Source organism: Chelonia mydas, chromosome 8, assembly GCF_015237465.2.
Source record: "Chelonia mydas isolate rCheMyd1 chromosome 8, rCheMyd1.pri.v2, whole genome shotgun sequence".
Taxonomy (NCBI): domain Eukaryota; kingdom Metazoa; phylum Chordata; order Testudines; family Cheloniidae; genus Chelonia; species Chelonia mydas.
In genome coordinates this window covers 82235326-82476054 of record NC_057854.1, presented here as the reverse complement: position 1 = coordinate 82476054, position 240729 = coordinate 82235326, and the positions used below count along the sequence as shown (strand labels likewise).

The 240729-nt window shown below is 41.4% G+C and overlaps 2 protein-coding genes across 8 annotated transcripts; one reads left to right on the top strand and one right to left on the bottom strand.

Moving 5' to 3' along the window:
- Nucleotides 1-5033: 5033 nt before the first annotated feature.
- On the top strand, nt 5034-109966 carry ST6GALNAC5 (ST6 N-acetylgalactosaminide alpha-2,6-sialyltransferase 5). 2 transcript variants are annotated; one of them, XR_005226572.2, is made up of 6 exons: nt 5034-5469; nt 6525-6761; nt 75870-76279; nt 80976-81083; nt 106870-106978; nt 108372-109966. XR_005226572.2 is itself a non-coding variant. In XM_007062567.4 (5 exons), exons 1-5 carry the CDS (start codon nt 5455-5457, stop codon nt 94520-94522), a joined length of 1002 nt encoding a protein of 333 aa, XP_007062629.3. In that variant the 5' UTR covers nt 5044-5454; the 3' UTR covers nt 94523-98643. The 2 variants fall into 2 exon arrangements, 1 of the variants encoding a protein (XP_007062629.3); XM_007062567.4 differs by lacking the exons at nt 106870-106978; nt 108372-109966 and adding an exon at nt 94291-98643 and having other exon boundaries at nt 5044-5469.
- Nucleotides 109967-114224: 4258 nt separating this feature from the next.
- Nucleotides 114225-235333, bottom strand: PIGK (phosphatidylinositol glycan anchor biosynthesis class K). 6 transcript variants are annotated; one of them, XR_006292713.1, is made up of 12 exons: nt 235067-235223; nt 232470-232523; nt 228986-229077; nt 224110-224245; nt 222336-222447; nt 221680-221776; nt 221114-221231; nt 219820-219930; nt 205652-205824; nt 148610-148685; nt 134408-134557; nt 114225-115636 (listed from the first exon to the last, which is right to left on the bottom strand). XR_006292713.1 is itself a non-coding variant. In XM_037906699.2 (11 exons), exons 1-11 carry the CDS (start codon nt 235157-235159, stop codon nt 115520-115522), a joined length of 1179 nt encoding a protein of 392 aa, XP_037762627.1. In that variant the 5' UTR covers nt 235160-235333; the 3' UTR covers nt 114225-115519. The 6 variants fall into 6 exon arrangements, 4 of the variants coding, with proteins under 4 accessions (XP_037762627.1, XP_037762629.1, XP_037762628.1 ...); XM_037906699.2 differs by lacking the exon at nt 134408-134557 and having other exon boundaries at nt 235067-235333; XM_037906701.2 differs by lacking the exons at nt 114225-115636; nt 134408-134557 and adding an exon at nt 140270-140408.
- Between the last annotated feature and the right edge of the window lie 5396 nt (nt 235334-240729).

Below are 240729 nucleotides of genomic sequence, written 5' to 3'. Positions count from 1 at the left end.
TGTCTGAAGGCAAGGACTGGCCTGTCTCCCAAGATTTGTGAGAGTGTTGGGTCATCCTTCAGGATAGGTTGTAGATCCTTAATAATGCGTTGGAGGGGTTTTAGCTGGGGGCTGAAGGTGATGGCTAGTGGCGTTCCGTTATTTTCTTTGTTAGGCTTGTCCTGTAGTAGGTGACTTCTGGGAACTCTTCTGGCTCTATCAATCTGTTTCTTCACTTCCGCAGGTGGGTACTGTAGTTGTAAGAATGCTTGATAGAGATCTTGTAGGTGTTTGTCTCTGTCTGAGGGGTTGGAGCAAATGCGGTTGTATCGCAGAGCTTGGCTGTAGACGATGGATCGTGTGGTGTGGTCAGGGTGAAAGCTGGAAGCATGTAGTAGGAGTAGCGGTCAGTAGGTTTCCGGTATAGGGTGGTGTTTATGTGACCATCGTTTATTAGCACCGTAGTGTCCAGGAAGTGGATCTCTTGTGTGGACTGGACCAGGCTGAGGTTGATGGTGGAATGGAAATTGTTGAAATCATGGTGGAATTCCTCAAGGGCTTCTTTTCCATGGGTCCAGATGATGAAGATGTCATCAATATAGCGCAAGTAGAGTAGGGGCGTTAGGGGACGAGAGCTGAGGAAGCGTTGTTCTAAGTCAGCCATAAAAATGTTGGCATATGGTGGGGCCATGCGGGTGCCCATAGCAGTGCCGCTGATTTGAAGGTATACATTGTCCCCAAATGTAAAATAGTTATGGGTAAGGACAAAGTCACGAAGTTCAGCCACCAGGTTAGCTGTGACATTATCGGGGATAGTGTTCTTGATGGCTTGTAGTCCATCTTTGTGTGGAATGTTGGTGTAGAGGGCTTCTACATCCGTAGTGGCCAGGATGGTGTTATCAGGAAGATCACCGATGAATTGTAGTTTCCTCAGGAAGTCAGTGGTGTCTCGAAGGTAGCTGGGAGTGCTGGTAGCGTAGGGCCTGAGGAGGGAGTCTACATAGCCAGACAATCCTGCTGTCAGGGTGCCAATGCCTGAGGTGATGGGGCGCCCAGGATTTCCAGGTTTATGGATCTTGGGTAGTAGATAGAATATCCCAGGTCGGGGTTCCAGGGGTGTGTCTGTGCGGATTTGATCTTGTGCTTTTTCAGGGAGTTTCTTGAGCAAATGCTATAGTTTCTTTTGGTAACTCTCAGTGGGATCAGAGGGTAATGGCTTGTAGAAAGTGGTGTTGGAGAGCTGCCGAGCAGCCTCTTGTTCATATTCCAACCTATTCATGATGACAACAGCACCTCCTTTGTCAGCCTTTTTGATTATGATGTCAGAGTTGTTTCTGAGGCTGTGGATGGCATTGTGTTCTGCACGGCTGAGGTTGTGGGGCAAGTGATGCTGCTTTTCCACAATTTCAGCCCGTACACGTCGGCGGAAGCACTCTATGTAGAAGTCCAGTCTGCTGTCTCGACCTTCAGGAGGAGTCCACCTAGAATCCTTCTTTTTGTAGTGTTGGTAGGGAGGTCTCTGTGGATTAATATGTTGTTCAGAGGTGTGTTGGAAATATTCCTTGAGTTGGAGACATCGAAAATAGGATTCTAGGTCACCACAGAACTGTATCATGTTCGTGGGGGTGGAGGGGCAGAAGGAGAGGCCCCGAGATAGGACAGCTGCTTCTGCTGGGCTAAGAGTATAGTTGGATAGGTTAACAATATTGCTGGGTGGGTTGAGGGAACCATGCTTGTGGCATGTAGTAGTTTAGAAAGTTTAGTGTCCTTTTTCTTTTGTAGAGAAGCAAAGTGTGTGTTGTAAATGGCCTGTCTAGTTTTAGTAAAGTCCAGCCACGAGGAAGTTGGTGTGGAAGGTTGGTTTTTTATGAGAGTATCCATTTTTGAGAGCTCATTCTTTATCTTTCCCTGTTTGCTGTAGAGGATGTTGATCAGGTGGTTCCGCAGTTTCTTTGAGAGCGTGTGGCACAAGCTGTCAGCACAGTCTGTGTGGTATGTAGATTGTAATGGATTTTTTACCTTCAGTCCTTTCGGTACGGTGTCCATCTGTTTGCATTTGGAAAGGAAGATGATGTCTGTCTGTATCTGTACAAGTTTTTTCATGCAGTTGATAGATTTCCACTCCATACGGCTCAATGCAGTGCCTTGCATAATGACAGGTTTCAGAGTAACAGCCGTGTTAGTCTGTCTCAGTCTATCTGTTTTCATTTGCCATTTAACTTTTCTGCCTTGCCTGTAACCACTATATGCAGGTCAGGACATCATGCAACTTCTAACTCAGACCACAGATAATACCAAGGGTTAAAGTAAAGAGCGGGTGTGTGGTAGGGGTGTGGGGGGAGCTCCCCTTCCTCTCCCAGGCCTGTCTGAGCAGCATTTACCCTCCCTCCCTCTTGTGGTGTGAGAAGAGCACCCTCTTCTGTTTCAATCTACCTTAACCTCTTGATCCCATAGTGATGGGGGTCATATAAGTACAGAAATAGAAACTCATAGAAAGAGACATGTGCAGGGTGATGTGTGACACTGGTCTGGCACTTCAGACTGAGCATCACTGACCTAGACCATGATGAAACATGTCCTCTGAAAGCAGGAAACAAAATTGTTGATTGATAAAACACAGTCCTTGTAATGCTTGGTATAAAAAGGGGACTGTGGCAGAGTTCAGAATAATCAGAAATCCATTTCAGTATCCCTTTCATGTAAAAAAGAAATTATGACCAGATGATTCACTTGATATTGAATCAGGCGAGTTAGATGAACTTTAAAATGTTTTATTCCAAGTTGATTAAGTGTTTATGAACTCAGCCCATATTCTTCTACTTCTTGCTAGCCTAATTATTAAATTTAATGTGTGCGTGCATATAACTATATATCTATGCATTTATGTAGACACAAATATATTTTCTTAAATATAAAACCCCACAAAGCTAAAATGATTAACTTGTGGGAACTTAAAATTAAATTAAGTATCTGGGCTATTTTCCAGTTGATTTATAATTTTCCCTGGACAAACCATGCTTATACATAAAAACTACTGCAGAATTTACTTTATACTACACTATTTGTGTCGCTGTCCATTTGACTGCCAAGATTAGTGTTTATGGCCAGGATGGCAATCTAATTAAATATCTAAGAATCAGAAAACTGGACAATATTCAAGGCCAACTCAGCATTAAATTAGAAAATTTAGCCTGGCTACTCTATCAATATATTCAGCTATCAGCCCAGCTACTACCCCAAACTATAAGTTTAATGAATTTGGTCAGCATACTGTGTCACAGATGTCTACATACAGCCATGAACCTAAATCATCATAAATAAGATGCTTCAGTTGGGCATGGCAAAATATATTAGAGGAGCTTTGTCAGTTACCAGCAACCTGCTTGCTGATAGTTGAGAAACAGCACTGTAAAATGCATGAGCTGCCTTTTGTAGTTTTTTGCAGGAAGCCTTGGAGAGCCGCAGATAATTTGCTTTCAATGATTCATCAAGTTGGCCCTTTGTTTCACTAATTTGAGTGTCAAGTGCAACCACATAATAAAGAATTACCAAGACCTGATAAGATTATTCTTATACTGTAGCTCCTGTCTTAACAACTGGTACTATTCTAACCTAAACCACAAATGGAATAAATAGCAAGTATACTTGCAATGCCAGCAATCTTCTTTGAAATGACAGAGCATGTTTACTGCCATCTCCACTGATGTAGCATACATTTTTGTTTCTGCTAATAATTTCTACTTTCTTAAAAAGCATCACCTGCTGAATGCTGTGCCATAGCTAGAGATGACATTTGTTCCACTGTTAGTCTACCAATGAATTAGTAAAGATGAAAAATGGATTTCAGCCTTGAGAAATTGACAATTCCAGCCTTGAGAAAGATATTATTGTGAACATGGTTGAGTTAGCCTGCTGATCATTTTCTCCTTAATGTAGTCTTTAATGTTATATTGCTATAGGGTAGATGTGAAGTCATATATTAGAACTATTATTTTTGATGAATAATTTCAAGAGAAATATGTTCATAATTAAGATCTAATTTTTTTCAAAATGCTATACTGTCATTTTAATAACTTCATAAGAAACCAATCTGAAAATGGGTTGTTTTGAAGGGGCGAATATATAAATATGGAATTCCTAGAGCAAGAAATTCATGTAATTTAAGTTGCTTTATTAAAGTTTTCACAATTGAACTATGCATCATTAATACAGCAAAATCAAAGAAGGAAACAGTAAAGGACGCCAGAGGACTGCTTATGAAATGATAGTAGAACGACTTTTATTTCCAGCAACCAGAAGGATGGCATGAGGAGCAAGAGTACAAGAAACTACAGCTCCACTTACTAGTGAGACCAGCATGTGTTTACATTTTTAAAAACTTATTATGAAGGGTTGTTAGATAATAAGGAAGCAGGAGACTCTAAAAGTTGTTAATACTATACTAGAAATGGAGGGTGTTAAAATATTTACAAACAAAAAATGAAAATTATTTAGATAAAAAATTGTTGCCTCAAAACCACAAGGCTCAGAAAACCCAGTTAATCCTTAGAGAGGGGTGAATCTTCCTCTAGGCAAAATGGAAATAAGATAATTGAAGACTGGGTCCTAGTGTTAAAAGCAGGATTTTAAAAAAGGCAAAGCTAGTGTCAGCCTGCAGGGATATAATGCCGTTGTAGTTTGAAAAGGTTTCATTTATGTTGATCAGAATCCCACCCACTGATTAAATATGACATTGTGCAGAAGACTGTAGAGTGTGTTTCTATCCCTCTCTGCTGTTCTGTTTCAGAAGAGGGGAAAGTGGCTGCTTTGTGTCTGCTGAGATGAGGTTTCTTTCTGAGGAATAATGCGACCTAACTTATGTCTTCCTTTAACTTCTAAAAAGAAAAGGAGTACTTGTGGCACCTTAGAGACTAACCAATTTATTTGAGCATAAGCTTTCGTGAGCTACAGCTCACTTCATCGGATGCCTACCATTTTTTCATGCTTTGTGTGTATAAAAAGATCTTGTGTACTTTCCACAGTATGCATCCGATGAAGTGAGCTGTAGCTCACGAAAGCTTATGCTCAAATAAATTGGTTAGTCTCTAAGGTGCCACAAGTACTCCTTTTCTTTTTGCGAATACAGATTAACACGGCTGTTACTCTGAAACCTTTAACTTCTACTTATCCTGAAACTGCCTTAGTGCTGGAGACGAGGAAGGACCCGGAGTAGTTTAGGACCCAGCAGACAGTGGCAGGCGGCAGTTGTGTAGATCACTGAGAGACTAAGAGGGTCCAGTCCAGTTTTAATTCTGTCTCTAATCTCTGCCACAGCAGTGCTTTCCCCAACAGCCCCAGCTCGGGCTCGGGCGTCTCTCTCTCCAGCCTGATCCCCGGCAAAAAACATGTCACTGGCTTCCTCACAGTGGCAACCCTAGAGGGAAAAGTGGCCCCAGATGCGCAAGCCTGAGGATTCGGTACAAAGAGGTGCACAAAATGAAGACCCTGATGGTAAGTCAGTTGTTGGACCTAATTATCCTAGGTCACCCGGGGACCAAACGAAAGCAGCCCTGGTGGGGAAGAGGACGAGGGTAGTGGATCGGGGCTGGCCAGGGCATCAGACATATGCTCCAGCCTTTCCAGGGCTGGTATCTTCTCTTTTGTTATATTTGACGAAGGGGAACAAAACCGAGGAGGAGGAGGAGGAGAACTTTCCACCTGCTTTTCTTTTATTCATGTGCAGCGTTATTGTTCAGAGCGGGTGGAAAACAGATCGGCTTAAAGGATGAGTCTGGATGTAACTTGGCTAGTGCAACAATTCCTAACAGTCATGAAAACGCACGGGTAGAATGGCTAAAGGGGGATGAAGGCACGGGAAAGAGAGCGGAGGGAGAAGGGGAAGCCTGGGAAAGGGAAGGAAGGAGAGGGGGACAGGGAAAGACGGGGCTGGGGGGCAGAGGCGGAAGGAAAAGAAGAAGGGGAGGAGAGATGAAGGGGTGGAGAAGAGAGGGAGGCGGCGAGAGGGGGAGAAGAGAGGGGCGGCGGCGGGGGAGGGGGGATTATTGGAGTTCTCTAGCCGCACTTTTGCCTGGTCTTCACTGGTGTCAAACTTGCAGGAGCTGCACAGGGAAAGGCGCGGCGAGTGCTGCCAAAATAGACACCTCACCCGAGCAGCTGCACCCTCCCGCCCGCCTGGATAGACACTGCCCCGCAAGTGAAACAAACTGGGAGCCCCGCCTTCGCCGCTGCCCCGGGCTAGGTGGAGCCCCCTGCAATGTGATGGCCCCCCGAGAGAGGGGGGCAAATAGGTAGCGCGGCATAGGGCTGGACGGGGGGTGTGTGTGTGAGAGCAGGAGACCCAGACTCCAGCCCGTCTCCCCCGCTCAGGATTTGAACCATCCCCCCTCCCCTCGCCTCCTTCCAGGGCGTCCAGTCTTTTCCCGCGCGGGTCGGGGTTTGAACGGCGCCCTCCCCCGTTAGGCTCCCTCCGTCCGTGGGTCTGTGCCCCAGGCCCTGCGCTTTGCAGTTCGCAGCGGGGGCTCAGTGTCTCTTTGTCCCCTTTGCAGCGCCATGGGCTGGCGGTGTGTTTAGTGCTCACCACCATGTGCACCAGCTTGTTGCTCATCTACAGCAGCATCGGCGGCGGGGGCCAGAAAGAGCCGAGCCAGCAGCAGCAGCAGCAGGTGGCGGCGGCGGCCAGTGGGAAGCCGGAGAGCGAGCAGCCGGGCCCCAGCCAGCAGCGCCCCAGGCTCCCTGTGGGGGCTGGGCTCCTGGAGGGCTACAGCGGCGTCCTGGACCACAAGGTGAGGCGATGGCACCCCGGCCTGGACACAAGGGCAGGGGGGATGGAGCACCCCATGCAGGTGCAAGGCCCTTTGGGGGATCTATGGGTGCCTCCCCCATGGTTCCTCCCAGCTCAGAGCCTGCTCTCCCGGCAGAAGCTTTGGCAGGTCCTGAATGATTGGCTCAGACATGTCATTTGGCACCATTCCCCTGGGAGAGGGGTGGGACTGGGGTGGTGGTACTCCGTGTCCATGGGGTAGCCGTGACTGCTGCACTCCTTGCCCTGGTGTGACTCTACTGCCCTTTGTTTAATGGGAAGCGGGACTGTGACTCATGGTGGCAGGGACGTCATTGTTTTCTGCTTGTTCTATGTGTATGTGGGAGGGGGGTGGTATGATTGGCACCCTTAGCCATTTATTTGTGGTGGTACACCAGTGGTTTCATTGCTTCTGGACTGATGCCTCTGACCCTATTCTACTCTGCTCTGCTCACGTTTGCATACTGCACTCATTCCTGTAGTATCTGAGCATCTTCCAGTAATGCAGAAAGCAGTGTGGCTGCACCTTTGTTATGTGTTTGTTTCTCCACAAGCAGTGTTTTATTTTGGATTTTTAAAAAATAATGTACATACCCATTGCTATAGGTTTATGTTAGAGATAGCAAGGTCAAAGAACCGGGCCTTGACTTAGAGTGGAAGGTGGTGCGGCTTGCGATGATCCTTAGTTCTTGTAAGAGTTCACGCCACAGACTTGGACTGGCCTCCAAGAAAGCATAGGTGAGCTTCATCTTTATTGTAGAACGGTCCATTGTGCCAGAAGAGTGAAGTTGTCGACCACGGTCTTCCTCTTGGAGGCATGCTGGCTGTGGTGCATCTCTGTGATTATGTACATTGCCGCCCTTTGATCTCAGGTGAACAAACTCTGGTGCCCTTCACCCATTCTGGGTAAACTGTGTTATCCCTTCCCTCAAGTTGCGCCGCCTATGGTGCTCAAAACCCCAGAGTGGGCTGACTGGGAACACTTGAGCCTGGGATGTCAGACTTCTGTATCCTTTACCTAAGAGTGGACGGACTCTGGTGTCCATCACCAGTGGTGTGCAATCTTGGCTGCCCCTCACATAGGACAGACCTTAGTGCCCGTCGTTTGGCGTCGGTAGATCCTGGAACCCCTCACAGAAGGCAGGAAGGTGGATGGAGTCTAGTGGAGTAGGGCTCTCTAATGTGGTATCTAGACTCAGGAGAAGAAATATACAAAAGAAAGATATTGGCACGTATAAAGGTTGTATTTTGTGGTTGTAGTGGCATTTCCCTTCAGGGATAAAATTTAACAATTATTCACAATACTAAAATGTCACAGGCTACAGTATGTACGGCTACTGGCATTAGTTTACTACCAAAGTAAATCACCTTATGCTTGAGGAGAATATTTGTCTGAAAATCAAGGCATTGGGCCTTGTAGAGCAAAGTATCACATCAGGAATGTCTACACTGCAGTCGAAGGTGTGGTTGCAGCTTAGGTAGGCATACCTGCACTAGCTTCAAGCTAGCTAACACAGCTACAAATAGCAGTAAAGATGTGGTGGTAGAAGCATCAGTGTGGGATGTAGAAGCCTGCCTGGAACCCTCGCTTGGCTGCATTGAAACCCCTGCCACCTTATCTGCATTGGTCTTGTTAACTGTGCTAGCTAGGTTAAAGTTATTCAGGTATGCCTATCTGAGCTTCAGTCACACCTCCAATTGCAGCATAAACATACCCTAAATTTCAGTTATCACGTACTATGCTCAGATTACCTACCACATTCTTCTTTCACTTCATATACAGTCAGAATAGTAGTTCCAGGTCCACTCAGACATGGTGGCCACACAGCTTCTAAGAATATGGCTAACATATCTAATTTCCTATTCACTGTTGAAGAATGCTTTGCATGAGCCTCTCAGCACCTATTGAGGTTTGAAACTTTTTTCTTATTAATCTTTGTTTTAATGCATTTTACCTTGATTCTGCATCACAGCCAATGTTCTTAGCTTCAGCAGCCTTTTGCACTTTAGAAGCTGTATAATATTTTTTGTTGAACTGAGCTCTTAAAAATTGTGGGAAAGGCTGGATGGCTCTGAATCTGGTTCTTAGCATTTCACCCTTAGCATCTCAGGCCAACAGTGGTTGAAAATCATTGCCACCTGATGACTGAAATAAACATCTCCCTTTAGTTCCTAGTAGCCAGGTGTTTACATTATAAAAACTATCAGGAGTGGCACAGAATCACTGTTTGTTGATAGCTGCTGCTGAGAGGTCAAAGACTGAGGGAAATAGCAACCACCTTGCTACTCCTAGAAGCTCTTACATCACAGCAAGACTGCGGCACATTGTCAGGCCAGTCTGGAGAAGCTTTCCCTGCTTTTGTCTGTGCTGTATTTGTTCAATGACTAAAGAGAGGACACTGGTCTCACAGACTATCAAAGCAGCACCTTTCATGACATCTGTTGTTGATACGAATTTTTATATTGACTTCCATAGAAGCAGGATCAGGCTCTGCCTAGTCATCAGACAGGGGGATGTAACTTTTTGATAGTTTATCAAAATGAGGATCACAATGTTAGCAATAAATGGCAGTGCTAATATTTTATGAGCAATTACCGCATGTGAGTAGGACAGAATTTATGAAAACAGAAAGGCTAGCAGTATTCTAAATCTTGCAAGAAATAAGTATTTAACCATCTGATTGTTCTGAAGTGAACATGAGAACAAGACTCTGGATAGTTAAAAAGCTTTTTACCCAGTATTGACACAACAGTGGTTACTACCAATAACATGTGAGAGTTCTGCAACAGATGTAATTGGAAAAAATTTCAGACCACCAAAGATTTTGCATTCCCCCCCCAAAAAAGTACCATAACAAAACCAATCTTGCAAACAAAATATGAGTTTTTAGGCCTTTGCTGAAGTACTCGGAGAACTTGATGACCAACCCACTAATTTACATGGATCACAATGATATTTATATATATAATTAAACAGATCAGAGAGTAGTACAGTTAATCAAGTGTTTGAAGAAGAGTCATTCTGCAAATAGTCTTATAGCTCCATAATCTCTCAGACCTTAGTGCTGGGACTTTATTCCTACATGGAAAAAATTATTCTGCTTTTTTCTTTACTCCATCCACCTAAACAGGCAACAGCATTGACATGTTTGGGGTGAATGGCTCATAGTGTCATCACATTAACCATTCTTATCTGGAAAATTGTGGGGATAAGGAAAATGAGTCTGAGGGTTCAGTCTATTCCATTTTGTTATATCACAAAATCATACAGCATTTTGGAATAGAGTAGTCAATTGCTCCTAAGGAGATCAAGGAGAGTGGTCCTGGTGAGAGGGGGGGTCAAACATTGAAGTTGAGCTGTAATGGAGACTTTTGTGGCATATGGCTAGCAACATGAATGAAGTCCTCTATCCATAAAAGTTCCACTGTGGAGTGGAGACTTTATTATGCAATAAACATCTTGATGGAGGCATTATGGTGTAACAGATCTACCAGGGGGAGACTTTATTCTGGAATAACCTTGTCAGGGGAGAGTGTGTCATGACATAAAGCTCAGCAGTATGTAGTTATGTATGACAGAGGGGTTTGGGCTTCTTTTTATGGCACTGCCTCTGTGTTTTGAGATAGTGGAATTAGTCTGTACATATAGCATATATAGTTATTAAACACTAATACAGTTAAGAGATTAAAAAATGGAAAAAGTATTTAATGTTTCCATCAAACTTTGAGGGAGAAGAAAGAGTACAATCGGATACAGTGTTTGATTTTAACAAGACTTGGAAAAGATTTAATTGGGTGAAAAAATATATACACATAGTAGAGAAATGTGTTTTACCAGGCTTACATTTGGAGCTGTTTGAAAGTGTTATAATTAATTGGATGCTGACTATCTTGTGTTTATATTTTGTTGCTTTTGTGCCACCAGCAGTGATCTCTATTTTTCTCATCTTAGCAAATCATAATACTGGTTCATTGCATTTTGATTATCCTTGTTTAAAGTTTTTAGCAGCTTCTGTGTGCAATAAGTGATAACATTCAATTTGCATTACAGAGCATGCGACAGAGATAGAAAATGGTACCGTTCGCTGTATTCCAGATTGCAGGCACCTCTGCACACAGCCAGCAGTTCTGGCTTGGCACTGTTACCATCTGTAATCTCTCAAAGTACTGTACACATTCTTGTTGCTGATTATGTATCAGTCAGCTTAGCATGTTATGCATTTACGGTTTTGACTTAAAAATACAGGGTCAGATTTGTGCTGTCCTTAATTGAGCAAACTTTCCATTGAGTTTATTGGTAGTTTTGCTCGAATGTGTGGACAACAGAAAGTAAAAGACAGAGAGGGGAATGCAGCACAGGTAGCTGTGTGAAGTGTATGTCTTCATAAAATAAGAGTTATTTAAGGTGGAATTTGGCTGATGGAGATACTGACTATGGATATGCAGTATAATTACACAGGCCAGGAATTTAGTTAATTGATAAAATATGTTAGCAAAACATTTTTATCAAAACAGAAACACATTTAAAGAAATGTAGCTACCTGATAAGCCTGAGTATCTAGTGTAGCTGAAGGAACTTGGTCTCTGGTCTCTTATTTCATTATGCATGTAAGGTATGAAGTTGTTATACATAAACTCACACCATGCAACTTGTAAAAACAAGGGTGGGCCACATTGGGTGGGGAAATTGCATGCAGGGCCATGAATGTAGGGCTGGGGCAGGGGGTTGGGGTGCAGGAGGGAGTGCGGGGTGTGGGAGGGGGTGCGGTGTGCAGGAAGGGGCTCAGGGCAAGGGGTTGGGGCACAGGAGGGGTGCGAGGTGTATGAGGGGGCTCAGGGCAGAGGGTTGGGGTGCAGGGAGGGGTGAGGAGTGTGGGAGGTGGCTCAGGGCAGGGGGTTGGGGGCTCAGGGCAGGGGGTTGGAGTGCAGGAGGAGTGTGTGGTGTGGCAGGGGGCTCAAAACAGGGGGTTGAGGTGCAGGAGGGGTGCAGCAGGGGGCTCAGGATAGGGGGCTCAGGGCAGGGGGTTGGTGTGCAGAGGGGTGCGGCAGGGGGCTCAGGGCAGGGGGTTGGGGTGCAGGAGCGGTGAGGGGTGCAGGCTCCAGCCCAGCTCCGCTTACCTTGAGTGGCTCCGGGGTGGCAGCGGCATGCAGCAGGGCTAAGGCAAACTCCCTGCCTGTCCTGGCCCCACGCCGCTCCCGGAAGCGGCCAGCACCATGTCCCTGCAGCCCCTGGGGGAGGGAGGGGCAGAGGGATCCACGTGCTTCCCTTGCCTGTGGGTACCTCGCCCGAAGCTGCCATTGGCCAGGGTTCCCCGTTCCCTGCCAATGGGAGCTGCAGGAAGCAGTGCCTGCAGGCGAGGGCAGTGCGCGGAGCCCTCTGCCCCTGCTCCTCCAGGGGCCTCAGGGACATGGTGCCGGCCACTTCGGGAGCGGCGCGGGTACAAGCAGGCAGGGAGCCTGCCTTAGCCCTGCGGCGCCACAGGGGTGGCAATCCCGCAGGCCGGATCCAAAGCCCTGATGGGCCGGATCTAGCCCGCAGGCCGTAGTTTGCCCACCCCTGGTGTAAAAGCTTGTACTAACACACACACAAATAATGTGATTCTGATAACATCCCTGGTTACTGTGATCATAAATATCAAAGGCAGATCCTAAACTGGAGTAAATTGTCATAGCTTCAGTGAAGTCAATGAAGCTATGACAATTTACAACATCTGAGGATCTGTCCCCAAGTAGTTTGGATGTCATCAGAACTCAGAAATGTGTGTAAAGCTTCATTCACTTCTTTGGCTTGATGGATTTTATATATTTGAAGAATTTTAACAACTAAAACTAGTTTTTATTAAACTCATCTCTTTGCACTGAACTTATCCATGTGTTCAGTGTTTTTAAAATGTTTTTTCATAGAAACCCAAACAACACAAAACTATTTGGGAGATATTTTTTTTAGTCCTACAGTTTGATTTCGGTACAGTTATGAACAACAATGGGAGAGGTGGTCAGACTGAGACAGAGTTAACTCAGGCTAATTCAGCTGACAGTGGTTAATTTGCATATTGCAGTCCTTTTTGGTTTGAAACGCTGTAAAAGTATCTAGGCCTTTTCTCACACTTTCAAAATGTCACATTTCATGTGTATTATGTGACATCCATGAAATGTACCATAGTGCTCTGATCCCTTCTTTACAACAGACTAAGGTAGGAAGTTCTTTTTCTTTACAGACTTTGTGGAAAATAGAAGAACTCATAGAAGGACTCTAAAAATTCAGGATCCATTTTTTGTCTGTGGTTTCTCCATTGATCCTAGTTATGACCCTCAATCTGACTTGAGAACAATGAAGCTACAGTAAATATCTCTCCACTGTGAATATTAATATAATCATATATTAATAAATAATAGCAGCATCACACACACACATACCCTAGAAGGTTCACAAAATGCTTTGTTTTTCATCGTTAGTTTCATTGTTCTTATATGTATCTGTAGTATGCACTGTACTGTACTATTATATTGGATATCCTTTTAAATTTGCCATGTTGTACAGTTCTCACATGTTGAGTTTTACTTATGGGCATTTCAGGCAAACTGTCCTCTTAAGAGACCCAATTCTGCTTCTAATGACTACAGTGGGAGCAAGGCTGAGCCAAAGGAGACTAGCCATGAAGGAAACTGTAGTGTTTGCCCACCTCTGCTTGATGACTTTCCCTTAAGTTTTCCCCTTTAACCTGTACTGGAACTTAGGTGGAAATTGGAAGTCAGAATTTACAGGGATGTCTATAAATCTGCAGAACTTCTGATTACAGGCAGAGCTTTCCTTTTGTTACCGACCTTCTACATTAATTCAACCTGCATTGCTCAGTACAGCACGGTGTACAGTGCTATTGATGCAGAGACGGCATTGATAGTAAGGAATTCAGTGTATTAATTTAACTTCTAATTAATGCAATTATGATCAAATCAGCAGAGCTTTGGTGCTGATATAAACTGATGTGACAGCCCAAAGGTCACTTTCAAGGTGAGATTAAACGTCATACTGTCTCACCTCATCCCTAAGTAATGTGTCTCCATTAGTCAGTGCTATTTTGTTCTAACAGGTTTCAGAGTAGCAGCTGTGTTAGTCTGTATTCGCAGAAAGAAAAGGAGTACTTGTGGTATCTTAGAGACTAACAAATTTATTTGAGCATAAGCTTTCGTGAGCTACAGCTCATTTCATCGGATGCATTCATCCACTGAATGCATCCGATGAAGTGAGCTGTAGCTCACGAAAGCTTATGCTCAAATAAATTGGTTAGTCTCTAAGGTGCCACAAGTACTCCTTTTCTTTTTGTTCTAACAGTTAACATTAAGTGCTTTAAGACCAGGTTAATTAGTGAAGCTTCCTGTCAGCTTGAAAAGCAAATACGTTAAGTTCAGAGACTCCTACTAATGGTTCTCAAAATCTCACTTTTGAAAATTTCCAAATGCCTGTGTAATTTAATTGTAGATAAGAGCCAGATTCTCCCCTGATCGCCATAAAACGCTGTGGGGCAATCAGAGCCTCCTTGCAGCAGAACTGGTGGAGTTCCTTGGTGCTAATGGTGGGGTAGGGGCCACACAGAGGATATGTGCATTGTGGAGTTCTGTTCTGTTGGGAAAACCTGCATGTTAGCACAGGTGATGGGACGGGTGAAGATGGGGCTGGGATGGGGAACTTGCTACTGTTTGGAGTGTATTCCGGAGGAGAGGGTTTGCCCCTAAATGCATAAGAGAAGTGCATTGTATGTTTTAAGTATGTGTATATTAAGTACAGTCATAAATACTGGATTCTCAAAGAAACATTGTCAGTTATAATGTAGGACAAAAATAAATTATTTTATAAGTGAGATGCAAATCAGTTATATATAATTAGTAAACTTAAACATTCCCCTGGTGTGTTTTGAACCCAAACACAACAGTATTGTGTTAGTGCATAAGAACCAGGAGTTGTAGCATCACTGTTTAAGAAAAGGGGACCGTAAAGAGTAAATCCACAGCATAAATGGTAAACAAGCAGCATAGGTTAATTTCAGTTTTAATAATCTAGAATGTGGTTAGTAACACCAGTTAGAAATTTATAAAAAAAACATGATTTATACTTACATGTGCCCCTTTAAGATACCATTGCAGTTATATTCAAAAATAGCATCACAGAAGAGATACTTTGATTAAAAAATAGTGTGGAATAGACAAAGGATAACGACTCTCAATTAGTAGTCTCTGAACTCTGAATTAGCTTTGCTTTTTAATTCCAGTACTTAATATTTTGCTTTGCCAGCACCTCACAGTGTCATACCAAATAATATCATGTTTGTAGTTTAGTACATTATTAGCATCCTTAGATATTGCCATGGCTTTAGTACTCAAGAACAAAATATTCTATAAAATTCATATTGTTAGCCAAAGTTAACGTAGAGTATATTTTGTCCTCAGCTGTGGGAGGTCAGGAGTAGAGAGAACAGTTATAACAATCGTCAGTAGAGCATCCGTCCCAGTAGTTTTCTCTAAGGAAAAGAAAAATTAAGCAGGGAAGATCTGTGCAAACATGTACGTGCACTTCAGGCACTACATATAGGAAGCTTAAGGGAAACTGCTCTTCTTGGGAAACTGTTCACTGAGAAATAATCAGGAATAAAAGGAACAGGTTCTTCTGGAACTGCGTTCATCACCAAGAACGTGTTTCTCCCCACCTTTCCTTCTGGTTCGGAGGCTCAGGGATATGCCTCCTCTATAGTGACATGGGTCACACTCAGGCTCATTTCTCTTCTGAACTTGTGTTTTCTTTTCCTTGCATTACATTCTCTATGGACAGACACCTATTCCATAGTGATGAAATGTGCCCTCTAACCCTGCTCAAAAACATAAGAGGAACATAGAGGCACAGAACTCACTTCTCCAGCCCACTGCCAGGAAAATGGGCTGTGGTCATAGACTGTGGTAGTCACCATAGCCCCTCCACGCTCCTTAGGTGAGGGCTTTGGGCCGCTTATTATACGTAAGCACAGATCTCACGACCTGTTCCCATCCTGCAGCAGCCCCATACTTGACAGCCTATTCAGGGCCATTGTGCATACCCATTCCAGAGAACACAGAGGATCATAGGCACCAGGTGCAGCTCTAGAACCTGTGACTTCTCATCTGAGCTCCACGGCAGAGTTTAAGGGGCACAGTGCGTCCTTGTGTGAGCCATCCACATTTGGCTGAACTCACCCTCAGAGATTATAACAGTTACACCTGTACTTTTAAATATTGCTGTCCATTTTATTCCTAATGCTGCTGTAAAAGGGTTGGTTCCAGCTGCGTCGGCATATTGCTTGGCTCTAAAATAGGAAAATAAAAACTCAAAGTAGAGTCAGTGCTGTGACTGTAACTGGCAGGGAAATGCTGAATTGAAACTGCTACTTCTTTCTCAACTCATCTGCTTGTGCTCAGCTATTTGTTGGGATCCTTCCTAGGAAAAATCCCTCTTCCAGTGTTCAGATCATTTTGTTCTTCATTTTTTTATTGATAAGGATCCAAAATTCATTTTAAAAATTAAAAACATGTAATAACTCCCTGCCCTGCTAATTCCCCATCCATGTGCACAGTCCTTCTGATATTGCCTCACTTGCTCTGCCTTTGAATGGGACTGTCCAGTTTTGCCTTTCAGCACTGTAATGTTTACTTTGCAACTATTACAAATAGTGGGCCAGTTTGTTGTAACCGTGGTTACATTGAATAGTAGACATTGACTGCAAAGTCCCATTGCAGCCAATGGGACTGACTGTGGAGTAGGGTGCTGCCAGATATGAGTAAAGGTCTTGCAGCCTGACCCAGTGCCAGCCTGAAAGAATGTCAGTAAGTCTCTTCCTCCTCCATGCCACTGGGACTGCCATGGATGTAAGACACGACGCAGCGCTCTAGCTCCATGCAGCATGCTTACCGTGCAGCAATACGTTATTGAGTTAGTCAGGATTTTACATATTACAAATGTTACTTGTCTCGGAGTAGTCTTATTAAACAAATCTTGGTAATGAGAACAGTGTGTCAGATGTTTGATAGACTTACTTAAAATACCGTCTGTCTAACTTTTTGCATTTCTGTAACACCTAACAACATAGATTGAGACTGACAAATGGCATTGATGGCCGCATTTTCAAACCTGAATGCCGAAAGATAGGCACCTAGATCAGAATTTAGGCATTTAAATCACTGTTAGAGACACTGACATCCTGATTTAGATACCTACATCTGCACATTTGAGTCTAAAACCGCCTGTTAGGTGTCTTCCTTTAAACACCCAAGTTTGAAATTCTGGCCAAGTATTGTCAGTATAGCTAGGTTATTACTCTATGTATTGACCCGTCAGTTCCTTTGCTGAAGTTTGCGATACACCTTATGGTGTTCTTACTACGTAAAATCCTTCTAAAAGGTTGACAACAGTATGTAAGTCTTAGTTCACAAAGTCCCCCCAAAAACAACAGAATTTTTGGTAGTAGCCTTTCAGTCCATCTAATCGAGGCCTGCTAAGAAATACATTAAATACTATTTGGAAACATACATATGCACATGCATAATTAACCCTTTATTAGATTTAAATACCTCTTTTCTTTCAATCTGTACGAACACCCAAATAGCCACAGTTTGTAAAAATAATTAGAGCCAGATTCTTGGCCTCACCTGTGTCTGCTTTGCACTTCTGCAACAGAACAAAGCAGCTCAGGTTCCTGCACCTTGTAGCACTGGGGGCAGGCATGGCATTGATGAAGAGGGTTGGGGCCTGAAGTGGCAGCTGCTGTTCCTGATTCCCAGCCAGTGCATGGCCCAGCGGGACTGCTGCAGTTGGTGCAGTTTGTAGCAGCCAGGTTCTAAATTATGCCGGGGCCTACTTTGGCCCCAAGGGAGTGGAAGGTTTGACTCAGAAGCACCTTTCACTCCCAACTCAGCTGAGTCTAAACTCATCACAGCTGGGAATCCAGCTCTCAGTGTCTAGATCCTGCTCCTGTTCTCATTGAAGACAATGGCACAACATCCTGGGACTTCAATAGGAGCAGGCCCTGAATCTTTCTATCAGTATGCTCACAACACTCCTGTTGACTTCAGTGTGGAATGATAACATGATATGTCTCCTGGCCTTTTATTTTTTTTCTGCTGGAGAATTACAAAATGTGTTTGGAGCTAATGTGACCTCTTAACATTGCTAAAGATTTAGAGATGCAGTTTGTATGAAAGACACTATGCAGACAAAGCTGTTTATTAGAAAAAAATTAAACTATAGCCCACTAAAATATTTTTTCTTCCACCGTCTGTTTTTAATAGGAAATAAAAAAGGGCCATATCTCTTTACATCAAAATCTGGAAAGAAAATTCACACCTGAGCTGAAAACCTATCTGCCAAGTTTTATACTGTTGTGGAGTACAGTAAAAGTGCTGAGTTAAAAGCATCTTAGAAATGGGATTTATAACAGAACACTGACAAAGCTCTAATACCTATAGTGGTACTCCCAGACACGTCTAGAATAAAGTGATGGATGATAAGGAGACTCAGCTCTCATTAAAGTTTCTCAGAACTTATTTGTTATAATTATGCCGCTTCTTGGGTTTTTTTCAGTGTATGTGATCATGCCATATCTCCTTTGTATTGCACAAGGGAAAATATTGTTTTAAAAAGACAATATCCTAACTTCTGAACTTTCTGATCTGGTTATGTTGGAGAGTCTACCTAGATATGAAAAGAGGATTAATGCCACTTGAAAGCAGCAGAGTTAAACAAGGCCACATTAAATATGGCCCTCAACAAAGACTCTGTAAAATTGTTCAATCCAGTGAAGACAGAAAATGCATGAAAACCTTGTGACTGCTAACTGGGTAGTATCTTTATTATCAAGTGGCAAAAATGTTCGTCATGTACTGTAGCTTAAATTGTGTTTCCATATCCTGTCAAGTGTGGATGACAAGGATTGTATGTGTCTTTCTTTTCTGTTACTGGAAGCGCTTTTTGTGTAGCAGTCTGTGCAAAGTACTGCATCTTTGGACTTCAGAATATAAAGTAATGCTTTGAAGACATGAATATTGTAATTTCTTTGTTTCTCTTAGACAAATAGAGATCTGTGCTTTTTAAATTTCATAGCCCATATTTTGTCATCAATAAGAGTACTGAAAATTACATTGCTGTGTTTATTAAAGTTGTGTTTCTATATAGTAATACACATACAACATCTTATACAGCTGTAAGGATAAAGTTAAGCTCCTTTGTCAAGCGTGTTGGTATGGCAGGGGTTTTAATCTTCTACTGTCAGAGCCTGGTTTGGTTTAAGCAGAATCTGTGTGCAAAGAAATTAAAGATCAACCTTTCCTATATTTATGCCTTAGCTTATTTGCACAGAGCAAGGAATAAAAGAGAAGTTGTGTAATACATACGTTCCTCTACAAGAATATTGCATTTGGAGCCCATATTTAGCCTCATAATAACTTGCTTTATGTTTATGCTTCTAAAAGATGAGGCTGAAGTTGGCAAAAATGTTCAAAATTTTAAATCCATGAAAATGAGATCTACACTTGGAGACAAGAGAGCTTATTGAAAAGAGGACAGGGAAATCATAACACAGCTTACTTTTCCTAATTAAAATTCCATAGAGTTGTCTACAGTATGTTCACGTTTTATTGCATCAGTAATGACTCTTCCATTTTCCTTTCAGATTATAACGTTAAGTCACCAAGAAAGCATGTACTGTAGTTACAGCATCTTTAGACAAGGCAAGCCATTAAATAGTCTTACAACAAAAATGGCATGAAAAAAATGGTACAGTTGGGAGGCAAAGTCAAATCCACAGTTAAGGGATTAAAGCTCAATTTCAAGACACAACAGGGCATAAATACAATAAGATTTAAGGGGCAGCTGTGTTATGCTTATAAGTATTAAAGGTTTAGATCTCATCTGTGAATGTCTTCACTCGTACTGGTCTGTTTAATGATGTTAATGTTGTCTTAATGGAAACTTCCATAGGTGTCTTTTAATCAGTTGTGGTCCGCTAATGTACAATTAGTGTAATTATGCAATTTGTGTAAATATATGTAATCACAGAATTGAAAGAGATAATTGTCAAATGTGATGATACCATTTAAATGTTTGATGATGTCTACTTTTTAGGCTTGACGAAAAATGCAATGCACCTGTGAAGCAGAGGCTATTAGGTGCAGTAGCTTAGCTGTCTAAAAATATTATTTTTCTAAAATGTCAAAGCCAATCAATCTACGATTTTTGAGTGAACAGGAACAGGGAAAGCCACTGAAGAATCCTAAATTCTTTCTTTTGCTCTTCTTCAAGTATAATCAAAGGATGTATAAACAACGAGGAATCCTTGTGACACCTTAGAGACTAACAAAGGATGTATGTTCTAGAAATGTTGCGCACGCAGCCACCACAGTCTGTAAAACAATCCATCTTCCACCACAGCTCATTAAATAATAATAGTTTGCACTTACATATCCCTGTGCTTCTGAGGATCTTAAAGTGTTTTACAAATATTAAAAACTGAGCCTCACAGCATCTTAGTAACAGAGGGAGGTATTCTCATCTCCATATTGCACAGTAGGAAACTGAAGCACAAAAAGGTTCAGGCCAAATTTTTCAAACTTGGATGCTTCATTTGGCATCTAAGGGCAGGATTTTCTGATGCGCTAAAGTGATTTAGGAGCACAAGTCCCACAGAGAGAGAGTGGCGCTTGTGCTCCTCAGTCACTTAGGCACTTTTGAATATCCTGCTCTAAACTCCTATCCGGGCACTTAAGTAAGTGGCCTGATTCTTGGAGGTGTTAAGCACATGCAGCTCCCAATGACTAAAGTGGCCTAGGGAAGGCTAATCCCTTGAACACTGGCATTTGGTGTGCACTCAAGGGCCACATAATTTACTGCATTCTAATAAATGAAGCTTGAGAACACAGGTACTCAAAGGCTAAAAGTAAGCAAGCACAGACAACCTAAAAGGAAATAGGTCCTCATCCAAAGCCCAGTAACATCAATGGAAAGACTCCTGTTGATTTGAGTGGGCTTTGGATCACTTCACTATATTAGGACCATGTAGCAGGGTGATTACCACCCAAACTCCTCCTCATGGCCAGAGGGTGCTCTGCAGTACCCTGCATTTGTTCTTCTTGGACTCCTCCAAACTCCAGAGCACAGTCCAAATGAAACACTCCCCCTCTGGGGTCCAGTTTATTTAATCCTGACACCCATTGGCATTCCATGTCCCAGCCCCAGCCCCAGCTCAGTGGCTCTTTCCCTTTGGGTAGGGAGTCCCCAGCCCTCCTTCCTGGAGCTGGATAATAATTCCTTTACTCTCTGCAGATGCCCAAACTCCCTTAGTGGCAGGATCTTCCCTGCAAGAGCGTTCTTACTCTCTGTAGTTTCCTGAGGTCCCCATCCCCGCTCTGCGGAATCCTACTGCTCTTATAGCGGGATCATCTGACCTCACTCAGGTGTGCCTCTTCAGGAATCAGCCATTACGTGCTAACAGCTTTCAATCAGTACTAAAATGGATTGCACTGGAAAGTGGTAAGGCTCCTGCAGTCCTTAAAATTCATAGGGCACTCAGTGCCCCACTAATGGGTTAATATTTGTGTGTAACCCTAACTTCCATTGACTGATACTTGGAAACACAGTGAACAAATAAACATCTGTAAGAAGTTGTTTAATTAGTTGTTTCATATGTGTTTCATTCGAAAAGACTACCAGATGTTATGCACAGCAAGAATTCAATGTGAACAGTTCTTTTTTTGGTTTATGCAGTAATCCGCATTGAGGAAACTAAGGTGGTCTTCCAGTCTTAAAATAATGAAACTAAAATTTAAGAACTGATTTCAGTTTTATTTTCTGAGGACCAGGAACAGATACCTTTTCTCATCCCTTCTCTCCATTGTAGGGAATGGAAATGAAGCGAAGATAAAATTGAGATTGTCTCATTTAAACCCAGATAGTTATAGGGAAGAAATGAGAAATAGCGAACTCTGGTTATCGCAAATAGCAAAGCTGTAAACTCTGTAATACTGTTAATGGCTTTGCTGCATTGCCCAGCTTTTAGAATTAAGGGTGCATTCCCCCTCTGCAGCAAAACAGACCATTCTGATTACACCCTGGAAAACACATCTTTTAGATCTGCTGCAAGTGTTTGTGGCTTAAACTAGATACATGATTCACAAATGGTGAACCCTGACAAATAATCCATCAGGTGATGCTGAGACTCTGTCATGAGAGCTTGCCTCCCACAGCTGTGTTTTTTTCTCCTGTATTATGATCCATCACTTGTTGTGCATCGTCTAACAGTCTTATATTGACAAAGACTCTTATAACCTCTCTCTTTTTTTATCTTAGGAGAACAGAAGCCTAGCATTGGATGAATAATATTCACACATATTGCTTTTTTACAGCTAAAGATGCTCAGATGATGCGCAAGCCCTCCTTCGCCTGAAAAAAAAATCACTCTTACCAAATGACCCAGTCCTGGTACTGCCACAGCCAGGGGCACATCTCCCCTGGACTTCAGTGGGAGCAGGAGCGCAACCTGAGTTTGCAGCCTGATTTGATTAAATGCCATTAGGAAGGATTCTCAATGCTGAGGTCTCAATTCTTTGAGACATTCAACCCTGCCTGTAAAGTGCAGAGCACCCTCCACTCCTACATGGGCGTGTTGATCATTTCCCGACCTACATTGAGCTCAGTAGGAGATCAGGTCCTCTCTCTGCTAAATGCATGTAGCTCGATGAAACGGTTGGGAACCGCTGTAATAGGGTCCAGTCCTGTGAGATACTGAGCACCTTCTGCAACATGCTGAGAGCTCTCAGCTTCCTGCAGGGGGTCTCATTGTTAAAATAGAAGGGGAAACCTAGTATACTGTAAGAGAAATGGGGGTTGCTGTGCTGATGCGTAATTGGAATGAAGGAACTCATGATGTTATTATTAATTTTGAAGCATTTTTATGGTCCCTGAGGTAAGGGGCTGAGATTGTTGGAATATGATGCCTGCTTTTATCAACAGTTCCATATTTAAGGAAAGATACAAGCTGTGCATTGCCGGCTAACCCACATGCCCCTCATAATGTCTTCTCAGCCTTCACCTGTGAGGTTTGCGTGGTTGAGAGTTGATGCAGCATTTGTTCTCAGTTCTGGCCTTTATTTAACAACAGTACTATGTTATGAGTGGTGCCTGGATTATAGTCCAGTGCTGAGGGACCACTGAAACCCTGCCTTTTAATACTTCAAGTTAGTGCTGAGCTGAAGTCCCAGAGGTTCACTAAAAGACCAGAACTTTCTTTCATAAGCCACTGACCTTTCTTCTTGATTATCTTGGTGAACTGGTGCTGTCTTTCAGTTAATAGAACTTTGTAATCAAGGAGCCAAGAGGGCTGAAATGGAAGCAACAGGTTTGCTGCCAGTTAGATGTTAATGTGAGTTCTGAACATCTTTTAAATGTGTTGTTATAAATCCGCTGAAGGGAGAAGAGTGCTCACATTCAGGGATATATTAATAAAAGTGGAGGGAACAGAAAATAATACATTTGTTAAATAAGGTGGAAAGACATGTCATTCACCTTGAAACCTGAGACATTAGTACAAAAACCTTCCCTCCATAAATGCAAACATGTGTGGGATCATATATTACACATATTTAGTTTTCTGAGAGTTTAATATTTCAGTAAATACAACCCCTACTAGTAAATATGGCTATGTTGGGAATGACTCTATCATTCCATTCCTGGGCTGGGACAGAGATGGAGGAGGGCAAGGGGCAAAGTATTCTTGGACCATTCAGAGCCCTGCTTGGCCCCAGATGTGAATTAAAGCTACCTCAGGGCTATTCTCATTTATACTTTGCTTCCTGTAGCCTCCTGTGGTCCTTGGGAAGCAGAGAATAGCCACTGTGCTGTGCTGTCCTTTCCGACCATGCCCATCACGAGGGGCTGAGAGAATGGCCACTGTGAAGAACTCTTACTGGCAGGTCCTCTGTACAGGATCTTTCTCAGGAGGCAGTTTCTACCTATTTTCAGGCTGTTATGCTGCTGGAGCAGTGTGAAAGGGCCTGAGAATAAATGACAACCGAGTTTATTGAATCTGTTTTTAGCTTGAAATTATCTTTAAATATTAAAAGAGGAAAATTTCAAATCCAGTGCATTTGTTCTTAGCCACCTGCTTCAGAGAGAGCCAGCTGTAAGAGTTTGTAGGGTTCCACTCTTCAGGTATTACAAGCTGTTCCCAAGGAGAGAACAAGATGTGAAAACTTTCTAAAAATATAGGCACCTGGAACCTTTTCATGTGTGTGCCAGAACAGGTGTTGTGAGTGTGGTATCTTCTAATCTTTGCTTTAGCTCCCACTTTTCAGCGCTTAATTCTCATCTCTACAGGGACTATTGAGAAAGAGTCAAGATATAGAACAAATACTATCAGCACCTACATCTACCCAGAAATGTAACAACCCCAGTGCCAAATACTCATTTCCCTGTCTTAAACAATTTGTTCAAGCATTTCTCTAAACTCTCACTGGGGACATGTAATTGTAGGACTGATGTTTAGCGCAGGACACATCTCCATCAAACGCCACTTACCGCAAGATGTTTTTATTAAAACCAAGCATTTAAAGAAGACCTGTTTTAATTTGTCTTTATTGGCAAGGATTTTTTTAAATTTACAGGCAGTTTGTAAACAAATAGCATGGCAGTTTCCAAGTACCAGCTTCTGTACTTAGGGGCCATAAAAGCAGGCAGGTTCCTGTTAGCAAACTTTGCTATTCGACTGGCAATGAACTAGTTGGCTTTGAGCTACATATGAACACATCTCAAGAATATATTTCATATTCAATTAATTGTTTGTATAAAATAATACTTGGCACTTACACTTCACTTTTTATCTGAGATTCTCAAAGCCTTTTGCAAGTGGTTCAGTTTTATTACCCCCGAATCACAGCTAAAAGAATGAAATCAATGTCACACTTCTAGGCATTCACTTTAAATCTTTCTTTTTTGTTTCGTGGGAGATGAAACCATCAAAGACACAGACCAACAGTCTGGCAAATCCTGGATCCCCCTCTCCCCTGCGTGCTTCTTGGAGAAGCCCCAAACGCCTTTTATTCTAGCAGCCAGAAGGACGGGGCAAAGGAAAGTAAACAGATGCAGCAAAAAACCCATAGTGGGGTTTATAAACCCCACTATCTAGACCTGACAGTGGGGTGTAGAGTGGGGGGAGAAAATAACTCTTTCATCCCAGCCACCATGAAGTGGGAGATGAAGGTGGGAAAGTGTCTCTCTCTCATCCAACCAGAGCTTTTCAACATTTGCATTGTGAAGTTGAATAACTTTGTGCAGCTGCTGAATCAGTGCAAAGCATTCTCATCAGTTATGGATGATGAATGGTACAGCGCAAGCATTGCCACTCTGTGTCGTGCTGTCACATATTATCTCGTATATCTGTGACACCATTCAGCGGCGATGATTCTTTGCATGTTGCCTTTGACTCTGCTCAGTACTTTAGCTGTTGGGCTTTAGCAATAACCCTGTTTAGGTAAATGGGGCCATAAATACCTCTCAGAGATGATTGTTTCAGGCTTTCAGGAGGCCAGTGTGTCATTGGGTCATATTTGGAAGTTTGTCTTTGAAGTCAGAAGGGCTAGAGACATAATCTTCTTTCAGTAAAGGTTAAATTCTGAAGAAACTCATGCTCTCAATGAGTGCCAGTATACTGTACCACCATGTATCAACTCAATCCATCCTTAAATGGAAGTATACCATTACTGAGTGATGGGTGTATTTTTGTGTTAAGGTCCTCTTTCCTATGTGTCATTTCCTCATTTTAGTGCATGTTCAGTGCATTACACCATGTAATACTGGAAACCTATGCTCCAAAATTCAGTGTAAAATGTTCCTCCTTTAACTTGTAGATTGTGATAATAATAGCCTTTAAAGTGGAGTGGGGCAACATTTTTTGAATTAATAGTTATATTTGCCAGAAAATGCAGTTTTAGTCAACATGGAACTGTTTGCGAATTTGTCATGAATTTGCCCAAATAGTTTCGGACCAAAAAAAAAAAGGGCTAGATTCCCTAGGGGACTTTGGTACCAGTCATGAAATGAAGGCATGGTGTGGTGCCCCCTCCTTATAATCTTTAGTCCAGTGGTTAGGGCACTCTCCTTGGGGGGAAGACCTGGTTCAAGTCCCTGTTCCAGAGTAGCAAGATGAACCTGGGGTGCGGGAGGAGACACATGTTGAACTCCCCACTCTGGACTGGCTTTGAGAGACTGAGAAAGACCCACCTCTAGAATGACAGGTTTGAGAGTAGCAGCCGTGTTAGTCTGTATCCGCAAAAAAACAGGAGTACTCGTGGCACCTTAGAGACTAACAAATTTATTAAAGCATAAGCTTTCATGGGCTACAGCCCACTTCATTGGATGCATAGAATGGAACATATAGTAAGAAGATATATATATATATATATATATACACACACGTACAGAGAAGGTGGAAGTTGCCATACAAACTGTAAGAGGCTAATTAATTAAGATGAGCTATTATCAGCAGGAGAAAAAAACTTTTGTAGTGATAATCAAGATGGCCCATTTAGAAAAGTTGACAAGAAGGTGTGAGGATATTTAACATGGGGAAATAGATTCAATATGTGTAATGACCCAGCCACTCCCCGTCTCTATTCAAACCCAAGTTAATGGTATCTCATTTGCATATTAATTCAAGCTCAGCAGTTTCTCCTTGGAGTCTGTTTTTGAAGCTTTTCTAGTCTGTTGGGTAGGGCACTCCCCTGAGGAGGAAGATGTGGGTTCAAGTCCCTGCTCCAGGCTGGCACCACCAGGCTAACAGTTATAAGGGGGCTGGCAGCAGCAACTCCTTCTCAGGCTGTTTTGTGAATGTTGCCTTTTTAAAACGCCTAGAAACAAAACTAACCATTTTGTGTGATCTGAAATAGACTTTTTAAAATTTGCTTAAAATCCCAACAAGTTTCAGAATTGGTTAAAAGCAAACAGGTTTTTTTAAGTCTTTTTTTAAACTGCCAGTGAACCCCCAAAAACCAGTTATTCACACAGCTCTACTCTAAACTCACTGACTTGTAGGAACCACCCTGTATCATTTAGGTGCTCTAAAAAAGCAAGAAGCAGAAGAGACGTGATTAAATATATGGGAATAGTAAGGAAAATGTTTCTTTAGATGCAACAATAGATTTATGTTGGCTCAATATTAATGTTGTGGAAGACCATGGGAAGAACTCAGATTTTTAAATTAAGACAAATCTTAAGCCTCTGTAGAGCACATGAAAAGCTGTGCAAAACTCAGATAGCTATTTTGTACTAGTACGTTCATACTAAAACTCACAACAGGGCATATTGATATGTTTCACTCTTTATAGTCTGCCTTTTTCTCATTTATTTTCATTTTCGTCATAATGACTGTTTTCCTCCCCCTTTCTGTGGATTGCACAGCCCCTTTTTTCTTTTGAGAACTAGTATGTTAACAATTATACTAACTTCATTTTGCTCTTTTTGGCAACTGTCGAATCTATCTGTTCTCTGTAGACATGTTTAATACATAGCATTATTGCTTTATTCAAGCATTTACATTTGATTGATGAGTTTATCTATGCAGGTCTTACAGAAGTCTATTAAATCTGTTTATTTGTGATTCCGATATAATTGTGCATGCCAGTGTTAATGCTGTTTTCCAGAAGATTAACCATATTTTATAGAACCTAGATTTCAGTTTTTGAATGGAAAGTGGTGATGATTTCAGTGTTTGATTTATAGACAGAAAATTAAGCTTGATAGGGCACAATCAAGAAGTAAACAGTAAGAAATAAGTGCCAGCTACCTTGTTGTATCCTTTTATTGGTTTGAAAATATCCAAGAATAATTTGTGCTATTAGATTCTAAATCCATCTCATACTTTTAGACAATGTCATACATTTTGTTTCAGAGTAACAGCCGCGTTAGTCTGTATTCGCAAAAAGAAAAGGAGTACTTGTGGCACCTTAGAGATTAACCAATTTATTTGAGCATAAGCTTTCGTGAGCTACAGCTCACTTCATCGGATGCATCCGATGAAGTGAGCTGTAGCTCACGAAAGCTTATGCTCAAATAAATTGGTTAGTCTCTAAGGTGCCACAAGTACTCCTTTTCTTTATACATTTTGTTGTCTCTTTTTCCTCCTATCTTTAGCTGTATTGTCATAAATTTCCTTGTCTTCTTTTTCTATTGAAAATTGTGAAGAAATACTGAAAGGTCATCATCTTTGTCTTTATCTGAACTTTATTTTCAATAATTGTATTTTCACCCTCATTGATTGTAATAGGATGTGATGTATTCTATGTATCCTAAAATTGATACAACATAGAAAATAGTATTTATGGAATTATGAACTTAAAAACAAACAAATATGCATTATTATTCATGTAATGTTGCATCAACTATATAATATAATTTATCAGGTATGGAACACTGAGTCCCATTGAAACCAATGAGAAATGGATATATGACTATTCAACGTGCTTATTTGCTGTAATGTTTTTGGTTATTTAAAGGTGGTGTGGGCTTTGTTGATTACTTGATATGCATTTTTGAGATGTGCAGCAGTCACCCTTAAAACCTTGCCAGTTTAGCATTAGGTATATGGATATACTGTATTTCCCTCAGCATAGGTCTGATCCCAAGCCCTCTGAAATCACTGGGAATCTTATTGAAGATTTACTTATCTAAGGCAAGGTTACTACCCCTTGTCCTTTGTGTGTATGGTTGGGGAGGAGTCAAATTACTAGATGAGAGAAGAAGGGAGGAGAATCAGTAGTCTTATGGTTAGAGCCTAGTCAACTTGAATTTAAATAGCCAGGATTGACTAGGCACATTATGATTTTCATAAGGATGAAGTGCTACTAACATACTTATTCGGTCAAGGAGAAATATGTCATTGACTCCAATGGGAGTGGGATTAAATCCACTGCTTCCCCTGACCCTTCTGTATGATTTTTACCTTCAAACCCTCTCAGAGACTGTTGGTACTTTAGTTGTTCACCACTCATGGCAGAAAAACACAAAGGGCCATATCCAGCCCCCTTTGTGGTGCTCCTCTTTGTGGTGCCTTGCAAACATTATCGGCTGAAATTGTGGTGTCTGAGGAAACATCTTCCCTTGGCAGGATTGCCTTTTGGAATGTCAAATTCTCCCTTGGGGTGAGCTCTGTTTTTTGGCGGATTGTCAGAAAGCCTAATGTGTGGAATGTAGTATCAAACAAATTAAAATGTACACGTTCATCTCCTACACAACCAGAATTTATTAAACAAAGACAACTAGTGTTGGGCAGTAAAATGTCAAGGGTGAAATCCCGACCTTATTGAAGTCAATGACAGACTCCCATTGATTTTGATAGGACCAAGTTTTCACCATCATTGTTTCCATTTTTCCGGGATATATAATAAATGCTGAAATATGTAATATGTTAGTTGTTTACTCTCTCCATTACTCACAAACAGTTTTTGCATATATTTACTTAGGGGCAGATGGCTCCTTTCAGAAAAATGGCAGGAGGTTATCAGAGGTGAGGACAATTTTGTAAGTTTCCCTTGCAGAGTTTCTCCATATTCCCTCATGTTTGGCCCCTTCCCTGCCCCTGAAAATGCACAGATACACCTTCTTCCCCTCAAACTCACTGATAGTTAGAAATTCAGGTTTCTATGTTGCAAACACATACAGATATGCTGAATATTTGTAGCCCCATTAGAGTCTAACGGTTGCTCGATTCTAATACATGTCTGTGTTTTATTTAGCTGTGTGTGTGTGTGAACATATGTATATGTGATGACCGCTATTTTGGCTAACACCAGGAATTGAAGCAGGGACTTCCAGTGCTAAAAGCACATGCTTGTGCAGCTTGAGCCAAATTTCTCTAGCTGGAATTATAACAGACTCACATCCTCAGCAGATCAGGGACAGAGGGGGATCTGTAATACATATTCACCAGCAGGTTACATATACTTACATATATATTTACATATACGTACTCCTGCAGTAGATTATTCCTAATTGCCTGGTGACCATTTCAGTTCATAGTTGGTCTGAGCACAGGTCAGGCAAATATATTATACTGTCTTCCCACTGATGTTCTTTGTTCAGGTAGTTTTTGTTTTCTGCCAATCAGTGGAGTTAATATAGCTCCCATTCATTTGCACGAGTTGTTGGGTTATCTGCTTTTTGTGTATGAAAAGTCCTTGTTATTTTTCCTAACTAGTCTATGCAAGATCTTCTGTTGTTGCCCTCTGTATCTCATGCTTGTTATTCTTTGATATTTTGACTTTCTTTGTACAGAAATGTGTTGGAGGTCTAATTTTTATGTGCATTTTCCAGGAACAAAATGTAACTTTTGTCTGTCCTTAGTACTGTTGAATCAAAAAGTGTCTCATAGTCGCTATAGAATGATAGATTGCGTGCATTCATAATCTCTAGTAACTCATTTACCGCCTGATGGTTTTTTGTTATAGATGATCTTAATCAAAAGTTTTTTTGTTCTCTCTATAGGTTGAAATCCAGTGCAGCAGGTCAGCCTCTTAAGAAAAGCTTTGTGCTCATCAGATTGGAGGCTGTTAGCTTTGCAGTTTACTATTTCAGTTTTATTCTCTGGAATCATCCTTTGTGGGATTAATGTTGATCCATCCTCCCTTCCTCAGGCATTTTCTCTTCAAAAATCATCTTTCACTGCTTGCTTTAGCTGGTCTATTGATATGTGGGGTGTGCCTTTGATCCCCTCTCCTTCTTAACCCGTTTTTGATGTCAGGAAAAAAGGTTAATGAGTGTCATCTCTTTTTCTGATCTTCTCTACCAGTCACATATCGAAGTCATGTTTGAAAGAATCACATGAGCCCCTTTATAGACAACTTTTCCTTTCAAAACTACTCTGGATCATTCTCCATGGACTGTACTTTCTGATGCCCTCTGTGATACTTTTCTTAGAGACTTGCCTACCTTGAAGTCTTTTGTCATTTGCTTCTGTCACGTTACAATTTAATTGCGAGGCTTTAAGTAAATTCCATGTTTTCTTGCCTGATGCCCTTTCTTGCTACTTACTTCCTCAGTCTGTCAAAATTATTATTCCAGTCTTGGTGTTTTGATCTTTCTAAACCCCATCCTTACTTCTGTCCTAAGTCTGATTTTGGAGGTTATGTGCTGCTTGGATTAATATTCATGGCCTGTAATAATTCATTTTTGCCCATCACTGATAATGAGGATACAAATATTTGGATGAGATTAAGACTTAGGTTAATATCTTCAGCTGGGAAATAGAGTTTGACGTTCAGTAATTTTAGAGAATACACACCACATCTGTAATTAAAATGCCTATGGCCTAAATTTTCAAAAGTGGCTAATAATTTGGGATGCCTCAATTTCTGGGTGCCCAATGTGAAGCCCCGTAAAGGGGCCTGATTCTCAGAGAGGAGGCCCCTTCTGCGTCTCTCATATTGGGCACGCAAAAACTGAGGCTTGCAAAATCTCTAGTCACTTTTGAACATTTAGGCCTATGTTCTTAATGCAAGTGCAGCTACAGATTAATTTCTTTTGACTTAGAAAACTTTAATTCTAAAAAAGGATGGTTTGAATTTGAATGGTGAACAAATTACCAATAAGCAGTGGCATCCCTTTGACATCCGCACTATAATAAAACTGGAGTTATATTTGAAGTCAGACACCCAAACTCAGCCTTTGTCAGTAATGTGCAGGAATAAATATTGTTTGATATTAAATGTGAGGTTTTGGGTTATTGAAACCAGTATAAATATGTTTGTTTGTAGAACGTTGTAGATATTTTGTGACAGCTGGAAAGATTCCTGCTTCATATACAGGTAATTGCATGAAGAATAAGACTTGCATTCTAAAAATTGATTATGTGAAAAGTAGTGAAGGTCAGGGAATATTGTTTTTGCCATTAACAGGCTAAACGAGCAGTCTGCATTTTTGCAGTTTTTCGTGGAGATTTATAAATAATATACTGGAAAGGGGACAGTCCCTCTTTTTGAACAATTTCTGTATGTTCCTCAATTGAGATTGTGGTTCAGGGTCTTTGTTAGTAAGAAATAACGTGCTGAATATGCAAAATGTTTTTCAAAAGTGTAATATATTCCTTGTATTTAGTAGATCAAAGAGACCATAAACAGGAAAACAAATGGGGTACTATTTGCTTATTTCACTCAGAGATAAAATGAGCCCCAAATTAAATTCATCATTGTTTAATTAGCAATTTAATATGAAGTAATTTGCATACTACAAATATATCATCAATTTCTGTTTTAAGTGAAGTGAATGGAGCGTGTGTGCAAGATGCTGTCTGGATAGTCTTGGAGGCTGAAGTTCTTTGTGCACTCACAGGACAGCTGTAGCATAGGTAGAGAGAGTATAAGCTTCCCTCTCTGTTCTGGCTCTCTGCTTCAGTCCTGACTGGGGAGGGACTAGCCTGAAGGGCTAAGAACATAAATTAGTTTCTACGTCCGTGAATATACTTTCATTCTTTGGTAGAACTGGTTGAAAAATGAAAACCCATTTTTGTGGAAAATGTCAAAATTAAAAGTTATTTTAATTTTAAGGGATTGGAAGTTTCTCATTTTTTAAACTTTTCCACAAAATTTTTACTAAAAACATAAAAATGGTTATCAACATTTTTCAAGTACCAAACCCACAGTTTTCGGTAAATAAAAGCCTTGATGACCATTTTGAGAATGTTTTCAACGAAAACATTACAAAATATTGAAAGGGCACACTTTTTTTGAAAAAATTAAAACTTTCTATAATGTTGATAATTTTTTGCAAAAACATGTTTTATTAAAAAAGGCCATTTTTTCTATTAAAAGACTTTTTGTTGAGAAAATGTTGAGCAGCTCGAGTCTGGCTTTTCTGTTCAGAGTGCAAACGAGGACTATTTGGTAAAAATTATGATAGAGTTAGTGTGTGGTGTAAAGATGGAGAACTCAGCTTACACTGCCACTGATCTTACATTGCCTAACTGCTGTCATATGATCTCAACTTTGGGTCACTATCAGTAAGACCTGGATTCACATCAGTCACCTACATCTGAAAGGTATAATTATCATTTCCAGAAACCATCTAGTCCCCCAAACTATTTTTAAGCAATTATCCCTGGAATGCACTAACACATCTCCCAAAAGACTAAGAACAGTAACTAGTGATCCAGGAGTTTGGGTAGCACTGTAAGAGATTCAAGGGAGTTCAGTGCGTAATCAGGGAAACCCAGATTACTCTGCCTGTAAAATATTTGGTATTTTTAACTATGCTGAACATTTCAAACTCTATATATGTTTAATAACTACAGTACTTAACTATGTGTTCAAGTTCCAAAGATTGTGTTTATCATGAAATATTTATTAAAGAGCAAACCTTACTGGATTCCACAGTTGGAAACTTGAAGAAATGGCCTTCATCAGAATAGTTGTCTTGCCCCAGTTTGGTTTTCTAGTGCCCCCTTCACTGTGCAAATACACACCTCAGCCAAGGAATGTGTGCTGCTGTACTTTGGAAACCATGCCTCCAGTAGGTGTGCAGTGCGTCTCCATTCATCTGAGTAAACCTGGGCAGGAATCTGCATGATTTGGGGAATACCGACACAAGGGCTATCTTTGATAAGTTATTGGATGATTCTCCCTTTCCCGTAGCCATTCTGGGCTTCATTGCACAAGCAGACCAGGCACTTTGTGGACCTGAAACTAACAACACCACCATCAGATGCACGAAAAAGACACTGGCAGAAAGAATTGAGTATAATTACAGCTGTAGTTTACAGTCCACAAAGGTACCTAAGCATGTGCCTAAATGTAAGCATGTAACTACTCCAGTTGACTTCAATGAGAATATTTATGCACTTAAAGTTAGACACATGGTTAAAAATCTTGCTGAATTGGTGACATGATGAGTGATGAGCTGTTTGTTGTCCCAGTCCAATGCCAGAATGGTTTTAACTTCCCCTGGTAGTATAGAGTGCCTTGAACCATTTTAGAACAGAACATGGGTCTTTCAAGAAGTGATTCAATTTCCTCTGGGAATAAACAGCTATTGAGACTTGTGCATGTGTGGACCTTTATTAGTTATTATCACTATGGTGAAATCCATAATGCTGGTGATGGAGCCTGTGACAAGATGAAAACCCTGGACATAAAAAGCTCTTCCCCCCCACCCCCCTGCTTTTCTCATTTCATACAGTAATAAGGTAATTTTCTAGCATGTATAAACAGATAATTTGACTATATCATATACCAGCAAAAAATTGAGGAGAAAGGTAGAGCATCACAGGATAGACTAAGTAGCTGATTTACTGAAGTATTCAGTGCTTCTTACAAGTGCATCTGCAGAGGAAATCACTGACCATATGCTATTTCAGTGGTTGTAAACTCTAATTTCCCAGAGTGACTTCTGTGCCAGTAAAACTGAGGTTTTAATTAACAGTGCATTATGCGTGCATGTGTGTGCTCTCATGTGTCAGTCCTTGTTGTGTCAAGTATGTCTTGGAAATGTGACAGAAAATGAAATGTTTTATAAGATATAAAAGCATAATAAAAAAAATTAAGAAACAAATTGTATTAATGCCTTCAGATATAAACCAGTTACTGTGCTGTAGGGGTCTGGAACAATGTTTCTGTGAAGCACCATTGTCAAACTGACATACATACCCGAGGTCTGGGGAAGCACTTAATGGGGGTTTTGCCTCATATCTCAAGTACATTATTCAGCATCCAGGTAGTTCATAGGTATGTGCCTTTCTCTATCTCAGATCAAGTGTCAGTTCTCATGTTCTCGTGTTGGTTCTCATACATTAAGAATATAAAAAGTCATATTTGTCATATTTCAATATATACAGATTCTGTCTCAGAACATTAATGCAAACCTACATGGTGGTATTATTTTTTTAAAGTACGTAGGAATAATCCCAATAGTTCATAGCATATATTTAGAGAAGAAAGATCCTGCTTGTCTATCCGCTTTGCTCTATTGTTGTGACGCTGTGCTCATCAACTAACACTGTAAAGTACTTTAACATCCGTCAGATTGTTGTAATCTGATGAGCTATACTTGGAACAAACCTGAGTTGATGAAACAATCATTGAGCCTTGGGCGCACTCAAAACCGATGAGTAAAAATCTAGCCAGTCTCTGGGACATGTGGAATGCTAGCACTGTGGTGCACATTCTAATCTTGGTTCCTGGAGCTTTACCCCCATGATCACCACTTAGTGTAATGGGAGTTGAGTGTGTGACTCCCCCATATAAAAAAGATAAGAATGTATCCCGTTCACTCTTTGTAGACTAATGGCTGTGGAGCCGCTTAGATATTCACTGAAAAGTAGACTTGTGTGCCTTTTTTTTAATTGATATTTCAAGAGCCTCAAAGAATAGCTCTGGTCCTCTTACCATAGAGATCAGTAATGTAGTGACTACTTAATGCACAGACATGATTCATTTAAATGTATGCATGTTAATTTTCAGACTTCCAACCTAGACTCCATAAAATGAACCAGCCATCCACTGAGACGTAACTGAATTTCAAGATATTTGCTCGTACTGCTTGACAAACCTCGCTGTTGACAGCACATAGGACATACCCAAACAAAAAACAGTCACTGCTTTCTACATAGCTGAGATATGTCAGATATAGTAGTGCACTCAGAACACAATATGCCATACATTCCACCTATGCGAAATGTAGTTTTTAAAATGTTTCAGTTTAACAGGTGTACATCTTATATTGGAAGGATTTGTACAAACTGACCAATATGTATATTGCGTGTACCAGATTATGGACTTGGTCCTGAAGTCTTTTGGGAGTTTTGCTTGAATGTGCAAGGAAGGACCATGATGACTTGTCAGTAAGAGAGAAAGAGTATTAAAAGTAAACTGAAGTATTTGGAGTGATTTGAACCAAAATCTGTCTAATAATAACTCAATGAAATTCAAGAATGGCTTTGACACTTTACATTAGTATCAAGTAATTATCTCCTATTAGGCTGAAATGAGGGTCAAGACTGGTTCTAACTAATAGAGCTGGAGTGCTACTTGCTTTATTGAATATGCTAATGCAAAGCTGCATTTGAAAGAGATGAAGAGAAAAAAAATCCTCCAACGCAAATTGCAAAGTGACTTTTTTGCAAGATAGGTCATGAGTTGTTTTTAGAAGATGTTAAAGGGCTTAGGTTGTTTGGAATTAACCCTTCATATGTTGAATTGACAAAGGTATCTCAAATTGATCCAGATGACAACTTGTGCACTTGAACTTGATATCTCATATAAATAAGTTCCTGAGAATTAAAGATTTAAGCTCCTTCGGTTGGTGTTATTATAAAACAGTGATTGCTAAACAAGACATCAGATTTAGAAATCTGGTGTGTTCCCAAACCCATCAGAATGCTGAAAAAGAAAAATGATAACAGGGTGCCCAATTCTAATCTGATTTACACTGGTATAAAATAAGAAATAAGTGAGGTCAGAGTCACACCACTATAAAACTAATGTAAAACAGCTCAGAATCAGACCCTAGGAGTACATATTAATTGTTTAAAAACTAATATGCCACTGTTTTGGAAATGTTTATAATTTTTAATAATAGAAGTTCTAAACCAAATTATTTCTGCTAATGAGGAATTTCCTAGTGACCTCTATTAGTGTATATTGTAATTGAATTTAAGTACTGTATTTCATATCTAAATACTGACAATTGGAATGACAACTTGATATGGTGGCTGGGAGATAACCACTCCGAGAAGCACAAAATATCATGAAATCCACTACATTCAATACAAATGCTGGAAATTAACACCCATCAACCCTTACCTCTGTGCCTAAATGAAGCATATTGGTGAGCTGTTCACCACCTCTTTGGTTCTGAGCTGTCTCTTTAAATTAGTGTTTGTTTGAATGTGGATTACGGTTAATCAATTTTTTCATAATGGGCTCAGTGAATCCAAATATAAAAATATATCCATTGTTATTTACATGCCTTGTTTTTAGCACACAAAGAGTATTCTAAACACAAATTATGCATCAGAATAATTCACAGAACACAATTTAGTTCAGGGCTATTTATTTGCCCACAAGCCCTCTTCCAAAATAGCAGTAATAGAATTATGGATATTACAGTCTTTTTCCAAGTTGCTTGGTTTAGAGCAGCAGAAGAGAGGAATTGTGGCTCGGGGAGCAGGTTTGCGTTGTAGGAGTCAGTGTTAAGGGTACAGCTAGGGTTAACAATAGTCAATGCTAGGGACAGCACAAAAGAAAAGGTAAATTTCCAGTGTTTGTGCAGTCTTCTTTTTGAAAAAAATCCAATCAGACTATACAGTGTGTGTGTTGATCCTAACACCTCACACACTGGCTGGAAATGTACTCCTGCTAGGAGATCTTGGAGGAAAAGATCTTAACTATACATCAGTGTCAGGACAAATTAGTTTGATAGAATTTGGTATGGGATGTTCAGAAACCGTGGAGTGGAAACATCCAGTATTTTTTACATTAAACATTACAGTTTTTGGTGTACTCCAGAATAAGTCTGGTGTTTCATGAGCACTTCTGGGCATGTAGGATAACTTGGTTTAAGCCTCTTTCAGATTGATTACCAGTTACCTTTTTCTGAAAGCCTGCCCTATAGAGATCTGCTGCTTTGCTTCTCAGATAGTTTTACGTTGTAAACATTTGGCTCTTATCAGTGCTGTTGGGAAGGGAACAGCCTGCTACTCTGTCTATACTCTAAATTGTATTCTGAAAATGGAAGTATTTGGAATACACACATTCTGAATAAATATTCTAAACAGCACAGTGACATGAGGGAAAAATACAAATTTCAAACTCAGACCTGCCAGGTGCTGAACTCCAGTGGAGCAGTGAAACTCAGCACCTCTTGGGAAACTCTCAGCACCTCACCAGATCGGACCCTCCTCTGGTGTATAATCCTCTGTAATAACATGTGGAGAACTATTAGTCGAATGTCATTAGTGCACGCATGCAGAAGGCCCTTACCAAGAAGAAATGTTCCCGGTGCGTTTGTAGTGGTTGTTCTAGTCCTGGATGTGCAAACAAATGGTGTCAGTCTATTTTTTATTAAGACCTTGATTCATACTTGTGGTGCAATGTCTCCTCAGTGAGGACTGGTCTGCCCACAATTTCTGTACCAATTTAACTATATTGGTTAGAGATGTGATTTTTCTACTGAAATAGTTAGAATCATAGAACCATAGGTTAGAAGAGATTGCAAGGGTCATTTATTCTAACCCCCTGCCAAGATGCAGGATTTGTTGTGTCTAAACCATCTAAAACAGATGGCTTTCCAGCCTCCTTTTGAAACCTCCAGTGAAGGAGCTTCCACAGCCTCCTGAGGCAGTCTGTTCCAGTGTCCTACCGTTCTTACAGTTAGGAAGTTTTTCCTGAGATTTAATCTAAATCTACTATGCTGTAGTTCAGGGGCGAGCAAACTTTTTGGCCTGAGGGCCACATCGGGTTTCCAAAATTGTATGGAGGGCCGGTTAAGGGAGGCTGTGCCTCCCCAAACAGCCAGACGTGGCCTGCCCCTGTCCCCTATCCAATCCCCACTGCTTCTCGCCCCCTGATGGCCCCCCCGGGACCACTGCCCCATCCAACCACCCGTTCTCCCTGACCGCCTCTGGAACTCCTGCCTCTGACTGCCCACTGCCGTCCCATGCAAGCCCCCCTCTTGTTCCTGACTGTCCACCCCTACCCCTGCCCCCATTCAACCCCCCTGTTCCCCGCCCTCTGACCGTCCCGACCCCTATCCACACCCCCGCCCCCTGACCACCACCCTGAACTCCTCTGCCCTCTATCTAACCCCCACCCTGCTCCCTGTCCCCTTACTGCTATGCCTGGAGCATGGGTGGCTGGTGGCGCTACAGCCGTGCCGCCCAGAGCACCAGGACAGGCAGCTGTGCCGCCCGGCGGGAGCCAGCCACGGCACCGCACAGCACAGAGCACCGGGTCAGGCTGCGGCTCTGCAGCTGTGCTGTCTGGCAAGAGCTCACTGCCCCGCTGCCCAGAGCATTGCGCCGGCGGTGCAGTGATCTGAGGCTATGGGGGAGGGGGAACAGCAGGGGAGGAGTCCGGGGGCTAGCCTCCCAGGCCAGGAGCTCAGGGGCCGGGCAGGAGGGTCCCGTGGGCTGTAGTTTGCCCACCTCTGCTGTAGTTTGAACCCAGTGGACTACCCTCTGGGGCAAGAGAGAACAACTTTTCTCCATCTTTTTTATGGCAGCCTTTCAAGTACTTAAAGACTACTATTGTGTCCCCGCTCAATCTCCTCTTTTCCAAACTAACAGTTCCTTCAGCCTTTGCTTCAGCCTTTGCTCATGGGGCTTGCATTCCATCCCTTTGATCATCTTTGTCGCTCATCTTTGGATCCTTTCCAGTTTCTCGTCATCCTTTCTCTACATTGGTGACCAAAACTGGACACAGTACTCCAGCTGAGGCCTAACCAGCCCCGAGTAGAGCAGTGCTATCACCTCCTGTGGCTTGCATGCTATGCCTCTGTTAATGCATTTGCTTTTTTTGCAACAGCATCGCATTGCTGACTCATGTTGAGGTTGTGATCCACCACAACTCCCAGATCCTTCTCAGTCCTGCTGCCAAGCCAGTTTTCCCCCATTCTGTATCTATGCATTTGATTTTTCTTCCCGAAGGATAGCACCTCACATGTGTCTTTGTTGAATTTCATTTTGTTGTCTAGAGCCCAGTTCTCCAATTGATCAAGATCCCTCTGGATTTTAAATTCTGAGTTAAATTGGTGCAACCTCCTAGGGTAGGTGCAGATATACTGGTGTAAAGGTGCCTTACCAGAACTTATTACCCTTCCTTATGAAAATAAGCTATCTCATCTCATTTCTTTCCTGCTCCTGCGTAATGATACTATGCTCTAATAGTACTATGTTACATGCATAGCGGTCTCTGATGGTGCATTGTGTTCTCTAGTCATTTGGCCTGTCTTGTATTCATAATACCATTGTCCCCGCCGAGGCACTGTCTTGAAAGACATAACAGCTTTTCTCCTGCCCTTGACCAGTGCACTGACTGTTATCTTCAGCCTTCCTGAGGACAGCGTTTTGCTTCCCTCAGGAATGCCAGCAAGCAATTTCCTCTGATAACAGCCAAAAACCCAATTAAGCTTAGATTAAAGAAAAGAAGGATTTATTAGTGTTTTACAGGACGAGAGAAAACAGAAAATAAAAATAGGTGATATTAAACCACCTGAAGTGGAAACACAGAATGTCCCGTTGCTAGCATTACTCTCCGGTTTACAGAAGAATTGGTAGATTTTAGCTGGTTTACTACATAGCAGTAAAATCTTGGCTGTCCCACAGCCCAACGCCATAGCTGTCTTTTTCTGTCAGAGCTGTGCGGAGTGTGACATGCCTTCTTAGAAGGGCTGTGCATGTGCCCAGGAAACCCCCAACACCAGTGGCTAGGCCTTCTGACTTTGATGTGGAGGTGTCAGTAGTAACAAAACAGATTTATTTCCCCAGTATGCTAAAATACGTACCGGCTTTCGAGCAAGACATTCCCTCTTTGGGAGCTGGGCCAAATATAACCTATTATAACTTCCACGTGTTAAGAATGAAGCGATAGAATCTGCCAGGGCAGGCGTGCCATTGCACAGCTGGAGGAACATGACCGGAAGACTCCCTCTATTGAACATTACTCATGGGACTTAACAACATAGGAGACATGCACAGAGCAGCCCAGGAAAGACAGAAATGTCAGAGCCTTGTTTGAGGTCTGACAGCATGAGAAGTATTCAGATTCCGTTTATTTGCATCTCCCTGGTACACAGTGTGTTGACATGATTATTTTGCATCCTCCATTATAATTTTATATTTTAATTTTATATTTCCCATTTTACATGGGGCTCATCCATTGTGCTTTGATCACCTATTTAAACAGAACATTTGGACCTTCCAGACTTGAAACACTAGAAATCAAATTATTTACATATCTCTAATTAACCCTCTCTTTGTCTAGGTAAAGATTGCTTTAAGCAACTGTCAGGTTACTTGACCAGTTGAATTCATAGCTTCTTGCATGTATTTCAATTACCTGCCCTTTTGTATTGCTAATGAGGCTAGGCAACACCTTCTTGAAAGCAATCTCAGTTTAGCAGTTTTATTCAGTTTCACACAGGTATAGTGTCCAAGCCATGTAGTTAACAGTGCAGTTTGAGGTCTAGAGATGGACAGAAAATTAAAAATCAGCACTACAAGTACATCAGGTAAAATTAAAATTGGATTGCTATGTTATGACTTCTCAAGCACTTTTCATCTCAAAGGATACCAAACTGCCTTACAAACATCCATCCAACACAGCCACCTCTGTAATGGGAGGGCAGCAACCAGATAGCAAGCACACTGCCAAGAAGTGAGGAGAATGGAAAGTTTGACCAAGGGTACAGGTCAAGTGGCATGGAATCTTTGTTGTCCACAACAGACAGGAGCTGGGATTTTAAGACCTCATCTGAAAGAACCCCACATAGAAAACGGCATGAAACTCAGAATGATGAAAGGCTGAAACCTTTCACCAGGTTTGACCTTGTTGTTCCAGGGATTCTTGGTACTTTATAACTGATGTTTACACTTCTAAACCATTCCCTCTGCCTTACATGGCACCTTACTTCCAAAGAATTCAGAATGCTTTTCACGTAGGTTGATATTATTATACCCATTTTACATCTGAGGAAAGTGAAGGATGTGAGAGGTTGGGTCTAACAATGACAGGATCCTAGCAGGACAGAGTTTGTGCACAAATCTCATCTATTAAAAATTATCTTAATTCTGATAATGATGGCTACATTCTCTATCTCGGTCTATTTAGGCATTTATACCACACTCATCACTGTGATATCTGAGTGCCTGAACATAAACACCTATTTAAATAGTATTCATAATATGGGCAAAATCCTTCCAAATGCCTTGTTTACATGGATGGAATAAATATTTTGAAATCTCAATATTCAGAATACTTGAACTGCAAAGCAATTCAGCTGCAAAATCAGTGGGAAGAAGCTACAGTAGGAAGGTTTGGAAATGGGGATTGGGTGTTTAAGAAGGTGTTTTATAGCAAGAGAAAGGAAACAGGATTATAAACAATGCCTGCTAAGTGTGGTCAATTTTGGTCACATTACCTGCAGGAAACACATCGTAACTCTTGAACCAGGCGGGGCGGCCAGAGAGGTCCTAGTATCAAATGGAAAGCAGCATAAGGGAAAGTCAGAAACACACTTTTGCAAGTCAAGAGGACATTGAAAGGGATCTAATTATAAGACACAGTCTTAATCGCTGTAGTTAATGACAATTCATGATACTGTTTTTGAAGTATTCTGGATGATATAGCTGAGGTCATCAAATTAAGGCCCAGCAAATCCAGAGCACGCTTTAGAAAGCATGGAGTAATCCTAGCCCCATTAAAGTTAATGGAAGTTTTATCACTGGCTTCACTAGGGGTTGATTTCATCCTATGTGTATAGAAACCAAGGCTCTGATCCAACAAATGGCTCCAGTGGGATTAATCATGTACTTTAAAGTTATGCATGCATTTAAATGCTTTGCCGGATCAAGATCAATGCAGTATGTTCTAGCTGCTAGAGCAAGGGGCAGGAAGCCAGGATGTTTACCAAATCTCCCACTGGCTTGCAGTATGACTTTTGCTAAGTCACATGTTAACAATTTATGCTTCTCTGTTCCTCTCTGTTCCTCATTCTCCCCACCTGTAAAATGGGGCTAATTCTCTCTATCCATCTGTATAAAGTGCTGTAAAATCTATGGATGAAAGGTGCTTTGTAAGTGCAGTGACTAGCTATTTTTAGAAAAAAAAGAAGTACGACTGCCTGAAGGAGGAGACTGGGCTTGGTGAATGAAATTGCCTGTTTTCATTCCAGTTGTGCATATTTATAGTTGCTAATCATACCGGCATATCGACAAATCGATGTCCAGTAGCCTTTTGATGACATTTGTTGTGTTAATCAATAGCATGTAACAGGAGCACCATGTGAAGGTTATAGTCTTGCCCTCTTGATTATCTTTCAGGAGTTCCCAAGGTGAATAACATTGCACTAATCTGGACTCGGTTATTTGAACATTGCTAATCACCTTTCTTGCCGTATGAAAGGAGATGTATGCACTTTAGAAAAGCTGAAGCAATATGGTATTAATTCACGGTCTGTAAAACTAAATCACGCTTTTAGTCTTCCATTTCAGTCTCATTTTCATGAAAGATACAGAACTTCTGCTGTTGTGTTTCACTTTGTGATATATTTGGTTGTTTTTCAAAGTGACTAGAGATTTATAATTCCTTATTAGTAACTCAGGATTCGAAGGGGAATAACACAGTACTTATTTACTTTTCTAGGTCAGGCTAGAAGTTTAATGAACTTCTGCTAAACAGGAATTGAAGTAGAATTAACATCTTGGAAAGCATGTGTCCAATAAGATTATTTATCCTATTTTCTACCGCATAGATTTTTTTCCTTGTGAAATAGTGTTTAGGGTGCATTTTATAAGTAATTAGGAAAGAATATGAGACTCATACATAGCAGGTAATTTTATGTCACTGCATTGATGTGATTTTGCTCTGAAATTATACAATGTCAGTAAGCCATAGTTATGTATCTGTGTGCAGGGTGGTAAGAGCTCAGTTTCAGATGTGCTGAGTCAGTGTTTGTGACTCTTGTTAAGAGCGAAACTATTGCTGAAGTGTTGCCTTTCAGATATTGCTTGGATCAATACATCAGGTACTTCTCTGAGAGCAGTGCATTCAAATCTAGATCCTAGAAAAACAGGGACATATCCGTGCTGCCCTGTAGGTGTGAGTGGAATACTGTATTTCATATCTTCACTGGAGATGTGCTCTTGGGCTTACTTGAAATTACAGAATTAGTGATGGAAATAAGGATGAGGTGGATGTAATGCAAGCAATATATACAAAATGTTCTATAACCGCACCCATAATGTCCACGAGACCTACACAGTAGGCAACAATGTTCATTCTTTGTTGAAAAGAAGAATTTATGATACATTCAGCTACATGTGTGAACCAAATATTTTCATAACACTTCCATTACTCTCGTTTGTGATAAAAATATTTTTGGATGTCCCAAACATTTGACTGAATATTGCTTAGTACATGGAGATTTGTCATTGAAAATATTATTTAATGGCAAATTGCCATGGCTTCAGCAATATATAATACATTTATATAAAATATATTAATATAGCTTAAACCCTGGAGATTTGTCCTTATGTATATTTAGGCTTGGCAGAATTCAGGTATTATAATATAAGTGTTTATCTTTAAGCATTTTTTCACCAGTTTTTATCAATTCTGACATTTTCACAGTTGCAAGAAATTATGGGGAGTCAGACAGTTATTTGATGACAATGGATACTGGGATTCAAATAGTTAAGCTTTATAACTGTTAAACCACAAGTTGTCCACATTACATGTCAAAATATACAAAGTAAATATCCTTAAATCAAACTCTAATAAATTCTCAAGCAACATTTTTCTTAGTTTACCCATCTGTAAGTTTCTATTATCATCTATGGAAATATTTGTGTGTGTGTGTGTGTGTGTGTGTGTGTGTGTGTGTGTACAGTGGAATCAAAATTTACTGTTAAAAATCAAATCCTTCCAAGCCTGTATTACAAACAATATAATTATATATATTATAAAAATGAAAAAAGGCAAAATTGTAAAGAAGGAACCTTTTGTGGAAATTGTAATACCCTGGTGATTAGGTTAGTAACTGTGGTGCTGATCTATCCCTGGTGTAGAAGAGAGCTAATGCCTAGATCTCCAAACTGCCTTATCCATGGAACAAGCCCATCACGACCAGGATGACCTAGTGGTCAGAGCAGGAGTCGGCAGTCAGGCTGAGTCAAGTACCGGGAGGTGAGAGTCTGAGACAAGCCAGAAGGTGAATCGAGAGTCAGGCATCAGGAGGCAGGCAGGGTCAGGTTACCAGGAGATCGGGGTTGGACACCAGGTTACAGATAGCAATTAAATAGCGAAGTCGAGGACAAACCAGGGTCGGGAGGTAGAGTCTAGGGTCTGTCACAAGCAGGGTTTGGAGCAGAGACAGGAAGTTGATCTATATTGTTGCTCAAACAACACCCCTTTGTGGCTCCCACTTTAAGTACTGGTCTTGACCAATCGGGGGCTGTGAGTGGTTGCCACTCAGGTCCTGCTGTGCGGTGCTTCCTGCCAAGTCCAACCTTACAGGGTGCCCTCCTGGGAGCCCAACGTAAGCCTCCCATGGCTATGTGAAGGTATCAGCATCCCAAAACCCTCATGGTCCCAGGTTCCAGCCCTGTGGGCTCTAACAAAGACTCACGGGCAGCCCCAAACATCTACATATCCTATGGGATTGCAGGAGGAAAGTGCTGATTCTGGGCCCGTGGTGCTCTCTCCCACTTCCTGCCAGCATGGTTCCGGAGTGTCCCCTGGCTGCAGCTGCACCCTGGACTTTCTCCCAACTACATTTAAGAGCAAAAGTAACATACCCTCTATTAGTTTTTCTGCTGATCCACGGCAGGTCCATTGGAGAGATGATGCATATTTGGTCCAGCATTGTCCTTAGCTTTTCAGCTCCTCCCCTTGTCTGGATCTTGTCCCAAGTGTGGATTCCCAGACCCACTGGGAAATAAACCAGGCCATGCAATGGAGAAACACTGTAAAAAAAATCTACGTGATATGTATCAGGAAGGCACTGTCCCATCCCTTGCCACTGGTGGCTATATTCGGCTGTGGATATTGTAGATACCAAAAAGAGCTAAACCCTACCATCTATATGGACCATCAGAGATGGGCCAGTATAGCACACCAACATAAATTCCACCTGTCATCTCATGTAGAGGCCTGTCTGGGGAAATCCCATGCTAAAATTTGGGGCGGGGAGAGAGGAAATGATGATCTGAAAAAACTGGATGGTATACAGCCATACTATATATATCCCAGTTAAGGATACTGAGAACCAGATCATACATTTACTTCACTCTAAATACAGTACAACCCACCAGTTACTGCAGTATGTCAGCCTATTCAATCTGTCACCTGCTCTGCTCAGCTCAGGATTTGGTGTGAAAGTACTTGCACTGTCCAAAGTGCCAAAACAGCTTGAATTTTGTAGAAAGTTTTGCAGTTTCCCCTAACTGACAGCTACACTGTATGAGTTCTTCATGACCCACCAAAGAGTTAATACAGATCTAATGAGGCAAAAACGAAACAAAGAATGGCAATAAATATCTCACCCCGGCAATGGAGTAGAGCAATACGAGAAATTAAGGAATTGACTGTGGACCTCTTTCAACAAAAAATCATATTTAAGGTGCACTGGTCACTACAAAGACTTTACCAAATTAAAACTACTCCCAGTGATCGATATTGAAAGGGTGAGGGCAAAAGAGCCATGCCTGCACATATGTTTCGATCATGCCCGGTTGTTTCAAGCTTCAAGCTTAAAACCAGAATGAACATGATCCTAGAGACTTCACTCAACTTTTGTGTCAAATGCCCAGCAAGTGTAGGCTATTGTGACACTGAAGGAGATGCCTATATAAAGCTCTACTGATTGCAAAACAGTTGGAAAAGTAAACCCCCTTCCAAATTGCACAAAGACTGATGTAATGGAATGGCAGACATGGCTGCAAAGGAGAGGATCCCGTGCAATACATGGCTAACCCTGGAAAAATTGGAGTTAATTTGGGACAGTTTCCTAAAACTGGTCAACTAAAGATCCTTGCAGGAGGCCTGGCTGAAAGGAGATAAATCCACATGCTCCCTCCTTGTCCCTTCTCCTCCCTGTCTCGCTGCTCTTTAACTCTTGATTTTGATTTCCTTAGCTTTGTTTAATATGTATTGTGACAGATAAGGCAATTTCCTACAATATCCTTGAAAAACCTTATTGTATTGAATTTATGTATTATTGTGGGCTGTGATTGTATGTATCTTCTCTGGTGGGGAGAGGTGACAGATAAGAGACCTAGAAGTTCAGAAGTTGAAAATGTGCCAGACAAGTATGGACTTTTGGGCCAATATGTGTGATGTAGATTTCCTGAGGAATTATTAGGGAGAGGTTAATGTAAATTCCCCAACTCTGGTTATGCAAGATCCCAACTTTTTGAAGCTATGTCCTGAGAAGAGGTTGTGTGCTGATTACCTGTTACTGAATACTGAAGGCCAAGATCAAAGACCCTCTATAAATAAACGGCTGATCTATTGTATGGTTTTCAAGGACTAAAACCTACCAGAGCCCTAGGTTGGAGTTGGGGGGAGGTTGATCTCTGTTAAGCTTGTTACCATGGATATAGGATCTTTTATTGTTTTAATATGTTTTTTCTGTAATGCTTTTTCCTTAAGAATAGATGTGCTTGCTTAGAAAGAGCTGTGTGGTAAATTATAACTGTGAGCAATACACTGGTCATAGCCTTCAGAGAGAAACCAAAGAGCAGGCGCTGGCCTTTCTAGGCTGTCAATCTTGCTGAACATATCACAGTGTAAGGCATGAACCTGTGTACTTTTAAAATCCCCAGTCAGGAGGGAGTGAGATGTGGGGCTCTGCCCAACAGAGGTGATGGCTGGGAACTGGAAGCCTAAAATGGGAGCCCCTGGTGGATCATAGAGAGGGAATGCCCTGAAGCTGTATGTTACAAAAATCCATGTGCTGGGATTATCACAGTTAATACATGGCAAGCCAAGCATTGTGCAATTATCTTGGTCCTTTTTTCCCATGGAAAACCTGTGGGAGGGGAAGTAGGGTTGCCAGTTTTGGTGGGACAGATTCCTGGAGGTCTCATCACATGACAATCTTTAATTAAAGATTAATCTTTAATTCCTGGTGTCTCCAGGACAATCCTGGAGGGTTGGCAACCTTAGAGAGAAGAGTCTACCTGAAATGCCATGAATTTAAACTCCTGGAGATTTTCCTACATACCGCCTGCAGGGGTAATAAACTAACAGGCACCTGGAGAAGGCCATGAAACCCCACAGAGCCCAAAGATTTGAAGTCAAATCCTGTAGATTCTAGTAACTCTACATAGCCTGTCAGAACCTCCACGCCGCTGTCTGGACTCTTCTTTGTTCTTGGCACCATGACTCATTCAGGCATCGTGCTGCCCTTGGCTCTCTCCCCCCCACAGCTATGTACAATCCTCTATTTCAGAGGGGATTAGAACCCTGTGGGTGGAGTTAATGCAGTAGCAATGATTTCCACTGAAAATTTGCTGCCCTTGGCTCTCTGACATCCATGGAGCCCCAATCTCAGTGTTCATGCAGATGGGCTTCCTTAGGTTTGGGGAAGCATGTTGTGGAGTAGCCGTTTACAGTTTCCATGGGTTATTTGCACTTGGTCATTTTCTTGTGCTGACTTTGGCACCAAGAAGTGAAAAGGAGGTCTTGAACCTTGATTCTCAGTCCACCTCGTCATCCAGATTGTCAGCTGGCACTGATTGCAAAATCTCTATTACTGGCAATGATCGAAGCGAGAGAAAGAACCTGGCATCATTGCCAGATCCCAGTTGCTGAGATTTAGGTGAAAATATAATCTTTTCACTCAACAAATCTGATATTGACATGACTGAGAAGGAAAGCCACCCATGTCAATTTTCCAGGCACTTTTCTGGTTTGACCACACAGAACTTGGTTAGAAAGTGATGACATACTACAGTTCTCATTGTCCTAGAACGAACTTGGGAGTAGAGCTGTAACTGACAGGGTAGAATTTACATCAATACTAATCAGGCAGAATTGTGCCAGCGTAAAGTGTAAACAAAAAAAGAACTAAAAGAGAACTTCAAAATATCACTGGCCAATATAAAATTATTTTATAATTAGTGTTTGCAAATCAAAGGGATCGTACAGCACCAGACATGATTTCTCATTTGTGGAACAGGGAGACTTAAGAAGCTGGAAGTTTTTTGCAGTTTAGAGTGGTTGATCCAGAATGCACTGTTGAAATGGCAATGGAAATTGTCAGGCTCCCTTAGTACATGGCTGACTGAACTAACATTATCAGTGAAGCTATTGACTCTGGAGGATGGGAATCTAAGAATGTCAAAGGCTGAAGATATGGGAATAGTCTGTCTTCCTCTTTCTCTGGTCAGGGGTGAGTAAAGACTTTAATGTAATAAAGGGGTAATCCTTTCAGATTTATTTAGTGGTCCATTTTGTTCTAGCCTGAAATCTGAGCTACTTTAGCAGCTGGGTCAACTCAAATGATATCATGAGTACCCATCATGAAGAGTATATCATTGAACACCTGTCACACTTGGAAGCTTGCATGAATTTCATAAGCCACTTAGAGTAAAAGGTGATGCTCACCAGTATTATTGGTTTCAAAATGTACCTTGCTGTAGGCCTATATAAGGGGTTCTCAAACCTCAATGCACTGCAACCCCCCTGCTGACAATAAAGTTACTACATGACTTGGGAGGGATGGGGGTTTGGAACCCGAGCCCTGCTGCCCTGGGGGCAGGATGGGTGGGGGCTGCAGGCCAAGCCCTGCTAACCCTGGTGAGGGGAGAGGGGGCTGCAGCCAAAGCCCCATTACCCCAGGTGGGGGTGGAGCTCAGTCTTCAGCTTCAGCCCTGGGTCCCAGCAAGTCTAATGCTGGCCCTGACAACCTCATTAAAATGGGGTCGTAACCCACAATGGGGTTATGACCCACTTTGGGGTCCCGACCCACAGTTTGAGAACCGCTGGCCTATATGAAGGAAAAGGCAGAACCACATGTAACACACAGACTAAATATATGTCTTTCCCCTATTAAATTGACGTTTGTATTATACAGTCAGTATATTCTCATACAAAAATGAATGCAATATTATTTTTAAGGAGGATTATTTCTCTAATCTTCCTTTGCTACTTAACAAACCAAGTTTATTGACAAAGGCACATCCAGACCTAGAAATTTACTGGGAATTGCCTTAAAATCCTTGAAAGATTGGGAGTTACTGCAGTGGGGTTAAACGGCTTGTGTAAGAAAGGGATCGTTGGTGATAACGCTATCATGTATTTACTGCCTAGCAAAGTAAAGCAAATGTTGCTGAATGGAGGCATTTCTTTTATGCCAAAATGAAGTTAGTTCTTTTGATGGGTGTTAGACCGAGACCCATGGTTCTCTGCTTGTCAATAGCACCGAGAGAGGCAAGGAAGCTTCCCCACGCTATCCTGCCAATGGGCTTCTATTCTGCTCACTCCTCTACAAGTGTATATTCACTGCTGAATGACCTTGGGTTTGTTTAGAGTCCCCATTGCAAAGCCTTACCCATGCCAGAGAGGTAGAGTGCAAGAAAATACAGCCCAGGGGTGGGAAGGTGGTGGAGGACCTTCAGCAGACAGGCTTGATTAGCCAGTGTCCTCACAGCAAAGTAGGAGGCAAAACCTGGGCTCAAGGCTATAATCTCAGCTGTGTATGCTAGCCTAGGCTTAAAGCTACCTCAAGCCTAGGTGAGATGTTTTCCTGTTTTTCTGTTTGGACAGCAGGGGGGGTTGGGCAACACCTGGGTTAGACCTTGGGATAACTGTGCAGTGAAGAGATTTTAATTAGCATCCATATGCACTCAGTCCTTAGCCTCACCACTGAGGCTGCCATGAGTGATGCCACAAGGCAGTGGTGGTTTTGTGCAGTCTTGCCAAGTCTTACTGACTGAGAAGAAGGTACTCACTCATTTGGGATTAATTTTTAAGGCAGCTTGTAATATCTGACATTAGGCACGAAGGGGGAGTATTTCAATAAGACAGTTAAAATCTCATTCCATGTTTTAAAAAAATCCCCTGATTCAAATTGTCACTACCTGACTGCCCCAAGTGAGCTCGAGGAACTGAACAGAGGCCAGGACTCAAAAAATCCTCTCACCCACACTGAGCAGAAAGTGTGCTGGAGGGAGTGAGTTGAGTTGGACTGGGAGCCACTGGCTTCTTCCCTGCAGGGGGCGGGAGGGAGGAAGAAAGGATCAGAGTTGCTCCTCTAACAGGAGGTGAGGGGAAGGCTGGAAGTAAAGAGACAGGCCCCCTGCATTCCTTGCTCTTTTTCAGGGTAGAGCTGCTGAGGCAGAACAGCAGAGCTCTGGATGGGGAGGAGTAAAGCAGGCACATAGGCTCAGATACACTGCTTCTCCATAAGCGGGGTTGGGGGGGGGGGAAGGAAATGAGAGTAGCTGGAGCCCTTGCAGCTGTTCCTGCAGTGTGGGGGAGGAGAATCAAGGAAAGCAGAGTGGTCATGTGGAGAAGAGTTGCTGAGGATTTACTCTGTCCCCCAGGGCCCAGCAGCTCCAGACAAGCCCTGCAAAGAGGTGTGTGTGTGTGTGGGCAGCATTCATTTACCAGGGGGCAGAATTAATTGAGTTTGTGGAGATGGAAGCCCAAAGTTTATTAATTTGGGGTAGAGGAAGAGCCTAAATTTAATTAATTGGTGAGAAAGAGCCAGTGGTGAGGGACTATTTTTCCAAAACCCCAGACAAAAGTCCTGGCACCAGACAGTTACATGTAGGTATGTGACTCCAGCATCACAGCTAGGACAATGCAAAATGCCTTACTAGAACTGTGATGACAGCATTTCCAACCCCGGTGCTCAAAAATCATGAGATTGGCTTAAAATCATTAGATTTAAAAAATAATTTGGGGTTCATTTTATTTGCCCTCGGGATTTTGAGTGTTTAGGGTGCACCAGGGTCACATTTTTCAGTTTTTCTTTGCCAAAGGGATATAAACTTACTTGCTTTTTTTATGAGAGTTGAGATTCTCACGTAAGTCCACAACTCTGGGGGCTGGGGATTTTTTAAAAAAAATCAAATATCGTGAGTCTTGTGGTAAAATCTACAAGAGCTGGCAACATTTCGAGCCAACCCTAGACTACAGTGTTACAGTAATCTAGATTCTCTAGCAGTGCTGCCTCAGGCAAGGAAGGCCTCCTGCAAGTACCCAGAAAAAAAAAGGTCCAAAAAGTCCCTGAACTTTCAGGTCTTACTCCAGGAACTGCTTCCACCCTCTTTCTGATTGAATCAGGGCGCCCTGACTGGACCATGCCCTCCTGTTATTTATTAAAGTTATACTCCTCCAAACAGGGAGCAGATAGAATACTATCTAAGATAGGTGACCGTGATGCAGTTGTATTAACAAACAGTGAATATCTTTGGGAAACACAGTTCACAAACAATCCATAAGCTGAAATTGTTCATAGGCATTTGGCAGCTCATTGCACATAGCAAGCGCATTTGTACTGAACTGTTGATGAATAATTTGGGAACAGGAGAAAGACTGAAGTTCACTGGATAAGTTGCGCACTGTGAACAGTATGCCCCGCTGCTTTCACTGCCATCCTGAAATTTAAGGGATAGCCTGGATTTTCATGGATTTGTAACTCTGTCGTGTCCTACAAAATGACTTTCAAGATCATTTAAATGAATTTCACATTTACCAGATGTGCATCCTTATTTGCATCACTACTGAGGCAGAATCTGTGACAGAGAGATTTTGCCCCCTAAAGGAAACATACATTGGGAAGTTAGCAACCATGGGAGAAATGAATAAAACTTGGACCAGGTGAGGTGAGGGGAAAGTCAAAGCAGACTGTCAGCCAAGAATCAGGAGAGAAGAGCTCAGCCTGGCTTTGAGTGCCTGCTGAAGTGGGTTAGGCAGTGGGAAACAGAGTGACCATAGAGAAGAAATCGGATTTCCTCCTGACTGAAGAGACAGCAAAATTTAGCTGGTGCTGGATAAAGAGGAACCGTCTCTTCCATTGTATTATTAATTTTGCAGAGAACATACTTTCCTTGGACTTTATAATTCTACACTTACCTACCCCTTGGCAAATGGAAATTGCTGCTTGAGAAAATCCATCTAGTAAATGTTATTTCTGAGGTTGCAGATTTTTTGTGAAATACTGGGATTTTCTTTATCCACTGTATCCATTTTATCTGACCTGCTAAGCATTTGTCATTTTTCTTCATTTGAGAAGCTTTAGTTGAATGAAAAACTGTCAACAGTTAATAACATCATCAAATAAGAAAAGCTATGCTATTAGTTTTGAATGGTTAATAAGTGGGAAACTACTCAAGATAGAAATACTCTGCCTACTTTCTATGTTATCTGTGCATATATAGTAAACTGTTACTGTACATGTAAATAAGAATTATGTATCCATATGCATTATACTGTATCTACCATGTCTTTACAGTGTAAGTAATTTACATTTTTTACTGAGCAGAATCAGAATTTTACCATGTCAGAAAAAAATTAGTTTGAAGTCTTGTCAGCTTATCATTTAGTCATTATTACTGAATGCCTAGTAACCGTTTTCACAGGTGTAAAATTCTAGGCAGCCTAGCTCTTCTGAGAGAAGATAAGTTGATTGATTCCTAGAGCCAATTTTGCTAAAGATGGAACTTTTTAATGTGAGCCTTATGTAGCATTTGCTCTGGCAAATAGAATTCTGGCAATCGTTGTGTTGGGCTAATCTAGGAGGGGTTGAATGTTCACATACCCCATCAGTTGGCTACATCTCTCTCCTTAAGGAGGCATTTTTTCTAAAGATGTAGCTATAGTTTATTAAATAATAATAAGTACATCAGCAGTATGCTCAGACCTGAACACAACATGGAGAAAGGGTTTGATGCTCTTAGAGACAGATGGACAGATTATGCACTATAGACACATTGCACTGGATAATCAGAGGAAGGTTAACAAAGAGGGCTGCAGTTTTTTGTTTTTGTATTTATTTTAAATGGGCAGGGTTAGCATTGGTAGTCCTGTACTATTAATCAGCTGTGATAAGTGTTGTAATGAACTATTAATAATAGAGGATCAGATCCGCACCTAGGGCAAAGGGGTACCGCTTAAAATATGTAAGGAAAAGCTATTTTAGTATTTAAAGTAAAATACGCAGAACCAGATTCCTATTGACTATGTTCACCTGTACATAGTAAATATGTATATAATTCACATATTCAAGTTTTGTATAGTGCATATAGCTCATGCATGTAATTCAGCATTTTTACTTATGGTGTTTAGGATGGCTATCTATTCAGCTTCTTTCACATTCCTTATTCGCAGTTCATGAATAGAACACTCTCCCTTTGGTGCACAGTTCCAAAAGCAGGCTGATTCTACATGAAAAAATATGCATTAAACTTGAACATATAGTATACAAGTGCTGCCTCTGTCATACAGATTTTCTTTCTTAAGGAACATTCACTTCAAAGTGTTCTGCAAACTACAGCAGCAACCATGGAAATACACTGTGGCATGTAGTGGCTGTTACACACACCTGCCAAGTGCAGGAATCAAAGGACAATCAGCCAGCAAGCACTTTCGCTTGGAAACTCAGTGGAACAATATTTTCTGGCAATTTAAAAACAATGAGTTGAGGCAGGAATGGCCTAATTGTCCAGAATGGCACTTTCTACCTGTAGGTCCAAAGCTGTATCATCTGCTTTAATCTGTTACCAATACATCAGACAAATAAACCTGTTTTCTTTGGATTATCTCAGGTGCTGTTAGCTGACAAGCTAGAGCTCTCATCCAGTTTGCATACTGAAGTTAGTACTAAGAAGTGCTTATCTTATTAAGTCGAAAAGACCTTCACTATTCTTTGTGCTGGCAAAGGCTAATATTTGTTACAACATAGCATGTGAAAGAATGAGGCACACCTGACGGATAGGTGGAATAAGATGGCTTCTTCATTGCTGCTCTGTAAAACATTGACATTTTCCTGCAGATTAGTGGACATTTGCTTGATGAAATTTTTAATCTTATTTTTCTATTTTGTTTGCTCTTCACTGGCTGTTAAGGGAGGGGTGAGATAGGGGGGGCGATAGGCAGGAGTACTTGTAGGATAGGTGGCTTTTTTAGACTCCTCCACTCTGCCAGGGTACTTGGCAATGAAAGACGTATGAAATCCAGGCATATGGACTCAGCATTTAAATTTTATTTGCAACACAAAGGGCCAAATTTTCAGCTCCAACTTAACCAGGCTTCCATTTTTTGCACCAAAAAATTATTGTGCTTAGAATTTAGGCCACTTCCATGTCCTAGTCTGTGAGTCCGCTCACAAATTGTGGGGAGGGGGCACTCAATATCTAAGTGATCTAAATGTTACTTGCAGTCAGGGCCGTCCTTACCCATATGCAAAGTATGCAGCTGTGTAAGGCACCAGGAAATTTGGCCCTACGGAGCTGCATGCTGCTCCAGCCCCGCCTCTTCCCACCCCTGCTTGCCCCAGTCCCGCCTCCACCCCTTCCCCATGGCCCGTGCTCCGCCTCCACCCCGCCTCTTTCTGCCCCTGCTCCGCCCCAGCCCCACTGCCACCCCCATTCCACCCCTTTCCCTGAGGACTGCAGCCTGCATTCACCGGGCGGTGGGAAGTGGAGCGACCTAGCCCCAGCCTGCTCCCCCCCGCCGGTGTGTGCGGGGGGGCAGTTCCCCCCTTCCCCCCAAGTCCCAAAACTGGGAGCCAGGGGAGCAGAGCAGAGTGGGTTGGCGTCGGGTCGCTCTACTTCCCGCCGCCCCGTGAGTGCAGCGTCGGGCCTGCCCTGCACTCACCGGGTGGCAGGAAGTGAAGCGACCTGGCCCCAACCCGCTCCACCTGCTCATGCTGGGGGGCAGTTTCCTCCCTACCCCCCAAGCCTCCTCTTGCGCCCCCTGCGGAGGCCTGGGGCTGTCTCCCTCCCAAGGTGTCAGTCCTTGATCCAGTACAATTCAATATTTTTATTAATAACTTGGATAATGGAGTGGAAAGTGTGCTTATAAAATTTGTGAAAGACCACGTATACTTACACCATCTCTGATCAGTATTTATCTGATCAGTATTTGTCTAATCCTGCAGAGGCCTGAGGCTGCGAGGGGCTGCGTAGGGCACCAAAATGGCTAGGGACGGCCCTGCTTGCAGTTATTTGTACCTTGGAAGTAGAGACTCTTGTCTAGAAATCTGGCCTAGAGAGAAGATTTAGGACAGCTTTGCCTGGCAGTTGAATGACATTGCTGTGAGCACTGGTTAATCAGTAGTTCATTGATCATGTCTGAACTATGCCTTTCAAAGCATTTGGTCCATTGCTCTGGGAACAGTGGACACTTCAAAAAATATCCATTGGTAGCTAAAATACACATTATTGGGTGGCTTTGCATTAACAGACTTCCATGATGTACACTACCATTTCAGTGCCTTTTGAAAATATATCAACCAGTTATTGTTTTGCCAGACATCCAGTGCTTCATTCAGGTTTCTGTTTAAAGAAACCTGATTTCCAAACATTTTTTTAAAAAAAACCTGCATGCAAACCAAATGCATGTTGCACTAAAATTAGCTGCTTCAGCAACTTGTTCAATGTTTTTTAATTGGAGGAAAATTGCAATCTCTCTCCCCTCCTTCCCCCCTTCACACCCCCTCCCCCCACACGCATGCAGCGTACTTAGCTTAGAAAAGGTAGATATGTCTTCTGTTCCAAAGTGACATGTAATAATTTAAAATGAAATGTAAGATAAACCTACAGTACTTATGCCAGTCTCTGGAATACAACTTAATTGCTTTTTAATTTTGCTAGAGGATGTCATCTGACTTGTTTTTCTAGGAACACCTACATTTTTCTTATTCTAGATCGTCTGGGAGACAGAAGAGATATGGCAGCAGTGACAAGTTCTGTCTAAATAACATCCCTAACATTAAACACTAGGCTCTGAGCAGAGTTTGGCGGATGGTATGTGCTAAACATGTGGATTTCAAATGTTGATTGGGGGGTGGAGGGGAGACTTCCCCTGGCTATTCCTTAGCAATAGAAAAGTATCCTAGAAATAAGCACCACTCTTTCTAGCCATGGCCTATATGCACACCCCCTTAGAAATAGCCAACAGGCCACAGGGAAACGACAAGCTCCCAGTAAGGACTGTAGATGTCTCTCAGCACCAGGTAGTCAGTGGAATTGGTGCAGTAGTAAGGAGGAGCCATTCCTGCTCCTGCTGATGCAGTCTGAGGGATGAAGTGATTTTAAAAGCCTGCATAGGACCTCAAGGGTCAGCTCTTTCTTCAATGGAAATAAGTCATTTTATACCAGTTGAGGACCTGGCCCCTATTTTTAAGTTCTTGGCTGAAAGATCCACATAAAGTAAGCTCTGTGCATCTCACTTTGTCTCCCTCAGAAAAATGAAAGGCTGCACTAGCCCTGCTTGGGTTTGAAGTTGTGGTTCTAGAGAGTCTAGGTTCGTCAAAGCCACTATTTGGCTGACTAAATCATCCCTTTTATTTGGAGCAATAAAGTTGGAAAGATGACCCACATGCCTGATGCAGGAAAGCTACTTTACGGTATGCCTACTGCACTGAAGAAACTGTTCCATAAAAGTCCATCCATGTGAAACTGATTCTGGACTGCTGTCAGAATCCTGGAGAGCTACTGTATGGTGATCTGATGAGGAAGTGCTGGTTATATAAGTTAAAGCTTTCTGATGACAGATTTAAGTTAGGTGTCCAGCCTTTCCCATTTAAAAAAACAAACAAACCAAACTGCTTTTTAAATGGTGACCAAAACAAGAAGGGGTTAAAGATTTTCCCCCCATCCAGACATCTATAATGTAGAGCATCTTTCTCATTGTGAAAAATTCTCCAACTCATTCTGCTTTCTTCCCCTTGTCCTCTCCTAGCTCATAGGTTTTACACCAAATTCCAGGAGTGAAATTTAGAATTATTTAAATAAAAAATTAAGCTGTAATGTCACTCTTCCCTTCAAACACACTGTACAGGGGGCATTTGAGGGCAGAATAGAATCCTGAAGCATTTCCAATTTTTACAGAGGGGGAATTGGCTGGCTCCAATGACTTTATGAAGAAAAATACCAAGCTCTTCAAGCACCTTGTCTAGAAACCCTTGGAATAACCTCTGTTTTTCTGAGACTTCAGCAATAACAATTTGCATGGTTAAGACACTGTGTTTGTGGCTTTATTGCATTTCAATGCAAGTGTTCGAGCTAAAGAACAAAAGTAAAGCAGTTTGATGTAATATGGATGTCTATTTGCACTCCTTTTAAGATAAACATTAGGCAATAACCATTTCTTTAGAGCCTATATATTGTTCATGTGATTCTCTCTCTCTCTTGTATAACAGCTCGTGTTCATCAACATGATACATTTCTCCCTGATTTTCCAGTTCTGTCTTTCATTGTGGATATCCTTTTCTCTTCTTTGATTGCTTTTTCTTTTTAGACCATTACTCTAGTTGATAGCTTCGGGTTATCATTGTATCCTATCTCCCTCTCCAATAAGCCTATGATTGATACTAATCTTCCTCATGGGACACATTTATAGGATACAGGATGGAAACTATTCTCTAAATCTTCGCTTTATATGTGCTGACAATTTACAAGGTTGCACCTTATATTCACTTCAGTTGGCTTAGGGGAAAGCACCCGCACCTTGTAATCATACTTCCTAATAAGAACAGAAATTTGTTTCATATACTGTTTCACTCAGGATCATGCGCTGTGCTGGCTTATATTTTAAGTGATTAGTAAGGGCCACTTTTATACAGCTGGTCAATTCCCAGGAACCAAACTCAAGCATTTTTCTCTCCAGTGAGAGGAGCCATATTTTAATTATTCTAACGCAAACGTTAACTAGCAGGCAGTCCCTTGAAAAAAGTTAATGTGGCGGAAAATGCTTTGCGCAAGCAAAGGACTCATCATTGACTAAAGTGCTTAACAGTACTTTCTATAAGAAAATTATCCCATTGAAAGCTATATGGAGTGCATATGGTTTTATTTTCTCTTGATGTAGGCTCATGTTTTGAAATTGAACTATATTTGTGTAAAGACCATTCAGAACTAGCTTGGGTCTGCCCATCACTGTGACATTTAGGCAGCTACAGACTTTGAGAAAACAACTCAGTATTAAAAACCAAGAGAATAGTCACTGTTGTGGGTGAGTTTATTCACTACATTTTTATTTTCACTCCTTGTCATATTTATCATTAGAAAAATGAAGACAGAGTCCTGCTATGTAACGAACTCATAGAATACTCAATGGAAATGGAAGATACTCGTGTTTCTTTAACATTTGCATGTTTAAGCTATGCAGCCCAAGAAACAAAGACAAATAATAAGTATTTGGTTTGTTTTAGCTTTTATCTTTATAAACAGACCTGTTTATCTTTAAAAATAGGCCTGCCAGACCTTTTTTGAATTGCTAAGTTTTGCTGCAAATGCTTGTTGTTTGGCTGTGCATAAGGATTAACACTATCAAGAGAAGTGTATCTCCTAACCTTTGTTTCTTTGCTCAATGTCCGTCATTGGGTCTCTTTTCTGGTGTCAGTCATTGCTATCCGTTTACTGGATAAACAATACAGTTTTTTATGGCAGACTTTCTGAGGTTCCAAAGTCTAGTTCAACAAAAAATAAAATTATATTTGCTCTTCTCTGCTTTTACACAGTAGACCTCACAATACTTAAAAGTGTAGTAGTTACAGAATGAAAGTTCAAGGGATAGTCTGAGTTAGTGTGCACAGCCTGTAAATTAAGCTATGTGCCCTCCCTGGAACTAACATCCTCACAGAGAGTTTTGCAAAGCATAACAACTGTGTTGTCAAAGTGAAGCCATGTACCAGTGTGAAACAGCCTCATACTGCAGAGATCAGAACTCACAACCGGAAAGCAATTCCGTCATACACCTCAGACTGGAGAGAGATGGGCATATATCTCAAAAGGTTGAACTTAGACCCAGATCCAGACTTCTTCAGAAATTTCTGAGGGTTCCAATCTGGAGTTTGGGTTTCAGCTTGTTATATGAAAAAAGTTGGGTAAAAAATTCAAATCAGAATCTGAACTTTCTCACCACTCAGAGCTGCTTAGATCTGGAGCCTCTTTTAACAGAAATTCAGGTGGATGGAGGCTGAGAATTTTAAGGCAGAGTTTCTCTCTATTTTCCCACGTACTCCCTCTTTCCATGTTATTGAGAGGACTGGACTAGCAGTTTCCAGGTTATTCTTGCAAGCATTTTGGGGCACCAAATTGGGTATTTTGGAAATAAATTCTAGAGTGGCAGTGAGGGCAGCTGTACTTAGCCAATGGAAAAGACATGTTGAGCAACATGACTTGCTACACTGACTCATATAGCAGAAGAAAATGAACTTTAGAAAAATAAAGCTTTGAGGGCCAAATTCTGCTCTAAGTTACATGAATCAGTGGGAGTTTTATCCATGTAACAGAGCAGAACTTGGCTCTAGAGTTAATTAATTAATCAGGTAGGAAAATGAAGGAAGGAGATTGTGTTTTTAGGCACAGTCTGGGATTATGTGCTTGTACAATCATTGAACAATGAATAATGACAGAGGTTATTCTAGACGCAATAGCTGGGAGTAAACCAGGCATAATAAACTACACTGAACTTGGAGAGAACTTAGGAGCTGCTGTCATCAAGCATGAAATGCTGATGAGGTTCTGTGGAAAGGGCAGTGATTAAAAAATACTTCACATTTGAAAAGTAGACATCAAAGTAATGTGCAGTGAGTTAAAGAAAACTATCTGATATTCAGTAATGCTTAGGATGTTCGCAGTGGGAAAAGAGGGAACTAGCTAGGATATATTTTGGAATGCTACAACAAAATTCATGCCAGTAAAATAGAATTTAAAATAGTCTGAAATGGCTAAGAAGGGAGATGAAACCTGAGGCACAGGAGCTGAGGAGAGCACATCTACAATAGAACAGGTTAGAAAATGTTTTTGGTTCTTTGTTTTTTTCCTGAAGAAAATTTTGATTTTTTTTCATCAGAAAACCAACGAGGCTGGGCATTTTGCAGCACTGTTTTGCCTGAAAATTGCTAATATATATATATTGGGGCAGATAACAGCTGAAAATTTTAGGTTGAAAACTTGTCCAAAAACTTTGGGATTTTGTCCAGAAATTTTCAGGTTGTGTGCTTTCTGTTTTCTGATGAACTAATTCAAAATTTCTAGGAAAGCAGACATTAGCCAACCCCCAGTTGTCTGTTCAAAAAAAAAAGTTTATAAACATCTACAAAAATTGCAATGACACTGGGAAGGGAGGGGGTTACAGTCGCTGGTTGAGTTCCCGTTATGTTTGGTCATCAGGCTGCTGTAGTGGACCAAACCTTGAATCCTAAGTGCTTTTAAGCTTACTAAGTGAGCACTCACTGTCCCTATATCTGGTCTTTCAAGCACCCTCCCAGAGTACAGACTTCAATCTGGTGCCACTGCTCTGGATATAGGGCCCTGTGGTTCAGCTGCACTAGCCTCCAAGATCAGTGCTAACCCCCCACATCTCCCCAATATCTTATGCATGGCCTCTCCAAAGCTCCAGACTCATGGTTACTCTGGATTACAGTTCCACCCTTCAGAGACTTCATGACAAAGTCAGGGACACACCAATTTGCAGAGGAATTTCTAAACCAATCATGCTTTACTCAGACAAAGCATGGGATGTATAGATTTACAGAAAAATAACAAACATCTGCATGCAAGACCCTGCCTCAGTTTCCTTAGCTGAGCCTCCTTCACAGTCTTGTCTTCTGGTTCTGGTCTGCTCTTCCTTGCTAGCAGCTTGTTTAACAGCAGACTCTAAAACCCATGTTTCTTCCTGTGTCTCCATTGCAGTTTTTCCATTATCCAAACCTTGTTCTTGTAAAAGTGGATTAGAGTCATTAGTGTCAATTTTCTTCAGGCAGTTCTCTCCCCTTGGACAAATCAACAAAAGCTCCTGACACCTGTATTTTTTGTTTAAGTATCGGTGATTGGGCTATCTACACCCATTGCTTGCCTTTCTGCAGACATGTAAACCCCCAAGAACTAATTCTTTGCACCAATGTAGTACTCTCATTATGAGAGTAATGAAATAGATGGAAATATCGATATTCATAAAAATAATACGGATATCTGCAACATTCTGTACAGAGGGAGACTGGAAATTATGATGTCCCGACTTAACAGGTAGGCATTTTTTGGCTTCTTTTAAATAATAGCTTTTATTTTTTATATTGCGTTTACTTTACGCCTTTATTTGGGTGCTTATGGAGAGCAGGCAGCTGATATGGTATGGTTCATGAGCCAAAAAGGTCAATCTTTGGGGTCGAGGATTCTTATGGTTTTCATTCCAGTTCAGATCTGAGCCTCGTTTGTTTGTTTGTTTTAAACAAACACTGCCAGCACTGAGAAATACCACGTATGTGGAAATATTGCAGTGCAAAAGGGAATACTGTCTGTCAAGAATTCCAGCTTTGACAATAAAAAAACAGGAGTACTTGTGGCACCTTATAGACTAAACAATTTATTAGAGCATAAGCTTTCGTGGGCTACAGCCCACTTCATCGGATGCATTGAATGGAACGTATGGTAAGAAGATATATATATACATACAGAGAAGGTGGAATTTGCCATACAAACTGTAAGAGGCTAATTAAGATGAGCTATTAATAGCAGGAGAAAAAAAACTTTTGTAGTGATAATCAAGATGGCCCATTTAGACAGTTGACAAGAAGGTGTGAGGATACTTAACATGGGGAAGTAGATTCAATATGTGCTTCTAGCAGAGTCCACACTGCAGAGTCACTTTAGCAGCCTGTTGATATTTTTCCCTTACAGTCTCAAATTTTTAGCTGAAGATGATTAGTCCAAAAGGGTTTGGGAAATGTTGTTTAACCCTTCTCTGCCTCACTAAATGGCCCAAATGTGTCAGAAGTTGATCTCTATGAGGGATGCTAATGATTCTGAACTCACATACTCCCCCTACTGAACTCAGTAATAAGCTACTCTTGACTCCAGAATATGTTTCAGCCTTTTTTTATAGGTCACCATGGTCAATATACAGAAATTAATTTTTTCCTGTAGGAAGAAAATGTTCACAGAGCTAGTAGCACTGTGATCTGCACCCAGGGCTTAACAAGCAGATTCGAACACCTATGTCTCTTCCTATACCATTGGGTACAGTTACCATTGGTTAGCCCACCATGACCTTAGCTGCTCAGTAAATAAACTGTAGTATTTCCTAGTGAAGTTAATTCCAATGTTAGTTTGTTTGCTTGCCTCCTATGTTGTTGACCTTATGAAAATCAGCATTATTAGAAATTTTGATTTTTATCACAAGGTAACTAATTACATATAAAAGTCAAAAACTTTGAAACTTTACCCAGTTCCTAGGGCTCAAGGCGTAACCCTCTTAATTTAGGCATCCCTACCCTTTCCCAGTTCCTAGGGCTCCAGGCGAAAAGCACCCTCCGTGAGCTCCGGGCTCTATTTCTCCATGGGCTCCAGCCAAACACCCTTTCCCTCTGGACTCAGAGAAAATACCATTTCCCTGTGGACTCAGGGCTTAATCTTTTGTGGGTTTACAGGGTCTTTTACTGGTGAAAGAGCCTTACACAGTATTATACTACATAACCTTTATTTATTAACAATCACCAAAACCAGACTGCACACCCTACACATACAGTGCTCACCATTCCCAATAAGACAGATGAACTTTTCTTGATGGCCAGTCAGGAGCAGGTCCATCTGGGGGACTCCAGTTTCTGCATGGTGTCACTGGCAGATTGTTGAAGTCTGTCAGCTCTGATCTTTGGGGCTGTGTCCTGGAGTTGGTTTCCAAAGAACTTCCTTTTGGACCCCAGTTTATATAGTGATATTTGAGTCCTTTTTAGCTATACCTTAACCAATCATTATACTAAACTTCAATAACCAATCCTAACATAGTGTAACAAAATTCTCTAACCAATCCTATCCCACCACCTTAATTAATTTACACCTAGCAAAATTAATTATATAACAGACAGAAACAATTAAAGAACCAGACAGAGACGGATAAACAATAGGGAAGTGGGGACCATAATGACAAAACAATAAAGAAATGAGGATTTCACAACCACAACTATTGATAAGTGATTTCTTGACTGGATGCTATCAAACTGAGTTTTTTTTCAGAGTAGCAGCCGTGTTAGTCTGTATCCGCAAAAAGAAAAGGAGTACTTGTGGCACCTTAGAGAATAACCAATTTATTTGAGCGTAAGCTTTCATGAGCTACAGCTCACTTCATCGGATGCATGCAGTGGTAAATACCATAGGGGGATTTTATATACACAGAGAACATGAAACAATGGGTGTTACCATACACAATGTAACGAGAGTGATCAGGTAAGGTGAGCCATTACCAGCAGGAGAGAAAAAAAACCTTTTGTAGTGATAATCAAGGTGGGCCATTTCCAGCAGTTGACAAGAACGTGTGAGAAACAGTAGGGGGGAAAAATAAACATGGGGAAATAGTTTTACTTTGTGTAATGACACATCCACTCCCAGTCTTCATTCAAGCCTAATTTAATGGTGTCTAGTTTGCAACCTAATTCCAATTCAGCAGTCTCTCGTTGGAGCCTGCCCTTGAAGCCCCCCTGTTGTAATATTGGCACTTTTAGGTCTGTAATTGAGTGTCCAGGGAGGTTGAAGTGTTCTCCAACTGGTTTTTGAATGTTATAATTCTTGACGTCTGATTTGTGTCCATTTATTCTTTTGTGTAGAGACTCTCCGGTTTGGCCAGGGTACATGGCAGAGGGGCATTGCTGGCACATGATGGCAGATCACATTGGTAGATGTGCAGGTGAACGAGCCTCTGATAGTGTGGCTGATGTGATTAGGTCCTATGATGGTGTTCCTTGAATAGATATGTGGACAGAGTTGGCAACTGGATTTGTTGCGAGGATAGGTTCCTGGGTTAGTGTTTTTGTTGGGTGGTGTGTGGTTGCTGGTGAGTATTTGCTTCAGGTTGGGGGGCTGTTTGTAAGCAAGGACTGGCCTGTCTCCCAAGATCTGTGAGAGTGATGGGTCGTCCTTCAGGATAGGTTGTAGATCCTTGATGATGCGCTGGAGAGGTTTTAGTTGGAGGGCTGAAGGTGACGGCTAGTGGCATTCTATTACTTTCTTTGTTGGGCCTGTCCTGTAGTAGGTGACTTCTGGGTCCTCTTCTGGCTCTGTCAATGTGTTTCTTCACTTCAGCAGGTGGGTATTGTAGCTGTAAGAATACTTGATAGAGATCTTGTAGGTGTTTGTCTCTGTCTGAGGGGTTGGAGCAAATGCCATTAGGACAGGGTCTCCTTCTTCACAGCCTGATATTACATTGTTTTAACATAATTTAGATGGAATGTGAGGATGTGACTTCTTGCTTCTCAGCTAATGACTGCTGCTTGGCTTATACTTACAGTTTGCGATGGCCCCCTGCCTTGTCTCTGGCATGTCACATGCAGCAAAGAGCAGCCAAGGGTGGTGTAGAGCTGGTTCTCCGACCTTTACACTACTGGGATTCCCCACACTGGGCAAACCTCTAGCTGCCCAATTAGGGCAGCTCTAAGTCCTTTGGCACTGCCTGATCAGTGGAGCCAAGAGTCTGGCCATATGCTCTTATTTATTCTGCTGACAAGGAAATGAAAACAGGATGGTCAATATCTGTGGTTGATTCTAAATGGACAGTTTCCAAATGGACATGGTTAAGTAAGTTGTGCCCCAAATTTGACCTGCCTTACATTCTTTGATACAGAATCTAACAAAGTTATCAGAAATGCAGTGGAAGAGGACAAAATGGGTACAGACAGCTATTGTTTTCAAGTATAAGCGGTAATGGAGAGGAACATGTGTAATATTACACTCACGCTAACACTTTCTCTTTCTCACACGTGTGCACACATGCTCTCTCTCTCTCTCTGTCTCTCTCAAGCAAGTGAAACATTGAGACGGGATTCAAGCAATTTGTATGACTGATCTGTGAGTCATTCGTAGTCTAAAAATATCCTATACATTATTTATTTGTGTTGTGGAAGTGCTCAAATGCCCCAGCCACATTGTGCTGGTTGCTGCATATTCACATCGGAAGCCATGAAACACGACTGAAAAAGCCTACTATTTAAGAAGACAGTTCAGGGAGAGTGATACAATTAAATATATACATTTTTAAATTATGCATTATATATATTCTTTCAAAATAATGAATAAAAATATCTGTTCTATCCCAACTGTCCCATATACAGACTGCCCTGTTTTTTGGGCTTCTCAGAAGTGAGTGTTGAGATGAGGGTAATGGCCCTCCAAAAAAACCCCAAAAATCATATGTCAGGGTTTGCTTAGGTTTTTAGGATCTTCCATTTATAACCGATAATTACCTTAACAGAGAGCATTGCATGGAATTAATGACAGCCTAGGTTTAATGGCCCTTGGTTATGTCTCAGGCCATCAGCTTTTCCCATCTGGCCATCAATCCCACGGAAATGCCCTACATCTCCATTATTATTGCTTAGGTAGATGACAGTTCTGCTGCAACCAATGCCTTATTTCTTCCAATGAGAGAATCTTACAGCTAATACTTTCTTTCTTCTCACTTTAGTTATCTGCAGTATTACAAAGACACTTTAAACAACTGGTACCCCAAATGATGAGGCTGTTGGCTGTAGATTTGCCTAGGACTACACCTTCAGGGTCCAAGACCCAGCTCCTCAAAGGTATTTAGGCACCTATCTGCTTCTTTAGGCACCCAAGTTCACCATTTAGGCACCAATGCCACCTAATCTTGTAGGTGCCTAATTCCCACCAGAATTTGCAAAGCTGCCCAAGCCTGATGCCACTCTGCAACTAATGAGCAGCTCAGAGCCGTAACTCAAGCCAAATCCTCAGAGGCCTCAAAGCAGGATTCTCAAGCTAGGCTATGTCTACACTGTGGACCTTACAGAAGCACCGCTGTACTGCTACAGATGTGCCGCTGTAAGGTCTCCAGTCTAGCCGCTCTTTGCCGGCAGGAGAGCTCTCCTGCCGGCATAATTAAATGACCCCAATGATCACCGTTAGCTATGTTGGCAGGAGAGACTCTCCTGCCAACATAGTGCTGTCCACACCAACACTTTTGCCAGTGAAATTTATGTTGGTCAGGGCAATGTTTTTTTCCACACCCCTGATCGACAAAAGTTTTACCGACAAAAGTGGTAGTGTAGACAAAGCCCTAGACAGGGGATCATCTGTCTCTCCAGCAAGGCCTGATCCCCTAGGGGCAGCTCCTACCGGGGTTCAGGGCTTCTGCCCTGATGCCTCCCCCCCCCGCCCCCCGCTGGGCTAAAACCTTTAGACCCCACCTCCCTGAAGAGCAGAAGCTCCTAGTCTCACCTCCCCTCTGCAGGTCAGAAGCCCTGAGCTCCCCCCTGCCCAGTAGGTGGAGGATGGGGGGGAGCGTGTGTGGGGGCCTCCGGGAGCCACACTTTAACTGTAAAAGAGCCACATGTGGCTCATGAGCCAGTTTGGCCACACCTGACATTATTGTGGGCAGGTTGTGGTGTTGGGTGGGAGAAGTTGTGTCTGGTGTGTGTGTGTGTATTTTGTTGAGTTTTTTTGTAACATGGTTCTCTATTACTAAAAAAAAAGTTTAATTAGCTAGTTCAGTAATAATTAATCGGCATTGGGTCCTTTCAGTTGGTTGGGGATGGAAGGCCAGTGGTGGCTGCTATTTGTTATTGTGAGGGGGCGGCCAGTTATATTGGTGGGGGGGTGGCCAGTGGCTGGGTTATATTGGGGGTGGGGAGGTGGCTGCCAGTGGCTGGGTTATATTGGGGGTGGGGAGGTGGCTGCCAGTGGCTGGGTTATATTGGGGGTGGAGGGGGTGGCGGCCAGTGGCTGGGTTATATTGGGAGTGAGGGGGGGGCAGTTCCGACTAAGAACTAATACTTGTCAGATCCTGCAGCAGAAGGGCCAAATGCAGGCCAGGTGAAGGGACAACACAGCATCCACACAAGAGATACCTGGGGCATAGGGACACATAGGGTGAGTGTGAGAGAGGTGCCAGGGAGAGACATTAACTGAGCTTGGCCTAGAAACCTGCAAGCATCAATTTGCTTGGAATACTGACTGGACTGGAGAGGCATTAGGCTTGTAGAACCTTGTTTCTCAACTGTCCTGCCCCAGGAACCCCAACGTTTACCGCTGTCGCTCACTATGAATTGTAACTGTTAAGCTTCTCTACTTAGAGTATCTTCAACCTTTGCCTTTCTTGCCAACCCTAGTAAAATACCGTTTCACTTAGCCATGTGTCTGAGTGGTTATTTGAGCCCGCTAGGGCTAGTGCCTACAAGGCCTAGCTGCTGAAGCACTTTCAGTGCTCGCCTCCAAGCCATGGTACTGCTGGCACGCTCCTGGCACCTTAGGGGTTTCGTGTACTCCAGCACTAAACAGCTATAATAATTACAGAACTGTCGAACATGAGCAGGGGATGGAGAGAAAGAGCGATGGTTTAGACTGCTGGGGCACGGGCTACCTAAGCGGCTTCAGTGCCTGCCTCCAGGAGAGTGTTCACTGCTGAGGTTCCCAGTTAGAAAGGGGCACTTATCTCAGGCACAAGGAGGGAGACCAGGTCAGCTGCTTAGGCACCTAAGCCTCTTTCCCTGCGACTCTTCTTGGTGTTTCACTCCTGGCTAGCTTAGGAGGTGCCCCATTCACCTTATTGGCTTCTGAAAATCCCTTCCTTAGGCACCTAACTCTCACCATGCATTGTATGGGGAGCCCAGGTGCTTTGCTGGGCACTGAGGATTCCACTGGGCAAGAGACCTCCTAGGAAGTAAACATCATAACACTGAGTGGAGCAATGCTTCAGTAACTTGGAGGTTCTGGGCCCCAGTCTATAACTGTAGTTTGGAGAGTACATGAAACTCCCAGTAAAGTCAATGGGAGTTGCTTTCAAGGAGCAGCTGCAAAAAATCAGGTCCCAAGTATTGCTCGGGAAGTAAGTGGGAAATCACTGACAGATTTTTCACAAAGGAAATAGTTTGGTGGAAGCAGGAGAGAGAGGGTATGTTAACAGATATGTCAACATTCATAAAAATATGTGTGTTTAAAAAAAATAGGTTTTCATGGTTCCAGTGGTGGTTGTCCTTGTTTCCTTGCAATTGATGGGTTCTTTGGCAGGCTTTCTAAAGAAACTAATAAGTTGTAGCTCAGTAGGCAAGAAACCAGCAGAAATTGTTTTAGGTGAAAATGCCTTGCTATGTGGATATTCAAAAGTATGTGAATTAACATTGGTGCTGACTACATTTCCTTTAACCTCATTAGCAGTTCATCTTGCTTTCCCATGCATGATGCTGGAGCAACTAGTTCACCTTTGTGCCTTCTGGTACGTAATTCATCAAAGTGGCAGACGAGTGCTTGAAGGAAAACGCATGTAAATACTCATTAGGAACCTGACTCACAAAGGCATGAATATTTCTACCCATATCATTAGGTCCCTCAGGATTTTAGTAATGCATTTGTGTGAATGAAAATGGACTTAGCTCTGTGTGAAAAATGAGACTATAACACTCATTGGAAATACCACTACACAAATTGTTTAATTTTTTTAGTAATGCTGTTGAAAAGATTATTTTGGTTTTTTGTTAAGATTATCTTAATTAAAAAAAAGTCATTCCTCAGTGGCTGTTTCCACACACAAATCTTCATTAAGATGAAGCTGAGATTGCAGTCAGTTATATGCTGTTTCAGAGGATATTACTTTCCAAGAATGGAAGAGGAAATAAGTAAATAAATAAACCCTCAATTGTTAGAAACCAAGGATGTCCCAAACTATCCTAACTCTGCTCCATATTAATGCCAGCCTCCGTCTTCCTTCCTAGCCTGTACCATGTCAAAGGTGTGCACCACAGAACATTGCTTTTATAACGTTTTTCATACGTACATGTCTCTGTATTAACTGTAATAATAATGTCACCACACTAACTTCTGCTCTTTTTGTGCAAGTACGTTAATAGGAATATGAGATTTATGTTTGGAGACCTGTGTAATGACCTGGATAATTGGCTGCCACAGGGCCAAATCTCATGGGGCGCTGAGCACTCCTGTGAGGCACTGAGGCCTAGATCCTCAAAGGTATTTCGCAAAAAGAAAAGGAGGACTTGTGGCACCTTAGAGACTAACCAATTTATTTGAGCATAAGCTTTCGTGAGCTACAGCTCACTTCATCGGATGCATACTGTGGAAACTACAGAAGATCTTTTTATACACACAAACCATGAAAAAATGGGTGTTTACCACTACAAAAGGTTTTCTCTCCCTCCACCCCACTCTCCTGCTGGTAATAGCTTATGTGAAGTGATCACTCTCCTTACAATGTGTATGATAATCAAGTTGGGCCATTTCCAGCACAAATCCAGGTTTTCTCCCCACCCCCCCACAAACCCACTCTCCTGCTGGTAATAGCTTATCTAAAGTGATCGCTCTCCTTACAATGTGTATGATAATCAAGGTGGGCCATTTCCGGCTGCCCAAACACCTTGCAGTGTCTGGGCCTGAATTCACTTAGTGGGTTGCAGGATCAGGCCCTTACTTGAGGTGTGGATGCCTTTAGCACAGACGGGGGCAAACTATGGCCCGCGGGCCACATCCGGCTTGCAGGACCCTTCCCTCTGGCCCCTGATCTCCTGCCAGGGAGCGGGGTCAGGACAGGCTTGCGGAGGAGCCAGCCCAACTTTCCGGCAGCCTGGTGAGCGGGGCGGAGACTAGCCCCTGTCCCCTCCTCTTCTGCTCCCCTCCCTCCCTCGCAGTCACACTTACCCCAGCGCCTGGGCAGCGTGGCTGCAGGTCCGGTCAGGCGGCATGGCTATAGTGCCCTCGTGCTCCAGGGCAGCGCGGTCAGGGAGTGGGGAGCAGGGGGAGTTCCGGGGGAGGCGAGGAGCTGGGAGAGTTGGGGGGGGGGTGGCGGTCAAGGGGCTTGGGCCCTGCTGCCGGGGACAGGGGCGGAGCAAGCCAGGGCCCTCCTCCACCCCCAGCATGCTTGGCCCCTGTCCCTAGCAGCCAAGCCCAGACAAGCAGGAGAAACGCACAGGGAAAGGACTGAGCCCCCCTTTCCCCCACCCCACAGGTAACGTGGGGCGGGGAGAGCAGAGAGGGTTGGACAGGGGGTGGGGGGCTCCAGGGGGAAGGTCAGGGAGTGAGGAGCAGGGGATATTGGAGAAGGGTGGGGGTCTCGGGAGTGGTCAGGAGCTGGGGAGCAGGGGTGATTGGATAGGGGATGGGTGTTGCGGGGGGATGGTCAGGGGGCAGAGAGCAGGGATGTTTGGATAGGATGCAGGAGTCCCGGGGGGCAGTCAGGGGTGGGGAACAGGTGGGGGTTGGATAGGGGGCAGGGGCCAGGCCACGCCTCACTGTTTGGGGACGCATAGCCTCCCCCAGCCTTCCCTACCCAGCTCTCCATACAGTTTCTATACCCCATGTGGCACTAGGGCCAAAAATTTTGCCCACCCCTGCTTTAGCATGTTGGAATCTGTAAATAATAATAAAAGTGTCTGTGTGTGTTTGTGCACGTTGTAGGTGGCCATAAAGGAAGCTGTGAATTAGCCCAGCCACAATGCCACCTTTACTTACATTGAGTAGTATGTTGCGCCACAAATACAGTATATTCCTGATTATCCGAATAGCTTGGGGGAGATGGACATGGATTTTATTTGGATAATCATGAGTTTGGATAATTGAGAGGGCAGGAGCCATTCAGTAGCAGGATTTCCTCCCCTGCATCCGGGAGCTTGACGTTGTCGTCCTTCTAGCAATGCCCCTCGGGGGTCTCTGCTCTGTTATCCAAACTTCCACATTATCTGAGTCCCTTTCTTGTCCCCCACCATGAGAGAGCTGCCCTCTGCAGCATGTGTCTCATGCTGAGGGACAAGGAAGGGATTCAGATGATGCAGGGTTTCAAATAATAGGATTTCAGATAAATGGGGATATACTATAGACCCACTGATTTTCAGTGAGGCTACTCATTGTGAGAAAGGGTGGCAGAATCTGGCTCTGTACAGTTACAATTAAGACAATCTAGCTTTTATGGTCTGTGATCAAAAGTAACTGGCTGGCTATGGTAGACCTGGATAGATAAGGCTATCTATTAGGGCACTGCTGGGGATGCAGGTAGTTTGGGTGCCTGGCTTGAGACGTGTAACTTTGACTTTGCAGTTCCTGGCATTCTAATCTTGGGGCAGCTTGTGTGGATGGTGGTGGGTTACAGTAACTCCTCGCTTAACGTTGTAGTTATGTTCCTGAAAAATGCAACTTTAAGTGAAACGATGTTAAACGAATCCAATTTTTCCATAAGATTTAATGTAAATGCAGGGTTTAGGTTCCAAGGAAATTTTTTTTGGGGGGGGCAGACAAAAGGCATTATATACTGTACTGTACTGTGGTTTGGAAGTGCCCCTGGCTTACCCCACACAGGCATAGCCCGCTGCAGGCAAGGACGCTAGGAAGCACCTTCCCTGCTGTAGCACTGGCAGCTTACCCGGAGAAGAACAGGCACCGACTTTGCCAGGGGATGCTCCAGGCCCGTCTCTTCCCACTCCCACTCCAACTCCTCTCCAGAGCACGCTGCATCCTCGCTCCTTCCCTCCCCCCCCCCCCCCCGCCCCGAAAGTCCGAAGCACTGGGCGGTGGGGGAAGTGCTGGGAGGGAGGAGGAGGAGGCAGAGAAGAGGAACTTGTGCAATGCTCCCTTGTAAAGTCGCTGCTCTTCTACAAAATCTTACAAGCGGTGGACAGAGCAGGCAGCCTAACGACGTTATAAGGGAGCATTGCACAACTTTAAATGAGCACGTTCCCTAATTGAGCAGCAACGTAACTTTGAAACAACGTTAAGCAGGAGGACGTTAAGTGAGGAGTTACTGTATTTTGTTTTTTCATTTTACCATTTTTGAAAAGCACTGTTATGTCAGACCACTGATATGTGCCTGTAACCGTAACTCCATCTTAATAAGGGTTTTGAGGGGGATTTCCTTGGCTTGGTCATTGGACTGGGGAATGGAAGAGGTAGGTAAGGGGGTAGGGGAGCTTTGTCACCCTGGCTTCCTGAAGCTTGCAGGAGGGGACCCTCACTAATCTACACCTTCTGTGAGTCTTGAGAGGGGAGCCTCTCTCATACGCCTTATAAGGTGCGCAAGAGTATGGGAATCAACTGCTGGGAGAGGCATGTGGTCTGGTGAGGAATCTCACAAGCCTTTATAATCCTTATGATTGTTAGGGTCCCTGAACTCCTCCCCTCACAGGCCTCGAGGTTTGTGGGTCCATCATGAGCCCTAAGACCTATGGGGTGACTGTAAGGGAAAGGGGCTACAGGGAGCTTTGGGGAGAGTGGATTTATGCTCATGGCTTTTGGGGAGGGGGCTGCAAGGAGCAGTGAGGGTGAGGCAGGAGAGTTTAGCACTGCAGAAGGAAGGAAGGGGAAAGTACTTTCCCTGGCTTATGCAACAGATGAATCTCCTGTTGTTTACAGCAATGCGATTTCCTGCTGATGAACCACAGGTGGCTTGTTGGGTGAAAAAGGCACTGAAATGCTAATTCTAATGCTTCCTGCTTGACTTCTCCTCCTGCTCTTGAGTATCCCTCTGCTCACCAGGATCCTGTGCTCCTGGCAGCACTCCCTCCCCCAAACATCTACGCCTCACCTAATCCTCATTTCTCCCGTAGGCCCTGTTCTCCCCCTCATTAGGTCCAGCCAGAGACCTGTTGCCTCTCAGGTCTTCATGCACCTGTGTCCTCTCTCCTGCACTCCACCCCCTAGAAACCTCATGATTTGGAGGTACAGCCTGCCAGTCGAAGGAGGAGTCCAGGTATGGAAGGTGCTCATGGGCAGCTTGCATGTAAGAGTCATTGTGGGGTGCACTAGCATCTTCACTGCCACCTCTACCTGAGGAACCTCCTGTTGTTCATCAGAGAGGAACCACAGAGTATGATCAAAGAACCTCTTGAGGTCCACGAAGTGGGAGTGGAGCTTGAGGGGCAAGGGGAGGAGATCAGTGGGGGTGTTTCCCACTTCCTGCAGGAAGGGAGAAGCCCCCATCAAGTCTCCTCAGCCCCAGCTCAGGAAGCTGACCATGCTCTTTGCGTTCTCCCCTTTGCCTTCACAAACCTGTAACAGAATGTATGAGGGTCCTCAGCCCCTTGCATGCCTTTTGTAAGGACAGAGTCTCATTTCTGTTGACAAACCTTCCAAGTCACGGAGTCATGCGGTGTGAGCTCTATCTGCATAAGGAAAGGGACTAGAGACTAGTTTGTTAAACACAGCCAGCTTAGGTCTTCAGCATTTGTTGTGATGAGCTGTGCACTAAGGTCACCAGAACTGATATTCCTTAGCAGTGTTACTAAAGACAATGTTAATTGCTCTGGTAATTTGAATTTAATCAACTACATTTTGCTCCGGGGCACTAGATCTCAGCTAAGGGAATCCATGCAAGTCAGTTAACTTGCCTTTTTTGGTATAAAGTGGGAAACAGACAAATATCATTAGAATACGTCTGGACTTGTGCTTAACAGCTCTAGTTTAGGGTCTCATAGTTCAGGAACAAGTTGTCAGACTTGCTTCAGATTTTATAGAAAAAAAGAGCTAATTTACATGTTTTGAGAACAATATACATAGAAGGTCAGGCTGAAATCAGGTTTATAACAGAAACTCAGTTGCTCTCTTTACTATGACACAACAGCTGTCACTCTGGTTAATGATTCAGTGCTTGGTTCATCTTCTCATGTACAGCTGTAAAATGTAACATTACAGTTAACAAAGTTATTATTTTATTGGTACAACTTACTGTAGGAAATTTTGCTATCATCATTCAAAATTTCTTCATTTTCTGAGACATTTCTAATGTCACTGCATTTGTAACAGTGACTGTTGGAGATAGTGCTAGTTGATAATTTAGTACATAGAGAATTTGCATATCTCTTGCAAAAATCAGGTACAGTTACTTAATAGAATTTATTTACTGATTTCTAGAATGCTCATTTCTGAGTACAGAATCTGAGACGTAGTATAAATTTTAAACAAAGTTTAAAACAAAACTGTGCCCAGTGCCTACAAGAACCAGAAACTCTTACTAAGAGAACAGTGCAAAAGAACTAAAACCAGAAAGGAAGAGCTGGTGCACAATAGACAGTACAATGTTGTGCTGACCTAAATAGAAAGACTTAGCTTTGAACCTTAGAAATCTGATGGATGTCCTCAGAGAGGATGATCCATAGACAAGGTCTCTGGTCAAAAACATCCTTATCCCCAGAGGGGAACTTGGAATGGTGAGCGCAAACAATGCAAGTAACCTCAGTTTTCTTGGAGAGACAGAGGGATATGATAAAGTACTTCAGGCCAGCACTATGCTCTTTGGAAATGTAGGGTCAAATCCAGCTCAGGCCAGCACAGCAAATGGAAGGAGACATGTAGGCTACTGCATTCTCCTTAATCAAGGAAAGACTATCTAGACCTGTTTAACAAATCATGAACAATGCTGCAAGATATCATCATTCCACAGGAGCCTATTGAAGGGCCACATCATGAAACAGTCCTGTCATCTTAGTTCAGTATATCATCACTGAGAACTCACTGCACCTTGCTGCACACTGCGTATTTGATTATCTTTAACTTTCCTTCTTTCTTTTTCTTCATTCTCCTGTTAAACAATGGGATAAGATGTATTTACAGATTGATTATGATAGTTTATACATCTTTTAATAACCTGGCTTATTTTCATGGAAGTTTGTGGTTTTCCACTCTTCCATTGCCTTGTAAACACACATTGTATAGATGTACTCCATCTCCTGTTACTGTGTATCTTTTGAAGATGACTTGACAGACGATCTAGAAAAAGTGCAAACCACTAGTTATCAGTGCGATTGTAAAATATGTGTATGCATTAAAGACAAAGAAATGTATTGATAAAGCACTACGATAACCTTGACAGTGATTTTGTTTAAAACGAGTGTACTTACATGCTGAACTGTTACCTGTATAACATTAATGCTGCAGATGACAATCCAAGGGAGACAATTTGCTGACATTTGGCACAAGAGAAACCTGATTAAAATATTATTTCCATTCACCAAAGCAATGTTTTAAGTAATAGAATCATGAAAATGTTAATAGAAAACATTTACCTACCCAGCAGGGTGTTTGGAAAGCACGCTGAGATCCTTGTACTAAAAGGTGCAATATATGAGTAAATTAATTAGTAATAATTATTTTATTGCCTAGTGGATGAAGAAGTGATTGCAGTTAATCTTGAAGGGTTTATTTCTTTGCAGCCTTTGAAAATGCACTGCAAGAGTTGTGCACTGGTAACCAGTTCTGGACACCTCTTGGGAAGCAAACAAGGCAACAGAATTGACCAGACTGAGTGTGTAATACGAATGAACGATGCACCCACTCAAGGTTATGGAAAAGATGTTGGAAACAAAACTAGCCTTCGAGTCATTGCACATTCTAGTATCCAGAGAATTCTGCGAAACCGCAATGAACTGTTAAATATGAGTCAAGGTACTGTGTTTATCTTCTGGGGTCCCAGCAGCTATATGAGAAGAGATGGAAAAGGTTTGGTTTATAATAATCTGCAATTGATGAATCAGATACTACCTCAATTAAAAGTATATATGGTTTCTCGGCACAAGATGCTTCAATTTGATGACCTCTTCAAACGGGAAACTGGCAAAGACAGGTGAGGAAGTTTTATGTGGGTACATTTGGGGAAATTTCCATAGCTGCAGAATAATGGCATTTACACTCATCAGCTTCAGATTAACTCAGAGGGAACATCATGCCCCTTAAATGTGGTTGTAATATGATTTTATGTGCTAAATGACACTTAGCCTTTGTAACTTAAATCAAAAATGTGCATCAAAATAATTTGTATTGAATATTTTTCCATTAACTTATAACACTAAAAATGTGTGTGTTGAATACAATCAAGCAAGGGAATTGCAGAAAGAAACAGCCAGGAGATGGACACTGCGTTTTACATCTCACTTTGGGGTAATAAACCTGAAAGCAGTTTTTTACTGGTTTTGAAAAATCAGAATTGATAGGTTTTACTTTCTTATGGAGGAAATGCTACTGTTTTGTGAATTATAATGGCTACTTATTGAATTTAAGCATTCTTCAACATTGCTGCTGTAAAGCTTCCTGTAAAACAAATACACACTTTTTTCATATATTAGGTGCTTCTGGACAGTTCATCTGCCATTTACAGCTGAGAAAAAAGAAATTGTTATGATAGTTAGATCTTTATGAGACCATCTGTAACGTATAGACTGATCTTTAAATGAAATTTTTAATAAGTGACCACTGCACGACTGGAGTGTTTTTGTGCATTATGTAGGTAAATGGGCTTTTAAGCCAAGGACTTTCTCAAGAAAAATACATTTGTTTTTATTTTTATTAACTCATTATATTTGTACATATTAAATATGCAGCAGTAAAAATGGTACACGGTCCCCACTTCAATACAAACGAAGAGGTGAGTACACAGTGCAGTAAGTCACTGTGAACAGTTTTCCCCACCTCGAAACTTACTACAGAGTCCAGCCCATACAGCTGGTTTTAGTACTGGGCAACCACAGCAGATGTGTCCTGTCTTCCAGGCTGCAGGGCGGGGCGAGGCAGAGTCACTCCATAGCAGATTATTGCTCCTGATTGGTTGAAGGAACCGTCTTTTGGTTCTGTGTTTGTACAGCACCTAGCAGAATGGGGGCATGGTTCCATGACTGGGGTGCCTAGGTGTTACTGCAACACAGATAATAAATAATAATGATAGGTAGCTGTCCCTACCTTTTAGAAGCCCACACTGTAAGGTAAAGGACCACTGCAACCAAGATACACTGTATCCTCTGGCCCCAGCCTACTTTGTGCATTGCTACCTAAGAGTCCCACCTAGGCTAGGGCTCTGCACAGGGTGTGCAGTACTGCCCCCTAAATCTTGCCCCTCCTACACTGGCTCCACTGTCATCAGGGAATCCTCAGTGGCTCTGGAGGTATGGACCAGTATTGCCGGTATAAGCATAAGGTAATTATGTCTAGGCCTACTTGTTAAAGATCCTCTCTCGGTTCGAAGTGGTGGCAGGGCCTCTCTTCATTCACTGTAATTGCAGAGGGAAACGACAGCTGGGGGAGGTGCTCTACCAGCAAAGAAAAAACTCTTCCCTCTCTTAGTTTGCTCAGCCAGAGCAGAGAAGAAGGGGAAGCTGACAATCCCCAGGGAATTGAGCATTTAATACTTTTTTTGGAGGGTGTGTGGAATTAGCTGCATCCCCAGTATACAGCGGAGTGAAACTTAACAGTAAGTATAATGAGGCTTCAGTGTGGGCTAGATGGGGCATTTAGGCTCAGGCTCTGCCTATAGGGCAGTGCAGTGCTGTATTCTCCCAGTCACAATACCTCCCCTGGCCCCCTCTTGCTCTAGAGAAGGTAAGATGCAGCACCCCTTTTTGAGACGCAGGCTACTTCCTGCCCTGCTATCTGGCCAGCTCTGCTGGCTACACATGTGGGAGGGTGGAATCATGCCTCCTCACTTGCAGTGGGGATATCAGGCACACAGCAGGGATCTGAGCAGGCTCTGTGTGTGCACAGAGTGAGGGCTTTTTACACCTCTGCAGTCACATCTGCTCAGAGCATGGTCTTGTCCTGTAGGACAAGTGAAAACCTGAAGGAATTTTGTCCTTTAATTACCCTATAGCTGAGTTTATTGTGAGCCCAGTTCTGGGCACGTTCAGCTCCCAGTGGGAACCAAGGGCACCGGGATCCTTGTAGCATTTGGTCTTACAAGCAAGTTCTGTTGGTAATAAGAAGGCGCGCATGCCCTGTACAAGAAATGCTCCTTTAGAGGACACTTTTGACCTACTTGAAGGACTAAGAAGATTAAAACAAGAGATGAAAATAAATGAAAAGGCAGCACAAATGAAGGAGAAAGGAATATGAAAGGAAACATAGGCAGGAAGGAATTTGTAGAGAAAAAGACAATTACAGAGCTGTGGTTGCAGGAACAGAACACTGTGTAACCCAGAATGTTCTCTACTCAGTGTGCTTTTTTTTTTCCTATTGAGTACTACTGAGTTATTGACTGCAAAAAACAAAGGGGGAGAAATCTGATTGCAAGGAAGCAATAATCAAGCCATCCATTTCTGTCTTTAGTATTATGAGAAAAAGGATAATTGGATGTATTGTGATTTATAAAAAAAGGACTGATTTTTAAAACTGAAGGAGAACCTTCAGAAAATGTCACCAATGAAATAGTATGGCAGATGACAGAGGCTGCAGAGCAATATACTTTGATATTACAAAGTAACTGTACTTGAAAATAACTTTGTAATTGAATAAGGGTACATTAAGAAAATATGATTCAGAACCAATATTACAGTAATTAGATAAAGGAAGCGTAAATGAAATAACTTCAGGAAGAGTATTTCCACAGAGATTATAAATGAGATTTTGGTGGAGCAGAAAGGCCTTTAATTGTAATTTAGTGTGCACTACAGAATTATCAGCACAATGTGTTAGTTCATCATAAAAAAGAATATCTGATAATTCCCCTAATAAGCACATGACAGCTCTTCGTATTCTTTCATTACAGCTGATTAAGAGTAAAAACAGTAGATATTCTTTTGTTGGACTCTTGTTAAAATCTTTTATGAAAAGGCAAGACAATGTAACCCTGTTTCTATACTGTAATACTGCAGAGGTGGCATTTAGAGAGATGGAAGCATTAACAGTGGTACTTGAACAGGTTTTCAGATTTAAATTCTTCATGCTCATTGATTGTCTTGTGTTTAAAGTTTGTTTAAATTCCTTTATTTTTCCTATTTATTGAAACCTTGAGAGTTACAGTAACTAACAAAATAATTGTCTAACTGAAAAGGGCCAGACCCTTCTGACAGATGCCCTGGGTTTTCTGGGCTGTGCAAACCCTAGACTTGGGGGAATCTTGTCTGTTGAGAACAATCTATTCCTCCCCAAATCTCTCACTTCTGTGGCATGCAAACAAATTCTCCTCCTTGGGTCCTTATCCACCTTTGAGCTGGAAAATTATTATTTGTATTGCAATAGTGCCTACAGACCCCCAACTGAGATTAGGGCCCCATTGTGCTAGGTGCTGCATATACACACAGTGAGAAACCAGTCCCTGCCCCAAAGAGCTTACACTGTAAATAGACATGGCAGAACATAGGGTAGGAAAAAGGAAGTATTACTATCTCCATTTTACAGATGTGGACCCAAGGCACAGAGAAATTAAAGGTCAGATTGGTGCTGCTGTCTTTACTGTTCTCCCATAGCGGACAGGTCCATTCCTGAGGTGAGTCAAGTAGACTAATTTATGCTAGCCATTGGCCTCCTTATCAGTAGTAAGGGGTGGAGATTAATAGATGGCATACATGGTTCCTTGGAAGCCTCAGTAATGAACCTGTAGGTCACATAAACACCCAAGAATGGAATCAGGTACGCCCCTTTTAAAGACTGTCCCCAGTTTACAGATGTTCAGTTAGCCAGAAAGGAGCCAGGCACACTAGGATATCTGGGTTACTCCTCAAATGGAATCCCACATTGTTGTTCAGAGATGCCAGATGCCATTAATGAAACTCAGACTTGGTGGAATCAGAGTCTCTGATCTTGTGCAAGAGTTGTCATGTTACGGCTAATGGATGGCAATGGCTTTAGTCATTGAAGAAAGGAGACTCCCTGCTAAGAATCACAATTAGAATTCTCAGGTATGGAACACAGAGTAGCTGAGGCACCTCCACAGACCAGCACTTGCAAAAGCTCGTTTTGGCTGGATTGAGCTCTTGGGATCAAATCCTGGTCCCACTGAAATTCTGTGTATATCTATACAGCTCTCGGCAGTGAGTCTCTGGGGTCAACCGATCTGGGCTAGCGCTAAAAATTGCTGTGCAGAAAGTGCTTTGAAATTGCTTGGGTGGGAACGTGCTCGAGTCCCATAGCCACAACTTCAAAGCACTGTCTACACAGCTATTTTTACAGCACTAGTGCAAGCCCCGAGCTGGGAGGCTTGCTGCCGCAGGCTATGTAGACATACACAATGGGACCAGCATTAGGCTCTAAATGGCATCCTGTGTCGCCATGCAGTTGGGTGATGGTTTCCATTAAGCAATTATCGATACAGGGTATTTTTCTGGTAGTTAACTAGTATCCGAATATAAACACAGGCTTGGAGGCTACAGTTGCCTAAGGTAAATGTCACAAAAACATTAATGTTTCTGTGCCCAAAATTAATGACAGCAAAAGAGGTGTTGGTTGCCCAGTTTTCATAACCTTTCACAAAAATGGAGAAAACTGCCCAGAAATTACTTTAGATGTTTCAAGAATTATTTGTCACCCTGGAAACTTAATTATGTTTTTACTTTTAGGAAGATATCCAACACTTGGCTTAGCACAGGATGGTTCACGATGACTATCGCATTAGAACTCTGTGACAGGATAAATGTTTATGGCATGGTGCCACCAGATTTCTGCAGGTAAGATGTATGTTGGAAGCATTATTTGCTAACCAGGCTGAACATTGGAGATAAATATTGAAATCTTTAATTTTGTTTCCAAGAAACATGTCTACGGTCCTCTAGAAGCAATTAATTAACATGTCCCAGGATCTGGTTCAAGAAACAACAAACAGCATTTAATTCTGTTATATAAAATATTAAATGTTTTTGTTCATACAGTGGAAGAATTAATCCATCTTGTTGGTGTCTTTTAGCCTTTGAATATTTATCAGCTAAAACTAATGCAATAATTGGCATGAAATTAATCTGGAAAATATTAGTTTCAATCTTCCTCTGAAGGGATTTTTCATTATAGAAGGAGGGAAGCTCTGACAGTTTGACTAGTTTCTAAACTGAACTATTTATGAAACCAAAATTAAGATCCCAGTTCCCCTGACATGTAAGCCCTACGCATCTGGAAAACTGGCTACCTATATTACCCCCACAAAATCTGAATTTGCACATGTAAAATGGATGGTTAATCTTGCTATTAGCTATCTTGTGCATGCAAATTTCGTTTGCAGGTGAAAGACGCAGCACTCAGACTTTTGTCAGTGAAACTGGCTAGTGTTAGAAAGTTTGGTAACAGGTGTAAGTTCAATGAGAGGTAACTTGCTACAAAAATTGATATTGAGCCATTTCACAAGTACAGTTTATTTTCGGCCACATTCAGTGCTCATATGCAACAAGGGGAAGGGATTCAGTACAACTTTTCATCGCTCACTCCCCATCTGAACTAGTGGGTACTTCATAGAATTTTCTGCTGCCAACTCACTGACTTCACTGAAGTCTAGTTTATCGGTAAAATGACTTTCAGTGGCAAGGAAAGCAAGATTACAGAGATGGGTTGGCTCATTGTATCATGGAGGTAGAGTTTCTTTTGTTTTAATTCTTTTGAGCATTAAAAATGACCATTCATGACCTTGCATTTGTGCTGACCATGAAGAAGTAGCAGCTTATTGACAGGATCTTTACCATATTGTCAACACCAAATTGTACGTGGTGAGAATCTTTATGTATTTCTAACAGAACATTAGTGACTGTAACTTGAGCTGTTCCTACCAGAGCTCCCAAATTTCACAAGGAGCTCTTCAAGGAAGGCATCAGATGAGATGCGATACTACGGATATCAGACATAAACAACTTCCATTACACTCCCCCTACTTGAGTTTCCTCCCAGTTCAATTGGATAAGACCTTCTTCACTTCCTACTCTAAAACTGTAAAGTTCCTGGCATCATTATGATGGCTGCCAGGTCCTAACCCAGAAGTGGTTGCATTCTGGTGGTAAGTGAAGCGATCCCTATGAATTTATAAGTCATAAATCTGTGTACCACTTTAATTCAGTGTAAAGCAAGGCAACCCCTTTGAGGTTTGTTTGTTGGGGTACATGCATGTAGATGGGAAAAAAGAAGGGCAGTCCCTGGTCCAGAGAGCTTAACATCTTCACTATGACTGTGTGTAAAATGTTCATAAGAATCAGTGTACTGTAACAAAGTGGCATAATATTAAATTATAAGACACTATAATATTTACTACTGTTTATATAAGAACATAAGAATGGCCATATTGTGTCAGACCAATGGCCCATCTATCCAGTATCCGGTCTTCTGGCAGTGGCTGGTGCCAGATGCTTCAAAGGGAATAAACAGAACAGGGCAATCATCAAATGATTCAGTCCCGGCTTCTGGCAGTCGGAGGTTTAGGCACACCAAGAGCATGGGGTTATGTCCCTGACCATCATGGCTAATAGCCATTGATGGACCTATCGTCCATGAATTTATCTAATTCTTCGTTGAACCCAGTTATACTTTTGGCCTTCACAACATCCTCTGGCAATGAGTTCCACAAGTTGACTGTGCATATGTGAAGTAGTAGTTCCTTATGTTGGCTTTAAACCTACTGCTTATTAATTTCATTGGGTGACCTCTGGTTCTTGTATTATGGGAAGGGGTAGCTAACACTTCTCTGTTCACATTCTCCACACTATTCATGATTTTATAGATCTCTCTCAGATCCCCCCTTAGCTCTCTCTTTTTTTGCAAGCTGAACAGTCCCAGTCTTTTTAATCTCTCCTCATATGGGATTCCATACCCCTAATCATTTTTGTTTCCTTACTTTTTCCAGTTCTAATATACGTTTTTTGAGATGGGGTGACCAGAACTACACACAGTATTTGAGGTATGAGCATACTGTGGATTAATACGGTGGCATTATGATATTTTCTGTCTTACTATCTATTCCTAGCCTAATGGTTCCTAACATTGTTAGCTTTTTTGACTGCTACTGCACACTGCATGGATATTTTCAGAGAACCATCCACAATGACTCCAAGATCTCTTTCTTGAGTGGTAACAGCTAATTCAGACCCCATCATTTTGTTTGTATAGTTGGGATTATGTTTTCCAGTGTGCATTACTTTGCATTTATCAACACTGAATTTCTTCTGCCTTTATGTTGCCCAGTCACTTAGTTTTGTGAGATCCCTTTGTAACTCTTCACAGTCAGCTTTGGACTTAACTGTGTTGAGTAATTTTGTGTTGTCTGATTTCAGAGTGGTAGCCATGTTAGTCTGTATCAGCAGAAAGAACGACGAGTACTTGTGGCAGCTTAGAGACTAACAAATTTATTTAAGCATAAGCTTTCATGGGCTAAAGCCCACTTTATCAGATGAATGCAGTGGGAAGTACAGTAGGAAGATATATAGATAGATATACAGAGAACATGAAAAAATGGGGGTTGCCATACCAACTCTTAACGAGACCAATCGATTAAGGTGGGCTATTATCAGCAGGAGAAAAAAAATTTGCAGTGATAATCAGGATGGCCCATTTCAAACAGTTGACAAGAAGGTGTGAGTAACAGTAGGGGGAAAATTAGCATGGGGAAATAGTTTTTAGTTAGTGTAATGACTCATCCACTCCCAGTCTTTATTCAAGCCTAAGTTAATGGTGTCCAGTTTGCAGATTAATTCCCGTTCTGCTGTTTCTCTTTGGAGTCTGTTTTTTTAAGTTTTTTTGTTGAAGAATTGTGACTTTTAGGTCCGTAATGGAGTGTCCAGGGAAGTTGAAGTGTTCTCTGACTGGTTTTTGAATGTTATAGTTCTTGATGTCTGATTTGTGTCCATTTATTCTTTTGTGTAGAGACTGTCCGGTCTGGCCAATGTACATGGCAGAAGGGCATTGCTGGCACATGATGGCATAGATCACATTGGTAGATGTGCAGGTGAACGAGCCTCTGATAGTGTGGCTGATGTGATTAGGCCCTGTGGTGGTGTCCCTTGAATAGATATGTGGACAGAGTTGGCAACGGGCTTTGTTGCAAAGATAGGTTCCTGGGTTAGTGTTTTTGTTGGGTGGTGTGTGGTTGCTGGTGAGTATTTGCTTCAGGTTGGGGGGTTGTCTGTAAGCGAGGACTGGCCTCCCAAGATCTGTGAGATTGAGAGATCGTCCTTCAGGATAGTTTGTAGATCCTTGATGATCCGTTGAAGAGGTTTTAGTTGGGGGGCTGAAGGTGGTGGCTAGTGGCATTCTGTTATTTTCTTTGTTGGGCCTGTCCTGTAGTAGGTGACTTCTGGGTCCTCTTCTGGCTCTGTCAATGTGTTTCTCCACTTCAGCAGGTGGGTATTGTAGTTTTAAGAACGCTTGATAGAGATCTTGTAGGTGTTTGTCTGAGGGGTTGGAGTAAATGCAGTTGTATCTTAGAGCTTGGCTGTAGACAATGGACCGTGTGGTGTGGTCTGGATGAAAGCTGGAGGCATGTAGGTAAGTATAGCAGTCAGTAGGTTTCCAGTATAGGGTGGTGGTTTTGTGACCATCGCTTATTAGCACTGCAGTGTCCAGGAAGTGGATCTCTTGTGTGGACTGGTCCAGGCTGAGGTTGATGGTGGGATGGAAATTGTTGAAATCATGGTGGAATTCCTCAAGGGCTTCTTTTCCATGGGTCCAGCTGTTGAAGATGTCATCAACGTAGTGCAAGTAACGTAGGGTCGTTAGAGGACGAGAGCTGAGGAAGCATTGCTCTAAGTCAGCCATAAAAATGTTGGCATGCTGTGTGGCCATGCTGGTACCCATAGCAGTGCCGCTGACTTGAAGGTATACATTGTCCGCAAATGTGAAATAGTTGTGGGTGAGGACAAAGTCACAAAGTTCAGCCACCAGGTTTGCCGTGATATTACTGGGGATACTGTTCCTGACGGCTTGTCCATCTTTATGTGGAATGTTGGTGTAGAGGGCTTCTACATCCATAGTGGTCAGGATGGTGTTTTCTGGAACATCACCAATGGATTGTAGTATCCTCAGGAAGTCAGTGGTGTTTCAAAGATAGCTCGGAGTGCTGGTAGCGTAGGGCCTGAGGAGAGAGTCTACATAGCCAGACAATCCTGCTGTCAGGGTGCCAATGCCTGAGATGATGGGGCATCCAGGGTTTCCAGGTTTATGGATCTTGGGTAGCAGATAGAATACCCTGGTCGGGTTCTAGGGGGTGTGTCTGTGCAGAGTTGGTCTTGTGCTTTTTCAAGGAATTTCTTGAGCAGATGGGGTAGTTTCTTTTGGGAACTCTCAGTGGGATCAGAGGATAATGGACTGTAGAATGTGGAGTTAGAGAGCTGCCTAGCAGCCTCTCGTTCATATTGTGACCTATTCATGATGACGATAGCACCTCCTTTATCAGCCTTTTTGATTATGATGTCAGAGTTGTTCCTGAGGCTGTGGATGGCATTGTGTTCTGCATGGCTGAGGTTATGGGGCAAGTGATGCTGCTTTTCCACAATTTCAGTAAACTTTGTCTCCTCACTGTTTATCCCTTTTTCCAGATCATTTATGAATGTGTTGAACATCATTGGTCCCAGTACAGACCCCGCTATTTACCTCTCTCCACTGTGAAAACTGATCATTTATTTCTACCCTTTGTTTCCTGTCTTTTAACCAGTTACTGATTCATGAGAGGACCTTCCCTCTTATCCTGTCACTGCCTACTTTGCTTAAGAGCCTTTGGTGAGGGACCTTGTTAAAGGCTTTCTGAAACCCCAAATGCATTATATCCAATGAATCACCCTTGTCCACATGTTTGTTGACCCCCTCAAAGAATTCTAATAGATTGGTGAGGCATGATTTCCCTTTACAAGCCATGCTGACTCTTTCCCAATTTATCGTGTTCGTCTATGTGTCTGATAATTCTGTTCTTTATTGTAGTTTTTTTTTAAGATTGGTGTTACATTAGCTATTTGCCAATTATCTGGTACAGAGGCTGATTTAAGTGATAGATTACATACCAAAGATAATAGTTCTGCAATGTCATATCTGAGTTCCTTCAGAACTCTTGAGTTAATATCATCTGGTGCTGGTGAGTTATTACTGTTTAATGTATCAGTTTGTTCCAAAAGCTCCTCTGTTGACCTCAGACTGGGACAGTTCCTCAGATTTGTCACCTAAAAACAATGACTCAAGTATGGGACTCTTGCTTACATCCTCTGCAGTGAAGAGCAATGCAAAGAATTTAGCTTCTCTGCAATAGCCTTGTCTTCCTTGAGTGCTCCTTTAGCACCTTGATCACTCAAGGTCCCCACTGATTGTTTGGCAAGCTTCCTGCTTCTGATGTACTTTAAAAAAAATTGCTGTTTAGTTCTAATCTCTTTTGCTAATTGCTCTTCAAATCCTTTTTTTGGCTGCTTAATTATACTTGGCTTGCCTGAGTTTATGCTCCTTTCTATTTTCCTCAATAGGATTTGCCTTCCAATTTTTAAAATGTGTCTTTTTATCTCTAACTTCCTCTTTTACTCTGTTTAGCCTTGGTACCATTTTTTGGTTCTCTTACTCTTTTTTTTTTTAAATTTGGGGTATACATATAGTTTTAGCCTCTTTTATATACATGGTTAATATTTATACTTCAGTGAACAAATTATAGTACAGTGGTTCATTTACCTGCTCGTAAAGATGGGAAAAAGCAGTTTCTTAAGCAATGGAATTTAATCTATCCTTATTAAAGGGCACAGTCTACATCTGTGCTGTAGAGACTAACTCTGGGGAAGGTAATCTACAAAGGCCCCTGAGAAGAACCCGGTGCTCCCATAAATACAACCTGAACTGTCTGGTTTGTCCTTAGTCAGCTCATTAAATTATAAAATATTGTAGCAAATAAAGCATGATACTTATTTTCAAATATATGGTTACAAAGTACAGTATAGAGCTATTAACTATTGTCTGCTACTAGAAATGTGCACAAAAGGCTGGACTTCAGAGTTGCGTTCCTGTGGTACATTAGGAACAATGAATTTTAGGTCCAACACAGTAAAAATTTGCAATAAAATATGTTTTCATTATTTTCCCGATTAAAATCCTCCTACTGTATTGCTGATTATTTAGTTGAATATCAAATACAAATATATTAAAAATTAATGTATAATATTCATATTTATATTCAGAATTAAAATAAAACTCAATTTACAATTCCTCTTTCTCATTTTTTAAAGTATTAATTAGCAAAGTAATGAGTCTGGGTGATCACTGTCATGGAACTAAATTAATATCAAATCTGTAATGTGAAGGACATTTCAGAGGAATCATGAATATTACATAGTTGGTTCTGTTAAAATTATTAGCTTAAGATCATTAACCAAACTTCTTTTCACCAGGGCAGGGGGAAACAAATTCTGTTTAAAGGAATTTGTCCTACAGAATGAGAAGATTTTCATTGTCAACACGAACAACACTTAGGTGTATAAATCTGTACATTTACTAAATTTAATATTTACGTGTGTTGGTATTTGCAGTTGAAAGTGAATTGGTTGACCTGAGTATTGTGATTTTTCTGGTGTTCTGCAATAGATCCATATGTAAGATTGAATCGTTCACTTTGGTCATAATATTACTGGATTTTTTCAAAAGCGAAGGGTGTGTCTACACTGCAATTAAACACCTGCAGCTGGCTCATGTCAGCTGACTTGGACAAAGGGGCTCATGATAAGGGGGTGTTTAACTGGATGTAGATGCTTGGGTTGGAGCCCAAGCTCTGAGATCCTCCACTCTCGCGGAGTTCAAGAGCCCAGGCACCAGCCGAAGCCCGAACGTCTACATCACAGTTAAACACCCCTTAACCCAACTCTCGCGAGCCTGAGTCAGCTGACAGGCCAGTTGTGGATTTTAATTGCAGTGTAGACAAACCCTAAGGTGCCCTGATGTTGCTCTTATGCCACTCTATGTGAGTATCTGACTTACAAAGTGCTGCTTGGATAGGGATGCGCTGAAGTTATTGAGTATTCCGGTAGTAAGATGATAACCTGCTTAAGTCCCTAGCAACAGTGTAGCCCAGAGAATACACTTCTCTTGCTCCAAAATAAAATTAAGGGGGAAGATCACCTACTCTGAGTGTTCAGGAAGCAAATTCCAGCCCATAGTGGACTTGGGGCCAAATCTCCCTCTTCTGTAGAGAAGCCGTTGGAAGAAGTCTAAAGAGCAGAAATACACCATATTTCACAGTGCTTCCTTTAATTGTCCTTGCAAAGTGAGGGATTTGGGCTCCTGTAGAATTCACAGACAGTGAGATCTCCTAATTCCTGTGATCTTGGGCACACAAGGAAGCGCCATTGTTCCCCAGAGACAGGAGCCATTCTGTATGGATGTTCCTGTCTCTACTGGCTCCCATTGCAACCCAGCTCCAGGAGCTGCATTGCCATTGTTGGATCCCCTTGGGTATGTCCACACTGCATGCTAAGCCTGGGTCTATGAGACCCGAACTTGTGGACTCACAAGTGGACTATGGTTTCCTATCCAATGCTTGAGCATCCACACTGCATTGTAAACTTACTGTGTTTCCAGTTGCTGGATCCGGGTTTCACAGCCGTGCTAATGCATCTCTTCTGCACTACACAGACCTTCCATCTCAGGTTGGTGGTTTGACTTGCGTCCACTCTGAAAAATGACAGGGCTTATCCCAAGTCACAGTGGGATTCAGGCTCTAAGAACACTCCTAGCTGGGTCCTAGGCCTTGGCTCCGCAGTGCTTGCTGATGCAAATCAGATTGATTTGTGTGTGGACAGAGGTGGGGCTTGGGCTCAAACCTGAGTCTCAGCCTGGTCTTAGTTTGCAGTGCAGAGAGACATACCAGGCTTCTGGCTGCCCAGTAGCATATGCCAGAAGGACACAAGAGGGTTGATGTTACTTCTGGTGGCATTAACTTCTGATAGGAAATCTGACACAATCTCGGAATGGTGCCATAGAGAGCCGCCAGGCTCCTGCTCCATTTGCAACCCCACAGAACCTTTTCTGCACTTAACAGCTGCTGGGTGAGGGAGGCTGGCACCATACATGTTTCTGCTTTCCGCATCTGGGGAGGAGCTCTGCCTGAGGAGAGCCCCAGCATGGATCTGTGGAGATCTTCCCACAGTAGAGCTTATTCTGACCACTGTTTTAATTGCTAACTCTTTTTACACCAGAGGCATATACATAGAGGCAATTTAGAGTCAGGTAAAAAAATGATATTTTCCTATCAAGAATTCTCTTGTTTGGCTGCAAGGTCATTTCTCATTTGTGGAAATGTAGGCAAATTGGTGTTTAAAGTCCTGTAATTTATTCCTTTGGCAACCACCTCTGAATCTGGCTTCTTACTCTGTCCCACTCCCAACTGCCTTAAATCAAGTAGCTATTGTTCCTAGTTATGTTGTCTAGAGTTATGCATTTTATTCCCAATTGTATGGCAACTATTCATGGTGGGCTATCTCCTTCAGTCCTTACTTATTGACCTCAGTGAGAGCACTGCCTCAGTAAGGGCTGCACAATTCCGTCCTGTATCACCGGGAGCAAAATGTATAAAGGTGTTTGGAACAATTTTAACAATTGCCATGGACTAGAAATTAGATTCCAAAGGGGGCAGGGCACTGGAGAGAGGAGGCAAAATTGTCCAGAAAACTTAACAGCCGAAGCACAAAATCTGCTTGTCCATACTTCAACATGATGATTGATGATGATAAAGAATGATGACATTTTATTCACCCTTCAAAATATATATAGTACTCACCCCAAGTGAGCAAGTATAATTCTGCAAGGCTGATTTACAGCCACTTTTAATTTGTAAAGGAAGAGATTGACTGGAGCGGGAGATGGGATGGCCTTGTTTTTCTGCTTCATTCCTTTCAATGCAAACACGGTTTGCTGTATTTTCAGGTACCAGTGTGGGTGGATACCATCTGTGGAAAAATGTGCACTGAAGTGGCAAAAAGTAAATGATTGACGCCAGATACAAGTGCTTATTGTGTGTCAGCGCTGGCATGCGATGAGTGGGAAAGTATAGTATATTTTACAAACTGCCATCCAACAGCACCCTCCCAGCTGTGATATTAATATGCATGCTAACTGACAAAATACTGATTAATGTCCAGTGTCAGGCAGTGGTAAAATAGCATCTGTTTTAATATTAATAAATGAGATGACTAGCAATTTCCTGATAGAGATTATTCATGCATTTCATTTGCCGGTGACACAAGTTGATTGCAGTTAGGAGAGAACATGGTACAGTTAAGTTGGGTTACTGTGTACTTACTCAAGCCACAGAGTTCAGATCCAAACCCAGCAATCCTGAAGTTCAGGGGTCTTTGGAACTGGGATTTAGGTTTGCCTTATATGAGAGAAGAAGAGACTAAACATAAAGGCCCAGGCGCTCAAATGTATTTAGGCACCTAACTCCCATTGGGTATCCCTTTGAAGAGCTGGGCCAAAGCTGTTAAGATACAAATCTGGATGTTCCCTTCCCCTGAGTTTGGTGTTTTCTATAACTGGTTTTGGTTCAGACCCATTTCTAGAAGTCACCACTGTATTAAATGGAATAACCTGGAATTTCTGGAACCCAATCCTGGAAGTGACTGCTCATGAGTGGACATCTGTACCCGTACAGAGTCCCACTGAAGCCAGTGTGGAGTTATTCACAAGATCTGGGTCTAAAATAACACATTGTTATGAAGTAACTATAGGCCCCAGCCAGCACAAGATATAGGCCTTTCTACATAGGAAAGTTTGGCCTGCTATTGAAGCCCTCAAACAAAGCAAAAAATAAGATCCATGGGAGTTAAACTCAAGGTAGAGGCACAAGGAGAGAGGGGGAAGAGACACAATACAAATAAATTCTTTGCTTCATTTGCTCTTCTGTTCCAAGTTCTTGGGACCATCCAGGTCCCAACTCCAGACTCTGAAGTCTACATGTGTTTCTACAACCGTAGCTTTGAACTAACCCCTTTAAATAGGGAGTATCTTCCTAATAGGCTTTTATCTTTCCATATGATGAGAAAAAGGAATTCTTGTCTAATCCAACATGCTGGATACCCACCCTTTTTAATATGATGCAGACTCCAAGATGCTGTTTAAAAGCCTAGGAAGTGCCAGAGCCAGTAAGCCTGGAAGTTTTAGCAGGAGTGGACCCTAAGCAGTTAATTTGTTACCACAGTAAAAGTATTAGTTAGATGGATACCATGGACCTGATTCTGATCTCACACACACTGATTTTACAGCCGAGTATTTCCAGTGACTTAAACAGTTACTCCAAATTTACAGTAGAGAAAGTGTGGCAGGGGGGTGCAGAGGGGAATACATGTAAAGGAGCAATAATCTAAATTATATGCACATGCCTATATACATAGTAGTTTCTTTTTGAATACCACATTAAAAATATACCCTGTTAGATTTATGGCAACAGTATAAACCACTCAGCTAGGAGATTTATTTTTCTTTTTAATACATCGGACCTTTTATAATAAACTTAGCGTGTGACATTCATTTGAAATAGAGATCTAGAAATCTACCTTGGTGATAGATGAAACCATCTATATTAAATACATATATAAACATGGATTTTTAAAATTAAAAAAATCGGGGTCTGTAGATGAAGTACTAATGGGTTTTTTTGTTTTTTCTTTGTATTTTTTTTTTTTTTTAGTTCTCATACATATTCCAGTGAGGCTGTGTACAATAAGAACAGAATCAATCTTGTTTTTAGAAATGTAATTTTATTGTTAGTGTGGTGCTGGAGGATTGATCTCAGTATTGTATTGTGTTATGAGAAAGCCAGACTGATTGAATTAAAATGTTAATCTAAGGGATAAATGGAAAGCAGCAGTAATTTTTTACATGACTGCTGCACATACAATATAGAGAATGGTGAAATAAGGAAAATTAGCCAGAGAATTGAGCAGGTGACAGATGCTATACAATAGAAATAATGAGCAATACCAAAATACTTTAGATATTGTTTGTATATTTGATTGAAATTGAGATCAAACATTAAATAGTTCCTTTTTCAAACGGAAAGTAATATCCTTGGTATTACAGCTGCCAGCCCTGATTCTGCATTGGTCTATTCATGCGCCATATCAGGGGCCAGCTCAGCGCACAGCTTAGAGCAACTTCATAGCTCCTCCGAGTTGCAACAACTTGGAACAACCAGAGGTGAAAGTAAGCCGGTACAGTGTACCAGCAAGAACCAGTACGCTGTGCCGGACCAGACCGGCTTCCCCAGGCTGACACTTTAAAGGGCCCTGGGCTCCCCGCAGCAGCCGGAGCCCCAGGCCCTTTAAAGCACCGCCCGAGCCCTGCTGCGGGAGCCCCTGGTGGCAGGGCTCTGGCAGTGATTTAAAGGGCCTGGAGCTCCACTGCGGTAGTGGTGGCCGGAGCCCCGGGCCCTTTAAATTGCCCCGGGGCTCCCAGCTGCCTGTGCAGCTGGGAGCTCCAGGGGTGATTTAAAGGGCCTGGGTAGTTAAAGGCCCCGCCTCTTCCGGTCGAGTCCATGCCCCCCTGCTCAAGACTCCAGGTTACTTTCACCCCTGGGAACAACCTTGTGTGGACCATTATGCTGGTACACAATAGTCAGAGTAGTGCATTCTGGCCCATCCTGGGGGCAGGAAGGAGTGAGGCACAGAGGAATTATGGGAGCACTGCATCAGACAGAAAACAGACCTACACTAGGGTTGTTTTGTATTGGCCATATGCACTCCATTTAAGCTCCAGTAGTAACACTGGCTTGGATAGGTTTTCTTGTGAGATCAAATTAGCCATGCCCATATTAAAGGCATTTTGGAGGGTAATATGTATATTTTTCAAAACAACATACTGGCTGATATAGACAATCAAACAGGGCAACAAAAGTATGGTGTGAGAATTAAAACCAAACACCTTTTCTGTAGCAGGTACCATCAGTGAGTTGAAAATTGTTAAAATGATCCATGTCTCATATAAATCTCTCTCTCCTTAAAATGTTGTGCTCTGTGGCATCCCTGCAGGTTGATGTGCATGGGGTTACAAGGTCTAAGAGATGCCCTGTGTGAATGGCTTTAATTTTTGCCCCCTACGTATATGAAAGTTGATACTATAATAGAAGGAACTCATTTGTGCATTGGTTCCATTTGATTAAAAAGTCAGCAAGAGAGGGTTGCATCATCAACCTGATATACGTGGGAAGCGTTAATGAAGTTGTGTGGTTATATCCCTGGCACCATGGTGGGAGAATATTCACACAAGCTGGTGTGAGAGAATGAAGTGACTGGGATCAACTCCTCCCCTTCCCCCAGTTCAATAGAGTGTGCACCTCTCCTCTCGAGTTAAAAACTGAATATAGGTTTCAGTGGTAGCCGTGTTAGTCTGTATCAGCAAAAACAATGAGTCCTTGTGGCACCTTAGAGACTAACACATTTATTTGGGCGTAAGCTTTCGTGAGCTAGAACTCACTTCATCAGCTGTATGAAGTAAAAGATACAGGAAAAGGTATAAATACATGAAAGGATGTGGGTTGCTTTACCAAGCGTTAGGTCAGTCTAACGAGATAAATCAATTAATAGCAGGATACCAAGGGAGGAGAAATAACTTTTGAAGTGGTAAGAGAGTGGCCCATTACAGACAGTTGACAAGAAGGTGTGAGTAACTTTTAAGCACAGTGCTTCAAATTTCAGTGCAGCAATGTGGCACTGCCGTGCGCACACCCTTCCTTGTTTTTGAGCCAGTGGAGTCACTCTTTTAAAATGAAGGAAAAAGAAAACCACCTTTGCTTCATTCAGATACTGCTGAACTATGCTGGAAAAATACCAGCTGCAGGAAATTCAGTTTAACTGGGACAAAAAATGATTTGCACCCACCAGCTTATTTAAGATAGCATCTTTTTTCAATCAGTACGAAGAACATCTTGGGCTTCCATCTATTTTCTTTTTTCCACAGGGATCCTAATCATTCTTCAGTACCTTATCATTATTATGAACCTTTGGGACCTGATGAATGTACAATGTACATTTCACACGAGCGGGGACGAAAGGGCAGCCATCATCGTTTTATCACAGAGAAACGAGTGTTTGAGAACTGGGCACGGACATTCAATATTCACTTTTTTCAACCAGACTGGAAACCAGAATCACTTACGATAAATCACCTGGAGATTAAACCCGTGTTCTGAGGAATGAACGCACAAGACTGCAATCACAATCACCTACTGTATCAGGCTTCAGGGTATTGAACCTCGCAGAAGAGCAAAGCAATCTAAAAAAGCAAGGTTAACAGGATTTGTGGGTGGAAACTGCTACAATATTCAGGAAGTTCTTGCGAAGAAATACATAAAAGGACATTTTGTATCCAATTGTATCATAATCCAGTAATTAACATTGTCTGGCCAGCTCACCTCCTGTAAAGTATGTGATCTGTAAAAAACAACTTGACTATCGTTAATGGGATGTTTAATTCATTATAGTTTTTTAAAGCACGTTGCCACTGAATTTTCATAGTGAAAACTTAAAATACTTATTTAATGGAGGTTTTTATGCAGGCTAGGCCAGTATTTTTCTAATTCCCAATTATGTGATTATCTTTCATAAGCCTACAAACCCAAAATTTATTGCTGGTCATATAGAAAGGTCTAGCTTCTTGTTTATAAGTTTTTCCTTTGAAAAATATGATTCTATTGAGCATGTAATTAATATTTGATCTGTAAATGTTGTATTTCTTTTTAAATTGCCGGGCTCCACTCCAATATAGAGTCTTTAACGGCAAAAAAATTCCCGTGTGACGATCATGTGAGAGACGCTACAATCTGACATTTCACATTAATATGAAAATGACAAAGAAAATTCCTTTTGATGTAAATGTGCACTTGCTGCTATGATGTCAGGCTGCTCTTTCTTAATGGAGAGGGAGTAGAGGGCAGGGCAAGGTTTACTAGATTGTATCCTGGGATATCGCCACCATCTGTGGCACTGTGCATATAATTAAGACTGAAAAATGAGAGGGGCCACTTCAGGAGGTCAGAGAACTCTCAGTAACTCCATCATTCTGTTTGGCCTTTTATATTTCCCACTAACTCTGTAATGCTCCCATTTCCAGATGCAATCTGCAAGACAGCCTGCAATGGATTAAGAGTACATGAACTGAATCCTTCCCCTACGATAGGTACTTACGTGATGTTCCTAAGTCTACACCAACCAGCAGAATAGAAATTGTTTGGCATCAATTATATGAGATATACATTACCACTCCAAACTCTCTCCTATCTATTTCCCCAGTAACTTTCTTCTCATAGATCCTGGGTCACAGTGAGGTTAGGAGCCTGAGTGGATTGAGATCAGTGGTTCTGAGACTGTCCTCTTGAGGACAAAAAGTAGCAGAACATGGCAGGTTCTTCATGATGCACATGTGGCTAGTTCCTGTGAATTACAGTGGTGGACACTAATAGTTCTATATATGGAAATTCACAGTGGGGTCTTATTGGGTTATAATGGCTTGCACAGAAAGATGGATTTCATTTCCTGTTTCAGAGTAGCAGCCGTGTTAGTCTGTATTCGCAAAAAGAAAAGGAGTACTTGTGGCACCTAACAAATTTATTTATTCATTCGATGAAGTGAGCTGTAGCTCACGAAAGCTTATGCTCAAATAAATTTGTTAGTCTCTAAGGTGCCACAAGTACTCCTTTTCATTTCCTGTGTTGTTTTTCCTTTCAACTCCCAACTACTAAAACTCAATCACTTTTTCAAAGTAATTTCTGGGAGTAATTTACTTATTACATGAGTACTATAATTCAGGCAATAAAGCTCCTTCATTGTACAAAGAGTGAAACCAAAGCTATTGTTAATGGTTGATCTTAAAATATCAAAAGTCAGGAACTCAAAAGTGAGGTGCAATACCCCGTGGCAGTGGGATCACACTGGGTGTACACAATTTGCCCAAATTCACACCTGATGGGAGTAGCTGCACCTCCTGTGGAAGTCTCTGCCTCGTACTCAGCCAGGACATAAGCAGTGGTGGCATTTGGTTAGAAAATGGGTCACATAGCATAATTTGCACCAATTTAGCATTCAGTGGAGTCTAAGCCATAACTGCAAGGAGGTGGAAGGGATGCAGCAAGTAGGATAGAGCCGTCCTTCTCCTTTGTCTCAGTTGGTATTTTCCCCCTGCTGCTTACCCCTTCAGTCTGCAAACCCCTGAATGCAAAACTAGTACAAGTTACATTACTTGCCCATTATTTACCCCCCATTCTCTGGCCAATTTTCAGCTGATGTTTAATTTCCACCATTTAGAGAAGGGGTTCTCAAACTTCATTGCATCATGACCCTCTTCTGACAACAAAAATTACTACACAACTCCAGAAGGGGGGACCGAAGCTTGAGCCTGCCTGAGCCCTGCTGCCTCAGATTGGTGGGGAGAGGAGGGGGGCAAAGCCTGAGCCTCATCACCCGGGCAAGGGTGGGGGCAAAGCTGAGGCAAGGGGCCTGTAACCTGAGCCCAGCAACCCAGGGCTGAAGCTCTCAGACTTCAGCTTCTGCCCTAGGTGGTGCAGCTCGGGCTTTGTCCCCGGGTGCTGGGGCTCAGACTTCAGCTTCAGTCCTGGGCCCCAGCAAGTCTAAGCCAGCCCTCACAACCCCATTAAAATGGGGTCATGACCTGCTTTGGGGTCCCGACTCTCAGTTTAGGGTGACAAGGAGTCTGGTGGCACCTTAAAGACGAATAGATTTATTTGGGCATAAACTTTCATGGGTAAAAAGAACCACTTCTTCAGATGTTTAGGGTGAGCCTCCCAGCCTAGGTAGACAGACACACACTAGCTCAAGTTGAGGTCACCTACTAAAAACGAGCACTGAGGATGTTGTGGCACAAGCAGTGCCATGGGCTAGTCACCGGAGTACAAGCCCTCTTGACACCCCACTGGCCCCACCAGATCCCTACTCACGTGGCTAGCCTGTGTCATAATGTCCACACCGCTATTTTAAGCACATTAGCTTGAGCAGAGGTAGCTTGTGGACAGGCAGGCATGGTACCAGCTACTGTGAAGACATACCCATAGTGACTGTGTTTTATTCCTCCCATGTTATGTCATGGCACCTTAGAAACAAAAGAATGGATTTTAAACTGATTATGTGAAGAGCCATTTCACCCTGGCTACTGGCGGCATATCCCACACATAGTGCTAAAATTGGTGAACTTCAGTCAAATTGATTTACAGAACATGTTAATTGTCACTGTAAAAGATTTTGTTATAGATTACAAGGCTTCTAAGCTGCCATAGTGACCTATCTTTTAGTTACTTTATTATTGGTTTAATGCTAAAAGGATTTTGGACGTGGTAAAATATAGCACTGTTAGGGTATGTCTACACTGCAAAAAGAAACTGGCAGCACACAGTCTCAGAGCCCAGTCCCTTGGCTGCGACTCAGGCTCTGGGACTAAAAATAGACTAAAGTAGAGACGATCAGGCTCGGGTTGGCGCCCAGGCTGAGTCCCTCCATCCTTGCTGGGTTTTAGAGGCCAGGATCCAGCCTGAGGCTGATCAGCTAAATTGCTATTTTTAGTCCCACAGCCTAAGCCCAAGTAGTCGGACCCAGGCCAGCCGCAGCTGTGCTGCAGCTCTTTCATTGCAGAGTCAATGTAGCCTGAGGTCTTCTATCACTGTGTAGCTGTCAGGCTTGCATGCGCTATGCCGCCATATTAAAAGTCCCTAAGAAATTATAGTTAAATATGGGTTAAACAGTGTACTCGACCCTTTTCTATATTAACTAGGAATTGCCAGCCTGGATTAGCAGCAAGGTCCAGCTCATCTAGGGTCCTGTCACCAACAATGGCCAGTACCAGATACTTTGAGGTGGAGTGGGGGAGGGAGACAACACAACACTGCAGGAGGCAGTTGTGGGATAATCTTTAATAGTTAGAGACTGGATTTAGCCCTGAAGCAGGAGGTTTAATATTGTTAGCAGTAACTAATCTGGTGGCTCCTGTTACCCATTAACTGGCCAATGACTCCTCTAAGGTATTTAGGTGCCTAGCTGCTTCATTAGATGCCTAACACCTCCATTTAGGAGCCACTGACTTTTTTCAAAACTGCCACTCTGCTGCTATCTAACCCTAAGTCCTGTAGGTGCCTATGAGTCCTCCGATCAGCATTCACAAACCACCTCAGCCCACAGGTCACCCCCCCAGCTAACATGCAGTTTAGGCTGCGTGTCCCCATCTTGTCAGTGGGGCCTGCTCCCATAGGCATGCACTGACCATGTAGCTGGGGGTGGGTGGGTAGGGTGGGGCTGGATGCAGGCCACTGGTAGGTAGGGTTGCCAAGTTGCTAATGGCACAAAACTGAACACCCCTGCTCCGCCCCTTCTCTGAGGCCCCCCCCCCCCCGCCTCCACACTCTCCGTTCCCCCCCCTTCTTCTGTTGCTCGCTCTCCCCCACCCTCACCTCACTTTCACTGGGGGGGGGGGCGGGAGAGGGCTACAAGCTGGGGGGAGGGGGCCGTGGATTTGGGGTGCATGAGAGGATTCAGGGCTGGGCCAGGAGGATGGGGGGGGGGGCTCTGGGAGGCAGTTTGGGTGCAGGAGGGGGCTGTGGTGGCGGGGGACAAGGATGAGGGGGTTTGTGGTACAGGAGGGGCCTCAGGGCTGGGGTTGGGGTGTTGGGAGGGAGTGTGGGTGGGGGAGGGGACGGGGGGGGTTGGGGTGTGGGATCCACAGGGCACTTACCACAACTCCCAGCCGCCAGGTCCCTGCAGCCTCTAGGTCAGAGGCTGGCAAACTACTGCCCCGGGGGCCTGTCCTGCCTGGCCCTTGAGCCTCCGGCTGGGAGACTGTTCCCCCCTCCCCCACAGCCTCAGCTTGCTGTGCCGCCAGGACTCTGGGCTGCGCGCGGCTGCAAGACCCGCCAGCCTGCCCCGTGTTCTAGCCTGCGCGGCGGTGTGGCCAGGCCTGGTGCTCTGAGCGGCATGGTAAGAGGGCGGGGAGCGGGGGATAAGGAGCTGTCGGGGAGCAGGGGGTGATTGGGCGTTCGGGGGGGGGGCTGTCAGGGGGCAGGAGTGTGGATAGGGGGTGGGATACTGGGGGGGGGGGTTAGGGGGTAGGGGTCCCAGGAGAGGGGGGGGCGGTCAGGGGACAATGGGGGGGGGTTGGATCGGTGGGGGGGGGGACTGTCGGGGGGGGGGGCAGACTGTTTGCTGAGGCACAGCCTTCCCTACCTGGCCCGCCATACGGTTTTGGAGCCCCGATGTGGCCCTCAGGCCAAAAAGTTTGCCCACTCCTGCCCTGAAGTCTCAGATGCCAACAAGCTAGCCACCTAGCCAAGCCCACAGGAAATGCTGAGGTGAGGGGTGTAGTCTTACCTCTGCCCATAGGCAGTGGGTGGAGCTTCCCCTAGGGGAGGCTATCCCCCGTCTGCCTTTTCTAGCCAAGGGCCCCTCCGCACTCTGTGCTCTCTGCCTCTCCCCGTGGCAGGGGGGAGGAGGTCTGGGCCCAGCCCCTTCACCCCCCCCCCCAGCTCAGTCAGGGCCACTGGGTGGGGGAGAAGCACTGAGCGCCTGGTCAGGGCCACAGGACTGAGCACTCACCTCCACCCCCTATGACCCTAGCCAGGTGGGAGGGGGTGCTGGAGCTCGGCCCTGGCTGGAGCATGGATCCCCTCCCCCACCCTATTCCACCCCCTCCACTCTGCCTCTTTCCCTCCCTGCCATCACCTGAGGTCAGAAATGCCTTCAGACCTGTGGTGGGGGATTTTTTTTCAGGGGACCAGGGCTCCAGATCTGTCACTCCTTCCTCCACTCCCTGGCAGCACGAGGTTTGGGGAGTTAGGCACCAGTCTGGACCAGTGAACAGTGCCTCTCTGCACTTGGCATTCTCAGCCATGAACCCACTCCTGGCTTTTTTTTTTTTTTTTTTGGGGGGGGGGTCTGCTTTTAACCAAAATCCTAGGGGCAAGAGCATTTACCCAGGAGGTGAGAGCCAAATCTCCCCGCCATGTGGACCAGCCACTTGAACACAGATCCTCCCAGGAGAATGCCCTAAGCTTGGGGTACTTGGGGGCTGGGGGAGGGAAAGAGGGTCTTGATCTCTCCTGTTGCTGCTGTTCCACTGTGTATAATAAAGGAGGGGGGGAGAGAGAGCAAGAGAAAACGAATCACTATAGGCCAGTGAGTAGGGCACACATTTGGGATCAAACCAGGTTCCAGTCCCTGCTCCCTCACTTCCTAGGGGCTATAAGGGAGGGAGGCAGAGGCAAACCCATAAGAGGCATGTCATAAGGCAGCAAAGTTTGCCGGTCACAGCCACCCTTGCCATTCACAGCATTTGTCATGCCTCCCTCCCCTGCCCCCACATGACTTGTAATCGGAAACTTTTTTCTTTTTGGGGGGGGGCAAGGGCTGCTATTACAGCAGCGGGTCTTGTGGGGCCCACAGCATCGCAGTTTCTTCATGCACCCCCCCCAAGCCCCCCCCACCCACCCACCCAGAGAACCTCTTGCGTTTCTTTTTTCCTCCCTCCCGCCCACCGAAGGCGCACACACCAGTTTGTACACCACTGCCATAAAGCATCCTAACTACTGGGTCGGGCCACACAGGTGAGATTGGGTGGGGCTGTGAATCCCACCAAGGCCCATGAGTTAGGCAGCAAGTCACTTGGTGGTGTCAGGACTGAAGCAGCTGTGTGCATGCCCACTAGTAGAAACGTGAGCATCTCAGACTTTACCAATAGAAATATATGTACCCACGAGGCATTAGCTCCACAAAGGAGGTTTTTAGCTCAGCACTGCAATGTCTAATTTTAGTCACCCTGCTGCCTAATAAAATCCTTAGCCTTGAATTAGGCATCCAGGCTCCCTATGCAAAGCATAGGAAGAGTTGGGCCCTTAAAAGTGGGATTCTCAGCAGCCAGCAAGCTGAGCCAATAGGAAAAGCCAAGGACAGGGCTTATATGTGAACAAGGGCATGGGCAACTCAGCAGCTCTGGAGCAGCATCAGCATTTAGGCAGCTTTGAACCTGCCTAACTGGTGAAATTTAGGTGCCCACAGGGTTAGATGGCAACTGAGTGGTGGTTTTAAGCCTGTCCGTGGTGTCTAAATGTTGGACTTAGATGCCACAGTTTGTGGATCAAGCCCCTAAATCTCCGCTGTATTGTATGGGGAGCCTAAGTGCCAACGTTGGGGCTGAAAATTCCTGTGGGCAGCAGCAACTAAGGCTTAGATATTGGAATGCTGATCAGTACTTTTAAGGATCTGGGTTTGAGTTCCCCCATCTAATTAAGCAGAATGTAGAAGTATTTCCTAAGGATGCTTCAGAGATTAAGACAAAAATTTCTAAGGATATACTTTTTCAGACAATGTGTAATTAGAACTCACTGCCACAGGATGGGAATGAGGCCAAGACCTTAGCAAGATTCCAAAAGGGATTGGATATTTACAGGGAAATAAATTGTTTTTAATTTTTTCCCCGCTGGTCCACACAGCAAAAATTACCAGAATACAAAATAAAATCTAGTGAAGTCATTAATTTTTAAAAATGCTTTAGTACTATTACAGATGTCCAAACTGCTTTTTTTCTACATTTTGAAAAGTTGTAACTGTATGCTACATTCCAGCCTGGAGTGGGGTTTTAGAGTATAGTGAAAAACATATCTTAAACTAAGGATTGGTAATGGTAAAGGCTGCCAGACTTGATATGTAGTGCTACTACGCACCACTGTCCTTATCTGCTTTGTGCTGTCATTCTAGACCTGTCACTATGATTGTATTGACTCATTAGCTTCAGTGTGTATCACCTCTGATATTAAAAAAGCATTGTAAAACAGTGTTTACAGACATCAGTAATTTTAAGATCTACTTAATCTTAAACTTGAATGTCTAACATACTTTTTCTACTCTGGCCGGCTTCACTACAGTAGTTGTTTTTCAGCTTTAAGAACTATAACTCTAGTGTGACATGTGCAACTGGAATTGAACATGACAAAGGAAATATCTCTGCAACTCTAGAAAAATACTGCTTTTGGTTTCTGTTTTTTTAGCACAAAGATGTCCAGCTAAAAGCATTATGCTATAAAATAATAATAGTGTGCACTTCAAAGAACCTTTGATCCTGGGATTTTTAGAGTACTTTATAAAGATGGATAAGTACTATTTATGACCATTATTACAGACGTGGAAATTGAGATACAGAGGTTAAACTCCAGATCCTCAAAGGTATTTAGGCACCTAATTCCCATGGGTTTCATCTTGGTAACCTGGCTTAAAGTCATGTGACAAGTTAGCACCACTCTTGAGAATAGAACTCAGGCCTCCTGTTGACTAGTCCATGCTCTAAGCATTCGTGTCAGGAACCATCAGTACACAAACCGCATCAGTCATTTCAAATGACCTGTACACAAAAAAGATCCCTCATTTCACAATATACTAAATACAGTAAATATTCACCCAAGAAGAATTAAATTAAATAATTTGAGTTTAATCTGCAGTCCCTTCTCAGGCAATCTTTCTATTCAGTAATCGTTTTAGTCAAGTAAGGTGTGAGGAAGGTGAGGCTTAGGAGCTCCAGGAAAATGTTCAGAATGACGTACAGAAGATGAAGCAAGCAAATGAGAACTGTGGCGCTAGATCCTGACCGAACTGTAAGGATAGTTATTCCTGCAGTTCTGGAGGAAACAGTAGTAAGTAGGGAAGTTTTCTAAATAATCTTTGTTCTGTTTCTTTGGCTCCCTGACATAAGCTAATTATAGCTGCCAGACATTTATATGGCACTCATCGCCACAGAATCTGAGCAGCTAAGGTAGTCTTGCCCCTAGAGAATGGAAAACAGTGGTGGTGTAATGGCAACCACGTGGTACTATAGGGGGTTTCTTTGTGAATATTTTACACAACCCTTGCATTTTAAATTCAGTAATGCTGCATATTGCATACAGCACCCTTCACCAATGATACTTAGGAAAAAAATATGATTATCACCCCTAGCTGATGGAAGTTAAATATTTAATTGGATATAATGAGTCCTATTTCTATTTCAATTAAACATCATAGTTGAAGGACAAGAAACGGTAACAGGTAAAAAACACAGTTAAACAGAAGTAGAGCGTAATTGTAACTAAAAAAATGGAATATTCCAGGAATCAGCATCTGAATCTTTACTGAAAGGAAGTAAAATTCAAATGGATTTGAATTAACAGCTGTCTGTTACAGAGCAGAGCAGTGCAGGTAGCATATATGTCAAATGTCATACTGTCCAGGGAAAACTCTCTGGAGTAACAAACTCCTTTAAAAATGTGTAGGAAATATAAAAGAACTAGAAAAGTCAATACGATGGGGAGACCTCCACTGAGCTGGGGCAGAACAATATAAACATGACGAGATTGGGAAATGGTCCACTTACAGCACAAAATATTGGTTCCCATCACGAGTCCTTCAAAAATGTTTCTTTAACACATGTAAAGTAACAGAGGAAAAGTGAATATAAAGGGCCAGACAGCGCTTGCAAAGTGGAGTCTCAGTGCTCCAAGGGAAGCTCTGGATGACGGTGCCTCTGACCACATCTGTAGTGCAGCTGTTGTGCCATATCCCTTAGGAGAGTACAACCTGAGATCCTGCTGACAACTGCAAGTTCTGTAGGGAAAACACTAAGAGCAGCCAAGTGCAGGAGAAACTGAAGGCTGAGTTGTTTTAGGTTTTGCTGTTGTTATAAAGGCAAACCCCCAGGGGGTAATAAAGAAAAAGTCAAGGGGATATATTTTCCTCACCTCCCACAGTGGTTGCACTCAGGGCTTGGACCCTATCTAATATGTGTGGATAGCATGTTATGGGAAAGAAATGCCATCTTCTTACATGCAGATACTGAGATAACTGGTATATATGGTTACCAGTATTCAGAGGATTGCTGTATTTTATTTTTCGGGCCCCTTACTGTATCTCCTTTATGATCATCCTTCATGTAAAGCAATGCTATGGCCTCACCTGGAATCTTCTAATTCCTACTTATTCCATCATAACAGTGATAATGCAGAAAATAGGAGGGGTACATAAATGGGCTACAAAAACACAGGCATGGAAAGGCTTCTGTATGACGAGAGAATGCAAAGATCAGGCCTACTTAGTTTAAACCAGTGAAAGCAGAGGGAAGGTAACAATACAAATACAAAATAAGAAATTGTATAGCAAAGATAAATTGGATCCTCCTATTTACCCAGTAGAAGAGCATACGGATATTCAGTGAAACCTGAAGACAATACAAACTAAACCATAAAGGAAGTACTGTATTACATGTTGCAAATGTAACCTGTGCAACGCCTTACCACAAAAATTACAAACTAACAAGTAATAAGACCTCCTACAGCTACATTAAATAGGATACCAACTCTTCCTACAAGAATAACTAATAATCATTTAGCACTTTGTCAACTGTAGATCTCAAAATGCTTTACAAAGGAAGACAGTATCATTTTCCACATCATAAAAATGGGGAAACACCAAGAGATGAAGTAATTTGCCCAAGCTCACCCAACAGGCCAGAGCTGAGAACGGAAACTGGGTCTTTCAAGTCCCAGTCTAGCTCTCTGCTCACTAGGCAACCGTCTCTCTACAAAGGAAATTCACCTTAATTAACATTAGTACAACACGTTCCACAGGGGTTGGTTATTCCATAATTGTCCACTGCAGAGTTAGGGTCTATGTTTCTGGCCCCTTCTCTGAATCAGCTAGTAGTGGCCACTCTCAAAGACAGGATCCTGGAACAATTCCTATCTTGCTAAGTAGGTCATGCAGGAAAGTTCATGCCTGGAACCCTCATTTAAGGAGAATCAGAGGGTACCTGTGAGCAAGGGAGTCCTAACAGAGGCAGGTTATGAGGTAGCTGGGAATTTGGTGCTGCTGTGGCAGTACAGGGTGTTAGTGCAGAAGAACCTGTGCCTCTAATGTAGCTTCGGTGAATGAACCTCTGCTGCTTCTGCAGGGAAGGAGAATGGGGCAAAAGCCCCTTTCTGCAGCAGGGGACAATCTGGCTTTGGTTTTATACTTTTAATTAAAAAATAAAACTGTTTGATGTTGCTACGTGAGTCACTCTTCTTCCCAAGCACCCTGAAATGGTGGCTGTGTACATTAGAACTATCTTCTTTAAAGCCCTGCCTACCCCCAGTGCTATGAGCCTGAGCAAACAGTAAATACATGGCAGTATTATGCCAGTAACCATTTGGTGATAGGAGAAGAAACAGTTGCTATTTTCAAACAGTTTTAGAAAAAGGAAAAAAGATGACATATCAGAGAGGAAATGACTCTTCCCAACAGAATATAAAGCTCAGCTGACTGACCTACCCTTAAAAGTTTTCTGGCATAGTAATGTCAGTTAGGAGTATGAAAAAAATATCCTCCTCCCCACACACACACCCACACCTGACACAGCTATGCCAGAAACAGCCCTAGTATAGACACAGTTATACCAGCCAAAAAAATCCTTTTGGAAGCATAGTTTATTTAGAGTTCAGGGAACTGGTATAAGCTATATTGGCAAAAAAAAAATAAAACCAGTTTTTTGCTAATGCAAACTGCATCTCCACTAGGCTATATCAACAAACCCTTTCTAGCATAGACAAGTCAGTGTCCCTCAAATACATACATTTATTATATATAAAATAGTATAGAGAGAGATTGGGTGGAGAGAAATTTAATATATAAATGTACCTGTGTTAAAAAAACAAAACTTGAAAGGCACATGCCAGTTTAACCATTTAGATGCAACAGAAATCCATTTTAGGAAAAAACAAAAAGCAAAAGACTCCAAACTCTAATTCTGAAGAATTTGCAAGTGAAACAGGTGCTATGAAACACTGTTACTTTGGTAGCATATTATTTAGGATATAAAAGATTTTCATATTTAAGCACAAAGGCTTTCAAAATGTATGACTTACAGTGCACTATTTTTAAAAGTTTGCAGACAAATGCAAACCAGAGCTAATTAGGTGCAAATAGCAGAGGACATTATCTTCTAAGACAAACATCTACCTGTTCTTTTTTACTTTGTCTTTCACCACTGTTAAAAAACCGCTATTATGCTCTTTATTGTACAGCAGTGCTAAAATTATGGTTGAGGAGACACATTCATTGTATACACTCCTATTTTCTGTAGCTTATAACTTTCTGGAGAAATTACCCTTTTGGGTGAAACTTCTCGTGCCTGTCCTCAAAAGTGAATTCATTTGGAAAGTTTGCTAAAATTTGATTAAGTCATAGCTATGTGACATAGGCACAGCTGGAAGCCAACATTCAGAGAAAGTGAAACAAGACAAAAATCAGTCCAGTAGTCCTGGCCACTCAATTAGCCAGGTTGGAGCTGCTGACCCTAAACATTTCAAGGGGGTGCCATCAAACACCTCCTGGCAAACAGGGCTTGGAAAGGGGTCAACAATGAGGGCGTTGTTTTATTTGCTGCACTGTCCACCAACCATTAGGAATAAGAGTTTTTCTTATGAGTGTCCTGGCCTGCTTTACCCAATTGCATGCAATTTTGTGATGTCAGCTCTGTTATCTTTAGTTTTAGGCTCCAGACCTGGCTGAAGAGCAAGTGATAAAATGGAGGATGCCAGCTAAGCTTACAGTTTAGCATGACCTGTAGTCTCTGGTCCCAAAGAGCAAAGATCCAGGTAAGGCTGTTTACGTAGGGATAAGAGTGGTCTATCAACGTCGCTGCAGTTCGGAGACAGGGCATATGTCCTCCCTGCAGAACAGATGTCAGCATCACCATTACCATAATCTGATGGTGGTTGGTCTTTAATCCGAGGGGCAGGTCTCTGAACAAAAGTGGGTGGCATTACTGGTGATAGTAGGGATAGCAGTAGCTTTGGTTTACCTATATTCGTTCATCATGTCAGGAAGACAGAGCTTCCTGGTAGGTAATAAGATAACCTAGGAAAATAAGGATTGGCTTGTATGGTGAATTGAACCCTCCTATTTTCATAGCTGCCAGGACTTTCTGCCCCAGGGCTTAGGTAGGTTTGCTTGTTTTTCTCTATTTTGCAGCCTTTTCTGCCAATCTGGAGTCACACATTTGTGTAATCATTGGAGCATGCCCGGGAAAACCAAGTACTGCACATACATTCAGGATATCTTTTTCCTTAGTAAACGTAAAGCCACGGCCATGAATCAAGGTACACAGACATTTAGGCAGCATACCTGGCTGTGTACATATGGAAAAGCTACCATACCTTTAATCAAATGATGGCAATACGCTTGAATAAATAATCCTAAAGAAGTGAAAATGTTGAAATAAAGATGCTGATTTTAGAGTGATGATTATTCAGGTTTTTTAAAAAGTTTTTACCATTTCTATAGCATCGTAATTCATCCTAGGCACTATATAGTAAAACGATACAATACATCAGTACAGTTATATGGTCAAGGATTTACAGACAAGAAGGTCAGCAATGCAATCCTGGCCACACTGTGGGCATGGGTGTACACACATACATTGTACATACAATGTGTAATTCTGCTCTGAAAAGTGTCTATTGAAAAAGTTATTTTTATACAACAGTTCTACTCCCTATCTATAGTCATTCATAGCTACATACTTTAGTGACTAAAACAAGATTTTACTGTTTTATACTCCCAAGAGGGAGAAAAAGCTGGATTCTATTCTGTGTGCATTATCATCAAAATTGTTTATTAAATTCCAAATACAGGGCTAAAATATGCAACCTCAGAGAAATCACTGAGATTGCACAAAGGGATAATTTGGCCTGCAAAACATATATGATGTGCAGACGGAAAGTATTCAGTTTGACTCTTAGATCCCAGGCTGAGTTCACAGGGGTGGAAGTTGGGGGCAGAGGGGGGATTTCACTTGTAAACAGAGCACATTTACTCAGAACCTTACTGAGATGCATTTCTAGAGTCACTTTTCTGAGTGGTACTGTACTTAAGGACAAAAATTATAATCAAATACTTGAAAAAAAAGACTGTCATATGAGGAAGATAGCTGACTTATGGGTGTTCTGGGATTCAGCTTCCTTAAGCATGGAATGTTTTTCTGGGAAGGACAACAGTTGAGAAGAGATGGAGTGCACCTGACCAAGAAGAGGAAGAGCACCACCTCAACAACACAGTGAGGAGGGCTTTAAATTAGGTTAAAAGAGGACAGGTGACAAAAGCCCACAGGTAAACATTAACAAAGGCAACCTTAATAGAGGACTAAATCTTTGGGGAGAGGGCATAGAAAAGTACACAGGGTCAGCAAGGAGCATCAAGAGGGATATCAGTGGGGGAATCTGCTCAAGGTCTTAGATATCTATACACAAATGGAAGGAATATGGGGAATAAAAAAGAACTGGAAGTATTAGTAGATAAGCTAAATTATGACTTAACTGGCATCACATAGACTTGGTGGGATAAAACACATGACTAGAAAATTTCTATAGAGGGGTATGGCTTGTTTAGGAAGGACAGGCAGGGAAAAAAGGAGGAGGTGTTGCATTATAAGAATACAAACACATGTTCTGCGATCCAGAAAGAGGTGAGAGGCAGATCAGTTGAAAATCTCTGGGTAAAGGTAAAAGGGGAAAAATATGGTTTAAAAAGTGGTGAAGGATGCATTTCTAGAACAAATAAGAGAAATATCCAAACACGGGACCTGGTAGTAATGGGGGACTTTCACTACCCATACATCTGTTGGAAAAGTAATATGGCAAAACACAAAATTTCCAGTAAATCCTTGGAATGCTCTGAGGACAACTTTGTTTCAGAAATGCAATAACAAGGGACATAGCCACTTTAAACTTGATTCTGACCAACAGGGACGAATTGGTTGTAAACTTAAAGGTTAAAGGTAAAAATGAACAAGAAATGATAGATTCTAAGGAAAGGAAAGAGAAAGAGCAGCAAAATAAGAACAATGGACTTTGAAAAAAGCAGACTTTAATAATCTCAGAGCACTAGTAAGTCAGGTCCCATGGGAAGAAAATGAAAGGGACAAATTTGTTCAGGACAGCTGGCAGTTTCTCAAAGAGACAACATTAAAGGCACAACAGTAAATTATCCTGATGTGAAAGAAAGATAGGAAGAATAGTAACAGGCCAATCTGGCTCTATCAAGAGCTCTTTAATTACCGGAAAATCAAAAAGGAATTCTACAAAAAGTGGAAACATGGACAAATTGCTAAAGAGACGTACAAAAGTATAGTACAAGAATGTAAGGACAAAATCAGAAAGGCTAAGGCATAAAATGAGTTACATCTAGCAAGCGATGTAAAAAGCAAGAAGAGGTTCCATAAATTAGGAGCAAAGAAAGATGAAGAAAAGTGTAGGTCCTCTACTTAGTGGGGAAGGAGAGCTAATAACTTATGACATCAAGAAGGCTGAGGTGTTTAATGCTTGTGCTACTTCAGTCTTCACTAAAAGCGTTAACACTGAACAGATACTCAACTCAATTAATGTTAACAAGAGAGAAAGAACACAAGCCAAAACAGGGAAGGAACAGGTTAAAGATACGTCAGATGTATTCAAGTTGGCAGGGCCCGATGAAATCATCCTAAAGTAATTAAGGAACTAACTGAAGCATTAAACATAAACAGAACCATTAGCAATTATCTTTGAGAACTCATGGGAGACAGGTGAGATCCCAGAGGACTGGAGAAGGGTAAACATAGTACCTATCTTTAAAAAGAGGAACAAAGAGGAGCCAGGAAATTATAGACCAGTCAACCGAACTTAAATACCTGGAAAGATGCTGAAACAAATTATTAATCAAATCATGAGCACCTAGACAATAAGAAGATGATAAGATATAGGTAGCATGGATTTGTTATGAACAAATCATGCCAAACTAACCTAATTTTCTTCTTTAACGGGTGTATTGGCCCAGTGCAGTGGTCCCCAAACTTGTTCCGCCGCTTGTGCAGGGAAAGCCCCTGCTGGGCTGGGACAGTTTGTTTACCTGCTGCGTTCACAGGTTTGGCCGATCGCGGCTCCCAGTGGCCGAGGTTCGCTGCTCCAGGCCAATGGGTGCTGCCCCCATTGGCCTGGAGCAGCGAACCGCGGCCACTGGGAGCCACGATCGGCCGAACCTGCAGACGCAGTGGACAAACCAGCCCGGCCCAGCAGGGGCTTTCCCTGCACAAGCAGTGGAACAAGTTTGGGAACCACTGGCCTAGTGGATGAAGGGGGAAGCAGTAGACATGATATATCTTAATTTTAGTAAGGCTTTTGACACCATCCCACATTACCGTCTCATAAGCCAACCAGGGAAATATAGTCTAGACGAAGTTATCATAAGGTGGGTGCACAACTGATTGAAAGACCATAGTTCTACTGTCAAATTGGTATCTAGTGGGGTCCTGCTGGGGTCAGTCCTGGGTCCAATACTATCCAATATTCTCTATTAATGACTTGGATGATAGAGAATATGCTTGTCAAATTTGCAGATGATTCCAGACTGGGAGGGTTGCAAGCACTTTGGAGGACAGGATTAGAATTCAAAATGACTGACAAATTAAAGAATTGGTCTGAAATCAAGAAGATGAAATTCAATAAAGACAAGTGCAGAGTATTATACTTGGGGGGAGGGGGAAATCAAATGCTTAACTACAAAATGGGAATAACTGGCTAGGCGGTAGTACAGCTGAAAAGGATCTGGGGGTTATAGTGGCTCACAAATTGAATATGAGTCAACAATGTGACGCAGCTGCAAAAAAAGACTAGTATCATTCTGGGGTCTATTACAAGAATGTTATACATAAGACACAGTAGGTAATGGTCTTGCTCTACTTTAGTACTAGTTTACTCTAGGCTTGAAATTAGACAAAGGTTTCTAACTGTTAGAGGAGTAAAGGTCTGGAACAGCTTTCCAAGGGGAGCAGTGGGGGCAAAAAAAACTAACCGGTTTCAAGACTGAACATAAGAAACTTAGGGAGGGGATGACGATGAAACTGCCTACAATGACATGTAGCCCGTCTGTGACTCCTAGTAGCAAATATCCCCAACAGTCAGTGATAGGACACTAGATGGGGAGAGCTCTGAGTTACTAGAGAGAATTCTTTTCCAGCTGTCTGGCTGGAATGTTCAGCGTCCAACTGATCACCATATTTGGGGTCAGCAAGGAATTTCTCCCCAGGTCAGATTGGCAGAAACCCTGGGCTTTTTTGCCTTCCTCTGCAACATGGGACACAGCTCAATTGCAGGTTTAAACTAGTGTAAAGGGTGGATTCTCTGTAACTTAAAGTCTTTAAATCATGATTTAAGGACTTCAGTAACGCAACCAGAGGTTAGGGGGTCTATTACGGGAGTGGGTGGGTGCAGTTTTGTGGCCTGTGGTGTGCAGGTCAGACTAGATGATTATGATTATTCTCTGATTTTAAATATCTCAACCATAAATGCATTAAGCATTGATTGTTGCATTCCATTCTAATTGTTTTTCTTACTTCAGTTTAATGAGCTGTGAGGGTATGCTTACTGAGTTTTCCCTTCCGTAAATTACGTTTTAATAACCCACCTAACTGCCTCCTTTTCCCCAAGCAGGTTCTCTTTTCAAAAGTACAGCATCACTGATTTCTTCCCTGCCCCTCAAAATTCAGCCCAGCTCTGTTGATTCTCCTGCCTATCAATTCTCTCAGATGAAGACAGTAAAAGGGTGGAGGGAAATGAATAAGGCCTAAGAAATCTGAATAAGAAAATTTAATTGCAGTTGAAACAGGTCTGAAAGCTCTATTAATGTCACTTCAGCTGTCTTTTAAAATGTGGCCAAATCTACCTGTAAAGCCGATTTATCATTTGATAAAAATAATTATTTGAGAGAAAAAAGAAAAAAATTATCAGCAGCTGAATTGAGGAACAATAGGTAGACAGAGGTCTTTTAAGGACAAATTTAATTGACGCAATTTTTTAATGGGGGTCTACAATAGATACTATATTGATAGGCGCATTAGAAATAGCAGAGATAGATAGCACTTTTCATTTTAAATTCTTGTCATTCTCATGCCATTTCATTTTTAGAACAAAAAAACCTATTCCTTAAAAGTGTTATAATTATTGTGAGTGAATCTACTGCTTGTGAAAGGTGCTGGACTGAACGCCAGGGAGAAATACGCCTTCTCTTTGGCCACAGAACAGGTACAGCATGGAGTGCAAGCTTCTTACTGCTGTCCTGCCACCGTGTCCCACTCTGACTTGAAGAGGCCTCCTCTAGCAAAGAGAGGACGGTGTTTTCCAAGCTCAGTCATTCACTGGTATCTCATCCACAAAGGGCATGTGCGAGGGGGTGGGGGGTTTGGATGATGTAACGAGAGCAAGCTCCAACCTTAATCTTATTTCTCACAGTCTACCCTGTTGTTAGCCCGTAAGGTGCTTCGTGCAGGGGATCTCTTTGTTTCTAATTTAACATCAAACCACATCGCCAGTGCTCAGAAAAAAAAAGTCTCAAGTGCTATGACCAACAGCTAGATTTGAGCTAGGGTTCTAGAGGTGAAAGATGCTTTTTCCCAGTACTAACCCCTCAGGCCATCCACTTTCCCTCAAAAAATCTCTTTATTTTTAAACAGTGCCAAGATAGGGGAGACGCACGTGCAAATATGCAAGGAAAAGTCTACAGCTCTCCTCCCCTCCCCTTGTGCCCATCACAGGTGCTGACCACAACATTGTGCTTATGGAGCAGAATGACTCTGTGGGACTAGTGCACTGATGGTGCTAGTCTCTAGCACCATCCAGAAGAACATGGGTGGTGAACCTACGGCCTGGCCCATTGCTTAATTTCATCTGGCCCACAGACCAGGGTTGGGAGCTCACCCCGTTTCGCCCACCCACCCAACACTCCAGCCAGGAAGCAGGGTCCGGGGCTCACCCTGCTCCGCCGGGCGCTCCAGCAACCCCGCTCCCCTGCTGGAGTGCCGGGTGGGCGGAGCAGGGCAAGCCCCCAAGCCCCAACCATGTTCCCCGGCAGGAGCACTGGGTCGGAGCAGGTGGGCTCCCATTTTTCCAGGGCCCCCCAATTGGCTGGGGCTCCTGGGCACGTCCCCTTAGCCCAGTGGCTAAGCTGGCACTGGGAGGAGGGCAGCAGGCAAGCGAGCGGGCAGCCCAGTGGCGGCAGAGGAATGCTCAAAAAAGGAAGGCCTGCTGCTTGGGGAGCCAGGCCCGTTGCGGGGCAGTGGGATGGGAGCGGTTGCTGCTGGAGAGCGGCGTCCCCTCTCGGAGCTGGATGCGAGCTGGATGGAGCTGGATGCGAGCTCCAGGGGACCCCTGGCCAAAGTGTCTATCGCCCCCTGCAAGGCCGGCTGGAGGGAGGGGGAAGACGGACCCAATTCCTCCTGCTCCACCTTCCCCACCTCATTGCCCGCCCATCCACCGAGCCAAAGTCGGGGCCTACCCAAGTGTACCGTCCTGGCTACGCCACTGGGCCACCCACCCCGGAGCATGGAGAGGACAGCCCCTCTCGTTCCAGTTCTGGGGAGGAGCCCCCGCCAGGGATCCTGCACGCGGCTCTGGGCCCCCAGCAATGTACTGACAAACCAGGGGGAATTCAGAGAAGAGCCACATGACAGCACCAGGGATGGTAGGGCTGATTTATGACGAGAATCATATCACAGCGTCTGATCCAAAGACTGGGGTAGTCAACAGCATGGGCTTTGGACCAGACCCTTGCTTTTTACTTGTGTGTGGCTCATGACTGATTTTTTCTGTGGATCAATGGCCCCGATAGAAAAAAGGTTCCCCACTTCTTCAGCAGAAGTATCTTGGCAGACATCAGACCCTTTCCAGAAGCAGCACTAAACTTGCACTCACCAGAACTGGGGGTGGGATTGTGCCTGTAGGACAGTGCACCTCAACACCATCCCTAAAACGAGGCCGTGACGAAATGCCACAATTAAGCCTAAAAATTACAAAGATAAAACATCTAATGTACATGTTCTATGCAATATGGCAATCTTTAATGTTGTATTCTCTCCAACAAAATGATCCAGGCATCTATACATTAATAATACAAATACAAACAGTTCCTAATGATTTTTAGAGATTTATATCAGATAGACTATTCCCTTCCTGTATATCTAATCTTTATATTTGACATACAGAGCAGAACCATTTGGCATTCAGGAAAAACATCTTCAGAAATCTCTTCTCTGGCATTTGTTGTTCCTGTATATGAACAGATTTGGTCCTCCTGTCACTTAATATTGGTAACATTTAAGAACAAAACCCACTTAGCATACATGAACCATTAATTCATAGAACCATTCATAGACCTTGCAACACTGTCTTTTTAAGGCTATGCAATTTGGATGAAAGGGTTTCCAATGCATTAAATACACTGGATCATCTTTGCATAGAGGAAAATTGTTTCTGGTATCAGGGATTTAAAATAATTGTAAATTGTACTATTGTACTCAAGAGTTTCTGAACTGCACTGTTTTAAGTCTTATAAATTCTGTTTTGACATATCTATTGGTTTGTTCTTATTGGATATTTACTGATTTCTAATAGACAAGATTAAATTTTTTTTTTTTTTTTACACATTTTGGCAGCTTTTTCTTCAACTAGATTAAATGAGGTCATTGTTTGGCCATATTTTTGTTTTCAATTCTAATGGCTCATAGAATCCTAAACCCAAAATTGCCCTAGGTAAAAGTACTGATCTAAAGGATTGTATTTAACACACAAAAAATCAATATTTTCTACAATATTTTTGTTTCTGTTGAGCAAGTTTTCAATATGTCATGCCTGAAGTCTATAGAGTGACTTAAGTTTTTATTGATAAAATGACATCTTACTTAAATAAGGTTCTGCATATTGTCTAGACCTTTGTTCCAGTGATGGGATAACTTTTAAAAAGATTTACTTAGAGGTGGAAGGGAAAGAATTCTTCCTTTTTACAATTCATAAACAGCCTTAACATTTTAAAGATTCAGCTGAGATCTTCGGTTTTCCTGCTGTCTCTGAAAACACAGGATGAAAAATTGCTCATAAACAGCATTAAAATGTGTTTAAATGAGAAAGTATAAAATTATCTAATAGTATAACCATTAGTTAGGCTTTTTACTGAAAGGAGGATAGATGACACAACATCAAAAGAGCATCTAGATGTGAGGTTTCAGCATTATTTGTCACTACAAACAGACATAATACACAAATAAAGAACCTTTGATAACACCAATTTTCATCCCATGTTGCAGTCAGTGCAATCATCTTGGTTGCTCAGAAAACCTAGAAGATGTATTTCATGTGCTTGATTCCATACGTTTTAAAGAAAACCATGATAATCAATGCCCAGAGTCCTAGAATAAAACCTCCTGGAGGATGCCAGTCTTTCTGTTTTGGTTTCTGTAAAATAAAAATGGTATCACTGTTAGTTCTTCATGCTAAATACTTTTTGGATTTATCAATTGGAAAAAAATCTTTGCGCTACGGCAAAATATTGACAAAATGCACATCCTTTACAAAGCTGATATCCAGCGCCACACATCTATCCTTTTAATGAAGTTAAAAGTAACTGGGGTGAAGTGAGCTGACAGCCTGTCACTTCACCTGCATCTGGGAGTGACACTATAGCTATGAGTGAAACACCACTTTTGTTGTGTACTATTTGCAGGTGCACATAACTTTCCAGAAGAAAAATCCCTCACACATTTGTTTGGAGTGAAATTTCTCATGCTTGGGCTCAAGTGAACTGTGAAATTTTATGGGAAAATTTGGTAAAACTTTGTTGGGTATTAAAAATATACATTCTTAAGTGTGAAAGTTAAAAAAAAGAGGAGTTTGGTTTTTCATCATCAAAGAAATGGTCAGATGTTCCTTCTGTGCTGAGTTATTTAATGAATTAATAGTTATTTAAATATATACATAATTATTAATAGTTAATTGACTATAATACACAGTATGATTGATTTGAACACAGTAGTTTCCCTAAGGATTTGCACCTCAGGAAGCCCAAGACCTGTGCTTGTCTGGTCCTCACCGGTACTCCTCCCTTGAACAATCCTTTTATCTGCAGACAAGTAAACTACATCCAGGACAGCCAGGCCCCTTCTCATACAAACCGAATGGTAAGATTCGTATCCCTTCTGCTCTTTGCTCAGCACCATGAAAATTTCAGATCTTATATGGTCTGTGGTGGGAAATGAACTCTGCCAGGTAGAGAGCCAGAGTGCCCAAAATCTGTCTAAGATCTGTATAATTCATGCTATGTACATGCAACATTTTGGCTGAGAATTTAAACATGCTGAAATCAGAGACAGCAGAGTTGCAATTCTTATGAGAAGCATAACTCAATACCTCCTGAACACAGTAGTCATATAACACCATATACAGTAATGCAGAATCCTAGGTGTATGCAAGGGGTGGAGTTGCTAAAAGAAAAATAAACACATCCTGCTAAACTAGAATTGCTAAAGAAATAGAGCATGTCTAAATAGCACAAATATTGTACTGAAGTTCTTGCTTAGTTTTTGTTCATTTTCTGAGGAGGGATTTGGCTTCTTGTTATTAGAAAAGCCATCTGTCTTGCATAGAATATATACATTTTCTACCTAAAGCTTGCACCAGATTCTCCTTCTATACCATGAGCATTCAAAGGTGTTTTACTTTTGTAGCATGAAGTCAAATTAAAACAGTCATCTTACACTCAGATAACTTATTACAAATACAAAATTTTCCACAGTTCCAATTTCTGCATGAAACTGGTTATGGGAAGCTTCCTGTTTCCCACTAAATGCACCAGGTGGCTGGGAACTTTAAAGCGATAGGTGCAGTTTGCAGCATCTGTTCTTTCAAAACAGCTTTTCAATCAACAACAACAAAAGCCTTTGGATTTCTCTGCCTCCATTTTCTAAAGCTGGATAGATCTGGATAGTTTTTTTTTTTTAATCAAGAGAAAATTTCTCGTTAAGTATAATATTTGTTATGCATAAACAAAAAATCAAATGGAAACAGGGGGGCCTAGGACACAAACCAGAAAAACAAGCCCATGAAATGTAACTGAATTTTTTTGCCCTGCTGAGAGAATCAAGAAACTCAGATTATAATTTACATTAATAATAATAAAGCAGAAGATTTAAGACAAAGTAAATATATACACCGTTACATTTGCTAAGAAACTATCGTTAACTATAAAACGTATCTGCTGTTGATACCCCTTCATTGGTATTCACTACCACACATCTCCATGTAAATATCTCAAGAAAATCAAGTCTAAATGTGCAAAGCTGCCAATGTACCTCAGTTCTGAGAGTAACAGCTCCCAAACACTTCTCCACACAAAGGAACTTTCTTGTTTAAATTCTCCTAATTAACCCACAACTTCGTATGCATATTGCATTGCTCATTTCATCAATCTCTTTGTACTATCAATCTTTCTCTTCTTGGAGCTGAGACAAATCCTTACCACAAAGTGGCACCTGACCCTTCTAGACAAATGACTTCAATTTGCAGTCAGTGACACTAAAAGCCTCTCTTCTATTTTGTACAGAACACATAATTTAATTTCTTTAAAGAATTTATATGAATAAATATTTATAAGGTGACCTAGAAGTATGGTTTTACGTTTTGTCATGCCATATACTGAAGCTTTCCCCATGAAATTCCAAGAGAAAATGGAGTCCGGTACAGTAATGCTTTTACATTTGAATTCAAGGACACAAAATAATCTGTTCAAAGCCATGCAGCACAACTTTAAAATGTACTGGATATATTATTGATACAAAGACTAAAGCAACATAAAGGAAAGGGAGTAGTGAAGCTGCATGCTCAGTTATCTTAAACATAAATATATCTTGAGGAACAGGATTACAGATTTAGAGACTAAAAACTATATGTCAATATTAAACCACTGCTATGTTCAAGTCTAAAAGGTGCCTCTGTTGCACACCTAAAACTGTCAGTAACGTTGCTGAGTACATAATTATATTTAAATGTACCAACATTTTCAATTATGGTGTCACAAACATCCCACAACTACTGAACACAGAAAATGAAACAGTTTTCTGAAACTCTCAAAACTTGTATGTAAGATTCCAAAAAAAAGTTTATGACTGGCTTAAAACAATATAATTAGTGCTCTACTTTAAAACATTTACCTCCCTAAGATCCTGTTTATTGGGGTGAACTTCAGGCAAGCATGATTCCAGTTTCCTTCCTTAGTGTCCCCCTTGCCAGTTCTGACACCACAGAACCTTACCTGTGTCCCTGTTCCCATTCCCCCCCTTAGCAAAACATGATTCCAATTTCCCCACCCCCACTTCCTGATTGACTGCAGACTATATAGTAAAACTTGAGTTCTGCTTAGCTATACCTTAACCAATCATTTTCCTGAAATTTAACAAACCAATCCTAACATACTGTAACATGATTATTTCACCAATTATATCCCACCACCTTAATTAGTTTCCACCCAGCAAAATTAATTATACAGCAGACAGAAACAATCACAGAACCAGACAGAGATTATACAGACAAACAACAGTAAAGTGGGATCTATAATGACAAAACAATACAGAAGCGAGGATTTCACAACTACATCTATAAAGACATAAGGGTTTCCCAACTGTGTCTATTGATAAGTGAGTTCTTACTGAACAGAAAACTATCGAACTAAACTTCCCTTTACATCCCCTAGGCTCTTCCCTTTCTCTGGAAGTGATAGATCAGATCACCTTTCTAACAGCCCCAGATTGCCTTATTTCAGTGTGACTGGTTTGGAATGTGAGGAGGTGACCGGTCGCTTCCCAGCTTATGGCTGCCTCTGCTGCTTAGCCAGAGATCTTAGCCTAAGAACAGGGCCTCAGACTGTCACAGTAAGAGAAGGCCCTTACACTAGCAGACAGTGATTTTGATTCTTTTATACCTCTATAACTAGCTAAGTAATAAGAATACACCTAAATTCTTAGAGTATAGACCTTTACAGACAGGCCTGAATATCTATATCCTAACACAGGATCCCACTGTGCTAGGTGCTGTACAAACAAAAACAGAAAGACAGTCCTTGCCCCAAGGAGCTTACAATCCCAATATAAGACGAGATACAACAGATGGATACAGACAGACCGATGGAGGAGTGCAAGGAAACAATACTGGGATGATTTTTAAAATAATTTAAATTTTGGTTTAATGTAATCAGGTACTTAGATGATGTTTTAGCATTTTAAATACAGTAATAATGATTTATTTAAAACCTCTTCTATTGCTTGATTTCCATTGCCCAAACATTATCAGGTGTGTGTTTTAAATCACTTTGACTTTAAAATTATTTTCTTTGTACTAAAGTTTTAAAAGTTAAAAAGGCAACCACAAAAAAAAAAAACAAAAAAAAACCATCACCACCATGACAACACACACAAAATTCAAAGAGAAACAATGAAAAAAACCCATATAGGCAAATGTTAGTCAAATCAAGTTCTGTTATAAGCACTTGCTTTATCCACTAATGCTTATTCATGAAACAAAACACATTATTATTCAGAGAAAGTGAGCATGCTCGTCAACTTGATGTATTTACATGGACCCATATTTCACAGTCTATGTAAAAACACACAATAAGATAGCTTAAAAATTGCCTAAACATTCTTATAAGTAATCTTCATATGTACAGAAAGTACTAAGACAGAGACTAACAGGGCATAGCTTATAGACAAGAGGGTTGGCTTGGTTTTTTAAACACAGAACATCAAGAATTTCAGAGGTGTAGGTAAGCAAAACAATTTTCAGATGTCAGTGATTAGAATAATTATTTGAATTTTACAGTAACTAACATTTTGGTCTGAGCATTTCTGTTTCTTTTCTGTCACAAACGCTGCTGTTTTTTCAGTGAAGTGGGAAGGAGGTTTTAGAAGACGTTTTCAGAATGCGAACAGGTGCACCGAGAGAAGGGGCCAAATTATAAAGTGCCCCACAGCTAGGGGCCAAATTTTAAATCTTTAAATCAAAACTGGATTTACGTTCTAGCTCAACCAGTAGTACTGAGCTTGCTGCAAGGATTACTGGGTGAAATTCTTTGGTCAGGCTAGAATATTGTAATGGTCCTTTCTGACCTTAAGAATATACTAAATCAAAGGGACTGCTTCAGGGGCAAAAGTTTCATATACCCATTTGTACCCACATAATGGGGGCATGTGTTTGTGTAATACCAGTACTTATATGCGAACGTACCTTTTTTTGAGTACACAAATGCATACACAAATTGTGTGGAAACACATTAAGAGATCTCTCTGAGAAATCTGGCCCTGTATAGATATCAGTAAGAGGGCTGATCAGAAAGTAATTGCCAACACACAAATCTTGCCTCCTGAATTCTTTAAAAATCCAGTATTTTGCATTTATGCACAGTTGCACACCGACTAACATGGATCCTAACTTGCAGTCCTTATTCAAGCAAAGCTCCTTCTAAACCCAACCACTTCTTGCTCCTTGTAAAAGCCTGGATGGACAAAATATTAGGATGCTGTGATCTCTTCACTTGCAATTAATTAAATATAATTATAAATTATGTACACGAGTATGCGTGCATGCACTTAAAAGTTTCGGAGCCCGACCCTGCATATATTTACTCTTGGTGTAATACTTACTAATAAGGGTAGTTTTATCACTTTCAGTGGGACTATTCATAGTAGTGGTAAATATCTGGAGGATCAGGCCCATAATTCTTTTAGTTCAGACTCCTTCTCTATCTAGCAATTTCACCTGAGTAGTACCCACATAAGAACTTTACTAAGAGTGGCTTGTATAATTGATGTACTTAAGATTTTTGATTTACACTACATATAACCCCATTATAAACGCCCTCTTTATTCCTACAATAATAGCTGTAACACAAAGGTGAAATGCACACATAAAATGGCACAATGTGTCATGAACAAATACATTTAGTAGCTTAAGGGCTAGTCATTATTAAATTGCTAGAGAGTCCGAATTAAAAAGGTAGGTAGCTAAGCAACAGTGAGCTTCCTACTGTGAATATTTTCTGTCATACTCTTTATAGTTCTGATAGAATCATTATTCTATGGAACTTCAAAACAGTTAACAGAGAGCTGCTCCAAGTATTGTAATTAAGGAGAGAATAAAACAGTGTATTTTCAAATTGGATGGGTCTGTAGGGATCCTAATGGAAAGCATCCAAGATTTTCATGAGAACTTTTCATAAAACATACAGTACATATTATTGCAGTTAAAATGCATTTTATGGAAAAGAATGATAAAGAAAACGGACTAAAGCTACAGTAGCAATTAGGTTAGAAAATGGTTTCAGAATAAAAGTTCAAATTTAAAAGTGTGCATCTATATTTCACATGCAAAAAAAAAAAGTCATTTTAAGGTGTCATTAAGGTCCCAATCCTTTAGTCTTTACCCAGGCAAAACTCCCCACTGATTTCAACGTGAAAGCTGCATGAAAAAGAACAACTATTAGGCCAGAAGACTGAGTTAAACTCATGTGTCCACATTTTGATGGCAATTGTAGGCACTGCAATTCACAGAAATGTAACTACTGTATTTGGTTAGGAACTCAAGAATTCCCATACTGGATCAGAGCAGTAGCCTATTCCCAATAGTGATTTGTGACATATGCTTCAAAGGAAGGGAGCAAACCTCAAAAGTGACCTCACTTATGCAATAACATGCTTACAGGGAAAGTTTCTTCCCAGTCCTAGCCAATTGGACTAGATTCACAAAGGGGATTTAGGCATTGCAATAACTAACTCCAAGGTGCCCTATCACCTAGCAGAACTCATAACCCGAAATTAGGCTTGCAGACTCCCTAACGCTTGGGAAGAGTTAGATGCCTTAGAATGGGATTCACAAAAGCCACCCAGGGAGCTGCCTAAGTTAGGAAGTAGGAAATGCTGAGGAGAGAATCATGGCTTGTAACCCACCCTTCAAAGGCAAGTACGGACAGCTTCAACAGCGGAGGATGAGGGAGACCTACCTCAGAATACCCCACAGCTCACTCGCTAGGGCACTCTCCAACTTCAGATCTCTGCTCCAGATCAGGGAGGGGGAGAACTGCAGGTGTGTGCTCTACCACTGGGTTAATGGGGGGGGGGGGGAGAAAGAGGGGGGACCACCACTTAACCATCCTCCCACCTACCAGATCAGGCTCCAAAGGCAAGATAGGTAGGGGAATGTCTAATTTGGGAATTCTGCTGGGGCACAGGCAGGATTCAGACACTGAGCTGCTGGGTGGTGTCTGAACTGAGGAGATTGTGTACATGCCCAGTTGCCGAAATTCAGGCACCTACAGGGTTAGGTGGGAACTGAGCACTGGCGCCTCAATGTTGAACTTGTCATCTGAAGTGGCCGTTAGGTGCTTAAGTCCCTCTGTGAATCTAGCCCATGGTGTTTGCTTATGTCACAAAAACTAAGGGCTGAATATCCATATCTACTATTACAGAAACAAAATAGCATTGTGTTCCAAGGGTCCATTACATGACAGACCTCTGTGGAATTCCCAGCCTCTGATAGCTTAGGGGGTCAGCGATCAGATGAGAGAATTGAAGCAAGCTTCCTGTTTGGTACTGTAGAACTGTGTTACTACATCACTGAGATGGGCTTTATGTAATATTTTTGGTGCATTTATTTATTTTCTTCCCAGTAATTTTCCTTTCTAAAATTTTCCTCTTTGTCATCTTCTCCTCTCCTTCACTGATGGACTCCTTTTCTTCTTTGCCATTCTTATATTTTGTAATCTGCACTAAAGAGCTGACATTTCAAATTTCATTCTCAAGTCAGAAACAAAACAGTTCCATGCTTCAGAAGAGATCTTTAAATTACAAGGCTTCCTCAGATCAGAGAGTGAAAATGAAATGTCCCATGCCCTCAGAAAAAAATGACACCATCCAACAGGAGAAACAAAAAATTAAACACTTGCATTGGAAAAGCCAATCTGAATTCACTACACAGGGCTCCATGTAAACAGCATGCATATTACATATTTTTAAGGACATTCTAATAGCAATTCAGATTTAGTTGCAATTTTACATTGCAAATCAGGTAATCATTATAATTCTGAAAAGAAGGCACAGAATTCACTCTCAAAATGAAATATACACATCATATATAATCATACCATAATATACATGCCCAATGCATCTAATGAAAGTATGAAGTTCTCATTTGTCAGTTATATTCTTGATTTTGGGGGCTAAGAAAAATAATAATTCCAGCCATCTAGTAATAAGTTAATCCTCTTTGGTGCCCACAGTAAGATTAAAGTCGTAATGGAATTCCAACATAAAGGATTCCTGTTAATCTGTAAAACAATGTAGAGCATTTTCATCTTATCCCCCAGTTTTTAACTTATTAACAATAATGTCATGATTACTGATGCCCCACATTTTGAGTAAAATAATTATGAAAGAACAACGAAAACTCAGACAACAAAATGCTAGCTACACTTAACAAATATGTTAACGCTAACAACTGCATCTTAAACAAATGTATTTGCTTTCAAATTTGAAAGATCACTGTAGAAATACGATAATTATGTCATGATGGCTTTGCTTGTCATTTCCTGTGTCTAAATTTTTCATTCAATAAGCCATTTTATGAAATTAATTTCTGTTCCAAAATGATTGTTCAATACACTGGTGACAATTTCATTCTTTACTTTTACCCGATTTATTAATAGGGTATGTCTCCAAAATTCTATGGTACCTTGTAAGGATTTTAAAGTGCTTTACAATTAAGCATTAATTTTCATCCCTGTGATACAGGGAAGTGACGCCTAAACAAGTGTGTGTATGTTTTGGAGACAAAAGAATGGAAGTCTTCTGTAGAATGCACCTATTATTCAATAAATTCCCCAATTTATTCAAGACCCACAGAGCTAATTTTCTGTATTTTAATCAAATACACCTTGTTTTTCATCACACCATGGTCACAGTTTTCAGACATGGGTGACTGAAAAATGCCCGTATTCTGATATATATGCATATAAGTGAGATTTATATATCTATTATAAGTGTCCAGTTAAATGGAGGATTTGAACAGCTTATTTAAAATGCTTGTATTTTAACATCCTGCTCATAGTTATTTTGCTTGAGACAAATCTTCACATTTTCTCCCCACTGTAATTCTAATGAACGAAAAGAGAATCCACATCAGGGACAAAACCAAGGACCTTAGGCAGCAAGAGCACAGGCCTCTGTCACTTGAGCTAAAGGACAGAGGCCACATCTACATTAGCGAGCTTACAGTGGCACAGCTGTACCAGTGTGGTTTGTTACCTCTCACTTAAATCAGCTTCTGTACCAGATGACTGGAGGATAGCTAATGTGATGCCAATTTTTTAAAAAAGGCTCCAGAGGTGATCCTGGCAATTACAGGCCAATAAGCCTAACTTCAGTACCAGACAAATTGGTTGAAACTATAATAAAGAACAGAATTATCAGACATATAGATTAACACAGTTTGTTGGGGAAGAGTCAACATGGCTTTTGTAAAACGAAATCATGCCTCACCAATCTATTATAATTATGTGAGGATGTCAAACAAACATATGGACAAGGGCAATCCAATATAGTGTACTTGGACTTTCAGAAAACCTTTAACAAGGTCCATTCACCAAGGCTCTTAAGCAAACTAAGCAGTCATGGAATAAGAGGGAAGATCCTCTCATGGATCAGTAACTGGTTAAAAGACAGGAAACAAAGGGTAGGAATACATGCTTAGTTTTCAGCATGGAGAGAGGTCAACAGAGAGGGATCTGTTCTGGGACCAGTGCTGTTCAACATAGTCATAAATGATCTGTAAAAGGGGGTGAACAGTGAGGTAGCAAAGTTTACAGATCATACAAAACCACTCAAGATATTTATGACCAAAGCAGATTGCGAAGAGTTACAAAGTGATCTCACAAAACCGGATGACTGGACAACAAAATGGCAGATGAAATTCAGTGTTGCTAAATGCAAAGTAGTAATGCACATTGAAAAACATAATCACATTTAAAATCACGGGATCTACCACTCAAGAGAGAGATCTTGGAGTCACTGTGGATAGTTCTCCAAAAACATCCACTCAATGTGCAGCAGCAGTCAAAAAAGCTAACAGAATGTTTGGAACCATTAGGATAGAGATAGATAGTAAGACCGAAAATATCATCATGCCACTGTATAAATCCACAGTATGCTCATACCTTGAATATTGTGTGCAGCTCTGGTCACCCCATCTCAAAAAACATATATTAGAATTGGAAAAAGTAAGGCAACAAAAATGATTATGGGTAAGGAATAGCTTCCATATGAACGGAGATTAAAAAGACTGGGACTATTTATCTTGGAAAAGAGATGACTAAGGGGAGATATGCTAGAGGTCTATAAAATCATCAATGATGTGGAGAAAGTGAATAAGGAAGCGTTATTTACTCCTTCACATAACACAAGAAACTGGTCACCCAATGAAATTAATAGGTAGCCACTTTAAAACAAATACAAAAAGTATGACTTCACACAACCCACAGCCAACCTGTGGAACTCTCTGCCAGGGAACGTTGTGAAGGCCCAAACTATAACTGGATTTTAAAAAAGAATTAGAGAAGTTCATGGAGGATAGGTCCATCGATGGCTATTAGCCATGATGGTCACGGATGCAACCCCATACTTGGGTGTCCCTAGCCCTCTGACTGTCCAAGGACAAGGAAGAATTTGTGCCGTGGGGAAGTTTTTAACCTAAACTGGTAGAATTAAGCGTAGGGGGTCTTTCATGCGGGTCCCCACGTCTGTACCCCAGCGTTCAGAGTAGGGAGGGAACCCTGACAGCATATTTGGCAGAGAAAGCACAGGGGGCTGTCAAAATAAAGGAAGCTTTTGCTTTGGAAAAAAGAATATAGAGATTGGAGTGGCAAGAGCAATGCAGACTGAAGAAAAGACTCTCCTGCAGTCCCCCACAATCCTGAGCTATGTGATTTTTGCATTCACTCACTCAACTTAGTGCATGCAAGTCTGGCAAAAAAAAAATCCAGCTGCTTTCTGAAATCACTCAGTTTAGGAACTCTACACATCATTCACAACTCCATATATTGATCTGTGACTATCTACAGTGACGGTCAATCCCTGTCTCTTCAACAGCACAGATTCCATATTCACCCCAAGGACAACAGCAGACGCAACCCAAGAGGGTAGCTCTAGCACAAAAACAGCCCTCAAAAAACAACTGCCACCCTTCATGACCAGTTTTCTTGAAGATGTAGGAAATATTTCTCTTTTTCAAAGTATTCAGAATAGAACACCAAGCCCTTCAGAGTAAAATGCACCAAAGATCTCCAGCAAGATAAAGGTAGGTATTCTACAGGACCAAGGAATATGATCAAGGAGGAACAAAGTTATAGCCGTTTAAAAGGAACCGAGAGACAAGAAAAGACAACATTTCACAAACTAACAATCTATATCCATTTTTAAATACAAAGGGATAAACAACCATTTATGTTTATTATATTTGTTTTTATTATACTTAACCGTAAAGTAACCAACATAAAAACATTACAATATTATCATCATCTAGACTGATAGGATACACTGTACACCATAATATAAATTCATTTCATCTTACCAATCATATGTACACACACACACTCTCACGCACTCACTCTAAGGACCAGGACAGAATGAGGGTGCAACTACATACCCTCCAGTGTTAGACTGGGGATACTGTAACCCAGGAATATAGAGGCATTTGGAACTGCAACAACTATATTAGTTCCTCAGCTTGAAAAGCACAACCGCGTAGCAGGTCAGGATTTAGGAGCAGTGGCAGAGTTCTCTGTGCAATGCCTGTCTACACTATGTCTGCTCCAGACTCAATACTATTAGTCCCCTTACACATATGAGCAGCAAACTGACTAAAAATTAGTTTTATGAATACTACAAAATAAGATAATTTGTATTAAACAAAAAAATGGAGCTTGCTCTGCTCCAGCACCACAGCTCACTCCTCCAAAGCCTCCACTCATCCTCAGGCACCATTTTAAACCCCACTTTTATTAATTTAAACAAAAGTACTTTCCATCCCACTTGCATGTCCATGTTAAACTCTAGCAGTTAACGAACAGCCACTTCCTCCAGCCACTCCCATATCACCCATATTTTTCTTTGTATGTGCGTGCACTCCGCTGGTACTGGGAGCACTCTCTGCATGAACCTCCTGAAAGGCACTGCCACTAACAAAATGACATAGTAGAGCCAATGGACTTGAACTGCTCCCGGGGCACTGAGATGTGGATTACAGTTACTGAGGTGGAATGGGCCTACCCCACCACCACCAGTAGGGTTGGGCTAGGTGAAAGTGACACCCAGCAAAGAGGAATCTAGCCAACAGAGCAGAAACTGATTCCACAAAAAAACCATATGCAGAAATAATTTTCACAGGGAACAATAAAATGTGATGCTGTCCTGCCTGTTCGACAACACAAACACAATGGTTCCATTACTGGAGTCTTTATTTATTTACTCTTTCCGTTCACTCTGAAAATGGAAATGATTTGATCGAATTCCAGCCTTTCTGAATTATTAAGGAAAACAAATTCTAGACATGGCACTGGTGAGCAGCCTGCCAATACCTCTATCTCCAGCTATTCATCAGTTCTGTCAAGAGGGGCTTGTGCATTACACTGCCACAATCCCCACAAGGTGCTACTGAAGGGTAAACAAAATATAATTAACTTAACACAAAACCCACCAATATAACTCTCATCAAAATTACATGACAATTAAAGGAAATAAATGTGTAAATATATTTGGAGCTAGGAGTGTCTACACCTGAGAGTGTCTAAAAAGAGAATTGCCATCACAACAGTGCTCAATATACCAAGATTAAATTGATGAGATTTACATCAAAACATGGTCACAGTAACAGCAGCATTACTTTATCAATGTGGGCTTACAGGTAACAATTTCTGTTGTTTCTGTTTGTACTCAGAAGAAAAAATGCTGTGCACAGCACATTAAATTAGCAAAGCCAGAATTGTTAATTTTACTGTTCACTGAAATCCTATTTAAGTACATTTTGCCTATCACAGAAGCTGCCATACAGACAATTAGAATAAAGTCAAATGCATGTTTAATAAATGCCAAAGTTATTTATTACATAAAGTAATGAAAATGTGCAAGAACACTAAATTATAGTCAGAAAACTGAAACTACATCTTATTTCTTGGACAGTCTTCTGCACATTGCTTGAATAATCATGTTTTATTAACAAAGGCCCCACTCCTGCATGTGTGTAACAAGTGGTCCCCATTGAAATCAGTGGGGCCAATCACACGTCTGAAGGTAAGCAGGTGCATAAGCTTGCAGGACTGGGTCCTAAGGCCCCATGTGAGTAGTAATATTTATGCAATAAAGTTAATAATAAAGACTACTGATGTTTTGTGCATGTACATCACCCTTCATCTGAGGATCTCAAGTACTTCACAAAGCTGCTCATTTTTTTGAATTCTGTGAATACATTTAAATAAATGTGACACCACATACCGCTGCTAATAAGAGAACTAAGCCTATGGGGAAGAGGTCAACAACAAATATGACCCTTAATTATGACCCCATGCCCATCAGAAAACGCATGGGACAGTGCTCTGGTGAATAGCGGGGCAACTCTCATCCACAGCTATTTGGGAAAAGAAAGGGTGCAGTGATAAGAACATTGCCAGCTCTCCACAGGTGCATAATGGGGAGAGAAGTAAAAGCAGTTCTGGGCCATGGCTTGCCACAAAAGTCAATAAAAGCCCAGGGAGTGCATGCTGGAATGGGAGCTCTGCCACTTTTGCAGGTTACAGTTTGTGTACACCACTACAACAAATCTTTGCCCTTCAAACAGAATATAATTTCCAAGTGTAAACAAGACCACAGAGGAACTCTGGCTTAGCCAGCAAGAACTTCAGCAATTCCCACTGTTGCTTGGCCACTTCTCACCTTGCTCCAAGCAGTGACTTATAGCTAAAATCTGGCCTTCTGGCTCTCAGGGAGGGAAAGGTTGCAGTTTACATGGATATACAATTCCCAAATCCTGTCTGCCAATAAAAATAATTTAAAACATTGTACATTTTAGTATTTAATACTACAAACAGCATTCAAAGTCAAATGCTTGTCCCATTGAAAGTAATGGGAAAGGGTTTGATCCAGCACAGTTAACTGGATCACAGGATAAGAGTAGCTTTGAAGGAATAAGTACATTTCACCATGTCTATTGTTACATACCTTGTTCAACAAAATAAAAAGCCAATTCCATTACATAATGTAGAAGTTTTGATAAATCAGAAGGTTTTCCCTTACTTAGAAAAATCCCTCCAACTTTTGCTTGGATCAAGTTGTTGTTTTTTTTTAACTACATTAACTCTTTCCCAGCATTGCATGGGTTGCTGAGATGTAGACACACTTTTAAAAATTTTAATTGTATTAGGCCATTAATGAGCAAATTAATTTATTAGAAAATCTGTTAGAACCTCTTCACTCCTTGATATTTTCAACTTCTAAAAGTCAACGTTTTCTAGTAGAAAAATTCTGGAAAAATTGCTAGATTAAAAAAAATGTTGTTTCCATGTTGACTTTCAGCATTGTTGTTTAGTTAAGAGATAACAACAACAACTCAGGTTCTGCAGCTGAAAATTCCAGCACTATGAAATACATTTTTGTTTTGACTAGTGTTTTGGTATTTAATTTGTCTCCACCTCAGATTGATGTCTGTACATAAGATGTAATTAACAACAGGGAAAACTGTTCTATGGAATCTGATTTTCAACCCATTAGGCAAATTTTCTCACTATGATATGAAAAATGTCAACTACTTAATTAGCACACCTACTTTGCCTGAAACCCCCAAGTGCATCTAAACTACATTTTATGCTGGACTGGAAAAAAAAACCCACACCAATTATGCCTATTCTCAATTGTACAACTATTTTAAAATGTGTGACTAGTTAAGACAAAATTGAAAAATTACCATAATAGGCTTTTGACACTTCCCTGCTTAGGCAAAAATTAATTTTAACTCTCTGTTTTTGTGCAAAGCCTTTATAATGTCTCTAATCTTGAGTTCCCACGAGAGGGAACACAATACTTTCAAGTACAAGAGCGTGAGGCTTGGCATCTTCTCTCTTTAGTTATGCAGTTTATTTGATGGACGTCTAAACCACTAAGCCTCCCTTTGTGCTTATATAAGCCATTCTCAGCGGACATATAAGTTAATTTCAGGAAAATGAAGTTTTAGGAAGAATGCATTCTCTTACACAGAAAGGCTTTTTAAAGAAAGCACCTGTTCTGTGAATTGCTCTAGAAACTAGTATAAAGGCAGCTAAAAAGAAGTTTCATTTTTAAAAGTACTTTTCCTCACAAGCCTTACAATACACCCACAAATTCTGGCAAGATCTAGTAGAAGAAGTAATTTTACAAGGCAGCTTCTGAACTTGCATCATTTTTTCAGTTTATTCTTCTTCTCCACACATGGAGAAGGTCTACTAGTGAAATCAACTAGAGTGATAACGGGATAGGCATCTTCAGTTTTATTTTTGGTGCTTAATGTAATTCCTGTGGCTTTTGCAAGCAAAGTAAATCAGACCTACCACTGGCTTTAACACTTCCCATACAGAGTACAGTATGTTGCTCACATATTAAATTCTCACAGAGAAATATTTTAAATAGATTCCTGTGCCCTCAGCTACAGTGAACACATATACACACACACACATACACCCTCGTACATATACACACACACACATACACCCTCGTACATATATCAGATACCATACAACAGCAGCACGTGGTATATTATGATGCTGCCAACCCTATTAAAGTCATACAGAGCTTGCATATATATTTAGTATATTCCCATGCAAGATAGAAGTACATGATTTGCATATCATTATGCACTGGAAACCTATTCAGTTATTCCCACAGGAGACAACTCACCAGAGTGACCTAAATAGTATTCACTCTTCTGATTCAAAATTTGAAGAAACAGCAAATAAACGAAGAATGATGCAGACACATGCACAAAGATTTAGAACATTTAAATAAGAACCTGGGCTAATAAATGACAAATGCAGATGAATGCAGACAAATGTAGCATAATGAATCCCACAGGAGAAAAGAATAATGAAAAAAAATAAATTATATGCTTAATGGAAAAGGGCTATCGCACAGAGAAGAAAGAAATCTGTGAGTTATTGCACCAAAAAGCCTCAAGCCTTAGTCAAATGTGCTGCTGTCAGGATGAGGGCAAAGAAGATGCTGAACTGCACTGCTGAGGGAACACAGTATTAGACACAACCTGCTCTCATTTGCACCTCTAAGTAGAGAAAAGGTTCTTCTGACATCAGCTGACAGAGGCAAAGGAATTCAGACAGCCATAACAGCATTAGCTGCGTATCACTCGGTCTAGACACTGCCACGCTTCATATATCACCAGCATTTGGAGACCCTTATAGAGCACAATAGGGATTGTGTTTGGTTAAAACCCTTGAGAATATCAAATTGAAATTTCTAACAATGAGATTACAACAAAGACTGATCCCTTGGCACAGTCCCTACAGAACAGAACATATAGAGATCTGTGCTCTGTAACATCACAGCGTAGAACCTGGGAAAGGAATAGAGCACAATTCGCTAGGATGTGTGTACCTTTGGGAGTATGCAAGACATCTCTGGGAGGTACGTGAGAGAAATTGTGTAATGGTGGATTTTTTTATTATTTTATTTGTTGCATTTTCATAACAGGCTACTCAGATAAAGCTTTAAAACTCTAGGGGAATGTGTTATATAAAATATGATAGTAAACTGACTTCAAGATGTACAGTGAGAACACAGATCCAGAGAGACGCTGATGTACAGAGCCCTCACCTCCAATCACTGTACAGCGCAGGTTCAGGAATTGTTCAGTCGAACTGAGCTCAGGGGGAGGGAGGGGACAGGGAAGGGGAAGGTTACAGTTGTATACGTCACACTATATCGGTACATAAGAGTGAAATATGGAAAGATGGCTAAAGACACGGCTAAAGCAGAACACCCAAAGTATCAGTGATGAGAAGCATGCTGAAATCGCTGGTGAGACGACTACTGACTCAACATGCGGATCTAAGCCTGTGAAGAGAAACATTGACACTACAGTCAGCCGCAGTGTGTGTTATGTGGTGAAGTCCTGTCAAATAACAGCCTAAAACAATCTCCTCTATGCAGACAGTTGGAAACAAAACATGAACAAGGACAAACCATCAGAATTTTTCATTGGACCTGGGCAGAGCTATTAGCGAGCAAGCAAGTTTTATGCTCTGCTGCTGCCACCGATGACAATATTAAGGCCCTTGAAGCATCATACTTAATTAGTTACAGAGTTGCGAAGACAGGAAAACCTCACAGGACAGCAGAGTAACTAATACTACCTGCGGCTGCAGACATGGTAAGCACCATACTTGGAGAGAAGGCCCCAAAATTAATTCAGTTATTGCCATTGTCAAACAACACAGTGTCACACTGAATAGATGATATGGCCAATGATATCCTAACTCAGTTAGTGAACCATGTCACTAGCAGCCAGTACTTTGCTCTGCAACTGGATGAATCCACACACATGGCAGGCTTAGCTCACCTTCTGGTGTATGTGTGGTACATTTACAAAGGTTCAATACAGGAGGACATTTTGTTTTGCCAGTCACTGCCTACCAGAACAGCAGCTAAGGAGATTTCCGGTTGCTTGCAAGCTTCATGAAACCAATATGATAACATCTGGTCACAATGTATTGGTATCTGCACCAATGGACAAAGCCATTGACTGGTAGGCATAGTAGAGTAGTGACACATATCACAGCAGTCACTCCCAGTGCGATGTGGGTGCGCTGCAGTACACATAGGGAAGCACTTGCTGCCAAAAGTATGCCTAGCAACTTGAAAAAGGTGCTGGACTTTACAAAAGCTCGACCCTTGAATTCCAGAATCTTTGCCGCTCTATGTAATGAGATGGGAAGCGAGCATGTCAATCTGTTGCTCCACACAGATCTTCAATGGCTATCAAGGGGCTAGCTCTTGCCACGTTTCTTTGAACTTCACTCCGAGGTCAAGGTATTCTTTACAGACTACCCATTCCCACTCTCTTACTGTCTGCAGGACACAGTCTGGGCTACTTGTCAGATATATTCTCTCGCCTAAATGAGCTAAGTCTAGGAATTTATGGGCTGAATACAACCATCTTCAATATCCAGGACAAAATTGAGTCAATGATAAAAAGGGCTCGCTGTGTGGAGGAAAACAACACTGAAATTTTCCCATACATGCATGAATTCCTGACAACGAAGGAACTACAGTTGCAGGACAGTGTTAAAGGTGACATCAAGCAACATCTCACTGAACTGGTGAGGCAATTACATGAGTACTTTCCCTCAACGCAAACAGATGAGTCCACTACCCTTTCACAAATTTTTCTGTATTGCCCATGCCACAAGACTTGTCAATAAAAGAACAAGAGAATCTCCTGGACATCTCAATTGATGGTAGACTCAAGAATGAGTTCCAACAAAAGCCATTGGCTGAGTTTTGGATCCAAATGTGAGCAGAGTTCCCTGAATTGTCAGACAGGGTGTCAAGGTTTTGATACCATTTGTTACAACTTACCTGTGTGAAAGTGGATTTTCATCACTCACTGGAATAAAATCAGAGTATCGACAGTGCCTTTGTGTTGAAAACAACTTACAACTCAAACTATCACCTTTCTATCACTCCAAACATTATGCGCCTGTGCTCGAAAAACCTCCTCCGTCACATTAATGGTGCGTAGTACTATTAAACCATTGTTCAATAGAATCAAACGTAAGCATACATTAAAACTAAAACCGTAAATGATATGTATTACCATTATATTCCTATATATTACGTGTTAATGTGTATTATGATTTGTACATTTTGTACAATGCTTCGGCATTAAAAGGGTTAAAATATAAAACCTGTATTCTGGTAGGGGTACGCGAGCAACTGGTAGATCTGGAAGGTATACACAATAAGGGAAGTTTGGGAACCTCTGCGACTAGGAGATCCTCTATGGATAACTTTATGCAATGATAATCAACATATTTAGTGCTCGCTTATAAAACAATGAAGCTATATAAATTCACAGACAGATCAACTGATCACTTACAGTAGCAGCACCATAAAAACAATTATGAAATTGCATGGCATTGCAGTAATCACAGTATTTTTGCATTTAAAACCTCTTCTTCCATGCGTTAATCACATCAAATGGGGATGTCTCTAATAGTCCAAGTCTTCTCCTTCCAAAGTGAATACTCTGTATTTAAAACATATTGAACACAAAATTTTCACACAATCATGTGAGAAACCAGTGGGAGTAACTAACTGCCTGTAAAACTGCTTAGAAAAACTAAGCTATTTTAAAGGCTGGCATTTTATTTTTGTCTATAAAGCTCCAACTGCTTGCTTGCAACATACACTCAGCAACTCCTCTTGCTTCCGTTCTGGTTTTCTATCTCAAGGAATGATCAACTTTTCTCCTGCCACCTGGGATGCCTGGAACGTCTTCCTCAGCATGACCTATGTGATAGTACTCTGCCCCCCTTCAAATCCCTCTTAGAAAATTTACTATTTTATCATTTACCTACATCCCAACCCTCGTCCTGACCTTGCTCCCTAATTTTAATATATTAACAAAAAAGGGGAGAATGTTAAAACAGATTCGTGACCTGTGTTCTGAAGCAGGTGAGACTAGATTATCATAATGGTCCCTTCTGGCCTTAAAATCTATGAAAGCATCTCACTGTTATCCATGTCCTTCACACCGCACCTTTTACTGTCAACTTCCTGTGTCAGGTCTACTTTAGACTATAAGCTCTTTGGGGCAAGGGCCTGTCTTTTTGGTTTGTAAAGCTCCTAAGTACATCCATGGCACAATAAAAATAATACAGTTCTAAAGCCATTAATGTGATCAGATTATAAACAATACTATTTAAAGACATGTTTGTTGTATTTTCCATCCCTAAACCAAAATAAAGATGTTTGAAGATCAAACTGTGTTGAATGTTTTGCACACAGAGGATCTTGAAGTGTCTGATTGGCTCAACTGGAGGTCATCTTTTAAAACCAAAAAGAAATAAAAAACCCCAGTTACTAACCTGTTCCATAACTGTTGCACATGTCCATTGCACTCTTACTGCATGCGCACGCTGCTCACATTTGTCAGAAACTTTTTCCCTCAGAGATGCCCATGAGATCAGATTGAGCGCCCTCTACTGCCGCGCACTCTAGTTAACAGACATAAAGGGAGCAGCAACACTGATCCCCTCTGTTTCTTCTTGCCAGAAAGTCAGATGCAGAGGGGTAGGAGGGAAGGTCATAGAATGAATGTGTACAGCACATGTCAAACCACAACAGTTACAGAACAAGCTAGTAACTTTTTTTCTTCTTTGAGTGATTGCACATGCGCATTCCACTCTTGGTGACTCATAAGCCATGAAATCAGGAGGCGGGATAGAAGTCGATCTGAACAAGGACTGGAGAAGAGCTCCCCCAAATCTGACATTTTTACAATGCTGAGTGATGGCACATGGAAATGTGTGCATCGAAGATCAGGTTGCTGCTCTACAAATATTTATAATAGGCACTTGAGCCAGAAAGGCCGCAGAAACCACTTGCCATCTCGTCGGATGTACTGTCACTCTGCTTGGGGGAGTAACACTAGCCAAAACTTTGCACAAGTGAATAAAGGAGACTATCCAAGATGAAATCCTCTGAGAAGAGACTGGGAGCCCTTTCATCCTGCCTATGATTTCCACGAACATCCAGGAAGACAAGCGTAGCTGCTTGGACCTGTTGAGATAGAAAGCTCACACTTTTCTGATGTCTAGTGTGTGCAGCCTCTCCTCATCTTTATTCGAGTTAGGCTTTGGGAAGAATGACAATAAGTAAATAACTTGGTTAATATGGAAGTTAGGCAGCACTTTAGAAACAAACTGGATGAGGACGTAGGTGAACCTTATGTTTAAAGAAAGTTAGAGAGAGAGGGCCAGATGTTAGTGCACATAGTTCACCTACTCTCCTAACAGAAATGATGGCCACCAAAAATAGTACCTTCATTAAAAGATGTAATAAGGAGCAGGTAGCTAAAAGCTCAAAGGAAGGCCCAAGCTCTGACAATGTCAAGTTCAAGTCCCACAGGGGAACAGAATCTTGAATGTGAGGATATAACCACTCCAGACCTTTCAAAAATATAACTGACATCTTATTAGAAAATACAGAGTGATTATCAACCTGAGGGTGGAAAGCTGAGATAGTTCTATCAAAGTCCTCCTAGCAGATAACAGCCAACCCTTGTTGTTTTAGGTATAAGAGAGAGTCCAAGATAAAATGGATTGAAGAATGTGTCGGTAAGACTTCAGATTATTGGGACCAGATAGAGAATTGCTTCCATTTCACCAAGTAAATAGATCTAGTAGGTGGCTTCCTACTATTTAAAAGCACAACCTCACAACCTCTTTTGAACAAGACTCTTCCCGAGGGTCTAGCCATGGAGCATCCAGGATGTTAAATGAAGCGCCTGCAAGTTTGAGTGGGGTAGGCAAATAGAGTCTTGAGAAATTAGGTCTGAGTCCAACAGAAACAAAACTGGAGCTTTTATGAAAGGGAGAGGAGAGTGGAGAACCAGTGCATCCGAAGCCAAGCTACAGCCGGTCTTTGGGGGTGATTTCCTTATGTCAATGGGAGAGCTCACCCGTCCGCAAAGAGAGGGTACACGAGAGATCTTACAGCGATGCAGCTGCATCAGTACAGCTGTGCTGCTGCAAGGTCTCTAGTATAGACATAGCCAAAGAGGTTGTGAGGTTGATTGAATTGGCAATGCAGAAATCCCAGAGTCAGACTGCCTCTTGGCAGAGCTGGGATGAATGGACCCCTCCTGGCCATCATTACCAGTTTTCCCCTTGACAGTACTGTAGTATGAGAGCTCTGAGAAATGAGCAGCTGACACAGAACTGGGCACTGCAGTGATTGAACTGATTCAGTGAGCTCTGATGATACCATGGGAGCGATTTCCTGCACTGCTGGGGAAACCAACACTGACAAAGACAACAAGTCCTTTGTTGCCGCAAAGACCTCTGCCATAGTTGGTAATGGAATGGCTGCTATTTGGTGAGTAACTGAAGACAACAGCACAGCAGAAGTTGCAGGTGCTGCTTCAGGTATCAGACTTGACAGTGCCTGTCCCAGTGCTGGAGTCAACAGTGCCCTCCTTAGCTGATAATCTGGATGAGCGCTTAGATTTAGGATGTACTCTACTTAATCCTCTATCCCCCTTCGTGGTGTGGTTTAGGACCTAGAGATCTTCCTCTTCCGGCCTTTTCCTTACAAGCCTTATGCTTCCTCCTCTGCACCAGAGATTGTGACTGGTGCCAGGCCTCTCTGCCAATGTTAGCAGAGCACTTCTCACTGTCGATGAAGTGGTTGTTCTCCCTATGGCTCTGATGGTGGTCTCAGCACAGCTTCCATTAAAAGAAATTCAGCCTCGCCTCTCTTTTTTTGGTCCTAGACTTGAAGTCCTTACCAATTTGATATGAGAGATTCACCCAGGCACTTTAAACAGCTGGAGTGCAGGACCACTCAAAGGCATTGGCTTGGATAAAAAAAAACAGGACTTGAAGACTGGTGACCGAGGCATTTCTTGGTACCAAAAACCAGAACCCCAAGCAGGGAAACTGAAAAATAATGACTGCTTGGGTACCTTATGCAAGCTGCCCTGCAATGCATTTAGTTATTCGGTACATTCTACCACACTACAAAGTTTGTAATATTACATTCAGTGTCTTCCTGATGTTCAGAGATTAACAAAAAGTGCTAATGCTGCCTTTGTGGCTCTAGCAGAGAATGTGGGATATACAGAAAGAAGGAATTTCCATAGCATGAATACGTTAGTAATCTATGCCCTAAAAATAAAGTTCCCCATAATGACTGCTAAATTTCTAGGATTCAGGAAGCAGTGTTTAAAAAGAAAAAGCTTAAGTCAATGAAGATTCCAGGTGTCTACTTATCCTTACAGCATCTTGAAGATTAGGAACAGAATTTCTCCCTGGTATTTTGACTTGGTGAAACAGAGCTGAAGAACTAGATCCTTGACTGTGGTGGAAGACCACACAGCACAGATCCTGGGTGGGTCATGGCTAAAACTCCCCCTAATTCCTTCTTTGCTAAAGAAGAAAGGAAGGGTGTGGTATAAGAACCACTATACCTGTTCTATGCCACTGGAGGATTCCCCTTATACTGGGGTAATCCTCGCACACCCATTTATGCCAGCTTTACAGGCAGAATCCACTAGCAGTACAATGCAAAGCAGTTCCACCACACTGCTGGCAATGGCCAAAAGTCTGCTAGATAACTGTTATGGAAGTGCTGCACTTATTTTGTCTCTTAAATTTCTTCTGAATGTATGAGATGGGTCAAAATTATGAAGTACTGATTGATATTATCCAAAGGTTTCTGTAGTTTCATTTATTCCTTAAATAGAAAGATCATTTTGAAAAAAGTCAACTATGCACTATAATAGAGTAGAACATCACTAATTCACATACGATGTTGTGAACTAGTGAGTATCCGAAAAGGATAACACATCCAAACAGTGTACTTTGTTTATTAGACAAATGTGGTTTAATTTTAATTCTTTATGATAATACTTCACAGCATTCTGGGAAATACTATAGTACATTAATGTTACAACTTTGATTAATATGAGGCCTGTTAGAGCATTCTGCTTTTTAACCTTTGCATGAGAAATGGCAAGGGCCAACCTCATTTTTACATATTAGGAAAGTGCAAGCCAGTGAGATTCCATGGTAATTGAAAAGATGAACATTAATTTGAAATGTTACGCCCGGCATTATAGGTTCTGTCATTCAGCTACAAGCAAATCAGCATTTGGGGTTGTAATATTTTTAAATGACTTCTTGAAGTGAAAGCCAGAGAAATAGATGATGGCACTGTTTGTCTCAGCTAGCTTTGTATAACTTAGTGGAAGTTATCATGGCAATCAACCATTCTCTTGACTTTATAAAGCAAGCATGAGCATGTGAACATGAGGGTTATCTTCCAGTTTTGGGGCAGTAAGACAGTATTCCCATCATAATTTTTTGATCATCCTTAACCTTGGAGTTCATCCACATTTCTTTTGGAGTGGCCAGATGAGCAAATAGCAGCCAGGAACTTGCTCTTGCATGCATACAATATTGGCAGCATCTCTCTTCAGTGCTCTCTATCCATTCACGTTGTGGAAGTTGGCAATAACCTACACCAGCATTTGGTCCTATTGACAGAATGTTTGTTTTACTTCTCTTGGGTACAGAAGTAGCTATCCTTGCCCATGGGGTATTGTGAGGCTGCAGGGCATGAAAAGCAGAAGCTATAGAAAGCCCAACAATTCCCACATAAGCCTACTAGTGAAAGAAACTAGATTCACAGCACAGCACCTAGATCTTAGGAAAGGGACTTTCAGAGCTGTCGTTTACTGGGTAACATCCATACAGGATTCCATTTGTCTCCTTTTGCCCAGTTTACAAGTACAGGCAAACAAAACACAAGTTTAAACTGTGCTCAACTACAAGTATTTGTACTTACAAAGTGAAAAGGAGATGGAACCCAGCATGCGTGGGCGCGCGCGCACACACACACACACAGTGAAAATAACACTCAGTGTGTCCATTTCTAACTTTCTTCAGCATTAACAGACCCCGCAAATCCTAGAGACTGAAAAGGCAGAACAATGAGCGCAATATACTGCATTTTACCACAGCGTACAAAAGTAACCAGCATCCCTAACCTTGAGAACATTGGCTTAAATTCAATCACTGGAGGAAAGGGAGCCCACACATTTTGACGACCATCACCAAGCATCATGGTTTTCCACATCTAGTTGAAGGTGTACAGAAGCACTGACATGGCCACTGATTGCCTTCCATCTACTCTCTTGCAGTCACAGAAGATGGCAGCACTAAAGGAGACAGCTTAGCAAACACACAGCTGCTGTTGATCAAACCTGCTGAAGAGGAGGAGGAGCTCCACTGTCAGAATTCCTAGTGAGAGACGGAGAAATGCAGGACTTTTCTTCTTGACCACTTGCCTGGTGATTCTGACTCATGGCATCACTAGACAGAGGGAATACATCCTATATGTAGAATATGTGTATGTTGTATACAAACACACAGTAATTTAGGATGCCCACCTTAAAGGAGATTAATTTTCAGAGAGTAGCTGCGTAGCAATTCCTAAACACGCTTTTACATCTCAAGTTGAGCACTCAGAAAAATCACTGGTTGCTTTTGAAAATTGTGTCCTATACGTTTGAAAATAAAGTAAAATCTTCAATATGAGTTTCATTCATCAATGTATTTTTATCTCCAGATAAATTGTTCTAATCCAAGAATATCAGTGTCTGCATCTAAACTAAAACCTGTATTGCCTTTGTTCTCTGACTAAGCATTTTATGTGTCTGATTAAAATTTTAAACACCCTTAACTCATTTTATAAAAGCTGAATAAAATTTACACAGTGCTAATCACCATTTTATTTTCAACCAATTAAAAGGAAATGAACGTAATAACATGTAAACAAATGAATTCTGACCCATCTGTTTATCACTGTTTAACAAAGCAGGAAGGAACTGCAAATATTTTTCATAGAAAATACCATTTTTTAAATCAAACTCAAAATTTTAATTTCAAATTTAGACTATGGAAGAAAAACTGAATAATTTAATTGCAAATTAATGTCTGTTAAGTAATTGTAAAATGCAATTATATTTGAAGTCATCTGTTTCTTCTGCATTATTCCTCCAAGGGGGTATCTCTTCACTGGATTGCATTGCTCACACAGGTTTCCCAACAGATAAGTTCAGCAAATTTTAACAAGATTATGGTGGCAAGTATTAGTTCATTCATCCAAAGATGACTCCCATCATCCCCTACTTCCCTAGGAGTCAACCAATCCAAAGAGCTATGAAATCAGATGTTTCTCAGCAAAGGACGGTTTTAAATAAGTTATTAAAAGCAACTAATTTAAAAAGATTGTATTATAAATATGCTAGAGCTGATACCTCAATGTGTAGTTCTGGTGCTGCTTGGAGCTGACATGCCATCGTTTTAAGGAGATATGTCACCATCTGTCTCCCTTGCAAGTGAGATGGGGTGTGTGTGGGTAAAAATATTCTGCCTATGGGCTGGGTTGGTGTGAAGATTTCACCAGTGAAGTGGCACATGAACGTCAGCTCCATATGTTGGTAAGGGGGCCACACCAAGATTGTTTCATATGGAAGTGGCAGCTTGTACTTGTTGCCTTGAACCCACAAGCATGGTGATAGCCACTTCCCCAACCTCTCATCTGGGTGAAAAAAGCAGGGAAAGAATATTTCCATAGATCCTCCTTCTATGACTGCCTACAAGAGACATGCATCCCTTCCTCATGGAGGTAGCCAGGAGAAACAACAGCTCAAGTCCTTGGGTGCTGACAGCTTCTCCCAGAATTGCTGTTTGTAAAATACTAGATTCAAGGAAATGTTTTGGGGTAGGTGCAGAGGGCAAAGATTCCATTCTGAGCCAAGACAGGAGAGAGTGAAGATCCCTGCTGTCAGGAACAGGCTCTCATTGTTGGAGCTCTGCCAAAGTAGTATGCACTGGAGGTGCAAGGAACCATCCTCATGGTCAGCTTTCAGTTATAGTTACTGGACTACATTTTGAAAGCCCTTACCAGGAGCAGTACTGGCTTCTGTGCATTGGATTGTTTGGGGTTTTTGTTGTTGCTGTTTTTTAAAGTATTTCTGTGCTACAGACCCCCACAAAGAACAGCAAAAATAGAGCATTTTAGAAACCTGAACCCTGTACATTTTACTTGGTTGACATACGAACATGGTTTCAGTGTTTTCCTTCAAATTTCACAAAAAAACTCTCTCCTCTATACTTGTGGGCATGATTCTTCTCCCAGCTAAATCAACAAAGAACAGGAATAACTTCACTGAAAATGAATGAATTTACATGGCACTGTAAAACTAGAGAGATTGGAATCAGGTCCTGAGAATAAACAAACGAGAGATGGGGGGAGTTTGGGGGACAAAATGAGATAAGGGCTGAAACCAGAGATGAAAATGAGACCTTAGTTGCAAGGTTAACTGTGGAACTACTGTGCTGAGCAGTTAATTACCTTTGACAATCACTAACTGCTCCAACCACAACCTTGGTCTTTCTGCTCCCCTTTTACAGCTCTGAAGACCCCTTATCCATTTTCTTCCTTTAATTTTTCATTTGATTCCCCATGTCACAGTCCTCATCCTTCCAGCTATGGATTGGATGGGACAGTCAAAACTGTGCATTAAGACCCTAATACAACAAAACATTTAACTAATGTAAGTAGCCCCAACTACTCACATGCTTAAAATTAATCTAGAGCTTAAAAGCTTTGCGGAACTGGAACCTCAGTGGCAAAAGCAAGTTCTTGTTGAGCAATGCAAAGGCACATTTACACTACAGGACTAATTTAATATAGAAATCCCTTGGGATTACCGTCATAAATTTTTTCCCTTAACAGTTATTTCTAGAAAAGCAATTTTTTTAGTTGCTAATTTTGAAGGTTTCTGTTCTCAAATTAGGATCAAATAGTTCTCTGGGGAAATAAACTTAGCAAATAAATTACTGTTTCAAGTACTAAAAAAAGCAACAAAGGGATACTAGATACATTAGGATGTTCATTTACTAGTTCTCAGTAGTAATGTGTTTTTTCACCAGACAAGTAGAGTACATATAGGAATGTTCAATCCTTCAGAAGTAAATGCAGAGCATTCTAGGTTGCACCGCTAGTGGGGGCCTCCCACCCTCAGCCTTAGAGCAGACTGACAAGCTGTACTGAACTGTAAAGTTACTATTACAAACAAAAATCTAAACTATTGTACTGTTCCATAATGCTAAAGTGTTTTCACTTAATATGATCAGCATTTAACAAAGGATTGGAAAAGAGAAGCATCCAATTTGATTCTGGCCTCAAGTTACCATTTAATTAAGCTTTCATAGAATCACAGAATATCAGGGTTGGAAGGGACCTCAGGTGGTCATCTAGTCCAACCCCCTGCTCAAAGCAGGACCAATCCCCAACTAAATCATCCCAGCCAGGGCTTTGTCAAGCCTGATCTTGAAAACCTCTAAGGAAGGAGATTCCACCACCTCCCTAGGTAACCGATTCCAGTGCTTCACCACCCTCCTAGTGAAAAAGTTTTTTCCTAACATCCAACCTAAACCTCCCCCACTGCAACTTGAGACCATTACTCCTTGTTCTGTCATCGGGTACCACTGAGAACTGTCTAGATCCATCCTCTTTGGAACCCACCTTCAGGTAGCTGAAAGCAGCTATCAAATCCCCCCTCATTCTTCTCTTCTGCAGACTAAACAATCCCAGTTCCCTCAGCCTCTCCTCATAAGTCATGTGCTCTGGCCCCCTAATCATTTTTGTTGCCCTCCACTGGACTCTTTCCAATTTTTCCACATCCTTCTTGTAGCGTGGGGCCCAAAACCGGACACAGTACTCCAGATGAGGCCTCACCATTGTCGAATAGAGGGGAATGATCACGTCCCTCTATCTGCTGGCAATGCCCCTACTAATACAAATGCTGTTAGCCTTCTTGGCAACAAGGGCACACTGTTGACTCATATCCAGTTTCTCATCCACTGTAACCCCTAGGTCCTTTTCTGCAGAACTGCTGCCTAGCCATTCGGTCCCTAGTCTGTATCAGTGGATGGGATTCTTCCACCCTAAGTGCAGGACTCTGCACTTGTCCTTGTTGAACCTCATCAGATTTCTTTTGGCCTAATCCTCTAATTTTTCTAGGCCCCTCTGTATCCTATTCCTACCACTCCTCCCTGTTTAGTGTCATCTGAAAACTTGCTGAGGGTGCAGTCCACGCCATCCTCCAGATCATTAATGAAGATACTGAACAAAACTGGCCCCAGGACTGACTCTGGGGGCACTCCACTTGATACCGGCTGCCAACTAGACATGGAGCCATTGATCACTACCCGTTGAGCCCAATGATCTAGCCAGCTTTCTATTCACCTTATAGTCCATTCATCCAGCCCATACTTCCTTAACTTACTGGCAAGAATACTGTGGGAGACCGCGTCAAAAGCTTTGCTAATGTCAAGGAACAACACGTCCACCGCTTTCCCCTCATCCACAGAGCCAGTTATCTCATCATAGAAGGCAATTAGATTAGTCAGGCATGACTTGCCCTTGGTGAATCCATGCTGACTGTTCCTGATCACTTTCCTCTCCTCTAAGTGCTTCAGGATTGATTCTTTGAGGACCTGCTCCATGATTTTTCCAGGGACTGAGGTGAGGCTGACTGGCCTGTAGTTCCCTGGATCCTCCTCCTTCCCCTTTTTAAAGATGGGCACTACATTAGCCTTTTTCCAGTCTTCCGGGAGCTTCCCTGATCACCATGAGTTTTCAAAGATAATGGCCAATGGCTCTGCAATCACATCCACCAACTCCTTTAGCACTCTCAGATGCAGTGCATCCGACCCCCTGGACTTGTGCTCATCCAGCTTTTCTAAATAGTCCCGAACCACTTCTTTCTCCACAGAGGGCTGGTCACCTCCTCCCCATGCTATGCTGCCCAGTGCAGCAGTCTGGGAGCTGACCTTGTTCGTGAAGACAGAGGCAAAAAAGCATTGAGTACATTAGCTTTTTCCACATCCTCTGTTACTAGGTTGCCTCCCTCATTCAATAAGGGGCCCACACTTTCCTTGGCTTTCTTCTTGTTGCTAACATACCTGAAGAAACCCTTCTTATTACTCTTAACATCTCTTGCTAGCTGCAACTCCAAATGTGATTTGGCCTTCCTGATTTCACTCTGCACACCTGAGCAATATATTTATACTCCTCCTTGGTCATTTGTTCAATCTTCCACTTCTTGTAAGCTTCTGTTTTGTGTTCAAGATCAGCAAGGATTTCACTGTTAAGCCAAGCTGGTCGCCTGCATATTTACTATTCTTTCTACATATGGGGATGGTTTGTTCCTGCAACCTCAGTAAGGATTCTTTAAAATACAGCCAGCTCTCCCGGACTCCTTTCCCCCTCATGTTATAACAAAATTATGAGATTGGACACTTATCATTGAAACATCCCTTTCATCAGTAAAATATCTGTAAAGTTACTGGATTACATCATATCAGGATAGTTCAAATGTCATCAATATTCTAAGCCCTGATTAAGCAAGGTGAATAAGCATTGCCTAAATTTAAGTGCATGAGAAACTCCACTGAAGTTAGGCACATGCTTAAATACCTTGCTGAATTGAAGCCCTACAAATGAATGTTTTGTATATGATGAACAAAAATAGAATCTTCCAACATACTACTTTTTCTTCCAAATATGACTTAAGTTAACATTTTTCTCCACCCTCTCACTAGAACAAAATAAAAAAAGAATTAAAAAACAAACAAAAAATAAAACACCAGAACTGAAATACCTCCTAACTTTTTTGTCTTTTTATACACAAACTCAATCCAAATTTGTCTGCGTATATTAGTGTACAAAAAAAAACAAAACCCTCATAAATTTTTAGGATGTCTTCTGTAGTATTCACGTTAAGCTTGACTAAGTTATTTTAAAACTTAATTTGAATATTTTTGTTCAAGAGTACATGATTACTTCATGCTACTTACAGGATATTTTAAGAATCAAAGAGCCGTCATGTTGATTTCTAACGTCTTGGCAATTCATTCTGTACAGGCTGTCAACCAGTTGGCTGCCACAGCTCCTTCTACCTAGTAGTATAATATTTTACAACCAGATTATGTGTCCATTTCATGTGAATGCTTGTTTTATAGCTGATTTACATTTTACATTAATGCCTGTCCAGGTTCTTCCCTTTCCAATTACTTAAAATATTTTAAAATCTAATGTTTGTGTTTTTGTTTTAGACTGGTAAAGCAATTATCTTCCTTTTTTGTGTATATCTGATTTGCTCTATATTCAGAAAATTGGTGGTTTATGTTTTAATATTAATACTCCCTTTGGTTTTTATCCTTTCATTTCTTTGTGTGTCTGTATATTTAAATTAATTGTGCGCTAATGTATTGAGGTTGACATAATTCTTCAATTTAGAATTGCTAAACTCTATGTGGTGGTTGTTCCATTTTTATACGAATATGGTAACAGATTACTACTAATACAAAAGAAATGCTGTGTTGAAGTCAAAATTGGGTGCAATGTTTCATTTTGATGCAATTCATATGTAATAAGCAATTCAAGATGTACTGTACCTGAATTTTTCTCATAGAGCAAACAAATGAGAAATCAAAGAGAAGGTTTTTAATGGCTACCATATTACAGTAGTTTAAAAACTGGAGAAAGTATTAGAGATAATGTTTAAGGACCTCAAGAAACAATGATAGACACTTGGTGGTACCCAGAATAGCAACAAACTTATGGTACCATTTGAATATAGTTGCCAGCTATCTATTAGGCTATTCCAAGTAATTAAGATACAGGCAAAAGAAAGTAAATGTGAAACATCCCCAATCATTAACAGAGTATATGCTGCTTTTCCTTTTCTCCAAAAAGAATGCCTTGTGTGACAAAGTTATATTTATGAACATTCAGTTATTTACATTTATGAAGAAACTGATAAGAATGTGAAAGCAGCTACTTTAAGAGATGGACATCCAGTGTAATGTAGAGCAGTTTCAGGGTTGCTCTAAATTCCACCTTTGGTAATGACCCCCCTGCCCCAAGGGGCTACTCCAGGAGCAGGGATTGCCAGGGCATTCTGCCGCCTCACATGCTCCCTAGATAAGGGCCTCCAAGGCGGTGGCATAGAGTTTTACATCATCCTATGCCAGGGAAATCCCTAGGTAACTGGGTCTGTCTAGCTGCTTTTCACCAGATGAAGAGGAGGATCTGGTCCTACACTATTGGTAAGCTTCTGTTATAGCAAGGAGATAAAGTATATGAAAACATATTTCTGCCTTCCCACAACGCAGTATTCCATTGCAAGACATCACACAATAGCCAAATGAACTATCCATGGTTATTAATTTCTTTATGCTGTAAAAATATTACTGACACATTTCATTTGGTCAGCCATCTTAAAGGTTAATTCTCTTTCCTGTTTCAGATTTTCCTCTAGGTAAACCAATCAGTGCAATTCCTATTTACCTATTCCAAACCACCCACAAATTGTTTCACTGCTCACTCTTGCTGTTAAGAACATATTGACTTGCGGCCTGCTCTGTTGTTTAATTCATTTATGCTGAGAGTCAGGCATGAAGACAGAATTTTAAATGTGACATTTGAAGGCTGTTGGGTCATCTGAAGCTCTGACAACACCAGGGAATTCCTGACATACAAACTGGTCCTGATTTCCAATCTCCAATGTTCTGAACACATCAGATATTCTTCCCGGAGGTGCAGATTTCAGCCAAAAAAAAATTAAAATCCCTTGTGTTTACATCTTGCAGAAAATGCCTGTACACTTGAAAGTTTTAAAATAAAGCCCATGTTTCCTTTAAGCTAAAACTGGCATTGCCTGCAGCAAGCAATTCAACTGCAAAGAAACACTCTGATTGACAAAGATATTTGGAAAGATCTACAACAACAATTAATAAATACTCATAGGATACTCTCAGCAACTTTGACATTTGGTGGATTTCCATTTTCTCTTGTTGATCTATCATGGTTCAAAGTCAATTGTGTCTGAAGGCCAGAGCTGTAGATAATCTGCCATCTAGACAATATTAACATCTGGCCCAATGGGCCAGCAGTTAATTACAGCCACAACTAGAATGAAATACTTAAGGCAAAACTCTACCAAGAGTGCTTTTTGCTGTGATACCAGCTATGCTGCGCCAGGAACAGAAAGTATGATGGCACCGCTGTTGGAAATGGAAATGTTACTCAGACCTCATTCAGAATTATATTGGGAAGGGAAATTGTTTTTCCTATTCAACTCTTCATTACAAATACACTGTGATAATGGTATTGTAATTTAGCTGCTTTTTCAAAGAGAGCAGGCATGTTGTGATTCGGGTCAAGATGCAAGTTGGAAGAAATCTAGTTCTGTTTTTTAGGGAAAAAAATTACAAAATTTTTAACTGCACCCTGTGTCACCACTGAAGTCAGAATTCTTGTGTCATAGTGCTGTGCTTTGTATAAGACTTTTATGATTTAACAGCTGTCATCTAAAGTTTGCGTGTGCCTCTAGCATAAGCATATTGATTCTGTAAAACCTAACAAAAGTATTACATTTTAAAGATTATGAATCTTGCGTATTCTGAAAGCAAATACTTGTAATTGAAAGGCATACCTGGTGTATTATCTGAGCTACTGGAAGCTGTTCGGCATATTTTAGTGGTTCTGTTGCCATCTCATCATCTGGAACCCTGAAAATAAATGAAGTTCATATTACTAAATTTTCTTACAATTATTACAAAAAACAAACACCTGGAATTAAAAACAAAAAACGATGTTACTACCGAATACTGTTTGAAATGTTACATCTAGAGGGAACAATGCTTCATTACAATCAGAAAAGTAAATCCCCACCTTAAAATAGTTTTTAAAAGCGAGAGAAAATAATAAGACAAGTTAGTGTAAATAAAACTTGTGTGTTAATCATGGCTGCTGTTTTTCACTGGCATAATTCAAATATCTAGAAAGTTTAAAACCAGCAGGCAGAAACCTGAGAAAACCTTTTAATTTTGTTTTAAGTGAATTCAGTTCTGAAGAAAGATGCTTGCCTGACCTCCCTGGAGAATGAAGTTGTTTGTTTACAGAACAGGTGCAGCATTGGCAATGACAGTGCAAGCTTCTCCATATGGCCCCACTAGGGGTATGTCTACACTACAAAATTAGGTCGCATTTATAGAAGTCCGTTTTTTAGAAATCGTTTTTATATAGTCGATTGTGTGTCCCCCCACACAAAATGCTCTAAGTGCATTAACTCGGCGGAGTGCTTCCACAGTACCGAGACTAGCGTCGACTTCCCGAGTGTTGCACTGTGGGTAGCTATCCCACAGGTCCCGCAGTCTCCACCACCCATTGGAATTCTGGGTTGAGATCCCAATGCCTGATGGGGCAAAAAACGTTGTTGCAGGTGGTTCTGGGTACATGTTATCAGGCCCTCCCTCCGTGAAAGCAACGGCAGACAATCGTTTCACACCTTTTTTCCTGGGTTACCTGTGCAGACACCATACCACGGCAAGCATGGAGTCCGCTCAGCTCACAGTCACCGTATGTCTCCTGGGTGCTGGCAGACGCAGTACTGCATTGCTACACAGCAGCAGCAACCCATTGCCTTGTGGCAGCAGACGGTGCAATAGGCCTGAAAACCATCGTCACCATGTCCAAGGTGCTCCCGGCCGCCTCGGTAAGGTCGGTCAGGAGCGCCTGGGCAGACATGGGCGCAGGGACTAAATTAGGAGTGACTCGACCAGGTCATTCTCTTTAATCCTGCAGGCAGTCCTATTGTACCATCTTCTGCCGAGCAGCCAGGAGATGAGGATGGCTAGCAGTCCTATTGCACCATCTGCTGCCAGCCAAAGATGTAAAAAATAGATGGAGTGGATCAAAACAAGAAATAGACCAGATTTGTTTTGTATTCATTTGCTCCCCCCTCCCTCCCTCCCTCTGTGAAATCAACGGCCAACAATTGTTTTAGTGAGGTCTGTCAGGGGCACCTTGAAAACTTTAATGGAGATTCAGTCCTGCCTGAAATACCAGAGGGAGGGATAGCTTAGTGGGTTGAGCATTGGCCTGCTAAACCCAGGGGTTTGAGTTCAATCCTTGAGGGGGCCACTCTGTGTGACAGTTGTTTTTGTTTCTCCTTGATGTAAAGCCTCCTCTGTTGATTTTAATTCCCTGAAAGCCAGTCCTGTAAGCCATGTCATCAGTCGCCCCTCCCTCCGTCAGAGCAACAGCAGACAATTGTTCCGCACCTTTTTTCTGTGCAGACGCCATACCACGGCAAGCATGGAGCCTGCTCAGATCACTTTGGCAATTAGGAGCACATTAAACACCACGCGCATTATCCAGCAGTATATGCAGCACCAGAACCTGGCAAAGTGAAACCGGGCGAGTAGGCGACGTCAGCACGGTGACAAGAGTGATGAGGACATGGACGCAGACTTCTCTCAAAGCACAGTCCCTGGCAATGCAGGCATCATGGTGCTAATGGGGCAGGTTCATGTGGTGGAACGCCGATTCTGGGCCCGGAAAACAAGCACGGACTGGTGGGACCGCATAGTGTTGCAGGTCTGGGATGATTCCCAGTGGCTGTGAAACTTTCGCATGCATAAGGACACTTTCATGGAACTTTGTGACTTGCTTTCCCCTGCCCTGAAGCACATGAATACCAAGATGAGAGCAGCCCTCACAGTTGAGAAGCGAGTGGCAATAGCCCTGTGGAAGCTTGCAACGCCAGACAGCTACCGGTCAGTCGGGAATCAATTTGGAGTGGGCAAATCTACTGTGGGGGCTGCTGTGATGCAAGTTGCCAACGCAATCAAAGATCTGCTGATATCAAGGGTAGTGACCCTGGGAAATGTGCAGGTCATAGTGGATGGCTTTGCTGCAATGGGATTCCCTAACTGTGGTGGGGCCATAGACGGAACCCATATCCCTAACTTGGCACCGGAACACGAAGCCGGCGAGTACATAAACCGCACGGGGTACTTTTCAATAGTGCTGCAAGCACTGGTGGATCACAAGGGACATTTCACCAACATCAACGTGGGATGGCCGGGAAAAGTACATGACGCTCACATTTTCAGGAACTGTGGTCTGTTTCAAAAGCTGCAGGAAGGGACTTTATTCCCAGACCAGAAAATAACCGTTGAGGACGTTGAAATGCCTATAGTTATCCTTGGGCACCCAGCCTACCCCTGAATGCCATAGCTCATGAAGCCATACATAGGCAGCCTGGACAGTAGTCAGGAGCTGTTCAACTACTGACTGAGCAAGCAGAATGGTGGTAGAATGTGCATTTGAATGTTTAAAAGCGCGCTGGCGCAGTTTACTGACTCATTAGACCTCAGCGAAACCAATATTCCCACTGTTATTACTGCTTGCTGTGCGCTCCACAATATCTGTGAGAGTAACGGGGAGACGTTTATGGTGGGGTGGGAGGTTGAGGCAAATCGCCTGGCCGCTGATTACACGCAGCCAGACACCAGGGCGGTTAGAAGAGCACAGGAGGGCGCGGTGCACATCAGAGAAGCTTTGAAAACCAGTTTCGTGACTGGCCAGGCTACGGTGTGAAAGTTCTGTTTGTTTCTCCTTGATGAAACCCCCTGCCCCTTGGTTCACTCTACTTCCCTGTAAGCTAACCACCCTCCCTCCTCCCTTCGATCACCGCTTGCAGAGGCAATAAAGTCACTGTTGCTTCACATTCATGCATTCTTTATTAATTCATCACACAAATAGGGGGATAACTGCCAAGGTAGCCTGGGAGGGGTGGTGGAGGAGGGAAGGACTAGGCCACACAGCACTTTAAAAGTTTAAAACTTTAAAACTTATTGAATGCCAGCCTTCTGTTGCTTTGGCAATCCTCTGGAGTGGAGTGGCCGGAGGCCCCCCCACCGCGTTCTTGGGCGTCTGGGTGAGGAGTCTATGGAACTTGGGGAAGAGGACGGTTGGTTACACAGGGGCTGTAGCGGCGGTCTGTGCTCCTGCTGCCTTTCCTGCAGCTCAACCATATGCTGGAGCATATTAGTTTGATCCTCTAGCAGCCTCAGCATTGAATCCTGCCTCCTCTCATCACGCTGCCGCCACCTTTCAGCTTCAGTCCTCTCTTCAGCCTGCCACTTACTCTCTTCAGCCTGCCACTTCTCCTCCCGGTCATTTTGTGCTTTCCTGCACTCTGACATTGTCTGCCTCCATGCATTCGTCTGTGCTCTGTCAGTGTGGGAGGACAGCATGAGCTCAGAGAACATTTCATTGCGAGTGCGTTTTTTTCACCTTCTAATCTTCACTAGCCTCTGGGAAGGAGAAGATCCTGTGATCCTTGAAACACATGCAGCTGGTGGAGAAAAAAAAGGGACAGTGGTATTTAAAAAGACATTTTATAGAACAATGGGTACACTCTTTCACGGTAAACCTTGCTGTTAACATTACATACATAGCACATGTGCTTTCATTCCAAGGTCGCATTTTGCCTCCCCACCACCGCGTGGCTAGCCTCTCACCCGTGCCCCCTCCCTGTGGCTAACAGCGGGGAACATTTCTGTTCATTCACAGGCAAACAGCCCAGCAGGAACAGGCACCTCTGAATGTCCCCTTAAGAAAAGCACCCTATTTCAACCAGGTGACCATGAATGATATCACTCTCCTGAGGATAACACAGAGAGATAAAGAACGGATGTTGTTTGAACGCCAGCAAACATACACTGCAATGCTTTGTTCTACAATGATTCCCGAGTACATGCTACTGGCCTGGAGTGGTAAAGTGTCCTACCATAGTGGACGGAATAAGGCTGCCCTCCCCAGAAACCTTTTGCAAAGGCTTTGGGAGTACATCCAGGAGAGCCGCGAATGCCAGGGCAAATTAATCCTTTCACATGCTTGCTTTTAAACCATGTATACTATTTTAAAAGATACACTCACCAGAGGTTCCTTCTCCGCCTGGCAGGTCCGGGAGGCAGCCTTGAGTGGGTTCGAGGGGTACTGGCTCCAGGTCCAGGGTGAGAAACAGTTCCTGGCTGTTGGGAAAACTGGTTTCTCCGCTTGCTTGCTGTGAGCTATCTACAACCTCATTATCATCATCTTCCTCGTCCCCAAAACCTGCTTCCTTGTTGCCTCCATCTCCATTGAAGGAGTCAAACAACACGGCTAGGGTAGTGGTGGCTGAACCCCCTAAAATGACATGCAGCTCATCATAGAAGCGGCATGTCTGGGGCTCTGACCCGGCGCGGCCGTTTGCCTCTCTGGTTTTCTGGTAGGCTTGCCTCAGCTCCTTAAGTTTCACACGGCACTGCTTCGGGTCCCTGTTATGGCCTCTGTCCTTCATGCCCTGGGAGATTTTGACAAATGTTTGGCATTTCAAAAACTGGAACGTAGTTCTGATAGCATGGATTCCTCTCCCCATACAGCGATCAGATCCCGTACCTCCCGTTCAGTCCATGCTGGAGCTCTTTTGCGATTCTGGGACTCCATCATGGTCACCTCTGCTGACGAGCTCTGCACTCACCTGCAGCTTGCCACGCTGGCCAAACAGGAAATTGAAATTCAAAAGTTCGCGGGCCTTTTTCTGTCTACCTGTCCAGTGCATCTGAGTTGAGAGTGCTGTCCAGAGCGGTCACAATGGAGCACTCTGGGATAGCTCCCAGAGGTCAATACCATCTAATTCATCCACAGTACCCTAAATTCGACCCGGCAAGGCCAATTTCAGCGCTAATCCCCTTGTCGGGGGTGGAGTAAGGAAATTGATTTTAAGAGCCCTTTAAATCGAAAAAAAGGGCTTCGTCGTGTGGACAGGTGCAGGGTTAAATCGATTTAATGCTGCTAAATTCGACCTCAACTCCTAGTGTAGACCAGGGCTAAGGAAACTCAAATCTGACACCACCACAGGCAAGAGAATAAATCATTCTCCTTCCCTTCTCTGCCAAAAATGCCAATCAGTGCCAGCTGCGGTGGCGAGTTTAACAATGCAACCACTTGTCCACTTTGAACTGGAGTAAGACCTTCAGCTGGCTACCCTGTTGATATGCTGCTGACACTGTACACTAGGTTTCCTTGTCATTAAACCCAGATAGAGCATAGTGACAGACAGAGAGAGATGACCCAGAAAGATATCCAGTTAGCATAAGATCTCTCTAGGAAAGAAAAAGGTGAAGCTGATTAGTAGGGAAAACCATTCTGAGGAACTCATTGAGTCTAAACCTGCTCCAGTGTGTACACTTATGTACACTTTCAAAGTGGATTTCAATCTTGGAGCCTCACTAGACAGCTCTCTGCTCCTGGATCCCCAGCTACCAACAATGGCCAGAAATACTCTCATCTTCAGCTGACCAGAAAATTGAGCTCTTTCGTCTCCTGTACAGCACCTGCTATAGGTCACCAGTGCTTTGGTTACTTCTTTGGTTGGAAACATGGTGCGTCTGGGACTAACCACCTAGGCTGCTCAGTCTCTTCATCTAGTGCAGAATGCAGCTGCCTATCCCTCTGAGTAGGGAAGACTTGTGAAAGCATATCACTGGCTGGCTACCAGCAAAACTCAAGGTGCTGGTTGTCTTTTGGGAGCCACAATGAACAGCTCACCCCATGGTTCAATATAGAACTGTTCCTCGTTTTAACCATCCCTTTGAACAGAACATTCAGTTTAAGATTGAGTTAGGCATGCTTGTAGGAGAGGAGTATCACTATATCATTGTATTAAACAGTAGAACCAAAAATATAGCCTTGTTCTTCCATGGCCCTATGTAAACATAATTCTGACAATTATTCTGGAAACAAATTAACCTGTAGGCAGGGAAGGATGAGGACAGGCAATAATAAGAAAAGGAAAACAAATTTAAAAGGGTTTTTTTGAACATCTCTCTATTCAGCAGTGTGGACCACCCCATCTTCTTCTGCCTGCACCCCCTGCCCAGCCCCTTCTTCTTGCCCCATGTACATTTTGGAATTTTCCTGTTTCAGCTGGAGGGAAAGACTGAGGTAGTCTCTTGGGGGCTGTTTGCTGCAACAAATTCTTAGTACAAAAGCCAATCAGGGTAGAAGAATTGGAGTAGTCAGAGTAATATGCATAATCACTGTGTGATTTTTCAGAAATAACTCCACTGATTATGCACATCTCTGTACTCTGATTGGCTAGCTGTCATTATTAGCCCACTAGGACAGAAGGATCTGCATCCGTTATAGTTATTAAGAAATAACCATACAGTGATTATGCAAATCTGATATCCACAACCAGAGTGCAGAGAATTGTACAACTGAGAAAAAAACCTCTAGTTATCCATCAGCAGCTGTACAGCATCCCTGAACTCTGCCTGGCTGAGACAATACCATTTGATTGGAACTGCACAGGAACTGTTAATATCTCTGCTACAAACTAAGGTAACTGCCCTAGAATCCCTGCTTTTCATACCCTTTGACAACTGTGGATATACTTTATGGCACTGATGTTCTTTATACCTCAACGGGGATGGGGTTGGCATGGGGTTCACTTACACCAACTATGGTTTTGATCCTGCAAGTTCTTGCAAGGTGTGCAGCAGGAAGTGAGATGCTGTCATAGTCCAGATCAAGTCTCAGTAGAGACTATGAGTGGGCATATAGCCAAGGGTCCTCTATGGCATGGAGAACCAAATCCACAAAGTGAAAATCTCAAACTACTTGTGCATCCAATCTCTTACTCTCTCATGTCCACAGGGCAAGAGAGGGTTAGGTTGTGGTGGAAAATTGATTTGTCTGACAAGACAGGGCTAAGTGCAGTCCTCAGGAAACCAAATCAGGTTTTTAGTTATGTGTGTCCCGCTTTGGGCTTTCTAGTACACGCATATGCTGTACCATGTTATACCTAGCCATCAGGACTACACAAGAACTTTGCTATTTCTCTCCTATAGATGAGACTTCTTAATCATGTGAGCTTCTGTTTTCTGCATGCTTTTATATAAACTGGATAAAAGTAAAGGTTCTCTGATCTTGAAGGAAGTTGCAGCAACGAAAATGTTGATACTCCTGTTTGAAAAAATCTCCAAAGACACATTTTAGTAAAGCAGAACTTCACTAACTTACGCTAATAACTGATCTGTGAATAACCACTGTGAATCAACAAATTTTGAGAATTAGCAAGTTAGTGAATAAAACCATTTAGAAAGTTCATAACAAATTTACTTTGCTCATTTGGCATGTGCAGTCCAATTTTCATTATTTATGATACTACACTGTACCAGTAAACCTACTGTATAATATTTTGTAAAATGCATGAGGTTTTACAAAGACGAGGGCCCCTTATGGCTCCATACTCACAGATCTTTCCTGACAAGAAAGGCGGGGGAGGGCTTGCTTTTATAAACTCTTTGTGAATTATGGAACATGGAGGTTAGTGAAGTAACTAAGTTATAGGCCCAAGAATGGATGGATTTCTCTCTCACTTTTGCGGGAGGGAGGGGCTTGTATGTATGATTTTACAAAAGCCTTTCTAGACATTTTTCTTCCAGCTTCCTTCCCCTCTGATCAGCCTTAGAGGCGTTCAGCATGATAAATAGTTTGTTACAGAGAAGTCCTATTTTTCTAATGGCATTCTGATGCATTTATCATAAACATCTACATCCTTGGCTCCGCTCTGAGGGAGCCAAAACGAGCTACTGCTATGGTCTCAGTTGAGAGCTGTGTATATGTTGTGATATTAAGCATGTCTATTATGGGTGTCATTCCACTTAACTCAAAAAGTGTGCAACCTTCTGACAAGCTCCTAGGCACTATGGTAATACATATAAATAATAAATTAATTAATAACAACCACGATCATCATAGGAAAGTATTTCCTTATTTAGTGTCTTCACTTAACATTCATACCATGTCTTTATCTGGGTTCAGTTCAGAACAGGTTTCAAAGACCTATGGGCTGATGTACACTAGAAAACTTGTACCAGTATAACTATGTCAGTTGGGGGAGTCACTTTTTTAACTTATACAGTTATAATAGTATAAGCCCTAGTGCAGATTAAGTTATACCACTGTAAATGTACCTTACGCTATTAGAGCTTATTTCACTTTCGTAGCTGCAGGGTTTTCCTTTTCTGAGGGAGGGCACTGAGGATGGGAGAGGCATGATAGGAGAGGCTGGCTTTTCTGCTTTTCTTCATTGGGAGGGGAGAAAGATCAAGGGCTGCCCTGCTTTCTCTTCTCCATTTCAAAGTGGAAGAAAAGACCAGGTTAGAAGAAATGGCACCTCCCACCACGGTCATCCTGACTCCGCTTGTCCTCTTCACAGCGAGATCAAAGAAAGCTAGCACTAGTACCTCCTCAGGAGAACACCCTAAAGCAGAGCCTGGTGGTATGCATCTGTTCTGAGAGAAGATGGACATCAGGAAAAAAATAACTGGACTCTGCTGTGAAAAACTACTTATCTTATTGAGCCCCTCAGGGACTTGTCAGTTGATGGAAGTGTGCTGGATCACAGATGATGTATTTTTTGGACTATAATTTCACAAAATCCGCTAGCTTCACCATTTAGTTCATTTATATTTCACACTCGGATCTTTATAAAATTAAAAGCTAATTTACTTTAATGCAGGCTTCTTTGTGCTTTTATCTTCTTTTAAAATAATTCTATTATCAACACACAGACACTCTGAATTAATTAATTTTCCAACCAGCAATAGGCCTTTCTGTCCCAATTGAGCATGACAGCAGACTACTGCCAACAGTGTCAATACAAGCTAGCACACTAACATATAAAAACAGTATTCCAGTATGCCTGACATCTGGTAATGTAGAGCATAAGGAGATTTTGATTCTCACGAAGGAGAGGGGAGAGAGATATGAAATCAGAGGAGACTTAGAAAATAGCAAGAAATATCAAAAGAATATCTTGAAAACGTTCCATTTGAACGTGTAGCGGGGTGGTCACCCGCTCTCTGGTCTGGAAAGGGTTACAGCCAGCCCTGGGAGAGGGCTGGAGCTGCAGGCTAAAAGCTAGGCTGATTGGGGAAGAAGCCACAGCAGGGCCACGCCCCAATCAGACCTCAGCTGGCCCTGATAAAAGGGCTATGAGCCAGGAGCTAGACACACTCTCCCTCCAGCTTCAGAGGGAGAAGGACCTAGCTGCCTGGGAGCTGAGGGTGCAGGCAACTGAGCAGTGCTGGGGAAAGGTGAGAGGAGCTCCCGCCTGGCAACTCCCCAGGCTGCAGGCATTGTCAAAGGCCAAACCAGGTACTGGGGTTGCAGAGGCTGCAGCCCAGGAGTTAGGCAAAGACAGCAGGCCAAAACCCCGCTTTGCCAATGATGAATGGCTTGTACACTGCAGTCTGCCTCAGTAAGCGGGGGCTAGAGGGTGACTGGCAGTCGCCATAGACTGAGGTGAGGTGGGGATAGAGGGTTGGAGGTTCCCCTGGGTGGGGAGACCCAGAGAGAGCGTGTACTGCCGGGGACAGCACCCAAGATAAAGGGGCACCGGGGTCTGGGAAGGACATGGTAGCCTGAGGCAAGTGGGACACTGGCCTGCAGAGGGTGCTCTGGAGGCTAAAGAGTTAATTCCCAGGATGACCAGCGGGAGGCGCCACACCGGTGAGTCTCGCCGTGCTACAGAAAGCAACTTCTGTATTGCCGCTGTGATGGCTCTTAGACAAGGGGAAGGGAGCAGAAGCCATAGAAAGTGAAGGTAATTCTAATAAAATGTGTCAAGATATTTAGTAAGGAAGCAGATTTGTTATTTACATAGTGTCATGAAGGCACATGCTGTTTTGCAATAGGCAGAAGTGCTAAAGAAAGAACTAAATCCCTATCACCAAGAGATGGCATATTACAATATGGGATAGGCACATTTTAATACTCCAGAGTATGGCCAGATTCTGGTATAACACTGAGAAAAACATGTGGTCACTATAGCTCATATGATTCACTGCAAAAGAGGAGGGCTTTCAGGAATTTTTTTAGGAGTTGGAAAGGATGGGACTTGGTAAACAGGACACGCCAGAACATGTGGTTGCATTGAGACTGCAAAATACTGAATAATTGTCTAGGAGATTGTGGGCTAGCAAGGGTAGACATTTGTTCCTTTGCCAAGAGTCACCAGCTTTGTTGGTCTACACTGACTGAGTAGCTGTTCCAGGCATAAGAGCAGCACGACAGAAGAAATGCTGCAAGTGACAACAAAGTCACTATGTGGTAGCAGGATGCAAAGAGTAGTAATGGCCTGAGACAGATATCCAGAGCGAAAGAGAAAACAGTGGGGGTGAAAATATTAATTTAAATTCTTGTCTGGCACCAACAGCTTTACTGTCTATAAATACATGAACAAGTTTGCATCTGGCAATAAAAACAAAACAAAATATCAGTGCTTTATGCACCACATCAGAGAAAGTTATTAGGTTCCCCATTAAAGAGAGACTGAAATGGGCTATATCTGGTTTGAATGAATAGTTTTTAAAACTGACCACTGAGAAATTTATGTACTATATCGAGACTAGAGAAAATTAAGAATTAAACCTTAGTTTAATGCCATCTACTTGCTCCACCTGCTAAGTCCTAGCTTTACATGTTCTTAAACAGGATAGGTTTAGATGGTAAGAGTATCACGCAGCATCAACCATCATGCAAAGCACCAAACCATGGAAAGCATTACTCCTCCCTGGAGAAAGTACAATTAAACTCCACAATGGGTGCTAATCAAACTCTTTTCTTATCTTTTCCAGCACGTGAACGTTTCAGCTACAGATACACTCAACTATATTATTTGACTAAAATGGAGGAATATTAAAAAGTAAAGCAAGTGTTTCAAAGAGATTCCTTATAGAACTTCTCCTTTACCCCTATCCATTTTTGCAGTTAGATAGATGAATATTCAGGGGATCTAAGAATATATTTCAGCGCAAAACACTTTGTGCTAACATATTTTGTCTTAGGTAAGTGCAAATATCACATACACGTGCCTATCAGAACATGTGATGTACCTCATCCAGTGCACTAAATGCTTCAGTTTTAACTATGTGGTGCACCTAGTACTCAACACAATTTCACTCACTTCCATTTCACTGTACCTTGGTAAACTGGACAGCTGGCAGCTTACCCTGGGTGACCTTGCATGACTGTCTAGCAGAATGCTAATGTGTATCTTTTGCAGATCATTACTGTGGACCCCTCAAAGTCACGTCTTTTAATGGGCAAGAGATTAGCGCATATTCAAGGATGAGGGAGCTATGGCTACAATGGAAATATGCAGACATCTCATGATTCATGAATATTTCCAGGCATGCCAAGATCTGTTAGTAGGGGAATTTGCTCCATGATGCTTATAGGACCTCATTCAGTAGTGGCGTGGCATTAAAGATGTTTTAAAAAGAAGATAATCTATAAAGCAATATGTAAACAATACATTCATCTTATCTAGACGATAATGAAAATGTATACTTCAGACAGAAAAGATCCTTGAAATTATGAAAAAAGGGATGTCACCTCTCTATACACCAATATCCCTCACAATGATGGCATTCAGCCTGCCTCAAATTTTTACAAGATAATGGACAACATTCAGATATCCACCACAAACACACCACCAAACTCATCCATTTCATCCTCACCCATAACAATTTCACATTTAACACACACTTTGTCCAAGTGTTTGGGAACAGCCCTGGGGACTCGGATGATTCCCCAGTATGTCAACTTCTACATGGACCACCCTGAAGAAGAATTTCTGGACAAATGCACCACAAAATCAATGATATACCTGAGATACATCAATATTTTTATCTTCTACACAGCCAACCTAAATTCCCTCACAGATTTCCACCACAACTTCAACCACCACCACCCTCCATTAAACTCTCTCTAGAACACTCCCACACTAGCATCAACTTCCTGGACACCCCAATCAGCTTCAATAATGGAACCCTAAAGACACTATTTACAAGAAACCCATGGGTCTCCACACTTATCTTCATAGACCCAGTAACCATCCTTAACACACCAAGAAATCTGTTTATCTACAGCCAGGGACTCTAATACCACATAATATGTTCTGAGGCAGTGGTTCTCAGCCCTCGGCCCATGCGACATCCTCAGGGCCATACAGGTATTACTGGATGCAGCCAATAGGTTGAGCACCACTGCTCTGAGGAGAAAGTTCGAAATATACATCTTCACACACTTAAACCACCTTCATGAAGCAAGGACACTCCACCAGAGAAATAGATCACACCATGAAACAGACCACACAAGTACCCTGAGAAAACCTGCTTCAATATAGAAATAATACCCTCTCCAACCTTACCACCCCACACACGAACCCATATGGCATATCACTGAACAACTACAACCCATATTCAATGGGGACCGTATCCTGAAAGAAATCTTTCCTAATCCCCTTCTTCTGGCCCTCAGAAAGAAACCCAACCTCATCATCAGAAGCAAACTCCAACAGAGCAGGACATACCAACTCAAAGCAGAACCAGACTCTGCCAAAATAAAAGATACAAAACCTGTAGACCTATCTCCACTGCTATGATGATCAACACCCCCCATCCAACACACCTTTCAAGATCCATAGGTCTTACACATGTCTATCACAACATGTGGTGTACCTCATCCAGTGCACTGAATGCGTCAGTATCAACTATGTTACTGGGGGTCATAGTGGATCACAAGCTAAATATGAGTGAACAGCGTAACACTATTGCAAACATCATTCTGGGAGTACTAGCAGGGGCGTTGTAAGCAAGACACAAGAAGTAATTCTTCCACTCTACTCCACGCTGATTAGGCCAGAATTGGAGTATTGTGTTCAGTTCTGGGCACCTCATCTCAGGAAAGATGTGGACAAATTGGAGAAAGTCCAGAGAAGAGCAACAAAAAAGATTACATATCTAGAAAACAACATGAAGGTAAAAAAATGGATTTGTTTAGTCTGGAGAAGAGAAGACTGAGAGGGAACATAACAGTTTTTAAGTACATAAAAAGTTGTTACAAGGAGGGGGTGGGAATTGTTTTCCTTAACCTCTGAGGATAGGATAAGAAGCAATGGGCTTACATTGCAGCAAGGGCAATTTAGGTTGGATATTAGGAAAAACTTTCTGTCAGTACTGGAATAAATTGCCTAGGGAGGTTGTGGAATCTCCATCATTGGATATTTTTTAGGAGCAGGTTAGACAAACACTGTTAGGGGTGGTCTAGATAATACTTAGTCCTGCCATGAGTGCAGGGGACTGGACTAGATGACCTCTCAAGGTCCCTTCCAGTTCTACAGTTGTATGATTTTATGTGGGCGAAACCAGACAATCACTATGCTCTCAAAATGAACTCCCACAGAAAAATGATAAAAGACAAAAACACCACATCACTTGTGAGTGAACACTTTTCATAAAGCGATCACTCTATATCTGACCTCAGTCCTCCTACTCAAAGGAAACCTGCACAACGCCTTCAAAAGACAAGCATGGGAGCGTAAATTCATAACTTTGCTAGATACTAAAAATCATGGCCTGAATAGAGACACTTATTACAACAATTTATAACTCACTTACCCCTCCCTTTAGCTTCCCTCTCCCCTAACCCCGCAAGGTTTGGAGAGGTGTTATGGGCCACTTCACCTTGAATCGTCCCCTGAAATGGGTGTTAACTACTTATGCTAAACAATCTGTTCCACCTTGTATTCTGTGCCACTCTGAGTGCCTTTCCGTGACCTGAACAAGAGCTCTGTGTAAGCTTGAAATCTTGTCTCCGTCTCTCTCTCTCTCTATCTCACCAACACAAGTTGGTCCACTAAAAAGATAAAGACAGGTTTCAGAGTAGCAGCCGTGCTAGTCTGTATTCGCAAAAAGAAAAGGAGTACTTGTGGCACCTTAGAGACTAACCAATTTATTTGAGCCTAAGCTTTCATGAGCTACAGCTCACTTCATCGGATGCATTCAGTGGAAAATACTGTGGGGAGATTTATATACACAGAGAAAATGAAACAATGGGTGTTACCATACACGCTGTAAGGAGAGTGATCACTTAAGATAATACCAGCTTGGGGGAGGGGGGAGAAGGACCTTTTGTAGTGATAATCAAGGTGGGCCATTTCCACAGTTGACAAGAGGGTCTGAGGAACAGTGGGGGGGGAATAAAGATGGGTGAATAGCTGTTGCCAGCGGGGGAGTGAGGTGGGAGGAAGTTTTGTTTCATGGTCTCTGTGTGTATATAATGTCTTCTGCAGTTTCCACGATATGCTATGCATCCGATGAAGTGAGCTGTAGCTCACGAAAGCTCATGCTCAAATAAACTGGTTAGTCTCTAAGGTGCCACAAGTACTCCTTTTCTTTTTACGAATACAGACTAACACGGCTGTTACTCTGAAACCTAGTTTTACTTTGTGTAAAACTATCCCTGCCCCCTGCCCCCCCCCCCGCCCCCCCCCCGTTCCTCAGACCTTCCTGTCAACTGTGGAAATGGCCCACCTTGATTATCACTACAAAAGGTTTCTCCCCCGCCGCTCTCCAGCTGGTATTAGCTCATCTTAAGTGATCACTCTCCTTACAGCATGTATGGTAACACCCATTGTTTCATTTTCTCTGTGTATATAAATCTCCCCACTGTATTTTCCACTGAATGCATCCGATGAAGTGAGCTGTAGCTCACGAAAGCTTAGGCTCAAATAAATTCGTTAGTCTCCAAGGTGCCACAAGTACTCCTTTTTCTTTTTTTAAAAAGATAAAATGCCTCACTCACCTGGTTTCTCTAATGTAAGATAATAGTTAGTTGGTGTCTCAGCTAACAAACCAGTGGTCTCTGTTTAATACTCAGGTTAGGTTCCTTCATTCCTAAAACAGCAGGGTTTGAGAGAGACAGAAGGCAAGGAGTGCCCTAAGTCGCTCTCACTGTCTGCCAAATTCTCCAGCAAACTCAGTAATGCTGCTGACAGACTCCGGATGCAGCACTGAACAGCCCTTCTGTTTAGTAGTGTGGAGGAGGAAAAAATTGCAGAGCTCCTTGGTGCTTCAAAAGAGCTTTGATGAATGCTTTCTTCTACTCCCACTAGCAAAATAAATAATCCCAGGTGAGAATAAATCCACAACCAGTTACAGCTTTACTTTAAATTTGATATCTCTTTATAGTTAAGAATAATTTGAGATTTAAAATAATACTTAAGGTCACAAATTGTTTTGGAAATAATCTCTTTTTTAATGAATGGAAGCAAGATACAAAACAAGGCTAAAAATGAGAACACTGGAGGAAACTATTTCTATTGAGAATAATATTAGCATGTTCTGAGTTTAAAACACTGCTTCTTTTTAATAACAGCATAAAGACTGAAGTCTATCCCACCCATCCCTGTGGCTCTTCACTGCCTGACTGCTCATGGCATCTTGCACATCCCATTATAGTTGGGATACATCCTGAGCTTTGCCTCTTCCACTCATGACAATACTCACAACAGTCCATCAAAAGCATCACTTCATTCTCCACCTTTGCTTCTTGTGCTTGCTTAATAGGAAAAAAGGTGATGAAAACAAAAGTCAACACCGCCCAAAAACCTCTGACTGAATTTCAATGAAATCTTAACAAAAGAAAAATAAAAAAAAATAAAAAAAAAACCCAGAGAGTCACAACTATCAGTCAGAAGGCTCTAATACTATTTAGACAACAATACTGTTATAAACAATATGGTACACGCAGCTGCACCTAGACAAGCCTATTATCTAAAAGTTTCAGGAACAATTATCAGCAGTGCAGTAGTTAATAATTATATGGGACCAAACACCATAATCTATCAGAACATGGAGAGTCACCAAAATCAACAGTGAGATGTTCTTAAAAACTAATAGGTTGTGCCAGGATATGAATACTGACCATTAAATGGTTATAACTAGGATTTACACTTATCAACCCATTAAGATCATCCTTTCATCCCACCTTTTCTGCCTGGCTTGCTTCAGATTCAAGAGAACTGTTGTGCATCAGTTTATACTGTCAAGGCTTACTTTGCAACCAGATTTCAGAGTAACAGCCGTGTTAGTCTGTATTCGCAAAAAGAAAAGGAGTACTTGTGGCACCTTAGAGACTAACCAATTTATTTGAGCATAAGCTTTCGTGAGCTACAGCTCACTTCATCGGATGCATTCAGTGGAAAATACTGTAAATGTTGATTATCATGAGAAGATTTGCATTTTATATTTATAATATTGCATATTATGCTAACCAGAGAAAAAATGCAAATCTTCTCATGATAATCAACATTTACAGTATTTTCCACTGAATGCATCCGATGAAGTGAGCTGTAGCTCACGAAAGCTTATGCTCAAATAAATTGGTTAGTCTCTAAGGTGCCACAAGTACTCCTTTTCTTTTTGCAACCAGAAGCATTTTTAATTTTTTTAAATTAGATTCTCATTTTGCTTAGATTTACAGAGTAAGTTTTTCACAACAGATCTTAAGTTCTCACATTTTCTTCACCTACAGTATATAGTTCTATTTTCCCAGTTCATGAATCATGCAATGTACCAGCTCAGCTCTAATTTCTCACGGGACTGTTGGCTCCATCACAAGAGTCAGCTCGCTACTTTGGTGTCAGAGTTGTGGTGGCAACTTCATCAGATCCAGTTTTACGTCTTCCTTTGGGATTTTAGACTTCCTACTACTTATGGCCCTGTGAGAAAAACATTGTAAATGTAGATCATTGGTCTCTGTGCTTTTACTGACAATAGCAACTCTGTTGTAGTGCTGACAAAATATTAGTTTGTCAGCATTTCTATCTATCTCATTTTGCAAGGGTATATAAGTTGGCTATAGAATTGTAGTCAAGGTTGAAATTTAGCAAACAAATACTTTTTCATTTACCAAACTGTGGGAGAAAAAAACGTCGCTGATCGGCAGTGTTAAACTACAGGAATGAGAGAAAAAGGTTAGTGATGTCAAATATACTTTTACATTCCTATAAATATTCACAAGACTTCATTCCAGTACAAATAGTGGGTAAGCCAGTAAGTCCAAAATACCCCCTAGTAGTCTGGGCATTTTGAAAATGAACAGCTATATTCTAAAATGTGGTTTACTGTATTGTAACTATACAGCTAGGTCTGCCCTGAAAAATAAATGCAGCATTTGATCCTCTTGGATAAAACACTACCAGTGGTATATATACAGAGAAAAGGATACAGAGAGGATTCAGAGGCAGTGTACTATAGAATTTAGCTAACCATTTTTTTCCTTTTTAAAGAGGATTTTGTTTATAATGGTTCCTTTCTATAAACTACCATAAGTACACCACATACTGCCATGCCAGAAAGAATTTAGGACAGTATCCTGTCTCCACCAATGGCCAATATGGGATGCTTCAGAAGGTCTAAGTGACTTTCCCCAATGCACTTCAAAGTTCAGTGCTATACTCCTGAGAATGTTAGGATGAGCATTTTTGGGGGGTCCCCCCCCCGCTGCACAGGAAGTGCATCTGTCTTTTTAAGGTTCTGTCAATCTTATCTCCCAGACTGTGATTTTCAGTAATTTATGGAGGAATTCTGTATTTATTTGCTTGGTTTTTGTTTGGATTTTTAGTAACAGACCAAACTGAAAAATCCAAACTCATTGCTATAATATATTCACTCAAGCCAAGAGACTTCAGGCTATTGGACCATGGATTAACTAATAGTTGATCCTAAAGAAGAGTCAACCTTCCTCTCAATATTGCCATTATACAGTTTGCTTTGCTATCTTTATTTATTCAGTATTTCAAAATATGAATTACAATGATGTCAGTTTCATTGCAATTCTACTGATCTCCACTTAAGATAATATGAACTGAAATGGAATATAAAATGATCCAGTATACAAGTTCCCCATGACATACTGATGGGTGAATGGATTCCCCCACAGCCAAGATTTTTTCTTTCTGAGGATAACGGAATTCAAACTCCCTAAGCAGATATGCCTACTCATTCACAGGGTTATTCACAGTTAGCTCCACTTCTAGGCAGCATTTTATATGGCTCACTGTAAGAGATTAAAGCATTAATGCTAAGGAGCTTTTTTTGAAATCACTGTTTATTTCCAACCCTACATTAGTACAAAGTCCATTATGTTCAAATCCTGCAATGTGGCGACATCTTAATCATTAACATTTTAAATACGAAGCAATTTTTAAAACCCTTGTGATTTTCATTATAAATTAATAAATGCAAAAAGCCACTTTTCTGCAACGTGACGTTTTTGCAAGATTAAGGGTAAAAGTTTTCGAAGCACCTAAGTGACTTAGCCCATGTCAACATGGGAAAGGAATTGCCAGTATAGCCATCCCAGCAAAGCCTCCCAGTGGAGATGCGGTTTATAGGGGCAAAAAAGAGTGCTTTTGCCTTATACTAGTTCCCTGAATGAAATAAACTATCCCAACAAAAGAGCCCTTTTGCAGGTACAACTGAGTCTACTCTAGGGCTTTTGTGGGTATAGAAATGTCGTAAAAAACTCCCCCTCCTAAGCGACATTACTATACCAGCAACAGTTTCTAGTGTATTACATGATCCCATACTCCTTGCCAAAAAAATTTCTAGGGCCTTTGATACAAATGGTTAGCGTCTTCTAATTTTTTTCACCATCATAAAGATCCAGCATTCCACAATCTAACTTACAGATTAGTTACATGATATGTTTTCTCCTCTCCCTAGTAGGGATGCTACAATGGTTCCATAATTAAAGTAACACTGAGATTTACACTTAAAGCTTTGAGCTGTAAGAACGTACAAAATCTCTCAACTATATAGCTCTTACTCTTCTTATATGAAATGAATCCCCTGTGAATTTTCAAACAAATCTAAGTCCATTTAAAAATATTTATACTCACAGACTCTTTGAAGAGACATTTGTTTTACTAAGTACCTTTTTCCTCTAGGAAATTATTTACTGAATTTTGAGATATGAAATTTGGTGTTTATATTTTAACCAAATCTGGGTAAAATAATTAGTGTATTTATTTTTATTTATTAACAGGTAGGTATAACTGTTTTTACCTGTATTTCAATGTTTATTGACATATATAAAATATAAATACTTAAGTACTGGATGCTCCAAAATCAGAGCTCTCATTTTATCAATATTATGTTTGAGTCTATGGTTGTGGATCTGATGCAATGATATCTTCCTCAGTCTGGAAACAATAATTTCAGTTCAGTCAGATAATGAGTACAGATTTCTTGCTCTCAGCTGCATATGGCAGAACTAACACATACAAAAATAATGGAACAATTGGAATCACCCAGCACATATGTTCGAGAAAAAATCCAAAGTGACCAGACACAAAAAAGAAAACAATGTCTAAAAATTGATCTTTTTTTCCTGCAGGGTTTAACTTAGCATTTATGGAGCTAAGTAGAAAATTCACATCCCTGTTGGCATTTTTTTTTGTTATGTTACAAAATGGCCTTGATTTCTGAATTAGAAATCTCTCTCTCTCTCTCTCTCTCTCATCTACCTTTGCATGTCTAATGTGCCCATCTCCCTAGTATTTAAGCTACTTATACTGTAAGCTCTTTGGGGAAGGGCAGTCTTTTGTTCTGTGTTTGCACAGTGCCTAACACACTGGGGCCCTACTACATGACCAGAGCTCTTGGGCGCTATGGTAATACAAATAAATAATAGACATTAGCACCAGTTTCATCATCAATGGTACTACCAAGTTGCTTTTACATATATACTACAAAATATATACTTCCGAAGTATTGGCTTCTAGTCGTATTCTCGTTGTAGACTAGCTAGTATGCAGTACTGCACAGCAGCACTAGACTATATGGATCCCGTACCAGAAAAATTAATGAAAATGTGTTCCTCCTGCATTATAAGTGCAGTACTTCTGCAGCAGTTTGTCACTGCTTTTCCTGTGCATAAGGAACTACGCATTCTTCCAAATTACATAATAAAAAGATGAATATCCATTGTCTACCTGTGATTAGTCTTTTTTTTTTTTTTACTTCTGTTGATCAAAGGAGATTTCATAAGTATAGACCATAGGCAGAGTGTTTTATGTTAACTACCATTGGGTCCTCTGCCCTATGTTCCGAAGAACACTGCTGCTGCTGCTGCATTTACCAAGACAAGGATGAGTGCAGCAAAGACACTCATCCTCACCAATAAATATATGACTGGTCGCTTTGAAATGAAAAACTTCCATTTAGGTAAATATACTGCACTGTAAAGTACTGAACTATCACTAGAGGGTTGCTTAGTGACTGTGCTTATTGTCTTGTTACAGAAAGCTGGACTGAACCCTAATAAATGTGGTATTTATTGATGAACCATATTTACTGGGAGACAAAGCCTGGGAAAAAAATGATACAGTGAAAACTGCAACTGGGGCACCTGCCAACTCTTGCTGTAATTCCAAGTAGCCTACAGAATTCCTACTGCAGCTCTCACCCTTCATAACAAGCTGGTGCCATCTTCCTATTATGGCAGTGGTATGCTCCCATCACCCTTGGGAGAACTGATGTGATGGGGGCCATTAGGGAACAGCAGATACTCTGTGTTTATCTGGTAGAACATGATTCATGAGAGGTCGCATACAGTGACAGTGGCTCCTTATCAGAGGAGTACACTGAGACCATGGGAATTTAGTCATGTGTGGCTTCTACCTACTACAGAAGTGACTTTTCTTCACCTAAATGTTTTCAGTGATATGGTTTTGTGGCCAAAAAGAAGTTGAGCACACACAGTAAGTACAGACCCAAGCATCTATAATAAAATCCTGGCTTTCCTTCAAAGGCTCTTTAGAAAAAATAATCACTATTAAAAGGTGAGAACACCTACCAGTGGAACACTAATAATCTGATCAAATCCTAGAAGAAATCATTACAGCATAGCCTCTGCAGTGGAAACAGGCAATCCTGGGATACAACCAAACCGAGGAATTAAGTGTTTTCACATTTTTCCACTAAAACCCTATAGAATAATTGATCTGTTATACCTGTCTTACATTACACATACCGTAATTATACATCAAATTTTATACAACAGAGTTTAAAAAGAAATCCACTGCAGCACCTGGGCACCTTGTTTCATCACTCTCCCTCCATCAGGACAATAGACATATTGTGGAATATTGCAATTAATTGTTTGAAAGCGCTCTGGCTTGCAAATTTATAACCACACAAAGCTGATTGTACATATACCATACTTCAGTACAGTACAGCAAGACTAAAATAAAAAGAGCCAATGACAAAACATGACAGCATGGCTCCTGAAAGATAATTCTCCATGTGGAAGCAGAGTCTGAAAATGCCTTCTTGAGCCCTTAGGAACTATATGTGGATTTTAATAGCAGCCACTTGTGGTACCACAATGAAGCACAGCTGCAACTTTCTGCTGCTTCCTCTTCATCTGATGTGTATGACCACATTATACCATCTTAAATGTTTGAAGGATTAGATATCTAAGATGATACAAAGTACAGGATACATTCTGAGAAGGGTGACCTAAAGCACATGACCAAACACAAAATGCAGTAATTCATTTCCTTATATATACCATCCACAGTCTGAAGAAAATCCATAAATGATGTTTTAATTCAATAAAAGAAATAGTCTAGAAAGATACATGTTGCACTGTGATTTATTTGTTTCTGCCACCTACTGGATGTTAACTCTAACTGTAGAAATAGTCTGACACATTCTTGTTTTGTCACACCATATTTTCTTGCAGCGTGCCCAGTACAGAATCTCTTAATGAACGTTGCATGATGCAATCTGTATAGTCTACAAACAAAACTTTCGTTGCATCTATGAAGAGAGGCACCTCATCAATATAAAGAAAAGTCGTAAGAAACAATTCCAATTTTACCAGTGTATAAAAGAGTTCAAGTGACAGTATCAGAGTAAAAATGTTGTGGAAAAAGCTATTACACAATGTAGATTTCTGAGTTTAAAGAGCTACTATACTACACCCTGTTTCACACAGTGCCTAATGTTAACAGGTTGATAAAAAAAAAGGAATCCAGAAAATATCCACACTATAATGACTTGTGCATACATAGTTTTCCTGCCTACAAAGGATCACACTGTGGACACCATAGTGGTGTCTTAATTTTGCATTCAGGGATTAAGAAAATGGGTGAAAAGGTAAAATATGTGCATTTCCTCTGATGCATAATGCATGCTATAGAGAGATGGGCATTTTCTAATAGGCTCTGGCTCTACACTTCTTAACAGTAAAATGACTAAAGAGCCCATTCCTGCAGCCCTTGTTGTAACTCCTATTGAAATTTATAGGAGATTTACACATGTAAGGCTGCAAAAAGTGGGCCCTAAATAATTTATAGAAATTATGCATTCTGAAGACTGTAACCCAGTATCATAGTAATATTCTCACCTAAAATACACTGAGTCTCAAGCTAATGCTTTTTTTTCCATGTGTATTGAACACTAGAGAGGAAAGGTTACTACATCATCTTTCTGACAAAAGACTGAGCAAGAGTATTTAGTTGGGATGCACACAGATACACTAAAAAAAAATGCAAAACTTTTCTCTTCCACATAATTGAGAGAGAAATATTTATTTCATACTTCTATATAAAACGTAAATAAGTCCCTGATTCTTCATATACAATGTTTTCGTCAGCAAAATTGAAGAAACAGACAATAGCTCTAGAACTGCACTGATGTGTACGAGAAGCCTTAGGCGCTGGTATAACCTATGGTGGTTATGCACCATCTAGACTTCAAGATAGAATCATATTTTAATATGGTCAGGGGTATGTGTGTTGCAACCAAGTACTCTGAGAGTTGTTTGCCATGTAGACAATCAGTAATTATTGGGCAATTTTTTCTTCCAGGGAGGGAGAGTAAAATTTTCCAGAGCGGAGTAGTCTATTCCTATAGCTCAAACAGAGCTCTGAAATCTTATTTTCAATATTCAAATATTCCCTTAAGAATTCCCTTAAGAATGAAAACTCCTGTGCATTTCTTATTTTCACAGGTTTTTTTTTTGTTTTTTGTTTTGTTTTTTTTTAAGGCCAAGGGACCATTTTTGCCAATGTGGACTGAGATCAAATCTGCATTTGGTAGTTGTTCAAGAAAAATGTATAGAAAGATATGTTTGCTTTATGACTACATATGAATTTAGCGTTCACATAGATGAAATCTTAAACTGCCTCCAAGAGGCCAGTGCATGATTATAAACGTCAAAGCAATGGAAGGGCAAAACACGAGCCAAAGTTAATACCTAACAGCAAATCTTTGTGGGATGCTGGTGTGTGTGCAAAAAAGAAAAATCAAAATAGAGCCTTTAAATTAAAGACATTGGTGTGATTAGAACTTGAGAACAAACGAAGACACAGACAACTGTGCCCACACCCTATTGACTAGATATCACCTTTCAGTTCCTTTCTCGCTGAGGTGGGGTGGAACTCAGCAATGTGGCTTTTTCTTGGAATGAGATGTTTTCAAAGAAGTGACAAAGCCACCTTCCTCTCTCTGGTATCCAAGGGTGGTTTTATGGGCAGTAATGACACATCATAAATAATCACATTCAGAACTATAGCACACCAAGCTATGGGACTACTTTGGTTATTAAAGCTTTAATTAGTTCGTCTACACACTGTGTATTATGTAAGACCTTTACAGGGTCTGTTCTGCTACACTGGAACAAGTCACAACAATACCTGAAACTACACTGAAGCCACATTAGAACAAGAGATATCGAGCTACTTTCAGTACAATTTTCACCATATTATAAAAAGCATTTCCTTTAATAAGGGGCTTATTTGACAGCTATTGCTGAAGTTACGCATATAATTTAATCAACTCCCTCCCCTCTTTTTTAATTTTGAACGAAAACAGCACTTAAAAGGATTTCTAATTGATAAAGGGTGAATATTAACCCTACATGTAGATGTTTATAGTTCATTTTGGATTTGGGGTTTTTTAATAATATATCAATGTGTTCACTTATATTTTCTAGTTACATTTCTCCTGCTTTCAAACCTTTTTACCTAGCTTCTGTCTTCAGTACTAGTAGTTGCTATGGTAACTTTGGCTCTCTTTTTCCACTGTTCATACAGGTTTTCATCAAACCCAATAACTATTTTTTTAATGTGATCTGCTCCAGAACAATAGTTCCTTGAGAAAGATGAATACATTGCACTACAGCAGACCTTTACTAAATAAACACTACTGATTGGGAGTACCATCAACAATCACTGAATGTTGTGAATTCGCAAGTAAAACAATTTTAAAAAGCCAAGGGCAGCATCTGACAATATGTACTTTGTTCATTTCTTTGACCACAGCTCACTTAAAATATACCCATAATTCATAACAGCAGTAAACATATGATGGTAAGATTTGTACAAGTGATGATGCTTAGTAATAAGAGACCTTACTATGGCAGTTTTGTGGAGAGAAAAACAAATCTTGCACCCATTTTGTGTGAATCACGGGCATGCGAGAGGACCAGTGCAGTGAGAATTAACTGTTTTACTATAACTGATAGAAGTAAATTTTTAATCCTTCAGGTATAATTGCAGATCACACCTTATGTTCATGACTTCTCTATTTTGGGGAAAATATTCTTGTTCAGCTTTATAAAATATTTCATAAGGATTAGAATATAGAGCACCAGTACTCGACTGCATTCTACAAAAAAATGGTCAATGAGGCATACATGACTATAATTTATTCATGATATGACAGCTGGTGTTCCATAATAATTGAGCCAACTGCAACTGCCTTCCACTATAATCCGGGTCTCTCACCTCAATTTCCCAGAATACTTAGTTTTTAGATTAAAATACTTCATGATGGGTTTTTTCCTGGAGGTATTTTTAATGGTTTTTTTAAATTAAAAAAAAAATTAAAAAACCCTTTCTGCTCTTTTGGCATTACAAGAGGCCAACACCTTCTTCTCTCACCTCCAAAGGAATCCAGCCTCAGTAAAAATTGATCGCTTCTTTTTGGAGGGGGGGGGGGGGCAGTGAGGGGAGAAGAGGAATTACACAAACATGGGTCACCACTGAAACTCTAAAGCTTATTTAAGATTAAATATGAAGCATCTAAAATGGTGGGACTGAGAATGAGAAACACAAATCCACACGAAGCTATTATCTGCACTCTTAGGAGCAACTTCTAATACCCTTACTCAGACCAAGTAGTGCCTTATTCCACAAAGCAGTCCCCGTGACTCCAGGAGGATTATTCATAGCTCAACATGAACAAGGGTATCTCACTCAAGGAACTACCCAACATGAGTAAGGGGATCAGAATCAAGCCTTAACCATGGATATAAGCCTCATGCAGTTAGTTAATGTCCAATTATTTGGTTAGATGAATTTGCAAGATCAACAAGTGACGCTGTTAAAAAAAAAAAAAAAGATAGCACAGCACATATGTTCCATGCTTAGCTATTGCAGCTCTAAAAGCTACCCCCAAACACAGAACTGTGACCTGAAGACAACTGAGCCTTCAAAAGTTTTAACTGGAAAGCAGCAAAAGTGTGCAGTCAGCCCCTTACCAAAGAAGCTTATAGGTGTCTTTCCAGCAGCACTAGCCTATGCATTCCAAAGCAAGGAACTTTTCAAACTCAACTGGTGAAGGCTGCAGTGCTTAAAAACTGGACAAATCACAGAGCTATGGATCAAGGAACTTACATTCACCACTTATTATTTGTATTACTGCAGCATGCAGAGGACCCACTCCGATCAGGGCCCAATTTTGCTAGGTGCTACACAAACTCATAGGAAGACATGGTCCCTGCCCCCAAAGGGCTTGCAAGCTGAAGACAAAAAAAAGATGAAGAGTGAGGGTAAGGAATACAACACACCACTTCACATATTGGGGGCTCTATAGGTATTTTGAAAAATAAAAAATTCTCCCTAGCTGCACCCTCCTTATGTAACTTGATTCACACTTTTCTGTTTTAAAAATCTGTAACCAATACTAGTCTGCCATTCTAAAACTCCCCTTTTGTCCCCAATGAGCTTGATCTCAGTAACTAAGCCAGGATGCTTGAGCATTTCTTGTCCCTTGCCTTCCCAGTCCTACCTGCTCCCTTGCCCCTAATTTGTACCTTGAGCTGAGAGAGACAGAAAGAGAACTGAAACCATCAGAACACCTCAACAGCTATCCAGGCTCCAAAGCCTGTGGAGGTCACACTGTCCACACAGGGGTCCCTCCTACCCAGGCCCCTAATCACAGCAGCTCCAGCTACCACTCCCTACTCAGGATGATAAGTGGAGGAAAACGTCCAAAGTACAATCATGCAGAGTAGGCTGTGATGTCAGTAGGGCCCTTGGACTCTGACAATGCTTCAGAAATCCTGCTGCCTCCCATGAAGGCAGGCCCGGCCTCTGCAAACTCCTGCTCTGTCTCAGCCCATGATTCTTAGGGAGGGCATCTATGATCCTTGCCTGCTCCCTACTCTCCTGTTGCAGGATCCAGGGCCCTGAAAGGATGAGTTTTTTCTCTTAGCATGTTAGCAGTGGATAGGCTGTGAGGAAATGCTGTACTGTTAGTTTTGTAATGCTGATTCTTATTGGTAGGTCTGTTGTAAACAGCAAGAAAGTATCTTCTCTGCCTTAGCCTGAGATTTCCAAAAAAAGGAGATTGTGTGTATCCCACTTGTGTACACCTCACTTCGAGACTGGCATACATAGTGTGAACAGTTACATTAAGACAGTACCCAGATGGTGTGTCGCTGATTTCTACGTCAATGGGAAACTGACCTAAAGACACCCTGATCACCTAACTCTTCGGCAAAGGAGCAACAGACATTATTTATTTTATGTTCCACTGTAAAGGGCACACAACATAAACTGCTATGTTGGGAGAGTAAACCTTAACTTTTGGACAGGTTTCAGAGTAGCAGCCATGTTAGTCTGTATTCGCAAAAAGAAAAGGAGTACTTGTGGCACCTTAAATGCATCCGATGAAGTGAGCTGTAGCTCACGAAAGCTTATGCTCAAATAAAATTGTTAATCTCTAAGGTGCCACAAGTACTCCTTTTCTTAACTTTTGGAGTCTCCTGACTTCTGAGGATTTGATCCTGCCATCGCATTAGCACTTCTTTTGCATTTAATTTCTATTTAGCTTGACAATGACGGCTCATCTTTTTCAAATATTATACAGACGTGCAAATTTTCCTCCTCTTCACTTTCATTTTTGTTTTATCCAAGTTAGCTTGAGCAGACGTGCACCTTAAAACTATACTCTCTCTTGAAAGAGACAATTAGGGCGAATTTAAAGAAATGCCATAAAATCTGCTTCACTTGATTTAAGTTTTATTTTCTCTTGATATTTCTGGTGATGTTGACTTATTATATAATTATCCTTTTGCACAATTCTGATTAGATTTACCAAAATAAATAGACTGGGAGAACACACGGTAGGTACAAAGCATTTTCACAGCATTGAATTGGAGAACCAACTCTGCAATGTAGTCATAAATTAATCTCTAAAACTGTCCTTGCAGTTTCTGTGCATGAAAAACATGTATTTGTACCCGTATAAAATGAGCAGGGAAGCTACTTGATTTGCAGACACAGACAGTGGTAGCAAATTTAGATGCCCCTTTAGAAAAATGCTATAGAAGTGCATTAATATACCAATTAACTACTGTCTCAAGTTCAATTATGTTAGCTTTGTTGTGATTTCAGATTAAAAATGGGATACACACAATGTACATGACAAGTATACTGTTTCATCATATATGATGTTTACTTACTGTAAACAAACCACTAAAACAATCTGCTTTATGCCTACAGAAATAGCATAATGCCCAGTTTCATGACACTAATTCTCAGTCACCAGATGATTTTTTTTAAAGTATATGCTATGACAGGTTTATTCACAATTAATTATTTTTAGTTTGCTTTTATTTTGTTTTGTTTGTTTAATTAATCTGACTTGTGAAGGAATTCTATTTTTAACTAGGCCTCATTCTGCATCCTCAGCAGAAGAACCACAGTACGTTCTCCACACACACACCCCAAAATTGCATACTGTATATAAACACTGAGCTAAGTACATCAACAGAGGTGAATTTCCAAGCATAAATTCCAAGCCACATCACTTTATAAATCAATATTACTTTAACGGATCCCTTGCATTTATTATGAGCAATAAAACCATTGTACATCTACACAAAGTTCAATACAGCGTTAATGATAATCATTTTTAAAAGCACACTATTAATTTCATCTCATAACAAATGTAAAGACAGTCATAACTTGACAGCAATGCCACCACATTAATCATTTTTTTCAATACATAACGCAGATTCTGTCACACTGTTAATCACGAATAAACTGTTCTCTGGTGCAGTTCAGATCTGCGTGAAAAATTATTTTAAAATTTAGTTTGGGGGTGAGGAGAGTCATACACATCCTTCACACAGTCAGTCCTGTGAAGCCATCCACCCTTTCCACATCCTCATGACTCCACAATGCAACTGCCATCTTTCTGGCTGATGCAAACTTACCTATACTTCCCTTATGAGCCAGATAACATGATATTTAACCAGCTATACAGGGGTCACTGCTGAGAATCAAAAAGCATCAAAAGCACTGCTGAACATACCTCTTAATGCTCACAATGTATTATGTATTTGTATTAGAGTAGCACTCAGAAGTCCCAACAAGGTAAAGGCCCCATGATGCTAGGCGCTGTAGAGACAGATTGTAAAAGACAGCCAATCATAGTTTAAGACAAGATTTAAAAGGATGGTATAGCAAACAACCAGCCTACAACTGTTAAGTCTGTGTCTGAATAGTCAGTGGAAAAGAGGTTATGAATAACACCCTTACCAAAGCACGGATAATCAATTTATGGAAAAGCTACTGAAGATGACCATTAGTTTAAGGACGCCCGTATGCCACATTTCTTAAAATACAGATGGTAGGCCTGTCCTTTGTATCTAACAATGACGTCACAGTGTTCTCTTGTAGCCAAATAGTCCAACTGGCGAGGAATAAGGTCATAAACTGATGTTACACAGGAATGAACTCCCACTGAAGACTTGCCAAGATGTTTGGCCCTCTTTTCCAATCAGTTTTTCACATCTGCCTTTTTCCAAGTGCTTACAACCTTTACTGATAGTTGCTTTCCGTTCAAGCCTGTCTTTGGTTGTGTCTTCAAAGTTATCAATATTAAGCTGCATGAGTTGAGATTCTGCTTATGCGCGTCTCTGAAGCATGTATGCTGACTACCCTTTCTGACTTTCAACTCAGCATAGAGAACTTTTTGCAAGAGTCTATCAGCACCCAGTCTGATAACCTGATCTGTCCATCTAAGCTGAGCTTTGATAAATCATTGCCACAATGCTGGTTGTGTTTACTTTCAAGGATGTCAGGCACTACAAACACATTCAATGGAAGACACACTAACTTTGAATCAGATTCTCCTCTAAGCAAAAATTATCTGAGTAAGGGACAGGAAGTTGCATGGGAGTGGGGGAGGAACCTCACAGAGATCCGTTGGCAACACACTCCGATTTCTATGGCAACATTCCTAAACCTGCTGGGATGGGATCCCTGGGGTGCAACCTGGAGCTGTGGGACCGCTTTGCCCCCTCTACTCACCATTCGGGGTTGTCTCTCACACTCACAATGCCTTACTGAGTAGTAACAGCACCTGGTGGGATTTGCTGCCATCACACCCACCCATTGGCAGCATTATCTTAACAGGGAATTTTCCGAAGGGTGTGTGTAAAGAATAGGGGGCATGACTGCAATTCTGAGGTGACAGACTGAGACTCAGTCCCTCCCTACAAACAGATCTTGGCCACATAGAAGATCTACTCCCCACTTCAGTCTACTCCAGACTTCACCTCTTCTGCTCATGGCAGCAGAGGGGACTATCTGGCCTTTTGATGACAGCTTTCCAGAGTCCAAATCTAAATATATATCTAAATATATCTAAAGATATAGAGCAGGTTGCACAGAGGAGCCAAGAGGCCAGTGAAGAAGCTTGGCAACATGTGACCTCCAGAGGAAGAAAGCGGAATGTCCGGGTTCCAGTAGCACAGACACAGGTAACTAACCGCTTTCATGTTCTCTCCACAGGTACCATTGCGGAGAGTGGACCAGATGATATGTCTGGGGGGAGAAAGCAGAAGGAGACTCCGCTGGTTGGAAGGCATGAGATGCGATGTCCTGAGGTTGGGGGTTCCACGACCACCACTCCCAAGAGGAGGAGGCGGGTGGTGGTGGTCGGGGACTCTCTCCTCCGGGGGACTGAGTCATCTATCTGCCGCCCTGACCGGGAAAACCGAGAAGTCTGCTGCTTGCCAGGGGCTAAGATTCGCGATGTGACGGAGAGACTGCCAAGACTCATCAAGCCCTCGGATCGCTACCCCTTCCTGCTTCTCCACATGGGCACCAATGATACTACCAAGAATGACCTTGAGCGGATCACTGCGGACTACGTGGCTCTGGGAAGAAGGATAAAGGAGTTTGAGGCGCAAGTGGTGTTCTCGTCCATCCTCCCCGTGGAAGGAAAAGGCCTGGATAGGGACCGTCGAATCGTGGAAGTCAACGAATGGCTACGCAGGTGGTGTCGGAGAGAAGGCTTTGGATTCTTTGACCATGGGATGGTGTTCCATGAAGGAGGAGTGCTGGGCAGAGACGGACTCCATCTTACGAAGAGAGGGAAGAGCATCTTTGCCAGCAGGCTGGCTAACCTAGTGAGGAGGGCTTTAAACTAGGTTCACCGGGGGAAGGAGACCAAAGCCCTGAGGTAAGTGGGAAAGCGGGATACCGGGAGGAAGCACAGGCAGGAATGTCTGTGAGGGGAGGGCTCCTGCCTCATACTGGGAATGAGGGGCGATCAACAGGTTATCTCAAGTGCTTATATACGAATGCACAAAGCCTTGGAAACAAGCAGGGAGAACTGGAGGTCCTGGTGATGTCAAGGAACTATGACGTGATCGGAATAACAGAGACTTGGTGGGATAACTCACATGACTGGAGTACTGTCATGGATGGTTATAAACTGTTCAGGAAGGACAGGCAGGGCAGAAAAGGTGGGGGAGTAGCACTGTATGTAAGGGAGCAGTATGACTGCTCAGAGCTCCAGTACGAAACTGTAGAAAAACCTGAGTGTCTCTGGATTAAGTTTAGAAGTGTGTGCAACAAGAGTGATGTAGTGGTGGGAGTCTGCTATAGACCACCGGACCAGGGGGATGAGGTAGATGAGGCTTTCTTCTGGCAGCTCACGGAAGCTACTAGATCGCACGCCCTGATTCTCATGGGTGACTTTAATTTTCCTGATATCTGCTGGGAAAGCAATACAGCGGTGCATAGACAATCCAGGAAGTTCTTGGAAAGCGTAGGGGACAATTTCCTGGCGCAAGTGCTAGAGGAGCCAACTAGGGGGGGCGCTTTTCTTGGCCTGCTGCTCACAAACCGGGTAGAATTAGTGGGGGAAGCAAAAGTGGATGGGAATCTGGGAGGCAGTGACCATGAGTTGGTTGAGTTCAGGATCCTGACGCAGGGAAGAAAGGTAAGCAGCAGGATACGGACCCTGGACTTCAGGAAAGCAGACTTCGACTCCCTCAGGGAAAAAGATGGCCAGGATCCCCTGGGGGACTAACATGAAGGGGAAAGGAGTCCAGGAGAGCTGGCTGTATTTCAAGGAATCCCTGTTGAGGTTACAGGGACAAACCATCCCGATGTGTCGAAAGAACAGTAAATATGGCAGGCGACCAGCTTGGCTTAACGATGAAATCCTAGCGGATCTTAAACATAAAAAAGAAGCTTACAAGAAGTGGAAGGTTGGACATATGACCAGGGAAGAGTATAAAAATATTGCTCGGGCATGTAGGAATGATATCAGGAGGGCCAAATCGCACCTGGAGCTGCAGCTAGCAAGAGATGTCAAGAGTAACAAGAAGGGTTTCTTCAGGTATGTTAGCAACAAGAAGAAAGTCAAGGAAAGTGTGGGCCCCTTACTGAATGAGGGAGGCAACCTAGTGACAGAGGATGTGGAAAAAGCTAATGTACTCAATGCTTTTTTTGCCTCTGTCTTCACGAACAAGGTCAGCTCCCAGACTGCTGCGCTGGGCATCACAAAATGGGGAAGAGATGGCCAGCCCTCTGTGGAGATAGAGGTGGTTAAGGACTATTTAGAAAAGCTGGACGTGCACAAGTCCATGGGGCCGGACGAGTTGCATCCGAGAGTGCTGAAGGAATTGGCGGCTGTGATTGCAGAGCCATTGGCCATTATCTTTGAAAACTCATGGCGAACGGGGGAAGTCCCAGATGACTGGAAAAAGGCTAATGTAGTGCCCATCTTTAAAAAAGGGAAGAAGGAGGATCCTGGGAACTACAGGCCAGTCAGCCTCACCTCAGTCCCTGGAAAAATCATGGAGCAGGTCCTCAAAGAATCAATCCTGAAGCACTTGCATGAGAGGAAAGTGATCAGGAACAGCCAGCATGGATTCACCAAGGGAAGGTCATGCCTGACTAATCTAATCGCCTTTTATGATGAGATTACTGGTTCTGTGGATGAAGGGAAAGCAGTGGATGTATTGTTTCTTGACTTTAGCAAAGCTTTTGACACGGTCTCCCACAGTATTCTTGTCAGCAAGTTAAGGAAGTATGGGCTGGATGAATGCACTATAAGGTGGGTAGAAAGTTGGCTAGATTGTCGGGCTCAACGGGTAGTGATCAATGGCTCCAGGTCTAGTTGGCAGCCGGTGTCAAGTGGAGTGCCCCAGGGGTCGGTCCTGGGGCCGGTTTTGTTCAATATCTTCATAAATGATCTGGAGGATGGTGTGGATTGCACTCTCAGCAAATTTGCGGATGATACTAAACTGGGAGGAGTGGTAGATACGCTGGAGGGGAGGGATAGGATACAGAAGGACCTAGACAAATTGGAGGACTGGGCCAAAAGAAATCTGATGAGGTTCAATAAGGATAAGTGCAGGGTCCTGCACTTAGGACGGAAGAATCCAATGCACCGCTACAGACTAGGGACCGAATGGCTAGGCAGCAGTTCTGCGGAAAAGGACCTAGGGGTGACAGTGGACGACAAGCTGGATATGAGTCAGCAGTGTGCCCTTGTTGCCAAAAAGGCCAATGGCATTTTGGGATGTATAAGGAGGGGCATAGCGAGCAGATCGAGGGACGTGATCGTTCCCCTCTATTCGACACTGGTGAGGCCTCATCTGGAGTACTGTGTCCAGTTTTGGGCCCCACACTACAAGAAGGATGTGGATAAATTGGAGAGAGTCCAGCGAAGGGCAACAAAAATGATTAGGGGTCTAGAACACATGACTTATGAGGAGAGGCTGAGGGAGCTGGGATTGTTTAGTCTACAGAAGAGAAGAATGAGGGGGGATTTGACAGCTGCTTTCAACTACCTGAAAGGGGGTTCCAAAGAGGATGGCTCTAGACTGTTCTCAATGGTAGCAGATGACAGAACGAGGAGTAATGGTCTCAAGTTGCAGTGGGGGAGGTTTAGATTGGATATTAGGAAAAACTTTTTCACTAAGAGGGTGGTGAAACACTGGAATGCGTTACCTAGGGAGGTGGTAGAATCTCCTTCCTTAGAGGTTTTTAAGGTCAGGCTTGACAAAGCCCTGGCTGGGATGATTTAACTGGGACTTGGTCCTGCTTCGAGCAGGGGGTTGGACTAGATGACCTTCTGAGGTCCCTTCCAACCCTGATATTCTATGATTCTATGATTCTATGAAATCTGTATACTGCTTTGAGAAAGTCAACAGTTACATGTTAAGTAGCTGTTGTCAATACAGCATGTATACATAAATTTAATACCGAAAGGTGATAGACTGATATAACTGGAAGCTGAAGTTGTCTATCTACAGAGCACACAGAGCATCAGTACAACTTTCTCCACAATGTCTCGCAAACATGTTCCACCATTCTGGAAGGAAGACCTCTAAGGTTGAAAGTGTAGTTCCAGGCTCCATGCACATTGAGTTCTTGGCTACTCTGTTGAAAGCATCAGCAGGAACAACAAACCGTGGGTACTGTTTTTGTGATATGGCCCACCTATCTGTCCACTAGCAACTGGACTGAGACCACCAGCACTTTTCACATACTGTAGGCCACAGAGAAAGTATTATGAGAACACACTTGGGGCCACTCTTGAGTTGAACCACATTTCAATCAGTGATCTGAAAAATCTTACTTCATACAGTCAAGGCAATGTCCCCAAACATCTCCTTCCTAAACTACTTTTCAGACTTGCATACAGTAGAGCTGGACAATTCCAATATTTGTTAATGTCTTCATAATAATGGATTCATAAGCAATTATGCAAAAGCACCGTTTAACTGAAACTGTTCTGTCTAGCCTCTCACAGGTTGGTGGGGGTGTTTTTTGTTGCGCACACACATGCATTTTCATTTCTAGAACACAACAATATATAGCAGTTTTATCCATCATACAGGTGCAGGATATATTTTTATGGGGACATTTATAAAGCTTTTATGCATTTAATAAGAAAGACGGCAGTTCAGAATATTTGATAATAAATTATCTATTAGTGAAAGCTCTAACAGAGGGAAATATACACAAAGGAAAAAGGAACCAGAGCACTATTTGATAGCTAAGGAAAAAACAGAGGTTATGTCCTCTATGGCTGAGATTCAAAGCAGTTTCAGTTAGTGGCTGTTCTGCTCCAATTCCCCAGATAAAATTTTGACCTACAGCAAGTGGTCTTCATTCCTATTCTATTCTAGTGGGGTAGTCATGGTTTAGTTTCTTAAGTAACCAACAGCAAAACTCAATTGGGAGCTATGAAGCTTAAATATGTTACAGTTAAACTGAGAGAGCCTCCTATAGTAACTATAGTGGGTTATTACTGAATTCCCACAAACTAAAACTCTCCATAAATAGCTAGGTATGTGAAGATAACACATTCCTCCAACAACTTCAAATGGAAAATCGCTGAAATGTAAAAAAAGAGTTGAAATATGCCAATGGCACCACAACCCATTTGTGAGCAATACAGGACAAGGAAATCAACTAATAATACCTGGCAACCCTATCTCAATCTTTTCTATCTTCCACTCAGGTTGTTAATATACAGTTATCTTTATTAACTTGGATGAAATTGGCTGATGGGGTAGAAATATACTGTGGAATTACTGAAACTCATACTTTCCCCCCTTTCATGCAGTTTACATTTAGCTGTTCTCTTTCCTAGCACATAGCAAATGACCGCTTTCATTTCTTTCATAGCATTCTGCTATTGATGAAGAAACTCTCAGATATAAATTACTAGCTAGATTTGCCAGTATAAGCCAGGGCACTAGGTCCTCAGCAGCAGAAAGTCAACCATGGGGAAAATAAAATGGGTTGGCACAAAGCAGCTATAACCCTTTGGTCCTTCTGGGGCCAGCACAACCTGAAAAGCAGAAGTGCTGGCCACCAGGGAGCATTCAGTGCCTGCCCTCAGCAGCATCTGCCAGCAAAGCTACCGAGTCCCAGTCACAAATTAAGGCTGCCCTATCCCGAGTGTAACCTCCAAGGATGGGAGTGGAAAGACCATCTGCTCTCCTCCAGCAGTGAATCCCTTCCCTGTGAGGACAGCAGGTTTTGCTAGTGTAAGTTACACTGCCTAATGAATAACTCTGTACCAGCTGGCCCACAGAAATTATGCATTTTATTAGAATGGCTCATCTTGCTAGCTAATTTGGCTTTTCTACTTTACAGCATGTGTGACTTCATGGCCCTGATCCAGCACAACCACTCAAATTCATACTTAACTATGACTACTTGGATGCTTAAAGTTAAGCTTGAATTTAAGTGCTTGTACTGGGATCAGAGCCCAAGTTAACCAATTTTGGCAATCAAAATACCTTTCAATGTACTACAGTCCCTTGAAGTTATGATGCATCCTGAGTTTGCTATGGGTAAACAAATAAGCCACCACGGAGGCAGGAGTAATCAGAAAAGTTAACGGGACTCTCAATTTGAAAAATCACATCCCTGTCAGAAAATTTACCACCTGCTGCTATTATGAATAATATTGTAACTGAAAGATTACAGAAAAAGGTATTCGTCTATTTTTTCAGTTTGTGTATTTGACAACACCGTGTGTAATCAGTTGCACTGCCTCCTCCCATCCTTGCACAGAACAATAGGGAGAGAAAACATTTTAAAAAAATAGAATTGTAAAAACCAAAAACATAGCACTGGGAGTCAGGAGCAGGTGTAACGTCTGAAAGTCATTTTTTTTAAACTGATTACATTACTAGTTGTCTGTCCCTTTAATCTTCGAACAGGCTCAAATAAGGGACAGTGGCTAGGGTTCAAAAACAAGCTGCTTGTTTGTTTTGTTTTCCTACAAGGAGACAAAAACCTAAAATGACTGCTGGCATCCCACACTATTTAGGTATTTATTCCAAAGCAACACAGAATATGAACACATAATATATTCCTCCTCTAACAAGGATGTTCTGTTAAACATTGGAAAAGTCAGACGAAGAGTGATGAACCCATAAACAAAGGTGACTCACATTTTCAGGAACTAGGGTGACCACTGTGGTCTTGATTTCTATTGGTGTCCTGTGAAGTCCACTGGAATCAATCACATAGTCTAAATATGCTGGAAAACTTTGCATTTGACCTTACAGACAGACCATCATACTCCAAGGCTGTATCTAGATTCTCTGGGTTGCTCAATTTCATTCTTACCAGCTACTAGAATGTCATCCAAGCAGTGCTGTACTCCTGTCAATCCACTCCAATACCTGTCAAGACTGGGGCCAACATAATCCCCAAAATAAATGATGGTGGCAATACAATCCCTTACACATCACTATTGTGAAACAATTCCAGTGATTCTTCCTCCTCTTGTATACATAAGCAAATTTGGAAAGGCTCAGTTTTGCTAGACTTGCAGAGGTCTTCTATCAGTGGATGTGGGTATTTTTCTGCTCAGACCACTAAACTTATTACCACTGAAAACCACCACAAATTCCAATGGTGAATTTTAAAATATGAATGTGTCTACAGACAACAGGCATTGCTCATTCATTATATACAACATGTGGAAGAACTCCTGTCTTTGTGTTCTGTGACAGGGTTGGGCCAGATGGCTACAGGAGAGTAATAGAAGGCAGATATATTAGCCCCAGGCTCAGTAGGTCCCTTTTCCCTGGGTAAGGTAACAGGGAAGGTTCCAGAACAATCAGGAACCTTCTGGAGACAATTAAGACAGGCTGATTAGAACACCTGCAGCCAATCAAGAAGCTGCTAGAATCAATTAAGGCAGGCTAATCAGGGCACCTGGGTTTTAAAAAGGAGCTCACTTCAGTTTGTGGTGTGCGTGTGAGGAGCTGGGAGCAAGAGGCACTAGGAGCTGAGAGTGAGAACGCGGACTGTTGGAGGACTGAGGTGTACAAGCATTATCAGACACCAGGAGGAAGGTCCTATGGTGAGGATAAAGAAGGTGTTGGGAGGAGGCCATGGGGAAGTAGCCCAGGGAGTTGTAGCTGTCGCACAGCTGTTCCAGGAGGCACTCTAGACAGCTGCATTCCACAGGGCCCTGGGCTGGAACTCGGAGTAGAGGGTGGGCCCGGATTCCCCCCAAATCCTCCCAATTCTTGGTCAGACACAGGAGGAGTCGACCTGGACTGTGGGTTCAGAAAAACGGCCAAGCTGAGGGCTGCCGTGAAGCTCCAAGGCGAGCAAATCCGCCAATAAGCGCAAGACCCACCAAGGTAGAGCAGGAACTTTGTCACAGTTCCAAAAAGGATTTGAGCTTTGGGCTGTTGGTGTGTGGTACTATCCCTCTCTGCTGGGCTGGTTTAATGGTTAGCTTTAAAGGTTTTTGCATTTAAATCAGTTCGCTCTCCCCATTATGTAAATTTGTGGCCAATTTAGCCATATCTTTTCAAGCTCTGCTTGCCCAGAAGAGAGATGGATAGCCAGCATTTAGCATGAATGCTGGCAATCTAGCTGCTGATCTATGAAGTTCAAACTGCACATCCATAGTCCCCATTGCGGTCACTGATCGCCCTAGGAATGTCCATATCATAGCCTTGGCAGATTGTAGATGACAACTAAGTTTGTTATGATACAAATTACACTGCAGGTTCTGTACCCAAAGTGGACACCCATCCAACTATCTGATGAAAGAAGGATATGCAAGGACATTTCTTCTATCCTCTCATTTTGGTCCTGCTGTAGGGATTACAAACTCTTCCTTGCACTCCCTGGTTGGCCTTCATTTTTGTTCAGGTATTTACCAGTACCTGTCTTTGGTGCAATCATGCTTAACATATCACATTTCACTACACTGTATTTCTTTTCTTCCCTCCATGGTCAGGTGCATAGGACATCCACCAGTTTCCACCTTTTATTTCAGTCTTGTAGTAGTCTGTTCAGGTTTCTGAGTGTCATGCTGATGGATCTGGCTTCTCTCTCTATTGTTCTGCATAATGTTTCTCCAGGTCACCCTCTTCTCCCCTTTCTAGGTGGTGTCCATATTAACACTTGCCATGAAAGCCATGTTGGTGGCATCTTAAAGCAGTGTACCAAATATGTGCATCATCTTCTTACTATATTTGATGCTTTACATTGTTCATTTGCTCTATTTAGAATTTCTGAAGATCCAAGAAAATCTTTCCAATGGATTCTGAGGATCTCTCTCAGGCATTTAATTTGGAATGGGGTGATTTTATCAATTTCTGTTGGAGACTTCTATCACTCTGCTCCACAAAGGAGGACAGACATGATGCCGGTGTTTAAAATTCATATTTTTGTCAGTGTCAATCATGCTACTTTTCCAAATCTTTTCAAGTTTATGAAAGTTGATTGCTGATCTTGATATCCGTTGCTTAAAATCTGCCATGGTTTCATTATCATTGCACAACTCACTCTCTGGATAGGTAAAATGACTGAATTCTTCTAGTGTTTCTTCATCCACTAGAATAGTTACTTTTGGGACACAGATCACTGTATATTTTGTCTTCCCTTTATTGACAAGCAAACCAACTTATTCTTCTGTTTCTGCCAATAACTGGGTCTCTTCTTCCATTAAGCAATGTTTTGAACGAAGCAGGACAATGTCATCAGCAAGAAGGCCACACAATTGTGCTCTACTCATTTGTCCATAAAATTCCTTGGTTGCCCTTCTGCAGTTACTTCCCCCATGAAATAGTGACTAGTGCAAACAACTGTGGAGACATAACACATCCCTGCTTTACTCCAGTTATCACTGCAACTGACTGATATGATCTCTGAATGTACGTTCAGCATCGTCATACAGATCCTTGACTATTCTAATTATTTTTGCTAGTATTCCATAGTATGCCATAGTTTTCCAAAGACTGTCTTCATATACATTGTCAAAAGCCTTCTGGAACTCAACCATACCAAGTCTTTATAAATATCAGCCCATTATTTCTGAAAGATCAGTTTTTCCACATTTCACCCTACCAACAAATTTAACCTAACACTGGCATATTGCCTGAAAGCTCCCCTGCTATCCTGTGCACACTTGTAGATATATTCGCACGTTGGATTCCCTTACATCAATTTCAACATTAACTGCAATTTCCACAGCTTTGATATACTTGACCAGGCACAGAAAATGGTCTCATTTACTGCAACATATTCACAGTGTTCCGCAAAACAAGAATGACAAAAACTGGAAAACTATTTCATTTACCAAATTAGAAGCCCTCTTAGCAGTCACCACTGGCTTGCTTTGCTTTCCTTTCCTGGTTGATCATGGTTGCCCCAGGGCTCCCTCATTTCAAGCACTCTCTCAAGATGTCCAGCTGAACCCAAACGGTGTTTCCCTCCACTCTGCCACTGATAATTTTACCTTTTTCATTTAGTGCTCAGCTTGTCTTTTCTCCTTTTCTTTCATTTTTCCTCCCCTCACCATGAAACATCACTCTCTCTCTCTCTCATCTGAGGATAAGGAAGACTTCAGGAATGCACAGTACAGGAAAAATATACTGGTTTCAGAGTAACAGCCGTGTTAGTCTGTATTTGCAAAAAGAAAAGGAGTACTTGTGGCACCTTAGAGACTAACCAATTTATTTGAGCATAAGCTTTCGTGAGTACAGCTCCGATGCATCCGATGAAGTGAGCTGTAGCTCACGAAAGCTTATGCTCAAATAAATTGGTTAGTCTCTAAGGTGCCACAAGTACTCCTTTTCTTTTTGCGAAATATATACTGTTTCCACTGTCTAGATTCTCCTCCAGCATAAGACCTGAACAGACTCTCACTAAATCAATACAAAGATTCCCACAGGCATGAAGTGCAATCACTGCAATTTAAGTAACAGTCTTGGTCATCACGACAAGTCTGGTCTCTTAGTATATGAAACACAAAGGAAGAATTAAAGTTGGGGGGGGGGGGGGAGAGAGAGAGAGAGAGAGAGAGACTATCTTATAGACTTTTAGCTGTCACTTCAATATGCAAACAGGAGAGGCAAAATGCCCCTTCCTCCCCACACCCTGCTCCAAGTTTGGACAGGATATGAATTTTCAGTGGCAGAGATTTCTGACAATCTGGAAGATAATCTCTCAGGCACTCAAAAAACTAGTGTAAACTTTATGATGATATTGAGGCGGGCAAGGACTGAGACTGCTTGTCTATGGTTTAATGCCAAACACAAAAATATTAAGGTTGCTGGAGCCCTCTAGAATTTATAGTGTTTTCAGGTCCATTTTCAAGGGCATAAAGGGATGGAAAAATAAATTGCTTACCAAAAAGCCAGAGATCTAATAGCTTAGTAATTAGTATTCCAACCTGCTGGCTCTTTTCCTCTCAACTCTACCCCCTTAAAATTCCCATCATCTTATTATTGCCCTCATCCTCTAAGCCACAAACACCAAAGAGGAATTCTAACCATTAACCATTAGCAGACATTTAATGCTTCCAATTGAAAACATTTAACGAGCATCACTACTAATAATCCTTATAGTGATAGTACGTCATGCTGTCCCAGAGGGCTAAAGAAACCCATAAAACCATATGGCATCAACATTCTAGTCTCAAAGTGTTAAACACCAGTAGTACATAGATCAGGATTTAATACATTTTACTTGAGTGGCAGCAAACTGAGCATAACTGCAGAAGTGCACCCTGAAAAGAAAAATGAATTTATGTTTAGCATGCTGGCAGGAAAGAAAAATGTTCCAAAATCATGCTATCCAAGGTGTCTGTACAGAGTACATCAGAGATCAGAATTTTAGAACAGACCACTTGAGTGCAAGATCACACAGAAAAGGTAAAGGAGGAATGGTGAGCTAGAAGAGGAGAGAGAGAAATGTAACAAAGGAAGGGAGAAGAGAGTTCTTAGGTAAGAGTGGGTGGGTGAGGGGCAAAGACGAACAAAGATTGAGCAAGTAGTCATTTGTCTGCCCATCAAGCAAATTCCTAGATAGTCTCACATGTTAAGTGCTGTCAAAATCTGCTGTAAAATGTACTTAGAAGCCCTTTCCAAATCTGACAATTAACTATCTTCGACATTATCCATTTGTGTTAACGAGATCTATTGCCATTATGATGTACATGTCAGTGAGAAGATAAAAGTGCTAACAGAGAATACACGCTGATTTAGGACCTGATGCAAAGCCTATAAAAATTAACTTCAGTGGGCTTTGGATCAGATTTTTAGTTGAGTTTTTTGCATTACTCCCAATATGCATTGCTATCACACACTAACAGTTCTCTCTGATGTCAAAACTTATTAAAAAGCTACATTCATATTTACAGCAAAGTAATGTATACTGAAAACATACAAGTTATCAGTGGTATTTCTTTTACCAAAAATAACACACATGTAGCAGCAGGAATCCTCAAAGCCAAACAAGCCCTAACAAAATTTCTGAAAAAATCTATCTGAAAAAGGAATCTGAATCAACAGCTACAATCTTGTAAATAAATATATTTTCTATGGAAACCTTGTAATGTAAAAAGTGGGTTTAAAACTGAAAAGTTGATAGCATTAGTTTAGTAACCACAAACTGCAATTCGGCTTATAAATGCCAGTGGCCTTTTTTGCTGCATCAAATCGCTTAATATGACATGCCCTCTTTTAGGGGAAGAAAAAGGGGAGCTATGGCCTGCCTGGTCTGGGAGATGCACTGGATAGTCTAATAGGAATTCCCCATCTCTAGCAACATTCCTCTTTGATAGGTGAACAACCCCACAACACATGGGAACCCAGCACGCCAGCAGGAACTGGAACTTATTTGCCTGATCTCTGAGAAATCTCACTCAGAGAAATAAAATGGAGTTAACCTAGAAAGAGCAGAGTGTGACATTTTGAAACTATAATGATATGCTTCATTACATGCTAGAGTGCAGAGAGGGCTCTTAGTGGAGGAGGCTGCAGGTGCATGTTTCCCCACGCAACACACCAAGAGTTACTGTTGACACAAAAGTCACTGCACTCAATATACTTACATGATGTGGCACACACACATTTTTGGACTTTGACATGATTATTGTTTTGAGGGACTGATCAAGCAGCTGTTTTGTAAACCCCATTGAAATAACTGGAGTCTGTGTGCAGGGCATTGAGTCCTGTGCATTTGTAGGAAATATATAATTTTCAGCCTAGCCCACCACTCAGAGTCCCCTCTGCAGCACTTCCCCCACCTACTTATCCCCCACCTAGAGATCTGGAATTACACTTCCTTCAGCAACTCCACATGGAGTGAGCAGGGAGCCTTTGGCCCTAAAACAGCTCACTTCCCTAGCGGATTTACCTTCTTCACCAGACCCAACCCACAGCCTGTCTCAGGTAGTGATAAGAGAAGGGGAGAATAGCTCTTGGGTTTGCTAAAGGACAGACTCCCTCCCCTCCTAGCCAGAAGTGCTGCGGCTTCTGAAAACAGAGGGAAGGCTGAGCCACTGAATAGTACAGCGTAAAAAGAGTAGCTAGCTATACAGGGAAATCAGGACGTTCACTCCCTACAAAATCCATTAGCCCCCTAGCCACAGTGGTGCTGGAACAATTTACATAGTGGGGGTACTGAGAGACATTGAATCAAACTGTAAACCTTGAATATAATGGAATCCGCTTCAAGCGAGGGCATTCCAGCACCTATGCCTAGACACACTCCTTTACAATAAAAGAGAACATTTGGGAAGGTTAGGGGATAAGCATGAGAGAAGAACTTGGATCTGATGTTGCGCAAAGGCAGATGTGGGGCATGAATTATCTGCTAGGATCATCTACTGATATCTCAACTAATCAATTCCCTGACACTGCAGGGACCTTAGCATTGGTGGTACCTCAGTCTCTCCTGTTTCTCTGCCTATGACAAACAGTTAAATCTTTTGAGGACTGAAATGCTTTCATCTAAATAAAGTATTGAGCCCTATGATGGGGGTATCTGGGTGAAATTTAAAGGAGGTCAAGCTAGATGATCTAACAGTCCCTTCCGGCCTTAGAAATCTATGAAACTATGAAGTGAACTACTGATTAACACCAATGGGAGAACATGATATTAAGCATGAGGAGGAGTACAGGGGTGTAATGGAAGCAAGGAGGTATGGGGAATTCATTACAATTTCGGAAGGTAGAGCATTAGGAGGAATTCCTCTTCTGGGGAAGGCGGGGGCGGGGGGGAGAGGGTATACTGACATAAGGAAGGAGTGAAGGTGTGAGCTGTTAAGTAAAGAAACCTATAGAGAAAGGCTTAAACATTTTTACATGACTTATTATTTGCAGTTAGACAACTCTAATACTGCTCTTTTCCTTTTTTTAAAACACATTATTCTAATGAAATTTTTAATCCATTATCCAATACAGCATCATTTTCTATCGTAATGTATTTTAAATCTAGCCATCTCCTTTTATGCCTGTTAAACACCCAATGATCCTGTCGTTCTTATTTATTTTCCCTTGACTTTTCACTATCTAAATTCTACTGTACTGTATTAATTCTGCCACTGTATTTGTTCTGTTGATACAAGTCCACTCTTCCTGTGTAAATTTCTCTTTATTTTCCATTAATAAATATAGCCATATTACATATATAAATAAATTTTACAGGGTTAATTAATGCCACACAGGCAAATAGAAAATACAAATATATTTACAACTAGAGGAAATTAGCAATAGTACCAATAGCACTTCATGTATTAAAGCTTTTAACAACTTTTCATGATCAACAAAACATTTAGTAAAACAACAATTACATTTTTGTGTTGCAACGACTTGATGTTAAACACAAATGCGGTAGATATGTAATTACCAGGTTTTTTTTCATAAACAGTATGTGGAACTTATCTTAAAAGGTTTCAGATAAACAGAATTGCTTGGCAATTTACAGCACTCCTACAGATAGATTCACAACCCCACAGATGAAGTACTGATCCCATTTCAGAACAGGAATCTGCTAACTTATATGTATCCTGTGACAGGTTCAGTCACAGAGACCTCCTTGGGACTGTCACCTGATGTGCTGAGACTACCTCTGAGCCCGTTTTCTCTGCCAGTTTGGGCCTCCACAACCCTGTCTTGTTGAGCCAGATACGCTAATCTGCTGCAACACAGACCGTGGGTTTGACCCACACCCCCAAAGCTGCAGACTTAACTGAAAACGACTTAGCACGTGCTCCTGTCTCTAGCACCCAGCTCCCAATGGGATCCAAACCCCATATAAATCTGTTTTACTCTGTATAAAGCTCATACAGGGTAAACTCAAATTGTCCTCCCCCTATAATACTGATAGAGAGATATTCACAGCTGTTTGCTCTCCCAGGTATTACTTACTTACTCAGGGTTAATAAAGAAGCAAAAGTGATTTTATTAAATATAAAAAGTAGGATTTAAGTGGTTCCAAGTAATAACAGGCAGAACAAAGTAAGTTACCAAGCAAAATAAAACAAAACATGCAAATCTAAGCCTAATACAGTAGGAAACTGTATACAGATGAAACTCACCCTCAGAGATGTCCCAATAAACTTCTTTCACAGACTAGACTCCTTCCTAGTCTGGGCCCAATCCTTTTCAGAACAACGTTGTGGCTTATGGCCTGGGTCCAGCAATTACACCCCCATAGTTACAGATCTTTGTTCCAGTTTCTTTCAGGCATCTCTTTCAGGTGGAGAGACCATCTCTTGAGCCAGCTGAAGACAAAATGGAGAGGCTTCCAGGGCCTTTTATATTCTGTCTCTTGTGGGCAGAAACCCCTTTGTTCTTCTGTGCAAAGTAACAGCAACAAGATGGAGTTTGTAGCCACCTGGGCAAGTCACATATCCATGAATGATTCAGCTTTTTGCAGGCCAATGCCATAGTTTACATGTTAGTTTGAACATTCCCAGGAAAGCTCAGATGTGGACTGGCATCTCCCAAAGTCCATTGTAAGTTAAGTGTTTCTTGATTGGGCACTTACTGAGAATAGTCCTTTCTTAAGAAGCTGACCAAATGCTTCACTGAGGCTACTTAAAATCAAACACATTGAGATACAAGTACATAGCCAATATTAATAAATTCAAATACAAAAATGATACACACCTACAGACAGCATAATCATAACCAGCAAATTACAACCTTTCTATAGAAACCTTACGTGACCTCCTTTGTACAAGATTTGGTGCAAGTATAGGATCTTGGTTGCAACAATGATCTATACGGTCACAGTTCTTGTCAATAACTTCACATATACATTATTTTTAATGATAAATTTTACTTAAAGATATTTTATATAAAAACTAGGGCTGTCAAGCAATTTAAAAAATTAATTGCGCAATTAATCGCACTGTTAAACAGTAATAGAATACCATTTAAATATTTTTTGATGTTTTCTACATTTTAAAATATATTGATTTCAATTACAACACAGAATACAAAGTGTACAGTGCTCACTTTACATTTATTTTTGATTACAAGTATTTGCGTTGTAAGAAACAAAAGAAATAGTAGCATATGTACTCATTCATAAGCCGAATATTTTTGGTAAAAAACTGACACATCAAAGAGCTGGGGTCGGCTTATAAATGGGTCTACACCAAAACTTGATGATTTAAAACTCTATGAAATCATTGAATTGAATATCTAATACATTGTCGTTTTGTCTATTTGTCTGGAGCATCTGCAGGCATAGAGCCCCTCAGCTCCCTGTGGCTGAGGTTGGCTGGGAACGGTGAACCTCGGCCACAGGGAGCTGAGGGCTCCATGCCTGCAGATGCTCCAGGTAAACAAAATGTCCCAGCCTGCCAATGACTTACCCTGATGGGCCGGGAGCCAAAGTTTGCCAACCCCTGAAATATAGGGTCGGCTTATGAAAGGGTCATACAGTTTTTACTATTTTTACCTATCCATCTTGGGGGGTCGGCTTATAAACGAACAGGCTAATGAACAAGTATATACGGTATATTTCAATTCACCTCATATAAGTACTGTAGTGCAATCTCTTTATCATGAAAGTTGAACTTACAAATGTAGAATTATGTACAAAAAAAAACTGCATTCAGAAATAAAACAACGTAAAACTTTAGAGCCTACAAGTCCACTCAGTCCTACTTCAGCCAATCGCTCAAACAAACAAGTTTGGTTACAATTTGCAGGAGATAATGTGGCCCGCTTCTTGTTTACAATGTCACCTGAAAGTAAGAACAGGTGTTCACATGGCACTGTTGTAGCCGGTGTCTCAAGATATTTACGTGCCAGATGTGCTGAAGATTCATATGTCTCTTCATGCTTCAACCACCATTCAAGAATACATGCATCCATACTGATGACGGGTTCTGCTCGATAACAATCCAAAGCAGAGCGGACTGACACATGTTCATTTTCATTATCTGAGTCAGATGCCACCAGCAGAAGGATGATTTTCTTTTTTGGTGGTTCGGGTTCTGCAGTTTCCGCATCGGAGTGTTGCTCTTTTAAGTTATCTGAAAGCATTCTCCACACCTCGTCCCTCTCAGATTTTGGAAGGCACTGCAGATTCTTAAGCCTTGGGTGGAGTGCTGTATCTATCCTTAGAAATCTCACATTGGTACTTTCTTTGAGTTTTGTCAAATCTGCTGTGAAAGTGTTCTTAAAACGAACATGTGCTGGGTCATCATCTGAGACTGCTATAACGTGAAATATATGGCAGAACATGGGTCAAACAGAACAGGAGACATACAATTTTCCCTCAAGGAGTTCAGTCACAAATGTAATTAACGCATTATTTTAAAAAGAGCATTATCAGCATGGAGGCATGTCCTCTGGAATGGTGGCCGAAGTCTGAAGGGGCATATGAATGTTTAGCATATCTGGCACGTAAATACCTTGTAACACTGGCTACAAAAGTGCCATGAGAACGCCTGTTCTCACTTTCAGGTGACATTGTAAGAAAGAAGCAGTCAGCAGTATCGCCCATAAATGTAAACAAACTTGTTTGTCTTAGCGATTGGCTGAAAAAGAAGTAGGACCGAGTAGACTTGTTGGGTATAAAGTTTTACATTGTTTTGTTTTGAGTGCAGTTATGTAAAAAAAAAAAAAAAAAAATCTACATTTTTAAGTTACACTTTCACAATAAAGAGATTGCACAACTGTACTTGTATGAGATGAACTGAAAAATACTATTTATTTTGTTTATCATTTTTACAGTGCAAATATTTTTAATCAAAAATAATACTATAAAGTGAGCAATGTACACTTCGTATTCTGTGTTGTAATAGAAATCAGTATATTTGAAAATATAGAAAAACTTCCAAAAATTTTAATAAATTGCAACTGGTAGTCTATTGTTTAACAGTGCGATTAACCGCGATTATTTGTTTTAATCGCAGTTTAATTTTTTGAGTTAATTGTGTAAGTGAAGTGCAATTAATCGACTGTCCTAATAAAAACCCACGTCCTCCTTTCCTTTTCCTGACCTAAAGAAATCACAGATTGATAATACAAAAACTGTTTCCACATTCAGCAGCGTTGAGTTAATCCTGCATATTACCTCAGGGCCCTACCTAATAACCTGCAATGTTTCTAGGTCAGTTTTAGAAATTAAAGAGTGATGACACAGTTTTATGCTTAACAGTACTGCCATCTTCTGGTTCAAAATACCACCCAGTTCTAACACACAATTACTACTGGAGCTAATAAAGTTACACAAACCATTTCAATTTATCCTATTGGAGAGATAGAATACTCAAAATCAGATTTCCCCTACAAAAATAAACTTTCAATATTTTAGTGTTATTGGTTTATACTGTAAAAAGGAAGGAAAATGCTGCCAGAGAACTTAGAGTTTGATTTAAGAATATTTACTTTGTATATTTTGACATGGGATGTGCTGCCAATTTGTGTTTTAACAGTTATAAAGCTTTAACTCTTTGAATCTCATTGTCTGTCATTAAATAATTACACTGTTCAACATACACACAATTTCCTGAAACTATGAATATGTAAACACATGAAAAATGCTAAAAAATGCTTAAAAATAAACATCCATCAAAATCATAAAAATATAAATAAAAACACCAAGCCTACACTTATTGTGTGAAAAGTAGAAAGCGTTATTTCTAGCTAAGGAATATCTTTTACAGATATTTCCCATTCCATTAGCTGTGTCTGAAACTTAACTTCCAGGGATTTAGCCCAATTATCAATATGAACTTCCACTATTTGTTTTAGAAAAGTATTAAACAATGAAGCTTAATTATCAAGGATAACAAAGCTAAAAATGACTTTACTTTATCTTGAATTCACTTTACACTATCACTCGCATGTGAAAAGGACATCCCTAATTTGTACTGTCACCTCCCTGGTTAGAGATCTCCCCCTCATGACAGGAGCTGAAAAGGAAGAAGTGACCTACCTGGCTAGTGAGAGCTCCTACCTGAGTCTGACAGACTGAAGGCTCGAAACTTGATAAACATCTTAAACTCTGCAAATCCCACTTGTCTAAAATATGGGATTTCTTCCATCCCTTACTGTTTCCATCAGATCATTTTAGTTCACTTCAAAAGGGATTTAAAAAAAAAAAAAGCAACCGAGACCTCAGGATCCCAAGACCTTCTATTTCTCTGCTGAAACTGGCAGCTCTAGGTTCAGTCTGTGCTGAGGTGTTTGTAAAGTGAAGCCTATGAAATTTCAATAGCTCTGATTGAAAGTGCTCTGAAGAAAGAAACGAGTATTTTTTTTTTAAATGAAACTTTTATTCTACTCACAAATATTTCACTACTTGGATGCAGGTAGAAAGAAAGCTTTTTCTTTTGGGTAATTGCTGGTTTCACTTCACAGAAGTCTCAACCCAAACCAAATGAAACTTCAAAGGTTATACACATCAGACATCATAGCTGATGCTCAAGGTGAAATTGCCAGCTGTAATCTGGTAGCACAGCTATAGTTAACGAGCTGTTGTGTGACTGTGTAATAAGATAACAGCTAAGCAATCATGTAAAACAAGGACAAAGTTCCACTGAAGAGTTCTGGCAAAGTCAAAGCAGAGAGGGAGAAAGAACCTTGAGTGGTTTGCCATCTGTATGATCCCAAATGGAATTTCCTTGTAATACAAGGCTGCATTTTTATTATTTATTACCTGTCAGGAGTAAGCAGCATTTTAAAAAAACAGTCCTTATCTCTTTGAATTAATTATGTGCATTAGACTCTAGCAAGTTCAAATGCAAGCAAGAGCCCTTTTTTCTGCCGACTATTAAAGACTGAATTGGAGTCACATCTTCCTCAAGGGCCTCCATTTCCTGAACAATGCTAAAGGTTGAGAAAATGGAACGAGCTTTGGAGAAAGACACCACCAGTAGGATAAACAGACAGCTTGAGCAAATGCACAAGAGGGGCCTACAGGCAGCTTCTGGCCTAGATGGTGAGGATGTGCTGATTCCTATGGCACCCCAGCTACAAATTAAATCTGCCCTTGCCTGGCAGAACCTCTTGTGAAGGCAGCAGCATAAACACAGCTTGTACTCCTGAAGATGAAATCTCCTAGAGCAACAACTGCTTCCACTGGCACAGTTTGACCCCACTATGCTATCTGGGGTAACTTTAGTCCAATATTAATTGCACAGGTAGAAGCTAAGTTGAGTAAGGGATGGATAATCCAGTAGACTTTTTAGTTTGTCCAGTGCTCAGCAGGTATGCCAGAAATGTGATTCTATATGATAAGTGGGATTTTCACTACCTATGGATATCTGTGAGCCAGAAGGGGAGAGACATTGCATCATAGCTAGAGGCCTCAGGGCCCTGCCTCACCCTGCCCCAGAAAAGAATAGAGGAGAAGTATTCCAAGCAGCCTAGAGTGGCTACAGGGGAGCAGCCAATCAGAGGCCAGAAGGGCCATATAAAAGGAAGCAGCAGAGGCAGAGCAGTTAGTTGCTGCCTTGAACTTGAAGAGGCAGCACTGGGTACCTGACTGGCTAGAAGTGCAACAGGACCGCAGACAGCTCACTGCAGGAAGGATTGAGCCCAGGAAAGGCTGCCAAAATTGGGTGCGTGGTTGGCTGGAAGTGCGGTAGGACCTTGGACAGCTCAGTGCAGGCAGGCTGAGCCCAGGGGACTGAGCCCAGAATCTAGCAGATTGGGCGACGGTCCCATGAGGGGCCCTGGTGGTCTGGTTGAAGCCTAGGGAGGGCTGCTAAAAGGACGGCAACTGAGGGTACCAAAATGGGCCCCTATTGGGCTGGTAAAGACAACAGTATCTCCAGGAGGAAGCATTTGTGCTACAGCCCCATACCAGGGCTGTGAACAAAAACTAGAGGCTGTGTAAGAAGGGGGGGACAGCGTGCGTGTGACTTGGCCAGAGGGCTGGGTCACTGAAGACTTGCTGAAAGAATCATCAGCCAGGGAGAGTGCCTGCGAAAGATGGGTGCTACCCCATTCAGAACTGAAAGAAAAGGAGACTCATAGCTGACTAGAAGGGGACGCTTGCGACAGGCGGGTGCCGCCCCATTCTGAAGTAAAGAGATCACAGCCATATATTGGCCAGAGAGGGGTGCTTGTGAAATGCAGGTGCCGACACCATTACAGTGACCCAGAAATGGGAGAAACCACGGAAGGGGCCTTGAGTTCCTTTTTTGCTTCATTATTATTTTTTAGTTATGTTATCGTAGGGTACCTAAAGATGTGTCCCCTTCTCTCCTCATTCTACAATTTTTATTTATTTATTTTATATTTCATATTAAAAATTCAGATTTGGCCTACCCAGAAATCTCTGTGGTGATCGGAGAACTAGCAAGACAAACCCCACATGAAACAAGAGGGAGTGATTTTGAAAAAGGAAAAGCAAATCCAAAAAAAGGCACAAACCTCATTAAAAAACATTTTGTAGGCCACCTTAAAAAAAAAAAGATTTAAAAATATGTATTATACCCAGTAATCAAATGTATAAATGTGTACAGATTAAAATATTTTATATTTATATAAAAATATGTATTACACATTTATAAACATCTATGTATAAATGCTACAGGGAATGCTAACTCAATACTGAGTTACTTTCTTATATTTTCTTTGCAAAGCTTTTTCCTCTTTAAATGTTAAGGAAAATATTATGCTCGCTTAGTAAAATTAATATAATTTCTGTCCTTTGCAGTTCTTTAAAAAAACTTTTGAATAACTTTATTTGTTATACAGTTAAAAGGAAAATGTAAAGAATCTTTTCATTGCAGAATTTTTAAGATGCTAAAAGAAGTCCTATTCCTAAAAAGCCATTAACACGCGACAGAAGCAATAGGGTAAAATATCAAAAGAGAACCCTTAGCTAGTCCATCTAAACATTTGAAAGGCTCAGAGTTAATGTTTTGGTATATAAAGTAATGAGTTCAACAACTTAATTTACCATTAAAACAATTTTTTTTTTTGAAGACCACTGAATAAGCACAGCATTAGCCAAAATAACCTCATGAAGAACGGAATGTACATTTAAATAAGCTTCCTTTCTGCCTAAATTATGTTAGTAAGATCACTTTGGCAACATATTTGAAAAAAATGTGTATTTTTTAGACTTTACTGTCAGTTTCACTGCAAGTAAACACAGAGGGTTGAAAGCCAGAAGACATACATAAAGGGTATATGCCAGTGATTTTCTTCTCAAAATCTCGTATCCACATACCGGGAAAAATAAAAATCTTATTTAGAAATACCCTTTAGGCTCAAAGTTTGTTCATGATACAATCCCTATAAAACAGTACAACCAATCTACTGCAGCCAGCCTAGGGGATAGAGATAAGGAGACAAATACTAAATAGGAAATTTTAAAAATATGCATATTATCTTCATAATATAAAGTGAGGGTCCCAACTCAGAAAGGTAATTTAAGACAGAGGAATTATCTACAAAAGAGCTCTTCCAATTCCAGATACCTTGGAATACCTAAAATCCTTACATTAAAAGATTTCAAAAGTTTCCATTACACCAATTTTTCAGAATTGTCTCCTGTATATTGGTGTAATCATGGGAAAGGGTGATACTCTGTCATGCTATATTACTTAATGAAGTTTATTGAAGGTATGTGTTTATTGTCCAGGCACAGCAATCACATTAATTTTAATAGATTAAACAGTGGTCAAATATTCAAGAGTTCTTAAGTGATTTAGTATTTTAAGTCCCATTTTCAATATGCAGAAAGTCTGTAGGATTATCACTGGGAAGACCATTGACCCATATATTTAAATTAGAAACTATGTTTATGTTCAGCTAGAGAAAATTAAATAGGTAATCTGGACTGTAAATGTTCAAAGTGTCCCATTACAAGTTAATGTCATAGAAAAGTTCTACTGCTTTCTAACATCACCTTCATCAACAGCTGTACAGAAGGTTTAATAAATTCCTCAGACAAAATCCCACATAATAAGCTTTTTTAGTACAGCAGGCCCTGCAAAGTTGTATTTCAGTACAGCATTGCTTTTTAAAAAAATTTTTTTTTTTAAAAACTCTCAGACTCAATCACAGCACAGCCCACTCACGAATACAAAAAGTGTGGACAGCCACTCGTCCCATTGTATATCATATGAACTGCCTTCCCCGCCTTTTTTTTCTGTTCCCACTGACTAATGTTCAATCGCAACTACAACAATCACTTACATCCAAAAGTAAGATTAGGATGGCACTTACTGAATTGCAGTCATAATTTAATGTGATATAGAAGCTGGAAGAAGAGCCAGTATAAGACCAGCCAACCTATCCAGGGCCAACCACTAAGTGATCTGTGGAGCACAGCAGTCCACAGTTTGACGAACTCTGATCTCTACTAATTACCATTTCACACTATTGTCCTTCTACATGTCTAGCACCTCCTCATCTTTGCCTCATATCTCAGTCCCCATCCAAGCCAGGTACTGAGGGTTGTGACAAGGGTGTGTTGAGAAGGAGGATGATCTGCCAGACATTTAAAGAGGACAATACTGGGAAATGGTAATTGGCAGATAAATTTATTCCTAAGTTTTTTTGCACTTAAAGTTACATTTTCTCGCTGTTCACTGTAGTGAAATATAGCTTTGAAGACTCTGCCATACTGAGAGCTAATTCATTTGAGGAATTTATTAAACATTCTGCACAGCTGTCTTTGAAGGTAGTTCCAGAACGCCACAGAACTTTCTACACTGCTCCAAAAGGCTTTTTCTATTTAAAAAAAAAAAAAAGTTATGTTTTAAACCATACCAACAGAGCTACTGAAAACTGAGACCTGAAGAACTATAAAATACGTTGCTGCTTGAAAAAAAACATTTGAATACTGTAGAACACCTAATATTATTTTACAAAAGACCAGCACACAGTAGATCCATATGCTGCATACACCAGATAATTATGCTACAAATCTAACATACTAGACTCGAAGCATCAAATATAGAGGTGTCTCCCACTTACGCTAGAACTCACCTACCTGTTACTACTAGTACTTTGTCCCTTAACTTACCTACAAGTCAACACCAAAAATCAGATTTTTCAGGCCAGAAGGAAACACTATAGTCATCTAACCTAACCTCCTCTGTAATACAGTCTACAGAATTTCATCCAGGTGTATTTCCTTTGTGTGTGTTAGTAATAATACTAAGAAGTGTCTAGTCCAGGGGTGGCCAACCTGTGGCTCCGGAGCCATATGCGGCTCTTCAGAAGTTAATATGCAGCTCTTTGTATATGCATTGACTTTGGGGCTGGAGCTACAGGCACCAGCTTTCCAATGTGCTGGGGGATGCTCACTGCTCAACCCCCAGCTCTGCCACACGCCCTGCCCCCACTCCACCCCATCCCGCCCCCTCCCCTGAGCCTGCGTACCCTTGCTCCTCTCCCCTCACTCCCGCCGAGCCTCCTGCACACTACGAAACAGCTGATCGGGAGATGCAGGGAGGGAGCGGGAGGCGCTGATAGGCGGAGCTGCCAGTGGGTGGGAGGCAATGTACATTGGTAAATTCTGGCTCCTTCTCAGGCTCAGGTTGGCCACCCATGGTCTAGTCATACACACCAAGCCAGTACAAGCATGTGTGCCTGGCATCATAATAGTTCCATACCAGTACTTCTTCAGGACTAAAAATTAAAGATTTACTGTACCTGACTGGAAAAGAGGTACCAGAACCTGCCTCTACCATTATGCAGAAATTGGAAACCCAAGCGGTTGTTTTACATCCTATCAAGCTCCAAAACTTCTACTATTTTCCTAATGTTGCTTCCACTCATAAAAGATAAAAACTACCTTGACCTTAAGAATATGAGTTAGAAGATGTAGTAAGGCAGTTTCAGGGTTAGTTTAGGCTTTGATCTGTATTTCAATGCAAAATGTGGAGGCCGAATACAGCATGAAAACAAAATGCAACTATATTAATACAAATTACACTAAGTTTTGAATTGAGATTTCATTTCCCCTCTCCCCCCAAAAATGCACCTGTGTTGCACTAACTTTCCCTCAAACTCTCAAAAACAGCTATCCATTATCCCTTTCCATAATACAGGGTGATATTTCACACCACGAGCAATTCTGTACAGTGTTCTAAGAAAAATGATGAATCACAAAATATTTATATCCATATCTATAGCTATCTATATACATAAATCAGTCTATAACCAGATTCATATTTCTTCCTGGCAGATGGCAACACAGTGTTCTCAGGTCATTTTACAAAGGGCTGTAACAGAAAGGCAAATACAACATGAAGGAAACTCAATAATACAAATCAGTCATCTTGTATATGCTCCCAATAGATGGCAACAGAGTACCAGAAATACAATGAACCTAAGGCCTTGCTTAACTATTACTGAAACAAGAAGCCATCAAAATGGTTATCAGTGGGCCCAATCCAACAAATGCTTATGCCTAACTAACTTTACTCACATGAGTAGCCTTACTCAAGCCCATGGTACTATTCCCACAAGTAAAGCTACCCAAGGGCACAAGTGTTTATGCAGGATCAAAGCATCTATTAAGAAACCTGGCAGAGGGTTGGGGCTTTTTTGTGTATAGCAAGCTACCTCATTGACCATCTCAGAGGAAAGATGAAGACGTATATAGTTTACTAGCAGTGATATGAAGTAAATAAATGTTTGTGGCCTATTTAACAAGAGCTTCTAATAAGGAAAGTAAAAACTGGTTTGTTAAAAAGCTTTTGTTGATGGCCATATCTTGATCTTTGCAACATAGTTTAGAGAAGGGAGAATTTTTCAACAAATAAGTATTTAGCCCCCAAATTCCCATTTTCCAGGCACTTTTCAGTTTTCTTCAGACAGAATGATCAGCCATACATCATTTTGCTGCGTGAAACTGGCTAGGAATTAGGCCAAAGTGATGTCTGAAAGTACAGTGATTGAGTTTAGAGAGAACTGTAAGAATTCTTTAGAGCCTTAGATTTTAGAAATATTTATCTCAAAGTATCAATTTAAACTGAAAACTAGAAGTCCTGTTTTTATCATACAGTACTGAAGAGAGAATACACTTCGTCAATTGGCTGACACTCCCTGTATCCCCTCACTCTCTCATGTATACATACTATATGGAGCTCAAAATATTATTGCAGAGTTGCTTCTCTGAGGAACACTTCTCTGTGGCTACTTCTCAAGATTTAAAAGCTTTATTTTCAAATAAAATATCATATTAGAAGACACAGAAGGCAATCCTCTGGATTTTCAATGGAAAATTAATCTAAAAATAAAAGGGACAATCGCATTCCCCCAGAGGAGGGGCTGAGATATTTTTGGTGCAGGCTGGTATGGAGAGGATTTTGTACCTCTAATGAGAATCCTAAATCCACCACAATTTTATAAAAATAAACATGGACAGTGCAGACTGGGCTTGCACGCTGAACAGGTGCTGTTGGGTGCCAAAATGCAGCAGCATTATGTCAGCTATAAAATTCCTTATGGCTGGATTCTCTAGTCTAAAGCCACTTTGTGCTATGTAACCCTAAACCATTCGGACAGCCATGGGGAGAATTCCTCTTGCGCAGGTGTTCTCTGTACCAGTGGCTAGATGGAAGAATGAGGCTCAGCTGCCTATTGGACCCAGCGCCCTCTCCCCCGCCCCCACCTCACATTGCATAAGAGGAAGGAGGAGGATGTGTTGGAGTGGTACAGGAATGGGGGTATGGCAGAGCAGAGCTTCACCCTGCCTGACCCTCCAATGATGCAAGTTAGAAGTGCTCCTATTCACCCCTAACTTGCGCTGGAGCTGGGCTGCCCTGAATAAGGGAGCTGCAGCCCCCCATGTCAGATGGAGTGGAGAATCAAAGCCTTACTCATTAAAATATACTGCATGTTCACACACTGCATATGGAGTATAAAACAGGTGGGTACAGCTACAGTATATGTTCTCTATTTATACTACATGAAGGTATATGAACCAAAACTGAAAAAAATATATATATACCTGGTTTCCAAGCCAACTAAGTTAGGATCCAGAGCAACAGTCTCTGTTGTAATTTCCACCTTTCGTACACTGCCAAAGAAGTCTGTTATTAGAACATTCTGAGGATCTCTCTGAAAAAGATCAGTCCGGTGTCCAGGTGTAGAAACACACAAACTTCTAGGGCATACCTGAAACTGAACATAAAAAGGATAGTTACATTTTCCCTCTCACATTTACTCTTTAAATTAGTCTCTGTTGGTGTCTGTCAGAATATTGCTGGGAAAGGAGAGACAACCGCTAAACAAAATCAGCATTGATTTTACTGGTATCAATAACACATGCAATGGTTTTCCACACTTAGAAAAGGCAATTTAACTAAAGAACTAAGAAGTGCGGCTTTGTCATGATTATGCATTTAGAAACCTCTTCCGCTCTTGATATGCATGTAACTCCCATTAACTCTAATGACAAATTAATATTAAAGAGGAGTTATAGGCAAATCTTCTGGGAGAAAACAAGCCGTTCATCAGAACAAGCTGTTTTTCAGTGTACATGTGGCAACTTCTGAAAAATAAAACTAGGTGGGAATCCTATAGGTTGATCAAAGGGAGGCAAGTGAGGCTAGATAAGTGCTTGCACAGCCTTGGAAAGTCTACTCAGTAGCTAATTTAAAAGGTTGCAAAAATGAAGCAAGAAAATTTGGATTCTTGACATAGAATCCAGAGGAGCCAAAATCCCAATAGTTGTTTCCCTTCTACAGCCTGTAAATTAACTATGAATTAGAATTATCATATATTAAAAATAATTTAGATTTATTTTAAGTTAGTGTAGATGTGTCTGCAGCTCACACAGCATATTATCCAGAGATCGGTTCCATTGCTATGCTGAATTCCAAAATGCATCACTGACACTCCTGTAAAGGCACAGCCATCAAGGGAAGGAGGCAGTAACAAACTTATCCAGGTTTTCTTTAGATACCAAGAAATTCGATATAGCAAAGACTATACTGAGAGTATGTAGGCATCAGTGGGGACAAACTCAACTTAGTATTTCAAGTGGCTGTAAAAGTTTCTTAAATAAGTAATACAACAAGACATATGGTTCTAGCAACCTCTGAAAGCAGGGGCACAAAAGGAGATGATAGCATCACTGCTTATGCATCATTGCTGTCCAACCTCTTCTCCCCCCAACCTTTCCATTTCTGTAATTCTGTAAACACGGCTTTTCAGATCTAGACATGAACCTTCTTTCCAAAACCATAACAAATCCTCCTAAACCCATGGTCTAACCAGGTGTGTATTCCCATTCAAAGTATCGCACTAGGGTATCTCCAAATCTCACATAGGTATGTGGGAACACCCCACCTTTCCAACCTCTACAGGCAAGGGATGGTGGGTTACTGCCCAGTCCATGAGAAGCCACTTGACCATAAATTAAACACACAACATTATTAGGGCTGGAGAGGCCTCTGGCTATAATTCTTACTGCTAGGACCAAGTACCCAAATTACAATCCTCCAAAACACAACAAATGCAATCCAAGACTATTTCCTTGACATCGCTTAGGGAAAGATTTGTGAATATGACCCCACTCTCCTGATTCTCAGTCTTCCGCTCCCCAGTAGATATTGCTGCCTCTGATAAGACATAGGAAATACAGAACCAAATGGAGGAGTGGAAGGTGAGAACAGTTCCTTAGTGACAGGAAGAGCAAAGACTCCTCCGACTACTGGCCCCCATTTAAGGATGGCAACAAACTACCAGGCAGCTGGACTCGTATTTTCTCTTCCCATTGGAACATCATGACATACTAGACTGGTAACTAGATGGTGCTGGCTCTTATCAGGTGCTTTTATTACCACTGGAAAAAACAGTGTTTGAACCAAAAGGTGTTGCCAAATATCTGCTTTAAAAAAAAAAACAGGAGGAACATCTCAATAGTATTTCCTATGTACCTGGCAGAAAATATGCAAAAAGCCAGACAACTATGTCACCAGCCAGGGGCTCACCATAACACAGCTTATATAGCATGATGTAGCAGTATAGAAAATACAACAGTTAGTCTTAGGTAGCAATAAAATCAGAGTGGTCCATTTGATGAGACCTATTCATAAAAGATATCAGAGAAAACAGAACCTTCACTTCCACATAGCTGCCTATACCCATGTCTCTTCCATCCCATTTACACTTGGGGTGCACACTGGCTGCAGAGCTAGAGTCATCTTGGAGGATTACATCTGTGTTTTTAGGCATGGCACTTACATTGAACTGTGCTACTCTCCAGCTCTTTGCTAACTCACCAACTCTGGATCCCACCCATGCCTTACCAATTCTTCAAAGCATTTTGCCTTTTCTTGCAGGCAACCCCTTCATTTACTGTTCCAACTTCATTGTATACTGGCACAGGAGAGTGATCAGAAGGAAGAGAGAAGTCAGTTTTCTATGGTTGTTCTTAACCAGGATTAGCAGCTCTGGAATTGGGGAGACACAAGAGCTGGGCACATGGATGAGTTTGGCTGTATGTCTTCAGATAAGTGAGTACATAAGAGATTTCCCCTGTGGCCATCTTGCAATCACAGCTTCTTAAAGAGAAAGATCAGTTATTTTCCTTCGCTCTTAGCTCCTCAAAGAGCACAACCTTAAAAATCTAAATCTTTAAAGCCCATGAATATCCATAATATTTGTTTTTTTTTAATTCACAAATTATTCAAGACATAAGTCTTCCATACTGCAGCTATGCCAAGAAGCCACTGCACTGGCTAGGAATGTTGTAAAACATTGAGTAACCGTAACAATTTTATATTTCTGTAATGTCAACACCACCACAAATGGAGGTGTATAAATGATTCAACAAACTACCAATGACTTTTCAAAGCACATCATCCATAACTTTTATTTATCAGCTCCCAACAGAATTTCAAACCTAGCACCAAAGGTTTTTGATTGAAGTTGACTCTGTTGCAAATAGCTTCAAAGACCTCAGAGCAAAAGCTGCTTACTAATTCTTCTTTATGTTAACTACTGAAGGCACATGACAACAGTAGTTCTTTTATCTGGAAGCCCATTAATCCGCTCTCTTATTGGTGAAACAGTCGTGACAAATTCTTCCATTTTATTCCTATAAAACTGCTAATTCAAAAAATCCTCCCTCTCTTTCAACGGGCACATTCTAGGAGTGAACGAAATCAGTGATAAACTGTATATGAAAGGGATTTAAAAACACATCTTTAAAAACCCAAGACCATCCTCCTTTAGGGTCAATTGTGTTTTTATCACAAGCTCAGAGGAAAGGGTGCTGTGTCAGCTGCACTCCCCCAGGAATTTCTCAGGAAGCAGTCTGCAACTCTGAGTGCATCCCTTCTCTACCTAGCTCAGTGTACCTTCCTCCATCATGCTAATGTACCTGTAGGCACCAATGAAAATAAAATCATAAGTAGTATACATTGTCTAACAGAAAATAACCAGTTTGCCCCGGAAAGGGTTAAAGTTAAGGTAACTGCAGAGGATAAGTAATTACCAATTCAATTATTTCATTGATCTGCTCACCTGAAGAGCATATTTTGCTTCCAGAACTACAGATTTTATTTCAATCCATTGTACCTACATTCACCTCTATCTGCTACAATAAAATTCGGTTTTGAATCCGTGAGAAGAGTTTTGCTCTGCTAACCATAGATAGCAAAACCATTCTCTGCCTTTTTAGGCTTGAAATCAGCCAAATATCAAGTTGGAAGTGTCAGGAGTGCTAAAAGAAATAATCTGGTTGCAAAATACAAATAATAATAATAATAATTAATAATAATAAAGTGTTAGGGGTATGGATAGCTCACTGTGCCATAATCACTAGATGCCAGGCAAAAGCTCATACATGTAAATAACTATTAAAAATGAATGTTGGGAGAATTCAGAAAGTCAGAACTCTGAAGTATTTCACTTCAGCCTAATCCTGTTATACTTCATCATGCCAAAAACCATGCCATCAACTAAATTAAGTTTCAAAGTGATCTTATTAATTAGTTCAGCTAATCAGGGGTGGGAGTGGCAAAGGGGACTTATGTGATCTTTGGATGTACAAAGAAGGAGTGGTAAGTAGAAGTAAGGAGGTGATTTTACCACTGTACACAGTATAGGTGAGACCAACTCTGTAATACTGTACACAGCTCCGGGGTCCACATTTTAAATAGGATGTTGAAAAACTGGACATGTTGCAAATTAAGAGGCACAAAAAAGATTAGACGGCTAGAAAAAAAAATGTGTTATAGTGAGAGACTTCAGGAGCTCAATATGTTTGTTTATCAAGCATTAGATTGAGAGATGAAATGATTGCAGCATATAAGTACATTCATGTGAAGAAAATATCAGGCACTACAGAGCTCATTAATCTAGAAAAGAAAGGCAAAAGACAAGCCAGATGCCAAAAAAATTCAAGTGCTCCCAGTTCCGTACTCTGTCTTTTGCAGCAACCCCTAGTGGAGGCAGCTAGACTGACTCTTGCTCAATTTCAGCCCCAGGTTCTTCCTGTCCAGTGGTTCAACCCACCCTGCACCACTCCTTGATATAACCATGTGGCATTGCAGAAGGTCTTCAGCAGAGCACCCTCTGTTGACCTCTTCTTTGGCCATGTGATGGCTTCTTTCTGTCTATACTTTCCATGACCTAGCCCTCTGGCCAGGTCACCTTTCAGTTCAGTCGGGATAACGAAAGTCCAACTGAAACATTCAGACAAATGAGTCTTCCGCCCCTTTTGGACTTTTCTCTTCATCCCTACTCTCAACCCCTGAGGAGTTTTATGCTCCTTAAACTGAGCACTGCCTTCCCAGGCCTTTCCCCCTGGATGCATTTCTACTCAGCAGATTTTCTTTTGGATGAGAAGGTATAGAAATAGATGCAGATTTTTCCTCTAACCTACAGAACATGAGTTTAATTTATAAAATTTACTCAAATAGGTCAGAGATTAAGGTTATAAAGTAAAACCAGAATAATGGCCCATTCCCTTTTGTGGGTTAACAATGGTCTTAATCTTCACCCACAATAAATGCGGTCTGTTGCAGCTCTAGGCTGTATGGATCGAACACTACCTGGGGAGATGCTCCTCAGTCATCTGGTACCCTGTGATATGTCAGTCATTCCATAAAGTGCTCTTGCTATAGGCTCTTAAAGAGACAACACAGCCAAATGCAGCCCAGAATTAGTTTATATTCGTAAGTCTTTACGTTCTCCAAGACTGCAAACAGCCACTTCTGCACAAAATAAAGTCACTCTATAGGCAAATATGTGCTTCTTAGCTAAGAAAAATAATTAAGACTAAATACTAAGTATTTAAGAATTTAAAACAGAGTATGCCAATAACAATTACTTAGTTAAAAAAAAACTCTCTAGAGAGTACAATTGTTTTTACAGTATCTATTAATACATGAACTTTACTAAACACTAAAAAAAGGGGGTCGGGGAGAATAAATTATTTACCAGTTTAATACAGAGTATGAATGGCAAGAGGGGCAAACTTCTCCTAATCAAAAAATTATTTGAAATTGACAGGGGATAGCACTAGGGAGATAAATAAGCAAAGTAACAGAAGATAAAATTACTTTTAAAAATTTGCAAGAGAAAAATGTGGTAGCATTTGATAGACATGTGTAACCTGAGATTTCACTCAATTTAATAAAAATCACCAGAAGCAGCATGTCATGGGCAGAGTAAAGATGCTTCCACTCTGTAATATGGTAACATCCTGTTAAGTAGAGAGAGATATAATGACCATATTACTGTATGTTTCTCTAAACAAAAGCTCACTGCTGTAATGATTATTGTTTTGTCTCTGATATTTACATGGGAAGGATTTGTAATCCTGCTAAAACTTCCTAAATAAAGAAATAAAGAGAAAAGAAAAGAATAAGCATAACTATACCATAAACAGTGTAAACTGAAATACCCCCAAGAGTAGATTATGGGCCAAACTGTTGCATGCAGCATGGGTAGCAGCGTCAGAGGACAAAGTCTGCAGAGCCACTACATCCCCTAGCCATGCAGGTGGACAGGAGGGTTGGGAAATGGGTTGAGTAGAGCACAGCAAGCAGGAAGACCTTATTCTCTGCGAAGAGCTCAGGTGGGTCTGAGGGAGAGGTGTTTTAAGAAAAATGGCTGCTCTGAATACCATAGGGTATAGGAACACCTTGAAGTTGCTACACTGCTTCCTAAAAGATTACACATTAGAAATAACAGGATACAATTCCTTTGAAAAACAGCACTTGGAAGTCAGAGCCACCAACAGTTTACCAGCTCAGATCAAACAGGCCAACAGAACAGCAATTAACCTGACAATCAAAGCTGGAATCTTCCCAAAGCAAGAATATCTCCATCCAAATACCCACACCCACACCCAAAACCAGGAGACTGTTTGTTTAGTCACTATTTTGAAATGATCCTGCCAAATAAATTTTAGATTTTCTATAAAAACACAGAACTATGCTATAAACAAAGTACTTGTAACCTGCAGTTCTTCTGGTACAAGCAGAAAGCTTTTCCAACAGATTGCTGCCACTGTGTTTTCTTCCTGTGTTCAAACTGATAAAGTCACATATTCCTTAAAAAATGTAACCAACATAAATGCTCTTGAATAAATACCATTTAATTTGTATTTTTTCTTCTAAATAAGAAGAATTCAGAGACTAAGAATGAAATTGAATATAGACATATAACTTAGTTTTTCTTCATTCCTATTTTATATTCAGCCTTTGTAGAGAAAGATGTTATCATCAGTTAAAGGTTTTAAAAAAGACCTTTACTATCACAACAGCAGCTTTTATTACTACAAGGAAAATGATTAAGGAGCAACTATCTGCAGAGGCTGTAGAAGTGAGTTACTTCTTATGATGGACTGTACATATATCAGATTCCTTGGATTTGTTAATAGAAGCCAAGTACCTGTTTGACAGTTCAGATCCATTATGTATAGTATATGGTTTGAAGCAAGCAATTTTGGCAATTTTCAGAACAAAAACTAATAGGATTTAATCCTTCTGAGAGGAAGCATGATAAAAATGCTTTAAAACCTAGAATATTCAATTTCAGAAAGAAAACAATTACACTATTATGCAATAATATATACCAGAATATCCGATAACTTAAAATGGAGAGCTTTTAGCTTCCTCTTCTATGTAGACTGTTTGCATAGCTAATTAAAAAAAAAAAAAACATTTCATTGGAGGAGTCAGGAACCTCTATTTGACAAACTATTAATATGCTTACCTATCATATGTAAGCAACTCGTATTTGCCCTATCATAAAAGTAGGTACTGTATATACCTCTCCAATGATTATCTTTGTAAAGGTAATAGAAACTAAAAGGAAAACTTGGATACACTTGATTCCATTTAAACTGCTTGCTACTTAAAGCACAAAATGACAACTATTGCCTCGTGCACTTTGAGGTTGGAGCACATCCATCCTGTCAAGGCAAAGGGTTCATTTTGATCATCTGCTTAGGAGGTTACTGGAACCAGAGGACTTGAAGGGAAAAAAAAAGGATTACTTACTTGTACAGTAACCATTATTTTCTGAGATGCGTTGTATACATATACATTCTGCTGCAGGTATCTGTGCAAACAATCCACTTGAGTCAGACTTTTGTCACCAGTACCACCAGGCAGCACAAGAGCCCCGTGCCTCCATCTTCCTCTCTTTTCCGTCTCACTGCTGTATATAATTTCCAAAGTAGCAAGGAATGTGTATGTCCACAACACATCTCAAAGAACAACAGTTATTCTACAGGTAAGTAACCGTTTTTTCTCCTTCGAGTGACTGTGCATGTATATATTCCACTGCAGGTAACTCATCAGCAGTTCCCTTACAAGCAGAGAGACTTCAGATCATCTGAATAGAGGCTGTAACCTCAGCTTGCAAAAGTCGGCATCGTTACAAGAGGCTTGAGGAATGGCAGAAGATCTGAAGGAGAACATCCTTCCTGATTGACCACTCGTGCTGATGTACAAAAATCCTGTGAGGAAATCCTCAAATGTTTCTCTCGTTCCTGGAAGGTGAAAAGCCTTCAGGAAAGCATTGTGATGAATGCATAAATTCCATAGGAGGATCGCCTCCAGGCAAAACTGAGGCAATCTTGCACTTCTCTGCTTGTTCAGATAGCAATTCTTACAGACAAAACCACTGCCATGTTCTATCACTTGGTTCTTGATGGTGGACAAATATCTCACAGGCCCAAAGAATAGCCTGGGGCACAAACACATTTATGTGGAGTGAAATTTCCTGAGATGACTAAACAGCTTGCCTCTGGAATTGACCAAGATGGGCTCCCCAAACTTTAATAGATGCATCCATTACCAGAGTCAGTCAATTCTGGAGATAAAAACAGAACTCCTTTGCACACATTGGGGGATCCAACAATCACGAGACGGAAGCACTTATGTGGCTACACGAATCTGTATGTCTGTCCAGAAGGTGCCTGGGAGGACAATATACCGATTGGAGCCAGGCCTGCAGAGAGCAAAGGTGAAGTCTGGCATGCAGATCTCCATATGTGCATTGGGCCATATGGCCCAGAAGCTGAAGCAGGCACATGCTGATGTTGTGGGGGGTGAACTTGAGGCTTTCTAAGAGAAAGGCTACAGACTGAAACCTTCTCTGGAAGGTAAGCCCTGGTTGTTATGCTGCCAAGGTCTGCTCCTGTAGAGATTATGTGCTGTGTTGGTTGTATTTGTGATTTGTCCAAATTCAGTTTCAGGACTAGATGGGAGAACAGCTGTTAGATTACTATAATGCTATTTTGGACATGGTCACTTGATGCTTCATGAACTAGCTGATCACCCAGGTAAGGAAATATTTGAATGTCCAAATGGTGGAAATGAGGTTGTTACTACTGTCACACACATGTTGACGACCCTGGGTACTGATGACAGTCTGAAGGGAAGGACTGTGTACTAGTAGTGAATTAAAGGTACTTCCAAGGGCAAGGATGTATGGCCACATGGAGGTATGCATCCTGTAAACTGAGAGTAGCATACAATTTCCCATCTTCAAGGAAGGGATAGTAGAAATGAGGGTGACCATCCTGAACTTGATTTCCTTGACCAAACAGTTCAGCTTTCTTAGCTCTACGGTGGGATAGAGGCCATGAGATTTCTTTGGGACCAGCAAGTACTGGGAATAGACACCTTTTCCTCTGTGCTGGTAAGAAACTTCTTCCACCACTCCCATTTCTAGAAGAGACCATCTATCTTGAAGTAATACATTCTCATAAAAAGGATCCCTGAAAAGGATGGAGAATATGGGTTGGGAAAAGAGAAGTCAGTAAACTGGATACCATTATCCCTCTTTTACCATGCTTTACCACTTGTCTGATATTATGCTTTCCCAAGCACAGTGAAAGAAGAACAGGCGTGATCCAAAGGGAGCATATACCGTTGGTATGCAGTCCTTGACCAAGAAGGTCAAAATGATTGCTTGGAAGTTGCTGCAGTCTGGTAACCAGGGCTCCTGCCAATGAAGATGGCTGGCAGCATCGAGGAGGTCTTGACCTTCTTAGAGGCATATTGTGACCTCTGTTGAAAATAGGGCCTTGAAGTAAGATTGCCACCTAAACGGTTTCCTCTTTGTAAACAGAGTATAAACTCCTAATGAACTAAGCACTGCATGGAAGTCTTTCAGTGTGCACACAGAGTCACCTGTTTCAGCAGAAAACAATTCAGAACCGTCGAAAGGTGAGCCATCTATTGTGTTCTGCAACTCTCTTGGAATGCCAGAAGCCTGTAGCAAGGAAGAAATCCAGCCTCATAAATTTCTTATCCTTGGGAGTGGTCTCCTGGTTGAATCTGAGTCCCCTGCATCACAATCAGGGTCTAGTTCCAATGCAGGTTGCATCGCATCTTTCAAGAGACAGACTTTAAGATGAAAGAGCCAATTTTAGTCCCGGTGAGGAAAGAATTACATATTGAATAGGACAGGACAAATCAAGCGGCTCTCATGCCTATCTGTGACAGGAGAAAAGAAGCCCCGAACATGGTACACAGCTTAATATCTGGGTATTTTTTAATAAATCAATCCTCCAAGTAACTACTAAAACTAAACTAAGTATAGTATCATTAAATATTAACTACAAATACATACTAACTATACACAATGAAGTTCTGAAAGCTAACTAACTGAAGCAAATGCTACAGAGAGGAAGAACTGAGAGGGAGGCAGCAGCCATGCCCTTTTATGCCCTTGCCTGAGAGCAAAAGGGACACCAGGATGTATGCACGCTTAGTGGTACTGCTGGCAAAAGTCTCTGACTCAAGTGTATTGGGCACACAGACCATACTCTCAAGGGTTTGGTAGAACTTTATCACACTCTTTTGCCTGCCACCATAATGATGTGGCTCCTAGCTGTCATCCTAATATATGGGGGTGTGGGGGAGGCGCTGTGAAAAATGGTGCGAGAGGCAAGACTGTGGCAAAAGTCTCAGATTTACAGATTTTAAGGCCAGAAGGGTCCACTATGATTATATAGTCTGACCTTTTACATAACACAGGCCAGAGAATTTCACCCAGTAATACTTGCATGAAGTCCATACCTTGTGGTCAAGCTAGAACGTATCTCTTAGGAAGACAATCTTGGTTTAAAGACGTCAAGTGATGGGAAATTCACCGCATCCCGAAGTAAATTGTTCCAATGGTTTATTACCTTAACTGTTAAAATTTGCACCTTATTTCTAGCCTGAATGTATTGTGACAGGGTCAGGCCACATGGCTCCAGGAGAGTGATAGAAGGTAGATATATTAGCCCCAGATTAAGCAGGTCCCTTTTCCCTGAGTAAGATAATGGGCTGTTCCAGAAGAATCAAGAAGTTGCTGGAACCAATTAAGGCAGGCTAATTAGGACACCTGGAGCCAATTAAGAAGCTACCAGAATCAATTAGGACAGGCAGGCTAATCAGGGAACCTGGTTTTAAAAAGGACCTCACTTCAGTTAGTGAGGTGCGTGCGAGGAGCTGGGAGCAAGAGGTGCACAAGAAGCTGAGAGTGAGTAGGCGTACTGCTGGAGGACTGAAAAGTACAAGCATTATCAGACATCAGGAGGCAGGTCCTGTGGTGAGGAGAAAGAAGGTGTTGGGAGGAGGCCATAGGGAAGTAGCCCAGGGAGTTGTAGTTGTCACGCATCTGTTACAAGAGACACTGTAGACAGCTGCATTCCACAGGCCCCTGGGCTGGAACCCGGAGTAAAGGGCGGGCCTGGGTTCCCCCCATCCCCCCAGCTCCTTATTTGATATAAGAGTAGTAGACCTGGACTTCCCCCACCAGAGGGGAAGGTCTCTGGCCTGTCCCCCGACCCATTAGGTGGGCCAGCAGAGACTGTGGGGATTGTTCTCCTCCTTTTCCCCAGCTGGCCAGTGATGAGGTTAGCTGAGTGAATGGCAAGTTTGTGCCACTAACAAAAGGAGCCAAACTGAGGACTGCCGTGAACCTCTGAGGTGAGCAAATCCGCCAGAAAGTGCAGAACCCACCAAGGCAAAGGAGGAACTTTGTCACAGTATCTAGTTTAAGCTTCCAGCCACTGGATCTTCTTATGCCTTTGCCTTCTAGATTAAAGTCCTCTACCATCAGAAATCTTCTCACCACTTACGTATTTATGGACTGTGATCAAGGCACCTCTGAACCTAATAAGATAAACAGATTTAGCTTCTTAAGCCTTTCACTGCATAGCAAGTTTTCCAGACCTCAAATCATCATCCTTGTAGCTCTTTTCTGACCCTTTTCAATTTTTCAACATCCTTTTAGAAGTGTGAGACCAGACCTAGACATATTATTCTAGTAATTGTCTAACCTATGCTGCCTCGCTATTTCTACTGGATAGTTTCTTGATTGTATAACCAAGAAACACATTAGCCCTCTTAATCACAGCATTGCATTAGGCGCTCACATTCAGTTGATTAACCACCATGACCCCAAGCCTTTTGCAGAGTCACCAGCTTTCCAGGATACAGTCCCCTATCCTGTAAGTGACCTAAATGTCTTGTTTCTAAGTGTATGACCTTATATTTGACTGTATTAAAAACACATATTCAAACTCAAATCACTTAGATACATACTGATCTGGGGTAAAATGAACCTGTCGTCATTTGTCACTCCAGCAATTTGATCGTCATCTACAAACTTTACTAGCAATGATTTCATGTTTTCTTCCAGATTAGACAAAAATACTGAATTACATTGGGCCAAGAATAGATTCCTAGGGACCTCACTAACACCACACCATTTGGATGATTATTCCCCATCTACACTTATTTTTGACTTACAGAGATCTGTCTGTTAACCAGTTTTTAATCTCCTTAATATGTGCGACACTGGATTTGTATAGTGCCAATTTTTTAAAATCAGGCCTGGACAAGGAATTTGTTCTTCTTTAAGCAGATACCCTTCTTTAAGCGGTGCAATTCAGTTACTGACCAAAGTGTTCCCTTCAATTTCTCACAAGACATAAGCTGATTATTTTATCAGGGTTTATAGTTATGGCTCTTAGGGATGCCTCAAGATGAAGGCATGGTGGAATTTGACATCTGTAACTGGAAGTCAGATTCCCTGAAGTTCATTCACATTATGACTCAAGATAATATAGTGTATTCTGATTGCAAATCATGATATACATTTGTGTCCGTCCCCCCACCCCCTTTTTTTTTTTTTTGGACAGTGATGCAAGTCTCCTTATCCCTCAGATAGTATCTGGGTATAGTATGCTGCTATAGGGTTTGCTGTACTACTTCAATGTACTGCTGAATACTTTGAATTTGGCCACTGAAAGACCCATACAATTATAATTAAACATAAAGAATACATAGGACTTTTCTGGTATTTTGTGGATGTCAACATTTTTAGAAGTCATTAAAGCGATGGAAAGGATAGAGGATTTACAGATTTGCTATGTCATCAACAAGGTCTGCACTAACATTTCTAACTAGCTGAACCAGTTCACCCTATTTTCCAGATGGCTATTTATACACTTTAAACTGCTGCTGAATTTCTGGTACTGTTTCTTTTTATAAGACAACTAATTCCTTTGACTACAGATTGAGTGATCCAGCCAAATTCATTCCAATAATGTTTTTTAAAATATGTACAAAATCAATAGAAAAACTACTTAATCCTTGTGACATAAGTTTTGTTCTAAAATTCTCCACAACCCATCATAAATTAGAATACAATGTAATGAAATGGATTTTCATACCCTTGGTAGAAAACGTCAGCATATTAGTCACTGAATCAATTCTATATCAACACAAAATCTGTCAGTGTGGGCTGCTTTGTGTGAAATCTACTACAGCTCATCTAGCAGCAAGGCTGACACCAGCCTCCACAGACATTGACATAAAATGTTTGAACAGCTGCTCCTTTTACTGAAATGGAGATTTAATGTGTGTGGTCAATGGTGGCTCTTAAGTCTCCGACAACAACATGACAGAATTTACTGCAACAAGCCACAAAAGCATGATGCATTATCATGAAAAAAGGAACGTCTGGCCTGTTCAAGGCCAACGGGCTAAGGGTGCTACTGAAATGTAGTTGCTTTTTCAATTTATGGTATCTAAGATGGAACATATGTAACTGTTCAAAAACCATTTTCATTGAACTTCACCAAGACATTTTTTGTTGGATCATATTTGGCAATTATAACATTTGCCTGAGAACAAATAAAGCCCCAGCCTTGTAACTGGATTTGCACAGGCTGACCCCTGCACCTATGTGGTGAAGCACTGAAGTCAATGGGGCTCTCCTCTTGTGTTTCTGAGTGCAGGATCAGGATTCCAACATACAAATTACCTCTGCAAAGCAAACGCCAATGACTGCCTTTCCATGTGTGCAAAGTGATTGCAATCCATGATTCTAGGTACCCTGCAAGTTCCATGGGATGCAGAGATAACATACAAGACATTTTTCAGTAAAACACCCAGGTTGTTTTAATTAAATTTTTTCCTAATCAAGCAAAGAAACAATTTCAAACTGGGGACTCAAGTCTCCAAAACGTCAATATATATAATGATTTTACTAAATAAGAACAACAAACACATTTAAAAAAAAAAAAAAAAAACCCTTCTGATATGTAGGAAATCAAAAAAACATTGAAGTTCCCACTGCCAAAATGGACCAGTTGTGAGAACACAGGAGCAGTTAGCAAACTAATGAATACAGTATGCTACTTACAAGGTCATTCATATTGGTCTGGCTTGCTGGGTGAATTTCTTCCAAGAACTCCAAGACATAAAATGTATATCTATCCATAAGGTGAACTCCAATCCCAAGATCAGGCTGATGCTTAAAAACAAAATATACATACTTAGAGGGTTCCATAGCAAAAACCTGATGGGAACAGAGCAAAACAGGACCATGCAAGTGTTCAAACCTATGAATTATCTTTACTGCTAGTCAAATTATCAGAAGTATGCAAAAAAAATTATTAACCATCAAAAAAAAACCCAATAGACTGTGTAGATTAATCTGTATATTGTATGTTATCTTCACCTTTTAAGACTAAATTCTGACTAGCCCTGTCTTTGCCTGGTTGAAGGGAGCCTCTTCCTCCATTATGCACCTGTGCAGAACTCAGGTAGGATCCTCCCACTATGGCCTCTTGAGCATGAGAAGGAGCGTGGGGGAAGACAGTCCTGTGCGGCTCCAGGAGGCCATGACCAGTTGCCGTAGGCACATGAGTAGAGCCTAATTTTCAAAGATGTTGAACACCTACTGGGGCTATGCTGCTCACTACCTTTAAAAAAAATCAAACTACAGAATAGGATGGTTTCACAAACTGCGACTGCCTCATGAGGCCATAGCCTAAAGTCAGAAAGATGAAGGTAAGCCACTTGCAGGTTTAGGGAGAAGATGACTAATGTCCCTCTTCAAGTGCGCTAGCCATTGTACTATAAATCACATTTTCTATTCCCTATTGTTACACTGCAGAAAAAAGGTATTTATCATTACATTCTTTAATTCATCATTTTATGTCTGAATTGAAGACTTACTGAAAATCAAATTAGGGGTGTACATTAGCCTGGTGGGCAATTGACATCCCAACACTTTTGGGCAGCACAACACAACAACGTGAAAAGTACATCAAACATTATATGAGTGATGGTTTAGAGGTTAAACACCCTTTACGTTGTTAAGCAGTTAAGGTGGAGATTTTCGGAAATGCCAAAGAAATGTAGCAGCACAAGTGCCACTGAAAGTTAATGGGACTTGTGATCCTAAATCCTTTGGGCACTTTTGAATACCCCCTTTACCCTACCTCCAACTACCCTACCCATAGGAATCCTAAGTCTATGGTGGGGAGCTGCACCTATAGAAACCCTAACCCTGACTCCAAGTACCCTACCCATAGAAACCCCAATGCTAGGGCACAGAGCCCTACCCACAGGAACCCTAACCCTACCTCCAAGTCCCCTACCCACAGGAACCCTAACCCTACCTCCAAGTACGCAACCAAACTCATACTTACTGAAAGTGAATCTTCTCCTACTTGGCTACTAGCCAAGGCCATTATATTTGGAGAATAAAATCGTTCATACATTGATGCTCCTTGGCAGGTATCAATAATAAACAGCAATTCGTTGTATCTGAAAGAAATAAAACAGCTTTCACATTTGGCATTCTGTAGATTATGTCTTCATTCATACAACTTCACTGCATAGTTACCAAGATATGTAATAGAGATCCAACTGGCAGAACATTTCAGACACCTTATAATTAATAAGAAGCCCATACAGCTGTTGAGCCAAAGTAACTCATTTGTGTGGCTGAAGATTATAATAGATTTCCTTCTCCTGTGGAAAGGAGAGCTTCAGGCCACCTCAAGGACAACAGCTATTTAGTACCACTGCTGGGGTGACAGTAATTTTTCGCATTTTTAAACCACATTCAGAAAAAAATAATTAATTTTGCCACCCTTCACAAGAAGAGTGTGCTGTTTAGACAAGAATTAAATGGAGGAATGAAAGGCTACAAGCCAAGTTTTACATCCGTTGGTAACACACTGTATTTAATCTCTAAGTAATCAATTTTTACCTTCTTTTCTGCCACATTTGTTCAAAGGCATCAGCAAGTTCTACATTAGTGATTTCTTCAGAATCCTGAAATTTCAAGAAACCATTTCCACCATGACCTTGTAGAAAAATTCACAAGATAAATAAGCATGTACGTTAAATAGAAGTACAATATATACAAATATGGTTGCCAAAAGGCCAACAAACAGCTTAAATGCAATTCTTCTCCCTCTTTGGTGTGGGATGACAAGACACGATTTGAGGGTAATAAGGACAGTATACGTGTATGGTTTAACCTGGAATACATCTATTCACTCATAAATTAATAGATACTGCTTCAAAGATGCTTCCTTGATTACTATTTATGCAAAACCCCTTCACATAATAATGATTTTTGTAACTTCCAGAGTCATTACAAATTAGGCTGTCTAGACCATATGCCCAGGGTTGTGGAATACAAGTGTGAGACCCAGATTTTTAAGTGGTGCAGCAATCTTAGTTATCAGAACTTTTTGCATGGATTGTTTTTAATACTAATAATAATGGATGTTTTGCTCAAAGTAATGTGAATCCATAATTACCGTGTATTTGTTTTACTAATTTTTCAGTGTTATTTGGCTTTCTGATGAGATTTCACTCTGCTACTGTGCAACAAAACCAATAAATTCCTGTAATTACCTGTCATATATATTAGAATATTGCTTCTGTCATCAGAAAGTAGGCGCTTGGATCGAGGTGTGCTTGGTGGGATTCTTCCTGTTAATACGCGCAAGAAATTCTCCACTGTAACCTACAAACATTGAAATGAAGTAATTTCTAACTATCATAAGGGATATCTATTGACCACTACTAGACAGGGTTCCACAAAATGACGACACAAACTATGCACTATATATAAACAGGTCCACCAATAGATGGTATAAATTGCATTACCTGATTTCTTCTATTCAAGGTTTTACTGTGCTACTGCTCACCAATCACAGTTTTTTTTTATTGCCCCATTAAAATCAACCTGTTGCTTTACTGTATTTGAAAACTGTTTCATCAAACACACTTCTACGACCATTATAGTCTTTTAATACTTCTTCATTGATTTGAACACCTGTCACACTGTAGTGTACATCTTTACTCCGTCAATGCTACTTATGCATTCACAAAACACTGCAACATTAGTATGTGTTACCATGGAAAAACGTTAACAAATACTCTAAGGCTTAAATTCTCTGTGCAACTCAGGCAAAGAAAAGATTCCTGTGGCACAAACATCGAAAAGATCAGATGTAGTCCATCTGGACACCGACCATAAAACATCTGATTAAACATCAGAACTACTTGTTCTGAACGCAGATTTACAACACTCAAAATGTTACCAACAAAATTCAGACTCATGACAGATAGGGTTTTTTTTTGTTACTGTAATCTTTCAACATGCACTTTATGTCCTCAGGACATAAATAATCAGAGAGCACGACATCTTCTGTATACTCTAATAGGCAAATATGGTACAGGGTTTAATTTGTTCCTGTAAAATATACATTTTTGCTTTATAAATCATTTTACTATGTGATACTAATTAAAATTCTGTAACTGAAGTCTAATTAAAGTCAGTCCAGTAAAGACTTAGAAAAAAAAAATTTGCAGCAAGAATTGTTTTCTGAAAACAAGAACGTGGTAAAATGCTGCAGATATTTCCTTTTACTAGCTGTTATAAAGTGGTTAGAAATGAGTTACTTACAAAAAGGACACGTTTTATTTGGAAAAAATAAAAACAAATATTTAAAAAAGATGTTGAATCTGCAATGTGCAAACACACACCTGCTTAACGTCAAAGCTTATGAAAGTGTTAGCAGTTTAACCAATCATACAATCTACACTACTTTAACAAAATGAAAAACCCAGTAACATTTTTGTATTGTTAATATAGTCGGAGATCCTCACAATCTCCTAACCACAACTCTCAATAAAAACAGCAGCAACAATGGTCATGGGAACGAATGTTTTCATTAAAATAGCCAATAACAATGTATAATAATAAATTCTAACTGGTTAGAAAGACACACAAAGTTGTAACAAGTTACGAAACTCAGTAAAAAGAAAAGGAGTACTTGTGGCACCTCAGAGACTAACAAATTTATTTGAGCATAAGCTTTTGTGAGCTACAGCTCACTTCATCGGATGCATTGAGCTGTAGCTCACGAAAGCTTATGCTCAAATAAACTGGTTAGTCTCTAAGGTGCCACAAGTACTCCTTTTCTTTTTGCGAATACAGACTAACATGGCTCCTACTCTGAAACTCAGTAAGAATTTTCTTTTTATTATATATATCAATTGAGAATAAGGGCCTGATCCATAATCCAGTGAAGTGTATGGAAATACTACCACTGACTTCAATGGATCAGGCTTTAAAGCAACACTACAGAAAAATCTGGTTAGATAAACAAAGCATTGTTACCTCATAGCTTCTATAGTCCACTTCCACATCATCTCCGTAAACATTTAGCTCCATGTTTTTGTGACTAAACACAGTTGCTGGTTTGGGATTCCTGGGATTACATGCCATATCATCTGCCAGCATCAGGACAATGTGACTGGGAAAAACAAAACAACACAATTTCAGATATTCTATTTTAATACAATAAACAAAAGGAAAACTGCAAATAATGAAGCCAACAAACATGACCCATTATGAGAGCCCTGCAAATCTGTGGATATCCGCTTTATATCCATGGACTATGCTTGCTGATCGCAGATCGTCTGAAGATAAAAATTTTGTATCCACGCAGGACTCTACTCATTATTGAAACAAGATTCTATAGCATTTAGAAAATTGCCTGGAGTATAAGTACAAGTTACTTTGGTAATACCTTATTTCCCCAGGGAACACTGTTACCATCATAACACTACCACATAAAGCTTTTTGTTTGTTACTGTAACGGAATTATTTGTTTAGCACTAACATGCTCAACGTCACACAGTACTTCACAAAAATGGATGGCTGCTGCCTCAAAGAGCTTAAAGACTCAAAGTCAAACACAAGGTGGGTCACACTTGAAAAAAGTGTCGAGTTCCAAGTACTCAAGACCCAACTGTTAAGCCCTATTAATACAGTCACTGTTGTTAACACCTAAGGATTATTCTGAACAGCAGCAGCAGACTTTTTTTTCCTCTTCACGAACAACCCCTTGGGCACAGCAATTTCTCCTCGGAATATGAAGAATAATGAAGAATGAGGACAAGTCTTCCAGGATGTAGTATTACTCCAGAAAGAAGCTTTCCTCCTACTAGCACAAATACTGACCTGGGGAACATTTTCCCTTCTTATTATTAGACTTGATTAAACATTAATATGACTCAACTCAGGATAAAACAAAGCTACTCTACGCAAATAAAACAGTCTGGGGCTTAACATGTTGTCCTACAGCAAAACCTACAGAAGTGGGACAGCAGGCCGAGGAAACTTCCTATGGGCATAGACAAAGGAGAGATCTGAGGGGCAACTTCCAAACTCTACAGTGTTCATGGGAAAGACAAACTCCAGTCCCGCAGAGAGATTCAACCTCCATGCTGATCTCGGGAGCCATCCTTTCATCTGGCTGAACAGCTTCCCATCAACCCATGTTACCATCAACCATTCCAGGCCCTGTACCTCTGTTGGGAGGGGAAAACATGCAGCAGCAGTTAATGCTACAAGGAGCATCGTTTCCATTGTTTTTACTTATGGTGTTTTCTCCCACTTCTAAGAAGAGCATTCTGCATAAAGCTGCTTGGTTCCACTTTGCCCCTTGTTGCCTTTGGGACTTTTTCATCCCATTTCACTTCAGTTTGTTCCCCTCTACTTCTCAGAGAGGCTTAACAAATCAATACTCCTTTGCTGTGTTATCTGTACTACAATTGTTTCTGGGATCCTCAACCATGGTCCCCATTGTAGTAGGCATTGGGCAAACAAGAACTACAGAGAACCTGACCTAGATAGCTGACATTTTAGGTTTATGACAAGACAACCGGGTGAAACAACAGGGAGGCGAGAGGACAAGGCAGCAATATAACAAGAATTATTCTCCCATCACAAAGCTTTTGCAAGGTGAGACAATAAAAAGGGAAGAGATTGGCTGCTTTCCACAGACCTGAGTTTTAATGGGAGCTGTGGGGACAATGACATTGTTGAAACTACCAGATATGCACATGACAAGAAGTTAAGGGCACCTAGACAGCTCTATCCAGCATCAGACATACTCATACTATAAATATACTCAAACAGATAGCCTGTCCTGATACAAAGTACAGGGTATAAAAATGTTTCTCAAACAGTCAGCCTGCGTGCAGTCACACACCTGGGATTCTTTCTTCCTTTCCCAGCTGTGACTTTCAACTGTGACTAAGAATGTTGCCTTCCTCTGATGTACTGAAAATGCTTGTTCACTCAAGCCAGTTTAGCTCTTGTCTGTGGCTACACTAAGAGCACTTTACCAGTATAGAAATACCAGTGTACTATACCACCAATGGGTTCCTAGTGTAGACTCAGCTATATCAAAATAGTTAGAAACACTCCAGGGAGCAAAACAAACTATGCTGTTAAAAATGCTGAGCTCTGTTGGCATAGCTGCATCTATGCTAGGGTCTTCTGTTGTTACAGCTATGTTGATTAAGGATTAGACCTTTTCACACCCCTGACATCAGCTGTGCTGGTAGATGTCTGTAGTGTAGTCTTGACCCTCATCTTGCCAAACAGAAACAGCAGAGCAATTAATCCCAAGATCCCTTGACATAGTTTTGACAAGCAGAAAGCTTATTTTCCTTTCAATGAGGTTGTGTGTCTAGTGATCAGTCCTGTACCCACAGAAGTCAATGAGCATTTTGTCACTGACTCAACTGACAGCAGGATCCTACCCATAGGCTGGGAAAAATTACATATAGTGAATAGGTAGGGCATGAAAGATTGAGTCCTGGAAATATAAATAGTGCCTAAGAGCATGGATTTACCCCTAATTTACACACCAACCCATCATGTGTACAGTCACGCAGGGACAGAACTTGAGCAGACTTCTTATTAGGGACACTTCAGGTAAATGACAACATATCACCACTCGAACAAGGTCCCAGTCCAATAGGACCTCCTTTCCCTTCCGAACACCACAAATAAACCCCCAAACTTAGGCTGTGTCTTTACTGACACAAAAAGCTGTTTTTTAAAGTGAGATCACTAACACACAATAGTTATATCACTGTAAAATCCAAAGCAGAGACAAGGCACATGCCATTTTTACCATGAGGTTGCCAGGCAAGGTCAGCACTATAACCCACCACCTCAAACCCCCCGCCCGGTGAAAATACAGTGTTCTGTCTTCATTAGGTTTTTACAGCAGAACAGCTAATGCCTGTTAGTTATCTTGCCATTTCTAACACAATTTTTTTTTGTCAGTGAAGACAGTCTTACATGAGCAAGACATTAGCCTCTAAGGACATTAGTGCCCTGATTCTACCCCATCCAGCACAGTTATTGCATGCATGTTATTTAATCCAGATTGTATAATTTAATAAAATAGTCAGGGTCAAATCTGGAGCTACAGCACCTTACACCAGCTGGGGATCTGGTCCTCACTGTCCTTTGGGAACAAAAGTTCTGGTAGGAGCCAATATAAAGTAAGAGCTTTTTAAAACAAAACAATCTAAGACCTTTGCATGTAAATCCAACCAAAACAGGAAAGACTGCTCTGCTCAGTCTTTCAATGCTCCCTATCCACCTCAAAGAAGTGTGTATTGTCAAGTCCCCAATAGATCTCATCTACGTTGTGGACCTTGGCTAATTTGAGCTTATTAACACAAACACAGTTTGGACAGAAGACAACGCAAATAAAAACATAATTTTTAAATGTAGAGAGCTGCTATTTGGAAAGCTGAGTGAAGAAAGAATGCTCACAAATCAAAGATTAAGTTTTCAGCATTTTAACAGTAGCCCACGATCACAGAGCAATCAGCAGGTTAAAATTTAAAATAAAAAAAGGCCAAAAAGCATGAGAAGACATTATTGAATACCCACTGAAGACAACCCTTCACACATTAGCAATTCCCCTGTGATACCCTGGGCTGAACTCTTAAAGAACACTGAATGCATCCGATGAAGTGAGCTGTAGCTCATGAAAGCTTATGCTCAAATAAATTTGTTAGTCTCTAAGGTGCCACAAATACTCCTTTTCTTTTTGCAAATACAGACTAACACGGCTGCTACTCTGAAACTACAGTTGTCGACATTATAAAGGGAACATAGATCTCAGCATCATAGTCTCACTATGGTATTACTTTAATAAAATAGGGAGATATTAACTTAATGTGATCTTGGCTTTTTCATGATGAAACAACCAATTCCTTTTCAGTGTCAGCCATGGTAAAGATTCTCCTAGTTTTTCCATTCTGACATAACATAAAACTGAGACTGGAATTGCCAAAGGAGTTCGGTGCCTAGTTCCTACTGACATCCAAGGGTATTTGGGCACCTCACTCTTAGGATGGGTCTGCTCAGTTTTTCTAGAAACGTAACTATTTACCAAAACAGTTATACCAGTACAATCTAGTGTGGATGTAGTTATACCAGAATAAAGATGCCTTATACTAGTATTGCTTATTCCTCTTCCCACACGACACCTTTATACTGATATAATCATATCCACACCATGGAGTTTGTGCCATTTTTCACTATCCTGGTGTAGTTAAAGCAGCACAACTTGTGCATGCAGAAAAGGCTCCTGGCTCCTTTGAAACTCCCAGCCAAAATGTGTTTTTTTAACATAGCTTGTGACATGCAGGAGCTTCTTTGTTAGACACCAGTTATTTACAGGTCTTCACTCTAATTGTGTGCCCTTGATTTAGCTGAAGCACTGCACTCGTACTGTGTTTAGTCTTGCTCATTAAGTGAAGTGTTCTCTAATCAAAAGGCATATTAAAAAGACATTAGTTATGTTAGACATGAAGTTGCAATACAGTAACAGGTACATGTCAAAGAGTTGCACTATCAATTCTGAATACATTTTACCAATTTTCTCACATTGTGCATTCACCAAACTAATTAGCAGTGCAATTAACTGGTTGGTTAGCATCACATAATTTGATCTAATTATCCGTTTCTGTTTGGAATCATCATGGTACATATTTTTTTTTCATTTTCCTTTCCAATAATATTGTTCCAATTTTCAGTAAATTAAGTCTGTGCTCTCTACCTTTTACTTGATTATGAAACGAAGAGACCAGCATTTTATTCCTGTTTCAGAAGATGAGACTGAACTTTTACTTTAATATCCAAGTTTAAACAATTGTGCTCGTCAAGATACTCTTACCTATCAGGAATGCCTAGTCTCTTGACGCTTCTGTAAACTGAAAGCGTATTTGCCACATGACGGTAGTTAAACCAGAAGCGAGATGTACACACCTTTAAGTGTTAAAAAGAAATAAATGCATATTAGAAGATATAAGAAATGCATTCTGAATTAGTATATGCATCAATGGATATTGATTGCTGAGATGCCAAAAAACTTGTCACCCAGCAATCAGGGCCTAGCAACTGCTAGAAATCCATGCCATAAGTAATACACACTTTCTCTGCAGAAAAAGCTTTTTCATACTTTGAAAATAAATGTTAACGTATTGCGCCACAGAGAACACTTTCATTTAAAACTGGATAAAGTACAAAAAAAAAAAAAAAGTACCATAGGGAATAATCCAGCACTGACAAATGGATTAGCTAGATTATTTAATGTTTTATCCATTTCAAATTTCTATGATTGCCCTATTGCGGTAAAGTGTAAGCAAATGAATACAAGGTCCACATGTAGAAAGAGGGGAACTTTTGCTGGGGGAATCTGGTTTTTAGGGAGTCAACTATAACATTAGAGTTGGGCCCCAGCCATAAAATTTGAATAAGAACTCCCACACAATTTAGGAATGTTCACATTCCAGTATGAGGGCACATTTTCAACCAATATGTCAGTTTTTTTGAAATACAAGTAAGCATGTAACTACAAGAAGAGTGTCAGAAGTAACTTTCAGAAACTGTTTAAGAAGCAATAATTGTATTATATGTTACAGAGCCTTTGAACAGACAATGACTAAATAAATATGAATACTAATGGCCAAGATACTATGATAGGTGGAAAGAATCTTTCAGATGCATGGAGCAATATTAAAACCTGTAAGTGAGCTTACTACATCAAGCATGTTCCCTGCAATCCTCTGTAACAGAGGCATGAGAACTGAAACAAAAATCATAAATCACAGACTTAAAACTTTTAAAAAAAATCATTTCTGCCTGAAGATATTTCACTTACCATTTTTACAAATTACATCTAAATTTAACATAACTCAGATTAGAAAAAAGAACTATAGTTCCTCTGTGCATCACATAGCATTTTCTGTACAGTCACTGACAGTTTTCCCTTTATAGCCAGTTAGCCAGGATATTTGTGGGGGGCTCTTTTGAACAGAAGAGGAAAGACAAGACATTTGAAAATAGAAGAAAACAGGACTGTACTGCCACAAAGAAGAAGCAGGGAGGATTTGGGGTCAGATATACTGAACCTACAATTCTTTCTAGTTGACTAGATGTAGACACCAGTTTAAAAGTTTTGCTTTGTATCATTTTTACTCTGAACCTGGCTCATGAAAAATTAAACAACTTAATTTTCAGTGAGAATCATAAGACCCCTACCTTTTGCCTTCCCCAGCTTCCTGAGAGATTTCTGTCCTGCCTAGCTGGTTTTTAAAGCGAGGCTTTTAAAAGGGGCCTAATGGAGTTAGGCAGACAACTCCCCTTGACTGTAAGTTAGGCTCCTATGTCACTTAGAAGCTTTTGAGTATTATAATAGAGTTACTATACTGGCTGGCTCTGTGTGCATTACACATCCATCATCAGCCCAGAAAGGGTGTGACCCCTCCCAGAGGAGAACCCAGCAAATAATCCTGAGAGGAAGAGGAGGGGAGGGTGACCTTCCTGCCTGAGGGAAGGTGCAGGGTTTTAGGTGTCAGCACCATCACCAGCAGGAGGAGATCTGCTCCTGCAACCTGTTCCAGTAATAAAACACATTTTTCTGTTATTTACCTAGTTCATGCCTGTGTCACCATTTCAGGACTTTGCCTGCTTGTGCCAACCCAGAAGAGAGGACCAGGTCATGCAACATTTCCCTAAACATACTTAAAGTTAAGCACATTTAATTGCTCTGTTGAATTATGACCCCAGGCCCTTTCTGAACTGTGAACTGAGGCTCTAGCTTCCAACCAGGCTCAAGTTGTCTCCAGAACAACCAGTGAGAGCCATGAGAGTAGCTGCTATTTAGCACAGCAGTAAGTATCCTTGGAAGGCTGACCAACACAAGAGACATTTGTTAGGTTAAAGCTACTAGAAGAGCTCTGAGAAATCATGATCAGATAGAAGAAACTGCCCAGCCTCAATTAAATAAGATTCTGCAATAAGTACGGATTAACAAAGTACACTAGCCAGGAGGCAAGATATTTAGCTTAAAAAAAAATCTTTAAAAAGAAGTATTTTGAGATAGGAGATGATCAACTAAAGGGGCATCTTCTGAAGAGATGATTTTAAGTTGCTTTTCTATTTAGGCAAAATAGAGAGCGAGCAGCCCGTTAAACAGGCTTTGGAATATTAAGGTCTTGAGTTTTGTATATATTGCTATCAGTGACAAGCACAGTACAAAGACTTAGACAGATAACAAAACAGTAATAATAGACTTCACTTCTATGGCATTTTTCTTTTGTGAACCTCCAAGTACTTTAATTCATTTATTTTATACCTCAAAAGTGGTGTTATCACTCCTATTTTGTAAATGGAGAAAATGAGGCATAGCTGGTATGAGGCCAGAGCCTAAATTTCTGGGCAATTTGGGATAGCACAGAATACAGTCTGGCCACAAGTAACTTCCTCAGGGTCACACTGGAAATCAGTAGCAAAGACCGGGATGGAAAGCAGGTCTCTTTGTACCTTCAGCACCAAGAACTTTCTACTTCTCTTATTATTATTACCAGTTTGTATCAAGGGTATTGCTCTGACCAAAGAAAATTGTATTTTAATTCTCTGCTTGCTTTTAACATTGAAATAGAAACAGGTATTTAATGTTAACAATTTTAAGTTTGTGCATTAGGGAATAAGAGAATGATTCTTATTCTTTCAGTTAATTATCTATTTGTCTTTTCTTGAATTTCTTTTATTTTTCTATATTTTAATACTTAGAAAAAACAGTGTCATGTCTGACTGCTCACATAATATTTTAGAACTGATCATTAGTCATTATGCTCAGAAAGCCTGATTAAAAACTGATGGAATAATACGATCTGAAGTTACCCAGATAAAAAATTAAGACGAGTAGTTCTTATCCTAAGTATTATTTTAGGAGATTAGACTAAAAAAAGAAGAAAGTTTGTTATCAGACTTTAGCAAATTTCAAAACAAACAACAAAATCAGGAAGATGTTGTACCTTTCTAACCAAGCAAATGTTTAAAAAACAACAACGACAACAACAACCACCACCATGACTGTAATAATATACAGCATAATCATTTGTTTTCATTCTAATTGGAATGTTAATTTTATAAATACTTCAAAAGTGCATTAATGTTCTGGATGCTTGTAATTAAATTATGCAGACGAGATAATGGTAATGTAATATAGCAAACTGGCATGCAGGGATAACTCAAAGTCATGCTATACTTACTTCCAGGTCTTGATCTTGCAACTTGTTGCATATGGGCAGACTGCCATGCAACAACTGCAGGATCAGTGTTTTATTTAAGAAGATTGAATACAAAATGCTTACCAAAACTGCCCAGTTATTTGTGTGCCCACTTCTAAAAAACTGTTCTGCTTGGTCCTGCAAGAGACAAAAAATATTGGAACACTAGTGTAGAAACAAACTTAGGAAAAAAACTACAATACAGCACTTTTTTTTTTGGTTAGTTCTACAAATGTTAAATGTCATATAGAATTAAAACCTTAAACCAGCTAAACAGAAAACATGACTTCTTCTGGTTTATAATACCCCTCCTGATGCCTGAGAAAAGGATCTATTCTATATTCTGTTTGGGCTGTTCTGTCCACATGTTAAAATCAGACAAGCAATCTGGTTCTCTCACAAATTCCTTATCAAAGTTTGGAAACACCTGGCTGGCAATGAAAACAAAACCAGAGAAATTCAGAGTGGTAGTGGTGATGGAAAGAGAGAGGCAGCAAACTAGGATAGGGGAAAATGGAATGAAAAAGAAACATAGCGTTCTGTCCAAGAGGGCAATATCTGGGAAAGATTAAAATCCCAGAATCTTTCCGTTCACAAGTCTCTAATCACGTGTTAAACAATGACTCCACAAATCATCTGAATCCAGGCTAAAAAAAAAGTATGGAAGGTGATTTAAGCATTCAAAATCTATCCTGTGCTAAAGCAAATGGAAGAATAGAGTGATAGGCTCTGTTAATTTAATTTTTAAAATACCCCTCCAAACATATTGTTCTATTTTAGAGAACACCCCTAGGAACAGATGAAATGCTTCATCAGCCTTCAAACCTTCCTTAAAATGAAGAACCTTGGATAAGTTTTTCCTTTCACTATCCCCACGCCCTTAAAGAATACCAGATAGGAAAATAAAAAATCCCACACATTTAAAGCTGCTTTAAATGTGAAGACCAGATTATGTTGGACCTTCTAACGTAGAAGCACAAGTACAATGATTAATAAACAAAGATAATCGCTTTATGCAGTGTTGTTGTAGCTGTATTGGTCCCAGGATATTAGAGAGACAAGGTGGGTGAAATAATATCTTTTTTGGAACAACTTCTGTAGCTGAAAGTGACAAACTTTTGATCTACACAGAGCTCTTCTTTGCAGCTCTGAAGGGTAACTTTACAAGGTTCTAAAATTAGTGTATTTAAAATGCTTGATCTTATTTCCATTACCTGTTTTGTCACATTTTATTAATCTTGTTAACTGTGCATTATAGAAATCATTTGACAGTGAAGTTTTCTGCTTTACCAAAATGTTAATATGGGATTCATACTAAACTATAAACATCATATCTTAATTTAAAGTGAGCTGTATGTAAAAAAGTATAATTACTGAAACATGAAAAAGGCAAAATCGTAACGATTCCTGAAGGGACAATATTTGATTAACTCCTTCAGTTTATAAAAACATAAAGCTCTGAAAAATTCACATGCAACACATACCCAAATTAACCACAATATATCTGGATTGATCACAAAAGTGAACAATATTATTCTTGTATGTTTAACCAAACAAGAACAGTTTACTGGAAACTGAGAACCCCAACTGGCAAATAACTCAAAAGGATTATTAAAAAAAACCCTCCCTATATTATATTCTCTATTCAAAGAGAACTGGTACATGCAAACGAATCTGAAAATTAATTCTGATGCAGCTGAATTAGTTGTTTATACTTATTATACAGTTTAAACAAGACATGGTGCATATAAAAACATAAGAACAGCCATACTGGGTCAGACCAAAGGTCCATCTAGCCCAGTATCCTGTCCTCCAACAGTGGCCAATGCCAGGTGCCCCAGAGGGAATGAACAGAACACGAAATCATCAACTGATCCACTCCCTTTCACTCATTCTCAGCTTCTGGCAAACAGAGGCTATGGACACCATCCCCGCCCATCCTGGCTAATGGCCACTGATGGACCTATCCTCCATGAATTTATCCAGTTCTTTTTTGAACCCTGTTATAGGGTTTGGCCTCCACCACATCCTCTGGCAAAGAGTTCCACAGGTTGACTGTGCATTGTGTGAAGAAATACTTCCTTTTGTTTGTTTTAAACCTGCTGCCTATTAATTTGGTGCCCCCTAGTTCTTTAGAATCAGTTATTTCCATCTTTCATAAGCTTAATGTGTACTTTTACATAAATCTGTGTATTCATACTGTGAGAGTTGGTCAACTGGGAGGATTTCCAAGCTCAGGCATAGGAGAAGAAAGCAAATAATGAAAAACAAGACAGGCAGCGATTATCTTTCAGTGTTTGGGCTAGACAGGGTTGAGGGCAGCTCAAGGTATCTAGAGGTTTAAAGGGAATTTTAGAGTAAGAAATAGGGAATCACAAATAAATAAGAAGCTCCAGCCTCCCAGGAAGCAGGAGACAGATCTAATGGGATTTGGCAGAACTTTACACACACGGGGGGAGAGGAAGGGGTGGGCAGGGTTATAGCCCCTCCCGCAACGCTGCAGTGTGGGCTGCAGCGGCGTATCCCTCCCCAGCACAGCAGCCGCCCCCATGCGTGGAGTCAATGCAGAGGCAGGTCCATCTACACGGCCCGGGCAGCCCACGGGCCTGGAGCGCAAGTCACCCCAATGGGGCCAGGGGCGGTGCTGGGGGGCCCAACGCGCTTCCCCCCAGCTCCCCTACCTGGATCCCGTCAGTCGCCGCCGAGCCGCAGCACGCCCACAGCAGGGCGGCTGCTGCCGGGAGCCAGCGGGGAGCAGGGAGGGCAGCGGCCATAGGAACCGGCTTCACAACAGGAAGAGGCGGGGAGGGCCCAACCCCGCCGTAAAGCAGCTCCGGGCCGCCTGTGGGAGCCTCGCTGCTCCCCTCGCCCCGCCTCCCCACGGCTGCGGAGCGGCTCAGTGCCTGGCTCTGTGGCTGGGCGGCCTGAGATAACCCGTTGGAGTCCGCTCCTCGGCTGTCTACAGAGGCTCTTCCCCCAGTGATTAGAAATGGCGGGAAAAATGTATCCAGGGTAAATACAGATCATAGCGCTGGGGGTGCCCGTCTAAGATTAGGGCTCCTAGCCACTTCGGTAACACAAAATAAATAGTTGCTGGGGGAAGAATGAACACTCATTTAGAGAGCCAAGATAGTGAAACACGAACATAATGGAAAGCTCCTTGAAACATTCACTGTTTACACACACACACACACTACCAAAAACATCATGATTGCAGAGTAAAGCACTCAAGTATTAGGAAATGCCATACTTATGGGGTGGGATTCACAAGGGGGATTTAGGCACTGCGATGATCAGGGTTGTTACACCTGACTTCTAGGTGCCCTGGCACCTAGTGAAATTCACAGCCCTAAATTGTGGGCACCCAGGTTCCCACATGGGGAGAGAGTTAGGTGTCTAAAGGTGGGATTCACATAGGGTGACCAGATGTACCTATTTTATAGGGACAGTCCTGATTTTTGGGTCTTTTTCTTATATAGGCTCCTGTTACCCCCCACCCGTCTCTATTTTTCACATTTGCTGTCTGGTCACCCTAGATTCACAAAAGCCAGCAAACTGAGCAGAGAGCTGCTTAAATTAGCCAGTAGGAAATGCTGAAGAAAAGGGGGCTGCCTCACTTTCTCCCCTCAAAGGGAGTTAGGTGCCTATATTCATTTGGGATCCCCAACCACTCTCTTCTGGAATTAACCCAGGTCAGTCCTTTTTCAAGAAAAAGGGAGAAAGTGCCACCCTAACAGCCTTCAGGTCAATGCAGTCACCCACAGTGTGAGAAACCCAGGTTCACTTCCCCCTTCTGCCGGAGGTGGAGAAGGGATCTGAATTTAAGTCTCTCATCTCCCAGATGAGTGCCATAACCACAAGGATAGGGGTTATTCTAGGGCCTGGCTCCCTCAATCTCTTCTGTTGAATTTGTAGCACTCTCTTTAAATAATTAAGTAGTCAGTGAGAGAACTGGAATGACTCTATATGCAGTGGGTAGGGCACGAAGGTGGGAGATCCAGATTTCAGTCAGCTAGCTCCAGCAGTAATGATTTATACACAGTGGAACAGCTTCAGAAGGACAGATTGAGACACATCCCCCAAAACATAACCAATACTACAGCATTTAGGGCCTGAGAGGTAGGAGACCCAGATTCAAACCCCTTCTGCACATACCTGCTGCCCATTTTGTGTAGCTTTAGATCACACCTGACAGACTGGGCCCAGCAGGCAATATTAGGCAGGAAGTCTTAACTGCCCAATCTTAACACTAGGCCAAGGAGTGATAAATGCCCCCAACTCTAATCAAAGATCACGGTGCCCTAACTGCCCTAAGCTAGGCCAGGGAGCATTACTAGCTCCCAGCGCTAACCAAGGCTGAGGTGCACTAACTGCCTCAGCCCTAACTCTGGGCCAGGGAGCCCCAGGATACACTGGAGCTGCACTGCAGCTGGGAACAACCCTCTCGTCCTGGGTAGACAGACTCACACTAGCAGTGTGGACTTTGCAGCTCAGGCCGCAGTTTGGACTCTCAAGCCTAAGCGGTTGAGCCCTGCTAGCACGAGCCTGTCTTCCAGGGCTGGGAGATGCATCCCCAGCTGCAGAGTAGACCTACCCTTACAGGCCATAATCATAAACTAGGGAGCTCTACTGGACCAAGCCCTAAATCCAGGCTGGAGAGCCTTAACTACCCCCCATAACTGACCCAATCCTAAATGTAACTCCAACCCTAGCTGCCCAAACTAACCATACACCAGGGAGCCCTACTAACCCCAGTCCTAGTCTGTGGAGATCTAATAACCTCAAACCCTAACTCTATGTCAGGGTGGCCTAACTGCCCCAACTATAACAATAGTCCAGCGAGCCCTACTGGCTCCAGCCCTAACCCTAGGCTGAGGAGCCCAAATGCCACAACCCAACCCTAGGCTGCAGAGCCTTAGCTGCCCCTACCTTAACCCCAGGCTGAAGTGAATTAACTGCCCCTCCCCTAACCCTAGGCTAGGAAGCACTATCACCCCAAACCCTGCCCCTAGGCTGGGGAGACCTAACTGCCTCAACACTAACCGTAGGCTGGGGAGCACTCTGGCATAGGATTCAGGTGGGGGCTCATAGACCTCTACCTGTCCCAATCTCTAACCCTGGGCAAAGGAGGCCTAACTACCCCAACCCTACTCCTAGGCCAGGGAATCCCAAGTACTATAGCCCTAGGTTGGAGAGCTCTAACTACCCCAACCCTATAATGGGGAGCCCTACCAACCTCAACCCTAATCCTAGGCTGGGGAGGGGTACAAGCCCCATCCCTAAAACTAGGTCAGGGAGGGAACCCTACCAACTCCAGCCCTAATCTTCTGTGAGTGAGGCCTACCCATAGGCCATGATAAGCTAGCAGCTCTCCTGCACCAAAGGTTAGGGTTGGGGCAAAGTACTCCAGCCCTGAGCCGAGGCTGCCTGGGGTGTGACAAATGTAGGAAATTTCCTGCAATCACGTTATGAGCTATCGGTATGATTCTCCTCCTATCACTTCGGCATCACTGCCCACTGAGGGGGGGGAATGATTTTCTTCCTAGAACATGGGAAATCAGGCTAGGTATTTGTGACATAGCTGCTAGGACTGCCTGGGCTGGAATCAACACCTTTGAAAGGAAGACTACAGGGACAATGGCTAGCTGCAGAGGCAGCCAAACATGTGAACACAGCACAATTGTGTCCAGAAAACAAAGACAAAAGAGTGTGAGGTGGCTCTATTAAGAGATAAACTCACAGAGGCTGTCCAGCCAGTGTTTTGGAGCCCCCAGTGGGTCATCAGACTCATGCTACTGCTCTAAAAACAGCTATACAGACTGCTTCAAAGTTGTGGCTCAGGCTGGAGTTTTGGCTATGAAGCCTAGGTGGGGTGGGGAGTGGGCGTCAGAGACAGAGCTCCAGTCCAAGCCGTAACTTTGAAGCACTCTCCATACAGCTATATTTAGAGCACTAGCACGAGTCCTGCTAGCCCAAGTCTGTTGACCCAGGCTGGGGGCTCCAAAATGCTGGGTAGACACACTTACAATTCAGTGCACATACCTGGCAATAAAGGAATCAGCAATATGGCTCGTGGAGCTCTGGCAGTCTGAACTGTCTTAGCCTTTGCTTCTCTATGGTAACCTAAGAACATTCAGATTCTGTTTGCCAGGTGACTAATAAAAGGCTGTTTGGTGTTTCTGCATATACCTGCTGAGAGCATTGGATAAAGTACAAGCTTCCTGCAGGAGACTGGCATGGCTGGATTTACTGCAGGGAGCTGTGGAGACAGGGATCATTGGTGCCAGTTCTGTGTGGACTCTTGAGGTTCAGTGTATTAAATGGGTTACTTGTTACAAGCTGGGGTATAGACTAGACTTGGTAACCCTGTAATGTGGGGTACCAGCCCCAGCCATGAACCTAGGTCAGGGAACTGTAACAACTCCAGCTTAAACTTCATCTAGGGAGCCCTACCTGCCCCAGCCCTAACCTTAGGCTAGGCAGGGGTACTGGCCTCAGCCCTAAGCCTAATTGGGGTACCCTACTGACTCCAGCCCTAACCTTCGGCACAGGAAGCCTAACTGACCCAACATAATTCTAGGTCAAAGTAACTTAACTGCTCCAACCCTAGGCCACAGAAGAATACCAGACTCAGCCCTAAACCTTGCTTGGGGATCTATTGACTCTACCCGTAACCTTCATCAGGGGAGGCCTAACTGTCCCAACCCTAACCCTAAACCAGGGTATCCTAAATTCCCCAGACATAAGAGGGCTCCAACCCTCAACCAGGAAACCTCAGCGGTGTTGTTTTATATTCATGTAATCCACTAATTTTAATAATTCATTGCTAGCTATTTAATGAGTGTCTTTAATAGATACTTAGTTAACATATCTACAGATTTCAGAGTGGTAGCTATGTTAATCTAGATCAGCAAAAACAATGAGGAGTCCTTGTGGCACCTTAGAGACTAACAAATTTATTTGGGCATAAGCTTTCGTGGACTAAAACCCACTTCATCAGATGCATGGAGTGGAACATACAGTAAGGAGGTATAAATACACAGCATATGAAAAGATGGAAGTTGCCTTACCAAGTGAGCATCTCAACTCCTTTCAATCTAGCAGCCTAAAACCAACTGCCTCCTCCAGCTGTCAGGTCCCACATCCTAAAGATTCAACTAATTCTCTTGAAGCCACAGTTATACCACATCTCCTTTCTGTTAATTTGTTTAAGCACACAGTTATTTGTATATATCAGAATTATCTTAATAGCTGTCTATAAATCTTAACAGGTCTCCTTTGAGGCAGTGACCATTTAACTTCTATATTTGCTGTATTATTGAAGTTGTTCTCACTATTTAGAGGACTGATGTCATTTTCTTGCTGCATTATATAATTTCTTCTTTCATCTGAGTCAGGTCTTGCAAGTAACAATTGTAAATGTCTCTGATTTCATCTATACACTTAAACATAGTCAATGACATCATCAGATTGAGTGCTACCTCTTTTGTTACAGTGGCTTTCTGAGCCCAATTGCTACCATTTTAGATACATACTCTATCATTTGGTTCCAAAAAAGGTAGTTCATGTGATCCTCTGTCATTATAATTCTTTTGATAGAAACTTAGCTGATATTTATACTTATTCCTTTCCTTATTACCTTCTTGAAAAAACATAGGTAATCTGTTTCTGAGCTTTCTGTTAAACAACAACTGTGCAGGTAATAAGCCTTGTTGTAATGGCCATGTTCCATAATTTAATAATACCAATTATAAATCAGTATTTATTTCTTCAGCTTTCGTTAGTAATCCTTTTACAATTTTAACACCATTTTCAACTAGCTCATTAGATTGTGGGTAACCTGGACTTGAGTTAATGTTTAAAATCATATGCTACGGTGAAATTTTTTAACTCGACTGTGAAATTGAGGTCCATGATCAGTCATGACCATATTGGGAATCCAATGTCTTGCAAAAATTGATTTAATTTCATTAATGACTTGTCTGGCACATGTTTTCTAGTAGACATATTTCAGGAAAATGCAAAAAATACTCAAGAACTATAACCTATGTATGTTCTTTTTAGGGCTGTCAATTAATCACAGTTAACTCATGCGATTAACTCAAAAAATTAATTGTGATTAAAAAAATTAATCGCGGTTAATCGCAGTTTTAGTCGCACTGTTAAACAATAGAATACTAATTGAAATTTATAAAATATTTTTGGATGTTTTTCTACATTTTCAAATATATTGATTTCAATTACAACACAGAATATGAAGTGTACATTGCTCACTTTATATTATTATTTTTTATTACAAATATTTGCACTGTAAAAATGATAAACAAAAGAAATAGTACTTTTC

What these genes read in the sequence shown, in the direction of transcription:
- PIGK (XM_037906699.2), bottom strand. Translation starts at nt 235,159, where the DNA reads ATGGCCGCTGCCCTCCCTGCTCCCCGCTGGCTCCCGGCAGCAGCCGCC. An exon ending in TGGACTATAGAAGCTATGAG is followed by an intron (nt 222,448 to 224,109) that starts GTAACAATGCTT and finishes CAATGTTTGTAG; the next exon opens with GTTACAGTGGAGAATTTCTT. An exon ending in TAGGAGAAGATTCACTTTCA is followed by an intron (nt 219,931 to 221,113) that starts GTAAGTATGAGT and finishes TTTGTTTTTAAG; the next exon opens with CATCAGCCTGATCTTGGGAT.
- ST6GALNAC5 (XM_007062567.4), top strand. An exon ending in CGGGAAACTGGCAAAGACAG is followed by an intron (nt 76,280 to 80,975) that starts GTGAGGAAGTTT and finishes TTTTACTTTTAG; the next exon opens with GAAGATATCCAACACTTGGC. An exon ending in GTGCCACCAGATTTCTGCAG is followed by an intron (nt 81,084 to 94,290) that starts GTAAGATGTATG and finishes TTTTTTCCACAG; the next exon opens with GGATCCTAATCATTCTTCAG.